The 288,358-nt window shown below is 37.9% G+C and overlaps 1 long non-coding RNA gene across 4 annotated transcripts; it reads right to left on the bottom strand.

Annotated features, from left to right (window-relative positions):
* Positions 1 to 63,424: 63,424 nt before the first annotated feature.
* LOC132597519 (uncharacterized) lies at positions 63,425 to 243,665 on the bottom strand. Of its 4 annotated transcripts, XR_009564438.1 has the most exons (8): positions 243,273 to 243,665; positions 234,191 to 234,260; positions 202,134 to 202,204; positions 146,869 to 147,043; positions 134,543 to 134,673; positions 113,567 to 113,674; positions 69,917 to 70,053; positions 63,425 to 63,761 (listed from the first exon to the last, which is right to left on the bottom strand). It is a non-coding gene; the product is annotated as an uncharacterized lncRNA (long non-coding RNA). The 4 variants fall into 4 exon arrangements; XR_009564441.1 differs by lacking the exons at positions 63,425 to 63,761; positions 69,917 to 70,053 and adding an exon at positions 93,158 to 93,272; XR_009564439.1 differs by lacking the exons at positions 63,425 to 63,761; positions 69,917 to 70,053 and adding an exon at positions 103,664 to 103,787.
* Between the last annotated feature and the right edge of the window lie 44,693 nt (positions 243,666 to 288,358).

Below are 288,358 nucleotides of genomic sequence, written 5' to 3'. Positions count from 1 at the left end.
ATAAATGTCACATGATACCAAGAGTATGTACGATCAACTTGCCTTATCACTAAGAATGTTAACCTTGATCACCTGGCTGAGGTAGGGTTGGTCAGATTTATTCACTAGTAAATTCCTGCCCCTGTCCCCTTCTCCATACTGTACTCTTTGGAGGGAACTTGCTACGTGCAGCCAACACTTAAGGGGTGGAGAGTTTATCTATGTTCCACCTCCTGGAAAACAGACTATCTGCATACATTATTGGGAATTTTTCTGCATGGAAAATTTGTCTCTTCGTTATATATTTATTCAATCATTTACTTATATCAGTTATGAGCTCACGGATATTTATTTTAATTATAATCCAGTGATACATTATTTATAATTTTGCTTAAATATTTCCAGCTTTGAACATCAGGTCATCTTTCGGCTGGCTTCTGTGTCCCTGACAAACTCCCATCATTTTTATTTTTTAGCATTTTCTTTCTTTCTTGCACTAAAAGATATTCCAGGCTCATCTTATATATTTCCTGCCCAGTCCTAGAATCATCCATCTCTCTAAAAGACCTGTTTTCTTTTACTAGATAATAATATTAGACACCAAGATCTGAGTGCTAAGTGTAGCCGTCACCACTGGAGTAACATTGCTTTTAGACCCTCTTTGCTGACAGAGAAAGGACATGTATGCAAGTATGCTAACTCGTGAAAATACAGATATCTATAATTATAGCTGTATGCAATCATCTGTATCTGTACTAAGTTCATACGAGTTCATACCGACGTCTCCCACTGCAGTCCGTTACCACCAGGGGCATGTCAGAGGTCCTCTTTTTGCTTATCTGTAACCTCCTCTCCAACACTGGGAGACCTGGGTCCCGCCACCCACCGAACATGGATGACATTGTTAGACTGTGTCGTCACATTCTGCATCCCAAACTGTCATCCTTGAGCTCCTAAATGATTTTTTAAATTGCATATATTAAGATTTACTCTGTGCTATAAAATGCTATGGGTTTGGACAAATGCATGTCCTGCATCCACTATTTCACCCCCCCCCCACAAAAAAAATCCATGTGCCTTACCTATTAAAGCCACAGTTCCCTCTCCCCAAACCTTTGACAGCTGCTGCTTTTTTTTTTAACAGATTTACCTTTTCCAGAATATCATACAATTGGAATCATACAGTGTGTAGCATTTTAAGACCAGTTTCTTTTACTTTCAATATGTACTTAAGGTTGATCCATGTCCTTCTGTGGCTTAATAGCAAGTTTCTTTTTATGGACAAATAGTATTTCGTTGAATGGATGTGTAGTAGTTTGTTTTTCCTTTCACCTATTAAAGATATCTGGGTTGCTTCCAGTTTTTGCAATTATGAATAAAGCTGCTATAAACATTCACATGCAGGGTTTTGTGTGGATATGTTTTCAAATCAGTTGGGTAAATACTTAGAGGCAGAGTTACTGAATTGTATAGTAAGACTATGTTTAGATTTGTGAGAAACTGCCAAGCTATCTTCCAAAGTGGCTGCACCATTTTGCATTTCCACCAGCAATACATGAGAGCTTCTTCTTGCTGTTTTACAATTCCTATTCTCTCACTAATGAGATTCAGTTTCTTAATTAAATCAGACATTTTATAATAGAGCAGAAGCACATTAATGGGAAAATTAGTGAAAAGTTTGAAACAAATACCTGTTATTTAAAGTCAAGTTATAGAACACCCAGAGAAGTATTGATGTAGAATAACAAAATATTCCACAAGGTTATTATAGAATAACCTTGTGGAATAACCTTGAAAGAAAAAAACTAAAGCTAAAGCCAGGGTAGTATCAGCATATTACCCCTCTGAATACAAATAGATATTGGTAAAATGCTTACAAACTTATTCCTATTTAAGAAGTATGATAACAAACTCATATTTCCATTTATATTTTGAATTTGAACAGTAAATATTTTTTATCAGACTTTAGTATCCCCTGACAAAATTTCTATGTATTATAAGCAGGCCTATTAAAAATAAAATAGCTACTTCATGTCTCCCATTTTCAGGTAAATGTTCTTTTATGAATTTGCACACTGTGGAGTTTTCCCTAAAATCCAACCACTCACATAAATAATGTACTTTCTCCTGAATCTGAAATATCAGCTTTCTGTCTTTCATGTGAAGTCTTTTCTAAAGGTAAACGCTTAATGATGAAATTTATGATAAACGAAGTCCCAGGCAAGCAAAATCTTTTGAACCCCAGCTTTACAGTGTCAGTTAAATTTTCTACTACAACCATCATAAGGGATCATTTAAAGATTTTTATTAAAAAAACAAAACAAAACAAAACCTTACCTGTTCTGCAAAATTGTAACTAGTTCTTTTTCTGAGTTACTTTTTGAAACTTTATCATGGCTTAATAATTCTCTAGACACTGCTGACAGGTGTGTAACTGACGTTATGTTATAATGGTCTATAATATCCATTCTTTGAATCAACCAATGGATCTTTGTTCCTGTCTTTGATTGTTCTTTGGTGCTGACTTAGGGGAAACCAGGAGCCTAGTCACAGATGGGGCCTTTCTGTAATAGCCTTTCAAGAGCAGAGTGAAATATAACTTTATTAAAAATGGTGAAATCAGGGCTTCCCTGGTGGCGCAGTGGTTGAGAGTCCGCCTGCTGATGCAGAGGACACGGGTTCGTGCCCCGGTCCGGGAAGATCCCACATGCCGCGGAGCGGCTGCGCCCGTGAGCCATGGCCGCTGAGCCTGCGTGTCCGGAGCCTGTGCTCCGCAACGGGAGAGGCCCCAACAGTGAGAGGCCCGTGTACCGCAAAAAAAAAAAAAAAAAAAAAAAAAAAAGGTGAAATCGGACACACTGAAATCACTGTCCAGGAGTGAGGATTAGCCATATTATATGAAAAGAAAAAATTACAAGATATTCCCACATAAATGTGTAAAATTTTTAAAAATTATGATAGTTAATATCAAGGTTCAAGTCCCTAAATAAGTAAAATATCGTCTTTAACTTTCAAAAACATGCACTGTGATGAGGTATGTCATGTGCCTGTGTGCAATGAAAACATGACACATAACACAGTGAGACACAATCATGATGACGGTAAATATATTTTTATAACTCCCCTCAGCTGTTGGTACCCACTACAGTAATTTACTGCTCAAAGGTGATTGCCCACCTGTCTTATGAGAGCTGCTATTTGTTTTCTGCCCCCGTTGTTTTGATTTCCCAGAAAGGCTTATAAAGGGAATCATTCTTGGGCTTCCCTGGTGGCGCAGTGGTTGAGAGTCCGCCTGCCGACGCAGGGGACACGGGTTCGTGCCCCGGTCCGGGAAGATCCCACATGCCGTGGAGTGGCTGGGCCCGTGAGCCACGGCCGCTGAGCCTGCGCGTCCGGAGCCTGTGCTCCGCAGCGGGAGAGGCCACAACAGCGAGAGGCCCGCGTACCGCAAAAAAATAAATAAATAAAAAATAAAGGGAATCATTCTTATATTGCTTTCTGAATCTTGCTCACCTAAATTAGCATAAAGTATTCCAAAATTATCTATGTTAACTATAGCAGTACTTTATTCCTTTATTCCTTTATTCCTTTGTATTGACAAATAGCAGACCATTGCATAAACGTACGAGTTAGTTTATCTATCTACCCGTTGAAGGACATTGGGACTTTGAGTTTTGGGTGAACGTGAATAAAATTGCTCTAAGCATTTGTGAAAAGGTTTTCTGTGAATACGAATTTAAATTTTATTGGGATCAGTACATCAGAGTGAGATTTTTGGATCATACAGCAATTGTATGCTTACTTTTATTTATTTATTTTTAAAGATAATATTGTTTTATTGCCCTGTATAAAGTTAACCAATCATATATAACATGGACTTTTGTTTAGCTTTTACATGAGGTTTAATACATATACAGAAAAGAGAACTTATCATGGACAGTGAATTTTGGAAAAAGTTCAAATTTTATGAATGAGCTATGATACCACTGAATACCTGATGGACATCTGGGTACTTTCTACTTTAGGGCTATAATGCACAGAGTTTTTCTGAATATTCTTGTGCACTTGTATGAGTATCTCCACAGTTTGCCACTGGTCACAAGCCGGGGATTGACGTTTCTGCACTATAGGATCTACATGTGTTCTTTGATAGCAGATACTTCTGAGAGCTTCTCAAAGTGGTTTTACTCTTATGTTCTCCCAGCAGGAAGTTGTGAGTTTCAGTTGCTTCAAGTCTTTACCAATTTGGTATTTTCTTTTTCACTTTTATAATTTTGCTCCTTGTGTCCTGGTATCTCATTCTGCCTTCAACTGCATTTCTCTGAGTGTGTTTCCTTTTACGAGATGCTACAAATTCTTTGCTCAAATGGCTGTTCCATTTTAAATCCACACCAGCAATGGATGACTGTTCCCACTGTCTACAGCCTCTCCAGAAATTGGTGTCTGTCATTTTCTTTACATCCCATTGTGATGGTGTGTAATAGTATCTTACCTTGGTTTTTATTTGCATTTCCCTAGTTACCAGTGATGGTGAATACCTTTTCATATGCTTCTCTGGTGAGGTGTCAAAAACCTTATGCCTATTTTTAGTGTGATATTTTACTAAAATTGAGGTTTGTAATTTCTATATTGATTATTGATAAAAATTCTTTATCAGCTATATACTTTGCAAATATATTCTCCCAGTCTATCTTATTTTATTCCTTTCAACAATGTTTTTTTATCATGAAAAACTTGTGATAAAGTTTTACCTTCTTTTTTTCTTTTGTAGATCACATTTTTCCTATCAAGTGTAAGAAATTTTGCCCAACCTGAGGTTCCAAGGAGTTTTCTCTTATTTTTTCTCCTGGAAGTTTTGTAGCTTTAGGTTTTCATTTAGGGTTATAATCCATTTTGAGGTAATTTTTCTATTTGATGCAAGGGATGGAGCATTTTTCATTTCTTTTTGCATATGGATTCAAATTTTTCCAGAATCATTAACAAGTTAAGAAAAATTCCTTTCCTTAAGATTACATTATAGAGAGAGAAGTCAATAAACATTAAATACAATAAATAACTGCTTTATGTGGTATATAAGATTATAAGTCCTATGGCCAAAAGAAAACTACACATAGAATAGCATAAAAATATAGAGAGTAGCAAAAAGGATTTCAGATTTGGATGAATTAATTAGATAGGTTTATAAATGATGGAATAGATATCTGACCTAGTTCATGAGAGATTTTTCACCTTCTATATTCCCTCTAGGTATCATAAAATGTAAGAGTAATACTATATTACTTCTGACAAAAAACTTTGACTGTACTAAGAAAAAAATTATATAATGAAATGTAACTTATTACCTCATTATTAACATTGGGTGGAACCCAAGTAACAATTGTAGTTATGAGGTTTACACTCATAATAATGACTTATTGAAAGTCCCTTTATGATTCATTAATATGCTATAATATTCACAATCCAAATTCCTAAGGGCATATTTAGATTCTGAAATTCCTTAAAAATTGATTTCTTCTTTTTAAATTCCAAATACATTGAAGTTTTAATAAGTAAAATAGTGATAATAATGTAGACATATAAAAACCCACCTACTAAACATTGCATCTTCTCTGGTTTTGGTATCAGAGTGATGGTGGCCTCATAGAATGAGTTTGGGAGTGTTCCTTCCTCTGCAATTTTTTGAAATAGTTTCAGAAAGATAGTTCTTAACTCTTTTCTAAACGTTTGACAGAATTTGTCTGTGAAGCCATCTGGACTTTTGTTTGTTGGGAGTTTTTTAATGACACTTTCAATTTCAGTGTTTGTGATTGGCCTGTTCATATTTTCTGCTTCTTCCTGGTTCAGTATTGGGAGATTGCACCTTTCCAAGAATTTGTCCATTTATTTTAGGTTGTTCATTTTATTGGCATATAGTTGCTTGTAATAGTCTCTTATGATCCTTTGTATTTCTGTGATGTCAGTTGTAACTTCTTTTTCATTTCTAATTTTATTGAATTGAGCCCTCTCCCTCATTTTCTTGATGAGTCTGGCTAAAGGTTTATCAATTTTGTTTATCTTTTCAAAGAACCAGCTTTTAGTTTCATTGATCTTTTCTACTGTTTACTTAGTCTCTACTTCATTTATTTCTGCTCTGATCTTTATGATTTCTTTCCTTCTGCTAATTTTGGGTTTTGTTTGTTCTTCTTTCTCTAGTTGCTTTAGGTGTAAGGTTAGGTTGTTTATTTGTGATTTTTCTTACTTCCTGATGTAAGATTATAAACTTACTTGCTATAAACTTCCCTTTTAGAATTGCTTTTGCTGCATCCCATAGGTTTTGGATTGATGCGTTTTCATTTTCATTTGTCTCTAGGTAACTTTTATTTACTCTTTCTTCAGTGATCCATTGGTTGTTTAGTAGCATATTGTTTAGCCTCCATGTATTTTCACTTTTTATAGTTTTTTCCCTTGTAGTTGACTTCTAATCTCATAGCATTGTTGTAGGAAAAGATGTTTGATACGATTTCAATTTTCTTAAATTTACCTAGGCTTGCTTTATAACCCAGCATGTGATATATCCTGGAGAATGTTCCATGTGCACTTGAAAAGAATGTGTATTCTGCTGCTTTCAGATGGAATGCTCTGTAAATATCAATTAAGTTCATCTGGTCTAATGTGTCACTTATGGTGTGTATTTCCTTATTGAGTTTCTGTCTGCATGATCTGTCCATTGATGTAGGTGGGGTGTTAAAGTCCCTCACTATTATTGTGTTACAGTCAATTATTCCTTTTATGGCTGTTTGCATTTGCCTTATATATTGGGGTGCTCCTATGTTGAGTGTATATATATTTACAATTGTTATATCTTCTTCTTGGATTGATCCCTTGATCATTATATAGTGTCCTTCTTTGTCTTGTAACAGTCTTTAATTTAAAGTCTATTTTGTCTGATATGAGAATTGCTACTCAAGCTTCCTTTTGATTTCCATTTGCATAGAATATCTTTTCCCATCCCCTCACTTTCAGTCTGTATGTGTCCCTAGGTCTGAAGTGGGTCTCTTGTACAAAGCATATATATGGGTCTTGTTTTTGTATCCATTCAGCTAGTCTATGTCTTTTGGTTGGAGCATTTAATCCATTTACATTTAAGATAATTACTGATATGTATGTTCTTACTGCCATTTTGTTAGTTGTTTTGGATTTGTTTTTGTAGGTCTTTTTTCTTCCTTCCATTTTGTTCTCTGTTCTTGTGATCTGATGATTATCTTTAGTGTTGTGTTTGGATTCCTTTTTCTTTTTTGTGTGTATACCTATTGTACATTTTTGGTTTGTGGTTACCATCAGGTTTTGATATAGTATATATATATATACTATATATATACAAGATTGTTTTAAGTTGTTGGTCTCTTGATTTCAAATACATTTCAAATATCTTGCATTTGTGCTCTCCTCTTCTCATGATTGTTGGTTTTTATGTCATATTTGTGCATGGATAATTTCCTAACTTTACTCTATATTTGCCTTTACTGATGATACCACAAAAAAGAAAATTACAGGCCAATATCACTAATGAACTTAGATACAAAAACCCTCAAAAAAATACTAGCAAACTGAATCCAACAATATAGTAAAAGGATCATACAACATGATCAAGTGGGATTTATCCCAGGGATGCAAGCATATTTCAATATCTACAAATCAATAAGTGTGATATATCACATAAACAAACTGAAGAATAAAAACCATATGATCATTTCAAAAACTGCATAAAAACCTTTGACAAAATTCAACACCCATTTATCACAAAAACTCCCCAGAAAGAGCACAGAAGGAACATACTTCAATATAATAAAGGACCTATATGAAAAACCCACAGCTAACATCATACTCAAAAGTGAACAACTGAAAGCATTTCCTCTAATCAGGAAAAGGACAAGGATGTCCACTTTCACCACTTTTGTTCAACATAGGTTTGGAAGTCCTAGCCATGGCACCAAGAGAAGAAAAACAAATAAAAGGGACCCAAACTGTAAAAGAAGAAGTAAAGCTGTCACTGTTTGTAGATGACATGATACCATACACAGAAAATCCTAAAGATGCTACCAGAAAACTACTAGAGCTCATCAATGAATTTGGTAAAGTTGCAGGATACAAAATTAACACACAGAAACCTCTTGCATTCCTATACACTAACAACGAAAGATTAGAAAGAGAAATTCAAGAAACAATCCCATTTACCATCACATCAAAAACAATAAAATACCTAGGAATAAACCTATATAAGGAAGCAAAAGATCTGTACTCCAAAAACTGTAATATGCTGATGAAAGAAATCAAAGATGACACAAACAGATGGAAAGATATACCATGTTCTTGGATTGAAAGAATCAATATTGTCAAAAGGCTATACTACCAATCAAAAGATTCAATGCAATCCCTATCAAATTACCAATAGCATTTTTTCTTGCAGATCTAGAACAAAAAATCTTAAAATTTGTATGGAAACAGAAAAGACCCCAAATAGCCAAAGCAATCTTGGGAAAGAAAAACAGAGCTGGAGGAATCAGGCTCCCTGATTTCAGACTATACTATAAAGCTACAGTAATCAAAACAGTACAGTACTGGCACAAAGTCAGAATTATAGATCAATGGAACAGGATAGAAAGCCCAGAAATAAACCCATACACCTATGGTCAATTAATCTAATAAAAACAAATAGTAAAAAATGGGATCTAATTAAACTTAAAATCTTTTGCACAGCAAAGGTAACCATAAACCAAACAAAAAGATAACCCACAGAATGGGAAAATATATTTGTATACGATGCAACTGACAAGAGCTTACTTTCTAAAATATACAAACAGCACATGCAGCTCAATATAAAAACAAAAAACAAAACAACCAACCAAATTAAAAACTGGGCAGAAGATCTAAATAGAAATTTTTCCAAAGAACACACAGAGATGGCCAAAAATCACATGAAAAAAATGCTCAACATTGCTAATAATCAGAGAAATGCAAATCAAAACTACAATGAGGTATCACCTCACATTGGTCAGAATGGACAACATCAAAAAGTCTACAAATAGGGCTTCCCTGGTGGCGCAGTGGTTGAGAGTCCACCTGCCGATGCAGGGGACATGGGTTCATGCCCCAGTCCGGGAAGATCCCACATGCTGCAGAGCAGCTGGGCCCGTGAGCCATGGCCGCTGAGCCTGCGCGTCCGGAGCCTGTGCTCTGCAATGGGAGAGGCCACAACAGTGAGAGGCCCACATACCGCAAAAAAACAAAACAAAAAAGTCTACAAATAATAAATGCTGGAGAGGTTATGGAGAAAAGGTAACCCTCCTACAGTGTTGGTGGGAATGCGAATTGGTACAACCACTATGGAGAACAGTATGGAGGTTCCTTAAAACACTAAAAATAGAGCTACCATATGATCCAGCAATCCCACTCCTTGGCATATATCTATAGAAAACAGTAATCTGAAAAGATACATGCACCCCAATATTCAGTGCAGCAATATTTACAATAGCCAAGACAGGGAACAAACCTAAATGTACATTGACAGATGGATGGATAAAGAAGACATGATATATATACAATGGAATATTACAAATCCATATAAAAAAGAATGAAATAATGCCATTTGCAGCAACATGGATGGACCTAGAGATTATCATACTAAGTGATGTAAGTCAGACAGAGAAAGGCCAATATCATATGATATTACCTATATGTGGCATCTAAAAATGATACAAATGACTTATTTCCAAAACGAAAAGAGACTCAACAGGTACAGAAAACAAACTTATGGTTGCCAGAGGGGAAAGGGAGAGGGATAAATGAGGAGTTTGGGATTAACATATACACACTACTATATATAAAATAGATAACCAATGAGGATCTACTGTATAGCACAGGGAACTATACTCAATACTCTGTTATAACCTATATGGGAAAAGAATCTGAAAAAGAATAGATGTATGTATTATTAAATCACTTTGCTGTACACCTAAAACTAACACATTTTAAATCAACTATACTCCAATATAAAATAAAAATTAAAAACATAATTTCATCTTCTTTAATGAATAGTCTCCAGGGAAAAAAGTTATTCAAAGAGACAGTCAAATTATGTTTCATATTAGAATGAAAACAAAAAGTCTGGCATGTATCTATTTTCATTTATCTATGTGAATTAATAAGAAAAGATAAAGAGTATTGTGTATATTGTTTATATGCCATCTAGGGAAAGTAACTTTGTAATTACTTGCTTATATTTTTTGGAAAAAAAAGCTAAAATATATTTGGAAAATTAAAGGCAATTACAGTAGAGGGAGTTAATATTTCACAATAAAAATATGTTGGTCTCACTAATGAAGAAAGAAAATTTTCTTGCTTCTAATTTGGACAGTAATGCATTTTGTTGTTTCTTTGAATTAATAATAATTTTGTTTATAAAGTCATTCCAATATTAGACTAAAATAGGATGATAATAATAAAAAGAGCATCATGCTCTGTTGAGAGCAAATACCTATCTCATTTTTAATTACAGATCATTGAATCAAGTTACACATTAACCAATGTCTTTCTTTTAATGATACTGTGTAACAGGTGAAAACATTTCTATTGTTTTTCCTCAGAAAATATAATAAACATTAAAAAGATTAGGACTGTAATGTTTACTGAAAATGTGATTAACAGATTTTGAATATTCAATGTCCAAACTGACAAGTCCACAGATACCAATTGAAGCCATGGTGAAGGTGCCTATTGCTAATGTTGAAACTATGTGAAAACTTTAGTTTTCTTAATTCTGTGAGATATGACAGATTGACCCTCTTTCCCTTTTCTTTGAATACCAAAAAAATTTTTAAGTCTATATTGTCACTACCCAAAGTTGATGAGGTATCTGCTGAGAAACAAGTAAAATATAATTATCAAGTAAATCATCAGAAGCAAATTAATGTAAATGTTGTAATTGACAATTAATGTGAATATCACAAATTTATACTAAATAAAACAATGCATTTGAAAATGTACTTTATTAGCCCAGACATTTGATATTTTCTTTTAATAATGAATTATTTTAATTATTTCATAAGAGTACTACTCAAAATAGAAGTTTTTTTTAAAAATTTAGGTGCATTTTACTATAGCTCTCTTCCAAAAGACTGGTAAGTATAAAGATATAAAATATACAATGAAAGGACTGAAAGCATTTATCAAAATAATTTAACAGTGATATATCCATTGAGTAAAATGCATTCATTAAATTCTAATTATCAACCTCACTAAAATATTTTGTCTAGTTTTCCACTTCAGTTTACCTATGTATGTACAGATAGCATGTATAAAAATTTCAATTCAGAAAAAAATGAAATTGGATTCTGTATCTAAGGAATCTTTTGGAACAGAGGTCAGAAGTCTGGTTAAAAAGACCATGATTTGGATCACTAGGGTAAAAAAAAAAAAAAAGCATGGACTTAGATTTATTTTTCATATGTTAATCGTGGAATACATGATTATTCTTAATGGAAAATGGTCTTGTCAGAAATTAATTTAAGAAAATATGTGAGAAACAGATTTCTGCCTTACCATGATTAGTGATGAATGATGAAAGTCTGGTATATTTACTAAAACTTTCTTGCATGAAAATACAAATTATCTACATGCAGTGCTTTCAGTGTGCATTATTTAGTGTCTCAATTTTAATCAATCAAAAACTATTATTAAATATTGTGTGTGGTGTATGGTTGTGGAACATGGAAGGTAAGTGCAACATATGTCTTTAGGAGAATTAATCATTTTAGGGGAGGAGATCAAGATGGTGGAGTAGGAGGATGTGGAACTCACCTCCTCCACAAACACATCAAAAATACATCTACATGTGGAACAATTAATTCTCACTGAAAACTAACTGGAGACTGGCAGAAAGACTCTTGTCCAGCCAAGGCTATAAAAAAGATACACATGGAATTGGGTGGAAAGGGAAGAGAAGCAATCAGGTCAGGACCTGTCCACTGGGAGGAGACTCAGAAAAGGAGGAGGATTATAGGAGCAGAGACCCTCCCTGGGGAGTGAGTCATTCCAGCCACAAACTGGGCCTCCCAGTCCTGGGGTCCAACATAGGGAAGACCAGCCCCCTTGGCTGGTTGCAGGGCCAGTGTGACCAGCAGGAGGGCTGTGGGAAGCCTTGAATCCTCTCGTGAGGAGTGTGTGCACACACTTGCTTACTCCCAAAACAGGGCAGAAGGTGGATCGAAACTACGTGGGTCTCTGGGTGGTTTCCCACAACAGCCCTATAGCACACACCCCAGCCTGAGCCGAATGATCACTTTGGCCCTGCTTGTTTCATGACACAGCTCCATGCTGGGGAGAGGACGGCAGCAGATGAAGGAGGAGCTCAGCTTTGAGGCACAAAGGTGGATCAGACTCAGAGCAGCATCTGAGAAGGGTGGGGCAGCCATTACTGGTGTTTACACAGGCAGTGCATCCCAAGTGGTCTGGGCCACTGACTGGCTGCAGCCCACATAACCTGTGCCCAAATCCATGTCAAGCACCCGCATAAGCCCCTCTTGTTCCAGCAATGCTCCCCTCTGGGGCAAGGGTTCCTGGGATTCTGGGATATGGGGACAGTTAAGGGGACAGATCCAGCTTGGACTTGACCCTCAGGGTTTCTGCGCCAGAGACTAGGAAACTGGCCCCACCCCTGATAGATTGGTGACAACCACCGAGCTGAAGAGAAGCTCTATCTCACCCCTGGCTCTGGTTCTAGCCTCTCCATCTCCAGCTTCACTTCCTACCAAGGAGACAGCTGCCAGCACACTCTGAGCAAAGCCATGACTTGTGTTCACGTCAGATCTAGGTCTCCCACCAAAGCCACTGGGCACGTGAAGACTGTATAGGCACGGTCCCCCACAAGGACACCCCTTCAAGACTTGGGTAGGTAACTGTTTCACCTAATTTCATAGAGACAGAGTGTTAGGTAAAATGAGAAGACAGAGGAATTTTTTAATTGAAAGAGCAAGAGAAAACCCCTGAAAAAATAAATAAAAAAACAGAAATCAATATTGTACCAGATAAATAGTTCAAAGCATTAGTAATAAGAATGCTGAATTGGAGAAAAGAATATATGAACTTGGTGAGAATTTTAACAAGGAACTAGAAAATATAAAAGACAATCAGAACTGAAGACTACAATAACTGAAATGAAAAACGGGAATTAACAACAAATTGGTGATAAAGAAGAATGCATAAATGATCTGGAAGATAGAATAACAGAAATCACCCAATCAAAACAGCAAAAAGAAAAACAAATTAAAAAATGAGAACAGATTAAGGGATCTCTGGGACAAACTCAAGCATACCAACATTCACATTATAGCCAGAAGTCTAAGAGAGAGAGAAGGGGGTCGAAAATGTATTTAATGAAATTATGGCTGAAACTTCCCAAATCTGAAGAAGGAAACAGATATCCAGGTACAGGAAGCACAGACAGTCCCAAACAAGATGATCTCAACTGGACCCAAATCAAGACATATCATAATTAACATGGCAAAAATTATAAATGAAGAGAGAATTCTAAAGGCAGCAAGAGAAAAACAAAGAGTCATGTACAAGGGAACCCCCATAAGGCTATCAGGTGATTTTTCTGCAAAAACTTTGCAGCGTGAAGGGTGTAGCATGATATATTTAAGGTGCTGAAAGGGAAAAACCTGCAACCTAGCAAGCTTATGATTTAGAACTGAAGGAGAGATAATGAACTTTTAAGAAAAGGAAAAACTGAAAGAGTTCATTAATACTAAACTGACCCTAAAAGAAGTGTTAAAGGTCTTCTCTAAATGGAAAAGAAAAGGCTATAAAAAGAAGTAAGGATCTATGGGAAAGGAGTGATACCACTAGTAAAGGCAAATTTTATATAAAATATAGTAAAGGCTGAGGATCAATCACTTAAATAAGCAAGTACAAAAATTAAAAGACACAAAAAAAATGTAAGACCAACTATAACTACAATACTCAGTAAAGGGATAAATATCAAGACTTAAAATATGACATCATGAACACAAAATGTCAGGGAGTTAAAAATGTAGCTCTTTCAGAATGTGTTTGAACTTAAATGGCTACCTGTTTAAAACAAGTTGATATAGTTATACATCAACATATATATGAACCCCCTCGTAAGCAAATCAAAAACCTACAATATACACAAAAAGTAGAGAAAAAGGAATACAAGTATACCACTAAAGAAAATCATCAAACCATACGGGGAGAAATTAAAGAAGAAAAGACAAAGAACTGCAAAAACATCCAGAAAACAAATAACAAAATGGCAGTAAGTACATACCTATCAATAATTACTTTAAATGTAAATAGACTAAATGCTCCAATCAAAAGACAGAGCTGCTGAAGAAATAAAAAACAAGACCGCACTTCAACAAGAGTCTCACTTCAACAAGAGTTGGACCTACAAAAGACTCCAAATTGCCAAAGCAATCTTGAGGGAAAGAAAAGAAACAAACTTGTATGTATACTCCTCCCAGATTTCAGACTATATTATGAAGCTACAATAATCAAAATAGCATGGTCCTGGCACAAAAACAGACACACAGATCAATGGAACAGCATAGACAATCCAGAAATAAACCCACACACTACAGTCAATTAATCTACAACAAAGGAGCCCAGAATATACAATGGAGAAAAGACAATCTCTGCAGTCAGTGGTGCTGGGAAAACTGGACAGCTACATGTAAAAGAAAAAGATTAGAATATTTTCTCATTCAATATATAAAAATAAACTCAAAGTGGATTATAGATCTAAACGTAAGACTTGAAACCATAAAACTCCTAGAAGAGAACATAGGCAGAACACTCTCTGACATAAATCATAGCAATATTTTTTTGGATCTGTCTCCTAAGACAAAGGAAACAAAAACAAAAGAATTTTAAACGGGACAGAATTAAACCTAAAAGATTTCGCACAGCAAAGGAAGTCATTGACAAAAGGAGAAGACCACCTACTGAATGGGAGAAAATATTTGTAAATGATATCACTAATTGATATCCAAAACATATAAACAGCTCATACAACTCAATATCAAAAAACAAACAACCCATTTAAAAGACGTAATAGACATTTTTCCAAACAAGATATTCACATGGTCAACAGGCACATGAAAAAAAGCTCAGCATCACTAATCATCACATAAATGCAGATCAAAACCACAATGAGGTATCACCTCACACCTGTCAGAATGGCCATCATCAAAAAGATCACAAATGCTGGAGAGGGTGTGGAGAAAAGGAAACCCTCCTACACTGTTGGTGGGAATATAAGTTGGTGCAGCCACTATGGAGAACAGTATGGAGGTTCCTCCAAAAACTAAAACTAGAACTACCATGTGATCTAGCAATTCCACTCCTGGGTATATATCCAAAGAAAACAAAAACACTAATACAAAAAGATATGTGCATCCCAATGTTCATAGCAATGTTATTTACAATAGCCAAGATATGGAAACAACCCTAAGTGTCCATCAACAGATGAATGGATAAGGAAGATATTACATAAACACACACACATACACACATGTATATTCACAGGATTACTCAGCCATAAGAAATGAAAGTCTGCCATTTGTAACAACATAGTTGGACCTAGAGGTTATTATGCTTAGTGAAATAAGTCAGAGAAAGACAAATACTGTACATTATCACTTAAATGTGGAATCTAAATAATAAAACAAACAAATACATATAACAAAACAGAAACAGACTCACAGATATAGAGAACAAACTAGTAGTTACCAGTGGGGAGAAGCCAGGGGGAGGGGCAAGATATGCATATGGGATTAAGAGATATAAACTACTATGTATAAAATAAATAAGATATAAGGATATATTGTCCAGCACAGGAAAATATAGCCATTATTTTGTAATAATTTTAAATGGAGTATAATCTATAAAACTATTGAATCACTGTTGTACATCTGAAGCTAATATAATATTGTAAGACAATACTACAATTAAAAAACCATTTATTATTTTATTAGAGAAACAACATGAGAAAATGTGAAGCCATTGGAATAGAAAGCAAACAGTACATAAGACAGAATTTAAGTATGTATGTTACAGAATAAATGTCATATAAATTTAAAATGAATGATTTAAAGTCTATTTTGTTATAAAATGCATCTGTAATTTCTGCTTCTTACAGTGAATAGAAAATAATCCAAGAGTCTATGATTTTGTGAATGTTTTCATTTTATTATTCAGCTATCATGGATTTTGGCACTGCCATGTGTGAAAGAAATTGGCCTGGTAAGGAGGGAACAGCTGAGTTGAATTGGAAGCTTCAAAATATTCTCCTTGAATTCCAAAGAACTCTGAAGAAAACGAGGGTACATGACAGCAACAACAGTAACAATACAAGAACAAATTCACAGACCCTTTTCAAATCAGTGCATCTTTCGAGATTATTTTAATGTCAAGTTTATAAATGTAAATTTTAAACAAGGTATAAATACACACGTTAGCGAGAAGATGCATGGAAAATAACACTTTTACTTTAAGTGTAGATAATATTAGGAAAGCTATATCCTAATAGTTAATTCACACTTACCTCAAATGTGTAAATTAGTTAAATTCTCAATTTAAGGATTTGTTACCCTTACATGCATAGCAGTGTAAACTGATACTTTTTCTAAAAAAAATAAGCCAGAGTGCAAAACCAATGCCAGTTGTCAGGTTACTAAAGTATAGTGGAAATTTTTATTTAAAAATTCTTTCTAGATTTTTTTTATCTTAAAAGTGTTATATCAATCAAAATATTCCACAACTGCCTGAGGAATACATCACATCCAGCAGAAGAATTCAGCACTCAGAAAATTAAATTGGAGCCAATGGGGAAGGGGATGATTTATATGCCATTTATAAATAAATTAGGCTCTTTATAAATCATGAGTACTTTAATCTAAATAGCTCCCATATATCAACAACAAAAACTAAGTCAATTTTTCATTTTGTCCCACAGCTTTGGAGCATACACAAAATTAAATTAGAAAATTTGCCATTGATAAAAAAAATAATACGACTGTTATATATTTTAAATCTTTTATATTTACACATTCTCCCATCATTTCAACAGTTTTCTGCTTTTTTGGTTTGGTTTGGTTTGGTTTGGTTTTGCGGTATGCGGGTCTCTCACTGTTGTGGCCACTCCCGTTGAGGAGCACAGGCTCCGGACACGCAGGTTCAGCAGCCATGGCTCACGGGCCCAGCCGCTCCGCGGCATGTGGGATCTTCCCGGACCGGGGCACGAACCCGTGTCCCCTGCATCGGCAGGCGGACTCTCAACCACTGCGCCACCAGGGAAGCCCCCAGTTTCCTGTTTTATAGGACTCCTTTTATCATGTTTGTTACCGTGCCTGGGACATGAGTGCCTGAGGCATTGCAAAGTAATTAGAAGTGGCCCAAGAATACACTAAGACGCAGCTCTCTATATAGATACAATATTAGTTTTCAAAAATACTGACTATATAAAATGCAGAGGGCATTGAAAGATACACTGAAGTCACTGTAGTTTTTTGGTTGATATGTATTTTCTTCAATAGATACAGAGTGTATAACTAATTGCCATTAATTTCATCTTCAAAAATTTTAACAATAACTTATAAAGAGGTTCTTATACTCAAAATGGCTGAAGGCCAATATTTTAGAATTTAAAAAAATCCATTAAATGCTATAAATATTTTTACGGGAATGTGAAATTAAAGTAGCAACGGTTTCAATTAATTCAAATTTGGCACTGATTCTCCAAATATTGCATCTTGGCAGATAAAGAAAAATTAGAAAATATTTAAACTATTTCAAAATAAATCCTTTAAGAGTTAGACCAGTCCCTATTTATCTATTTTGATTGAGAAATTTATTAATGAAGGAAATGTCAGTGCTTTCTTCTGAGTTACACAGTATATAAGCTTTGTGATAGAAAGTTTTTTTGAGTCCTCATATAATAATCTGCTTACGAAACTGTTAATTTGCCCTGCTTTTCATAAATCATAAAAATACTCTTCCCCATTCCTACTAAGCACGAATATCATTTTTTCTATCAAGTGTTGCTTCTTGGTTTGGTAATGTGAAGTCTAGGAACCTGGGAGAATTCACGCTACTCCCTAAACCTTAGCTCAGGTTTGGTGGGTGGTCACTTACTGGCCTCTAGAACCTGATTCACGACATCAGATTCATCGTGTACATTATTCTGCTGTCCTCCCCATACCAACTCCAGGGACAAGAAAACACAGCATATGCATTACCTCTTACAGTCCGTCCTGCTCAGCAAAGACACACTCTGAGGTCTAGATGTTGGGATTGGAAGGAAGATCTAGATGTTCGTGGTGCCTTACCTGTTCTCGCCAGAACTTTAGTGAAGATGGCTTTAGGGTGTGCCTGCTTGATGTGTGTGTTTTGGAGATCCGGGAGAGAACATGTTTGAAATGGATTTGGAGATTAATGGAAGTTGGATTTTATTCTCTTTATTTTTGTGTGAGTTGGTATGACAAATAATTCATGCTGAACCTTTGCACAGCACTGAGCAATGTAAAAGATTTTCCTTTAACTAGGTTTTACTGTGAGATGGGAAAACTGAAGTCCCATGTTTTCCTGATGCTGTTATGGCACAAGAAAGGCTGTGCTGTCACTGGACGGTTGCTTTAAAATACTTCCTGCTTCCCATCTACAGCCCTCCTCAAAGTCTCAACCACCTCCATCAAAAAGCTGATGTTTCCTTTTTATGAAAAGAAATTTTAAAAATCACATAGTATCCAACAGGCCAAATACAGCAATAGATTAAAATATAAAGAAAGGCAGGATATATTCAGACTGTAGTCATAAAGAGCAGATGGATAATACACGAAAAGATAAAGAAGCAGTGTGACATTTAAGACCTAGACATTTAGAACTTACCATCAAAATGGACAAAGCGAAAGAGAAGCAGAATTTAATGATATTAAGGAAGAGTTACTTTCTTTAAAGTGCATTTGATGCAACCGTGTTTAGGTTCACACTGTTTCTCAGTTTGCTTTAATCTATGCGGCATTGTGATGAGCGTGAAACCTCACATCCCCATTTAATCATATTTAACAGTTCCAAGTGAATGACATACTGTACACAAATCTTAAAAACATAAAATACTGATACTTTTTTCAAAATGATATGTGCCCCTACTTTATACTGCCTTATTTCCTTGACACAAAAAAGAACCAAACCCAAATATATCAAAATAAAAGTAAAGGGAGGGGCATGAGATAATCCCAAAGGAAGAACTATTATTTATTTATTCATTTTTAATAAAATGCAGTGTGCACATATGAATTATAGCAACCCTCTGCTCTCATTAGAGTCCTCTGGGATTTCATCTCTATCAGGAGGTGACCGCTTTGACAATTTGACACAAAAACTCAGAAAAGTGGAAATAATTATTGCAGATGTGAAGGTTAACCCTGAGGACTTGGGAAGATTATTAGAAATGAGGAAATCTGGTAAAAGCAATTATAAAAAAAAAGAAATGAAAGATACGGTGTAAACTCAAACTAGCTAAAAAGAGCCTAATGATAGTAACTAACATTTAGAGTGTAGGTAGTTTGGGATTCTCCTGGTATATGAATTTTATTATTCAATCTTCAAAAGAATGCATTAAGTGAGGAATCACTCTCATTCACATTTTACTGATTGGGAAATAGTACTGAATGTAGCAGGTAATCTTCCCAAAGTATCATAGTTAGGAACTGGTAGCTTCAGAGCTCACACCAGCTTCCTCAAGCTCGGTGCAGCTCTCTGGAAGTTATAGGTTATATAGCAATTGATCAACAAGACAGAACCTCACTGGATGCACTGTGGCTTGTCTCTTACATGACATTTTATAATCATTTGATTCTTCCATAAGGTTGACGATAAGTGTTGGTGGTATACTGACACAACCACAGACTCAACATCCTGTCCACCTCCTCCTGCTATGTACACCCTGAATTAATGAAAACTTGCGTTTTTCCTTGGCATGGTTAGGCAACGGTATGCTGGCAGACGTTTAATAACCAGCTCTTCCATATGTTTTAAAAAGTCCTTACTTAGGGTATTTGCTGATTTCCATGGTGCAAAAACTCCCACAGGGGCTGACTTCAGGCCACCAAAATTACGTAATTAAAGGCAGATTTGGGAAGCTGGTGTGAGTCAGCGTTCGCACACTACAACAACATGAGGTCTATCTGTTATCCTTCTGGTGAATATCATTCGGAAGGAGCTTCACTTGTCAGTAATGATATTGGTACCGGTGAAAGACAAGCAGGGCTTCAGGCAACAAGTCATTAATATTAACCCAGAATATCTCATCCAAAAAACTGATATGCTGATCACATGTAGAAACCATTCTAATAAAAGTGCTAAGGTAAAAATGATAACCCCAATATTTCTAATGATTTTATCATCCTAAAATATTTGAGGGAGAGTTGTCTGGTTTTGAAATTAATGTAAATGCATAATTAAGTGCAGACTTTAGTCCTAGATATTATACTTTGGATTATTCCAATTATGTTTGTAAACCACAAGATAAAATATCCATCAAAACATTGCTGGGTCCCACTGGAAAGTGATCTTCCTAAATCTATTATTCCTTCTACCAAATCTCCTCATCTAGTGGTAAAACCCATTGTGCACTGTAACAAATATATAAAAATATTCCACAGTGATTAGTAAACCACAAATCACAAAAATGAAAAATATTTTCAAATTGAGATATAGTCATACCAGTCCATCAACATCACACCAAATGTCTAAAACCTTTCATATCATGTTATTCATTTGATATAAAGCAAAGTCAAACTGCTTCACAAAAAAAGTTTGGTTCTGGTAGGAAAGGAATGGAGTTTATTAACTACAAAGTAAGGGCTATAAAAATGTTTTAAGACTCTCGGGAAAACTCAGGCAGCAAAAATATCACTGAAAAGCTTTATAAGTAATACTCTGTTTCTATCCATTTTAATTAAAATCATAAATCTTACATTTTCCTGTTTCCTAGGTGCCTAAAAATATGCTTACTAAGCCATGCTTTATTTCTAGGTTCTTTACAATTTAACTACAGCTATTGTGATAATGTAATCAAAACCTTTTTAGGACTGCCTAAATTTTAATCAGGCTAAATTTGTTTTTGCAAATGATGTTACTTAGATACATAAGAGTATATATTAAGGCTTATTACAATTATATATGAGGCCACAAGCTGATTTTTTAATTCTGATGCTATTCAGCAATGCAAAGTAAAAAATAATTACTACTGGAAAACTTTCCATTGATTATGTCTAGATATACAAGCTTCTTTTATTGTTTTAAGATATAGAGACTGTTTCCAAAACCAAATGTAAACCTGGATGAGAATGCTTATAATGCTATGTGCTTTGTTCGCTATATATACTACATCAATAATGCTTCTTTGAAACAAAAACTTACAAAACAATGGGAGTTTTACTAACTTACTGCTTAGAATACTTTAATCTTCCCAAATGTCTACTAACTCACTCCACTTAATCATGTGTTACACAGTCATACTTCAGCTCATTCTTTCACACAGATTTTGGGCAACAAAAAGCAAATATATAAACTTTTTTTTAAAGGAAGATTTTGTTTCATTCTTTTTTATGGTAGAGTAGTATTCCATCATCTATATATATGACATCTTTTTTATCCATTCGTCTCTTAATGGACACTTGGGTTGCTTCCATATCTTGGCTATTGTAAATGATGCTGAAATGAACATTGGGGTACATGTATCTTTTCAGATTAGTGTTTTTGTTTTTTTCACATATATGCCCAGGTGTGAAATTGCTAGATCATATAGTAGTTCCATTTTTAGTTTTTTGAGAAACCTCCATACTGTTTCCAACAGTGGCTGCACCAATTTACATTCCCACCAACAGTGTAGGAGGGTTCCCTTCTCTTCACATCCTCGCCCACAGTTGTTATTTGTGTTCTTTCTGATGATAGCCATTCTGACAGGTATGAGCTGGTACCTCCTCGTGGTTTTGATCTGAATTTCCCTGTGATTAACGATGTTGAGTATCTTCTCATGTGCCTGCTGGCCATCTGCATTTCACCTTCGGAAAAATGTCTATTCAGGTCTGTCCATTTTTTAATCAGGCCATTAAAAAAATGAAATTTTGCCATTTGCAGCAACATGGATAGACTTGGAGGGCATTATGCTAAGTGAAATAAGTCACACGGAAAAAGACAAATACTGTATGATATCATTTAAACGTGGAATCTAAAAAATACAACAAACCAGTGAATATAATGAAAAAGAAGCCGAATCACTGACATAGAGAATAAACTAGTGGTTACCAGAGGGGAGAGGGAACGGGGGAGGGGCAATATAGGGGTAGGGGATTAAGAGCTATAAACCATTAGGTATAAAGTAAGCTACAAGGAAGAGCTTCAAGACGGCAGAAGAGTATGATGCGGAGATTACATTCCTCCCCACAAATACACCAGAAATACATCTACACGTGGAACAACTCCTACAGAACACCTACTGAACGCTGGCAGAAGACCTCAGACCTCCCAAAAGGCAAGAAACTCCCCACGTACCTGGGTAGGGCAAAAGAGAAAAGAATAAACAGAGACAAAAGGATAGGGACGAGACCTGCACCAGTGGCAGGGAGCTGTGAAGGAGAAAAGGTTTCCACACACTAGGAAGCCCCTTCTCTGGTGGAGACTGCAGGTGGCAAAGGGGGAAAGCTTCGGAGCCGCGGAGGAGAGCACAGCAACAGGGGTGCGGAGGGCAAAGCGGGGAGATTCCCACACAAAGCGTCGGTGCCGACCAGCACTCACCAGCCCGAGTGGCTTGTCTGCTCACCCGCCGGGGCAGGCAGGGCTGGGAGCTGAGGCTCAGACTTTGGCCGGAGCGCAGGGAGAGGACTGGGGTTGGCTGTGTGAACACAGCCTGAAGGGGGTTAGTGCACCACGGCTGACCAGGAGGGAGTCCGGGAAAAAGTCTGGACCTGCCGAAGAGACAAGGGACTTTTTCTTCCCTCTTTGATTCCTGGTGCATGAGGAGAGGGGATTAAGAGCGCTGCTTAAAGGAGCTCCAGAGACGGGCACGAGCAGCAGCTAACAGCACGGACCACAGAGACGGGCATGAGACACTAAGGCCGCTGCTGCCACCACCAAGAAGCCTGTGTGTCAGCACAGGTCACTGTCCACACCTCCCCTCCCAGAAGCCTGTGCAGGCCGCCACTGTCCGGGTCCCGGGATCCAGGGACAACTTCCCCAGGAGAACACATGGCACGCCTCAGGCTGGTGCAACGTCATACTGGCCTCTGCCACCCAGGTTCACCTCGCATCCGTACCCCGCCCTTCCCCTGGCCTGACTTAGAGCCCCCGAAGTAAGCGTCTCCTTTACCCCCATCCTGTCTGGGTGGGGAACAGATGCCCTCAGGCAACCTACATGCAGAGGCAGGGCCAAATCCAAAGCTGAGCCCCTGGAGCTGTGAAAACAAAGGAGAGAAAGGGAAATCTCTCCCAGCAGCCTCAGGAGCAGCAGATTAAATCTCCACAATCAACTTGATGTACCCTGCGTCTGTGGAATACCTGAATAGACAATGAATCATCCCAAATTGAGGAGGTGGACATTGGGAGCAACGATATATATATTTTTTTCCCTTTTTCTCTTCTCTTGAGTGTGTATGTGTATGCTTCTCTATGTGATCTTGTCTGTATAGCTTTGCTTTTAGCATTTGTCCTAGGGTTCTGTCTATCCATTTTCTTTTGTTATTGTTTTATTCCTTAAATTTTTTTTCTTAATTATTTTTTTATTTTAATAATTTTATTTTACTTTATCTTATTTTATTTTATTTTATCTTCTTCTTTCTTTCTTTTTTTTCTCCCTTTTACTCTGAGCCGTGTGGAGGACAGGCTCTTGGTGCTCCAGCCAGGTATCAGGGCTGTGCCACTAAGGTGGCAGAGCCAAGTTCAGGACATCGGTCCACAAGAGACCTCCCAGCTCCACGTTATATCAAATGGTGGAGATCTCCACCTCAACGCCAAGACCCAGCTCCACTCAATGACCAGTAAGCTACAGTGATGGACACCCTATGCCAAACAACTAGCAAGATAGGATCACAGCACCATCCATTAGCACAGAGGCTGCCTAAAATCATAATAAGGCCACAGACACCACAACACACACCACCAGACGTGGACCTGCCCACCAGAAAGACAAGATCCAGCCTCATCCACCAGAACACAGGCACTAGTCCCCTCCACCAGGAAGCCTACACAACCCAGTGAACCAACCTTAGCCACCAGGGACAGACACCAAAAACAACGGAAACTACGAACCTGCAGCCTGCAAAACGGAGACCCCAAACACAGTAAGGTAAGCAAAATGAGAAGACAAAAAACCATACAGCAGATGAAGGAGCAAGATAAAAACCCACCAGACCTAACAAATGAAGAGAAAATAGGCATTCTACCTGAAGAAGAATTCAGAATAATGATAGTAAAGATGATCCAAAATCTTGGAAATAGAATAGAGAAAATGCAAGAAACATTTAACAAGGATCTAGAAGAACGAAAGAGCAAACAAACATTGATGAACAACAAAATAAATGAAATAAAAAATTCTCTAGAAGGGATCAATAGCAGAATAACTGAGGCAGAAGAACAGATAAGTGACCTGGAAGATAAAAGAGTGGAAATAACTACCGCAGAGCAGAATAAAGAAAACAGAATGAAAAGAATTGAGGACAGTCTCAGAGACCCCTGGGACAACATTAAATGCACCAACATTCAAATTATAGGGGTCCCAGAAGAAGAAGAGAAAAAGAAAGGGACTGAGAAAATATTTGAAGAGATTATAGTTGAAAACTTCCCTAATATGGGAAAGGAAATAGTTAATCAAGTCCAGGAAGCACAGAGAGTCTCATACAGGATAAATCCAAGGAGAAACATGCCAAAACACATATTAATCAAACTATCAAAAATTAAATACAAAGAACAAATATTAAAAGCAGCAAGGGAAAAACAACAAATAACACATAAGGGAATCCCCATAAGGTTAACAGCTGATCTTTCAGCAGAAACTGATAGCCAGAAGGGAATGGCAGGACATATTTAAAGTGATGAAGCAGAAAAACATACAACCAAGATTACTCTACCCAGCATGGATCTCATTCAGATTTGATGGAGAAATCAAAAGCTTTACAGACAAGCAAAAGGTAAGAGAATTCAGCACCACGAAACCAGCTTTACAACACATGTTAAAGGAACTTCTCTAGGCAGGAAACACAAGAGAAGGAAAAGGCCTACAGTAATAAACTCAAAACAATTAAGAAAATGGTAATAGGAACATACATATCGATAATTACCTTAAATGTAAATGGATTATATGCTCCAACCAAATGACAGAGACTGGCTGAATGGATGCAAAAACAAGACCTGTATCTATGCTGTCTACAAGAGACCCACTTCAGACCTAGGGACACATACAGACTGAAAGTGAGGGGATGGAAAAAGATATTCCATGCAAATGGAAATCAAAAGAAAGCTGGAGAAATAATTCCCATATCAAACAAAATAGACTTTGAAAGAAAGACTATTACAAGAGAAAGAGAAGGACACTACATAATGATCAAGGGATCAATCTAAGAAGAAGATATAACAATTGTATATATTTATGCGCCCAACACAGGAGCACCTCAATACATAAGGCAAATACTAACAGCCATAAAAGGGGAAATCGACATAACACAATCATACTAGGGGACTTTAACACCCCACTTTCACCCATGGACAGATCATCCAAAATGAAAATAAATAAGGAAACACAAGCTCAAAATGATACATTAAACAAGATGGACTTAATTGATATTTATAGGACATTCCATCCAAAACCAACAGAATACACATTCTTCCCAAGTGTTCATGGAACATTCTCCAGGATAGATCATATCTTGGGTCACAAATCAAGCCTTGATAAATTTAAGAAAACTGAAATTGTATCAAGTATCTTTTCTGACCACAACGCTATGAGACTAGATATCAATACAGGAAAAAATCGGTGAGAAATACAAATACACGGAGGTAAAACAACACACTACTTAATAACCAAGAGATCACTGAAGAAGTCAAACAGGAAATTAAAAAATACCTAGAATCAGATGACAATGAAAACACCACGACCCAAAACCTATGGGATGCAACAAAAGCAGTTCTAAGAGCGAAGTTTATAGCAATACAATCCTACCTTAAAAACAAGAAACATCTCAAATAAACAACCTAGCCTTACACCTAAAGCAATTAGAGAAAGAAGAACAAAAAATCCCAAAGTTAGCAGAAGGAAAGAAATTATAAAGATCAGATCAGAAATAAATGAAAAAGAAATGAAGGAAACGATAGCAAAGATCCTTAAAACTAAGAGCTGGTTCTTTGAGAAGATGAACAAAATTGATAAACCATTAGCCAGACTCATCAAGAAAAAAAGGGAGAAGACTCAAATCAATAGAATTAGAAATGAAAAAGGAGAAGTAACAACTGACACTTCAGAAATACAAAGGATCATGAGAGATTACTACAAGCAACTTTATAACAATAAAATGGACAACCTGGAAGAAATGGACAAATTCTTAGAAATGCACAACCTTCCGAGACTGCATCAGGAAGAAATAGAAAAGATGAACAGACCAATCACAAGCACTGAAATTGAAACTGTGATTAAAAATCTTCCAACAAACAAAAGCCCAGGACCAGAGGGCTTCACAGGCAAATTCTATCAAACATTTAGAGAAGAGCTAATACCTATCCTTCTCAAAGTCTTCCAAAATATAGCAGAGGGAGGAGCACTCCCAAACTCATTCTACGAGGCCACCATCACTCTGATATCAAAACCAGACAAAGATGTCACAAAGAAAGAAAACTACAGACTAATATCACTGATGAACATAGATGCAAAAATCCTCAACAAAATACTAGCAAACAGAATCCAGCAGCACATTAGAAGGATCATACACTATGATCAAGGGGGGTTTATCCCAGCTATGCAAGGATTCTTCAATATACACAAATCAATCTATGTGATACACCATATTAACAAACTGAAGGATAAAAACCATATGATCATCTCAAGAGATGCAGAGAAAGCTTTTGACAAAATTCACCACCCGCTTATGATAAACACCCTCCAGAAAGTAGGCATAGAGGGAACTTACCTCAACATAATAAAGGCCATATATGACAAACCCACAGCCAACACTGTCCTCAATGGTGAAAAACTGAAACCATTTCCACTAAGATCAGGAACAAGACAACGTTGCCCACTCTCACCACTATTATGCAACATAGTTTTGGAAGTTTCAGCCACAGCAATTAGAGAAGAAAAAGAAATAAAAGGAATACAAATTGGAAAAGAAGCAGTAAAGCTGTCACTGTTTAAAGATGACATGATACTATACACAGAGAATCCCAAAGATGCTACCAGAAAACTACCAGAGCTAATCAATGAATTTGGTAAAGTAGCAGGATACAAAATTAATGCAGAGAAATCTCTGGCATTCCTATACACTAACGATGAAAAATCTGAAAGTGAAATTAAAAAAACACTCCTATTTACCACTGAAACAAAAGGAATAAAATATCTAGGAATAAACCTACCTAAGGAGACAAAAGACCTATATGCAGAAAATTATAAGACACTGATGAAAGAAATTAAAGATGATACAAATAGTTGGAGAGATATACCATGTTCTTAGATTGGAAGAAAAAACATTGTGAAAATGACTCTACTACCCAAAGCAATTTACAGATTCAATGAAATCCCTATCAAACTACCAATGGCATTTTTCACAGAACTAGAACAAAAAATTTCACAATTTGTATGGAAACACAAAAGACCCTGAATGGCCAAAGCAATCTTGAGAAAGAAAAACGGAACTAGAGGAACCAGGCTCCATGACTTCAGACTATACTACAAAGCTACTGTAATCAAGACAGTATGGTACTGGCACAAAAACAGAAATATAGATCCATGGAACACGATAGGAAGCTCAGAGATAAACCCATGCACATATGGTTACCTTATCTTTGATAAAGGAGACAGGAATATACAGTAAAGACAGCTTCTTCAATAAGTGGTGCTGGGAAAACTGGACAGCTACATGTAAAAGAATGAAATTACAACACTCCCTAACACCATACACAAAAATAAACTCAAAATGGATTAAAGACCTAAATGTAAGGCCAGAAACTATCAAACTCTTAGAGGAAAACATAGGCAGAACACTCTATGACATAAATCACAGCAAGATCCTTTTTGACCCAGCTCCTAGAGCAATGGAAATAAAAACAAAAATAAACAAATGGGACCTAATGAAACTTAAAAGCTTTTGCACAGCAAAGGAAACCATAAACAAGACCAAAAGACAATCCTCAGAATGGGAGAAAATATTTGCAAACGAAGCAACTGACAATCTCCAAAACATACAAGCAACTCATGCAGCTCAATATCAAGAAAACAAACAACCCAATCCAAAAATGGGCAGAAGACCTAAATAGACATTTCTCCAGAGAAGATATACAGATTGCCAACAAACACATGAAAGAAGGCTCAACATCATTAGTCATTAGAGAAATGCAAATCAAAACTACAATGAGATGTCATCTCACGCCGGTCAGAATGGCCATCATCAAAAAATCTACAAACAACAAATAGTGGAGAGGGTGTGGAGAAAAGGGAACCCTGTATCAATGTAAATTGATACAGCCACTATGGAGAACAGTATGGAGGTTCCTTAAAAAACTAAAAATAGAACTACCATACGACCCGGCAATCCCACTACTGGGCATATACCCTGAGAAAACCATAATTCCAAAAGAGTCATGTACCACAATGTTCATTGAAACTCTATTTTCAATAGCCAGGACATGGAAGCAACCTAAGTGTCCATCATCAGATGAATGGATAAAGAAGATGTGGACATATATACAATGGAATATTACTCAGACATAAAAAGGAACAAAACTGAGTTATTTGTAGTGAGGTGGATGGACCTAGAGACTGTCATACAGAGTGAAGTAAGTCAGAAAGAGAAAAACAAATACCGTATGCTAACACATATATATGGAATCAAAAAAAAAAAAAAAAAGAAAAAAAATGGATCTGAAGAAGCTAGGGGCAGGACTGGAACAAAGATGCAGACTTAGAGAATGGACTTGAGGTCACAGGGAGGGGGAAGGGTAAGCTGGGACGAAGTGAGAGAGTGGCATGGACACATATACACTACGAAATGTAAAATAGATAGCTAGTGGGAAGCAGCCACATAGCACAGGGAGATCAGCTCGGAGCTTTGTAACCACCTAGAGGGGTGGGATATGGAGGGTGGGAGGTAGGGAGATGCAAGAGGGAAGAGATATGGGGACATATGTATACGTATAAGTGATTCACTTTTTTATAAAGCAGAAACTAACACACCATTGTGAAGCAGTTATACTCCAATAAAGATGTTAAAAAATAAAATAAAATAAGCTACAAGGTTATACTGTACAACATAGGGAGTATAACCAATATTTTATAATAACTATAAATGGAGTATAACCTTTAAAAATTGTGAATGACTATATTGACACCTATAATATGTAACACTGTACATCAACTATACTTTAATAAAAAAGAAAAAAAGAAAAATGTTATATGCCTATTCAAAGTTTTCAGGAGTTATTAAATTTTTTTCAAGCTCCAAGTCTGACGGCCAAAGGAAGGTATCTTTGCTCACTACTCTATTTCCAATTTCACTGAGAAAGTATATTGAGAAATATTACTGCTTTATTCAAAGAAAAAAGAAAGGGACAGAACTACAACTCTGTAACTATAAAGCTCAACTCACCACTGGTGTGTAGAGTGAATAATAAAAGGCCACAAGCTTCCAGAGGAAACAGCTTGTATATGGTGTTAGAATAAATCCTTGTGAGGCCTGTAGGGCAACCCAGCTACCTCCCCTCCAAAAGAACATGACACTCACACACACACACACACACACACCCCACACGTGCACCTGCCCTACTTCATAATCACACAGGAGTTCATACCTGACCTAGCCTGACATCAGCTCAAAAAATTGCAAAAAAAAGAAAGAAGAGAGAGAAGCATAAACTAAAGTTAGATGAATAAGACATAATAAATGTAGATAATCAATAAAATGCATGACTATTTCAGAGAAGAAATGTAAAATTCCAAACACTTTGACTTCTCTATGAACAACAAAAAAATGTAAAAATGAGGTACAAGGGTTGAGAGAAGAGATTATGATACAGCAAACAGAGATTAAAATGAAGTTGGTCTTACTCAGGGTAGATGAGACAAAAACAAGACATGCAGAGAAGAAAATCATCTTAGAAAAATGAAGTGTAATAACCATGACTAAAAAGAGGCATTGTAGCCAAACTTTAAAATCCCCAGGAAACAAAATAGAAAAAAATTCATGTATAAAAATGATTTGGTAGAAGAGGATTGTTAGAAAGGCAGAAAAATGGAGTTTAACATACATAGATGCTGGCCTTCTTAAAGCAGAGATCTAAACAAATGGAACACCAGGCAAATAAATTGTGCTAAGATAAATGCAGGCATGCTTTCCTGAAATAAAGGAAAACTTAAACTTCCGGATAAAAACTTATAATATTTGCTAGGAAAAAGTGATTTTAAAAAATGATCAACTTCAAAGCTTATACTGATGATATTACTGAACTTTATGACTAAAAGATGTTCTCTTTTAGTCATAAATAGAGATGTTCTCTCTCTATTTGCCAAACATAAAAAGGCAAATAATCTTTGAAGTTTGGATCTAAACGTCTTCACAGCAACATAAAACAACAAAATGTACGGAACAATGTCTACAGAGATGTGTGAGCAATACAGTGACTGTCCAATGTGTCTTCAGCATGAAGCTAACAAACCAACGTTCTCAAACACATGAGAAGTCAGGGGATATACAGCACATGTGACTTTCTGAATAAAATGATCTGATAATGAAATGCAGACTGTGAGATGAAGGAAATTATACATCCTGGAAACGCAAAAATTAAACTACATTTAAATTAAATTCCTTTAAATATAGAACTGAGACTCACTGACAGAGGGGATTTATAGTAACAATACAACATTTAAAGTTTGACGTGGTAGGGCTTCCCTGGTGGCGCAGTGGTTAAGAATCCGCCTGCCAATGCAGGGGACACGGGTTCGAGCCCTGGTCCAAGAAGATTCCCACATGCCGCGGAGCGACTAAGCCCGTGTGCCACAACTACTGAGCCTGCGCTCTAGAGCCCATGAGCCACAACTACTGAAGCCCGGGCTCCTAGAGCCCGTGCTCTGCAACAAGAGAAGTCACCGCAATGAGAAGGCTGCGCACTGCAATGAAGAGTAGTCCCTGCTCACCACAACTAGAGAAAAGCCCCCGTGCAGCAATGAAGACCCAATGCAGCCAAAATAAATTAATTTTTTTAAAAAAAGTTTGACATGGTAAAATGTATAATCTAGCTTAAAAAAGACGAGAGAGATGGAGGTGGGAGCATGTATAATTGTGTCTTTGCTTATTTCATCATCTAATGAAGCAATGAGTCTGAATACACCTAAAATGGAAACATGTAGTGAATAAGAAATGTAACCTACCACCACTTAATATTTTCAGCTGTACCAGGTGAGCATATGTGCTTGTGTACTCCTGTGTATGCACACACACACACACATATGCACACATGCTTGTGTGCATGTACTAGTTTTTAGTAGTTACATCTTTGTGGTAGAAAAACATTTATATGAAATTTAGCAATTCCTTCATCCTGGATTCTTTTTTAAGTTAAAATAAAGTAAAAATCATTCTCTCATTGTGGTTAAGGTCTGCATCTCTCTAATGATTAGTGATGCTGAACTTCTTTTCATGTACATATAGGTCACTTATATATCTTCTTTGGATAAATGTCTATTCCAGTCCTTTGCCTACTTTTTAAATTGGGTTGTTCACGTTTTCTTGCCTGTTGAGGTTTTTTTTCCTAAGATCTATTTGCCCAAGATCTGTTCTATATGATATATTTGCCTTGAAAGCTTTCAAATCTTGTTTTGTTGTTAATTATATGCCAATACACAAAGCAAAATGGGGTAAGAAATTTAAAGGCAGAAATTCACAAAATCCTCTAAGCAAAAGAACACACTTAATCACTTTATACATATTTTTCTCTAACAATAAATGTCTTAATTATCCAATTTTTAGAAATAAGATTTTGGGAAAAATAAATTAAGTATGAGAATAACATAAAATAAAAATCACTCTTACTAGGATCATTTAAAGTAATAGAAATACATTAATTCTGGCATAAATAAAAATATGTTTCGTGGCTGTGCAAGAAAACAATGGAATTGAAATTCTTACTACCAGTTTTGTCTGTTCTTAAAGCTCTAAAATTTTAAGTTGCAAGAGTGCTAATCTATTTTGGCAAATTTCTGAAATCAGAGATATGTTTTGAAGTTCTCTCTTTTGTATTTGCTTTTAAGAAACTAATAATAATTTAGCCTCTTGTCTTCAAATAATCTTAAATTTACATTTCAACATCTGATTTTGAATGAGTATATAAAGATGTAGGTAATCTATAAGCTATGTTGAGCAATGCAAATTTACTCATCTTATTATAAAGGGACTTTGACCAAAAAAATTAATTTTACATTGGTTGCAGTTAAGTGGTATGAATGCTTTGTATTACTTTAAAGACATTAATTATTCTTTTGAAATGGTAGTTCATAATATAAGGTATATATATATATATATATATGTGTTTATATACACACATATATATGCATTTATATGTGTATATATACACAAATATATTTTTGTTATGTAACATACACAAATGTCTGTATGTGGGCATATAGAGTCTCTCATTAAGTAACTCAATCTTCTTTAAATCATTTTCATCAGCAACTGAGAGTTTACCTTCAATCATTCTCTTTTGAAAGTTGTAATTATTTTTATGTTTTTCATGTACTGGAGACTTGGGATATTTGGAGGGAACAAAACTAAAGGAGGAGGAGTTTGGGTTAGTGATCTGAACTCAACAGCTAGGCATAGGTCACTCAAGATACATGCTGAGTTTGTAAACAGTGGCTATGGATGGCATTAACCCTGCCACCCAAACCCAAAGTTACTTATAACTTGACCTTGACTTGGGAAAAACATCTTTCTTCGTGGATGAAACGAGCTCTATCATTTGGGGATTAGCAATGGAAGAAACTCCTGATTTATCAGCAACTATATAGCAAACTTCATTGCTTTAATATCCATCTATGCTTGCTGACTTGTAGGCAGCCCTAGTGTGGTGGTTACATCTGCAGGCTCTGCTCTTGGTGGAACCAGACTGTTTGAGTGGGAACCCAAGCCCCACCACTCACTAGCTGTGCCATCTCAAGCAAGACATCTGAACTCCCTGTGCCTCAGTTTCCTCACTTGTAATGCTGCTACAAAGAGTACTTGAAGGCTAACAACAGTGATATTCATACAGTCTCAGGATGGCATCTGGCACATAGCAAATGCTATAACATACCTTAAATTAATGAAATAATCAACATGAAAATTATAGAAAATAATATCTTTTTAAGCCAAAACCACAAAGTTTTAACAGTAATTTTTCTGTCTCACACAACAGCACAAAAATAACTAGATAAACTCCTGCTTCGTGGTGACACCCTATCAAAGGCCCATCTGGTAATCTTCTTGTCATTGTTGTTGTTTGTTCTCACTTTTTAAAATTGTTGACATATAATGGAAAGTTCAAATAGAAAGAGACTAAAATAAAAATGATCTTTCAGACTAAAAACTCTTAATATATTGAGATAAGCTGATGATTACCAAAAATATATATTCAGTAGCTCAATTTTGTATTTGTATTTTGCAAAAAATCACAAATCTATGTTATAGTGTGGTAGTCCCCTATGTAAAAATGCCCATGTCCTAATCCCCAGAACCTGTGAAAATGTTACCGTATGTGGTAAAAGGGACTTTGCAGGTGTAATCCAGTTAAAGATGTTGAAATGAGGAGATCATTCTAGATCATCTGATATGTCCAATGTAATCACAAGGATAAACACCATCTATGGCAATATAATATTTTTGAACAGCTCTTTGTAATTATTTTAGATACACGGTCATGGAAAAGACTAAGTTAATAACAATTATAAGAAATGACAAAAATGAGAAATTTAAATTTTTAAAGTTTTTTTTCATTGACTATTGGGATAATGTTCACTTCACATAGACAAAGCAGCTGCAATAAGCCATCAGTATTATTTGATTACTATGCTCTTTTTAAGAAAAGTATTTTCATATGCAAATTATATCAATAGTTCTAGGGCTTATATATTGAATGAATTTATAATGTTACCTACTTTTATTCATGGACTTAATCTCAAATTAAAAATAAAGCAAATGCAATTGTTTTTCAGGATTGTCTACAATGTTACAAATTTGAATGTAGTCAATTTCTCATGTATTACACAACATCTCACAAATAACTAAACTCTTAAACATATTAACACTAATTTCATAAGATTACCAATCACACAGGTGTTATTAAAATTTAATATCACATTTCTAAAGTTGGTCTGTTCATATCAGGATTCACAATCCATTTATTGAATTTGCTTCCTAGATTTCTCTTTTAATCTAGATCCCCTCTTTTATTTTCTTCTTGCTATTTCTTATGCAAGAAACCAAAACATTTTCCCGGTAGAATGATTTACCATCTGGATTTTGCTGATTGGATCCCATTGTTTGCATAATATGTTCTATCCTCCAATAAAATGACATTTCGATGGACAGGCTCTGTCAGATTTAGGTTTGACTTTTGTCAAGGATTTATCACACATGGTGCTATATACTTTCATTTGCAACACATCAGAAGACACATAATTCAGTTCAGTTGTGGCTCTTTTCTTGCTGGTAATTTTGATCAGTGGGTTCAAGTGTTTCAGTTTATTTATTGGGTTGGCCAAAAAGTTTGGTCCGTAACAGCTTACGGAAAAACCTGAACAAACTTTTTGGCCAACCCAATATTATATAATTCTCCTCCTAAAAACACTTAATGGGGGCTTCCCTGGTGGCGCAGTGGTTGAGAGTCCGCCTGCCGATGCAGGGGACACGGGTTCGTGCCCCGGTCCGAGATGATCCCACATGCCGCGGAGCGGCTGGGCCCGTGAGCCATGGCCACTGAGTCTGTGTGTCCGGAGCCTGTGCTCCACAACGGGAGAGGCCACAACAGTGAGAGGCCTGCGTACCGCAAAAATAAAAAAAACTTAACGGTTTTAGAAACCATTGATGATATATTCTATTATCTTATTCAGTGTTCTGCAAATGCTATATTCTAGTTGTATCATTTATTAACAAAATTCTTCTATAAAGAAGACATTCTCTCATTAACTTTTGTTGCCCAAGGTACAGTTCACATAGGAAAGTCAGCATAAATGCATTCTTATTTTCCTTTATTGCATTGCCCCGTCTTTGGTGAATGAGAGCCTCTTCAACTTGACAGCTATACCCTTTTAAGATGAAATCAATAATTTTTCAAAGATTCATTGATTTTTTAATAATATCACTCAGTTTCACTTGTATATGCCTTGCTCCAGATCTGAAATCAGCCACCTATCTAAGAAATAATGGTTCCCTTGAATGAGAAATGGTCATTAGAAACCACAGTGTAGACATTTGGGGTAATCAGTGCTACTGAGTTATCATTTATTCTGGATCTTTCTAGTGGGGAGTAGAAGTAAGAAATGCACACATATGTATGCATATGTTTATAATGAATATCATATATAATTTTACATATTTATTTTGTTATTTTAAATGAAAATACATCATGAATTCATACTTATATGTCTAATTCAAACTTAAAATTACCATATTTTATCTATTTCAGTTTTAATTAACATAATTTGTTTTTCATAATGTTTTTCTCTTGTAAAACTCTTATTTGCTAATGGCAGTAATATAATTACTTTTTCTTAAATTCATATATGTGTATATATGAATATGCATACGTATACACATATATGAGATTCAGAGGTGTACATTTATATATAGATTAATGCACCTAATATATTCAGAGTAACATCACTATTATTACTAAAATATGGTTATAGAAAATGTGTTAGTCTTATCTTACAGTTCATTTTGTTCTTATATTCCACTAGGGATCTGCAAATTACTCAGCTTTACAATATCTGGGAACATTTACTCTGTGTGCCTAAGCCATTGACTCCATACACACCTGGGGAAATGCACTTGGTTCCATTTGCTTTGTTTTTTAGGAATCACTTTTTTAATGTTGATTTCATTTTTGTTTTGTAACTGTACAAACATTTATTCAGTTTCAATGTCAAATAAAAGTGTATATTCAAAGACACTGAGTTACCATCCCTTTTTCTGCTGTATATATAACACATTTTCAATTATTCATTTTATCCACTGCATTTCTTTTTCTATGAATGCTGTACTGCTGTTACTTTTCATTTTTCCATATGACTGCTAGTCTTTGTATTCTTTGTTAATAAAGTTCTTACATATTAGGAATAATAATTTTCTATGATATAAATTGCAATTATACCCAGCTTTTTCCATTTATCTCTTTTATACTATTTACGGAGTACTTTTGCTAATCAAAAATTGTGGCTGTTTTTCAATGAACTTATCTATGAAACAGAAACAGACTCATAGACATAGAGAACAGACTGTGGTTGCCAAGGGGGAGGGGGGTGGGGGAGGGATAGGTTGGGTGTTTGGGATTAGCGGATGCAAATTATTATACATAGGATAAACACAAAGGTCCTACTGTAAAGCACAGGGAACTGTATTCAGTATCCTGTAATAAACCATAATGGAAAAGAATATGAAAAATAATATATATGTATATCTATATATGTCTCTGAATCACTTTGCTATATGACAGAAATTAACACAACACTGTAAGTCAACTATACTCCAAAATTCAAAAATACTCATAAAACACTTTCTTCTTTTTTAGAGGTAGGAGGCAAAGCAAAGTAACTTGACCTTAATTTTAGAGTGTATGTTATGATGTGGACCATATCACTGAATCATCAAAATAATGACCAGTATGGCAGTGCCACAATGGACACGGTTAATCTCTCACTCTTGGCACATGCTTGCTGCCAAATTATTTCTGATGCTCTGCTCACCAAATCCAATTCACAGGAGAGTATGAAAATAGAGGTCCACAGTGATGCTCTCCTGGGTGACAAGGTAAGGAAGGTCCGCTCATCTAGAGAAGACAGTTAACCTCAGAGAGTGGATTTTTTTGTATTTCCTCCCAGGTGGATTGGAACTACTACTTTTATACTCTTTCTTTTTGGAGACTAGAAAAGAACACATTTTCCAAATGAATAAAAACTTCCCAAAAGGTATACTATGTATCGATCTCTTTTAGTAATAATAATTGCATCCAGCACAGAACTGCAGTGAGGTTTCCATATACTTAATTTTATGGTGGTTCTCTGCCACTGTTTACTTTTCAAAACTCCTTTAAATGAATTACATGGAGGCCATAACAGAGATCGACACCACTGAACTCTTTGTGTCTTTGAGGCAGCATTCACCTTCGGTATCCCACTCAGGAGGTCATTTTGCTTCTGACTATATTTTCTAGTTGAGGTGGGTGTGGAGTTTTAGGGTTCCTCACATCTCCCTTTCTTCCATTATGATTACGCCCCAAAGATCATAAGATCATAGAACCAGTGTGAGGTTGTGCCAGCTGCTAAGTGTATTTATCTGTATTATGTACTTAAGTCCTGGGGGTCGGGGGGAGGAGGGGAAGTTAGGTAGTTTACAGACCCATTGGATCCCCTTCAAGAGGAACTTGGATCAATATTCCACTTATCATCTGGCCACCATTTACCTTCAGCCCAACAGTTAAAATATAATGGCACTTTGGTTCTCCTAGAATCATTGTCAGCTCAGGTCCTGTATCTAACAACCCTGAAAAGATCTGGGTTGTCCCCTTCCTAATACATCGTCATACAGGTCACTGGCTTTAGGTCCACTGGAAAAAGAGTGGGGAAATAGTAATATACAAATCCAGAGGTATTTTAGTTTTTTTTCCACAGGAGAACTGGGTTATTCTTAAATCAACACTATCTGGGCATGAGAAATGCTCGCTCTGGATACTAGAAAACAAATTATGGTTTTCAACTGTGGAGCTGATATTGGTTTCCTGTCCGCCAGATTTTTATGATTTTTGATTATAGCCTTTGCCTCCCCATCAATCTCATCCACAGGACACAGCAGTCTCTTAGTTATCACCACAGATTCCTGTGCATCACAAGCTACTGGTTGTCATGCAGGGCGGTGGCCCATAATGGTAAGTAATTATATCCACCTTGTTCCTGATGCTTAGCTAGCAGCCAACCTCTCCAGTTTGATGATATCGGGGATGGTTAATTTTATGTGTTACCTTGGATAGGCCATGGTACCCAGACATTTGGTCAAACATTATTCTAGATCTTTCTGTGAAGGTATTTTTTTAGATAAAATTAACATTTAAATCAGTAGACTTTGAATTAAGGTAATTACTCTCCATAATGTGGTTGGGTTTCACCTGATTAGGTAAAGGCCTTAAAAGAAAAATGACTGACGTTTTCCATGTTTTTTTAATAAACAGAACTGATTGTCTATCTATCTATCATCTATCTATCTATCTCTATATATATCCCATTTCTCTGTTTCTCTGGAGAACCCTAACCAATACCTAATATAATATCCTAAACTTACAATGCTAATTAGCAAAGCCTCCAGTGTTGATTAAGAAAAAAAAAGACAAAAACCAAACTAACTTCCTGGGCATATATCTAGAGAAAACCATGGTTCAAAAGGATATGTGCATTGCAGCACTGTTTACAATAGTCAAGCCATGGAAGCAACAGTCCATCGACAGATGAATGAATAAAGAAGATGTGGTATATATATGTACAATGGAGTACTACTCAGCCATAAAAAGAACAAAATAATGTCCCTTGCAGCAACATGGATGGACCTAGAGATTATCATACTAAGTGAAGTCAGACAGAGAAAGACAAATATGATATCACTTCTATGTGGAATCTAATAAAAAATGATACAAATGAACTTATTTACAAAACAGAAACAGACTCGCAGATGTCGAAATCAAACTTACGGTTACCAAAGGGTAAACGTGGGGGGAAGTGATAAATTAGGAGATTGGGATTGACATATATATACTACCATATATAAAACAGATAAGTAATAAGGACCTACTGTATAGCACAGGGAACTCTACTCAGTACTCTGTAATAACCTATATGGGAAAAGAATCTGAAAAAGAATGGATAAATGTATATGTAGAACTGATTCACTTTGCTGTACATCTGAAACTAACACAACATTGTAAATCAACCATACTTCACTAAAAATTTTAAAAAAATAATGAACTTAATTGCCATTTTGGAGAGGGGCCTCATAAATATGGGAGAAAAATGGCAGAATTCCTTCCATCTTGAAGTGTGTGTGTGTGTGTGTGTGTGTGTGTGTGGTGGAACTGGGGTGAATTTAATAGGTAAAGATGGCAGGGATTGTGGTTGTTATAAGTTCTGTCTACCATATATTTTCACTTCTTTCCTCTTCCAAAATACAGCAACAATGCACCTTCTAATCCTTTTGTGGTTGGTAGAGCTGTGACTCATTTTGACTAGTGAGCTTGGAGCAGAAGTGACATTTCTTATTTCCAGACTGGATAGTTAACTGTCAACTCAATATCCTTCTTTGTTCTCCTTTTTCCCTCTCCCGGTAGTATTTGAAACGTTCATTCCAGTTCTTCACCCTGGAAATCTGGGGACCATAACAACCACTGCTGTAGGTGATGGATACAATTTACAAGGAAGAAGTTGATGTTTGTGGATTTAAACCACAAGGATGTGGGAATTATTTGGTACCACAACACAAAATAGAGTATACTGACCAACATAGTATGTGCATGCCACTGCATACTTACAGAATTTCTACCTCAGGAGAGCACAGGGCAGTGTCGCCTATAGGAGAGAGCCAAGCCCCAGCACCATGAAATCTTAAATGAGTGCACAATCCACACCTAACCTTTGTCCATGAACTTCACGGGTATTCTTACAGTGCCACACGAAATGAAGAGAACCTATATTTAAACTAGGTTGTGGACATCATACAATGATCTAAGTCAAGATCAATTCACTAAATTGTATGCATCAAACATTTTGAATAATGTTAAAGTACTTTAATAAAAAAGTGGAAATATGAAATTTATTTTGAACACGTAAATCATTTTCTTTTTGTTGGCTGAATAAAGAAGACTTGTTTGATATACCTTTATTCACTACAGAGTTCAGCCTTCACTGAATGCAGAATTGAATGTAGAATTGTGATTTCCAGGACACACAGATACCATACCTCTAAAACTCTTATTTTGTAAAGAGAAGCAATTGACAAATTATAGACATTGACAGGAACATGAAAGGTCTATGTGATTTGTACACTAAACGTGTACTAACATAAATTGAAAATAAGTGGTTATTTAAAATTCATTATCAAAGTCAAAAATAAAATTAATGATTTTACTACTGCTTATTGTATTTATCTACTCTTATTTACCACTTTAGAGCAATTGCAATAAAATATATTTTTTCTTTTTAAAAAAGTACTGTTTCTTTTTTTCCATGTATCTAGCAAGGTTATTTTGAACTCAAAAGACACGCGATCCCCTGATAGAGAGCTCAATTTTGGCATCAGTTGTAATACACCAGTCCATCTATCTAAAAGAAGCTTCATATCAGAGATAAAAGTGGTTTCAATGAAATTGTTAGTGAAATCCATCACTCTAATATATATATACATATATATATATTAGTCTTTAAATTTTGATGACTTAGTAAGCAATTGCTTTATGAAATTAAATTGTCACAAGACTTTTTAACTTTTCTGGAAAGCATAATATCAGGATGATAATTAAATTTGTAGTCTTTTATTTGATGGTGTGCCCTGTTATCTATATAGGAAAGATACAGATAAAATTCTCTGTGAATGAGTTTAATGATTCTGAACACTTCTCATTTTGAACTCATCAAATTTTCAATATTCTTTTTCCTTCTTGTAAGTTTTCTGGCCATCGGTTTTCTATTACAAGTAAATGAATAACAATTCTAGAAGTCATCAAAGCCATTTTAGCTGATGAAAGCAAAAACGGATCTCTTGCCTGGCTATTTCAAAGTTATTTGAGTGTTTCATTGAGATAAAATACTCATCTTTTCTGATTTTTATATTCCTATTCTATGCTATATGTTTGAAAAAAATTTTATACACATCAGGCAATGGTTTATTGTATTGTAAAGTTTTTTAAATATAGAGAAACCATATAATTATTATAGATCAATATTTTGCCTGTACAAGAGTGCTACATAATTTAGTTAACCACAGCTAGGGTCCTGCTTACATAGGAGTATTACAATTACTTGTAAAGGTAGAGAGTACATAAATACTGCTAGTTTTAGGTGACCTAAGGCAAGTGTGTGCCATCTGCGGACATTTAAGGGCTGAACTGCGTCCCTTCCAAAATTATCATGTTGACGTCTTAACCCCAAGTACCTCAGAAAGTGACGGTGTTTGGAGACCAGGTCTTTAAAGAGGTAATTACATTAACATGAGGTCTTTAGGGTAGGACCTAGTCCAATAATGTTGGTACCCTTATGAGAGGAGGAAATTGGCATGGACCTGGGGCTCTGCCTTTATTAGGGCCTGAAGGTTTCTGTGGGTTTACTCATTGGTGAATTTAAAACATAAGAGCCGGAATTAGGGAGCAGGAAAGGAGAAGTGGGGTCACTCAAGCCGTCAGTTACACGGTTCGCCCAGGGTTTTCTAAAAGAGGACCATCATGGGTAGGGGGACCTGGTTCCATATTTCGTTGGTTCTTAGTAGCTGTGACAGTCATCCGGCAACACGTTCATTTGAGATGGATGTCTTTGAAATGGATGGCTTGGCAATCAAAAACTTAACGTCAGGCAGTTACACTACAGGAGTGCTGGCCTCATAAAATGAGTTTGTGAGTGTTCCTTCCTCTTCAACTATATGAAACAGTTTGAGAAGAATTGGTACTAATTTTTCTTTAAACGTTTGGTAGATTTCACTGCTGAAGCCATCTGGTCCTGGGGTTTTGTTTGTTGGGAGATTTTTTTTTTTTTTTTTTTTTTTTTTTTTTTTTTTGGTACGCAGGCCTCTCACTGTTGTGGCCTCTCCCGTTGCGGAGCACAGGCTCCAGATGCGCAGGCTCAGCGGCCATGGCTCACGGGCCCAGCCGCTCCGCGGCATGTGGGATCTTCCCGGACCGGGGCACAAACCCGTGTCCCCTGCATGGGCAGGCGGACTCTCAACCACTGCGCCACCAGGGAAGCCCTGTTGGGAGAGTTTTGATTACTGCTTCAATCTCCTTGCTCACTATTGGTCTATTCAGACTTTTTACTACTTCAAGATACAGTCTGGGTAAGCAGTGAGTTTCTGGGAATTTATCTATTCCTTCTAAGTTACCTAATTTTTTGGTGTATAATTGTCCATAGTAGTCTCTTATGATCTTTTTTTTTTTTTAACTTCTGTGGCATCAGTCCCTTATTTTTTTATTTTTTGGTCACAGGATCTCAGTTCCCCAACCAGGGATCAAACCCGGATCCCAGCAGTGAAAATGCCAAGTCCTAAGCACTGGACCACTAGGGAATTTCCCCCTTATTCCTTCCATATTTTTGTTATTAGAGTCTTTTCTATTTTTCTAGTCTATTTGAGGGTTTGTCAATTTTGTTGATCATTTCAATAAACTTCTAGTTTCATAGATATTTTCTATGATCTATTTTATTTCTGTTCTAATCTTTATTATTTCCTTCATTCTGCTAACTTTGGGTTTAGTTTGAAACTCTTTTTACAGTTCCTTGAGGTGTAAAGTTAGGTTGGTGATTTCAAATCATTTTTTTTTCTGTTTGAAATGAACATGTTATAGCAAACTTCCCTCTTAGTACTGCTTTTTGCTCTATTCCATAAATTTTCCTATAGTATGTTTTGAATTTTATTTATCTCAATATATTTTCCAATTTTAATTTCCTTTTTGACACATTGATTGTTCAAAAGTGTGTTACTTAATTTCCGCATATTTGTGAATTGTCCATAGTTTTCCTTTTTCATATGATCTATCCTGGACAATGCCGTATGTGCACTTGAGTCGAATGTTTACTCTGACATTGTTGGGTGGAGTGTTCTTTGTATGTCTGTTAGCTTCAACTGATCTACAGTGTTCTATTCCCATATTGATCTTTTGTCTGGTGAATCCCATACTGAGAGTGGGGTATTGAAATTTCCAACTAGTATTATCTTACTGTCTGTTTCTCCCTTCAAGCCTGTCAATGTTTGCTTCATATATTTGTGTGCTCTGCTGTTAGGTGTAGATATGGTTATAATTCTTACATCTTTTTGGTGAGTTGACACTTTCATCATTATATAATTTCCTTCTTTGTCTCTCTGACTGTTTTTGATAGTCCATTTTGACTTTCAAATCCATAGCCACTCTGGCTCTCTTCCATTACCATTTACATGGAACATCTTTTCCCATCATTTACTTTTTTTTTAAATTTTAACATCTTTATTGGAGTATAGCTGCTTTACAATGGTGTGTTAGTTTCTGCTGTATAACAAAGTGAATCAGCTATACAAGTACATACATCCCCATATCTCCTCCCTCTTGCATCTCCCTCCCACCCTCCCTATCCCACCCCTCTAGGTGGTCACAAAGCACCAAACTCATCTCCCCGTGCTATGCAGCTGCTTCCCACTAGCTATCTATTTTACACTTGGTAGTGTATATATGTCCATGCCAGTCTCTCACTTCGTCCCAGCTTACCCTTCCCCCTCCCTGTGTCCTCAAGTTCATTCTCTATGTCTACGTCTTTATTCCTGTCCTGCCCCTAGGTTCTTCAGAACTTTTTTTTTTTTTTTTAGATACCCTATATATGTGTTAGCACATGGTATTTGTTTTTCTCTTTCTGACTTACTTCACTCTGTATGACAGTCTCTAGGTCCATCCACCTCGCTACAAATAACTCAGTTTCATTTCCTTGTATGGCTGAGTAATATTCCATCGTATATATGTGCCACATCTTCTTTATCCATTCATCTGTCGTTGGACGCTTAGGTTGCTTCCATGTCCTGGCTATTGTAAATAGAGCTGCAATGAACATTGTAATACATGACTCTTTTTGAATTCCCATCATTTACTTTTAGCCTATGTGTCCTTAAAGTTAAAGTGAGTGTCTTGTAGACAGCACATAGTTGGATCTTGTGGTTTTTTTCTCCATTTAACCACTCTATGTTTTTTAACTTGGTTGTTTAATCCATTTACATTTAAAGGAATTATTGATATAGGAGGACTTACTATTGTTACTTTACTCCGTGTTTTTAATGTCTTATAGGTTTTTTGTCCCTCTTACTCTCTCTTCCTGTCTTAATTTGTGTTTTATTATTTTTTTTTTTGTAGTGACATGCTCTGATGACATTCTCATTTTCTTTTGTGTATCTTCTACAGATATTTTCTTTGTAATTATCATGGGATTACATAAAACATCTTATCACAATCTATTTCAAACTGATAACAATTTAATTTCAATCACCTGCAAAAACTCTACTTCTTTACAGCTCCCCTCACACATGCTTTGTGTTACTGATATCACAAATTGCATCTTTTAATATTTCATATATATTAACATAGTCTTAGAGATATAGTGATTGTTTGCTACTTTTTTATGGTTTTGTAGTTATTTTACCTTTTAAACTCTATTCCAGAATTATTTTAAAAGCGATTTATACACCACCTAACAGTAATACAGGATCCAGTATCAGTCTGTATATTTACCTTTACCAGATAGCTTTATATTTCCATATGCTTTTGTGTTGTTGTCTAGTGGTCCTTCATTTCAATTTGAAGGGCTCCCTTTAGCATTTCTAGTGGCGATGAACTCTCTCAACTTTTTATTTATATGGGAAGGTCACTATTTCTCCTTTATTCTTGAAGGATAGTTTTGCTGACAATATTATTCTTGGTTGACACTTTTTATTTCTTTCATTACTTTGAAAGGGCTCTCATTCCACTCCCTTCTGCTGGGAAATCCACTGACAGTCTTTTGGCAGCTCCCTTGTACATGATTTGTCACTGTTCTCTCCTCACTTTTGACAGGTTAATTATAATGTGTCTATGTGTGGGACTCTTTGGGTTCACCCTCAATGGAGTCTTTTGAGCTTCCTGAACCTGGATCACCATTTTCTTCCTTTAATTTGTGAATCTTTAGGCCATTATTTCTTCAAATAGGCTCTCTGACTCTGTATGGTCAGTGCAGGCTGCTCTAATGGCATACCACAGACTGAGAGGCTAAGAAACAGCAAAAACTTATTTCTCACAGTTCTGGGAGCCAGAATTCTGACATCAGGATGCCAGCATGTTTGGGTTCTGTTGAGGGTCCTCTTTCAGTTACACACTGCAATCTTCTCATTTTATCTTCACAGGGTAGGAAAGGGTGAGAGAACTCTCTGGGTTCTTCTTTGTAAGGGCAGTAATCTCATTCGTAGGGGCTTCACTCTTATAACCCAATCTACTCCAAAGGCTCACCTCCTAATACCACTCACTGGAGGTTAGGACTTCAACATATGAATTTGGGTAGGGGCACAAACATTCAGTTTATAACAGTCCCATTTTCTGTCTCTTTTACTTTTGGGACTTCCCAAATGTATGTATTGGTCCTACAAGTCTCTCAAGCTTTCTTCATTTGTTTTCATTATTTTTTTCTTATTTTTCCTTGATATTTCAAATGACTTGCCTGCCAGTTGGCTGATCCTTTCCTCTGCTTACTGAACTCTGCTGTTGAGCCTAGCTACTGAATTTTTCAATGCAGTTATTTCATTCTTCAGCTCAAGAATTTCTATTTAGTTATTTTTATAGCTTCTGTCTCTGTGGATATTCTCACTTTGTTCATCCATCATTTTCCTGATTTCACTGAGTTGTCTCTCTGTGTTCTCTCAGTACCTCACTGAACTTCTCTGATTATTTTGAATTCTTTGTCAGGTAATTCACAGTTCCCCATTTCTTCAGGTTGCTTTCTGGAGATTGATTTTATTTTTTTGATTAGACTATATCTCTCGGTTTCTTTGTATGCCTTGTTACAGTATTTTATTTTTGTGTTGTATTATATTGTATTGCTTGGATATGGGCATTTGAAAAAACAGCCACCTCTCCCAGTCTTTATGGATGGGCTCCATACAGGAGAAGGCCTCCATCAGTTATCCTGGCCAATGATTCCTGGGGCTTCTCAAATATTTTGGGGGGAAGTATCATCCCGGGGGTGTGCCTGTAATTCCTCAATGAGAGGGGTCTGCAGGTTTCTTTTTCAGGAGCTCTTTGTCTCTTGCCCCCTCTGGTATCTGCCTGCAGTACCACAGTTTCTCTGGTCCCTCCAGAGCTGGTGAACTCTCCTTTGCCCTAGACTGCCAGGCATGGAAGGTATGCTGTTCCCCATCAGTGCTTTGAGTTGGCAAGACAGAAATCAATCCTTTGGGAAGTCTTCCTAAAAGTGGGAATTTGGGGCACACATTCCACTCTTTTTTTCCCTTCTGTTGAGAGTCTGGCTGAGCTCTTCCATGGTATTGCTGCCTCAGCACCCATTTTATTTGGCCAAGCAGCCTGAGAAGACTTATATTGACACTAGCCCCTCACACAAACACACTCCCTAGATAAAAGCCTGCAGGTAAGTTCCTGATGTGACTCCTCATGATAAGCAGCCCCGCCACCTCCCAGGGCCTTCCTCTTGTGCCTCTTCAATAAGACTACCACAGAGCATATCAAACCCCACTCTTCTTGGCTTGAATTGACGACTCTGGCCTTAGCCCAGGAACCCCAAAGCACTCCACCGACAGACCCTAATAAAGGCATGTGCCCCAGGATCTGTCTCTTTCTGCCTGCACCAGCCTTGACCTTGACCTTCCCACATGGCCTCCCAGGAGGTGTGCCATGCACCTCCTCCAGTACCTGTGAGTAATAAACCTCTCTATTTCAATTTCCCTGTGGTCTGTTGTTGAACCACTCCTCACCATCAAGCACCCTGGTGCTCTACTTAACAAAGTTAATTTAATAAAATTTTAATACTTCCTAAGGAAGAAGATACAAATTGGGTATTTTCCCCCCACTGCACTGAGTTGTGCTGACTTTGTGGAAGGGCCACAAAAAGTGAAATACAATAATAACTTTGTTTTTTTTTTTTTTTTGGTACGCAGGCCTCTCACTGTTGTAGCCTGTCCCATTGCGGAGCACAGGCTCCGGACACACAGGCTCAGTGGCCATGGCTCACGGGCCCAGCCGCTCCACAGCATGTGGTATCCTCCCGGACCGGGGCACAAACCCACATCCCCTGCATCAGTAGGCGGACTCTCAACCACTGCGCCACCAGGGAAGCCCCCAAAATACAATAACTTTTATTATCCATTTCAATGCATTTATTCTAGCTTTGCACTTGCCTTGGGTACTATGACTTCTTAACTGGTTTCTGGAGTTCTCAAAAGGGTTTATGGTCATGTATTGTTGTTAAGTCAGTGTGTCTATGGGGGAATGAGGTTTGGGTCTTCTTATTCCACCACTGCTCACTTGAATTACTAATTTTTAAGGAAAAAAAATGTTAACAGTAGCCAGAGAGACTACCTTATGGGGAAGAACAGTTTGAATAACAGCAGACTTATTTCAGAAATGATGGAGGCCAGAAGGAAGTGGCACACTATTTTACAAATGCTATAAAAAAAATGCCAACTCAAAATTTTATATCCAGTGAAAATATTCTTCAGGAATGAAAAGAAAATCAAGACATTCTCAGTCAAAGGAAAAGTAAAAGCATTATTCACAATCAGACCCATCCTACGAAAGTGGCTAAAGGGAATTCTTGAAACAGAGCGGAAATTATAAAAGAATAAAACTGAAAATCCAGAAAGTGAGCAAAACAGTGCAAAGAGTTAAAGTATGGGTAAATGGAATAGATTTTTCTTCTTCTCTTGAGTTTTAGTAATTATGTTTGGCAGTTAGAGCAAAAGTTAACTTTATCTCATTCATACAGAATGTGACTAGAATATTTAAGACAATTATATTTTTACTAGAAATTTCTGTGAGAAATTCTTATTGATTTTTTAAATGCAAGGATATAAAAGTCTATATTTAAAACGTCTGTCATTAAAGGAAATTGAGGGTCTACAACTAGATTAAGGTTGATTTATTCTCCTGCTCTGAATGAAATGGCTATTATTGTTACATATTATATACTTGATTTGGAATTGCTCTGACTGAATATTGATTGGTCAACTACTTAATGAACATATTTCAGAATAAATGCATGATGATTTTTAGAGCATTTTAGACTAATTTGTAGTACATTCTAATTTACCTAACTCTTTGCTTCAATTAATTCAGCAGGCTCCTTTTGTAAGGGTCATGGTAAAATGTTATGCAAAAAAAAAAGAAATAATATCGGGAATATTTTTCAGTCCATTAACATGGAAAAAACTTGCAATGAATCCATGGCAGCTGAGGAAAGGTGAAAAATACGAAGGCAGATACAATTTTTATAGGAAGTGAGATTATCAAAGGCCCACAAAGTGGGCGAAATGTAAATCTAGCACATGAACATTATCTGCTACCTTCCCACTTACTATCCAACTATAAACCTGTCGTTCACCATCTGTCGGACTCCATGTATGAATATTTCTTTCCATGATAAATCACTGCAGGGAGTCATCAGTATCACCATGACTTGACTTAATGAGACTCCTGTCCAAGTACCTGCCTAACAGCTTGTGTCCAGATCATTCCTTACTGTCAGCCTTCAAACCAATGACAGGAGCCTGCATCTTATACAGCCATTTCTTTAGAATATATAACAAATGCTGCTTCTGATAATTTATATAAAGAGAGTCCATTCTTCTTCCAAGCTTTCACCAATGGATATGCTGCAAAGGTTTGATAATATCACTGCAAATGTACCCTTTTACAAAACGTGATACCACAAACTGTACTTCAACTACCAGGATGATATTTATACATAAAAAGATTGACTAATCCTACAATGTGAGTCTAGTTCAAATGAACAAGATGGTTCTTCTACATTTTTTTTTTCTTTTGCGGTACGCGGGCCTCTCACTGTTGTGGCCTCTCCCGTTGCGGAGCACAGGCTCCAGACGCGCAGGCTCAGCAGCCATGGCTCACGGGCCCAGCCACTCCGCGGCATGTGGGATCTTCACGGACAGGGGCACGAACCCGTGTCCCCTGCATCGGCAGGCGGACTCTCAACCACTGCACCACCAGGGAAGCCCGGTTCTTCTACATTTAATGTCCTGTTCTTTTCACACCCACTGATGCAAAACCTCCAATAATTCAAGCCCATATCAGATTTTAAACTCATCTTTAGTACTCATACATTATAAATGTTCAACTAATAAATAAAGAATAGCCATTTCTTTCTAATCCATGTTATTGGGCTAAAGGCTTGTGATTTCTGATATAATGTATTCTCATTGACAGGAGAGCATTCTTTGGGAACTGCTGATAAACTGTAGAGCTAAATAATTTAAGAGAAAGGGGAGACTAAGAGTAAATCACTCTCTTCATAGTGCACCAACGTCTAAAAATTAACCAATCACATTAAAGGTACATATACACCCCAATAATTCATGGGCGCTAATGGATATTCACTAAAAGTAATGAAAAAATCAATGTCTTATAGACTGAACAATATTTTTGCTACATCAATCTCTCAATTGTCTTAGTTTCTATTAAATCTCATGACAAAATAATGCTTTGTCCTTTTGCTCCAAGACTTGAAAGCTGAGGAATTCATAGATAAAACTTCAGTGGGAGTAGGCATGCACTGCCATGGTAAAGAATAAATTTTGAGGAATAAGCCTTTAGTGAGCTGAGGGCCTTTGTGAGTTTACATATAAGGGAGTATATGAAACAAAATAAGGAGAGCGCTGGTGAAACTTGAAAGTATCTTAAGGGGGTTTTCAGAAGTAAACTCCAAAAAGGAAGGCAAGCTGCTTATATGCACTTAAAGATTGTGCTACGTCTATAGATCTTTAGTACAAGAAAAAATGAACATGAAGTAGTATTAAAGAAGGTAGATACCTGTGTCTCTATTCAGATTTTCTGCTTCAATCCAACCATTTTGTAGAGAAATTTTAAAAAATTTAATTACTTTCACCTATCAGTTAAAAAAAAAAAATGAGTGCAGACTGTATACCCGAATCTGTCCTATGTGTCTGAGAATATGAAAATTTTAGACATAGCAATATTCAAAATTCTCTAATTCTATGCTTTCACTTATTGCCATGCTGTGCCTACAGGAAAAATAAGAATTCAAAGGAGGGTACCTGGGATGTGATTTCATAGTGTATGCATGCAAAGAACTAGTAAAGTATCAGTATTCAGTGATAACATAAAATGTTTGCATATTTTTAGAATTTTGGGCAAAAGATCAGGCATTTTTTTAATGCCACAGTAAATGAGGAACAGGAACATTAAAATAAAGAGTAAAAATATGTTTAAAGCAGACTGAATCCATCCATTCAACCTTTAGGAGCCCTTAGAGTAGACAACCGTGTAAAGTCTTTACTGTGTAAATGTCATCTTGAGGAAGATGAGATTTAGTTGGACAGACAAATGAAAAAGTGTAACAAGAAAACTTGCCATGAGTACAGAAATAAGCACACTTAATGCCGCTTGAGAGAACCGGCAAGGATTTCTTGGAAGATATTAATTTTGTTCTGTAACTTAAAGCATGAAAAAGTTGACTGGTTAGAAAAAAATTATGATACTACTTTTTACTTAAATTGTAAACAATATTTCTGCCCAGTGGTCTGTTACCTAAGAATTCTGGAGATCTATTTTTGTGTTCTGTAGATATAAGTTTTCTAAAAGTTAAAAAACAAACATATTTATAAAATTAGAAAATAGTTATTATTTTATTTAACATTTCTTTATATTGAATATTTAATGCCCATGAATTACTCATTGAATTAATATTAAATAAGCATTAAATATTAAAAAATATTAAATTTCAAGGGAAAATTCAGATGAAAGTCTTCTTCAACGTTAGGATACCTAAAATTAATTAACTCAAGCAGGCTTCGATTTTAAAGAATATAGGATAGGTCAAGCTGTACTATAAATTGAATACAGGGAAACATTGATTTTTGATAGAGTGCAAAATTCAGGCACACCATCTAAATTACTATACTCCACATTGATTCTTTGTTTTCATTTATATACATGACTCAGAAATCAGAACAGTTTGATAACATATCAAAGAGAAATCAGCTCTTCGAAAATCTCTGCTGGCAAAAAATAGCCAGTAGGTAGATTTATAAAAGTATCCATCTGAAGCTACTGAACTTGGAAGATAAAGCTATTGAAGAATAAAAATAACTATTTCAGGGCTTCCCTGGTGGCTCAGTGGTTGAGAGTCGCCTGCCGATGCAGGGGACATGGGTTCGTGCCCTGGTCCGGGAAGATCCCACATGCCGCGGAGCGGCTGGGCCCGTGAGTCATGGCCGCTGAGCCTGCGTGTCCGGAGCCTGTGCTCCACAACAGGAGAGGCCACAATAGTGAGAGGCCCGCGTACCGCAAAACAAAACAAAACAAAACAAAACTATTTTATAAAACAAGGGTTAAGTAAAACTCTAATATGGAAACAAAAAACATTTTAGAGTATAAATAAAAAGAACAAAACCAATCATTAAGTAAGACGTGTGGTAAAATGCCTGTTATAGTAAGAAGCACGCTGCTTCCTAGGTATACACTCATACTGAATCAATTTAGTTTTTTAGAAGATGCACTGTATTATTATACCCAAACTTGGTAGATTAATGCAACAAAAACATTTTGCATTGCTCACAAGTCTGTGGGTTGAGTGGGCACTGGGCACTCCTGCAAATGCAGGTCACGGTCGGTTGATCTTAGCTTGGCTCTCTAACGCACCTGTAGTCGGAGGGCCGTTTGGCTGAGGGCTGGCTCCTGCAGGAGAGCCTCCTGTGTCTGGGGGTTGGCTGTCTGTCTGCTAGGACAGTGGGGGTCTCTCGGCATCCAACAAGCTAGCCTGGGCTATCCTCACAGTGCTTGGGCAGCATTCCAAGAGAATGAGGTGGAGCATGAAAGCCCTCGTGAAACATATGTCTCTCCCACTACACGCTGTTTGTTAAAAGAACTCAAAAAGCCAGCCCAGACTCAAGGAGTGGCAAACGCATGCAGACTCCATTTCTTGATAGGAAAACCTGAAAAGTCTCATTGCATCTATGAGTGGTTACAGGGAAGGAAATTATTTCAGCAATGTTTTCATGTGCCCCTGGGACTCTGCTGCCTCTACAAAGCCTCATATATCTGGTGAAGATGGGAGGAGTTGGGCAGAGCTGAGACTTTCTGACTACCTGGCTGTAGGCAGCCCAGGTCAGTGGACCATCGGTCCACCCCCAGCCTTTGGAGTGGCAGCTGTCTATCCAACCCAGCAAGCCCTAGGCATGTAGGCATATTGCATGTCCCTGAGATTTTGTGATGCTTAGCTTTGCAACATGTCTATAGGAACAGCCGGTTCATCATGGCCAAATGCCCACCCAATTCAGTATTTTACTTCAGCAGGTATGGCCAGCTGAAATCATTTTATAATGTGAATTCTTCAAATTAATCCATGCAGTATGAATAGGCACATAAGCTTATAGAGACATAGAGAGCATAATACAACACTCTGCAAAGATCTGTGTTATAAAAGAGGATACTTCATTGACTTCTGAGTACTGCAAAGTACAGTATTTAAGACCCAAGCAGCAGAGTTTGGATACAACACTAAACAGTTTTTAACCTGTATCCCGTTAAAACACAGCTGATATTATTTCTGTATTTTGAAATTAGACACAAAATTGTTCTTGTATTCAAATTTCACACATAAAATCTGAGTAGAAATAACGATATTATGATCAGAATTAATAAAGCACTGTGGTATACAGCTGCAGTTTTACTCCCTACATCTGGACCATGAATTTAAATTTCCATATGTGCTTTCACCTGGAGCTTTATCAAGGACACACAAGACATTTTTCCATAATACATTCAACTTAAAACACAGCCTTTTTTGCATTATTTATGTAGAGCACGTCATGCATGCAGAATGGAAGGCCACCTACCCAGTGTCATTTAGAGACTTGATGATGCCAGAGACTGCTCCCCCACTGTCTTATTGTAAAGATTGAAATTACACCTATTAAGAGTCACTGCTTTGGGTGAAAGCACTGTTCTTTGAAAATCCCTTAACAATATGTCTGCAAGAAGAAAGCTGTGAACTCTGTTTGCATATTAACACGCATCTCAGGGCTTCCCTGGTGGCGCAGTGGTTAAAAATCTGTCTGCCAATGCAGGGACACAGGTTCGAGCCCTGGTCCGGGAAGATCCAACATGCCACGGAGCAACTAAGCCTGTGTGCCACAACTACTGAGCCTGCGCTCCAGAGACCGCGAGCCACAACTACTGAGCCCACGTGCCACAATTCCTGAAGCCCAAGTGCCTAGAGCCTGTGCTCTACAACAAGAGAAGCCACCACAATAAGCCTGTGCACTGAAATGAAGAGTAGCCTCTGCTCACCGCAACTAGAGAAAGCCCGTGCGCAGCAACAAAGACCCAATGCAACCAAAAATAAATTAAAAAAAAAAAAAATCCTCAGTCTCAGCATCCCTGTCACACTCACCTCACAGTTGGGTCTCTTAAAAAAAAAAAAAAAGCATCATCACCTGGTGCCGTGAAGAGACACCCCCCCCCACCCCCACCCCTGGCCTCCCAAAGAGGTCCAGGTCCTCATGCCTGGAACCTGGGAATGTGATGTTCTGTGCAAAGGGGTTCAGGAAGCAGTTGATTTCAAGAGAGGGAGAATACCCTGGTCTTACCTGGCTGAGCCCAGTGTATGTGTGTATCCACAAGGGCCCTTAAACATGGCAGAGGGAGGAAGGAGAGTCAGGGTCAGAGCAATGCACAGGGGAAAGAACCAAGCAGTCCCTGATGCCCTTGGAGACGGAGGGGCATGAACCAGGAACCCAGGGGGCCTCTAGCAGATGGAGGAGACAGGGGTACAGATTCCGGGGAGCATCGCAGCTCTGCCAGCACCAGGTAGACCCACTGTGGACTCTGACCTCCAGAACGGCAAGACAATAAACATGTGTTTTTCAAGCCCCTGGCTTTGTGAGCAGTAGTTATAACAGCGATAGGAAACTAATGCACATGCGGGAGGGGTGGAAGCCTGAGGGGCAGTTCAAGGTTCAGGTAACAGCTGAAGGAGGCTAAGAGGGTCAGTGATATGGGCTGGAATCTGAGACAAGGTCTGCAGGTTGCTGCAGTCAAGGCCAAACCAAGAAAGGATTTTAGCACAGCTCTGGGTGGCTGTTCATGCAGTAGTTCTAGGAAGATGAACAATGAGAGAAGGAAGGGTTGATCTGAAAGGGAAAGAAGTATGAAAAAGTAGAAGTATAAAAGACTAAATGAGTTGAAACTGTAAAAGAATGAAATTATTCTTACTATGCAATATTGTTGGAAGAATGAAATTATTCTTACTATGCAATATTGTTGGCGACTGAACTTAAATATACTTGTATACATGCACACAGACACCCACCAGGATTCGAAATATATTGATTAAACTAACTATGCATTTAAAAGCAGAAACAACTGTAATATTTTTTTATAATCTAAGAAGCCTTGCAGGGTTTTCAGAGCATATATTATGTATTGCTATGAGATAGCTCAGTGACAATATAACTGAAAAATAGATATTGTTATGCTTTCTACTTCTTAGATTATAAAATTAAGTTCAGAAAGGTGGAAGGACTCTTCCAAAGTTTCACAATTATTAACTAGGAAAGCCAGGATTTCTGACTGGGAAAGGCCAGGTTTGCCAACAGCCTTGATTCATCCAAGGGAGTCTAATTATGGAAATTAGGAGTCCAGAGACAGAAATCAGTGGGCCCAGGAATGCGAATGAGAAATTGTGCCTTTATTTTTACTAATATCTAACTGAAATTTAGTATTTTTCTATTAATGAATCCAGGCAACACGTCACAGTAGTATTATGAGCACCTGTAATTTTGTCAGTAATAGAAATTACAGATAATTTTATATGACTTTTAAATTATTGCAAAAATCTCAAATATCATTTACCTTTACCACTAGTTTAAAATTATCAGAGCCATGGCTATACCTCACTGGGTAATGTATTACTAAAGATTTATATATGCTACTATACCACACATTTATGTTTTGACATTTATTTCAATAAACATAGCTGCCTTCATAATTTTATATTTTAGTTTATGCATGTATATATACATATGTTGTTGTTATTACTATTAACCACTATTCTGATTATTCTGAGATTGGTCACTAGACTATACCAGGTTGCCAAATGCATGATGGCAAAAACATAAAACCATCAGGGGCCCCACTCACCAAGTTATCTTTCTAGAATATTGCTTGACTATTATGCAGGTGTTACATTATACTAAGTATTTTTTTTTTGGTAACTTGGTTCATTACTTTACAAAATGAAAATGTTTCCATTTAAATCATTCTTAAATGCAGTCTTAGTTCTATTTGGACAAGTTTTGTTTTGCCTTTGTTCAATTATATGCATATAAATTACCCATTCATCATTATCATGCACATGTAAAAACTGATAATCAAATATGCATCTGATAAAATAGACGTTAAATAAAACCCTCCAGACTCATTTCTCCAATCTTAATAAATACAATTCATCACCATCCATTGGGAATTATAAACATATGAAGAATGACACATAGTAATAAGTTATGTCCATATCAGAGATAAAATAAATAACACATTCCACATGAGAATGACAATATTATGGAAATTTGGGAAATGGAAATTTTTTCAGATAGCTATTCAATGCAGTTGTAATCTCTTCTTATTTTCCCCAGGTGTGGTAAAATAAGCAAATGACTGCCTTGATTTCTTTGACATCATCCACTATCCTGATAGCAAAGGTTTAAACTTTGCCTAGTAATACAGAGCAAACATCGTTTGATAAGAGACCTAAAGCAATTTAACCACTAATCAGCCTCACATCACAGAGGCTGATCACAGAAAGGTTCCCCTTTCATTCCTCTGCTCTGTTTTAAAGCCCATTCACTGAATAACCTCATGATAAAAAAGGGTCCCCTGAAACTCATTCCTGGTCGCCCTCCGTCACAGGTAAGTAAAGCAGATGCTTTAATTCAGAGATCCCGATTACTGTTTCCTCCTTAACGCATAAAGAAAATGGGCAGTGCATTTCTGTTTTCCCTTGGCCAGCTGGGGCTGCTGTGAAATTGGTCAGAAATTTTATTTTGACTGTTCTTTCGTTCCTCTCTTCTTTTCCCATACTCCCATTTTAAGCTGAATGTGGAAGGAAATGTGTCCATTGTGTCCAACGAAAAGACACAAAAATGATTAAGGGAAGGATGATTTATGAGCAAAGATTAAAGAAACTGAAGGAAGGCTGAGAGAAAAGTGAATAATTGTTTTCAAGTACTCGGTGAACAATTATGTGAATACTGATCACCTGACATCAATAGACATGGATCCCTATTTTGGTATAAAAATATACTGTAAATAAAGGGACATTTACCTTTCATTGCCCTCACCCCCAGTGTTAGCATGCTTCCTAAAGAGAACACTTGTCAATGTGGACCCTTCAAGGCACCCAAGCGGATGGATTAACAGGGTATTCACACAGAGGAAAGAACTGAGGGTGCTGACTGTATCAGGTAAAATAGCTTTGGCTGCACCTCAGTTAACTTGGCATAAACAATGACAACACACCCTGTATTTTCTCAGACAACCAGGATACAGAGTGGCTGGCTACAAAGCTGTTGGGTTCAGTAGCACCAAGATGTCACCAGGGCCCCTGCTCCCCTTCCATCTCTGCTGTTCTCTGCAGGCAGCTTAGTTTCTTTAAAGATTGTCAAGCACCACAGTCATATGCTTCTGAAAGCAGCAGTGCAGGGACTGCTCCATTTGGTGTCCTTCATTTCCAAGAAGGCCTTCAAAAACTTGCACCTACTTATTGGTCAGAATTGCATTGCATGCCCACATCTAAGTCAATCAATAGCAAGGAAAATGCAAATCCTGTGACTCATCTAAGTCACCCTCCATGCAAGTTGTGCAGTAGAGGATAGATTCATTAAACTTTTACTTTGCTATTAGAGAGGAAAGAGAGAGTTATGACATTGAAAAACATCAGCACTGGCTAAGAAGTTGCTTATAAACAGAAACTGTGGGCAAATTGGTGGCTGTAAGACCTTTCTTCTCACTAGGAACATCTTCCAATAAAATTTAGAGATATATTTAATTAATTTCTTACTAGGTGCAGGCAATGCTCTCATTATTATGCTCACATTAACGAACTCAATCTTCACCATTACCCTTTGGAAGAAGTACCACTATTATCTCTATTTTACAAAGGAGATACTTAAAGCAGAGATTAGTTAGGTACATTTCTCAAGGTCACACATTAACAGATACAAGAACAAGAGTTTGAACCCAAGTAGTTTGGCTCCATAGCCAAAGCTCTTAAAGACTCACTGGGTTATATATCAAATAGCACGTAGGTATATTTATTTACAAGTTTTATATTAAATGTAGGATTTCAAATTAAACAGTTGGGAAGATAGAGACCCTTTTGCTTTCAAAGTTTAAAGTATGGCTTACTTTGGAATAATATTTTTGCCTCCAAAAGCTAAAAATATAAGAAATGTACAAAATATAAGAAATGTCTGCTGGAGGGCATTGGAGATCCAACAAGGTAGTGATGAATTACTGATCTGGGCAGAAGGGATAAAGGTGGTTGTCCAGGGCCAGACTGGGAATATGTGGTTGAGGCACAAGAAAGACGGCACCCCAGGATGTAAGTAAAACAAGAAATTATACAAATGTTCACAGGGATTGCATTTTAGCTACAAATAATCTCAGCTTCTGAGAGTGGGAAGAGTGGGAGGAGTATTCCAGCTATTTCAGGGAGGGGGTGGGGATTTCCAGGAATTGGGCCACCACCCACTTGTTGACTTTTTATGGTTGGCCTTGGAATTGTGATGGCACCTATGGGTGTGTGATTTAGCTGATGTGTTATAATGAGTGTATACTGAGGGTCAAGGTCTAGTGGAAGTCAACTCATCCGCCATCTTGGACCTCATTGGTTCTAATCAGTTTATGTCGTGTCCTTGGGCTATGGCATTCTTTTAAGGGTTGTGCCCTGCCCCTTTCCTGTCTCACAAGCAAAAGAAAATCTCTGGAAGATGACAAAGTCGTTCTACCTAAATTTGAAACCAAATTATTTCTATAATAATTTTGAAAAAACAATGTTTAGAAAACAATACAAACATAGAAGTGCACATAAGGAGTAAACCAACATGAAGTGGAAGGAGCAGAAACCACAGATACAGAAATTTACACACAGGGAAGCAGATGGTCACTGACACTAGGGACATGACTGATTTAACGGCAGACTATACAGATGTATCCATTTTCCACAGCTGTAAAACAAATCACCACCAATTCTGTGGCTTTAATATAGCACCCACTTATGATCTGGGAGCCCTGTAGATGAGAAGTGTGGGTACAGCACGACCCAAAGGGGTCTTCTGCTTAGTCTCCAAGACCAAAATCAAGGTGTGGCTGGGCTGTGTTCCCTTATGGAAGATCTGGGGATAAACTCACTGCCAAAGTCATTCTGGTTGTTGGTCAGATTCCATTCCTTGGGGTTGTAGGACTGAAAACCCCAGTCCTTGCTGCTGTCAGAGGGCTGCTGCCCTGAGATGCTAGAGTCCTCTGTCTGGCCTGTGTGGGTCCCCACATTTCAGAGTCAGCAACAGCAGGTAAAATCCTTTTTGTACCTCAAATCCCTCAGCTTCCTCTGCATCAGCTTCTCTCTTCTGTCTAATCTCTCCTCTGTTAGCCAGAGAAAGTCTTCTGCTTTAAGGGCTCATGTGATGAGATTGGGCCCACCAGACAATCCAGGATAACCTTCTTATGTTAAAGTCTGTGACTTTATTTCCATTTGCGAAGTCCCTCTTGTCATGTCAGTAAAGTGTTCACAAATTCCAGGGATTAAGGCATGGACATTTGGGGGGCCATTCCTACCACAGCAACTGGAGGGAGAATTATTTTCAGTAAAAAACATCCACATGAAATTATAGAGACAACAGGAGGGAAATGGGAATCGGGGCACATAGCATAAGGCAGAGAGGACCACAAACACCTAGTCAGATGCTACAAGAAGAGGAGAGAGAAGCTGTGTTTGAAGACATGGTGTCTGAGAGTTTTCCAGAGTAGCAAAGGCATCCAGGCACTTCTCTGAGCCCCAAGAAAGGGAAAGAGAAGGGAGGTCACAGGCAGGCACAGCACAGCAAGACTGAAACCAAGAGAAAATTCTGGGGGTGTGCAGAGGAAAAAGAGATGTACATTCGGAGGGTCAACAACAATAATGAGTGTTGATTTCTCAACATAAAAAAATGGAAGCCAGTAAAACAACCGCCAACCTAGATTCTCCAACACAGCAAAAATCTTCAAAAATGAAGGTAAACATCTCATTTCAAAACAAGTATAGAAGAGTGAAGCCTGATACTGGGTAAGCCTCTGACATGAGGCTGGCTTGCAGAATAATCTTTTTTATATTAAATCAAACCCATTCATTCACAAAGAAGGAAGGCTGAAGGAAATGAAAAAGATAAGAGAATAAAAGAATAAGATTAAAAAAATGAAATAAAGAAGACCAAAAAAGCTTAAAGTTGATTCTTGAATGTATTATATAAATTCAATAAATTACTGATGAGACTGAACAGCAGAAACAAAAATGTGCACAAACAATAAACCTCACTGGTAAGAGTGGAAAATCAATACAGTTTCTACGAATATTTAATGTTTATAATGTCCTTATAAAATAAGGACATTATAAACAGTTTTAAGGTAGTAAATTTGAAAAGTTAGAGGTAACACTCAAAGGCCTAGAAAAACACATCCTATCAAAATTCAGAGCAAAAAGAGAAAAATTACACATCTTATACTTATTAAAAATATTAAATTTCACAATTATAAGCCTTCCCTTAATTTCAGGCTCACGTGGCTTCACCAACAAATCTTATCACTCATCTAAGAAAGACATATTGCCGCCTTAATAATTATTTCCAGAGACTATAAAAAGTGGAAACACTTAACCATCCATTACATGAGGCAAGCAAAACTTTGGTATAAAAATCTCTTACAGTTCTAAGGAGAAAGTGACGCTCAGACAAATGTCTCTGTAGACATAGATTCAAAAATCCTAAAGAATATATTAATCAATGATGGGAAGATAAAGAGGGTTGTTTAGAAAAATCAGTTACATTTCTAAACCTGATAACATACAGAGGTAAAGCAAAAATAGACCTTTTATAATTGAGAGAAATGAATGTGGAGATATACTATATACCATAATTATTGATTAAAATACTTAATATTTAGAGATGTCAATTCTCCCTGAACTGATCACTGTAAGAACAATAATTCCAATCACAGTACCAGAAATGTGTTTGCTCTGGGTGGCAACTGACATGCTGATTTTAATATAATTATAGCAATACAAAGGGGAAGAGTAGATAAAACATTCTGGAAGAATAAGAGGGAGGATTGGCTATAAATGATATTGAGAGTTGTTTTAAACTTGCATAATGTAGGCAGTGGGTCCTGGCTCAGTGACGGACAGGAGAGACAGAGTAAAATAGAGCCCTGGACAAGACAGATGTGTGTATAAACCCAGGCAGCACTGCACAGCAGTGAGGAGGGACACATCTTCAAATGTTATCTTGACAATGTGATACTCCTTACCTTCTACCCTCAAAGGAGAAAGAGAAAAAAGTAAACACCCTCGACCCACCTCGACACACACAAAAACTTAATTCCAGGTGAACACAGATCTAATACAAAAGCAACACAAAGCTTTTAAAATATAATATAGGAGAATATCTTTACTATTTGGGTGGAAAATATTTTTTAAGCTAGACACAAAGTTATCAACCATAAAGGAAAATATGATTAATTATACTATATTCAAAATAATAACTTCTATTTATCAAAAGATACCAGTAGAGAAGAGGCAAGCCAAGAGTAAGAAATGATATTTCTGACACAGGTAATCAACAAATGTCATCTAAGGAAATAATTTATGAAGAACTCCTCCAAACCAACGTACCCAAAGGAAAAACGCTTAAGAGAAACATCACTAGATGATGATTAACCCTAGCCTCTTTGTTCCTCCCCTTTAAAAAACTAAATAACAGCTACAGACCAAGGGGGAGTGGGTCTGATGCTTGTCTCTTAGTCTCTTGCTTGGCACCCGCAATAGACTCTTACTTTGCTGCAAATGCCCACTGTCAGGTTGGGTTTCTGCACCTCCAGTACATGAGCCCTTGCTTGGTTACATTAGTCAAAAAGAGATGTTCAGTCTAAATAATAATTAAGGAAATGAAAACTAAATCCATGAAGCAATCCTACTACCCATTAACCATAATTGCTGAAAGAAAGAAGTGATACAACAGAGACCCACCTACAATCCTACTGGGTAAGTAACCTAGCCTGACCGTTGTGGTGAACAGCTTGGTAATTTATATTTTCTCTATTTGGTGATACTCTTATCTTATGACCCAGAAAACCCACTCCTGACTATAGACCCATCAGAGATACTTGCACACGCGCACAGAACAAGGTGGGCAATTCTCTAAAATGTAATACTGAGCTAAGAAACAACTGCAGAATTATCCATATTCGTATAATCCCATTCATTTTAGTTTTTAGGGATACATGTTTAAGAAAAAAAGATCCTAAAAATCAGCAAGAAAGTGATTAGCATGGAAATCAGAATGAAGTTTTAGCGTAAAAAAGTAGTGTGAACAGTGATCAGAGGGAAGTAAGGGGGCACTTCCAGTATACAGGTAACTTGTATTTTTTTTTACCTTGCTGGTGATTATGCTAATGTTGTAAGTAAGTTGCCGGGCGTACACTTTTGCATTAGATTTTATTGGGTATACATCTCTGTATACGCCATCTATCACGATATAGATGTGACACAGGTATCACGAAAATAGTTGGGGGGACAGCCATGTCCTATATAAATGAAGATGAATTTAAATCACAGTGGAGGTTTGGTTTATAACTGTGGGATGTCATATCTCAGCAGAATCTTGGAACTCATAAAATCAACCTCTCTTAATATTAAGAAAGTTACATGCTTTCCAGTGAGTATTGGTGCTCTATCGTTGAAGCAATTATATACAGCAAAAGTACTACTTTTTTAGTTATCTGATTTATTTCAGGATTATTTCAATCATGTTGATTGAACCTCTGCATACATCCTAGATTAAAGAAATATTTTTCTATGACAGGATGCCAAAAACCCTGCTGCCTGCTTCGAATTCCCCATTGACCTTTTGTTTTGACTCCTTTTCCACAGTGACTACACAGCTAAATTCCGGTATTTTTATTCCAATGGAGAAAACAGGTCCTTCTAGCTGTGACTTACTGATTTTTCACCATCACTCAGTGAGTTTAATGGTTCCTGTCAGTAGAGATTTCAGTCCCTCATCTTGAAAATGTTTGACTCTATAAACGAAGAAGTGTCAACCTTGATTTGTCTGTTACCCTGAAAGGGTTTCTCTAGTTTACTTGTAACACTTGCTTCTACCCAGCCAGAATGACAGCAGCTTTGGCACGAACAACAGCTTATTTGGCATTCAAGTTGTATTAACGTAAAGTAAACACGCAGTGGGAAAGGAACAGGCAGGGACACTCAGTAAATTGTCGCAGTGTTGGCATGAAGAGATGCCTGGGTCGGCACATGGCCTGCTGAGGGAGCCTCATGGTAGACAATGACACCTCCTGCCATTTGGAAACTCTTAGGGCACCGCCATCCCCTTAGTCACTTCTAGTGCAAAGCCTTCCAGAAGGAGGCACGCCCTGCCCAGAAAATGTAAGGAGCCCTGAGTCCACACACTCCGCTCTATGAACAAGACTACAGCAACAGCAGTTCGGGGGTGGCTGACACCTACAGCAGTTAGTGATGTTTGAAGAAAATGAAAAGTCTGAGAGCACATGCTTGAGTGGAACTTGACATTAGGGGAATTCCACCCTCAATTCTATTTGAATAATAAAAAGAGCAAAGGAGACTATTATTGACTCTCGTATCACTGTTAGAGCTGCCATAACAGCATACTACAGGCTGGGTGACTTAAAGAACAGAAATGTATTTTCTTATGGTTCTGGAGGCTGGAAGTCCAAGATCAAGGTGCCTGCAGGGTTGTTTTCTGGTGAGAGCCCTCTTCTGGGCATGATGACAGCCGCTTTCTCTCCATGTCCTCACGTGGCCTCTTCTCTGTGTGAAGAGAGAGATCCCTGATGTCTCTTCCTCATTCTATCAGGACAGCAGTCCTATTGGATTAGGGTCCCACACTATGCCCTCATGTAGCTAAGGTCCAGCATCTCCTTAAATGCCCTCTCTCTAAATATAGTCTCACTGGGGGTTAGGATTTCAACATATAAATGCTGGAGTGACACAGTTCAGTCTGTAACACAAGAAGAGAGGAACAAGCATAACAAGAATTTTTTATCCCCAGATTTTGATATGCATTTGAATTTTGATTAATATATTAATGGATTTTGATCTTTATTAAAATAAAAATGTTTACATTTTTGTGTGTATTTCCTAAAGAAAGGTCAATACAAATATTTCTCAGGAAAATACTTCTGCAAATAAAAAAGAAGCATTGGACTGGCTATTAACAGAACGTTGTTCACAGGTTTTCCTACCACGAACAGGGCTCAGAGAAAAATTAGAAGCAATACCGGAGTTTCCCTTTCCTGGATTGAATGACAGTTTTATGATGTGACTCAGCTACAGTCAATAAGCTGTGGTTCACCACAATATCACCCATTTCCTCATCTCTTTTTTCTTGGCTTTATAATCTAGGAGTGTGATAACCACTGATCACATCCTCCGTGCCGTCAAATCTGGCCTTTTACCAAAGCCTAAGTAGTTTAAAAAAACATTGTGCTTTAATGTAGAATTTGGAAGCTGATACTAAATATGAACAAATCAGAGCATTGTTCAAATGCTCAGTGTCAGGTAGTTCTGTGGCAAATATGATTAAAAATCACCAAGTTCTTGATAAAGTTTGATTGCAAGGAAGACATATAAAATAGTGGGGTAGGGATCTATGAAATATTATTATTTACCTTGTTTTATTTTGAGTCTGGCAAACTCATCTTCATCATCAAATGTTATTCATTTTTAACAAATAGTTATTGAATACTCATTCTGTTCCAGGTACATTCTAGATACTAGAGCTAACAAAAAACGTAAAGAGAACACATTCCCTGACATCATGAGGCTAACCTCTATCTCTTGATCAGTAACTGAATGTCTTATGATTGGTAACATGGAAAGATGCAATGCAACTGTAGGACCTGTTCCCTACTGTAAAGGGTCTAATATAAATGAATTATATGGAATGGAGGCAGAGGAAGGTAAATGACTTTAACAATAGTTTATGTACTGTCTAATCAAGTACTGTCTGTACTAAATATGAATATGACTTTTTTTCTATAAGCATTGTAGGGGAGCAAATTTTGCCACCCTAAAATGTATTTCTTTGGCATGAGAATTATGTTAGGCTGATTATTTTTAAGAAACAGAACACTCAGGAAATTTTTCTTTTTAACCTCCCCTTAACAGCTTAAAATAATTTAGATAGGGGGGATGCATCAGGAAGAGAGCTGTCACCTAAGATAACTTTGTTTTACCTGAGAAAGACTTCTCCACAGGACAGGGCAACTCTTGTTGTCCAAAAGTTTCCTCTTCCCTTCCCTTCAAAGAGGGTATTCCTCCCTCTTTGAAGTCCCTATTAGCTAACAGCTATAGAGTCAGTTGTCTAACTCTCCTGAGTGCTTTATAATCTAATGGAGCCCCCTTTCATATGAAATTAAATTTGATTTTCTCCCTTTAATGTCTCATGTCAATTGACTTATTAGACCAGCCAGAAGAACTGGGAAGGGTAGAGGAAAATTTTTCTTCCCTGACACCATACAAGAAATGTATACATAATGTATACTGTTTATAAACAAACCTAAATTAACTATAGACTCAGAATTTAGAATTGAATGAGTCCAGGGCTTCCCTGGTGGCGCAGTGGTTGAGAGTCCACCTGCCAATGCAGGGGACACGGGTTCATCCCCCAGTCTGGGAAGATCCCACATGCCACGGAGCGGTTGGGCCCATCAGCCATGGCCGCTGAGCCTGCGCTCCGCAACGGGAGAGGCCACAACAGTGAGAGGCCCGCGAACAAAAAAAAAAAAAAAAAAAAAAAAAGAATTGAATGAGTCCATAGTGGAAATCTCCTTCAACTTTTATGAAGTACGTTTTACCATTCCTAGGAAGAGATCATTCACAACTTCCTGAAAATATTATTTGACATGTAAATAACTCGTAATTCCCTGGGTAAAATTATTTCAAACTTGTTTCTAAAATATTACAAATAGATTTTTCAGATTATTAAATGAATTCATGCTCAAAATTTAAAAGATTGTACGAAAAAGATGTGATGTAATGTACTGTGTAACAAAAAGTATTACCCATAATTCCTCCAGAAAAATACCATTAGAATTTTTTGTATATCACAATGGATCTTACATGTACGTATGTATGTATACATGTATAAATTTTATTTTTTAAAAAATTTAATCATGACATTCATATATTTTCATTTTCCTCTTATAAAATATTAAAAATTCCTAAATATCAAAGATATAACCAGATAAATATTTTGAGTGGTTTATGATTCCTTTTTCTAAAAAAAAATATTAATTAACCAAGTTCCTTTAAAAAGAAGACTTTGGGTACAATAAGCAAGTTTTTTCTATGGTCACTTTTTGTGCTTGTCTTTTTACATTTTAGCTAATAATTTTCCTATATCAGTTCTTAGAAGTGGAATTGGTCTTAATGAGACTAATTTATTTTGGAGTTGTATTATTGATACATGTTATCAAGATTTTCTTTAGAAATATACTAGTTTTAAAAACTGTCAGTATTGTATGACAGCCTGTTTTTCCACATTGTAAAGTATACAGGGAATTAACTATTTTACATGCAGTAGATAAAAATAGTTCATTGAAATTTGTAGTTTCTCTTTGATGAATAGAAATTTTAATGATGTTTTGGTATTTTTTTCACTTGAAATGCCACTTATATGACATCAACTCGCTTTATATTCCATGTGATTAATCTTACTCTTATTTTGTACTGTAAGCCACTTCATTTACTTACTGTTGTTCCACAAAACACTTTACTATATGGTTGGGAAAATTTCTACTATTTTTGCCATAGAGCTGCTTTAACTATTTCTCCTTTAAAAGTTACTTTATAAATATTGAAATCCAATTGAAATTATTTTTGAGATTATATTAAACTTATGTATTTGAAGAGAGCCTACACCTGCATAATACTGAATCTTCTTACTGATAACTTGATATGTATCAAAGATTTTATGTGTCTCCAATATTTTATTTATCAAAGATATACTGCAGGAGAAATTAAGAATAAATCCAATCTGTTGAGGTAGTTCGGGAAGGAGATAAGGAGTGTTGGGCAGTGGCTGAAGTACAAAGAACTTACTTTGATAGACACGGTTAAAGGACATGGTAAATTTAAAGTATAAAAGTTATAGGGCTTCCCTGGTGGCGCAGTGATTGAGAGTCCGCCTGCCGATGCAGGCGACGCGGGTTCGTGCCCCGGTCCAGGAGGATCCCACATGCCGCGGAGTGGCTGGGCCCGTGAGCCATGGCCACTGAGCCTGCGCGTCCGGAGCCTGTGCTCCACAACGGGAGAAGCCACAACGGTGAGAGGCCCGTGTACCGCAAAAAAAAAAAAAAAAATTAAAGTATAAAAGTTATAAATATATATGAAGTCCCCCTTTCTGAGCTACTTAACAAATCATTTTTTTTGTGCACGGTGTAGGCAGTAGTCAATGTAGTTAAGGTTATTTAAGGATGACTCTCCTAATGGCAAGGCTTCAGACAGACTTGGCAACTACGGTGTGTATTCCAAACGCACAGGTTCAACAAAGTAAGTTCAGCTAAAAATGGAAAATACATGATATCCTAACGGTTAGCCTGTAGCTAAAAGTTCAAAAATATATGAATGCGAGCCCACACTTCAAGCTAAAAACCACTGATGCTAAGAGGTCAAAGGGAAGGAACTAGGTCTACATAACCAAAGAAGGCAGCCCAAGAGAAAAATGAGCTAAAACTTGAACAAGTAGCTTGCAGGTATCCAAAATGCCATTAAACACATGGAAATGTGTTTAAGTCACTAGGGAAATGTAAATTTAAAAAATGAGAGGTTCCAGGTTTTGGTAATGGTGGAATAGATCGTCAGACTAAACCTCCTGTGGACAATAAGGATAAAGCCTAAAAAAAAAAATCTATTTGAAAGCACTCTAGTGTCACCAAAAGAAGGGAGTAACTGAAGAGTCTACTTGTGAAAGACAGAAATGGCAGTGAAGGACATTTACGCGTTTGTAGTTTTCTGCCTGAGGGCCCTCTGCAGCGCTTACAGCTGGGGCGTCAAAGCAAGGGCCTTAAGGACTGGAGGTGTCAGTAACCAGTGGAGAAGCACAGGACAAGCACACTCTCAGTGGAGTAATCCTGCAATGAGGAGAAAGCCCCAGAGACTGTAGCCCAGAGGGATACTCACCGTTGCAGAGGCCACAGAGGTAGAGCACGCACACCACAGCTGGTCTGGGCCCACTGAGAGCATGTGAATTTGCAGGGAGCCGGCATAAAAGATCAAGGAGAATGCCCAGGTGAGGCACCTACTGCCTCCGATTTCCCAAAACTTCCACAGGTGTTGGGTCTCCTTCTTAGTGATGGGGATTAAGTCTTCCCCGGACTGCTGGAGGGACCTTGCATTGGGAATCCACCCACACAGTCCCAGCGAACTTGATTTGGTGAGCAGATCTGCATTTTGTCAGGGTTTCTCAGCCACTCCTGCTGGTAGATTATGATAACATCACATCTAGACCTTAAGACTGAAGTTCTGAGCTGCTGATCGATCGGACATCACCCACACAGTGAAAATGCTGGATATCGGAAGTGTCCTATATCTTGACCCATCACTGGTGGCCAATGGCAGGGGAGAACTGCAGACATCTATTGGAGGCCATGCCACATGCATGTGAGTTAGTGTCGGTCCCTCGTTGCCAGTGGTACAGAATATAGGGCATTGGTAATGTCCAAGACAGCGACCGAGGGCCCTCACCTGTGTGATGGTTCAGCCCCACCCCCACCATCTAGAACAGCTGGGACACTAGGCCCAAGGAGTGAATTCAGTTCATGATGACCCTCTGTAAGCCTGTAGATCCAGCTGCTCCTATTGCTTGGCACACAGGGCTACTGCCAGGAGATGTTGTCTCTGGCATTAGGAGAGTCATCCTTAAATAATCTTAACTACATTGACTACTGCCTGCACCAAGCACAAAAAAATGATTTGTTAAGTAGCTCAAAAAGGGGGACTTCATATGTATTTACAACTTTTATACTTAAAATTTACCATGTCCTTTAACCGTGTCTATCAAAGTAAGTTCTTTGTACTTCAGCCACTGCCCAGAGATGTTATCACATCTCTTCTTAACCCTGCTGCCTTTAGGTCTTTAATTAGGGCTGTGATTCCCCATCTTTCCCAAATTGTTTCTGTTGGACCACCTGGGAGGGAACAGGAGACAGTAAGGAACTATATGTCCCAATAGCACTTCTCAAAGGGTGCATCTAACCAATTTGGCACTTTGGGATGGAGAAGTACAAGCATACGACACATTAATTTCCAGTATATATTCAGGGGTGGAGGCAACAACAGCAGAGCACAAAACTGGCCCAAAGGGGTCCCCCTACAAGGTCACCTTAACTTTCTTTGAGAACCCTGAGGAAACACCATCACTCAAATCCAGATGAAGCAGCACCATCCCCACCCCCTACCCGATACTGGATACAGTAGTGACTTGAGTCCCTGTACCCAGTGGAGTCATAAAAGTTTGAGTTCTCCTCTCCCCAAGTTCCTACCTATTTGGACAGGTGCATATGTCATCAGCTCCCCTTGGACACCTCAGCCCTGTTCCAAAATGTTCTCCCTAAAACAGCTAGAATTCAAGGCACAAGTGTTGAAAGGGATTCAGGAGGCTGAGGGAGAGAAGGGCTCCGTGTCATCAGCAAGGGAAATTACTTCCAGTTTTTTTGTTTCTGTTTTTGTTTTTTTTGCCGTACGCGGGCCTCTCACTGTTAGGGCCTCTCCCGCTGCGGAGCACAGGCTCCGGACGCGCAGGCTCAGCGGCCATGGCTCACCGGCCCAGCCGCTCCGCGGCATGTGGGATCTTCCCGGACCGGGGCACGAACCCGTGTCCCCTGCATCGGCAGGCGGACTCTCAACCACTGCGCCACCAGGGAAGCCCCAATGACTTCCAGTTTTGAGAGGCTCAATGGCTGCTCACAGCTCAAGAAAAATAATTTCCAATGTTTTCGGTCGACACATTTCCTGTATTCTCATTGCCAATACCATTTATTTATCTTGCTTCCTGAATTGATTGCATTTCACTTTGTGAAAATGTATCAAGTGTATAATTTGTGAAACATCTCATTCAACCAGAAAAGTATACTTAAATCGATTGGCACTTACTGAGCTGTATTTCTTCCATTTGCTTCTATTCTTCTCTGTACTCTACCTTCCTATGTCCCAGGAGGCTGAGCTATAAAGGTTGTATACATGCATCCTTTATCCTCTAGCTTCCAGGTAAGTTTGGCCAGAGGTACGCACTGGTAGAAGATCCAGAGAGAAGGAAAAAATGGGAGAGTAAGGTCAGTATATGTAATACATCAGTCCCTTCATGCAAAATTCCTCATGGGGTCTGTGTCCTCCACTCAAGACCAAGTCTCCTGTTAGGCCTTTCAACCTACTCTTTCTTTTGTGGTTACCAGCCCTGGATTGCCACCCTTTGCCATGTGGTTTTCCTAAACTCTAGCCACTTCTTTGTCAATGGTCTTTCGTAAAACCTCTTCCAATTACCCAGGTGAGAGGACTACCTCTTCTCTGCTATAACACTGAATGCTTACACTTTTCCTATGAGTAGGGCATATTTTACTCATTTATATATATAAATGTAATACCCAATGTAAAACTTTGAAGAAAGCTTGATCTCGATGTTGGTTCTAATTCTATGCCTATGTTCTTTCTACTTAATAAGTATGGTGACAGTGGATTTTTCTACCTTACCAGCAACGTGAAGTATATCAATGCCGTTACATTTAGATTTTACTTTTATTTTATAACTTCTCTGAAATACATTAATGATGAAATACCACAAATAATTATAAATTAAATATTCAAAGTATAGCATGTAGAAAATAATTCTTAAACTTTACAAACCACAGACTATACTTGAGCCCCTTTTTTAATACTCAGAAAATTCATAAAATTACATTTCTTCTTAGATAAGAATCATTTATTTGAGATAAAGAATGTTAAACGTGTTTTTCCTTGTTTGCTTTTTAAACATCCAGGTATGATATAGTGTGATTTAAAATTTTAAGAGACAGTATCGTGACAATACTATAAACTATAGAAAATGGAATGCAAATGCTGAAAGATTTTGCTTTAGATTAAATCACTTTGTATATAGCTGATCATATTGTTGTTCTACCCCTGTTTAAATATCATGTTTATATCCAAGCACTTTTATTTCAATCATATATACTTTCCCCAAGGAATAGTGTTTATACTGCTATCTAGTTTCTGGTTATTATAGTTGTTTTGAATTCTGATACAAAACACTGACCTCTGAAGCCCTTTTTTTTTTTTTAATTAAAGATGGCTTCAAACTTCTTTCTTCCTATCAAATTAAATTAGGATTTTACGTCTTCAAATATCATACTAGTGTGTATGCCTGGCAGTAAAGTTTCTGTTCTATGCTCAAAGGATTCATAGCTTCAAAAAAAGAACCTAAGAAACAAAACCAAAACTGACTGTCAAGGGGACAGTATGTGAAGCTACCAAAGGGGATTTCATTTCAATTCTTTAATGCCTCTTTCCAGCCAACCTAGTAAGCACTGAGGAATCTCAGTGGATATGATCATTCTGTTTGTTCTTCCGGTAATTTAATTCATCTTCTTGAACTAGAATGAAGAGAGGTGATAAGCTAAACCATAGGGATTTTTTTAGATATCAAGTCACAAATAAAATCTGATTATGTCATCTCATCTCTGTCTTTAAAATGTATCAATGGTTCCACCGGCTCTTAGGACAAAGATAAAATAAAATCTTCCCCAAAGCTGATAAGCATCTTGGCTCTGCATTTCCCCTCCCGAGTGTTCTTCAGCTCCAGGGCTGTGCAGTGATTCTTGCTAATTCAAGGTCTTTGCATATCCTGTTTCTCCATCTGGAATTCTCCACCTGTTCTCCAGTTAAATTTTTATCATCTTCTAATTTCAAATCAAGCTTTTCTTTCAAATAGCAGTTTAGATCATAGCCCTTTGTTCTAAGCGCCTGTAAAACCATGTTTCATATTTTCAGAATACACATCTCAGTTTGTACACATTATTGGTTTAATGTCAGTTTCCCTGTCTGGTATGTAAGCTCCTTGGGAAAAGGTACGCATCATTTTTCTCTAGCCCTTTATCTCCAGAAACAATAGGCTGCTCCTTACAATGCCCTAAATGCGTTATGCTGAGACTGCACAGTCTGAGGTGAAGGGCGGGTATTTCTGAAAGCTCATTTTTCTCCTCAAAATCAGGTCTAAAATTCCCAGCTTGCCCTGATCCCTGACCTTGTTAATCAATTACAAAAAAGGGAGAGAGATATAGGAGAAGCTGCTCAGAAAATAAATTACTTGTATTGTCTCCTTACTCTGGGATGTCGTGAGAAATTCTATGAAACTATTTTATAATTATAATGCCAACGTGCTCTGGGGTGATCCAGTGAACGAACACTTGAAGGGTAAGTCATGAGAACTCCTGTTTCTCAGTTGCAGGTCAGATATATGGAGTTCATGATTGATTTCTGGGTCTAATGGGAAAAATCATTTCAGTAATAAATCTTATTTTAATTATTGTCTGTGTGCCAAATACTAGGACACTTGTTGTATAAAAGCAAATCAGAAAGACATGTTATGTTACAGCAGAAACAGGTAAATACAGATGCAGAAGTCAGTTTATTTCCTAAGGAAAGGTACAGGGTGAGGAAAGGCTTTACAGGTAATGTGATATTTAAAGTGAGACCTGGAGATGTTCAGAAGATAGACCTGGGGGGAAGGCTAGGAAGGCTGGTGAAGGGTCTTCCAGGCACGGTGACTAGTATACGGTGCATCCAAATAAGAGCCTGACAGATAAAGTTTCCGGGAAAGAGCCAGGTATGTGAGGAATGTACTGGGCACGGCAGAGAGCGGCCTGAGTTGCAGCTCTTAGAAACACCGGGTACGTCTTTGAAAGGAAAGTCTCTTAGAAGGTATTCTTGTACATTATGATAGGAGTTTGCACTCGTTCTGATGCCTAGAAAAAGGCATTGCTTTATTTTAAGCAAGAGAGTGAAGTTACTAATCCTTATTAAATATTTCACTCTGGCTGCTTTGTGAAGAATACATTAGAAAAAGCAAGACTGAGGGCAAGGAGAGAACACACAATTCTGTCACTTTCTTCCTTGCGAGATGCTTGTAACCATGGAGAAATTGTGGCAATGAGGATGGATAGTAATGTGTGTTTGTAGCAGATAATTGGGGGGTAGAAGGACAAAACTTAGTGACTGGGCAATGCTGGGTCCTCCTTGAACTTCTTTCATAGCCAAACACTGAGGAAGTTTAGGTTGTGTATAGCAGCCATCCATAACACTAAACAGCATAGTGCTAAAAAGCAAGCATTTTTATGCTATTGAATATACATTTGGGGCGGTATTGGTGGAGATCGGTGGTTGAAGAGGAAAATTTCTTTGTGGAGGAAGCATAATGATCTCTTCCCTCCAAAATAAAAAAAAAGGGAGTTGGGGAGTTGGGAAAATTATGAGCCATTATATGAAAGCACTTAGAACATCTAGACACAGTAAACAGATGGATGATTATTTCACAGACCTGTAAAAAGGTCAACTTTATTAGCTAACTTGACCCCAGTACTTCTTTCTCTCTTATTATTATTTCTACTCTTTATTGGTGACATTTGGGGTCTGGGGTGTTATTTATCCTCTGGAATATTTATTATATTTAGCCAAAGCTGCTGATTTTTGCCTTTCTTTGGATTTTATCTTTGCACACACTTTACCCTATTTTTTATTTTATTTATTGAAGAGGAGAAAAAACCCTCACTATGTATATAACTTTATATTCCCAAACCTGATGGTTAATTTCTTCATATCTGATAAATGAGACTATTAGTATAATTATTTTAAATGTTTATGTGTCAAATGCTTGACTGACAGACAATACTAAAGACTATTGTTGTTCAAGAAAATCCTAGGAAAGGATATAATACGTAGAGTAAAAGAATAAATAAAATACTCTGAAAATGGTGATGGGGTATTTGGGCCATATTAATACTCAGTGTTCGTACTGCTTTCATATTTAACTCACATAAACTTTCTAAGAATATACTGTTTTCTTCATTCAACAGCTGAAAAATCTAAGGCACAGAGATATTTGGTAAATTGTTCCAGGTCAAAACACTAGTAGGTGATAAACTCAGCCTGCCTAAGTCCAAGCCTGTATTGGCAACCTAGACTAATTTATGTTTACTACTGTTAAAAAACAAAATTCAGCTGAGTACATTTTAAAGATCTTATTGACTTTATTCACCTATTCGTGATACAGGCAGCATCCCATCTAGCAGGCAGAAAGGAGCTCCTAGAAGCTGTACAAAACAAAGACTTTTATTGGCAGAAGGGAGCAGAGGCAAGGAAGTTATACCAGCAAACAGCGGACTGGTTGTGTCAAGGTCACCCTCCTTTAGGGGTTGGGAGGGGTCTATCGGGCAGATGACCTCGCTAACTGCTGACCAGGTGATTCCTGATCGACCAGTTTCGGGTTCTATTTCTGGGAAAGCTGAAACCGTAATCAAGCTTCCATCCGGTGGGGCTTAGAGAAGTGACTCCTGGGGCCTGTCGTCTTGTTTTTAACACAATATATTATAATACTATGTGTTGCAATACTATAGTTTTAGTACTGTATATCGCAGTATGTTTAAACACCTTCCTAAACGCTCCATAGAAGGTATGTGCCAACTGCTGAATTCAAGTCAATCAGTAGAAAAATGCCATAGAAAGCCCTCCCAAGGGAAGATCTCTGGAAGCATTATAACATGAATTCTGTGGCAAGAAATGCATCAATGAATAATGTTTCAGAAAGTAAATTAGATTTTATTTTTCTCAACTTATTATATTGTATTGTTTTGTCTCTAGTATCTATAGGAATGTAACTCAGAAAATCTGTCCTAAAGAGAATAATTAGAAAAGCTGTTCTAAGAAAAACTAATATGTTTAAGGAAATATGGTTGAGGCCTCAGAGAGCTTAAAAAAAAAAAAAAAAGCAGTGAAAATGTACAAAGCAAAAACTAGAAGAAATAAAGAAGCATAAAATGCTAAAGGTCACATTTGGTGTCACTTACATCCTCGAGCCAAATCAACACTCCTCCTGAGGTGCCCAGAGAATTGAAAAGCTGTGCAGAACTATCAAAAAGTCATCATAGGACTAGGAAGGCAAGTTGAAGTTAGGGCCCACCTACAAAAAGCACATGTAAATCACCCCGGTCTACCACCTTTGGTTTGCGACCCAGAAAGGTTGTAAGATAGGAACAAAAGTGAACTGGAAATAAATTGGCCCTTGCAAAGACTGCAGCCTGATTGGAATAACATAACCCGGAATTGTCAGTAACTCTAGTTTCTTACCTATAGCAAAGAGAAATCCCTTAAATGATAAATAACACTATACTAGGTCTCAAATGATGTCTGTATTGTTTTCACATACAACATTAGGGTTGCAACTTAAAAAACTCAGGCATATGAAATATAACCACAAAACAAGAGACAAAAAATAACTAAAACAGACACAAACTGAACTGTGTTCAGAAAAGCAAAGTGTTTAATATAGACCTTAAATATTTGTGGATATGTAAAATAAGTCCGATAATATTGGCAACTAAATAGAATATATAAAAAGCATAACACACAGGAATTCTAGAACTAAAAATTCAGAACTCTAAAATGTTCAGAAGTTATTGAGTGGGTAGAGATAGATAGGGCCTAGCCTAGTCAAAAACAAGATTAGTGAGCTTGAAGACAGATGAGAAAAATATATATTGAGAAGTCCAGAAATACAGAAAAATATAAAATACAGAAAATAACCCAAGGGACACAAGTGTCATAATATAAAAGTCAAATGTATGTGTAAAGGAAATCAAGAGGAACACGGGAGAGACAGCCGGATTCAAGCAATTGAAATGATAATGCAAAAGATAACAAAGCAGAGATTTAAGATATTCTGCAAATACCAAGCAGGAAAAAGAAAAAGAAAAAAAAAAAAAACACCTAGGCATATTATAATTAAAAAAAATATATATATATATATACAAGAGAACATTTTTAACAGAAAAAAGTATTTTTACAGAGTCAATAATGATGGATAGTACATTAAAACAATGTAAATCAGAAGATCACAAACTATTATTTTCAGTGTGCTCAAAAACTTACCTTCTAACAAGAATCTATAGCCAGCTGAAACAACCAACAAGTATTAAGGTGGAGAAAAAAAAAAGAAATGTTCAGAAAAACAGAAATGGAGAGAAGCTGTTACCAGCAAAATTTATGCTAAAGAAAATATTATAATATTCAGAAGAAAAATGATCCCAGAAGGGAGCACGGAAATGCAAGAAAGAATAAAGAATAACAAAAGTTAAGTATGCATGAAATGGAAAATGCATTGTGTAGTTAACTAAAATAAAATATTTTTGTAGAGTGAGTTAATGCCAATATATGACTATTTTTCTTCTAGCATGCTGGAGTAATCTCTACCAAAGCAAGCTTCATGCAGATAATAACTATTCCGAACAAAATACACAAACTTGTTTATGCCTTTAGCCTAAGGGAGGATAAAAATCCCAAATTAATCAACATTTCAAGAACCAAAGAATGTGACCCATTCTCAACAGGAAATAAAATCAACAGCCCAAGATGCTGAAATTAGCAGTTAGCAGGCAAGAATTTTAAAACCACTATTATAAGTGTGCTTGATGAGGTAAAGGACAATATCTTCTCAGTAGGACTTCTACTTCCTGAGTAGGAAGTCTCAGGAGAGAAACAGTCACTATGAAAACTATGAAAAAGAATCCAATGGAAATTCTAGAGATAAAAAGCACAATTTCTGAAATTTAAAAAATATCTTTGGAAGTATATAATAATTGAAAGGAGATAACAAGAGAACAAACTTAATGAATTTGAAGAAAGACCAATAGAAATTACCTTATTTAAAGAAAAGAGAAAAATAAATGATGACTGAGGGAACTGTTGAACAATATCAAAACGGTGAACGTGCATACTTATGCACTTGGCATTCTAGAGAGAACAGAGAAGAAAATTTGAAAGAAGACCACCTGAATTTTTCCAAATTTGGTGAAAAAAATAAGTATACACATTTCTAAAGGTTAGTAAACTCCAAGAATAGTAGATATGAAGAAATCCATGCTTAGTTTCACCATACTCAAATTGATAAAAACCAAAAATAAAGGGAAATTTTTAAAAAGCAGAAATAGAACACGACAGGGAAACGGTAATTCCAAATATTTGCTCAATTCTCATCAGAAACTTTGGGAGCCAGAAATCGGCAGAACTACTTCTCTGAGGTGCTGAAGGAAAAAGTTTGTCAGTGTAAAATTTTATCAAGCACATATTCAAGAATTAATGCAAAGTAAAGGCATATTCAGATACAACTGTGACTAATGTAGTTATCGTCTATTCCTTTTTCCTGCCTATTGCACTGACTAGAATCATATTATAAGATTGAATAGGAGTATGAGAGCAAATGTTCTTGCCTTATTCCTGTTCTTAGGGAGAAACATATATAGTATTTTTAAAGTGTCGGCTCTGGGTTTTTGAAGGGGCCTTTGTCAGGTTGAAAAAGTTCCATTCTATTTCTAGTTTGAAAAGAGTTTCGATCAGAAATAGTTGTTGTATTTTGTTAAATGATTTTTCCATCATCTTTGAGATAATCCACAATTTTACTTCTTCAGTCTGTTAAAATGCTGAAAAATATTTATTGTTTTTTAAATGTAAATCATTCTTGCATTGCTAGCATAAACCCCATTTGGTCATGATATAGTATCCTTTTTACAAATGGTTGAATTACATTTACATAAGTATTCTAAATCTTTTAAGAAGCTATAAAGAATGTTTTTACTTGTGCTCATGAGGGATATTGGCCCATAGTTTTCTTTCCTTGTAATATTTTTGTCTGTTTTTTTGATATCAAGGTAATGCTGGCCTCATAGATGAGTTGGAAGCATTCATTCTACTTAAATTTTCCTGAAGAGTTTGATAATATTTCATCCAAATGTTTTTGTATAATTCATCAGTAAAGCCATTTTGGTCTAAAGGATTTGTGGAGGGTTTTTAAAGTATTAACTATTATTTGTTAGTGAGATTTGGTTACATGTATCTTTTGAGGAACATTTTCATTTCTTCCAAGCTACTGAACTTATTTACTTAAATGTATTCATAATATTTTATTTTCCTTTTCCTATCTATAAAATCTGCGGTGATATTAACTCTCATTACTAACATTGGGATGTCCTGACCTTTTTCTTGATCAGTCTGTCTTGCAGTTCACCAATTTTATTGATCTTCTCTAACAGCCAGCTTTTGACTTTCCTTGTTTTTATTATGTTTTCTTTCATTTTTTTCTCATATCTTTATGCACTGCATTTCATTTGCTCTCAAGAAATTAGGGTGAAAATTGAGGCCATTATCTTCTTCTTTCTGCACATAATCCGTTAAGTGCTATAATTTTCCATTTACGTACCACTGTAGCTTCCCCCCCACCACTGGAAGAAGTTCAGTAACTTCATTTAAATTATAATTGTTAGGACTCAAACTGAGAAGAAACCTGCAATCCACAGTTCTGTTTACACAGGCAACAGGGTAATGGCCCAACTCCTCTTGCTTTTCCAAATGTTACTCTTATAATTACCCTGCTGATTTTTCTTTCCTTAATTATGATTTTCTAATTTTCTGATCTTGGAGATTTTCAGGAGTTTCTGGAGAAACATACACACACAACTCATAACCTGGGCTCAGTTAGCATTCATAGCTTTGGGATGAGACTTGGAATTCGCAGAGATTCTTTTCACTAAAGTCAGAAATGGGCTTTCTTATCCACCCGTTTACATATTTTATGGTCTAGGGCAAGTATGGCTGTGTGGAAGGTCCTTGGAAGAGCAGAGATCTCTGTAGCCTCATGGTCAGTTCACTTGGAAGAGATACAAGTCATGCTCTGGTTACTCTTCGCAAATTTATCAATCAAGTAACCTACTCCACTCCCTCAAATTAGTAAAAGAGTAAAGAAAAGACAGGAGTTGCACATTATTGCGTGTCACATGAAAGAAAGCATCAGGGATTGAGAAAAAACATATTTCCAAGATTTCCTAGTTGTTTTCTCTATGTACCTGTTGGGATTAAATACCCTGTACCTGTTGTGACTCTCTGGAAGCAGAGGTGGTCACTCCTGCCCTCACCTTCCTAAATGCACACTGCCAAAACCAGTAACTTCTCTTTTTAGACGTCACTGAGATTATCAGTTACATTTTGCCTTAAAAATCTCTGAAATGCATCTGAACAAAATATTAATCCTATTAACCTGAAGATCACTTCATTTCCCAGCCTCTAACTTCATTTCCTGTTGTATTTCTCAACTCATATCATGTTATGCTCACAATACAGTATGTCCACCAGAGGTTTGACAATATCAAATGATATCATAAAGACACTGTAATAAAAGTGCACAATGACACTGTAGGAATACAACAGCGGCTACAAGATGCCCCAAATCCTAGAGCAAAATCAAAGCCTGAGAAGCAAACTCTTCTGCAAGTAAAATACCAAAGAAAGTAAATCCTGAGATACAGTAAGTCCCCTACATACGAACATGTTCCATTCCAATAGCGCATTCGTATGTCCAATTTGTTCATAAGTCCAACAAAGTTAACCTAGGTACCCCATTAACAGAATGGGCTATATGGTACTGTACTGTAAAAGGTTTATAATACTTTTCACACAAATAATACATAAAAAACAAACACAAAAAATAAAGACAACATTTTTAATCTTAACAGTACGTACCTTGAAAATACAGCAGTACCAGCTACATCATCGCTGCTTTTACGCTTGCTTCTGGACATCCTGGGCTTGAAATAAAGATACTGTACTACTGTACTCCACACAGTCCTGTACAGTGAAGTATACAGAAGCACAACTACTTGTAGATGATGCACGCACGTGACAATGTACGCCAGACACGTGAACTAACTTATGTGATTGGACATAAGAATGCAAGTTCGCATCTTTGAAAGTTCGCAACATGAAGGTTCTTATGCAGGAGACTTACTGTAAAAGATTTTCCTTTGTGAGTTAATAAGACCTTGGTCCCTTTTGCTCCCATCTCCTATTTTGCTTAGTTTCCGCTGGAGAAGTTCTGTGTCCCCAGTTAGAAGTGGGATGACTGCACCTAGGACTTCATAGATTTGGCTGTTCTTTTCAGGCAGCTCACTTCTCACTAACTCAACGTTCAGTTTCAAATGGGCTTTTATTTTAAAGACTCCAAATAACTATTAGGGTATATACAATATCAAAGTACTGAAAACTCTCAACCATGAACTTTAGAAAATAAGCCAAATGTCGATCCTTAGAATTTGTATCCAGTAATATTTTATGAACTCAACAGTTAATGTCAGCAAAGACTGTTGCAAAAAGTCAAAGGTAAATCAGGGTAGATGGAAAATATTTTGTTTACATTCACTAGGCTGCCAGCCACTTAATGCCAGTTTTCTAGCATTAAAGCCAGCAAATATAAAATGAAATAGGAGGAAAATCCTAGAAAAAGTTTATCTTGGTATATACAAACCTTTTAATCTTCATTTCACCTTTGAAAATCTGTTTTAATTTTTTTTTTTTTTTTGCACTGAGCACTAAATTCAGTATGAGATCTGCTATAATGTTTCTGCCTTACATATCCAATAGAAACCTCACGTGTGTTACAGGGAGTGGGCCAGTGGTAACTCTTGAGCCACATGGAAAAACGGAAGAATTCAAGGTTATTCCCTCCATTATTCCCCTAGTGTTCTCTGACAGCTACTCAAAACAACATAATTAGGGCAGCCTAATAATACCTCATATATTGTTTGCCACCAAAAATGTCAAGTTAGAACTTTGCATCTCACACACTTGTGCTCTGTAATACATATATGTTGTACTTAAATATATGACTTATCTATTTAAAAAAAAAACCCTCTGGAAGACCTAGACAAGAAACTAATAATAGTAGCAAACGATGTTCAACCCTATAATGTCTAAATTCTTGGATACGGAAAGTCTTTTTTTCCCCTATATTTGAAATTTGTCTTTGTTATGCCTCCTTAGTCTGGACTATACAACCTCAGGATTCCTGAGGCACAAAGCCTCGAAAGTTAAAAACTAAGTAATATTAAATTTGTATAACCTAGTATGTCACAAAGGGCCACAAACATTTAGTTTCCCATCCTGACCATGCAAGAAGACTTTTCACCTTGCTTATATTTGCTTTCCCAATTTTTACTCTATTTATTTATTTCTTATGGCTTACAGGCTGATTTACTAGATATTGGGGCTTTTTATGCTAGGCTCAGAAAGCTGCGGCTTACCTGCCTTATTCCAAGGATCAGAGCGTGCTGCTGCAAAATTCACTGCTTACAGGAAAGCAATGGGTATTCCATGCTGTCTCCTCTTTCTTCTTCCTTGCTTCCAAAAGAGGAGGAGGGTTTGGCCCTCCAGCAATTCTGGCCTAGCATTGGCTACCCCACAGTAGGGGGCCCTCTGAGACAGGGCGGTTTTATGAAGAAAGGAAACAGAGGATATACCAAGCCATTTTTTTCCCCTCCAATTTACCTACTAGAGAAGTCTACTTCTTCTGGTAGAGGAAGTGAAGGGGCCATGAAATGCTAGAAATATTGCACTAACTGAGCTTCTACAGCATGGAAGGACAAACATCCAGAGAGAAGATGTGTTCTCTCCAATTGTGGAACGGTCTTTCGATTGAAAGTTTGGAAACCAAGGACTAGATCAAAGATCCTAAGGCACAGACACATAACTACATCACCTCCTGGAAGATTAATGACCGTAGATACATCGTATCTAGCAGTGGGGGTAGAAGGCCTTCACATACACTTTCTCTAATGCAAGGTATTAGTATATCTTGGACTGGGACTCAGTAATCAACTCTTCTTGTTCAGGATTCTTTCCACTGCACCATGCTGACTCATAACAGTTCAGCATGCCTTAGCTACACTAGAAGCGTAATGAGATTACAAAACGCCTCATCTGGTGGCGTGTTTCATTATGAAGCATGCTATAGTCAGAGTGAAGAGCATCCCCAAATTTATTAAATCCGTTGAAAACTTTCAAATGTATTTGATTCATATGATAAGAACTACCCCAAATAGTGTAGAAAATGAGACGAGTCACAAATTAGCCAACTACGAAATGATGGGAATAAATAATCTAGAAGGAATATCATGCATAACTTTAATGTCCTTGAAGAACTGAGAGGGAACTAGAGAAACTGAGAGCCTATATCACATTTTAATCTCCTATTTTACTTAATAAATATCTTATCTGAACAGAAAGATGTAGAAAGACACTAAATATAGATAATGGAAGATTCAAGTTCCTAAATGTATATTCATATACATATTATATATAATGATGGGATTATGTCTTCTCCTTAGAAAAGGTGATATTTTATAAATATAAGAAGACATATTTCAGGAAATTTTATCTTTATCAAGATGATTTAAATAAGAAGTTGAGAAAAATTCTGTGGGAAAACAGAACAAAATAAGTGGAAAAAATCTATCAGTAATAATTTAGTGAGTAATAATAGAATGAGCAAAGATTTGAGACAACTGATTTGATATTGGCAATCGGATGAATTCGCCTTTTCCCTGAGTCCTTACTGAGCTACAGAATGAGGGATTGTGTATTCTGTTTATCATTTTTTCAGAGCAAAAGTTTACAAGGTTCTGTGTCCTGCTAGCTTCCTTCCTCAACTTCCAAAAATAACTTAGGAGAATATCTCATGGTTTTAAGCTACCTTAGGAAATGGACACATGGTTTTAAATTGGGTATATAGCAGCCCAGAGTAAATATTAAATTTTACAGATTCTGTTAAAGCTAGATTTGGCAATATGACTAAGTTGGATGAAAGGGATGAAAGCATGTGTGTTCTATGCCACTTTGAAGAAGTGTCTTTAAAGGGAAAAAAAACATAAAGGGGGTCCTGGAAAGATAATATTGGTGATATAGCTTTTTAAATCTGCACAAATACAACAATAAAACCAGGAAAGGAAAACTGAATAACAAAGACAAAAGCCCATATCAAACATCCACAGAAGATTATGAAGCAAGATTTTTCCTCAAATCCCCCAATATGAGGTCATGATAATGAACCACCATTATCTTTCATGATACTGACTTTCATGATAACGGTTACAAGAGTCTATGGTAAAGAAATTGTGCAGGAAGACTCAGATACACAGTATTGAATCTGTCGGGCCTGAGAACTCAAAAAACAAACAGGCATTGAATCAAAAGTTCAGCAAAAAAAAAAAAAAAAAAGCGAGGATAGCAGCTGAAACAGCAAGAAAATCATACTTAAGGTCAGTTAAACATGACACCAATTAGCCAATGAATTCTCAAAGTCAACCAAAGTGCCATTCCAGGAGAATCTCCACAATGAGAGCAACTTCTGCTAATAGAATCCACATTGAACAGGATGAGAGCAAGAGACATAAAGGAAGGAAGGGTAAGATAAGAGTGGGGAAAGGAGCAGATACATGAGATGTCTAAGAGTAAGCCAGCGTATTTTCGTATATCCCTTATTTTTGAAGGATAATTGCACTGGATATAAAATTGTTGGTTGGTAGTTTGTTTTTTCAACCCTTTAAACACTTCATTTCCCTCTGGTCTTGCTTGCATGATTTCTATCTAGAAGTTCACTGTAATTTTTATTCTTCTTCACTCTGTGTAAGGTGTTTCTCACCAATAAATTCAAGATTTTCTCTTTCTTTTTGGTTGTATGTGTTTTGAATAAGATATGCCTATTTTTTTAATCCTATTTTATGTTCTTAAGGTTTAAGATGCGAGTTTTTGTCTCATATTTCAACTATACATATGTTATATATTTTGACATTGTCTCAAAATTTGTTGATACTCTATTCTTTTTTCCTCCATTTTTTCTTTTTGCACTTAAGTATGGGAAGTTGCTATAGACCTATCTTGAAGCTCACTGATATGTATGTATATATTTTGCACAGCTGTGTTGAGTCTACTGAAGAGCTCATCAAAGGCATCTTTCTTTTCTGGCACTCTGTTTTTTTATTTCTAGCATTTCCTTTCCAAGTGGTTTTCTTGCTCTCCCCATGCCAGAGCCAGAAGGGTGCCTTTCTCAGTTTTTCACCATGAGAACCTGATGCATTTCGTAGAGGGAAGGTCCATGAAAATGTATCGTGCCCCTAAGACTGGAGCTTGCAGGAGTTCACTCTCACGCTGGCTCCCACTTAGCCTTTATCATTCATCAAAATTAGTATTTAAATGTTTCCCCCATCTTAGGGCTCTGCTGCCTCCTGAGCTAGGTGAGAAGATACCTGGAAGCACCTGTCACTTCAGGTTTCAGGGAGGCAGTTTACCCTGAGACTTCAGTTCTTTTATGGGTCTAAGAAAAGTCACTGATATTTAGTTTGTCCAGGTTTTACTGGACAAAGCAATTCAGGAGTGTCGGGAGTGACGGCATCTAAGGACTTTACAACCTGAAACTGAAACCAGAAGTTACTACCGTGTCGTTGATCTTTACAAAAATGCAGGAGAAGGAACTCTGGAGACTTTCAATTTAAAAAAAAAACAACCTATCCTCTAACATGCCTCATTCAAAAAACTTAGCTTAGAAACAACAAAGAAAAAACAAAAAAAAATTTAAGTTCAATCTCCAAAGTTCTGGTAAGAAAGAAGAGACTATTATAACAATAGCATTCCTATATAAGATGAAATCATTCCAGAAAGATACAGCTGAAAATAATAATCTAATATTTCAAAATGAGATTCAAAATGTTATGAAAATATTAAAAAAAAGAAACACCAAAAATGTTTTATTGCATTTTAGGAAGCAATGAGAAATGCAGGAAAAGTATCATTTCAGAACTGAAGATCAAACTCGAAGGAACCATACGAGCAAAACAAAACAAATGCTATAAAAAATTATCAAGTAATAACAAGATGAAAAGTTGATAAATTTTAAAAAGAAGATTCAAGGATGACAAAAGATAAAAGGTAAAGAAGTTTCAATATGTGTAATTGGATTATCTTTAAAAAATCAAAGCAAATGAAGAGAAGGAACACTACAGACTACAACTCAAGGATAGCTTCCTGATAGATAGACAGATACATACATACATACACACAATACATAAATACATAGCTTATATGCTACATACACACATGGTTTGAAAGGGCTCACTCTGCTAAATCTTCATAATCAGTAATGAAATCAATTCTAGCAAAATGATTTAATATTGAAGAATATAAGAATAAATCCTAAATCTTTTCATCATACAGACAGAAAAACCAAGTCATTCATAAGGGATATAAAATCAGTTTGCCATTAGTCACTTTGTAAACGAAGCTTTTTTTCAGAAGAATATGGAACAATATACTTAAGATAATCAAGGACAAATTTTTAAATGAATGATTTAAAACAGTCAAACTGATTTTCAGTTCTAAAGGCTAAAGATAAAACTTCATCACTATGCAAGAACTTAGTAAATACTTTGTCCATGAACTGAACTTGTCTTTATTACCTAAATGTTTTCATACTGGATATCACACATTCAAAATAACTGGAAATGCACTGATATAGAGACTGATGGTAAGCCTCAGATATACAATTTTACACACAGAACTAAGATTACAGAGACACATATATGGAAGGGTGTATAGTTTGTAATAGCTATCTGCTCTGACAATGTAGATAAGTACAGCTGTGAAAAAATGAAGTGAGAATGGGAAGAACATATGTCAGTCATCAAATATTGGTGTTTATGACAGTGTTATTTCTGGAAAATTTTACCTGTAATATGAAATAAAACTTATCAGTAATTACGTGGTAGTCCAATGTTCTTCTTCACAATGTTCTTTAAAAAACACAGATGCTCTGTTTGGATTTTTTAAAAAATCCAGTTTCAGGATTGAAGAAATTAAGGAAACCCCTGCAGTAGTGAATTTGAAATGGACATAAAATTTTGTACTCATGAGGTTCCACTATAAAGACCTAGAAATTATAACTGATCCAGTAGACATCAATCCATAGTAGCCTGGTACTGATCTACAATTTCCACTTCCACTAAAGGAAATCAGGGTTTCTTGGGAAAATGACTGATTTTAGGAATAGAGCAAGGAATATACAAGACAACCTGAGTCATTTTGTGGCACCAGAGAGATAGGAAACTATCATGGAGCATTGGGTGAAGGATTTGGGAATCAACTATAAGAGCTTCCACTGGCCAAAGGGTGGAAAATGTAAACATCAAAATCTAATACCTGGATCAAAACAAGTCAAATATGCTTTAACTCATTACCCATTAACTTTCCAAACTAATACTGAATTGGTCACCTCTGTACTATGCTAGGCAACCAATTTTACTTTTTTTAACTAGTAAATAAAATTATTTAGTGTTTGTCGTGCCTTTCCTATTCAGACTTTACCTCTGGGTAACCAAACAGTGGATGAGACACAATTTCCCTTAATAGAAGTATTCTGGAAGTTCAATGAAGGTAGAACAATGGAATTGTAATATTGCCATTGTGCAACTCCTAATACATTAATTAACTGTGTGTATCAAGCATCAACGGGCATCGTATGCTTCCTAAGGAAAATAACAGCACCTGGCCAGTCCTGGAAAACCATTATTCCCGAATCAGACTCAGCCTCTGGATTCACCTAACAATTCACATGAAACTCAGAGGATGGGGGAACATGTTAAACTGTACAAGGGAAATGCAACCCACAAAACCTTGACTGTAAGAAACTCGACGAGACATCGATGTTCCTCAACAAATAAACTGCAGGCAAAAAAATTAAAAAATAAAAGATAGAGGCAATGACATTGATTAAAATCAACTAATATAGTTGTAAAAGTAAATTATAATGAGCTTAGCTGTATTCATTTAAGAGTTAAATCTGTGAGGAAAAGTAAGTTTATAATAAAAGTCAGGTATAATCAGAGAGGGAGGGGAGGGTTGGGATTTGAGGTGACAAATAGAGGGCTTCTGTGACGTATGGCAAGATTATTATCTCTTAATTGGGTGATAGTTACAATGCCTTATGGTAACTTATTAGTGGTATATTTGATTTATGCAACTTTCTGTGTATCATATTAATTAAAAATAGTTTAAAAGGCAGAGAGATTTTCTTTATCCATCTTTCTTCATGTTGGCTGCCTGGAAAGCAGAGATGGCTATTACTTGAGAAGTCAAACAGAACCAAAGGATGTTACCAAGACCAGAACTATAGCAAGATAACTGCATCCCTTATCTGCCTACGTTATGACTCCCTTAGGACAGACAGGATTAAACTGATATCTTGCTTGAGCCACTGTTACGCTACATTTTCTAATTACTGAAGGCAAACCTAATTCCAACCAGTACAAGTTCTTTGACAAAATTAAATAATTGAAGGAAGGTTCTTACAGTTTGTAAAACAATTCAAGTGGGAAGAGTATAAGACATATTTAGACCCTTACTGTCTTCCTATAAGGCACAAATATGGGTTATTAAGCAATAAATGTGACACAATAGATCTCTTTCCAATGTTCAGTAGAAAGGGTGTCAGAAATATGTAACTAAAGAAAGGATACATTTTGATCAGTAGAATAAGGAGGATAGGAAGAATAAAACAGTATATCAGAAGAAAAATCCATTATTCAGAATGCCTGTCTTTGAGAGTAGAACCTTGGTATAAGGGTATTTTGCTCTATCGACAAGACGACATGGAGCAATGATAATGTTACGGGCCCATACCAACATTTAGAACATTTATGATTAGAGATTACAAAAATAAATAAATGAATCAGTTTAGTAGAGCTAGGAAGATCTCAAAATATGTTCCGGCAATGCAGTCATAATTGGTCCAATTGTGAACAGTAAATCAATATGGTTACTCCAGAAAGCTCTTCAGTGGGCTTTTTGTTTATTTGTTTGTTAAATACTCACAGGGGATTAATAGGATCTCACCACCAGAACAAACAACAAAGGCTTGAGCAGCCCTATAAGAAGACCTCCAGGCAGCTAAAAGAAGTACTTACTTAACTGAGGCTTACAAAATACTATATCACAGAAATATTTTTATAGTGTTCTCAACTGAATCAAGTATATAGTAAGAAAGGAATAAGTTAAAATAATCTAATAATATTATACACTGCATAATACACAATACTATATTAAAATACTGAACATGTGTCTCTTCTCTGCCAAAGATGATGATTTTTAAACCAGGAACTATGTATCATTGTTATTATAAAGACACTGAATCCAAAGAGCAGTGAGATAATCAAGCACATTGAACATACGTCTCTTCTGGATCCAATAACGTTCTATTTGATGGCAACTAAAGTACTTATACGTGTGAATTCCAAATCACTGTGGTTAAACACGGGTAAAGTAAGCACGCTGGTAGAAATTTCAGAGCACAGATGTGGGCAATATTCACCCAAGCGCTCATCCTCAAGGATGCAGACACGCAAATGTGATGCTCATTTGCAATCGTACCACATAGAGTTTTGTAGAAATTTCTTCACTTTTCATGTGCATTTCTCTATTCCATTTATTCTTCAAAAGCATTCTTTTAAAGTCTGCATTTCCCTGAATATCCATAATTTACTCAGCAATGTAGGAATCCTGTGTCGTACCATCCAGATCACTCCTTCAGGACTAAGCACTTCGTTGCCCATCTCTGCCCATGTTCATGAAACGAGGACCTTGAGGGGCACCTGGGTACCAAAGCCTTTCTGTGTCCCCCATTTCCTGTTGGCAGGAAAGAGGCTTCATTCAGCCTCCATGACCTTCCCTGAGTTCCAAAGGTCAGGTTCAAACAGCTGCTAATCAGGGAAGGGAGAGGAGGGGCAGTCAGAAAAAACAGTAGTGCAGCCTTCAGGCAGGGTTCTGGTTCCCCACCCCACCCCAGCCCCGCAAGGGATATATTTACATAACAATTTCTTTGAGTTATTTTGCAGACGCTGAAGCTCACACCAGGTGGGAGAAGTTAACTACACGCTGCCCACAAACACAGAGACCTCAGACGGGTTGGAACCAGAAGGTTGATGATGCTGACACCTGATTACCTCACCGCCAACCAATCAGAAGAATGACCAGAGCTGAACCATTACTATAAAACCTCTCACTACCCCCTGCAGGGTTGGGACAGACTGTTCTGAGGGCATTAGCCCGCTGTGGCCCCCTCTGCCTGGCAAAGCAATAAAGCTATTCTTTTCTACACCAAAAACTCTGTCTCTGAAATTCAACTCGGTACCAGGATACAGAAGCCAAATTTCAGCTACATTCGTGACTGAAGGCTCTCAGCTGTGTTCCTCTCTGGACAGTACATTCAGCCCAAGGGACTTGCTTCATCTAAATCACACCCCTCCCTGGGGGCAGTCTGCATCTAACGACTGTTTAATATGCAGTATAAAGTACCGGTCCCTGACCTTGAGATGGGACAACTCAAGGGGGTCATGTGGAATAACCTCAGCCCTCGACTATGACCACCAGGATTCAGAAGCTCTCAATCTGCTTTTCCCTCTACTCTGCCCCCACCGATATCGATCCTGAAGGTACAATCAAATTTCTAAGGCTGGGCTGCCTCTGATCTCCCCGATATTCTAGGTGTAGATACATGACAGAATGCCCACTAAACTGAAGGTTTCTGGGGAAACTTTGCTTTCCCAGTAGAGATATAACCTCATTGTGTTCTACCTTCTTTCTTTTCTTTCCATACTTATGATTCAAATCCTGGAGGAAAGCAGTCACTAGCAATCATGTAGCACCAAACATATGACAGTAAAAGTGCAAAGGATGGAAGGGCTGGTTATACAAACAGCTTCGGTCCTTGTAGGACTGTTGAACTGCCTGCCTTTGGACGTCTAGTTAAGTTAGATAAAATAAGTTTATATTTGCTTAAGCCAAAGTAGTAGGGGTATTTGTTGCATACAACTATATACACTTATAATTGAAATCCTTTCGTTTCTTAGATATTGAATTTTTCTCAAGTTTTTTCATAACTAGAATCAGAAGCGTTGAATAAATCGTGGTCATAGGTCTACTTCTGAAGACGTTGTTATTTCCTCACGATACACTGTTAAGTATCAATAAAAAAGTGACTAAGTTCAAGGGTGTAAACGTTTTAATGTTTCTAAATATGTACTGCCAAAAATGTCTACTGCAGCGATTCATGCTGCCTCCTAAAGTTCATTAGAGTTCCGTCTCACAAAACTATTGCCAGCACTAAGTATTGCCATTAATATTGGTCATTTGATAGATGAAAAATGCTATCTCAAAACTTCAAATTGGAAAGTCTGCTCATTGCTGAAGTTGAGAGCAAAGTTTTTGTGTGTCTTGGACTTTCCTGAGAATGAATGAATGAGTGAATGAATGAATGCCATATGTGTGGCAGGAACTGTTTTCATTTCTGGGATTATAAAATGGGCAATACAAACACAGTCCTTTCATCATGGCGTTTATATTATACTGGGACATATCCAGGTAGACATAGTAACTCCAACGATGAATAAAGTAGTGGAGAGAGACAGAGTGATGATGGGGTTGCTGTATTTAGGTACAGCGATCATGGAAAGCACATCTCAGGAAGGGATATTTGCTCAGAGAGCTAACTGCAGTGAAGGAGTGAAAAAGGGAAGACAGGGGATGCACTATTCCTGGCAAAGTGAACATCGTATGTAAGACAATGAGATGGAAATGAAACTTCCAGTAAACCAAAACAATAGAGGTGGCAGCAGCGGCAGCAACAACCAAGTTCATTATGTCTAAACAGAGGGAGAAGGGGAGAAGATGGAAGGACACAGATCAGGCAGGAAGGACCAGCTGGTGTAAAACCTTATATACCATGTACTACAGGTTGAACCGTATCTCCCCGAAAAAGATTTCTAGAGTCCTAACCCCCAGTACCTCAGGAGGTGGCCTTATTTAGAGATGGGGTCTTCACAGAGGTAATCAAGTTAAAATGAGGTCATTAAGGTGGGCCCTAATCCAACATGACTGTTGGCTTTATTAAGAGAAGGAATTTGGGCACAGAGACAGACACACAGAGGGAAGATGATGGGAAGGGGCCCAGGGAGAAGATGGCCATCGACACAGCCAGGGAGAGGAACTTGGAGCATATTTTCCCCTCACAGCCCTCAGAAGGAACCAACCCTTAATTTCAGACTTCGACCCTCCAGACTGTGAGACAATCATCTTCTGTTGTTTAAGCCCCTGAGTACCCTATATGCAGTAATAAGCCGTAGGCTAACCCTGAGCAGGAGAATGATACAACCCACGTTACAAGGTAAAAATAAGGATCATTTCTGTTTGGAGGATTAAAACAGAAGCAGAAATTAGGAACCAAAGGAGGGGAATTATTGGGCAGGAATCGGGATAATCTCAGTGGAAGTGATGATGTCTTGAAAAGAGTGGCAGAGTTAGGAATTTGAGAAGTGGACAGATTTGAAATTGATTTTTTAAGCTTGTTAATATGGGCTGTGAATAAAGTAAGGATTCAAAATTTGACAGCTACATTTTTGTTCTGAAAATTTACTGGGTTAGGAAAATTTGGGCAATTACAGATGGATAGGATCAAAGTTATTATTATTTTTGCTTGCGGTACGCAGGCGTCTCACTGCTGTGGTCTCTCCCGTTGCGGAGCACAGGCTCCGGATGCACAGGCTCAGCGGCCATGGCTCACGGGCCCAGCCGCTCCGCGGCAAGTGGGATCCTCCCGGACCGGGGCACGAACCCGTGGCCCCTGCATCAGCAGGCGGACTCTCAACCACTGCACCACCAGGGAAGCCCCCAAAGTTCTTTTGGACATGCTATATCTTTTAAGTGTACAGATGGCTAATGGATGTCAAGTGGGCAATCAGATAAAAAGGTCTAGAACTCAATGACAAGGTCAGAGCTGTAGATATAAATTTCAGAGCCACCACTGTATGTAGACTTAAAAGCTATTTGACTTATATGGAATTACCTAGGAAGAGTAATTACAGCAAAAAAAAATACACAAACAAGAGCAGTGAACTACATCTTAGAGCGCTACAAAACGTAAAGACTGGTAAGAGGACACAGTAAAGAAAATTGAGAAGTAAAATAATGCTTTTGCCTCTTTAGCATATTGGGATCCAAATTGATTCCAAGGAGTCAGATCACCATCTTGCAAAGGGTAGCAGTGAAAAATAAGAGACAAAGAAACAAGTTTTTATGAAGAAGGCGATGATTCAAAACTTCAGATCCTCAAGAGATGTCAAAGAGAATGAGAGCTGAAGTAGATATTTGACTCAGCAATTAGGTGACCATGTCTTACGTAAAACAGAACAAAATCCGCCATATGACGGGGGCAGAATCCAGTCTACTGTAGGGTGTATGAATTATGAGAGAGGTGAACGCAATTGAGGTTCACAAACCCTTCTTCAGTAAAGGAAAAAGCAATGTGTGTAAATTAGAAAGACTTTCTACTTGTGTGTGTGTCTGAAGATGTGAGCATCTTTGGAGACTGAAGGTTTCAGCAGGCGAGCACATTTACCTTTGTACAACCTTGAAAGAAACAGGATCTCATCTTTCTCTCTATGGGGCATTCATTCTCTGATTCATTTATTTATTGATTCAGAAAGCATGTAGAGGGCCCACTGTATGTCAAATATTACTTTGGGGGCTGGGGATATAAGGAAGGGAGACATGAGCTTCAATTTTGATTGAAATTGTGTGCGTGGGAGGAGGAGTACTTTTGCTTCCCTGCCACCCACACTGGAAGATGTGAACAAACACTGACATGGTTTCTAACAGCTCAAGGCTGCATTCCTAGGATGATCCTTTTCCTTAAAAAGTGCCTGCCTGAGGGCTTCCCTGGTGGCGCAGTGGTTGAGAGTCCGCCTGCCCATGCAGGGGACACGGGTTTGTGCCCTGGTCCGGGGAAGATGCCACATGCCGCGGAGCGGCTGTGCCGGTGAGCCATGGCCGCTGAGCCTGTGCGTCCGGAGCCTGTGCTCCGCAACGGGAGAGGCCACAACAGTGAGAGGCCTGCGTACCGCAAAAAGAAAAAAAAAAAAAAAAGTGCCTGCCTGAGAAAGCAGGCACTTTTCCAAATATGGAAAAATAAGTACCATATTTACCCTCTAGCCTATAAAAAAGAACCAGACAAAATTGATCAAGCAACAGTTTACCAGAGTCAGAAAAAACACAGCGAAACAGAGGAAATAGAGGAAACACAGGATAGGAAGCTTGTAATTGCCCACCTTACCTCCTGGAGTATCTGCGGTGCCCCAGGAAGGGTATGCCCGGGGGTGAGCCTGGTGTTCTTACAGAGTTGAGGAACAGAGTAGATACAAGGGTGCCAGGGTGGCCAGGGTGCACCAGGCAGACTGCTGGACAGGAGAAAGCTGCAGCCGGGAGACCTCTGTAGTTCTGCTGGTAGCTCTCCCTGCATCTCCAGACAAATAAGGAAGCGGTGCATCTACGAGATGAAACCAAACGAGACTGGGGAGAGCCCCACCTGGAAGAAAAATACCCGAGGCAAAGAGTTTCTGAGCTCAAGCCCAGCTGGGAATAGTTTGCATTTCCATCAGCTGTAGAGGAAACACCTGTCATTTGAGGAGCATCAATTAAGCAGAAAGTCATTGCTAAGCTGTGGTGCAAAAAGGTAGCCTTTTCTTAAAGACTGCCCTGGCCCACACAGTAAATAAGAAACAAGAATTATCAGAAGAGGACAATTAAACAGTTATTTTAACTGTATTCCACATGTTCATGAAGCTGGAGGAGACTGGACACAGCACCAATGATAAACAAAGCCGGAGACTAAAATGGTCAGGACAGATTTTAATTAGAATATTTGGTGCACTAGGTAAGAGGGTCCAGCACGAACTGAAGGCAGCCTGGATTTGTACAGAAGAGACTGGATGTTTTAAAGGGAGAGTGAGGGAGCAGGGAGTGGGAACTGCTGGGGTTTGAACAGAGTCAGGTCCACGAGAAGCCCATCTGGGTTGCAGTCCGGAGTTGATCAAAGTCAGGCCCCTCCCCACCCACAGAGGCTGGGAGAGGGGCCCTCCCTGAAGGTGTTGGCTGGAGGGTCCATTAAGTTGGCAGCTGTGAGTTTTCTCAGGCAGGCACTTTATAAGAAGAAGGATCATCTTAGGAACACAGCCTTGAGCTGTTAGAAACCATGTCAGTGTTTGTTCACGTCTTCCAGCGTGTGTATGTGTGTGGTGGACAGGGAGAGATGGACAGGTCACTGGGGCTGAGGGGCTGCAGTTTTATCTGCCAAGGTGGAGGCCCAACTAGGGGAGGACTGAGAGGGTCCTGGCAAGAGTTTGGTGAATATCGAAATGGAAGAGTTTTTTTTCCTTTAGGAGCCAAATCAACTTCCTAGAAATGAAAATCACAGTGTCTGAGAGTAAAAATATATATTAGATGGGATTAATGTCAAATAATACATAGACAAAAGTAAAAGTGTAAAAATTTGAAGGCATCAAAATAGAAACTACACAAAATGAAACACAATGAGAAAAATGAAATAAAATTAAAGCATAAGTGAGCTGTGGAACAGCCTCAAGTGGCCTAAAATATGAGAAATTTGTCTCCAAAGAAAAATAGGAAACTTGGTAGATAAAGGTATTTTTGAAAAATAATAGCAAAAATGTATCACATTTGATGAAAGAAGTTCCAAGAAGTTCAATGAAACCCAAAACAAGAAACATGAAGAAAACTATAAAAATGCACAGTATAATCAACTTCCTCAAAATCAGCAATAAATCATAAACAAGGTCATAGAAAAATGCACATGAAGTATAAAAGAACACAGTAAATCCTAACGCTGACTTCTTACCATAATCCATGCATGAAGCAACTCTTCTAAAGTTATGAGAGAAAAACTGTCAGCCTACAATCCCATATGCACTGGAAATATCTTTCAAACATAAAGGCAAAATTAAAATTCTTTCAATGTAAAATTTGAAAGAAATGATTGTAATCAGTCCTGCAGTATGAGAAATACAAGTTCTTCAGATAAAAAGGAAATGATACCCAAAGGAAAGCTAGATCAGCTCACTGGGATGAAGAGGATGGGAAATAGTAAAAATGAAATATTTTTAATAGTTAAAAATAACTGATGGTGTAAAAAAGTAATAATGTATTGTGGCATATATAACAAAGTTAAAAGTAATTACATGTAAAACATGACAATAACATCAAAAGGTTTAAATGGAAGAAACAGAAATATAATAGTGTAAGGTTCTTATATGTAAGGCAGAATAATAGTACTTGAAAGATACTATACTATAGGATACTATAAATCCTAAAGCAGGCACAAGAGAAATAAACTAGAGTTGGAACTAGTAAGCCGAAAGAAGGAGATAAACTGGAATCATAGAATGTATGTAGTAGTCACTAAATAGACATTGACTGCATAAAAAAGAATATACTAGAAAAAGAAGATACGGTATATATATACAATGGATTATTACTCAGCCATGAAAAAGAAGGAAATAATGCCATTTGCAGCAACATGCAGCCATCATTTACTCTTCGTTCAGACTTTATGTCTGGTGCATTATTAGTCCTCATCCAATGCTGCTCTCATCACAGGCACTGTTGGCAGTTACTGAAGAGAGACACAGACCTGGAGGGTCTCACACTGGGAATGAAATACTGAGCCTTCCACATGCAACTCTTGGTCCAGACTGCTGATAGTTAGAGCAGGTTAAGGAAAGAAGAATAAGACATTTGTTACATACGCAATGATGTATTATTACTCCATGGCCAGCATGGCGTACACAATGCAGATGGCAATGTATTGATGGAGGAGGTTATAGCCTTAGGTGTGACGATGGGAGTGATTTTTAATGTTTTCACTTTCCACGAAGTTGCATTTGTTATTCTCCTCCTCTAAAAATCTTAATTACTTGAAATGAGAAGATTGAAGAACAGTGACTTTCCATCAAGCCAGCACATGTGTGAAAAATTATAAATATTTATGTAATCATATTTATTTTTATGTAGACTATCTTTGGAAGGATAAGAAAGAAACTTTTACCGGTATTCTCTGGAAGAGGAACAACTTGGTCAAGATTTGGGGAGAGAAAGACTTCTTCATCACTGAATACTATTGTTAATGGTTTGAATTTTGTCTTAAGTATATATTACTGTTTGGGTTGAATTGTGTTCCTCCAAAATTCATATATTAGTCTTAACCCCAGGGCCTCAGATTGTGACCTTATTTGGGAATAGGGTTGTTGTAGATGTATATGTGTCTGTGTCCCAATTTCCTCTTTTGTTGCAAGAACACCATTAATACTGGACTAGGGTCATACTTCAGTATGACCTCATGTTGTGGTACTTTGTTATGGTAGTCCTAGCAAACTAATACAATTACTCATTAAAATATAGGCATTAAAAAAAAAACAGGTGGATAATTAATGTTCAGAATCCAGCCGTACTTCAGAGGGAATAGAATCAAGAGAACATGGTGAGTTGTTCTAGGGAAGGGGATGGGGTACAAAACTTTGACAGCGATGGAAGGGAAAACTATAAGGAAGAATAAGGCAGCAAAATCGTTGGACTTAACTGAAAGAATTTATAGCTGAACCATGAAGACACACGTTTGTCTAGACTGGGTTTTGTTGTTGGATGTGTGCTCTGTGTCAGCCATGTTACTTGATTTTTAAATTGACTGTAAACTTTCACAGGGCCATCTCTGTTCATAAATGTTAGATGTTTGGCATTCATAATTCTCCAATAGAGTTCTCAGACACAGATGGCTGGTTAGATTCAGTGTGTGCCTGAAAGGAAAGAACTAGAACATTGGGCCGGGAGTTAGAACACCTGGATTGTGTTCTGACTTTTATCACTTGGTTGAATTATTTAAGTGTTGGAAATTAGTAACTCTTTGGAAGCTATTAAAATCTGTGCAAATATTTCTGCTTAATGCAAAGGGTTTATGGTTTTCTGTATCACTGTCATTTCTTTATTTCTCTGAGTCGTTGGTCGTTGTTTCTTTATCATATTTGTGTTATGTGTGCGTGGAACGAGAAGATAGGGATGGAGGTACTTATGTATTTCTTAGCTACAGTAAAGTGTGCTCCTAAAATCAGCATGAACTGCTTTTTTGTTGTTACCTACTGTAAAATCGTTAGTGCTCTTCCTGGTATTAATGCAATAATATACTTTGAAACAAAACAAGATATTTCACTTCTTGGAGAACTTGACTATAAGCTCTTTGGTACTATGATAATCTCACTGTCAACTGGATAAGTGTTCCAAAGCTCATTTCATCTATTGCTTACTTGCCTCAACTATGTTAAAATTACTTGCATGCTGCAAAATTTGCTGCATGTCTGTGTTACTGCCAAGTTATGTTTGTGAAATGTTTTTTAAAAGAAGGGATAAAAGCAAAATACCCATTACTTAATGATTACTTCTCCAACTACCTATTTATTATTTTTCATAATAAATGAGGTTATACATTGAAAATGACAACTTCGTTTAACACTATTGCATAAAACACAAGGAAGTGAAGCTCACTTAGAGAGAAAACCTCTAAGCGAGCTTCAGTTAGTTCAATAATGAGTATTATTGTCAACATTTCTCCCAACTGCAGGTTTGAAGAAGAATTTGAAGAAACAGCACATGTCAAATTAAGGAGACACCTGTCCCTGGTGAATAACGGTTAAGGTAAAAAGCTTAAAAAGAAAGCAACAAATGGGGAGATACAAAGTGCAGTTCTAACGTGCAGATCTATTAAGAACAGTTATTTAAGACCGACGTGTCAGAGGAGATTTTAATTCCAAAGATTAATTTTCTTATTCCTTCAATGTGAATATGTGAGGTCAAGAAAAATGCCTGCCTTTCTCAGGAAATGGGCCTTGTTTCTGGTTTCTCTTAATATCCCTGGAGAATGACCTTTCCCAGATGATTAGGTTTTCCTGTTAACGCAAGTCTAACATTTTACTGCATCTGAATGCTGTTTAATAAAATGAACTTTGAAGTTTCTTTCCTTAATAAAGTATAGCTGAAATCAACTAAAACTGCAATCCTCAGGGTCAGAATTTTGAAAGTCAGTTTGATATTTTGCTCACTCTAAGACAGGAGATGTTGATACCATAGGACCTAAGGGTGAATGTTATCTAGTTCAAGAAGATGATCTGAAATGTTACTTCTTTAAATAAAAGGAAAATTTGTGAGATATTAGGACTTTTCTCATTTTTTTTATCTTTGTCACGTTAGTGTAATATTTCTCTCTGCAAAACATTGTACAAATATGCTGTTGAATTAGGAACAAAGATGGTTTTCTGCAAATTTCTGCTAGGTGCTAATATTTAATGAGACTATCACTGTCATTCTAGAATACAGTAATGACTCCTACGCTGTCGAGGCCGTGTAGGGAACTTCACCTTGGCAGGGATCTTCTGTGTTGTTCACTTATATATCCAGAATGTGTAGAATAGTGCCTAGCACACGACTGAAGTTGACCCAATATTTTTTGGACCAATGTTCTCCATTGGTTCTGTCAGCTTCAAATTTACTGTGCCGTTTTTTTATCTGAGTGTCTATGGGTCAGGTATTTAACCTCTCTGTGTATCCCTTTCTTCATCATTAGAGTGGCGATCATGGTAGTTCCTATTTCATAGGGGTATGGAGGGGAATTATTGTGTTACACATACATGCATTCATGCATTAGAATCCTATGTTGCAGACAGGAAGTGTTAAAATTATTAAATATTTATTCATCATTATTGAATAGCTTAGGTTTTTCTCTCAAATGTTCCAGGAGAAAGCATAATGCATGGTCCTTCTACCACTAATGTACTTTGGGGGACTGTATAGCAAAGGCTTTGGGAGGGATAGATGGTTAGAGAGTTGCCAGTGTCACAGTACTGTGGAGACATTTATCTTCTTTATCCTCACTTGGCCTTTCTCTATTCTTCTCTCATGGTTCTTGTTGCTAACTGCCCTGGCTCTGAACCGCTTTTCCATTCTTTTGGACTCCTTTCCTTGGAGTTCCTAGGGTTTGCTGTTTTTCTTTGCTTCTCATTTGTTTCTCTTCCTGACATTGTTATCACTGTTATATGTCAGTCCTATGCACTCTGATGAAGCATATTGCCAGAAAGTCAGTCTCCAGATAAGTGAGGTCTTCCTGCACGTAAGTCCTTCGGGGATTCTCAGATGATGGTTCCTGGCTTTAGTTAGATGGGCTGGTAAATCATTATAGAGCTATCCGATTGTGGGCTAACATCAGGCTACTAGCATATCACATAATTAAATGGTTTCTCTGTATTTTAACAACCAGATGCCCTAATGAATCCTGAAGATGGTGCACACAGACACACTAATTTATTTCTTAATGCACTTTTTTATGGCAGCCATTGCAGGAGGCTGGAATGGGTCCTGACTGAGTGCATTTGATGTCATTAAAACATAATAGAATTAATGAATAAGCAGTACATAAAAGTCCAAAACTCAACACGACAAAATGGAATAATATAAACATAGTATATTTGATACATTCTCATTTCTTTACTAATAATAACTCTTATCTAGTCTGCAGAATTATAGGGCCAAAAGTTTGTCTAACAAAATAAAAGTTATCGAATGCTTTGAGAGACTGATTTTCAGTAGAGATGCTCCTCCTAATCTATCTCTCCATCTCTCTCTCTCACCTAAAAGCAAAACTAATAGAAGTCAGTTGGGTAGTAAGATTTAAAGTGAGGTTTGCACACTGCAGAAAGTGCCCAAAAAATGTCCACTTGTGAGCACACAACAAAAATATCAGTAAACGTCTTATTTCATTTGAACTTATATTTTGAGGTACTTAGCACTGTGTTATATTAATGTGCTAATACATCTACATAGTTTATAAATCAAAAACATTTATGTCAGCATATATTAAATTTTTCCTGGTAGAGTACACTATCAAAAAGATTCAGATATCAGTAAAGTAGGAATAATTGAGAATTACAATATGTTGTTGATATGCAGTAGTTATTTATTCCAAAATCCTTTCTGAGTTTCCATTATCATGTATATGCCCTTGTTTCTGGGCATGACTTTAATAGAGGTAAATAAGTAAAGAACCCACATAGACCACAGGGGAGGAAGAAAAATGTAATGGGCTCATAAAAATAAAGAAGTAGCCATCTATAAATAAAACGTAATCTGCCGAGAAATATTGACACATCAGGAAAATCAGGTTCTTTAATTTTAATATTAATATTTTTCAATGTTTTACTATGTTAACTACAAAATATGTGGATTAAAAGAGCATAATACTATCTCTTAAGAAATTCTTGTATAACACTTATTTCATATTTTTCACCAAAAATGATTGAGTAGTGGAATCCATTCATTCATTCAACTATACTTGGTGCTGGTGATAAGGATGACTAAGCCTAACTCTCTTCAATGAGTTTATAGGCTAGATACTGTGCAGTATGATGAATATAACAATGGTATTATAAACAATATACATATAATTTGTAAAAGAGTTATGAACAGTATTATTTACTTTTACATAATGCCAACATATAGGAAATATAAGCTTGGAAACTAAGAAGTCAAATTCACCACCATTATAATTTTAGCAAATTCAAGAATTGGTCAGTAACCACAGAGGTGAGGAGTTAATGGATTTACCAACAAAATAAATATATGCAAATAAAAGTGCAAATTAACTGATTGCTTTTTGACAACATTTTCAAATTTTGAGATAAACCCAATTTGAAAGTAATTATATAGGAAATATGATACAACCATTTTATCTGATATTTTCTACATTATTAGAACACTTATATGTTTTTGATCACATTAAATTCTGTTTTATGATCCAGGAAACTGATAATGTTGTTTAAAAAGACAAAGACTCATGAGGAAAGTTAAAAAATCTAAGATGGGGCTTCCCTGGTGGTACAGTGGCTGAGAGTCTGCCTGCTAATGCAGGGGACATGGGTTCGGGCCCTGGTCTGGGAAGATCCCACATGCCACGGAGCAACTAGGCCCATGAGCCACAACTACTGAGCCTGCGTATCTGGAGCCTGTGCTCTGCAACGGGAGAGGCCGCGATAGTGAGAGGCCCACGCAACGCGATGAAGACTGGCCCCCGCTTGCCACAACTAGAGAAAGCCCTCGCACAGAAACGAAGACCCAGCACAGCAAAAATAAATAAATAAATTACTAAACTCCTACTCCCAACATCTTCAAAAAAAATCTAAGATGACTATTACCAAAAAAAAAGACAAAAAGTGTAGATGAGGATGCAGAGGAAAAGGGAATCCTTGTTCACTGTTAGTAAGAATGCAAAATGGTGCAGCCACTATGGACAATACGGAAGTTCCTCAAAAACTACAAATACAGCTACTATATGATCCAGCAATCCCATTTGTGGGTACTTATCCAAAAGGATTGAAATCACGGTCTCAGAGAAATATTAGCACTCCCATGCTCATTGTGCAGTATTCACAGCAGCCAAAAGGTGAAACAACTTAAATATCCACTGGCAGATGGATAAAGAATATGTGGTCTATACATACAATGGAATTTTATTCAGCCTTAAGAAAGGAGGAAATTATGCAATATGCCACAACATGAATGTACCTGAGGACATTACATTATGCTAAGCAAAATAAACCAGTCCCAGAAGTACAAATACTGCCTGATTCTACTTACAGGAGGTACCTAAACTAGCCAAACTCATGGATCCACAGAGTAGGAAGGTGCTTACCAGGGGCTGAGGGGAGGAGGACATGGGGAGTTGCTAGTCAAGGGGCATGTGGTTGCAGTTCATGTGAGATGCATAAGAGTGCTCCAGGGAAACAATCAATAGTAAGATAGATGATCGATAGAGAGATAGATAATAAATAGATGAGTAGATAGATGATTCATAGATAGATGGATAGATAATTAGATGATTGAAAATAGAAAGATATATGATAGATATATAGATGATAGATAATAAATAGATGAGTAGATGATTCATAGATCAATGGATAATTAGATGATTGATAAATAAATAGATAGATGATAGATATATAGATATAGATTTACTATAGGAACCGGCTCACATGATTATGACAGACGGATGGATAGACAGATGATTCATAAATATTAGATGAGCCAAAAAGTGCCTTTGTTTTTTAAGTAAAAATAAAAGACACATTTTTCATTTTCACCCAGAACTTTATTGAACAACGTATTCACCCTTTTGTTCCACTACCTTTTGCCATTTTTCAGGCAACTGCATAATTCCATCTTCCCAAAACTTTTAATCTTTTTGAGCAAAGAACTGTTCCAGGTGCCTTTTACAGTCTTCCAGGGAATTGAAATTTTTTCCATTAAGAGAATTCTGTAAAGACCAAAATAAAAGGAAATCCGAAGATGCAATGCCTGATGAATACAACGGATGAATCAGAACTTCCCAGTCAAGCTGTAACAGTTTTTGCCTGGTCATCAAAGAAACAGGCGGTCTTGTGGTATCCTAATGGAAGATTATGCAGTTTCTGTTGACTAATTCTGGACACTTTTCGTTGAGTGCTGCTTTCAGTTGGTCTAATTGGGAGCAGTACTTGTTGGAATGAATCATTTGGTTTTCCAGAAGGAGCTCATAATAGAGGACTTCCTTCCAATCCCACCACATACACAACATCACCTTCTTTGGATAAGACCGGCCTTTGATGTGGTGGTTCATTTCACTAGCCCCACGATCTCTTCCATTCCACATTGTTGTACAGTACCCACTTTTCATCACCTGTCACAATTTGTTTTAAAAACGTATGTTTTAGTTATGTTTCAGTAGAGAATCGCATGTGGAAATATGGTCAAGAAGGTTTTTTTTGCTTAACTTATGTGAAACCCAAACATCAAAGTGATTCACATAATCAAGTTGGTGCAAATGATTTTCAACACTTGATTTGGATATTTTGAGTATGTCGGCTATCTCCTGCTTAGTATAACGTTGATTGTTCTCAATTATTGTTTTGATTCGATAGCTGTCAACTTCAACTGATCTACCCAAGCGTGGACCATCGTCCAGTGAGAAATCTCCAGCACGAAACTTCGCAAACCACTTTTGACACGTTCAATCAGTCACAGCACTTTCTCCATACACTGCACAAATCATTTTTTGCATTTCAGTTGCATTTTTACCTTTCTTGAAATCATAAAACATAATACACCGAAAATGTTGCTTTTTTCTTCTGTCTTCAATATTAAAATGGCTACACAAAAATTCACCAATTTTGATGTCTTTTTTTAAATGCACGCTGATATGACAGCTGTCACATACAATCTAACAAAATTGTTTTGAATGAAGTTAAAGACAACTAAGTGCTACCAGAGCCACCTTACGGAGAAAACCGAACAGGGACTTCCCTGGTGGCGCAGTGGTTAAGAATCCGCCTGCCAATGCAGCAGACATGGGTTCGAGCCCTGGTCTGGGAAGATCTCACATGCCATGGAGCAACTAAGCCCATGCACCACAACTATTGAGCCTGAACTCTCGAGCCCACGAGCCACAACTACTGAGCCCACCTGCTGCAACCACTGATGCCCATGCACCTAGAGCCCCGTGTTCCGCAACAAGAGAAGCCACCGCAATGAGAAGCACGTGTCCTGCAACGAAGAGTAGCTCCCGCTAGCCACAACTAGAGAAAGCCCGTGCGCAGCAATGCAGCCAAAAATAAATAATAAATAAAATTTAAAAAATTTTTAAATATTTAAAAAAATACATGAACAAACCTTTTGGCCCACCCAATAGATAGATGACTGATAAATAGATGGATAGATAGATACATAGATGATTGACAGATAGACGATAGATAAATAGACAGAGTTATAGATTTACTATAGGAATTAGCTCACCTGGTTGTGGAGGGCGAGAAGTCCCACAGTCTGCCATTTTCAAGCTGGAGGTGTAATTCATTCTGAGTCTGAAGGCCTGAGAATCTGGGGGTCAATAGTGTCGAAGTCCCAGTTTGAGTCCCAAAGCCTGAGACCAGTAGAAGTGATGTCTGAGCATAGAAGTTGGATGACTCAGTTCAAGCAGAGTGAATTTGCCCTTCCTCCTGCCTTTTGTTCTGTTCACCCTCAGCAGATTGGATGATACCCTGCTGCATTGCTGAAGACCGTCTACTTTACTCAGCCTGCTGACTCAATGCTAACCCCTTCCAGCGCTGCCCTCACAGACACAGCAGGAACGATGCTTCACCAGCTATCTGGTGTCAAGTTGATATGTAAAATGGACCACACACTGGATGGCTAAATTCTAAAAATCTGCTGTACAATATGGTGCTTACTGTACTGTACACTTAAATCTGATGAGAGAGTAGACCTCATGCTAAATGTCCTTACAATAATATAATAAAATAATTTTTAAAATATAACACAACTTTACAAATGAAACCAAAAATTTCAATGGCTTATCAATATATATGTATATGTATTTTTAATAGAAAAATCTAAATGAGATAATCTGACTGAAGGCAAGTTGCCTCTAAGAAAGATTTTGTGGACCAGACACCTATCTTCATCTTGTAGAATTGTTGTTTCCAAGATGGGCCTCAAGTTTGCCCTGCTCATCTGTATCCATCCAGCAGAGGCAGTTAAGGACAGGGTGGGCTGGGCATGGGTGGATTTCATTGGCCAGCCCTGGGTCCAGGACCTAACTAAGTCCCTGGCCACGTCTAACTGAGGGGTTGGCCGGGAAATGCTGTCTGGTTCTGTGTCAAAGAAATAGATGGACAGGGAGCCCATCTCTGTCACAAACCTTTCTCAGTACAATTAAAATTCAATGTAGGTTTTCATGGGATTGATTTTGTAAGATTAAACTTATCATAGGACATAAAGGTTGCCTAAATACGAAGTAATTCTCCATAACCATTTTAATGTATCTGATAGCAATTTTATAGTTCCTGACCTTTTAACTCTGGGCGAAGCAAGAGCAATATTGGGATTATTTGTGATTGTTAGTAACTGATACAACATCCTCCTTGGACATATTAATACTTTAGGGAGTGAGGTGTACTGTACGAAGGATTGACTATTTACAATAATAAGGATGTTTTGATTTTCTTAAAAAATATGCATATAACATTAAGTTGGTGATAGAATCATGAACCTTTTATTTAGGTAAATATTTTCTTCCGTTGTTCAAACTCCCTCTGACTTGCTTGGCTTATTTTCATATGATGCACATTTCTCTAGTTGAATCACAAGGTGGCGTTAAAACTCATATTGATAACTACATTAGGAAGAAAATGGAATTTAGTCAAAATTAGGAATTTCTCAGGGAAAATAATTAAAATCACTCTGAAAAGAACAAGGGCAAGTGCTACTAAATTTGAAAAAAAGGGGTGCATTTCAAAATAAAATATGAAGCACAGATTCTAGATTATGAGAAACAAGAGTTAGGGAAATTCATGGGACTGTCTCTGACTACTGAAAATGGAATAGAATATTTTAGAGATCTCTATTGAAATAAGAATAAAACCCAGATAACACTTAAACCTCATTTAGCTCAAATGCAGTTCCTGAATGTATTACCTTTTTTTTTCAGAAAACGTTGAACTAGTGGTAGTAAAAAATGTCCAGTTCTAACCCGTAATTCTAAAGCATGCTACAAGAGAACACCTTTGCATTTGGATAGCAAAACAGATTACAGTATCCCAGCTTTGTTTAAGAAAAAGTAATGGCAAGTTCCACAACAGGTTATTCGTTGCTTCTCTTACAGAAAAAAATACAATATAGTTGCAACCTACTACTTTAATCATCTATAAGGGATATAATACTTTTAATAAAGATTCACTTGTATTTTGGGGGTATTTGGTGGTGCTGATAAGGAAGAGAATAATAAACATTTTTAAGATATCTGCTTTTCTTTCTAAATATGGGAAAATGTAAAAGGAGGAACAAATACGTGACTATATGCTTTTAGTCATTTACATTAAAAGAATTACCTTGAATATCTATAATTGAACTCACATGGTTTCTTGAATCCCTGACTCATGAAATATTTTAATTTTAGGGTGTCTAATGACAATTCACTGAATCTGTGAATTCCTTAGTAACTATACAGTTAAATATTTTTGACATGATTTATATGTAAGAGTTGGATTTTTAGCTCACAAAATTTTTTTATAAACAACAGAATACCTATCATTTTCTTTAAGATTCTTTAAGATTCCTCCTAAAATTTAACCCCTCTTGGGACCCTTACCATCTGAGAATTAATCCATTTCCATTCTACTCATCAATGTTTAAAGTAATGTGACCAATAAATCAAGGAATCGTGCCTTGTTCTACCTGTCATAATAGTCTTTAATAATTTTCCGTTAATATCCATCACCTTTATAACGTAAGGACTAGGGCAACAAGGCATATAAGATACAGTGCAATAATCGAAGTCTATTTTTATTTTGTTTTATTGTATGTTGGTATGAACACAACATGAGATCTACCCTCCTAGGTTTTTAAGCGTACGATACAATACTGATAGTTACTGGCACAATTGCCACTCAGCAGGTCAGCGACTGATAACGTCCCACGTCCCAGCAGCAGGGAGAGTATAAAAATGCCCAGCAGTAACAAACCGGATACTGTTCAACACACTGCTTCACAACTGCCTCCCCTCCTATAAGAAAAGAAAAGTATTCTTTGGGATATTGGAAAAAAAAAAAGCTGTTCTCACTTCCCACACAGGAATATGGGATGTCAAATGATTCCCCAGTTGCTTCTATCATATCTGAATGCATCGCTCTTTAAAAAAAGAACACCATGTGATAATCTTCTGCCTCTACTTACCCCTTCCTCCTGGGAACACTCTTCCCTTGAGTGTCATAATTCCACAATTTGCTGTATTCCCTGTGTCTCTCCGCAGGTTCCTCATCTCCCCCTTGATCTTTCAATATTGGAGTTTCTTGGAGGTTTGTCTGTCATCGTAATACATCTTCTACCTTTGATATGTCATCTACTGCTAGGGATTCACGGCTCTCCTCAAAATGTATCTAGACGCTTACTCTCACGATCTCCAGGGTAGCATATCAAATGGCCTACTAAACATCTCCGCTTGAATTTCTCATTTGCATTTATAAAGAAACCTAACCAGATAGAAATCGTGCTCTTTCCCAAAGCTTTTCCATAAATGAGCAGTGGTGCCCCATCAGCCCCACACAACAACAGCCAGGACTCTTGGCTGGCATCTCTCTCTCTCTCTCTAAGACAACTGGCTTAATTTTATTTTATTCATTTTAGTCTCTCTCTCTCTCTCTCTCTCTCACTCAGACAACTGGCTTAATTTTATTTTATTCATTTTAGTGTCTCTCTCTCTCTCTCTCTCAGACAACTGGCTTAATTTTATTTTATTCATTTTAGTGCCAATCCTCTTACCCCACAAACCAGATAAACCCCCGATGTACCCCTTTTCCTCTCCTTCTCTCTTCTTTCTTGTCTTGGGAAGGAGAACCACGAGAGCGATTTATAGAAAAGCACTTATATTGAAAGCGGCCTTAAGATAGTTGAAATCCTAGAGGTGGATTTAAATCTCCCCACTTCACAAAAGCCCACTACGAAAACCCAAGAATAAAGTCAAATTGTAAAGGGAGAAGACAGGGACGGCCACTCTCTACCCTGGTCTCCCCTCCACCCCCTTTATTACCATCATGTCACATCCCTGCTGGTCAAACAGTTTTAGAAGCTGAGTTAACCTAGTCTTACACATAATGTTCAAATTACATGGACCCGCGTGTTTTATCAGTTTCTTCTTCCCTAAGAAGATAGTCAAGTAACAGCCTTGCTACTCCTCTGACCTAAATTATCACTGTCCTGAGGTTGATGATTGCTAGCAGGCCCAGGTAAGAAGTCTGAGTCCTGACCACTTGGTTCCAAACAAGGAGAAAATAGATCCCCCCAACCCCACTACCAAATGAATCAGGGGCTCAAGGTAAATTAAAAACAGGACAAAATCATTCTGAAAGATATATGTTGAGAAGTATTACTTCCGTCTCAGTTCTGGTCCCCCCTTTAGGCCCCCAGTCCCTTGTTAACACCATTCAATAGTGTTTCATATATCTGTACAGTGTTTACGTAAATGCAAGCACGTGTGAATATATGTTCTTATCCTCCCTCTTACTCATTTATACAAAAGGCAGCACATTATATAAGCTGTTCTGTGACTTGCCTTTTGTCCTTAAGAATATGTCCTAGGGATCTTTCCATGTGGGTACAGAGAAAGATTCCTCATTCTTTTATCACAGCTTTGTAGTAATCCATCATATGGATGGCTGCTTCCTAGTTTATTGAACCATTATTGTCCTTTACAAAAGGACTTGAGTCGTTTCCAGTAATTTTTTTAACCTATATTATAAATATGTGTAAGAAACAAGACCCAAGATGATGCACAGGTAAAATCAATTATGATAAAGATGAAAAGAGAATCAGCAGTTTTTTCCTAATTCACCACTTTTTCTTTTATCTTTTGATCCCCTTCACCCATTTCTCCCCCGCACCCCACCACACACACACCCCTTGCCTATGACAACCACCCATTTGTTCACTTTTATCTGTGAGCTTTGAGCTTGGGCTTTTTTGTTCTTGTTGTTTTTTGTTATGTTGTTGTTGTTGTTTTTCAGATTTGACATATAAGAGAGATCATACAGTATTTGCCTTTGTCTCACTTATTTCACTTAGCATAATACCCTTAAGGTCCATTCATGTTGTTGCAAATGGAAGTATTTTGTTATTTTTATGGACAAATAATATTCCATCGTGTGTGTGTGTGTGTGTGTGTATCTGTATATATGTACCACATTTTCTTTATCCATTCATCTGTCAATGGACACTTAAGTAGTTTCTATGTCTTGGATATTGTAATAGTGCTGCAATGAACATGGGGGTGCATGTATCTCTTCCACTCTCTTATAATGTCTACAGTTGACCAAATCGTGTCATTCTGACAATTTTACCAAATATATCTTGACTTGTCAACAATTTACATTTCAACTGCCTCCATCCTGGTCCAAACTCTCACAGGTTCTTGCTTCCTTGCTTTATACTATTCAGTTGATTCAAAATGAACTTAGAATAAAGTAAAAAAATAAATCCTTAAGGAGACGTACTCAGCTCTGCAGTTTGACTCTGCTTATCTCTCGCCTAATCATATGTTTTTCTCCTTCACTCACTATGTTTAGTCATACTGGTTTCAATTCAATCATAAAGACAAATTTCTCTTTACCTTGGCTCTGGGCTATCAAAAATGTGCAAATCAGAGAAATGCAAATCAAAAGGACAATGAGGTATCACCTCACAGCAGTCAGAATGGCCATCATCAAAAAATCTAGAAACAATAAATGCTGGAGAGGGTGTGGAGAAAAGGGAACCCTCTTGCACTGTTGGTGGGAATGTAAATTGATACAGCCACTATGGAGAACAGTATGGAGGTTCCTTAAAAAACTAAAGATAGAACTACCATATGACCCAGCAATCCCACTCCTGGGCGTGTATCCAGAGAAAACCATAATTCAAAAAGAGTCATGTACCCCAATGTTCATTGCAGCACTATCAATGGCCAAGACATGGAAGCAACCTAAATGTCCACTGATGGATGAATGGATAAAGAAGATGTGGTACATATATACAATGGAATATTATTCAGCCATAAAAAAGAATGAAATAATACCATTTGCAGCAACATGGATGGACCTAGAAATTATCATACTAAGTGAAATAAGTCAGAGAAAGGCAAATATCATATGATATCACTTATATGTGGAATCTAGAAAAATGATACAAATGAACTTATTTACAAAACAGAAACAGACTTAGAAAACAAACTTATGGCTACCAAAGGGGAAACGTGAGGGGGAGTGATAAATCAGGAGCTTGGGATTAACATACACACACTACTATATACAAGATAGACAACCAGCAGGGACCTACTGTATAGCACAGGGAACCCTACTCAATATTTTGTGATAATCTATATGAGAAAAGAATCTGAAAAAGAATGAATATATGCATATGTCTAACTGAATCACTTTGCTGTACACCTGAAATTAACACAACATTGTAAATCAACTATACTCCAATAAAATTTAAAAATAACTTAAGAATAGAAACAAAAATAAAGGATTAAAAAAAATGTGCTTTGCATCTACACCTGGAAAAATGCAATCTTCAAATCCTTATATGTCATTTACTCAAGGAAATCTTCCTTAATCCCCTAATTTAGACTATTTATTTTATCCTCAATATAGACTCTCCTGTCAACCTGCCCATCTTCATTTCTAGCTTTTAATATAATTGTTTGATGACACTTTTCCCACCGAGTATCTGGGTTTCTACTATAGTATCTGATTTTATAGTAGATGCTCAATAAACAGTTGTGGGATGAATTAACTGATGGACAGCTAAATAAATGTGCCAGCCACACAATGAACCCTCATGCTGTTAAAAAGGTTCGTTTCTTCTCACACGACCCAGGTCTTTTCCCTTTTGCAGGGGTCAAGTTGAGTGATTCTGTAATGGAATGCTCTGAGATTTTGATTGAGATCTTTGCTTGTGCCAGAAGTTTCTGAATGGTGCAAAGATGACTACAGAGATAGAGCTCTGGTGAAAATAATATTACAAAGTTCTCCAGGGATAGTTCAAAGAAAAGCTCTTTCTAAGCCTGAGAGCCCGGTGGGACACCTGGGTAAAGGTTCTTAGATCTGCCGGCATGTTAGAGTCATCTGGGGAGCTCTGAAAAAACACCAGTACTAGGCTCCGTTAGACTTTTTAAATCACAATACCTCGGGGCAGGATTTGGCCATCAGGCTTGTTTGCTGGTTTTTATTTTTCCAGGTAATACTACTCTGCATCCTATTTTGAGAAATATAGCAGTGGGTTCCAAATATGACTTATCATCAGAATATTTTGGAGTCATTTAAATAAACAGAAAAATTTCAGACCCACCCCTGGAGTTACTGATTTAGTTGGACAGGAATGAAGCTAAACAATCTGTATTTTAAAAGCTTCCCTAGTGATTTTGTTATTCAGAAAAGATTTATAAATCACTGATCTATAACAACGGACCCAGCATTAAATAGTATCAATAAATTCCTCGGAATCCATTTTCTTGAAAAGGCAAAAATAGAAATAATGGCATAGGACATAAAAGCTTTGCTAAAAGAAACATATTCTTTACCAAAGGTATCTCTTCCACATACTTGTTTTAAATTTAAAAACAAGTAAAGAAGCTAATTTAGGTTGGGCAAGTTTTTAAGAATTTTTTCTCAAAAACATGTTCATTGATGGTATTAGTAGGTAGCTTTGATTAAATATACTAGCGATTTATTATATACGAATGAGGAAGTGTAGAATGATGGTCAGAAGTTCCATCTTGACTTGTCATTTTTGTAAGATGTACATATGATTAAAATAGTTAAAGTGAACAAGGTATTTCACCCAAGAACCATTTGTTGTAAGAAACAGAAATATACTCAAAGTAACTTACATCTAACATGGGATGAGAGGCAAAGAGGAGACAACCATTACAGAAATGAAAGGGTTGAGAACAAATAGGGTCAAATTTAAAGATGATAAATGGGAGGGAAATGATTAAGGTTAATCTCTCAGTCTTTCTGGAGTCTCTTGGATTCTCTTTTCACTGCTTCCTTTTGTGTGTCTGACTCTCTCCTTGTCTCTTTCTCTCCCTCCTTCCCTCGTCTCTGGGTTTGCTCTTTATTCTTTCCTTGGACAGAACCTACCTCTAGTTACCACTGGGTACCAGGTCACATCATTAAGAGAACATCCTGATCAACTATGGGTCAGAATGGGTTGGTCTTGATCTACAGCAAGTCCCATACATATGAATGAGTTCCGTTCCCAGAGCGCGTTCGCAAGTCCAATTTGTTCATAAGTCCAATAAAGTTAGCCTAGGTACCCAACGAACACAATCGGCTATATAGTACTGTCCTGTAATGGATTTATAATACTTTTCACACAAATAGTACATAAAAAACAAAAAATAAAGAAAACATTTTTAATCTTACAGTACAGTGCCTTGAAAAGTACAGTAGTCCAGTACAACAGCTGGCATCCAGGGGCTGGCGTCAAGTGAACAGGCAAGAAGAGTTACTGACTGGAGTGGGGAGAGGAGGTGGGAGATGGTAGAGGTGAAGGATCGCCAGCAACAGGAGACGGAGGGCAAGCTGCAGTTTCACTCACGCCTGACGTGGATGGCACAGGTTCTGGCTCCTTGCTGGAACTAGATGCACGTTCGCATCTTTGAAAGTTCGTGACTTGAAGATTTGTATGTAGGGGACTTACTGTATTTCAGTAAGATGTGGCCTAAAGGGACAGAATTTCATCTCCTAGGCTTTTCAGGAGTGCCAACACACCATTTACACACAGGAGAGAAGAAGCTATCTCTCCCTCCCCACCAAGGAGAAAGGTAAAAACTGTTCCTCTGACACGGGACGGAAGGACCCTGGGTTCTCACCTAACCTTTTGGAATATACACATGCCTTTCCACGGCCTGGATAAACCCTGGGTGTCTTCCACTTCCATGAGCCAGACAAGTCTTCAAGTCTGGGCTTTATGTCTTTGAAACATAAATACCACAGGAGAGAGAACTCCATTTTCCCCAGTGCCTCAGCAGCTTAACCCAGGGTAAAGAAACATTTTGCACCAGACACATGGTAAAAATAGCAAAACAGATTTATTTGGAGTCACTGCAGTAGGGGAAAAAGACCTTAGTATGTGACTGAGCTCAATTCCAAAGACAGCAAAGACAGCTGGTGATTTAGAGCCAACAAGCAGAGTGAGGGAGTCAGTGCACGGAAAGTTACTAACAAGAACTCGATTAGGTATCAAGGGCAGGGAGATTCTTCCTAAAATAACTTAACAGGATCTTGCTAAAGGCAGGCCAAGGGTGGAAATTGATCAGCTATAAAAGGTGGAAGTATTCTTGCTAACCTGGATTAGTGGGATTCTTTGCTAAAATTGGACAGGCCACGAACAGGGCAGCAGACCAAGATCCAGGTCTAGTTAAGAAGGCTCAGAGAAGCCTGATTAAAATGTGGGTAAGGAGAGAGTCTTTGCTACCAGGAAACTACTCTGACTGGAATCATTTAGCCTTATTGGAAGTTAACAGAAACTTTATTATTCTTTCATATCAGAGCAATATATTAGATAAACGGATACTGGACGAATTATCATGACATATGAATAGTAAGATGTTTCTAGGGAAATTGGAAGCAAACACTCCCTCTATCAGTATGCGGTATAAATTTCTGTGTCTAAGGAGTACCAGGAAATCCAGGGAGGTTCTATTTCTCCACAGTACGGAGATGAATTCGGTGGGCTGATCCAGGGTGATACTCGATCCAGTGCCAACTCAAAAACAAACAACGCCTTTAATTTTCTACAACCTAAAGGAGTGACTTAGATATTTTGCAGCTATATTTTCATAAAATCAAAATAACACGTTATTTCAGAAGAGCTACCAATTGGATGGATTCAGTTTTGAACATCAAAAATAGCCTTTGCTTTTCATATTCCATTTCTGGCTTATAAAAGGGATAAATATATTTTTGCCCAATCAGTTTCTTAGAAGTAAAGTTTGATGATATCAAGTTTAATCAATTAAGATGCTTTTGACTGCAAGCAACAGATTATCCATCCAAAGTAGTTTAAGCACTAAAGTGTTTTCTTTGACTCATATAAGAAAAATCGAGCATCGGTAGTTCTATGATTGGCGTGACAGTTCAGCAATATTATCCAGAACCCAGATACCTTTTAATCTCTGCTCTGCCATCTCCAAGGTGGGGGGTTTCCATCCTCAGGCTTGTCAATGCACAGGAGCAACACGAGTGCTTCAGATCTAATGATCCATTTTCAAACCTGCTGAAGAGAACAAAATCTTTTCCTGAGGATTCCCAGCAGATATCTCCTTTTGGACAACTTAGTCACATATCCAGTAAAAGAGAATGAAATTGCAATTACTGGTTTAGGCTAGTCATGCTTCGTCACCTTCACTTGGGCACATTGGGTTTTCTAAACTAAGGGAAAATGAGGAAAGGCCTTTAGAACAAAAAGGGAACCAACAGTGCCTGCCACACCAGTGTCAGTTAGGGTATGGAGAAATAGCTATTCTCATGAAATCTCAGAACACTACTCACCGATGACATGTAGCCGATGTCATGGGAAATAAAGGTAATTGTTGGTGATAGCAACAAAAAGGGAATAATAAAATCAATTTATGGGATACGATCATAGTTTGAAATGAATAGACGGGTATTACACAGAGTATGGCCCAGATGAAGTGGCCTGAGGCTGTAAAGAGAAGAAGGGTAGAGGGCTCTGAAAATCAGTGAATCAAAAAACACAAGACTTCTGCCACATGAGTGTTGGCAAGGGGATGTTTCAGAGCTGGCCTGAGAGTCTCACCTGGAAAGAGAAGGCCTCCACTGAAAGAGGCTGGGGATTTACCAGCAGATGGCCATTGACCGAGAGCAACCGTCTAGAGAAATGCATGCAACTCAAGAGAAGTGCAGGCAAGAAATGTCTAGCGACGTGGAGGACTTCTGTAGAACAAAACCACAGCTACCATGGTCAATGTCAACTTCTGCTCAGCTCAGCGAACACAGATGCTGGTTAGCAAGAGGGTCCGTCAAGTAACACCTTTCCAGCTTCCTTAAGTCTTCCACCTTCCTATATGATTTTGACCCTATCGGGTTCCAAAACCACGCTTAAGAAGCTGGAGAGAAGAAGAGGAATGAGGTGAAAAGATAAAAGGATGAAGGGGGCTGACTACCCCCTTTCCCACTGTTAGCAACTAACCTGCAGCCAGCCCAAACCAGGGGAAAAGATACATTTTCAATGGGAGTAAAATAACACTGAAATGAAACTGTTTGGAGGACTGGCTGTTGCTAGGTGACTTTTTGTTACCTGAAAGTGACTAGAAAATTCATGAGATTTGCAGAAGATTGCAGTGAGAAAAGGGAAAAGTTCCACAGATGTTTAGAAGGACAGAGGAGGAAAAGAAATTAGAGACTTAATGATTGTACCTAGGAGTCTACATAGTTTTTATTCTCCCATTTAATATATATGTGATATATGCTATATCACATATATATGATATATTCATATGCACATACGTAGAAACATATAAAGAGACACATGATTTTTTCCCTGCAGTAATCATAAAAAAGCTTTTCAAATCTGTTGCCTTGAATGAGTATAGAGTTGTTTTGCTTAATTTTGGAAATTGTTTTTTTCACTATATTAATATATATGCATACTATATTTTTATATTATACATACACATTTATTCAAACTCACACACATTGTTATATATGTACAATACATACAATGTATGTATATATACACATAGTGCATATGTGTATATGAGCATATATGTGTATATATGCCAGTTTTTCAAGGATTAAGAAGACAAAGTGTTTGTGGTCAATTTGGGGAATATTTTCCTATTTTATGTTTCCAAATTAAAGAAGAAAACTAACAAATAATGTTTTCAAAAATGAAAAAGGAGATGGGAATAGAAGATACTCTTCTTTGGCATATGAAGAGTCAATAAAATAGAAAGGGAATTAAATAATTCTCCCTCATTCATGGAGTAAAAGATATAAAATATCCATTGGATTTGTCAAAGATAAAGCTTAATTATACATATTTTACTTGGTTGAGGATCCAAAGAAATTATATACTTTTCCAGCACCAGATCATGAGGGCAGGAGAGAGATATCACAATTTAAATATCAGAATATGAGATTGCAATATTTTAAAGATGGAAGCATTCTTTGCTGTTTATACACAGAGGAATTTAATTATTCAGTACCTCAATAGATGACTAAAGAAAGACATATTAAAAATATGCTCTCATGGCTGTGAAGAAAATAATGCAATTCAAATAATAGAGGAAATACAACTTCTGTTCCTGGCATTGGTATCATACGTGTTTGAAAAACAGAAAGATAATTTTATACATATTGTATAACATATGTGATTGTAATTCTTCAAGCCAGATACATTGCCAATCTGTCTGCAAACACATTTTTTTTTAATCCTGAAAAAGAAATGTGTTAGGAATTTTAAGTTGCATATAAATGGATACAGAAGAGTAAAAGTCATTTCTGACATTTTGCTTTTCCTTTGCTTCAAACTTTTACCTAAATAAATGGGCATCTAATCCAACAGTTCTATACATTTTTGGGTTCCATATCTTGTCAGTAGTGTGCCCATTATATTTGTGCCACGATGATATCATACATAGTAATATGTAGCGTTCAAATTAAATAATATTTTGCATGCTAACTAGCCAGACTCAGTCATGATAGGTGGAAAAATTAAACCAAGAGAAATTAAGTGATTGCCTCCAACTGTCATAGTTAGTTAAAAGCATATCTACAACCTCAATCAAGTGTCTTTCTCCCATCACTGTGTAGCTTTAATTAAAAAAAAATGCATATATCAATGTCTCTTTGTCCATATGCATTGTTTTACATGCCCCATCATCCTAGTTTTCTTTTCTTTTGTCCTTTTTAAAGTTTGTTTCAGTTTAATATGCATAGAGAAATCATAAGCATACATATCAAAACATTTTCACAGAGGGAATACACCTGTTAAACAGCATTCACATTAAGAGATTCAGTAACACTAGCACCTGAGAAGACGTGTCTTGTCTCCCAGTCACTAAACACCTACAGTAAATCACTGGCCTGAGTACTAACAGCAGAGATTATTTTTTCCTGTTTTTGAACTTCATGTAAATGGAATAATTTACATGCACTATTTGTGTCTGGCTTCTTTAATGCAACATAATGTCTGTGAGATTCATACATATTATGGTGTGTAATTATAGATAATTCATTTAAACTGCCATCCAGTTTTTATTTTATGAAAATATCACAATTTATTTATCCACTCTACTCCTGACAGCCATTTGAGTTGATTCCAGTGTTTGTTAACTTGAGCATTCTTGTGTGTGCCTCTTGCTACACATACATTTATGCACACATTTTTACTCAGTCTATTCCAAGGAATGAGATTTCTGGACTGAGGAGACAGTGTTGAGTTTTACTAGATGCTGCCAGTCTTCCAACATGATTGCACGAATTTAACACTGTTTAGTAGTGAGCTACAACTCACGTTTATCATTTGATTATTGCCATTCTGCAAGTTGGTTGTTCCACCATCTAATAAAAGAGTAGTGTTAAATTTCCAATACAGGCATACTTTGTTTTGCCATACTTCACTTTATTGTGCTTTGCAGATATTATAGTTTTTACAAATTCAAGATTTGTGACAACCCTGTGTCAATCAAGTCTATGGATGTCCTTTTCAAATTTTCAATTCTTTCAGCTCTTGCTTCATAGAATTTTTTTTTTTTTTTTTTTTTTTTTTGCGGTACGCGGGCCTCTCACTGCCGTGGCCTCTCCTGCTGTGGAGCACAGGCTCCGGACGCGCAGGCTCAGCGACCATGGCTCACGGGCCCAGCCGCTCCACGGCATGCGGTATCTTCCCGGACCGGGGCACGAACCCGCGTCCCCTGCATCGGCAGGCAGACTCTCAACCACTGCGCCACCAGAGAAGCCCGCTTCATAGACTTTGAAGTGCTGATGTTCGGTGCCATCTCAGGACTGTTGTGTCTTCTTGATAAATTGACTCCTTTCTCATTACAAAATACCCTCCTATGCCCCTGGCAATATTTCTTGTTCTGAAGACTACTTCCTGTGATTTAACACAGTCACTCGCAATTCTTGTGCTTAGGATGTGTGTGGTGCATCTTTTGTCACTTTATCTTCAGCCCATGTGTTTTTACGTTTAATTGTGCTTCCTGGAGACAACATATAATCGGGCCCTGGTTTTCTATCCCACCTGAAAATCTATGCCTTTTAAGAGAATTGTTTAATCATTCACATTTAATATAACTATTGATTTCTTGGTTTTTATACCTGTCATCCTGATATTTGTTTCTGTTTTCTCGCATTTTCTTTATTGCCCTTTCCCTTCTCTTTTCCTGTCTTACTTTTGATCCGTGTGTACTTTTAGGTTCCATTTTACCTTTACTATTGATTTTGTAGATACAATTTTTTATTGTTTTAATGGTTGCTTGGGTTTAAAATATGCATTTTTTTTTTTTTTTGGCGGTATGCGGGCCTCTCACTGTTGTGGCCTCTCCCGATGCGGAGCACAGGCTCTGGACGTGCAGGCTCAGCAGCCATGGCTCACGGGCCCAGCTGCTCTGCGGCATGTGGGATCCTCCCAGACCGGGGCACGAACCCACGTCCCCTGCATCGGCAGGCGGACCCTCAACCACTGCGCCACCAGGGAAGCCCTAAAATATGCATCTTTTTATTACAGTCAAGTTTCAAACAAGTGTATACTACATGTATAATGTAAGAATCTATAATAGTACACACTGTTTCCCCACAACCCAATTTTGTGCTATATTTGTATACATTATACCACTACATATGTTATAAAATCCAAAAGAAATGGTTATTAATTTTGCTTTGAAAAGTTGAAAGAAAGGAATTAAAGTAAGTTGTCTGTGATCCATTTACTCTTTTTACTTGGTAGAAGTTCCTGGTAGGAAGAAAAGAAGGGTAAGTTCCTGGAAATGTCTTTTTGCTAAGTGGATCTCAGGTAGATTAATGATATTATTAAGAGTAAGGGACCCAATCTCTGAAATATCCCTAGCTGGAGATCCCGTACTAAATAGAACCTAGTGTGTATGAGAAATGTCCCCACAAATGTCCCAAAGGCTGTACAACCCTTTAGGCTTTCATGACATAAATTCTTACCTCTTTGTGAGGAATCCCATGAACCTTACTTAAAGCCCCCCAATATTCTAGGCAAAAGGGGCATGTCTGACATGGGAAGAAAGGCACCACCCCCCCTCTGACCCCCCAGGTCCCATATCTCTTTCTTCTTCATCTAAGCCTCTTTCTGAATTGTTTTTAAATTATTTAGTAAAACCTGATCCTGGGTACGATCTATGGTTCTGTGAGTCTGACTTTACCTTCTGATCCTGTCTGGTAACTCAAGAGTCAATTATATTTCATAGCAATTTAAACGTGATACAAAACCCCTTTATACATACCTACCTACTTACCATATACAGTAATCTTAATCCCTGTGTGTAGCTCCAAACTTCCATCTTGTAGTGCAGGTCTGTCATTGAGAAATCCTCTAAACTTCTGTTTGTTTTGAAAAGTTTTTAATTTGCCATCAGTTTTCCAAGAATATTTTTTATTCAATAGATATAACTTATTAAAAATTTAGCATTACTACAACTTCTCAGGTTCCCTCCCACATGGCTTGAAACATCTATTATTATTCATCCTCTCCTGGGAATTAGTAGCAACATTGCCTAGGGAACAACAACAATAACAACAAAACAGCAGTTACTTCACTTAAAGGGAATAGTTAACCCATTTTTGCAAGATTTTTTTTCTGTGTGTAAAGTTCTGGGTTGTAAGGGTTTTTAAAATATGTTTTTCAACACCTTATAGATTTTTTTTTGTTTTGCTTTCTGGTTTGCCTAGTTTCTGATGAGGTCTGTTGTCATTCTTGTACTTTTCCCTCTAAACTTACTAATGTGCTGCTTACCTCTGACTGCCTTTATACTTTTCTCCTTAACACTATTTTTCATTAATTTGAATATACTCTGGATTGGTGTAGTTTTCTTGGTGTGTATCTTTTTGGAATTGCTTGGGGTGTTTTGGACCAACACTCTCATAGTTTTCATCAGCTTTGGGATGTGTTCAGTCATTTTTCCTTTATAGATTTTACCCTCTATTCTCTCTTTCTGAGACTCCAATTACACCTATATTAGACTACTTGTCATCAGTTCATGTATCACTGAGTCTGCTAATTTTCTTGGTCTGTTATTCTTTCTTTCTATATTTGTCTCTATCTTGTTGTTTCAATTTGGATAGTTTATACTATTTTCTATGTCTTCAGGTTCAATGATCTTTGCTTTGTCTGCATTTAATCTACTATTAATTCTATCAGTGGATTTTTCATTTCAGTTATTATGCTTTTCATGGGACACTTCATTTCATTTGGTTTGTTTTTGTATTTTCAATTTCCCTTCTTATTACAACCATGTTTTCCTTTAAACACTTGAAATAGCTATTTTAGTGATTATATCTTCTACTTTCACCTTTCTTCCTTCCTTCCTTCCTTTCTTCCTTTCTTTCTTTCTTTCACACAGGGTGATTCAATCTCAGTAGGAGCAAAACAGACATGACAGTGATTCTCCCAATTTACAGTTGTTGCTTGTTCCACAGGGACCACCCTGCTTCCCCTCTGAGAATGAGAGACAATTCAAAATGGAAGATTAGGCTTCTAGGTGTGTAGTAGGTGTCCACTTCATCATAATTTTTAACACCACACTGGAGTTGGAAGTAAGACCTTCCTGTCTGTAGTTCTCAGCTCTCCTCTGTGGCCCTTGTCAGCCCAAGTCTGTCTGGAAATCTGACACTCCAGTGGCATGTGGCTATTTGCAGCTGCAAGGTTACACTTTGGCCAAGAGCTTCACAAGTTCATCCTAGAGTTTCTTCAGACCCTTGGTCGGTGCCATCTACTGCTGGTAAATGATTTGTTTCTAAATTTGTCAAATAGGTCTAAAGCATCTTGTGCTTTACCACCACATTTCCCCCCTCTAATTCCTAGGTTCTGAAAGATTATTTGTGGCTAGGAATTTCTTTAGCATATTTTTCAGTAAGCACTTTATGAATATAGTTGGGGGTTATGTAGGACCAAGACTGAATTTATACTGGCTAAAGACTCAGAATATTTATCTGTTGTAGTTTATATCCAGATAGGAAGTGGGAAGAAATATTCCTTTTCTCCCACGAAGGGTTTCAGTCAAGAGGGACTGCATAGAAATAAGAGGGATCTCTTACTCATGGGTGATATTTATCACCCCTCCCCAACTCATCAGCCCTGTTATCCCCACTCTTCTACTGAAACTATTATGAAAAAATTGTTTTATTTTTGCATATGATCATAGCAACTGATTATTTTCCTAGTTATGGGTCATGTTTCCTGGCTTTTCCTAATCTCTAATATATATATTTAAAATTATTGGTTACTGGATGCTATGATGCTTACGTTGATGAGTACTGCAAACCAGGAAGGGTCCCTCACCTGATCTGTCAGTACCTGGAACTTGGACTAAAGCCTCCAGAACTGTGAGAAACAAATGTTTGTTGTTTAAGCCACCCAATCTGTGGTATTTTGTTACAGCATCCTGGACTGACTAAGACAGGATGGAATTAGTTTTGAGTGCAGCAACAGAAAAAAATCCCCACTGTCCAAATACTTCAAAACACTTGTTCATTACCTTTGCTATTATCCCATTCACCAACCAAAAGAAGTCACACAGCCAAGCCCAGAGTCAGAAGGGGAAGATGATTACACAGGAAGGATGATCAAATTAGAGGCCATTACTTCAATTCTTGATCATATGGTGTTTGGATTACTAATATATTCAAGGACTTCTGGGATACTCTCTTTTTCTTAGAGGAAATTGGAATTGAGTAATCTAGAGCATGCAATGATAGGACTCAAATCGATCAACACAAAAATTAACCTCAAATTTGTCTTATTTGCGAAAACAATGTGTTTCAAAAGTGTTCATTAAATTTTTTAAACACTTTTTCCTCTTGTAATTCTGAAACATATGTAAAGACTGCAATGATCATACAGTTAAACAAAGAAAACTACAAAAATCACCAATGTCTAAGGGGAGAGGATAAAAGTGCATCATTTTCATAAATAAGAAGATCGTGTCAGTAAACGATAGAGAGTTGGATTTAACAGAAAACTTGAGTAGCCACTAGCCTAAAACAACAATTTGCTTTAGGATCTAGTTGACAGGAATTTGCATGTGTGTGTGTGTTTGTGTGTGTGTAGGGGGGATGGTGATTAGAATTATGTAGTTTCTTATATAATTCAAACCTAATTCCATTTTATATTGCATAGAAAGTTTTCATCTGAATTTTTTTTAATGAGGCAACAGTGAATTATCTCATGGTTACTAGAAACTCGTATCACTGAAACTATTTCTGCTGATTATTTTATACATCAAAAATATAATGTCAAGTATTTTTCTAGACAGTCTTTTCAAAAATATGAAAGGCAATTTTCAGTATGTATGGGAAGCATATAAACTTTATAGCTGAAACTCAAGACCAGTAATCTTTAATTATCCCTTGACCCTGGGGAATGTCCATTCTCATACAATACAGCATATAGGAAAATTCTTAACATGTCACGCTCAAAATCTGCCCAGGTCCTTCCGCCTTTTGTACTAAAATGAGAGACAAGCATTCTCAAAACTCCACTAGTTAGTAATTAAGGTGCTTGTCAGTAACAGTGCCTTTCCCAATACCAGACACAGAGGTTTACACAGCTTATAACAACGAAAGCAACAGGAACAACTAACATTTACTAACAAGGTTTTATATTCTGGGCATTTTTTCTAAGTTATTTGCATGTATCAGTGATTTCAATACCCATAATTGTCCCATAACATAGGTATATGTTCACCTTTTTTAAAAATGAGAGACAAGAGAGACAGAAGGTTACTTATTTTGCTCGAAGGTTTTATAAAAATATATAACTCATATATATATGCATATGTGTGTGTGTGTATATATATATATATATATTTAACCCTTGGTCTAATCTATTTATTTCCAACCCAGTATTGATCCTCCCAGAGTTGGTACTTTCTAACATTGTCTGAGGCAGCATTTGACATCTTTTATAATTGAACAACATATATCTAACCATATGCCCTATACAATAAACCCCTACTTTGTCTTATTCCAATTACAGGCTAAGGTGCTAACATATTTATAACACATTTGTCATTTAAGCCTTTTGTCCCATGTAAATATTACTAATGTACTTTAGGATTAGAGGAAATAAAGTTTTCTAGATCAACCTCTGCTAATGTAAGGGAGGCAGATGTGTAGAAAGGCATATCTTTCTTTAGTGCTGGGGAGACTTATTCTGTAGTCTTAATGTGTTTGATTTTATTATGACTCATTTCTATGACAATAATAAACTCTCCTCCCGGTGACTAAAGATCAGTTTTTTATACTTGCCAAGCTCTTTTCTGACTTATCTACATGTGCCCCTTCTGCCTGAACTTCTGTTCCCTGGATCATTGCAACTCCAACCACTTCTAATTCTTTAAGTCTCATCTTGACAATTATCTACTTGGAGAATGAAGACTGGAAAAATCCATCTCAATGCAAAGTAATAATTTGTTTCTTTTCAATTTCCCCCAAAGAAAATGAATATCACAGTATGATATTGCCATCAATAAATTTCATTTATTTCATTACCGGAAGGCTGACTGCAAGTTCAAAAATAATAGAGTATGAGCTTAACGAATGGAGGAAAAAATCAGAATTCATGGAAGTTTGATGTCAATTATGTTTCTAGCTTCATTGTTTAATTAAATGGAACTACTAAAAATAAAATCAAACTGAAAGTAAGCCCAATAAGCACTGGTTAATTCAGTGCATCTTGTACGTTATAAGGATAATCACCCATTTGTCATTGACCTGTTCCAGTAGTAGAACCTCTGTTGTCGAAGAAATATGTCAGCATGAGAGTTTAATCAATAATGAGATGATAGAAACCAGATATTAATATATTGGACATCTCTGAAATAGGCTGCTAAGATGATCCCTGTTTCCCCTCACAAAATCAATCTAAATATCTGACATAGCTACTACCTCTGCTACTTCTCTTTAAAGGTTTTTCCTAAAGAATGGGTCATAAGTAGGCTTGAGACGGCATAAAACAGTCACTAAATAAAAGGAGTAACAACCCCTTGGGTCCTGCTTACATTTGTCCTTGATGAATCTCTTCTACTCGGTGATACAGAATCTCGGAATTGTTCACATAGGGTAATTTACAGAGATCATCAGACATAGAAATAATGATTAAAAAGAGTTTGGTATCTGATTGCTTTTCCCATCTCTAAAGTTTCTCTCTTTTTTAGAGATACCATATTCAGGCATAAGGAATCAGTCTGTAAGAATAAAATTTGTTTTGAGAGAATGAACAACAACATCTGGAAGACCCAATTCAGCATTAAAAGGGAACATACTATTGACATTCAACACAACAAAGTTGGACTTCACAGACGTGGTGCTCTCTGAGGGAAATCAACACGAAACAGGTAAAACTATACCAAACGATCGTCACGCAATGAGCAAAGTAACTGATGGTGACAGAAATCAGAACAGAGGTTCCTTGAGGAGCGAGCTTGACTGAGAAGGAGTAGCAGGTGGTTCTCTGGGGTGGTCGAAATGTTAATATCTCGATGGGACTGTGGGTGAAAAGAGCGTCTGCATTTGTCAGAACTGATTAGATTTATGATCTGTGCATGACCATGTATGTTCACCATCCCTCCATATGTAACATAAACTTTGGATACACCACAGAATGCTGGGTGCTTTTCGTTTCGACAGCCTCTGATTGAGGAAGCCAGCCATCTGGAATAGAGGTTTGCGGAGGAAAGGCTCCATCCACGCCGGTTCTGGATTAACTACGCTGGTCTGTGTTCACCTTTTATTTCCATTTGGCCAGGATCGTCCACCTCTATGTAGACTTCCCGGATGGATTCATTAATTTTAACCTCTGTTCGCTCTCAAAAGTGTCCAAGTATGGAAGATAAATAACATGGGCACACTAGAAGGAATTAAGCACAAGAGGAAGCAAAGCCCTAGCTGCACTGACAGCAATAGTTGGCTTGGCAAGGTCCTCGGCCCGCGTAAGGCGGTTTGCACAACAGTCTTCTTCCCATTTGCTGACTCTTAATGCCCAGTGATCATTATCAGAAAGCACGTCTTGAGACATTCTCTCTTACACTTTACCCCAGTCACCCCTCTATCTGCATCTTTTAATGTGTACTTTCAAATCTTTATTCACTCGAAATGAGCTTCCTGAAAATCTGAACTTGGCCTTCAGATAATTACAGGAGGCTGATCACGTTGTTTAAACTCAATCAATGCAAAACACCGTTAACACCTTCCTTCACGAACCAGCTGCTCCTATGATAGCCAATATCGTACCTGGTTGACAGTATATTAGACCAGCTTACCAAAGTGACCCAAAATGTAAGGGCTCAACAAACATACAAGTGTGTTTCTTGCTTGTTTCTTGTTTTTTGATTCCTGGTTAAGGGGGAAAAGCTCTGCTATTTCATCTAACCCAGGCCGAAGGTGGCTCTGTCAGCTTCAGGAGGTCCATAGACCCCCCCCCCCTTGGGCATTCCCATGCCAGGCTGCCAAGGGAGGGAGCCAGCATGGAGTAAGACAGATGGGAGTCGATGGAACTTACATAGTAGGTAACGGCAGGGCAGACATTACTTCTGCTCACTTTCTATTGCCTGGAACTCAACACCATGACCAATGTAACTGCAAGAGAGGGTGGATAATATAGTCCAGATGTGTGCCAGGAAGAAGGAAAGAACATGGATTTTAACAGAGAACAGTCTCTGTCACATGTAGTAATAGGCTCTTTTTTATTGAGGTATAATTGACATATAGCATTATGTTAGTTTCAGATGTACAACAAGACAATGTTTGTATATGTTGCTAAATGATCACCACAGTAAGTCTAGTTAATATTTATCACCACACATAGTTATAAATTTTTTCTTTCTTGTGATGGGAGATTTTAAAATCTATTCTCTTAGCAACTTTAAAATATACAATACAGTACCGTTAACTATAGTCACCATGCTATGCGTGACCTCCCAGAACTTATTTATTTTACAACTGGGAGTTTGTACCTTTTAAAAAACTAGCTCATAGATATTTTTAAAATTCGTATCCCTAAATCTCCTTTTCCCTTTAGCACATTATTCATATCACAGACAGGGTAGAATTTTAGTAAAACATATCACGTTATGTTACTTTGCTTCTTAAAGCTCTTCTTAGATTCCCACTAGGTTTATGATCTACTCCAAATTCTGACTGACAGAATAAGACCCTGCATCGGTCCTGACCAACTGCTCACACCTTATGCTCCAATGGCACTGGCCTTCTCCACATGCCTTAAACTAACCCCGTTGGTTCCCAGTGTAAGGTCTTCTTCATCCATCAGTGATAATTGTTTTAAGTGTCATAACTGCGCTCAACAAGGAGTCATCAACATTTCCATCAAATTATTTTTAAAAGAATAAAGAGGTTTATTTCTCTCACAACAAAAATTCAAGGGTAGGATATCTAGGAATGACGTGATGGCTCAATCATATCCAAAAATATTCAGGATCCTTTTAGCTCTGCAGGACTACGTTTTATGTCTCTCTTTTAGCCTTATGGAAGAAAAACAGTTGCTCTAATTTCAGGCATCACATCCATGTACAAGCAGGAGGAAGGGACCAAAGTCTCTTCCCTGGGAGCATTTGCCCATATATTATGGTAGAAAAACCCCACTTTCATATTTCCCCGTTTACCACACTGGTCATAAATACATCACATTGACACTGCTAGATGAAAAGAAGGTTGGGCTTTTTAGCTTTTGTAATAGTAGAAAGAGGAAGAAGACATGGAAGCATTGTAAGTGTCCATTGACAGAGGAATGGATAGAGATGTGGTCCACGTACACAGTGGAACACTACTCAGCCGTAAAAAACAAAAATGAAACAATGCCATTTGCAGCCACGTGGATGGACCTAGAGATGATCATACTAAGTGAAGTAAGTCAGATAGAGAAAGACAAATATCATATGATATCGCTTATATGTGGAATCTAAACAATGATACAAATGAGCTTATATGCAAAACAGTAATAGACTCACAGACATAGAAGATAAACTGGGAGTTGGAGGAGCGATAAATTAGGATTTGGGGGTTAGCAGATACAAACTACTATACATAAAATAGAAAACCAACAAGGACCTATTGTATAGCACAGGGAACTACATTCAATATCTTGTAACAACCTGTAAGGGAAAAGAATATATATACATATCTATGTATATGAGTAACTTCATCACTTTGCTGTACACCTGAAACATTGTAAATCAACTACACTTCCATTAAATTTTTTTTTTTTAAGAAGAAGTGTTGTAAATAGTTTTGGGGTCGCCAGCTCACAGCACCTTCCCATCCCAGGCCTTTACACCCATATTTTCTGTTAGGCGTTCAGCTTTAGACTACATGTCGCCTGTTGAGAAAGGCCTTCTGTGCTGCCACTCTGTACCGGGCTCCACTTGCTCTGCCCCTCAGAGACTGACTGTGTGCATTGCCTCCGGTGATGCCTTGCCCTATGACCTGGGCAGTGAGAGATTCAGGAGTAGGACAAAAGGGCTGCCCTTCGGTGCTTCCTCTCCCATGTCCCTCCTGCCTCTCCCCAGGTGTTCTCTTTCCCCAAGTCCTTCAGCTCAAGCCACTCCTGCCCCAGAGTTACTCTGCCTGGGATTCTCTGACTGCACCCTCTACGTGCCTCTTCAGACTTGGAGTGCTAATGCCCCTCAGTTCTCAGCCCAAGGAACTCACCCAGCTTTTCTTACCCCTACCCACATCTTTCTTTATAAAAACTCTCCCTTATGAAACGTTGCTCAATGGCCCTGTTGCAGCAGACCATTTGTTTCTTGACAGCATCCTGGCTAGCATACTTTTAAAGCTACCATATCTAAAACAGGTCTCAAGTAGCTTTCAGTATCATTACCCTATCTTAATTACCTGCATAGCACTGACATCTTTTTTTTTTTTTCCGGTACGTGGGCCTCTCACTCTTGTGGCCTCTCCCGTTGCGGAGCACAGGCTCCAGACGCGCAGGCTCAGCGGCCATGGCTCACGAGCCCAGCCGCTCCGCGGCACGTGGGATCTTCCCGGACCGGGGCACGAACCTGTGTCCCCTGCATCGGCAGGCGGACTCTCAACCACTGCGCCACCAGGGAAGCCCCACTGACATCTTTTGATATGTATATACTTTCCCCTGGTAAAAAGCTGGCTCCTTGAGAGTAGGTCCTGTGTCTACTTTGTGCATTGTTTTGTTTCTAGTACCTAGAATACTGACTGCCACAATTCAAGATGTGTTGAATGGATAGTAAGTGCTCAGTTGATGTTTGTGGACTAAAGTTGCCCGGAATGAGTCTTTCTCCACTGACGCCAGCCCTCCCACACCTGGAGCTCGCCTTCACGGCCCTGAAGTTTCACCAAGAGCATCTCTATACATCAAATGTCTCTGCAGTTGAGGCCAGACCCTTTCCTGGACTTCCAAACTCCTGCTTATCAAAAAGTTTTATGACGGCTTCTGATTTCTATTTAAATCCTCTAGTGAAGATTTCTGAATTAATTCCTTTGGTCTTTACTCCCTTCAGATTGAATTATCTTTGGCCATGTAAACTATCATCAAGCAGAGAGTCTATTTTAGAGCGAAAGGAAAAGCCATGCATTAGTTATATGACTGCAGATGATAAATGACACAGGAATACCAGTACCTTTACTTCTTACTTGTGGGCAAACTGATACATTTTATTGTTATCAGAGAACATCCTTGCTAATATGGTTTCATATGTCATATATGAAATATGAAACCATAATATGGTTTCATATATATACCCTGCTTCTTACACGTCCAAGAATGAATTAAACATTCCATCACACTTTTAGTAGTATTAATTGATGCATTTTCTGCTCAGGGCAGTTTCTTAATAACTATCTTTCATTGAAATACTCTCATGTCCAGAAATTAAGATTTCAGAGAGATTAAACTATGCTCTGAAGAATGAACATTCAAACCACAAAACAAGAAAATTTCAGCATTTAGGATTGAGTGTGTGTGTATCTGTTGGAAAAGACATAAGCAAAATGTAATCTGACCTAGTTATAACATTTGGGATAATCGTAACTTAGTTTAAGTCTGCCAGATGAGGATTTATCAACCTTGTAATACTGTTACATTTTATACATTTATTGTTTTATGTTTATTATATATATTTATACATTGTATTAATAATTTTATTACCTCATGTTTTGGGTGGAATGCTTTACTTCCCTTTAATAGTTAAAAGTGTGACCATGGATGATAACTTAAAAGTGTGTGTGTGTGTGTGTGTATATGTTTCTGATATATATATATATATATATATATTTATATATCAGAAACATCTTTATGCATAATCAGGACTTTTTCCTAACATATGATGGGAAAGAAAATACATAGAAGGGATGAGTATTAGAGGGATAGTACTCAGCATGAAGTTACTGGAAAAAATAGGCAAGTAAGAAATGATATGTTGAATGTACGTTTGTATCCATAAGGTGATAAACATTAAAGAGAGTTCTAAATAGCCCAAGTTTAAGTTAAAAATGACAAGTAGCTTCGGAGAAGAGTCATCATGGAAGAATAAGAGAGATTTTTATAAAATATTTAAGGGATTGGTCCCTCCGTGACCAGAAGCTTCATTGCTTGCTGCGTGTCATTCTCTTTAATTCTTTCCTCCACAATTGCATGTCACTTTTCAAGGGAGGAATCACCAATTACACAAAGGTGGGCAGAGGGTTAAGTTGTTGTCTGCTCACCCGCTGCTACAGTGCAACTTCCAGCGAGGGGCTCTCTGCCTTTCGTCCCACTGTAATTTCTAAACAAGAGATTAAAAAAAAAAAAAAAAAAAAGACCAGGGAAACGTGCGTGAAAGGATACTGAAGAGGTAGAAAGAGATAAAATTAAAGCAAGAGCATGATATTGGTAAGTTTGTTTTTAGGTTAGGTGCAGTCTAGTGTATTTAAAACCAAAATATATTAAATTGGGGGTAAATGGTTAGTTTCAAAATGACCTAACAGTTCCATTCAATTTAAAATGAAAATTGGGTCTTTCTATTTTTTTTTAGATTCTCTCCACATCTCTTTTATTTGATTACTGTTTTCCTTGTTGTGTGTCTCTGCTTTGCTGCTGCCATAAGCCTATAAACTGAATGCACATGGAATTCCACAGCTCACTGAGGTTTACACCAGGGAACTTTGCAGGAGGTCATGGGCGGTGTTATGGACCAACTAAAGGATGGCTTTTTTGCAGGTAGGGCAGCTCATCATGTCTCCCCCTCCTTTCTCATTCACTTCAAGTCAAGACCGTGGGATTTGCACGTGTGTATTCAGTGTTCCAAATAGAGCTCATGCACCCAACCAGCTGCGTGGAGCTCATGGCAGTCACCACATTCCTGGTGTGCCACGTTCAGAAAGGAGAAAGATAGAGTCCTTCTATGTGCAGGGGCCATGACATCTTTAAATTAAGCCGAGGAAGAAATGGAGACCAAAGGATGCAGAGTTCGCAGTCTCAGGTAGCATGTAAATGACCCCATGCAGAAGAGCCAAGTAGAGAGCACAGTAAATGGAGACCAAAGGATGCAGAGTTCGCAGTCTCAGGAAGCATGTAAATGACCCCATGCAGAAGAGCCAAGTAGAGAGCACAGTAGATTTCTTCCCAAATTTCTCAAAACATGGAAGTTCCTGTTTTGTAAAATAATGCAGGAACTTGAAACTGTGGGAACACATGTCTCGCTACATAACTTTTTGAAAACAGCTTTTGGATGTGTAGAAAATTATAATTATTTATAGTATTTATCATGTGCATATCATTTACGTACTTTTAAAGTAAATTGTAATACAAAACTACATACGATAGGCAAAAACAGCTAAGCAATAGCAGCCCATCACCCAAATATTATCCTTTTGAGTATTTTGACAAGTATGCTTCCTAATCAGTCCTGTATCTATCTACTTAGCCACTAATTTATCTCCTGGTGTCAGAGGGCTTTTTCCCTGCTGGAGGTACGCCTAGCTAAGCTGTGGAGTTAGAGGGGGGGAATAATCAGAGCTACGGAGCCATAGCGGACAATGCCATATCTGACATAATATAACTGTACCTCCTGCTTTGCCAGGTCTCCCCAGCCTAACAGCCAGTTCTGAGTGTCAGTGAAAGAATGTTGCTGCCACATCAGTAAACACAGGATGCCGCAGCCGTCAAGCCATCACACTGCAGCCTCCGCAACAGGGAGCCTGAGGGGACTCAGGATGGAGACAGGATGCCCCGCCTTCTAGCCCTCAGCCACTGCAGCCCACCCCTGACGACGGTACACCCGTAGTAGACCCAGGATGAGAAAGCACAGGACACTGGCCCCAGAGAGCTGAGGTGCGTATCACAGGAATGATTTCAGTGAGCCCAGACTCTTGCACCTTTATACATATAAAAGCACTAAATTCCTTAACTTGAGATGTCTGGTTTTCTTTAACAGTAAACTTTTTTGGGGGGGGGGGGCGGAGTTTACGCGGGCCTCTCACTGTTGTGGCCTCTCCCGTTGCGGAGCACAGGCTCCGGTCGCGCAGGCTCAGCGGCCATGGCTCACGGGCCCAGCCGCTCCGCGGCACGTGGGATCTGACTACCCGGTGTTTGTTGCAAAACCCCCTATAATCCTCGCTCCTCCCTGACCTCTTCAGATCAGTCCCTCAGAGCTGTTTGAGATGCTGTGTCCGGGGTTTAAGTGCTCAGTGTTGTCCGCCAAATAAAACATAACCCTCAACTTTTAGGCTGTGCATTTTTTAAAGTCAACATGAGGATGATGTAGTTTTTTTTTTTTTTTTTTAACTGAAAGATCACGAAGCTCTCCCAGAGCATTGGAGGGAAGGAGGCTAACTTGCAAACTCTCTTGTCCTCCAGAGGAGGACAGCCTCTTCAGTGACCAATTTCAAGCCCTCCGTTTTGGTGTTGTATTGATTTCACTCAGGACATTTTGCAGAAAGAAGAAACTGAGCCCTTGAGTCCAGCACTTCAGGCAACAGCCAAATGCAAAAGTAGACCTTGTCTGTCTGGGCATCACAAACTCTGGAGGAGGAGGGATTACCTCTGTGGGAGAAACGATGTTGACTCCAGGCCCCTTTCAGCTTCCGTGGAGGGAGTATGCTCAGTGAAGGATGCAGGTGACAGACGCTGTACCTCCAGGTACCGTGAGACCAATGTCGCCGGGATAAACAGAATATTTCTTTCTTTTTTTTTTTTTTTGGCTGCGTTGGGTCCTTGTTGCTGCACTTGGGCTTTCTGTAGTTGCGGCGAGCGGGGGCTACTCTTCGTTGCGGTGCACGGGCTTCTCATTGCGGTGGCTTCCCTTGCTGCAGAGCCTGGGCTCTAGGCAGGTGGGATTCAATAGTTATGGCACACGGGCTCAGTAGTTGTGGTTCGCGGGCTCTAGAGTGCAGACTCAGTAGTTGTGGCGCACGGGCTTAGTTGCTCCACGGCATGTGGGATCTTCCCGGAGCAGGGCTCGAACCCGTGTCCCCTGCATTGGCAGGTGGATTCTTAACCACTGTGCCACCAGGGAAGTCCCCAGAATATTTCTTTAGAATTGCACAAGATGTCTGGTTTCCTGTGGGTCTTTGAAACATGTAAACGACTGAGCAGTGGTCTGAGAGGCACCGTAGAGCAACAGGGAAGGATATGGACTCTGGCGGCAGGCTGTCTGGTGCCTCCCAGGTCCACCATTTCTTGGATATATAGCTTTAGGGTTTTGACCAGGGCTCTCTGTGCCCAGGCTCTTCTTACTGTAAACTGGATGTTAGATTAATTGTCCCAAAGGGAGAAGATGGTCCACAGTGCCCCTCCACTGGACATTTTCACTTCCTTATTGCTGTATCCCTTCCCCCAAATGTAGTCCTAGACACAGAGTGTAGACTCAATAGATACCTGTTATATGACGAAACGAAGAGAACGTAGTAAAGGAAAAGAAAGTGTCTATTAGATATACCATCAGCCCTCCATATCTGCAGGTCCTGCATCTGCAGATTTAACCAACTGCAGATCACAAATAGTAAAACTAAAATTCCAGAAGGTTCCAAAAAGTAAAACTTGGATCTGCTCTGGGCTGGCCACTATTTACATAGCACATACACGGTCTTTACAACTATTTATACAGCATTTGCATTGAATTAGGTATTATAAGTAATATAGAGATGATTTAAAGTGTATGGGAGGATGTACAAAGGTTTATTTGCAAATAGGAGGAGAATGGTTATCAAGAAGTCAGGGGAAAATGGATCCGGCAGATCAGCTTTAGGACCAAGTACATGTGGAAGGTGACGATCTAAAACTGATTCCCGTTAAGACCATCTCTGCCTCAGTCACAAGCAGAATGTATCTGTGCTCCTAGGATGGTCCAGACTCCAGTGTCAAGACTGCAGCGAAATATCCCTTTTCCCCTTTGCACGCCTCACACTCTTCTCTGTCTTCAGTCTTTGTCTGCTTTACTGATTTTTCAATAAAGTCAGGCTTCTGTATCCGAGGGTCTGGCATATGTGGATTCAAGCAACTCTGATCAAAAATATTTGGAAAAAAAATTCCAAGAAGCTCCAAAAAGCAAAACTTGGATTTGCTACATGCCAGCAACTAGTTACATAGTATATACATTGTCTTGACAACCATTTGCATAGCATTTACATTGTATTAGCTATCATAAGTTATCCAGAGACGATTTAAAGTCTATGGGAAGATGTGCGTAGGTTACATGCAAATACGCACCATTTCATATAAGGGACTTGAGCATCTGTATAACTACGTGCATAAGGAGGTCATTGGTGCTGCTAATAAACATAATGTCAATATCCTAGAGAGACTAGTAACTAGAAAACAGGTGAAGTGGATGTAAGGTAATAAAATCAAATTTGAAGTAATATATTTTTTTAATTTGTTAAAAGAGGTAGGAAAGTGACTACAGTGGGATATAGCTCAGGAGGATGTTTTATGCAGGAGAAATCAAGCAATTTTACATACAGTAGTCCCTCCAAGAATTGGTCAGGAACCCCATGGATACCAATCCACAGACACTCAAGTCTGTTGTATAAAACAGTGTATATTTTGGATGGAGAGGTTCATCAGAACCTTTTTTTTTTTTTTTTTAGATTCCATATATATGTGTTAGCATATGGTATTTGATTTTCTCTTCTGACTTACTTCACTCTGTATGACAGTTTCCAGGTCCGTCCACCTCATTACAAATAATTCAATTTCGTTTCTTTTTATGGCTGAGTAATATTCCATTGTATATATGTGCCACATCTTCTTTATCCATTCCCCTGTCGATGGACACTTAGGTTGCTTCCATGTCCTGGCTATTGTACATAGTGCTGCAGTGAACACTAGGGTACATGACTCTTTTTGAATTATGGTTTTCTCAGGGTATATGCCCAGTAGTGGGACTGCTGGGTCACATGGTAGTTCTATTTTTAGTTTTTTAAGGAACCTCCATACTGTTCTGTCTCCAAAGAGCTCATCCTCAAAGTTGTGAGTACTCGAGGTGTAAGTACTTTATAGCAAGCTTGTAAAACTAGCGTTTCAGAATCCACAAAGGAATGACCCCCCAGAAGAGAAGCCAAGGGGGAGGGACATCTGTGACTCCTCTCCGTGAAATGAGGGAAACTGAACAAGGGAAGAAAATCGACACTGCTGAGCGCCTACTGTGCGCCAAACACCAGGCAAAGTGCTTAATGTTCAGTGTCTTATCTAATTCACAAGTGAACTGATGAGGTACCACTGCCCATTCCCCAGATCCCCCAATGGTTTGGTAGCTTCCCCAGCACCGCACAGGCAGTGTGAAACAGCACTGAGTCTCAACCCGAGACCTTCTGATTCCTTCATCAAGCCTATGCAATTAAAGATAGAAAATAAAACCATTGGAATAAACTACTAAGTCAGGTGGGGGGAATCCATTCATACCTGAATCATGAGGACGGTCTTCGTTATCTCTGTCATCTGGGTTGAGAAGCGCGCAGCTGTGAAGTATTCAGAGCTCAATTGCTGATGGCATTTTGTTTTTCCTCTCAAATGTTCAGAGTTTAAAATTACTACTGCAGAGTTATAGACAAAAAGGAACATTATTTTCCTTTCTTGATTATGAGAAATGCAGTGCATTATTTTAGTTCCCGTCAATTAAATATAAATGAAGCCATGGTCTTTAAATCTGCAAAATCACATTCTTAATTGGGATACTGGCTTACTTATTGTATTCTCACCCTTGACATACTCTAATTGATACACAACAAAATTAAAATATATCTGTGGGGCATAGGGAAGTGAGCTGTTAGTTAATTGTAAAAATGAAATATCTTTCTCATTGAGTCTCTCTTGTAATAGACTTGATGACAAGGAGAGTACTTTATTAACTTCACGGATGTGTACAGAGTAAAACCAATAATTAAAATGCTCATTCACAGAAACAACTTATTTATATGCAGTTCTGGCTGTCAAGCTGAACTGCATTAAATTGAGAATCATACATAGGAGTATTACAGCAGGGTTCACAGCATCACTCAAAAACTCCCATGGGATTATATAGTCATATTTAGAGGGTTTTAGATAAAACTGAGAGAAGATGATTCTGGCAATGTATTTTATACTTTAATCACGTCTGAAGAGAAGCATTGTCACATAACAATTCCTCCAATAGCAGATATATTTTGGAGGTTGACACAGTAAGTGCAATGTATTTTCTAAAGTAATTATATTTAAACCTGTTTTAATATGGTTATATACTTACATTAGTGTCTTAAACCCAAAACAGAGGCTGAATAATTATTTTCCTATAGAAACTGTACTGCTGTTATATGTTTTTTAGAGACAGAAGAGGAAGATCTTCACAAATTAAAGAAAATGAAGATGTGTGTTTTTACTAATCTAATATTTGATAACTTACCCTACCTTTGGTACTGTGTTCATCTTTGATCGGTATTTTCTAGGCAGCCCAAGTGATCCTGAAGAAACTACAGTTCAACTACTATTCTAACACTACTGAAAGAAGCATTTGTCAATTTCTTCGTGATGAAATGCATGTACTTTGACATACTAGTGCATGTTACATATTTAATTAATAGAATAACAACTATTTTTCCGAATACGACACAGGCAGGTCCCTCTTTGCTTTAGGACAACTACCTGTAGTTTGATTTTCCGTAGGGATTTTAGACTCAAACACGGGGTTGTATTGCTTGACTGCAAATACTCAGTGTTGTCATGTAGTCATTTTTTTATTCCTGCCATTCATGTTCAAGATTTATATAGCCAGAAGGCTGCCAGTACATATTTACTGGTCGGATGATGTAATAAATGGGCTGAGGTGAAACTCCAGCTCCCCAATCAAATCTTTAAATAAAACAATTTTTTGAAATGAACCTTAGTATCTACATACAAACAACAACAACAAAAACCCCACACTGCTGGTAGAGAATACTACTTGTATTTTCACTCATTAAAAACTATTTATTAAATTTAGTAATGTGAAAAAAACTTGCTGATCAATACACCTGTAAGATATAATTCCAGCTGGAAGGAAGTTCCTCCCAGAAGGTCTGAGAACTTGTTTTAAGTAATCATCTTGCAAATATTCCTGGTAAGGTTAGAGAATTATTTCCCTCACCTCTATGCACTTTCTATATTTTAAAACCTTTTTTGTGCTTTAAGAATATCTCAAAAAGAGAGCACACATTTCAAGGATTAGGAGGAATACTTTTTGGAATGAATGTTTTTCAATCTCTGTTGAATTAGCATAGCAAATTCATTTACATTGTAGTATTTTCAGCAGTTGGAAAAATAAGTACCCTTCAATGATATCTAAATAGCACATAAAATTAGCAGTTGAAGATAAACTGGGTGGTATCTAAAAAACTGCAAAACAGGATCTGGGAAACAAATGAGAAAACAAGGCATACAAAAAAATAGGTGAAAAAAATATCCTTTAACCTTTCAAATCTCATCGCTCTCCAATCCTATTGCTCGAGAAGGAGCCACTGTTACAAACACAGAGGTTCTCAAACTTTGAGGGCTAAGGAATCCTTTAAATTAGTCAATTTTATTAAGGTCCCCCTAGAGCTTTTGCTTATGTGGGTTACATCTATTGATATTTATCATTTTTATAATTTAAAATAATAATTTAAAAAATATCTAAGAGTATATTTAAAATAACATTAATAAACTCATTAAAAGTTAACATAAATAAATTTTCATGGAATAGAAGAATATTCCTCAAAAGCACACATAAATTTGATTAGAAGTGAGATTGTTTCACATTTTGCCAATCTCATTAATGTCTAATTTGACAAAATACAGCTGCGTACTCAAATCTACTTGTCCCCTCAAAAATTTTATAAAATCCTTTAGACAAGAGACCATATTTTCAAGTTATATCCCCAGAGCCAGGCATAGACTAGATTATCAGTATCTCTTTAATAAATGAATCAATTAAATCATCTAGTCAAGCATGGGTTTTGTCCTTGAAAAGGTTATTCAATGCACCTTTCAGTTTTTTTGCCTCTTCAACTGCACTCCCCTGATTTGAAATCTGATACTAGCATAACAAAAGCAAAAGCATTCTTGGATTTGTGGATTTTCTAAAATACTCTGTTAGATTTTAACATCACGTGGGAAGAAGTGAGTGAGCTGGGTAGGCACAAAATGATCATCAGTGTATTCGTAATGATTTAGCAGGAAGAAGTCTTGTGCTAACCGTGTTTCCTAATCACATGCCAGGTGTCACTTAGTAAAGTGATCTTCTTACCCCTTAGCCCTGGAGAACTGGTTAATTATAGTAAAAATGCTCATACATTCCTGTATATTGTCAAACATATGTAACACATTCCAAGTGTGTCATTAAGCATCTTATCCATTTCATCCTTAGATTTTTTTTTTGTTCTAAACTGGAAACGAACCAAAAGATCATCTACCCAACCCCACTCACTTTTCACATAAGGAAAAGACTATATTTTTCGTCAGAAAATAAGATCTTAATAGAAGTTAACAGCATTTTACATACGTATTTAACAAGTTGCTAAGAGATTACTGTAGACAGAATTCAATTTGGTGTTTTATTAACATTACTTTTTCATGTAAAAGAATGACTTTCTAAGGGCTATTCTGCTTTGTTTTTTACAACGTTCGGCTGAGGAGTATGCCCGTGGCCGTTTAGAGACTTGTTCATTCCTTTTAGAAATCCTGTTGGTGCTTAGTTAATTTAGTACTATTTTACTTAAAATTAAATGAATGTTTTTTGAGCAATGAGATACCATTTACTGAATTACAGCTGCATTACATCAAGCCAGCAAGTGATCCTCCTGAAACTTCAGCTCCCAGGGCTCACAGACGAAATCCAGACTCTGCATTTCCTAAATTAAGGTGGAAAACTTCATTACTCTACCCAGTGCCGGCAGATGTGTGGAGAGCAGGCAGACTTTTTAGAGGGCAAATAAGTAAAGGAAGGCAAGGCTTCCTTGTTATTTTCATCTTTTCATTTGGGAGTGAGAATGTGAGCAGAGGGGAATTTACAATCCCACTGTCATTTCATCTGTTTCTGAAATGTCCTTTTGCCATATTTACCCAAAGAAAGATGTATGGGTAGTTTATTTTTAACATAACATGAAGATTTTCCTTATGAGCTATTCAACCCTATACAAATATTTTTCACTGAAATGTCCGATTTCATTTTAAAACAAGTATCAGTAGTCTTCTTAAATGAATCTTAATTTTTAAGAATTGATATCTTTAGGTTACTATCGCAGAATAACATAGAACTCAAAATCTAATACATAAGATAGTACTGTATTTTGTAATATGCCAAAAGATTAAGATTTACTGATTATTATACAGAAGTTTCTGAAGATGGTCTTACCTGAATTCATCCTAACATTCATTTGGCCCTTCTTTTCCACGGAAATACAATAATTTTTATTTATTTAATTATAACAAATATATAAAATTGTATTTCATTATTCTGAGCTCTTCAGCAAATTTTTATGAGAAAAAATAGTCACTCAAAACCATATACTATAACCTTACCTCACCTAGGCCATAAAGTTTGTATTTGTGTTTATGTATAGATGTGTATTATATTATTTATATCAGATCATATATTAGAAGATTGATAAATCACTTTATCTCCTTAAACTGTGATTTCTTCATTGGGTACCACAAAAATGTAATCAGTTGTATGTGTTAGAAAAATTTAAAATAAAAGCATATTGTTTCCATTTTATGAATTGAACTTCACAGCAAATTAATAAGGACTATGACAAAATTCCCACTATTATCTTAACCTCTGGATTTAGACTTAATATTCTAAAACTTATTTTAATTAACCAAAACTATAGTCATCAGGCATGATCTAAATTTATTTGGTTGTTTTGAAAAATAAAGTTAAACTTCAAAGTCAAGTTTGCCAACATTGATATTTTTAAAAATAAGATTTTCCAAAAAGTGAGGGTTAAAAGTGTAAAAATATGTTGAGAATTGATGCTGTCATCCTTACACATACTGATTTTTATTAAACCTACTTTTAAAAGCATACATGGACTTGGCTATCAGAGTTTGCCAGGAATATTAACATGATAATCAACTACATAAAAGCCAAAACTCTATTAAAAGCTGATCAGTATTCTAGGAAGTTAGCAAAGATTTTTTTCATTTTCCTACCTCTCAGAAACACTGTAAAAACAGAAATTACTGCTAGCATAGGAAAAAGAAGCGTTAGAAAAGTTTGCATACCTACAGTCCTTAAACCCTTCCTTTACTTTGGCTGGCTGGAGGATTAGGAAATGGCGGGGAAAGCTCTAGGGGCGAAAGAGGCAGGTGACCCGATTTACCCTTCTTGTAAACATACTAGTGGCAGGCTTCTTTGGGAACAGACTACAGCTGACCCTTGAACACCACATTGGGGGTTAGGGACATGGACCATGCCTGCACTTGCTGTACACGAGGCGGTGCACAGGCCCCCCACGGGGCACCCGAACTCCCCCCTACAAGGGACGGCACCACACCACCACCACACACCAAGCCACCCCCTCCCCAGCTGTACCCTAGGGGGTGCTTGGGAGCACTCCCTTTGATTCAATCTGCCTTCTTACATATGGTGACCCTAATTCAATCAATCATCCTTCTTAATGGGTGTCAGGAGACTTCAGACGGCCTATTCATTTAATGGGGGTCAGGAAACCTAAGGGGGTTGATTGAATCGGGCTCAGGAGACCTAGGGTGTTTGGTCGGTTTAATGAACGTCAATAGATTTAAGGATGATTGATTTAACGGGGGTCACGATATTTAAGGGTGCTGATTTAACTTAGAGTTAGTTGGTCCTGTGTATCTGTGGTTCCTGCATATCAGCAGCTCCTCATCCACAGATTCAATCGGCCTTGCATCTTGCGGTACTGTAACGTTTACTATGGAAAAAAATCTGTATGTAAATGGACCCACCCAGTTCAAACTCCTGTCGTTCAAGGGTCCACAGTAAATGGTTTCTGTTGGCAGGAGAGTCATTATCTCTGAAACGCTTATAGCAGAATCTGCCTGTCTTATGGTAAATATATATATACATATTTATATGCATAATTTAAATAATAGAAATCTATGAATTATGGCTGTCCCTGGAACATGCCATGTGACCTATGTTATTGTCTCCAAAAATACTGGGGTGCTTTATGACTGATACAGCATCTTCTGTGTATTTGCTTAGAAGATGCATGATATGAAAGAAAAACTTGGGAGCTAAGCTGCTTCATATGTGCATCTCCATTACTAGTACCCTAGAAATTCTTAAGAGAGCTTGATGTTGGAAAAGCTCTTATAATTTGTGTGACTCTGATTTGATGTTCTGATCCTTGGAGTTATATCAGGCTGATACTGGAAGCAAGACTGCCTTTCAGACTTTGAAGGCATAATGGCTGAGACACCAAGGTGTTTCCTCTGAATTCTCCACTGTAACAATGGTGATGAAGACGACTTAGGAAGAACAACGGCTGAAGGTGAGCTCGTATTACATTACAGACCTGGGTTCCTCTTCTGTGTGATTCCAGTGTTGAAGGTCAGGCAGGCAAAAGTTGTATTCTTATGGAATGGAAGTCCCAGTATACATTTACTGGGTGACAAAAGTATATCTAAATGTCATGGTATGTTGGCATAATCTTTGAGTTAGAACTGAAAACCCTTGAGGACAAGTCAGTATAGGACATTAACGATATCATGGTAACTGCTTCTCAGAAGACGTGTTTTGGGGGGAGGGGGTAAGGACCACTGGTGTGACACCTTAGTGACGAATGGTGTCTCGTGCATAAACCCTGATGAAATTCATGGATCAAGTGATTCTGTAATATTCCCAGAAGTTAAAAGGGCCAGAGCAACCAAACATAACAATCTAATCATGAGAAGTTGATCATTATTTCTCAAGGGCCTGCTAATAAAGAACTTCAGAGACTAGCAAGTCTGTTTGTTTTTGGTAAAATTATCATTCTCATCTAGGGATTTTATTGTGCCCGCTTCCCAAAATCAAGATGGAGAGGCCTGAATTTGCATGTGGTCTGAGCAGAAACAACTGAACGTTTTACGGGGGTAAATGGCACAGGCACTCCTAGGAGGTACTTATGACCTATCTGCTCAGGTAATAGCAGACCACGTGTGCAGACAGGAGCCTTTGTCCCAAACTGACACATGCCACCCAGTGGTGACTTGTTGGGTCTGAGATTCTTTAGGGGTAGGTCTAACTTCTTCCTCTGTAGGTAAATTGAACAAGCTCTGAATGCATCTCCACTCCTCAGTGGGAAGGAAGATCTTGATTCCTCTCCCGTCTAAACTTATAATATCTGCCTTGAAGCGGGGCTCGGGAGAAGTGCGAGCTAGTCTGCTGTTATTATCATCTTTGTGGGTAAGTAGTATTTCTGCTGATCTGGAAAGCTCAACCACAGAGAAGGGAGGTTAAAAGAGGTAGTAAATGGAAAAAGCAGGAGATCATAGCATAGGGAAGAGGCTCTTAGAATTCTATTACAATTGAGGATGGGCAAACCACCCCACTTCCCCCAAGTGTGTGAAGTACCAGAACAACACTCCTACCTGTCTCAGATCTGGTGCTAACGACCAATGTTGGGAAAAACTTCTGGGAGATGTCCTCTCTGGAGAAGAAAAAATAGACTATTGCTGAATTACAACTTCCACCTAAAGGGTTCATCTCAATAATCTTGAGTAAAGGAGTGAGAAGGTGCCCTCGGGTGATGCAACTTACAGGAGTCAAATACAGCTGGTTCCCAGTGCATCAGCCACATGAATCTGTCTGGTTGACCGTCAGATTAGATGGAGGAAATAGTACCAACACACTGGACAGAGCAGAAGGCTGAACAACAGAGATTCTGCACTCCGGTGACCATAAATAAAGGTTGAACATGGAACTGCTAAGACAGCAGCCTTAATGTGATGAAAAGCAGAATGTAGCTGCCTGGCCACTGTGTCACCACTGGTCTGTGAAGGAAACAGAATTTACTTAAAGACAGTGGAAATGGACTGTAGACAGTCACCAAAAAGATGGATGTGGGTGTGATTTGGTGGCTAAAATTATGGTTAGGTCACCTCCATTCCACTGGAATGGGAAGACTAATGGCCTTCCCAGCTAGAGCTGTTACGGGGTTAGAATAGCCCCAGATGACAGTCTCATGGGACACACAATGTTTGTTTGGTGCAGGGCACTTTTTCAAACGGTACGAGATTCGTTAGTGTGTAAAGCAGTGGCATATGGGATGGCTTGATTAGCACTGGACCCACTGTGACCCAGGGGTGTTAGGAACCGCTCTTAGGGTATGATCAGTTATTTTATGTCTTTCATCATGATGTAATGGACTTGGAAATTCTCATAATGACACAGAGGAAGTTCTCTTCCAGGAAGCAGGCCACATTGAGAAAGTTGGTCTGGAGGGACAATGAATATCTAATTGGATGAATTAACAGGATGATGACTCTATGGGAACCTCCCCTCTGCCAACAATGCTGAGAGCAGGATGGAGTGTATCTGAAGTGACTGGAGTCCTGGAGAGTCAGGCTAAGGAAGACCAACAATGGGAAATCTAAGGTAAACCCAACTTAGGGCAGGTTGTCACTGGACAGTGTGGTTTGCATTGTCTTCCGGATGAAAGTAAAATTTATCTCACCAATGGTACAATTGGCTGGGAATGGACAAATAAAGGAAAAACACCTCTTAGAAATATTAGGGGATGCAGATGGTGTTATAACATAATGACGACTGAAAGTTGTCAATTGTAAAAACTTGTTTTACAATGTAGTTATATTTGCAAAGCAGATGGAACCCAGAATTGACAAAATAATATTAATTCTAGTCACCATCGTCATCACTGAGACTGTGTGGTATGTTGGAAAGAAAAAGACTCCTTAAATACACGCTGTATGGTGTGGCAGATAAGATGTTAATATCTCCAGTACGGTTATGTGGTGTAACAAAGGATTTGTACATCCATAAACAGAATTAAATAAAAACCAGACTTGTGTAGACCAGTGGCCAGTAAACTAATGCCCTTAGGCCAGATTTGGCCTGTAATGTATTTTTATATGGCCCATGAGTTAAGTATGGTTTTAAGATTTTTAAAGGGTTACAAACAAGTAAACAAATAAAACAAAGAAGAATATGTGATAAAGACTGTGGCCTGCAAAGCCTTAAGCATTTACGATCTGGCTGTGTTAGGCTGACTAATACCCCACCCCCCCATTCCCCAAAATGTCCATATCCTAATCCCCAGAACCTGAGAATGTTTCCTTATATGGCAAAAGGGACATTGCAGATGTGATTAAGGATGTTAAAATGGAGAGAGTATCTGGGGGTATCCAGGTGGGTCCCAAGTAATCACAAGGGTTCTGATGAGAGGGAAGCAGGAGATGAGAGACTACAGGATATCTGAAGATGAAAGCAGGAGACCATAGTGTCCATGTGGCCTCTAGCAGCTGAAAAAGGCAAGTGGATGAACTCTCCCCTCAGGGTCTCCAGAGGACCAGCCCTGATGACTCCCTGAGGTCAGCTCTGTTAGACTCAATTTAGACTTTTGTCTACCAGGACTGTAGCAGAAAAAAAAAATGTGTGTTGTTTTAAACCACTAAGTTAGCAGTAATTTGTTACTGCAGCAGCGAGAAAGCAAACACAGAAGCCCTTTTCAGAAGTAGCTTGCTAGCCCCTGTGGCAGATGAATGTGCCCAGGATAAGAAAATATTCTGGGGGAGTCTGATGTAAACCCTCAAGTAACAGAATGCCTATGGAAACAGATGTCCCAGAAAAACATTTAAATTTGGCTCCAGGAAAAATACACACTCAATTAAATGCCTCCATTATCACATGTATAAATTTCTAAATCATTACAGATAATAGGAAAAAAAAAAGGATTTCTGCTGATAAAAGAACATCAAAAGACCTGTGAGGGGATATGGGCAAGATTAACAAACTTCTTAGAGGGAAATCCTACTCATGACAGAATTGCTCAAATTATGGTGATCACTGGGGTGTTAGCAGGCATATTTTTTAATAAAGTACTAGAGGAAATGTTGAAAACTAATAATGAGAAATATTTTGCAAGGAGATATTGAGCAAAGTGGAAAAAGGACTGTCAAGTGAGTTCTTAAGCAGCGTGCCTACAAACGATTTTCCCCTTTTACTGTGGAATTGTCCCGGCAAACCAACCAACCTGGATTATTTCAAGTGGAGCCTGTGTTCTTCCAAATACTGGTGCCCAAAAATGGATGAACAGAGGAAAGAGAAATGTGTGGCAGGTGTTTCACTGGTCTCTGGCTGAAAATACATCAGGTACGTCTACAAAATGTTGAAAATAAGAACTACATACACACACATACACATACCTTCAATGGGCAGTCTCTAAACCCCATGCCTCTAGTTCCATAAAAGGTTCAGAAAAACTGTTTTCATAGCTTACCGCATGCATACCCGTAATTATTATAGAGGACTCTCAGAGACCATTCAGTACAAAGCAGGAAGAAGACCTATTATGTCAAAACCAGTTTTATTTCCATCAGTAGCACCGGCCCTAATGGTAATACAAGGGTTAACAAATCAAGTTAACCTTTCTAAATTGATCTCTTATATTACCTTCCATTGATTTTTCTAACGCAAATGTATTGCTGGCAAAATAGTGGAGATTTGTTTGACCTCTTTATTGTTGTAGGATATGGCAATAAATTTTTTAACTGAGATTCCAATTAGCTTTCTGCTCTTACAATATTTTACCTAAATCTTCCTTTTAAGTTCCCCTAAGGTTACCAGAAAAAATCGTCTAAGCATGACTGTATGAAAAAGGTAGAAGTAAAGAAAGATTTCTTATGTCATGTACAAAATTGAGGTTACTCTAGGTTAACTGAATCTGATTCCTTGAAGAGATAAAGATGCTCTAAATCACGAAGAATTAATCAGAAAATTCTAATTGAAAAACAGGACCTCAGTACTCTATTATAAAAGAGGAGAAAGTGCCAAATTAGCACAACAGAGCAGGGAAAGATGAAAGACATTTTATAGATCATCGCCTTCCTGAGCCTTGTAAAAGTGCTGTTACAGAGAAAAAACAAAGAAGAGAGCCCCAAAGAGCAAGGTGACAGGATTAGGGCCTCCCAAGGAGAGAGAGCCTCTAACAAAAGGAATTTGAGTTTCATAATTGGAGGTGGTCTGCATGTGAAATTTTCAGATGTCCCTGCAGATACTAAGACAGGGGGTGATGTCTCAGTAATTCCTGAAGGGCAACTGAGAGGGAGGTTACAGGACGATATTACGGACACAAGAGTGGAGAGAGAAAAGCTTTCCAGGACAGGTCTGGAACAATCCCGTCTATGCCAACCACTCAGGTTAGACATTTAAATGTACATTAAAAAGCTGTCTTCTTTCACTGCTGATCTATCTGGCTTTTACTGACCTTGAATAAGAGAAGGATGAGAGAGTGGCGGGAAAATAAGAAGAAAAAGGTAGGGCAATCTGGAAATGCCCCTGGCAGCCACAAATACAACCACAGGACAGTTACAGGAGACAGAACACTGATACGGGGAGACTCGGTTTTTTAAATATCTGAATCCCTCAGTTCAGAGGGTTTGGAACAGAGAAGGGAAATAAGAAGGGTGGGGTGTGCAAGTCCAAGGGTACCCCACTTTCACACCTCAACATCTACCTGCGGTTATTTATACTTACAAAATGAAGGAAAGGAATTGGATTCGAGGATAAATTCAAGTTTTCATTAATTCGGTATCTCTAAATCTACAAATTCTAGGCAAGTTTACTTGAAGTGAAAGGCATTAAGAGTACATTATTTAAACATTTACTTTAGAAAAGGAAAAAAATCTGACATAATTTAGTGTTTAGATTGCCAGCATATCTTTGATTATTCCTTTATAGATGTTCTTCTTACACCAGGCGTATTGAGGTTGTAGACATATAAAAAATTGTGTGCTTTGGACCAGACTACATATTAATCTTAGCTATGATTCAAACATCAAAACTTATTGTACAAAAGGTTAATAATTTCACAGCAGTTAGGCATTCACTATTGTCACTGAGGCATTAAGGTAATGCTGAATTACTATATTTCATCACTACACTGAACTGCTTTTTGGTATATTCCTAATTCATGCCAGTTTTTATTTCTTTTAAATCTACTTAGCTATACGCTCGAGAAAGTTCTGAAATCCTCAGATTCTTCCATTTCTAAATATGAATTAGCACAGGTTAATTTAGCATGTTTCAAGGCTGCCATATAATTCATGGTAATAGTTTTATCTCTCAGAAACTGTCAAGCTAATCTTAACAGTAGAAGATATTTACTTTATCAGGAAAAAGGATTTGAAAGCAATATGACTAGTTCATATTTCCTGGAGAAGATAGAAGTTTTAATTTACATATATTTTTATGAGACAATATTTGAAGAGGGATTTAAATGGAAAATGCCATGACCTAGCAGAAGACCCAGCTCCCCTTTCTTTTCTTCAGTCATTCCCATAATACTTATTTCACTTTGGGCAGATAGAATACAGTCCAGTACTGGGAGCCGTCTTACACACGTGTTAGCCGTGGCTTTACAACTAAATCATAAATTCCTTACATTAGGATTTGTAGCAAGATCTCTTTATAAATTCCAGCATGTCACACAAAGTGTGTTTACTTTAAATTTACTTTAATTTAAATTTAAAGTAAATTTACTTTAAATTTAAGCTCTTTATTTTATTTTTAGACTATACTGTATAATAGTTACCTGAAGACGTGAAGGTATCTTCATGTGCTTTCATGGGAGCCTTTAGTTGAGTAAGAAAACTCATCAAGTAGTATGATCAGTATAAACCTCCTTCTGAGTGTTCATTCTTCCAGGAATTTCTGCAGACTGAGAAGATGCATCTCTCTACTCAGGACCTTGCCATCTAGAAGTAAGCCTAAAAGAAAACACAAAATGCAGACACGTGAACACACATGTAAACCACTGGATTAGCATGTAGATTTAAGTGTGATGCAATTTAGGAAACAAAAATTGGAATACACAGGAGATGACACATGGACTTTTCAAAGAGGGACAGGGAGATTATTTAAAACAAAGTTGTCCACTTAGGAAAAATAATACTGGTCATGTTCGGATTGTAGTAAAGGACACAGAGTTTCTTAGCTTGAAACGCAATGCTGAAGTATGTTGAACTCTTAGGGCAACTAAGGTAAAAGGACGGTGACTAAGAAGGAATAGTGAAGTCATGAATTAAGGGTTTCAGAGGTGATTAGAAGTCATTGTAGATTCCAAAAAAGGAGAATGACTAGGTGATATAAGCACACTTATGCCTGATAATTATTATTACTGTGTACTATATAATTCAGGCAAAAATAACAAAAATGCCCTTTATGGATGCCATCTATAATTAAAAGTTTTAAGCATGCAAAGGATATATTGTATCTGAGACTGAAAAGAATAAATGTGAAGTTGCCTAACTGGTGATGCCAACATTCAAACGGATAATATACTACATATATAACACATGTATGTGTGTACATTTATAAGATATATGCATATATCTTGTATGAAGTATATAATAAAATAAAACAAAAACTATTTCAAAAGATAAGAATTTTAACTGAAAATTAAAGCATAATCATAATGTGAAGAAAACATATAAATCTGAGAAAGTACTCAGAATATTCTCATATGGTTATTATAAATGATGACTATGAATGTTGATATCTCAACATACTTTTTGGGGGGATGTGGGAAAACCAAAGAAGTGGAATAAGTACTATAGAACAGATGCTGTGGGATTCCCAGGGGCACTGAATAGTTTTACTCTGATTTGTTCTTAGTTGCAAATATTCATCTTAAAGCTTAAAGGTCTCTAATTAGAATACAACAGGAAAACAGGTTATTTTCTCTATAACCCAAGAGAAAATCTTTTTAGCAGATAGCTGTTGAGAAATATCACTGTAACAAACATGGTAAGGCTGTAAAAGAGAAATAGTGGGGCAAAAAGTAGTCAATATCTGTATTTTTAAGTTTGAAGGTTTGCAATCTTTCTGCAGGAATCCTTAAACATATCTAATATTATTGTTTTATAATATTATAAAGTAAAATTTTCTTTTTGGGGACTAGGTACTCTTTATATAATGTAAATAATACTCCCTTTTAAATAATTTTTATTACCTGGTAGATATATAACTAGGCTTGGTATTAAAACTGTAATCCCAAGAGATGCATTGCTTTCATCTGTAATTCGTTCATGAGTTTTCAAACTCATTATGTGACTACATAATATACTAAATGAGGAAAGTATCAATTATAAAAAGAAAATGCCCTCTAAGAATTCTGTCTAAAATTACAAGGTATGCTAGAGTCTGTCAAACGCACGAATTTTAACATTTAAATTGGACATTAATTTAAATTAAATATCTTTATCTTAAAAATATTTGAGTTGTTTAAAAGACAGTATAGGAAATTATTGGCTAGGGAAGTTTTACTTAAATCCCACACTGTTACTTTTTTTCAAAGCATATTCTGCCCTCTTATACTAATTTTCTGAGTGACTCACCATGACAATATAATAAATAAATAAATATATGTTGGTATTAGATGTTTTTAAAATATTGCCTTAGCAATTTAAATAATTTCCTTAGCATATTAATTTTATATGCCTGAAATCTCGGTAGCCATGTTTTAGGTCAAAAGCTTCATAATATTAATTAGATATTGAAGGGAATCAGAACTTGCTGCCCCCAAATATTCCACTTTGGCATAAGGATTGTTTCAAGCTGAAAGAAATTAGCTTTCTGCCCTCACCCTTTCAGTCTAAAAGCAGGACATAAATTCCCCTTTGCAGAGGTGTCACTTTTCCCAGAACCAGGAAGAGGAGGGTGACTCAACTGACGACAACTCTCATCACTGAAAAAGGAATCAACTTGAGTCTGCATAACACACCTTACTAAATAACCCTTACCTTGCACTAGTTTCCCCCATATATTTTATCTATCCCAATTTACTGCCCTAGGAACACAACCTTCCCTTCCTTTGTTGAGTTACTTCACAGTTTATTGCCCTTTGTTAAAATGATATATAAGCCTCTAGATCTAACCACTTTTTTGTGGTTTCCACTTCTTTTCTGCGAGGCTCCCTGTATGCATGCAAAATGAACCTTTCTCCTATTAATCTGTCTTTTATCAGTTTGATTTGCAGGCTCCAGTTACTGAACCTAAGAGGATATACAGGAAAGGTTTCATTGTTGTTGGTGTTGTTTTACTTCCTCTACATTATTAAAGCGTGGTGAAAAAACTATTATTTGAGTGGGAAATAAGGTTGGGAAGCCCAAGACAAACCTGATTCACGCTTCTCTATTTTCATATCCTGACATGTATATTTAATCTCTTATTTGAAAAGAACAAATCCTCATTTTCGATTTCATCAACACATAATGAGAATGAACCCTCCCTGGGACTATAACGGGTCAGAAGAGAGGCATCTGGGATCTAGGGAATAAGCAGACCACACAGGGCAGGCCAAACAATCGAGGTTCAAGCAGAAGGTAATAAAAAGGGTCCCCAAAATGCAATTATGACATAATGCAGAGAGAGAACTTTTTATTCACAGTGTACTGACTAAACCAGTTATAATTTTTGTGACCTCACTTCCTTTGCTTGTTCACTGGGCACTTGCAATTGCCAGACATCTCTGTGGATGTTACAGGTACATTTGCAAACACTTAATTTCTGTATATCTTGATCATGTAAGTAAACTTTCAGAAGCTTCAGTTACCTCATCTGTAAATATGTTAATAATAGTAAGTAGCTCTTAACATTGCTGTAAGAATCAAGAGATCATGAATGCAATAAAGAAGATGTGGTACATATATACAATGGAATATTACTCAGCCATAAAAAGGAATGAAGTTGTGTCATTTGCAGAGACATGGATGGACCTAGAGACTGTGATACAGAGTGAAGGAAGTCAGAAAGAGAAAAACAAATATCGTATATTAACGCATATATGTGGAATCTAGAAAAATGGTACAGATGATCTTATTTGCAAAGCAGAAATACACACACAGACATAGAGAACAAACGTATGGATACCAAGGGGGAAAGGGGGCGCTGGGATGAACTGGGAGATTGGGATTGACATATATACACTACTATGTATAAAACAGATAACTAATAAGAACCTGTTGTATATTACAGGGAATGCTACTCGGTGCTCTGTGGTAACCTAAAAGAGAAGGAAATCCAAAAAAGAGTGGATATATGTATACGTATGGCTGATTCACTTTACTGTACAGCAGAAACTGACACAGCAGTGTAAAGCAGCTATACTCCAATTTAAAAAAAAAGAGATCATGAATGCAAATGTAATATGTATATGAGGCCCACAATGAACAGTAAATATTATTGTTATTACCATCAATAAATTGTTTGGGCAAGTGTTATAGTGCTCCTATTACTGGATTGTGCAGTTTGAAAGGAACTGGCACACCCTGAATGGTATTGAGATAGTGACCTTGTCGCTGGAACTTAGGTCTGGAGATTTAAACACAAGGAATAGGGAGGTAGTTAACTTATTAATCACTCAGACCAGACTCCTGAACCTCTAATTTATCCTTCAGTAAAATGGTTGCAAACATAAGTTTCGAACCAACCTGGTTGAGTTTAAATCCCAGCTCTAATTCTCAGTAGCATTTTAAACTTTTGGAAAATTTCTAATGTTGTGAGCCCCAAATCTCTTATCTGCAAGAGGGAAATGATGACACTACACTTGAGTTAAGGCACACAAAGCACTTTTTAAGAGTTCCTTGCACTAGTGCTCAACAAGTGTTTGTGACTATCTTTAGATTTATCAGTGGTTCGCCACCTTTGAAAATTATGTGCCACCATTTGCATCTGCAGGGATACTGAAATCCACAGGATCTATGAAAAAGCAATAGAGACACAGCATGAGTAGACTTCTAACTTGCAAAGAGATTAGGGTACTGATAACAGCTCTTGCAGTTTCAATTCAGATGATCTCAGGTTCCCTCCTTAACCACAAACTACCAAACTAGGTTTTGTTAAACAATCCTTGACTAGAACCAAGATTGGTCCCAAACTATGCAATGGTACTAAGATTAACGAGAATTCAAGTGACAGCAGTTATAGCAATTATTACAAATTTTGTGAAGGAATGCATTGATATCGATTAAAAAAATGGAAAATTTCCATTTTCCAAGTGGCTAAAAAAATTGCCTGATTTTGTCTTCTATGTGTTTGTCTTTTTTTTTTTTTAACATCTTTATTGGAGTATAATTGCTTTACAATGTTGTGTTAGTTTCTGCTGTATAACAAAGTGGATCAGTTATACATATCCCATATCTCCTCCCTCTTGCATCTCCCTCCCTCCCCCCCTCCCTATCCCACCCCTCTAGGTGGTCACAAAGCACTGAGCTGATCTCCCTGTGCTATGTGGCTGCTTCCCACTAGCTATCTACATTACATTTGGTAGTGTATATATGTCCATGCCACTCTCTCACTTTGTCCCAGCTTACCCTTCCCCCTCCCTGTGTCCTCAAGTCCATTCTCTATGTCTGTCACTTTGTGGAGCGGCGGGTGGGTGGCCGGCTATGTATTTGCCTTGTAGTTTTAAAAGTGTTTGTTGTTAGTACAGATACGTTAGCATTTTCTTTGTTGGCTGACCTTTTCATTTGTTAGTTTCTTCTTTTTAAATTTTCAATTATACTTCTAGCTTTTATAGCAAAATAAACTTTCTTCCCTTTGTATTGACATTTTATTATTTTTAATGAATGTGAAATCAAGCAAATGAACAGGAATACTGGCTAACTAAATATGGACCTCTAAATACCCAATGGGATCCATATAATGGTCATTGTATAGGAAACTGAAGAACTGCATTCTAGTTGTGTCCAGTCGTAATTAACCATGTGAACTGTGAACCTTATCATAAAGCCTAGGTATTCTTCCTGGGTAAGCAAGCAGGCTGAAATAAGGGCTTTTTTTCTGCTGCTTGCCCAGGAAGGAAGATTGTGAGGGGTGTTCTCCATCTAGGCAGTGGGTTCCAGGGCTTTGTGCTAGCAACCACCAAGGTGCGCCTCTGTTTAGGGTCCTCTGACTCTGAATAGACGATTTGTCACGTTGCTTTCTGTTTACTGAGGCTGCCAGTCCCTGGAGATAAAAGAATCACCTAAGTTGCAACTGCCACAGGAGAACAAAAATGATGCATGTACTTGTAATGCTTCTGATGATGACACAGTTCTGAATGAATTTTTAGAGAACATGACAATGAATCAGAATCTTTTATTGAGCCAATCACAGCTCAAACAGCAACCCAAACAAAACAAACACGAACAGTGAAAGCAAGGAAACATTTTCAGGAAACAATTTAAGTAGTTTATGAAGTCTCAAAACACTAGTCAGAGTTTTCAGTAAGAAAAGAGACTTTGAGAATTTCTGTAAGAGAATAATAATTTCCATACATTCTGGAGGATAATACATCTGTCTTGGAACTTTTTCCCCTAACATTTTACTATGAAACTTTTCAAACACAGAGAAAAATTGGGCAAATTGTTACAGTGAAGACTTCCTATTCCCACCAACCAGATTCTACGATCACATTTTAACGTTTGCTTCTCACATACCTATCCTTTATCCATACCTCTATACATCCACTCCTCTATCGTATTTTCTGTTACATTTCAAATCTCAGACATCAGTAGATTTCCTCTGAATACTTCAGCATGCGTGCCATTACAATAGTTTAATGATAGTTTTCATATAACATTTACATACAATAAAATAAACAAATATTAACTGTATTCACTGAGCTTTGACAATTACACACACATGTGTGCCTTAGAACTTATCATGAGCAAACAGGGAGAGTGAAGTTCAGATTTTCAATGTTTAGGAAAAACACTAAGATGAATAATGGAATTTCAGAAGCAATATTCCAAGGTTGAAATTTTATCAGAAAATATCTCTGAAGGGTTTTCTGCATCTCTGAAATTACTTAAACAACTCAACATAACCTAGAAAGGAAGCAGTTGGGAGAATAAGAGGAAGAATTTCATGTGCATATTGACCAATTACCAAAATGGCAGCAGTAATGAGGGAAACCATTGGAATCCATGAGCTGCAAAATAACAAGGACAAAATATTTTTCAACTTGCAAAGTAACGTAACTCTTTGAGAGAAATTCCGTGGATAAGAGAAGAATCATTCCTGAACCTCAGAAATATGATTCAACATAGCTCAACCTTGCCAGAATTGGTAACTAAAAATAGTATGTGTCTTAGGAAGACGATGGGAAACTTTGGACTCCCTGAACTTTACTGTATGACTCCAAGCAATTCAGAGAAGTTCTCCCTGGAAAGCAAGCTCTATATATTGATTAGGTGTGTTTTATATCATCCTAGTTATCACAGGCAACTTTTGACAATGTTTTTTAAAATTTCATTTTTTTAGAGCAGCTTTAGGTTCACAGCAAAGTTGAAGCAAAGGTACAGAGATTTCCCATGTACTCCCTGACCCCCTAAGGGCATAGACCTCCCCCGCATTATCAACATTCCCCCAACAGATGGTACACTGGCTACCAATCAGTGAACTTTCACTGACATGTCATAACCACCCAGATTCCATAGTTTGCCTTATGGCTCACTCTTGGTGGTGTACATTCTGTGGGTTTAGACAATTTATAATGACATGTATCCCTCATTATAGCATCACACAGTGTATTCTCACTGCACAAAAAATCCTCTGTGCTCTGCCTATTCATCCTTCCCCTCAACCCTTGGCAACTACTGACCGTTTTACTGTTTCCATAGTTTTGCCTTTTCCAGAAGGTCATATAGTTGGAATCATATAGTATGTAGCCTTTGCAGCTCCTTTCACTTAGTAATAGGTATTTAAGGTTCCTCTGTGTCTTTTCATGGCTTGAGAGCTCATTTCTTTTTAGTGCTGAATAATATTCCATTGTCTGGATGGACCACAGTTTACTTATCCATTCACTTTCTGAAGTACATCTTCTAAGTTTTGGCAATTTTGAATAAAGCTGCTATAAACATCCTTGTGCATTTGTTTTCATGTGGATATAAGTTTTGAATTCCTTTGGATAAATACCAAGTACAATTTCTGGATTATATGATAAAAGCATGTTTAGTTTTATAATAAACCACCAAACTGGCTGTACCATTTTAAGTTCCCACAATTGTGAATGAAAGTTCCTATTGTTCAACATCCTTGCCAACATTTGGTGTTGCCTGTGCTCCAGATTTTGGCTATTCTAATAGGTGTGCCATGGTATCTCACTGTTGACTTATTTTGCATTTTCCTAATCTTTATGACATATGATGTGGATTTTTTCATATGCTTATTCAGTATCTGTATATATTCTTTAGTGAGATGTCTTTGGACCATATTTTAATCGGTTGTTTTCTTATAGTTGAATTATCGACACAAGAGTTCTTTGTATATTTGGGATATCAGTCCTTCATCAGATGTGTCTTTTGCAAGTATCTTCTCCCAGTCTGTTACTTGTCTTCTCATTCTCTTGACATTACCTTTTACGGAGCAGAAGCTTTTAATTTTAATGAAGTCTAGCTTATCCATTATTTCTTTCATGGATAGTGCCTTTGGTGTTAAAACTAAAAGGTCATCGTTATACGTCAAAGTTTTCTCCTATGTTATCTTCTGTAAGTTTTAGAGTTTTGCATTTTTATTTATGTCTATGATCCATTTTCAGTTAACTTTTGTGAAGACTATAAGATCTGTGTCTAGTTTCTTTTTTTGCATGGGGATGTCCAGTTATCTCAGCATCATTTATTGAAAAAACTTTCTTTGCTTCATTGGCTCCACTGCGTTGCTTTTGTTCCTTTGTCAAAGATCAGTTGCCTGTACTTCGGTGGGTGGACAATTGTTTTTAAAGTACATGAGTCATCATCTTCCAGTCTCCAGTAGCTGTTCCCTCATTGCTTTTTCAGTATAGGCTCTTTATTTGCCACCTTCACCAACCATTTCCTTGTGCCTCCCCAGAATGCACCTCCCACCCAGTCTCACAGAATCTACCATATGCTTTATATTTTTGTTATAGTCGCAATTCCAGCCACCAACTTCCCTACTGATTATCGAATTCTCCCTAATAAACCACCCCCAAATTCAGGAACCTTAAATAATCATTCACTTAATTATAGCTCTGAAGGTTAACACTTTGGACTGTGTTCAGTTGAGTTGCTTCCTCTCTTTCAAATGGTACTGGCTGGGCTCTTCATGGCTTTGGGCTTTCACTGGAATGGTGGGCTGGCTGGAAGTACTGGCACGTTTTTCCATATGCTCTCATCTCATAAGAGCCTAACCTCATTTCTTTTTTCTTCTTTTTTTTTTTTTGCGGTACGCGGGCCTCTCACTGTTGTGGCCTCTGCCGTTGCGGAGCACAGGCTCCGGACACGCAGGCTCAGCGGCCATGGCCCACGGGCCTAGCCGCTCCGCGGCATGTGGGATCTTCCTGGACCGGGGCACGAACCCGCGTCCCCCGCATTGGCAGGCGGACTCCCAACCACTGTGCCACCAGGGAAGCCCTAACCTCATTTTTTAACATGGTCCTGGAAAAGTTTCTAGAAATAAGAGGGCGAGACCTAAAGCTCAGGGGATTTTCAAGTCTCTGCTTGTCATATATGCTAATATACCAATGGCCAGACAAGGGGGGCTCATAATCAAGCCCAGGGTCAATCTGGAAGGGTATAAAAGAAGGGTGTGGATATAGGAGGTGTGACCTACTGGGGGCTATTACCATGACGATGTACTACAGATAACATTCAGAAATGGCATATGCCAATGCAGTCCTGTAAAAGAGGAAAGGTCATCATGGTTACTTTAACAGGTTATGGATATAAACCTTCACTGTTGTTTCTTAGGGTAAGTCAAAATTCTAAATTTATTACTACATTGTTTCTGAAAAATGTTGACCATCCCACAATCATCACAATGTTTCACAGTGTTGACTGCAGTTTGTTCAGAAGCTTCAGTGATGCAGGAAGTAGCAGGTTATCCACCTATCTTAGTAAGAAATATGAATGCCAGAAAATAGGGAATTAACCTCAGAAGCATTGAGGGGCTTGTCATCTCAGTGAATTTTCTGGAGGTCCTACATCAGGCTATTCTCTCAGAAGTTAAAGATGAGGTTCTGTCTCCTGTGCTGACTACCAATAGGAAATAGCACGTCATTTGCTGGTCCTTTTTAGAGGCTTTTGGTGAGACATTTACCATATTGGTTGTGTTGCCCCCTCTTTATCTACTGAAGAACCTGTCAGGCTGCCTGCTTCACGTGGTTCCCGGGACAAAAGAATGCTGCCTTTTTCCTACTGCAGGAGAGGCTGCACTGCCACTTGAACTTCAGTTTCACTTCTCAGCAGATATAATAGAGTTCAGACTATCCGTGGTAGGTTTGTAAGAATAACAGTGCCTGTGATATGCTCAGGAGAAGAAATACCATGCAGTGTTTTGTCAAAAGCAATGTTCTCTCTAGCGATAATTATTCAAGTTTTGAGACACAGCTCCTTGCTGAGTCCAACAAGAATGACTTGACCGTAGGACACCAACTGATGAGTGAACTGACCAGCCCAAAAGAATGTGGATATTATCTTATCTGTCAAGTCCTACAGCTCTGTGAATGCAGCACAATTCCATCATGAAATGAAGGTGGTATATTTCAAAAGTGGTAGACAGCAGGTCCTGATAGCAGTGTAACAGCACAAGAGAGATGCACTGGCTGCTCATACTTGCGATAGACCTATTTCCACTTATAACCTCTAGTGCTGTTTCATATGATGGTTGTCCAAAAAAATAATATTCATGTCTGGTTTATAGATAGTTATGCAATAGAATCTGCTATTTTTCAGAATTGGACGGTAAAATTACCACCCAGGAGAAGTCCCAAACAACAGTAGGGAGGAATATCACCCTGGCAGGTAGAACTTCCAATCAAGGTTTTTACTTTGCTTGAAAAGTTATATGGACAGAGGTATATTTATAGGCTTTTAATGATCAGTGACAAGTCAGGTCGCAAGATGGTGAGAAGCTTGAGAGAAACAAGATTGGAAGTTTGGACATGAGGAGCCCTTATGTGGAGGTAAGAAAGAAGTCCTCTCAGAGTATACCCAGACTTGAGCAGTATTTCTAAGCCATGTGGGGGCTCAAAAGGACTCCTCCTTTAAAAAAAAAATCTCAAAATAAAATAGAATAGGTAACATGCTGTGGATTTACATCAGCCATTTTTTGAAACCATGCGAGTGTCAGCTAAAGAGATCATGGGTACAATCATGAATCGTGAAATGCCTTACGTAACCTTTCTGCCTAAAACACCTGAAGTGAATTGCTCCCTTCACTGTCACATAATCGATATACCTTAATTTTGAATTAAAGAACTTCTATCATCCCACAATTTTCTCACTTTAAATCAGCTCTCCAAATAAATGCTTAATATTTACTAGCCTTTTTCATTTACTCTCCCCTAAACAGATCTTACGTTGACTTACTTTCATGTTAGTCTTTGAAAGCTGCTGCCATGAAAACCAAATAAAACTGCCACCTACTTGGGCAAAGCTGTTTCCAGCCAATGATGTTTCCTCAAGATTCCAGCATCTTCAGCTCATTAGTTGTCTCTAGTTATCAAATACAGCTTTCCCTTCCATACAATATTTAATAGATTCTTCACATGGTCCTAGCATAAAAAAAAATCAACGAAATTCTCTCTTTTTGATTTTTCTCTTGTATACAAATGGAGCACAGTAATAGGTTCTTAGTGCATGTGTTCAGTAAATATTTGTGGAATGTTTTAATTAATTTTGAAAACTACAGTTTGAGCTATCAATCTCATGCTATGTACGTCTTAGGTTATAGCATAAAATCTAGCCTAATAGTTATGATTAGAGTAAAAATTATATACTTAAACTACAAACACATATTCACCCATATCTTTCAATAAAATTTAAAACTCCAATGTATATGATGCTGAAATCGTGTCGTTTGCAAAAGCTTGTACAAATATTTGCACTAGAAATATATAGATTTATGTACATTAATAGTCATATGTATAATTCACATACCCTATAGTAACAGAGGTAGATATCAGAAAACGTTTAGGGATTCAAATAAGCCAAGTGCAAAAATAATATTTTTGATACATGGGAGAATTTGAACATGGACTGGATAATAGTTTATATTGAAGAATTTTTTTAATGGGTAAGAATACCATTACGGTTATATTAAAAAAGAATAATATCTCATGAGAAGTACATATTGGGCTACTTAAGTGTAAAATGAGTTGTTTTCTTGAATTTGCTTTAAAATTTTCAAACAATAATGGATCAACACGGTATTGGTTTGACTGTAGCAATTGCTACAGTTCAGAGATGGTAACAAAGGGGAACACTGGCTATTCTCTCTCTAGTCATGGGAGTGTGTGTGTGTGTGTGTGTGTGTGTGTGTGTGTGTGAACATTTCTGTAATACAATCACTCATACACAATTTATAGTAGTTTAGTATGAGAACACAAAACAATCATTAAAAAACCCTGAGTGCACAGGTGATTTTACAAAAGCCTATTTGATTTACAATTCACTAAAAAGATATTTATTATATAAGGATTATAAAAACACCAAGGCCCGTATGGTTGTTTTTATATATGTTAAGGAGAAGAAAACAAATGAACGCAGGAGGAGAGAAATGAATTATATAATAAAAAGGTCTCCTTTTTTATGCTGGAACAATTAGATGTTTGTGTTGAATTGCAATGTTTTCCTATTCTCTCACTCAAGTTAAAGAAAAGGTCAGTTCAGTGATTTCCCTTGAACTTGGGTTTTCATGGACTAGCATATTAATAAGCACATTTCACATTAACTCTTACATTTCAATTGTTCATTACTAAAAATGACCTTGCTGCCTGCTCAATATCCTTTTTGTTCATTAATAACGGTAACATTTATATATTTTCTCATATTTATCTTTTTTCATATTTACCCTGCTCAACAGTAAGATTTTATAAGTGCAAGTCAAAATTATGTTTACTTCAGTTTATATGCAAGTCTTATCCTGAAGCTTTTGCTTTGCTCTCAAAATTTAGATTTACTATTTAGCAGAAATGCCTATTTTTATCTAGAAATAAAGAGATTTGGTAGTTTTTTTGGATTTTTCTAACACTGTCTTTGACATATTGTGTGTGCATGTTCTGCATTTTGAAGAAATTCACAACTTAATAAAGAGAAAAGAAAAGATTACATCAAGCCTTTTGAAATTTAAAAAGTACCACAGTGGTAGTTCTTTCTGTCCTATGCTCAACTGAGTTACCATGGGGGAGTAGGGAGTGAGACGAGATTAACGATCTCTTGCTTTTCTTAGCAACAAAATTTTAGCAACAACACATTTGTCATACTTCTTCCTTGAATAAGCTGTAAATAACCAGGCTCACTTCCACAACAGAGAAGGGAAATAAACATGAATTATATATCACGTCTGAAAAGATTTAGATGCCTACCAACATACTGTTAATTTTATAGTCAAGATGCAGTCTTTCAATGATTCAGATGTCACCAGAGAAAAGGAAAACTCATCCTGGAAAAACATCAACGTGAAGCGAGTTTCATCAGCCGGAGATGTAATACTAGGGAAAATTACCTAATTTCTTGTTTAGAAAGTACTTACAATTAAACTTTTAAAAATATTAGGACAGGTAGCAGAGAATTATGAGGTAAATATTCTCACATATGAATATATTCTCATATAATGTCTTACGTTAATAGAGTATCTTTAAAATTTAATTTTTGTCTTTAAGTTAAGAAAAATAAAATAGAGTACTGAGAAAGTTTTCTTGTATTTGGAGCACTTGTTTTAGTTGAGCAATTTCTTAAGCCTAAAATGATTTAATGGTATGTTGATTGGTTTTAACATTTACTCCACTTTCTATTCCTCTTTTGTTTCTTTTAAATGAGTTCCCTGTTCTTGCTTCCCTATTTCTGTTATGATAACATCTTTTTTTTAATTGAAGTATAGTTGATTTACAATGTTGTGTTAGTTTCAGGTGTACAGCACAGTGATTCAGTTATCCATATATGTGTATATATTCTTTTTCATATCCTTTTCCGTTATAGATGAACGGATAAAGAAGATGTGGTATATATATACTATGGAATATTACTCAGCTATAAAAAAGAATGAAATCATGCCATTTGCAGCAACATAGATGGACCTAGAGCTTATCATACTAAGTGAAGTAAGTCAGACAGAGAATGTCAAATATCATATGATATCACTTATATGTGGAATCTAAAAAAAAAGATACAAATGAACTTATTTACAAAACGGCAACATCATTTTAGTGCCACTCAGGTGGAAAGCTCTGTATCATCTTAATCCCTCCAGCTTCCTTCACTCCCAGTCAGCCTTCGCCAGCCACAATCTTTGCTCCTTCGTCCTTCAACATGTTTCTTGAATCTTCCTCTGCTTTTAACCTCCGTGCCTAGTAGTCTTGTTCACCCCCTCACAAGAGAGGAGCTGGCACTGACTGTCACTCAACTCTGCACTGTTAAAGTTTCCACTAATCCCGTTGATATTGCATCCTCGCCTACCATCCTGCCTGCTTGTCGTCATGAGAAACATTCTCAGTGCCCACGCCTGCCCCCTCTTCTGTCCAGGATCCAACGTCCACACAGCTCCACCTACCTGGCCCAGAATATTACTCAGAGTCCGTGTAGCAGCAGCGGCTGAATAGTGTTTCTGTCACCTAAACAGGGGAAGTTTTTTGTTTTGTTTTTACATTCCTCCTCAAAGGTTCTGTTATTACCTTGGCTCAAATTCACTCTCACCTCTCCTTTTACTGGGCATGTCCTTTTTTTTTTCTTCTCTGCTACCAATGACTGTTTCCATAGATCTAAGTCTTCTTTATCCTCTTTCTAGTATAATTCATTTCTTTAAAGTACCATGTTAGAAAACTAAAATATATTCAGTCAATTTTAGTTTCTGAAGATTTACAGCATTCTTTTTTTTTTTTTTTTTTTGCTGTACGCGGACCTCTCACTGTTGTGGCCTCTCCCGTTGCGGAGCACAGGCTCCGGACGCGCAGGCTCACCGGCCATGGCTCACCGGCCCAGCCACTCCGCGGCATGTGGGATCCTCTCGGACTGGGGCACGAACCCGTGTCCCCTGCATCGGCAGGTGGACCCTCAACCACTGCGCCACCAGGGAAGCCCTAGAGCATTCTTAACCTGAACACTAAGTGAATTAAACAGTAGACTTGTTTATTTTACAATATAAGGAAAAAGTTGTGTTTACTCACTGGATCACATTCAATAGACATGTATATATGTGCATAATGTTGGATTTTCATTATTGCAGCACACTCAGGGAAACTAATATTTAGTTTTTTAATATCACTGTGATATTTGAGTCAATGCAATTGTCACTTCCATAAAAGTAGTACATCATCCTGAATTTAGTTTCATGTTTTTTCTGTTCCCTTAGTATCCTCTGACTAATACACTAGTAACATTCATCAATCATGCTCTCTGTTATCTATTTCATTGCCTAATATCATTAGTGTAAAATATTTGAAATTAGAAAAAAGTGGATTTGCTTTTGTTTTTTTGTTTGTTTTACATTTTAAATCTCATATAGTAGAGTGGCAGATGCCCCACATACATTTGTCAGATGAATGGAAGCATGTATGAACAAATATTAATGTAGCTAATTTTTCCTCTGCTGAAAGTAGATATTGTTTCTGGGCCATGTGGTTGCATTTTGATGAAAGAAACAGAAAACAAAGCTACATCACACATTAGCAAAGGCAGTGTTTAATAGTCTCTCTTATCATCCGTAGTTTTGTTTGCTTGTTTATTTATTGATCAAGGAAATATTTACATAACTTAGAAAAGTCTAGAATGAGCAACGGTTTCTGCCCGAGATCTTCCGACCTTTAATTTTTAATTATAACTTTCCAGGACTAACTACTTTATCATTAACCTGATTTAGTTACTGTAGTCTTTACCCTTATACCTGTGAATAATTTGCTTACACTTCTTGTTGATTTTTAAATATGTCGAGTTTTACACTTTTGACCCAATCTATTATGTTCTGCTTTGATAGGTGAGATTTACCTCATTCACACAACACTGCATCTCTCCTCACCCTCCTTTTTCTCAATATTATTACAATATTATTCTCGGTTCTTCCGGTGATCATCTTTTCTTGGCTAAGATACAGCCTATTCCCATGGTTTTCTGAACCAACAACCTTATTGTTCATTCTACTGACTCCCCTGTCTAATCCTGAAGTCTTTCAAAGTTTTGTCCCCTGTGTTCTAAACTGTGATGCTTGCTCTCTCTCCTGTCACCCAGATGACGCCTGAAGGCTTCTCTCTCTCTCCTGTGGATCCACAGTTCTGGGATCGCATATGTAATCCTTGATACACTCAATGTTTTGGAAAAAATCCTTAAGTAACCCCTTAAAAAGTAGTACATAGCAGAAAACTTTGTCTTCTGACACTTCTAAAAATGCTTTTATTCTGTTCTCACACTGGTTAATGAAATACAATTCTAAGCTCAACACAAATTTCCATAGAAATTGTGAACACCTAGCTCTGTTTTCCAGTGTTCAATTTTACTAATGAGATTCTGATGCCTGTCTTACTCTCATTATTTTTCAGTGTGTCCATTTTTTTTCCTCTGAATACCTTGAGGATGTTCTTTAATTTAGTATAACCTTTCCCCTTAATTTTTACTAGGGTTGGATTTGTTAAGACTTAAATATAATAGTTTCACATAATTAAAGGTTACAAGGATTTTGGTTTAAAAAATACAAGGTTTGATGAAGGGTGACTATATAAATTTTAGGACAAACTGCGACATTTGAGAGAATAAAAAGAAGCACTCTTACTAATTATGTTAGGATAACCAGGTCAACCAGGACAGTGCTAAGCAAAGCAGAATATATGTTTGTCCTAATTATAAGACACATGAATGCTATCTCCTATATTTGAAGATTTCTTGTAAAAAAGAAGGAATAATTTAAGCCATAATTTAAGATTACAGGTACTTTTTGTTTGAAAAAATTCCTCCCTTTTCACTATACTTCTGGAGTCCTTTTGTTGGTGCTGATATCCTGGAATCTTTCTTATCATCTATTTCCTTATATTTTCTATCTTTTTGGTTTTTTCTACATAATTTACTGGACAGTGAGGGGCAAATGATGGATTTGAACAGGGTAGTGATACTATTAGTGATGTGTTTAGGGAATATTATTATTTCATAATAATAATAAGATGAATTGGAGGAGGCCAATAGGCACATGATAACCTTAAATCATTCAAGCACACATGGTAAGACATGAATGCAGTTGGCAGCAGTGGAAATGAAGAGAAAATTGGAGTGGGCTGTTACGGGACAGAGTAGATAATGCTTAGGAAAGAGTTTCAATGTTATTAAGCACTCACCTTGCAATTGGAGAGACCAGGGTTTAAATATTTGCACTGGCAAACACTTTTTCCATATTTTCATGCAAATGATACAGTGATAATATTCTGAGAAACCTGTATTCTGTGTGGGTTCCTTTCCCCAGTGACAAATGCTGTCAATAATTTTATATTTATCCTTTTAGTTAACTTATTATTTTCACTACCTCTTGATTATATTAATGAAGAACACGGGGAATTATTCTGTGCATTATTTATTTATATAAATGTAATTTATGTAATTTATGTAAATGATAACCATATCTGTTACTCTGCATATTGCTTTTAGTATTCAATTTCACATTGTTTGAGAACTGTTCACATTGATATCTGAAGACCTACTTCTACTGATTTTACTGTTCAACATTATTGTCTCTTCCTCTCTATCGTATTTATATCCCCCATTGATGTGGATTTATGTTGTTTCCACCTTTCAGATTTACAATGTTTCATCAGGTTTTCATTTCTTAGGACTGAGGCACTCACCCGCTGACCTTCCAGGCGTGCTGGTGCTCGCCAGCCTTCACCCAAGTCCCTCTCTGAGATCTGCCATCAGGAGAAGAGAGCTTTCTCATTGAGGAACATCTCCCACTCTACGACCGGTCAACGGGGCTGGGGGGGGGTGCCCCAATTACAAAGGACATTCAAGAGCTACTTCAACGAAAGGTCATCATTCACTTTGTCCTTCTGCAGAAGAAAACCTCATTTAAAATGCAGTCAGGAAGCCCTGAGGGAGAGTTCTCAGGCATGGACCTTCTTTGCAGCCTGCATAACTGGCAGGAAGAAGGAAGATAAGAATTACTTTAACAGGGCTTGTTTGTGTAGAAGTCTTTTCATGGGTTGGCCAAAAAGTTTGCTTGGGTTTTTCCATTGAGATCTTACAGAAAACCCTCACAAACTTTTTGGCCAACCCAATATGAGATGCCCTCTGTCTCAACATCTTAACCATTTCTTCTGGTGCAAGGCGAGAACATTTTTCACGTGGGAGTTTCCTCTCCTGCTTTTAAGAAAAGGAAGATCCCTCCTGCCTCAACAACAACCCTCTCACGACCTCTTGCAGCCAATGAGAAGCCACCAAACCTCCAACTCTTGTTCTTCTCCAAAGAACTTTTACTCAGAACAACCCTCCCCAGTTTCCCCCTGAAACCTAATGAAAGCTGGCCTTCCCTTTGTCTCCTCGGACTTGCCTATGATTCACCATAGCTTGCCTGTCCTGAATTGCAATTCTCTGTTCTTCCCGAATAAACCCATTTTGCTGATGGAGTAACGAGATATTTTATTTTCTGAGGTTGACAGTGCACTGGTATTGACCCTGAAATTCTGCTCAATCAAAGGTGCACACAAATCTCCCTCTCACAGTGCTTCTCAAGGGACCTCAACAGCATTGGTTGGCACCAGAAGTGGTTTAAGACTGTAGACCCTGACATAGGGTTTTGGAACTGGATCATCCATCAGCTGCCTGTTAATAAAACCCCATCATCTGTGATAGTTTGAGAACACATAGGCTCCAGCACATGCAATTGGTGCAAGTGTTAAAATTTACTGGAAGTGAACTATTTTGGTAGAAGAAAGTGAAACCCAGCAGAACCCTGTGGGGCTCCTGGGCACAAAAGCCTTTCTGTGCCTCCTTCCCTGAGTTCCAAAGGGCAGGTTCAAACAGCTGCTAATCAGGGAAGGGAGGGGATGCAGAGACAAGGGAGGAGCAGTCAAGAAACAGTAGTGCAGCCTTGGGGCAGGGTCCTGGTTTGCCTCAAGGGACACACATAACAATATCTTTGATCTCTTCTGCAGAACTAAAACCCCCACCAAATGGAAAATGTTAACTACCTGATGAAGCATTCTTTATTTCCATAGAAGGTCACAGCTGCCTATCATCACCTGCTGCCAGATATCTCTGGATTGAAGGAATGTGGGCCGTGCGTGAACTCTGATCCTTATCAGCAACCCAGCCCCTTGACTATAAAACTGCTTACAACCCTCCCCCCTCCCCCCGGGTTGGGACACAGAGTTTTGAGGGCATTAGCCCACTGTGGCCCTCTTTGCCTGGAAAAAGCAATAAAGCTATTCTTTTCTACTTCACCCAAAACTGTCTCCAAGATTTAATTCAGTGCTGGGGTACAGAGGCTGAATTCAGCTTCAGAAGTGCCCTGATGCAGGCCATTTATCAGGCATTTGAGAAATACTAGAGAAACAATAATTACAAAGACTAGAGAATGAAGTGGTCTTGTTGGGTACTAATGAGGAATTAGAAAAAGAAAGATAATGAAAGGATGAGAATGATGAATCATTAATTTATTGCAAAATGGGAAAACCAGAGGGTCTTCTTGATATCATAGGAAGGGAATCTCATCACCTGCTATAGAGGTCAGAAAAAAGCTCCAAGCCCAGCACTTGCTTGCAAGGGGAGTGTTGCTCCAGAGAAAGTTGAACTCTCATCACTGATAATTATACTATACAAAAGTCAGGACCCTGATTGGGAAAGGTTGGAATCACTAGACAGGGGATTGGGAAATCTGGGTAAATGAACAACAACAATAACAAAAGTCTAGGCTTCCTCTTTGTGAAACACTAGTGATTCCAGCTTCTTTGAAGATGATACAGATGCCTCTGTCTATCAAGCCAGCAATGTTTCTCTCCAATCTTCTCACACCCTTTCTCTGGTCTACTAGACCAATGACAAGGAATAAGTCACAATATAATATAAGCAGGTAAGTGCTGGGTTTGCTAAGAGGAAAAAAGGGCTAACCTCTGACAGATCTGTGAGAGCTTGACAAAATGTCCTGGGAGGAACAGGAGAATGAACAAGGGACTGGGGAGGTAAATATAAATTTTGGGAAAGGAGATTCTGTCAATATGCAAGTCTTTTCCCGTGATACAGAATGTAACATTCTAGCAAGGGATTCCAGGAAACCGCAAAAGCCTGAAGAAAGTTACTGCCCATGGTATATGGAGTAGAAATGCCAAATCTACCATGAGAGAGTTTGAAGGAAGGAAGAGAAAGACTCAAAGAAGTGGCCACGCTAGAGAACATATACTACATAAAGTCAGAAAACCCACCAGATGAATACTATGCATGAGTGGAGTGGTCCCAGAAGACGCTTCATTTATCAAAGCAATAAGGGATGTCCTGGTGACTCTGAAAAGATCAGTGGTGACTGCTCTCTTTAGGGTATAAGTGACAGTGTAATAAGCCATCATAGAACTGAGCTTTCTGGTAACAATGGGATGGACCAATCTGGAAAAAATAAAGGCCAAGTGGATGTTCTTCACCATCAGAAATGAAAGGTGGGCAGGACTGTTATAATGCAGAGGGGAGGTTTCTAGTTTCAATCCATATCGTTATAGAGAGCAAAGGAGATGGTTAATAAAACAACAATCTTGTGGCATAATTAATGAGTATCTGCCTAGAGTGCGTTTCAAAAGAACTCAAGGATGGATAGTCGGGAAACCGTGGCCAGCCTCTCCAAATAAAAGTTGTTATCCTTTGCCAATTTCCTGGGTCTGAGCCAGTTTTCAGACCTGGAAACTATGGAGTGTAAGGGAGGCCTGGTTCCAAGATGCAAGGATCATTCAATACCATGGCAACGGCATTTGATAATGAGCTCTGAATCCTTTCCAAATGGATATATGGACTTTTACTTTGGTATTAACATCCTGGGAAGGAGGAATGCCAAAACATTTGAAGACTATTGGACGTGGGGTCTAAATTAACACTGATACCAGAAGACCCAAAGCATTTTACGGATTTCTGTCGAGTGGGTGTGTATGGGGAGGTTGTAATAAATTCAGTCTGTGATCAAGCCTGGCCCACAGTACATTCAATAAGTCTATAGAGCCCCTAGTGGTAATTCTGATGGCCAAATGTATAACTGAAATGGATATATTCCACAAAAGTTCAAAATTTCACATCAGTTTTTTGTTCTCTGGTATATGAGCTATCATACGCGAAGGTCAGTTAGAAGTCTCTGACACCATCTCCCTCTCCTTCACAAAGAAAATAAATCAAAAGAATGCCATATTCTGAGGCAGTAGCAGAGATTAGTACCAACCTTAAAGACATAAAAAACAGCATTAAATCCACTAGCGTTGCCCATCAAAAGCCAGTTAGGTCTAGGCTGACACTGAAGTGGCTCTACCACATGGACAACATGACCTAGCTGAATAAATGGCATTATACATATCTGTAAAGGGGAAGAATGTCGTGTGGAGCTTACAGCAAGCCCCAATAGAATCAATCAATAGAATCACAAGTAGACCTCTAAGGTGATGGGTCAAGGTCACGCCAGCTGCAGTAGACATCTATAAACTTTTTGCAAAACAGATCCTGTCCTATTACTGAGCCCTGAGATAACAAGAGAACTCATGGTCAGAACTACCCTCTGTGAACTAGGTCCTGTCATAGCAAACAAATCCAGATTGGACCAGTAGCAATCCACCATAAGATGTGAGTGACATATTTTATGTCAAGCATGAACACAACCAAGGGGTAGACTTTGCATAAGGTGGTGGTACAGACTCATATGTTATCAACCACTATTACACTGGCACCTCTCCCTCAACTCAGCTCTGGATATGGGTGTGGACATTAGCCCCACCTAGAGGGGCCTGAAAAACAGTATAGAGGGAAATTCTCCAAATGGGCATGCAGGACTGACTACCCCCATGTCTGGGAAAAATAATGGCCACAGATTAGAAAATACAGTACTAGTGGGCCGTGGTAAGTATCTTGACTATTTGATCAGCAACCTGAAAAGGGAAATACGGGAATATAAGGGACAAGGAGATTAGGTGAAATAACCTATGGGAGTGAACATAGAGCTGGAAAGTCTTTGTGTATCCTATCAGTGCTCACCAGACAGCACTTAGCACAGAAGAGGCACTAAATACCCAGTACACAGAATGACTCAGCCATGACGGCAGATCCTGAATCTAAGCTTGGGGTTGATGACACAGGTTCCCGCTCATGAAAGCTGAAACCTAGTTACTGCCAGTGCTGAGTCCAACTTGCCAGCAGCTGAGACCAATGGTACTCCCCCAATACAGCACCTTTCCTCTCAGAGACTAATTACTTGATGGCAAGCTATTTTTTTAATCCTATTAAACCTGGAAGAGGCAGCAATTAAAATTGGCTGGAACCTACATTTATTTTAGACATTAGTTTGCATTTCTCTGTCCTGGCGCTTGATCATGGTGCTTTCCGAGGGCTTAAAAGTTTCAATCTGTTTGTTTTTCTACCAGCACAGGATCCCAACCTTTAAATTACATGAAACTATGGAAGCTACTTTCCAGAAAAGGAGCTACAGCAGGGGGCACATGGTATGTGATCTTCTGGTCTCTTAACCAGAAGCTGCTGGCCTCCTGGAGCAGTGGAATGGCTTCTTGGCCAATAGGTAGAAGGAAGAAAGCAGGAGTGGCCCCCCCCACCATCAATTCCAGTCACTCTCTTAGGGAATGTGTCTTCGTCACCATCACTCTGAGCCCTTTGGGTTCAGAGGTATTGTTTCCTAGCGTGTGGCTGCTTCTAGCGAGGGTCAGAGCAACAGTCCCATTAAACCATTAAGTAAGCCACATCTGATCATTTCAGATTCCTGATGCTAGAAGATCAGCAAACATGAAGAGTCAGAATCTCAGCAGGAATAATTAACACTGATCATCAGGAAAAGTTAGAGCTTCTTTAACCTATGTGTGATATGCAATATTTCAAAGATACACAAATGACCACATAGACTAGAAACATGACAAAGATAGCAAATGATTAATTAAAATGATACTACAATTAAAATATTTAAAGAAGATTCTTGTACTATATCTGGGTCATAGTATATTAATGTCTATGATATTATTTTCTGTAATTGCGTGTTTTAATAGAAGTTTATAATTAAAATTTTTGAAAATTTCTCAATACATGAAACAGTGATGCTGTCTCTAATATGACCAATGTTTTCATGAAGAAATTAGTCTCACAGGTCTTTAATTTCCAAATAATTTTATATTTTACAGTATTTCTGCTAATATTTTTTCCCTTGTAGTTTCATTTGTGACCATTTGTGGTTTCACTTAAGAGACCACAGCATTGCATTTTGTAGGGAATATTCCAAGTGCACCATTTTTTTCCTGTTAAATTAACTTTAAGGTATCTGAACTACTATATGAAAACATGTAAGTTAGTATGTATACACTACTGTGTTCCATCTGGTCCAAAAGACTCTGCTTCTGTTTTATTAGCTGGAATCTGAAATGTCACATGTCTTTTCTTCAGAGCCAATTTTTCACCTATATTCTCAAATACCTATTTTGTTTGAAAAGTGCTTGCTGTGCATTTCTATTCTCTCTTTCTCTCTCTCTTAGTCTTTCTCTTTGAAGCATGTTGCAATCGCATAAATCATAAAATCCTTTCCTTGTCTCTGGGTTCCCTAATCTATGTACTGTTTTTTAAAACCTACTTGAAAAATAGCCCATAAACATGTTCAGCTCTCTCATAGTACAGACACCTTAATCTAATCAAAATGCTAAATCTTCAGCGCTGCCCTGAAATTGGCCACTATGGTCAAAATGTTTTGGTAAAGATGTATTAATTGTGCTCTATTCTAGAGAGATCCACAAAAACCAGAGCTATCAGGACCTCCTTCCAATCTTATGAAGGCTGTCACCAAGTGTAGTTCTGCAGTGCCACTTTGTCATAAATCAAATGTTCACGTATATGTGTCTGTAGGTGAATTCTCTCTTCTGTTCCCACTGTCTATTGTTCATCTTTACGGCAGGAGAGCACTGACTTAAGTGACATAGCTTTATAATAAGTTTTTATATTTGATCATATAAGTACCACAAAAAAGTTCTTCATTTTCAAGAGTGTCTTGGTTATGGTTTTTGCTGTGTATTGCCATATAAAGTTTAAAATCAAGTCATTAATTTCAACAATAATAAGAATATCAAAATGATTTCAACTTAACTTTATCTTGTAAATAAATGGTGCCAGTCGATAAAAATTCATAATGAAAAAATCTCTTGTTTCAAAGATTATGCTATACATAAAAATCAATTTTAGGTAGATGATAAATGTAAACATTTAAGATAAAATAAATCTTGTAGAAGAAAAACATTACATACAAATAAATATATAATGAGTTCCAATATTGATAAATTAGACTACATTAAAATTAAGAATTTTGTTTATCATTGAGACACCATGAGAGATAAAAAGGCAAGAGGAGAAAAAAGCATGAAGGAAAATACATGAAATCCATAATATTAACAAACTACTCCTCTAGAATATATAAGTACAATTAAAAAGATCTAGTAATATGACCATGCAGTTCAAAGAAAATATTCAAATGACTAATAAATTTCAGAAACAGTAGTCAAGCTCATTATTTATCAGAAAAGAAAAAAAAATCAATTAAAACCATAACGTAATCTCACTACATACACAATAATCAAAACTTCTACACAAAACAATTGTGTGAAGCCAGCATCGACTTGACTGCAAAATTGTAATAAAATACTACTAGGCATGAAAGCTAAAGTTCAATAACACATGGAACTAGCACAATTAATAAACTTTTAGAAAATTAATTTTGACAAAACATAAGAGAATAATATAACCTGACCAAGAATGGTCTCATCTATGGAGGCCCATGCTGTTTTAACATTCAAAAATTAACCAATGCCAAGAAAAACTAAACAGTAAAGAGATATTCTATGTTCATGGAAAAGAAGACTCACTACTGTCAAGATGTCAGTTCTTCCCAACTTGATACATGGATTCAATGCAATCCCAATCAAAATCCCAGCAAGTGATTTTGTAGATATTGACAAACTGACTCTAAAGTTTATATGGAGTGAAAAAGAGCTAGAATAGCCAACAAAATATTGAAGGAAAAGAACAAAGGTGGAAGGCACTATTCAACTTTAAGAGTCAGTATAAAGATACAATAATTGAGATAGTATGGTATTGATTAAAGAACAAACAGATAAACAGGACAGACTAGAGAGCTCAGAAACAGATGCACATAAACAAAGCCAACTGAACTTTTACAAAGAAGTAAATGCCATAGAATGATGCAACAATAGTCCTTTAAAAATAATGATGCAGGAACAATTGGACATCCACATGTAAAAAAATGAATCTAGACACAGATCTTACCCCCTTTACAAAAGCTAACTCAAAATGCATCATAGACCTAAATAAAAATGTGAAACCGTAAAGCTAGAAGATAACATAAGAGAAAACATAGATGACTGTGGGTATGGTGATGACATTTTAGATATAACACCAAGAGCACAATCTATGAAAGACACAACTGATAAACTGAACTTAATTAAAATTAAGAACTGCTATACAAAAGATAATGTCAAGAGAATAAGACAAGTCATAGACTAAGAAAAGATATTTGCAAAAGACACATTTTATAAAGAACTGTTATCCAAAACACACAACTCTTACATACAACTCTTGAATCTCAACAATGAGAAAACAACCCAATTTAAAAATTGGTCAAGGATCTTAAGACATGTTATCAAAGAAGATACATGAACAGTAAAGAAGCATATGAAAAGATGATGCAGAGGGGAGATTCAAGATGGCAGAGGAGTAAGACGTGGAGATCACCTTCCTCCCCACAAATACATCAGAAATACATCTACATGTGGAACAATTCCTACAGAACACCTACTGAACGCTGGGAGGACACCTCAGATTTCCCAAAAGGCAAGAAACTCCCCATGTACCTCGGTAGGGCAAAAGAAAAAAGAAAAAAACAGAGACAAAAGAATAGGGACGGGACTTGCACTTGGGGGAGGGAGCTGTGAGGGAGGAAAAGTTTCCATATACTAGGAAGCCCCTTCACTGGTTGAGACAGGGGTGGCGGGGGGGCGGGGAGCTTAGGAGCCACAGAGGACAGAGCAAAGGGGTGCAGAGGGCAAAGTGGAGAGATTCCTGCACAGAGGATCGGTGCCAACCAGCACTCACCAGCCCGAGAGGCTTGTCTGCTCACCTGCCAGGATGGGTGGGGGCTGGGAGCTGAGGCTCTGGCTTTGGTTAGATCCCAGGGAGAGGACTGGGGTTGGCTGCGTGAACACAGCCTAAAGGGGGCTAGTGTGCCACAGCCAGCCAGGAGGGAGTCTGGAAAAAGTCTGGACCTGCCTAAGAGGCAAGAAACCATTGTTTCAGGGTGCGTGAGGAGAGGGGATTCAGAGCACCGCCTAAACGAGCTCCAGAGATGGACGTGAGCCGTGGCTATCAGTGCAGACACCAGAGACGGACATGAAACGCTAAGGCTGCTGCTGCAGCCACCAAGAAGCCCAGGTCACTGTCCACACCGCCCCTCCTGGGAGCCTGTGCAGCCTGCCAGTGCCAGGGTCCCATGATCCAGGGACAACTTCCCTGGGAGAACACACAGTGCACCTCAGGCTGGTGCAACCTCATGACGGCCTCTGCCCCCGCAGGCTCACCCCGCATCTGTACCCCTCCCTCCCCCCGGCCTGAGGGAGCCAGAGCCCCCGAATCAGGGGCTACTTTAACCCCGTCCTGTCTGAGCAAAGAACAGACGCCCTCAGGCGACCTACACACAGAGGCGGGTCCAAATCCAAAGCTGGATCCCGGGAGCTGTGCGGACAAAGACGAGAAAGGGAAATCTCTCCCAGCAGCCTCAGGAGCAGCGGATTAAATCTCCACAATAAACTTGATGTGCCCTGCATCTGTGGAATATATGAATAGACAACGAATCATCCCAAAACGGAGGGGGTGGACTTTGGGAGCAACTGTAGACTGGGGGTTTGCTGTATGTGATTGACTGGTTTCTGGTTTTATGTTTATCTTGGTTTAGTATTTAGAGTTTATTATCATTGGTAGATTTGTTTCTTGATTTGGTTGCTCTCTTCCTTTATATATATATATAGAGAGAGAGATAGATATACATATAGATAGATATAGATATAGATAGATATAGATAGATAGATATAGATATAAATATCGATATAGTTTTTTTTTCCTTTTTCTCCTTTTGTGAGTGTGTATGTCTATGTTTCTTTGTGTGATTTTGTCTGTAGAGCTTTGTTTTTACCATTTTTCCTAGGGTTCTGTCTGTCCATTTTATTTTTTTTTTTAGTATAGTTTTTAGCACTTGTTATCATTGGTGGATTTGTTTTCTGGTATGGTTGCTCTCTTCTTTCGTTTTTGTATTACTTTTTAATTTTTTTACTTTCAATAATTTAAAAAAAATTTATTTTAATAACTTTATTTCTTTGTTTTTTCCTCTCTTTTCTTCTGAGCTGTGTGGCTGAAAGGGTCTTGGTGCTCCTGCTGGCTGTCAGGCCTGTGCCTCTGAGGTGGGAGAGCCGAGTAGAGGACATTGGTCCATGAGAGACCTCCTGGCTCCATGTAATATTGAACACCTAAAGCTCTTGCAGAGATCTGTCTCAACGCTAAGACCCAGATCCACTCAACAACCAGTAAGCTGCACACCCTATGCCAAACAACTAGAAAGGCAGGAACCCAACCCAACCCATTAGCAGAGAGGCTGCCTAAAATCATAATAAGGTCACAGATGCCCCCAAACACACAAACGGACGTGGTCCTGCCCATCAGAAAGACAAGATCCAGCCTCATCCACCAGAACACAGGCACTAGTCCCCTCCACCAGAAAGCATACACAACCCACTGAACCAACGTTAGCTACCGGGGGCAGACACCAAAAACAACGGGAACTACAAACCTGGAGGCTGTGAAAAGCAGACCCCAAACACAGCGAGTTAAGCAAAATGAGAAGACAGAGAAACACACAGCAGATAAAGAAGCAAAGTAAAAGGTCACCAGACCAAACAAATGAAGAGGAAATAGGCAGTCTACCTGAAAAAGAATTCAGAGTAATTATAGTAAAGATGATCCAAAATCCCGGAAATAGAATGGAGGAAATACAAATAATTAACAAGGACCTAGAAGAACTAAAGAGCAAACAAACAATGATGAACAACACAATAAATGAAATTAAAAATTCTCTAGAAGGAATCAATAGCAGAATAACTGAGGCAGAAGAACGGATAAGTGACCTGGAAGATAAAATAGTGGAAATAACTACCACAGAGCAGAATAAAGAAAAAAGAATGAAAAGAACTGAGGACAGTCCCAGACTTCTGGGACAACAACAAACGGACCAACATTCAAATTATCGGGGTCCCAGAAGAAGAAGAGAAAAAGAAAGGGACTGAAAATATTTGAAGAGATTATAGTTGAAAACTTCCCTAATATGGGAAAGGCAATAGTCAATCAAGTCCAGGAAGCACAGAGGGTCCCATACAGGATAAATCTAAGGAGAAACACACCAAAACACATATTACTCAAACTATCAAAAATTAAATACAAAGAAAAAAATTAAAGTAGCAAGGGAAAAACAACAAATACCATACAAGGGAATCTCCATAAGGTTAACAGCTGATCTTTCAGCAGAAATTCTGCAAGCCAGAAGGGAGTGGCAGGACATATTTAAAGTGATGAAAGGGAAGAACCTACAACCAAGATTACTCTACCTAGCAACGATCTCATTCAGATTCGATGGAGAAATTAAAACCTTTATAGACAAGCAAAAGCTAAGAGAATTCAGCACCACCAAACCAGCTTTACAACAAATGCTAAAGGATCTTCTCTAGGCAGGAAACACAAGAGAACGAAAAGGCCTACAATAATAAACACAGAACAATTAAGATAATGGTAATAGGAACATATATATTGATAATTACCTGAAATGTAAATGGATTAAATGCTCAAACCAAAAGACAGAGACTGGCTGAATGGATACAAAAACAAGATCCGTATATATGCTGTCTACAACAGACCCACTTCAGACCTAGGGACACATACAGACTGAGAGTGAGGGGATGGAATAAGATATTCCATGAAAATGGATATCAAAAGAAAGCTAGAGTAGCAAATGTCATATCACACAAAATAGACTTTAAAATAAAGAATATTACAAGAGACAAGGAAGGACTCTACATAATGATCAAGGGATCAATCCAAGAAGAAGATATAACAAGTGTAAATATTTACACACCCAACATAGGAGCACCTCAATACATAAGGCAAATGCTAACAGCCATAAAATGGGAAATCGACAGTAACATAAACATAGTAGGGGACTTTAACACCCCACTTTCACCAATGGACAGATCATCCAAAATGAAAATAAATAAGGAAACACAAGCTTTAAATGATACATTAAACAAGATGGACTTAATTGATATTTATAGGAAATTCCATCCAAAAACCACAGAATACACTTTCTTCTCAAGTGCTCATGGAACATTCTCCAGGGTAGATCGTATCTTGGGTCACAAATCAAGCCTTGTAATTTTAAGAAAACTGAAATCGTAACAAGCATCTTTTCTGACCACAACGCTATGAGACTAGATATCAATTACAGGAAAAAATTTGTAAAAAAAACAAAGACATGGAGGCTAAACAATACACTACTTAATAACCAAGAGATCACTGAAGAAATCAAACAGGAAATAAAAAAATACCTAGAAACAAATGACAATGAGAACATGATGACCCAAAACCTATGGGATGCAGCAAAAGCAGTTCTAAGAGGGAAGTATATGGCAATACAATCTTAAGTTAAGAAACAAGAAACACCTCATATAAATAACTTAAAGTTACATCTAAAGCAATTAGAGAAAGAAGAACAAAAAGAACCCAAAGTTAGCAGAATGAAAGAAATCATAAAGATCAGATCCAAAATAAATGAAAAAGAAATAAAGAAAACGATAGCAAAGATCAATAAAACTAAAAGCCGGTTCTTTGAGAAGATAAACAAAATTGATAAACCATTAGGCAGACTCATCAAGAGAAAAAGGGAGAAGACCCAAATCAATATAATTAGAAATGAAAAAGGAGAAGTAAATCTGGCTTGCAGAAATACAAAGGATCATGAGAGATTACTACAAGCAACTCTATGACAATAAAATGGACAACCTGGAATAAATGGAAAATTCTTACAAAAGCAAAACCTTCTGAGACTGAGCCAGGATGAAACAGAAAATATTAACAGACAAATCACAAGCACTGAAATTGAGACTGTGATTAAAAATTTACCAACAAACAAAAGCCCAGGACCAGAAGGCTTCACAGGTGAATTCTCTCAAACATTTAGAGAAGAACTAACACCTATCCTTCTCAAATTCTTCCAAAATATAGCAGAGGGAGGAAAACTCTCAAACTCATTCTACGAGGCCACCATCACCCTGATACCAAAACCAGAAAATGATGTCACAAAGAAAGAAGACTACAGGCCAATATCACTGATGAACATAGATGCAAAAATCCTCAACAAAATACTAGCAAATAGAATACAGCAGCACATTAAAAGGATCATACACTATGATCAAGTGGGGTTTATCCCAGGAATGCAAGGATTCTTCAATATATGCAAATCAATCAGTGTGATAAACCATATTAACAAATTGAAGGAGAAACACCATATGATCATCTCAAGAGATGGAGAAAAAGCTTTTGACAAAATTCAACACCCATTTATGATAAAAACCCTCCAGAAAGTAGGCATAGTGGGAACTTACCTCAACATAATAAAGGCCATGTGTGACAAATCCACAGCCAACATCATTCTCAATGGTGAAAAACTGAAACCATTTCCTCTAAGATCAGGAACAAAACAAGGCTGTCCACTCTCACCACTATTATGCAACATAGTTTTGGAAGTTTTAGCCACAGCAATCAGAGAAGAAAAAGAAATAAAAGGAATCCAAATCAGAAAAGAAGTACTAAAGATGTCACTGTTTGCAGATGGCATGATACTATAAATAGAGAATCCTAAAGATGATAACAGAAAACTACTAGAACTAATCAATGAATTTGGTAAAGTAGCAGGACACAAAATCAATGCACAGAAATCTCTTGCATTTCTATACACTAATGATGAAAAATCTGAAAGAGAAAGGACGGAAAAGCTCCCATTTATCACTGCAACAAAAAGAATAAAATACCTAGGAATAAACCTACCTAAGGAGACAAAAGACCTGTATGCAGAAAACTATAAGACACTGATGAAAGAAATTAAAGATGATACAAACAGATGGAGAGATATACCATGTTCTTGGATTGGAAGAATCTACATTGTGAAAATGACTCTACTACCCAAAGCAATCTACAGATTCAGTGCAATCCCTATCAAACTACCAGTGGCATTTTTCACAGAACTAGAACAAAAATTTTCACAATTTGTATGGAAACACAAAAGACCCAGAATATGCAAAGCAATCTTGAGAAAGAAAATTAGAGCTGGAGGAATCAGGCTCCTGGACTTCAGCAAATACTACAAAGCTACAGGAATCAAGACAATATGGTATTGGCAGAAAAACAGAAAGATAGATCAATGTAACAGGATAGAAAGCCCAGAGATAAACTCATGCACATATGGTCACCTTATCTTTGATAAAGGAGGCAAGAATATACAATGGAGGAAAGACAGCCTCTTCAATAAATGGTGCTGGGAAAACTGGACAGCTACATGTAAAAGAATGAAATTGGAACACTCCCTAACACCATACACAAAAAAAAACTCAAAATGGATTAAAGACCTAAATGTAAAGCCAGACACTATAAAATTATTAGAGGAAAACACAGGCAGAACACTCTATGACATAAATCACAGCAAGATCCTTTTTGACCCACCTCCTAGAGAAATGGAAGGAAAAACAAAAATAAACAAATGGGAGCTAATGAAACTTAAAATCTTTTGCACAGCAAAGGAAACCATAAACAAGATGAAAAGACAACCCTCAGAATGGGACAAATTATTTGCAAATTAAGCAACTGACAAAGGATTAATCTCCAAAATTTACAAGCAGCTCATGCAGCTCAATATCAAAAAAAGAAACAACCCAATCCAAAAATGGGCAGAAAACCTAAACAGACATTTCTCCAAAGAAGACATACGGATTGCCAACAAACACCCAGAAGGATGCTCAACATCACTAATGATTAGAAAAATGCAAATCAAAACTACAATGATCTTGCACTGCTGGTGGGAATGTGAATTGGTTCAGCCACTATGGAGAACAGTATGGAGGTTCCTTAAAAAACTACAAATAGAACTACCATATGACCCAGCAATCCCACTACTGGGCATATACCCTGAGAAAACCAAAATTCAAAAAGAGTCATGTACCAAAATGTTCATTGCAGCTCTATTTACAATAGCCCGGAGATGGAAACAACCTAAGTGCCCGTCATCAGATGAATGGATAAAGAAGATGTGGCACATATATACAATGGAATATTACTCAGCCATAAAAAGAAACAAAATTGAGCTATATGTAATGAGGTGGATAGACCTAGAGTCTGTCATACAGAGTGAAGTAAGTCAGAAAGAAAAAGACAAATACCGTATGCTAACACATATATATGGAATTTAAGAAAAAAAATGTCATGAAGAACCTAGGGGTAAAGCAGGAATAAAGACGCAGACCTCCTAGAGAACGGACTTGAGGTTATGGGGAGGGGGAAGGGTGAGCTGTGACAGGGCGAGAGAGAGTCATGGGCATATACACACTAACAAACGTAGTAAGGTAGATAGCTAGTGGGAAGCAGCCGCATGGCACAGGGATATTGGCTCGGTGCTTTGTGACAGCCTGGAGGGGTGGGATAGGGAGCGTGGGAGGGAGGGAGACGCAACAGGGAAGACATATGGGAACATATGTTTATGTATGACTGATTCGCTTTGTTATAAAGCAGAAGCTAACACACCATTGTAAAGCAATTATACCCCAATAAAGATGTTAAAAAAAAAAAAAAGAAAAGAAAATAAATTCAATAGACTTTTTGATACAAATATTTTCCAGTAACCAATAGTACCAAATTTTATTTCATAGCTTACATGAATCATACGTTAGTGTGAGACATTTCAAGCACTTGAGAATAAGCAATTAGTGTTTTACTTTTAACTCAACCTTCTAAAGGATTTATGATGATTCCTATGTGATTTGTAATAAAATTCTTACCAAAATGAAAGCATATTTATTGGTACAATTTACTGCATTGTTTTAAATCTGCATTTGATTTCAGTTGAAAACATTTAAAAAATTTGTCCTCCTAATAAAAATAGTTTTTAAAAATTCAAAAAAAAAAAAACTACAATGAGGTATCACTTCACACGAGTCAGAATGGACATCATCAAAAAGTCTACAAACAATAAAAGCTGGAGAGGGTGTGGAGAAACCTTTGCACTGTTTCTTTGCAATGTAGACTGATACAGTCACTATTGAGAGCAGTATGGAGGTTCTTTAAAAAACTAAAAAAAGAACTACCATATGACCCAGCAATCCCACTACTGGGTATATACCCTGAGAAAACCATAATTCAGAAAGTGTCATGTACCACAATGTTCACTGCAGCACTATTTACAATAGCCAGAACATGGAAGCAACCTAAGTGTCCATCGACAGAGGAATGGATAAAGAAGATGTGGCACATATATACGATGGAATATTACTTAGCCATAAAAAGAAACGAAATTGAGTTATTTGTAGTGAGGTGGATGGACCTAGAGTCTATCATACAGGGTGAAGTAAGTCAGAAGGAGAAAAAATAAATACCATATGCTAACACATATATACGTAATCTAAAAAAAAAAAAAGGTCCTGAAGATACTAGGCACAGGACAGGAATAAAGACGCATAGGTAGAGAATGGACTTGAGGACACGGGGAGAGGGAAGTGTAAGCTGGGATGAAGTGAGAGAGTGGCATGGACATATATTCACTACCAAATGTAAAATAGATAGCTGTGGGAAGCAGCCGCATAGCACAGGGAGACCAGCTCAGTGCTGTGTGACCACCTAGAGGGGTGGGATAGGGAGGGTGGGAGGGAGAGGCAAGAGGCAGGAGATATGGCCTGCCATATGTGAGGTATGTATACCTGATTCACTTTGTTATAAAGCAGAAACTAACACACCATTGTAAAGCAATTATACTCCAATAAAGATGTTAAAAAGTAAAATAAAACAAATTAAAAGAAAAGAAAAGAAAAGATGATGCACATTATACGTCATCAGATCAGGAAAATGCAAATTGAAGCAATGAGATACCAGTACACACGTATTAGAATGACAAAATCTGAAACGTGGACACCACCAAACGCTGGCAATGTTATGGAGCAAAAGGAACTCTCATTTATTTCTGATAGGAATACAAAATGGTATAGCAAGTTTGGAAGTTTTGTGGTTTCTTACAAAACTAAACATACATGGATCCTTACGGCAGCTTTATTCATAACTGTCTAACTTGGAAGCAACCAAGATGTCCTTCAGTAGATGAATGGATGTATAAGTGAAAGAAGCCAATGTGAAAAGGCTACATACTCTATGATTTCAACTATATGACATTCTACAAAAATGAAAACCATGGAGACAGTAAAAGGCTCAGTGGTTGCTAAGGGCTGGGGGTGAGAGGAGAGGAATGAATAGGTTAGGTGTAGCACAGAAGAATTTTAGGGCAGTGAAAATACTCTATATGGTGACCATAATGACAGATACATGTCATTTTACATTTCTCCAAACCCATAGAATATATATCACCAAAAGTGAGCCCTAATGTAAACTACTGACTTAGCGTGATCATGTTGTGTCCATGCAGGTTCATCAATTGTAACACAGGGACCATCTGGTGGGGGATGTTGATAATGGGGGAGGCCGTGCATATGTGGGGTTGTTGAGTATATGGGAATAACTTCCCCTCAATTTTACTGTGAACCTAAAACTGCTCTAAAAAATAAAGTCTAAATTAAACACCAATTAATTATTAATTAATTATTAAAAGCCATACTGCCATCCAGGAAAATAATTTGGCAAAATCTAACATCAATTCCTGATAAAAAACTCAGCAAACTAGGAACAGTAGAGAACTTCCCCATCATAATGGAGCATCTATGACCAGCATACAAATGATATAAAGGTAGCAATCTAACTCCTTCCCGAGTATAATTGTTTTTCATTTAAAAGTGTTACTGGTGTGTAATGGACGTATGCAAAGCTGCACTTATTTAGAGTGGACAGTTTGATGAGTGTTGACATACATAGAATACATCTGTGAAGTCTCATCACAGCCAAGAAACTGAGTATGCATGTGACCCACCCCCTAATTTCTTCATTCATTAAAGGTCAATTTTCAATTCACATTTTCTAGAACTTTATAAATCAAATAATTGAATAAATTATGTTTTGTTGTTTGGCTTTTTTTGTCACTCAGCACAATTATTTTGAGATTTTTTTCACGTAAGGCTACCCATGTTCCATGACTCTTTTATTAATACTTCTCCAACTGCATAATACAGTTACACCAAGCATACTGCAATTTGTGGAGAACTTTATTTGTATTTTCTATTTTGCACAGTCTGTTTTACCTGGTCTTGAAAGTTCTTCTTTAGCTCTCCAGAAAAATACTAAAATTCTTAGAAACGTAGTAAATATTACTTACATGTGATGCCTCCCTATGCCTGTTCTTAAAGTAAGACTTCCCTTCTCTAAGTGTCTCTGCCTCTTATGAACTTCTATTTTAAAATTAATGTGACAGTAATTCACACATCTATTTTTCTTAATTCACAGTAATTTCATTGAAGGCAGAATCCAAATGTTTTCTCATTTTTCCATTCTCAGTATTTATTATAGTTCTCTTCATGCAAGTAAACCCAGATCTTTTCAAATCGAACAAGACATTATTAAAAGGAAATAAAGGTTTTTTCTTTTATAAAGAGAGAGTTATGATTTACATTGGTTCCCTTAAAATTTATATGTTGAAGTTCTAATCCCTAGTACATCAGAATATGACTGTATTTGAACACAGGTTCTTTAAAGTGGTAATTAAGTTAAAATGAGGTCTTAGGGTGGACACTAATCTAATATGACAGGTGTCCTTGGAAGAAGAGGGATTAACACACAGAGAGGAAAGACCATATGAGGACACAGGGAGAAGATGATCACCTACCAGCCAAGAGAAGAGTCCTCAGACCTTGCTGAGACCTTGATTTCAGACCCCGAGTCTCCAGAATTGTGAAAACAATAAATTTCTGTTGTTTAAGCCAGCCAGTGTGTAGTACTTTGTTATGACAGCCCTAGCAAAATGAAGCAGGAAAGTTCTACCGTGGACCAGGAATCAAGAGATTTAGACTGTTTTGTCAATATTTAGCGGTGAAAATTTATCCATAGCCTCAAAAGTGTCTGCCTCCCCTTTTCTCGACAGTTTTGCTCTAGCCATCCATATTGCATAGACTTTTGCATATACTCTCCCATTCGATATTCCAGGGGAGCCTTACATTTCATTAAGTTTAATGGGAACAACTGGACAGATTATTGATTTGTTAACCTTCCCATTACAAGTATTCATAAAACCAGTGCTACATGCTTCTGTCGCAACTTTTACAAATTTAGACAATCTCATTTACATTCACTAACAATGTCTGAATGAACATATCTGGTCGGGTTTATTTTCGGCTCCAAATACCTTCATTTTTCTCTTTCAAAATAAAACCTGCCTAGTGTTTTGGGAGTTTGCTTCTAATCATACTTACTTCCCTTACCTCATAAAAATTAATCTTCCCTTAGTCAAGGGCAGTAATTAAACACATGAACTAGAGGAGCTCCAACTTGACGGTCATCACCCCATTCAAACATTACTATGAGCACATGAACTCAGGATTTATAATAACCATAAATTAATCATTGTGCACAATGGAGATTCATTCCTGGTAGAGTCCTTGGACTGGCATCCTTTCCCTTCTCTCAGCTCAGGGCTCTGGGAGAATCACTGCGAAGAGATTTCACCCAACACCTTCACACCTCTGTCTCTGAGGGACTCAGGTGGTGCCTGGTCAGCAGCCTGGCCTCAGGTTGACTCTGTTCTCATTTCACTCTCCCAAACATTAATGGACACGAAAGTATTTCCAGTGCTTCCTGTCCATGGGCTACTGGCCTTTTTGGATTAAATGTATGTTTAATTCACTTTCAATATATCTAATATATAGAATTGATATTAAATATCAACATCAGCAAAGAGGTATAACAGGATACACAGGGGAGAAAAAACTTTTTCTCCAATACAACAATATATAATATTAAAAATTTGCAAGTTCGTTTTCTCTTGACAGACGTCTATAGCGACCATAATTGATAGAGGTAATGGAGAAACTGAGAACATGAACCACGGTCAAAAGTAAAAATTAGGAAGTGACCAAGGAGTGCCCCCAAATTGGCGAGTGCCTCAGGAATGAGTGCCTGTGACCTGGGAGCAGAAGGAAAGTCATGTGTGGATGTTTTAAGTTAGAACAGAACAAGAACAAGGAATGATAAGTCACCAGAATCGCACAGCTGAGGAATGTGTCAGGGACCTGGGTATCAGCTGCTGCACATCTGGTGATCAGGTGACCCACTTTAAGCCTGATTTAAATATGACAGCATCCCTTCCCCCAACGAATTACACTTACCATTAACAGAACAATTATTTCAATTCCAGTTAAATAACCTGGGAAGTCCACAAAACTAGAAAGTCACAAAGCCTGCACTTAATGTCTGCTCTCCTAGTTTTTAGGTTTTGATATTTTTACTTTGCTACAATTGTCACACTCTGACCATATTTTAAAATATTTTTTTTTCTGAGGCTGACCAGACAGCATGCACTTCCTAGGTAGCTTACGGATGGAAGATACATGATAAAATGTGATTCCAGGGTGGGGAATCATGGCAGATTTTGACAGGCTTTTATGTGTATGTCTAATATGTTTTATGATAATGTTTCTTGAGGATATGCCCTTAAGAATAATAACGCTTGTGAAAATTTGAAGATTTTAATGTTTCTGTTAAGAATAGATGTGAGTATATGACTGCAATATCAATACAAACACATTATATCTAATTAAATTTTTATTGCGATTGAGGGATGGGCTATTTCATACCTTTTGGAGTTAAAGATAGATGTCAGGGTTAGCAAAAGCAGCAGATTCTAAGTCATGACTGACAACCTAGGTCTAGTTTTGTATGGAGGAAGGAGTAAAAGCAAAGGCTCAAGTGACCATCAGAATACTTTAAGCTTAGTAACAGCAGTGAATGGCTACGAGGGACAAGGAGGTCAGCTCTAGGAAGGAGAGATGTGGAAGTTGATATATGAAAGACGGAGTTGGAAGTCACTAAAAGTCTTTGCAGCAAGCCCTAATGGCACTGAAAAATGTCAGGCATACATCATTCAGAAATAGTAGGTGAAATTAAAAAACAAAGAAACAGGGGCTTCCCTGGTGGCACAGTGGTTGAGAATCTTCCTGCTAATGCAGGGGACACGGGTTTGAGCCCTGGTCTGGGAAGATCCCACATGCCGTGGAGCAACTGGGCCCGTGAGCCACAACTACTGAGCCTGAGCGTCTGGAGCCTGTGCTCCGCAACAAGAGAGGCCACGATAGTGAAAGGCCCGTGCATCGCGATGAAGAGTGGCCCCCCGCTTGCCACAATTAGAGAAAGCCCTCCCACAGAAACGAAGACTCAACACAGCAAGAATAAATAATTAATTTAAAAAAAAAACTCCATTTTTAAAAAAAAAAAAGAAACAAAAAGATTTCTCAGTTAACACATCAAGTGCAGCTTAAATGTTATTATACCGATATTTATCTTATAAAAATGGCATCTCAAATTAATAACTACAGCTGAATAAAATATATGTGTTACTAGTAACAATATTTTAAATTCCTGTATTTTAATTTTTAAGGAAAAAAACATAAATAATAGATGCATTTTTTTAAGAGTCAAAGACACTGAAAACTAACTGGAAGAAACACTCGACACCCCACCTGCTAGAACTAGCCTTAGGTAATATTTGCTGAACATCATCCTGATCTTCATATGTATGCAGACAGAAGGGTCATTACAATGACAGATGAGTGGAGAGAATTTGGCAGGAATTTTGTCCTCAAATGAACATTTCTCAATATGTCATGGCAACCAAAATATGAAACACAAATCTATTTGAATTTGTCAGAGACAACAAAAATAGAAGTAAAACTGAAGGAATGACTGAATTTTAAATGAATGTTTTCTAAAAAACAAAACTATTACTTTACAAAAGACATCTTCAACATAAAAAACATGAAGAAAACATTTTCTTTTCTGCAATAAATTTCAGTTCTAGACATTGGCTATAAACTTACTGCAATGAAATATGAGGACATGTGTACTCTACCCAACTCACCTAAACTATAAATACTGACTGCTTATTAGAAAATATTTTCACAGTCACCAAGATTTTGTCTCCATTTTTGTAACTACATAGATTTTTTTTCATCTTTATTGTAGATTTTAAAACTCAATGACCCTAGTCACTGCTTTTACCATATTTTCCTATTCCAGAGTTGATTCATCTCTTGTTTGGCTAGATTTCATTATCAAGAAAGGGTTTGTTTATTTTCAAGAAGGGCTTAAATGTGCTATATTTCTTGGATTAGTAGAAGCCTAAATACCTGTTTGTTATCTCTTACTTGAAAGAAATTCTTGGATCATTTTCTCTTTCATCCAGAACTTTGTAGATGTTTTTACATAATCTTTCATAAAATCTTGTTAAGGGGAAAATCGAGGTCAGCCTGAATTTTTCTCATTTATAGGTTAGTAGTTAGTTTCCCTTGGATTTCTTTAGAGTTTTTTTCTTATTATATTTCAGCAAATTTACCTGTATATACCGATCATTCTGTACTGTTTTTTCCTAAGACAGAGGTTATTCTTTTGATCCACAGTTTCAAATATTCCTGTTTTGGAAAAGCTGAGGCACACTTTCTTCTATGTTCTTGTAGAAGAATAATTCCTATAAGATTTTTGAATACACTTTTTGTTCTATTCCTCTGAACATAATTTGTGTGTATATCACACCTTTTTCACCTTTCATATTTATTATATTCTATCATATTATTTATTTTTTATTATCTAATGTTTCTTAGTTCATATTTTCAAAATTTTTCTTTTTAAATGTTCGCTACAGAGAATTCCAACCATATACAAAGTAGAAATTTTAATATCATGACCCCCATCTTGTCACTGAGCTGTAATAATTACCAACTTGTGGCCTATATGTTCTATTTATGCAATTACCAACCCAAATTGGATCATTTGGAAGTAAATTCACGAATCAGGACCGGCTTCACAAGTGTATAACCTGTGTCATCATACAAGTTCTCATGCTTGAAGGGTCCATGCTTGGCTTAATGCTTTGCTATCACAAGATGGAAATTTGTAATAGTTTTTGAGGGATGAACCCTAAAATAAAGCAGCCAGTCCTGGTTCCCATTAACTCTGATCTGAGATTCCTCGGCCATTTTAGAGCCTACAAGTGATCTCAAAGTACGATTTAGTCCTTTAAGATAAACTGATGAGTTTATTACTAATGATAACATGGAATTTGGAAATGAGTTCCAAGATTTCAACTTGTCACATCTTCACACACACTGCCTTTAATTTGGACTTGTGCTCCAAAAGGAGAGACAAAATTAAATATGCTTGCAAAATTTAGGGGGAAAAAGATGATATAGTTTAAATTATGTTGAATTACGGTGAGAAAACTCTAGTTTACATTCTGGCATTGTCATTTATCTGTGAGTCTTAGCAAATCACGTCCTTCTGTTCTATATCCTTATTTGTAAATTGAGGAACATAACATATATCACATAAAATTATTAGAAGACATAGTATATAAACAATCTTGAACAGTGCCTCATATGTAGTAAATGTCTGACCTTCTTCATCTCCCTTTTCTTTGTGTCTTTTTATCACAGGAAATGTTTTGTGGTTTGGATGTTTTGAGTACTAAGAAGGACAGGGCTTTTTAATAGGTGTTGAACATGAAACAGAGTTTGGAATGTTGCTCATATGTGCTGTGTTAGTGACAGGAAACCACAGTAACAAGAGAGGAATGGAATGCATGGGAGGAAGAAGTGGTCTGAAGTATTCTCCTGTCCTTTCCATTTTCTCCCACTCTAAACAAACACTGAACTGAGAAGCCAGAAAAGAACAGAAACAAACTGAGAAAGTACAAGCATACTGAAGTAACTGGTTATAAGTCAGTTTTATTGGTTACAAGAAAAACTTTCTTTAGTTTATTTGAGCAGAAAAGTACTCCATTATTGGAAAGACATTTAAAGTGTATAGCATCTTATATGAGACCAACAAGTTAGTTTCAGAAAACAGCCAGGAATCAAAAGAGGCTTTCCAGTGGATAGTCAAGGTCACATGGGAAGAAGAATTTGCTAAAGATGCCATTTCTGGCACATACTGTCAACACTAATTTTGGATTTTTCTGTTAGGAAGTATTCAAAGCCATGACCAGGGACTGTCACAATCATTACCAAAAAGAATTATCTTCTTATAAAACAAACAAAAATATTTGTCTATATCTATCCATCTACTCGTGTATATGTATCAAAAGAATTACCTTTTAATAAAATAAACAAAAATATGTATTGATACCTATAACTATGCATCTATTTGTGTGTATGTAAAAATATACATATATACATATGTGTGTAAGAGTATACATATTTTTTTTTTTTTTTGAGATACGCAGGCGTCTTACTGTTGTGGCCTCTCCTATTGTGGAGCACAGGCTCTGGACGTGCAGGCCCAGCGGCCATGGCTCACGGGCCCAGCCACTCCGCGGCATATGGGATCTTCCTGGACCGGGGCACGAAACCTGTGGCCCCTGCATCGGCAGGCGGACTCTCAACAACTGCGCCACCAGGGAAGCCCGTATTTTTAAATAAATACATGATAGAAGATGAATCAAGATGTTAATGGATTTTATCCTTAAATGGTAGAATTTCACCTTTCTTCAGTATATTTATCTGTAGTGCTAAATGATAAGAAATAGGTAACACTTACAATTAGTGAATGCATATTAGTACAATAATATTTAGGCTGCATTTGATGTGTTAACTGAGAAATTTTTTGTTTCTTTGTTTTTTAATTTCACCTGCTATTTCTGAATGGTGTATGCCTGACATTTTTCACTGCCATTAGGGCTTGCTGCAAAGACTTTTAGTGACTTCCAGCTCCGTCTTTCATATATCAACATCCACATCTCCCCTTCCTAGAGCTGACCTCCTTGTCCCTCGTAGCCATTCGCTGCTGTTACTAAGCTTAAAGTATTCTGATGGTCACTTGAGCCTTTGCTTTTACTCCTTCCTCCATACAAAACTAGACCTAGGTTGTCAGTCATGACTTAGAATCTGCTGCTTTTGCTAACCCTGACATCCATCTTCAACTCTAAGAGGTACAAAACTGCTCATCCCTCAAGCACAATAGAAACTTAATCTAATACCTACAATTAGAACATCAAGGATATTCATTTCACTGTGAAAAAAAATAATTTATTGTTCTAAAACTGGCCATTTTAACAAGGACTAAGCATACTTACTACATTTGGAAGTTGACAATGACAACTTATAAGTGTCTAGATACTATGGGTCAGCAGAGTATGGTTCCACTGTTAGATATAACTTAGAATGATTTATAGCTCAAGAACAAAGATGAAAATGACTTTTCCCACTGTTCCCATGGGTAGAAAAATAAAACTCTTTTGGTGCAAAAGATGAAGAAAATTTGGGACTCCATAGGCAGGTAAAACTTGTAGGAGGATATTTTAATTAGTTTATTCCAGCTGACTCCACGGTGTCACTGCTAATACTTGTCACTCATATTACATTAGCCAAATAGCTTCATGTAGCCATGAGGTTTTGGGAAGTTGACAAAGGGAGGCTAAGTGGGAAGACTACAGGGTTCACAGAATCCAGTTACTCTCCAAGGAACTCACTAGAATTCATTAAAAATCGTAGGCTGATCTAGTTCTCTGAAAAATGCCATTGGTAATTTGATAGGGATTGCAATGAAGCTGTAGATTGCCTTGGATAGTATCAAAGACCCCAAACAGACAAAGCAATGTTGAGAGAAAAACAAAATGGAGCTGGAGGAATCAGACTCCCTGACTTCAGACTATACTACAAAGCAACAGTAATCAAAACAGTATGGTACTGGCACAAAAACAGAAATATAGATCACTGGAACAAGATAGAAAGTCCAGAGATAAACCCAAGCACCTATAGTCACCTAATCTGTGACAAAGGAGGCAAGAATATGCAATGGAGAAAAGACAGTCTCTTCAATAAGTGGTGCTGGGAAAACTGGACAGCTACATATAAAAGAATGAAATTAGAACATTCTCTAACACCATACACAAAAATAAACTCAAAATGGATTAAAGACCTAAATGTAAGACAAGATACTATAAAACTCCTAGAGGAAAACATAGGCAGAACACCCTTTGACATAAATCGCAGCAAAATCTTTTGGGATCCATCTCTTAGAGTGATGGAAATAAAAACCAAACTTAATAAAATGGTACCTAATTAAAGTCTTTTTCACAGTGAAGGAAACCATTAACAAAATGAAAAGACAACCTACAGAATGGGAGAAAATATTTGCAAATGATGTGACCGACAAGGGCTTAATTTCCAAAACATATAAACAGCTCATGCAGCTCAACATCAGAAAAACAAACAACCTAATCAAAAAATGGGCAGAAGACCTAAATAGACATTTCTTCAAAGAAGATATACAGATTGCCAACAAACACATGAAAGGATGCTCAACATCACTAATCATTAGAGAAATGCAACTCAAAACTACAATGAGGTATCACCTCACACTGGTCAGGATGGCCATCATCAAAAAATCTACAAACCATAAATGCTGGAGAGGGCTGGAGAAAAAAGACCCCTCCTACACTTCTACATCGGTACAGCCACTACAGAGAACAGTACGGAGGTTCCTAAAAAAAACAAAAATAGAGCTATCGTATGATCCTGCAATCCCACTCCTGGTCGTATATCTGGAGAAAACATACTTTGAAAAGATACATGCACCCCAATGTTCACTGCAACAATATTTACAATAGCCAAGACATGGAAACAACCTAAATGTCCATCGACAGAAGAATAGATAGAAAAGATGTGGCATATATATACACACACACACACACACACACACACACACACACAATGAAATATCACTCAGCCATAAAAAAGGAACGAAATAATGCCATTTGAAGCAACATGGATGAATCTAGGGATTATCATACTAAGTGAAGTAAGCCAGCCAGAGAAAGACAAATATTATATGATATCCCTTATATGTGGAATCTTAAAAAAATGATACAAATGAACTTATATACAAAACAAAAATAGACCCACAGACATAGAAAACAAACTTATGGTTACCAAAAGGGAAAAGGGGGTAGGAATAAATCAGTAGTTTGGGATTAGCAGATACACACTACTATGTGTAAAATAGATAACCAACAAGGACCTACGCTATAGCACAGCGAACTATACTCAATATTTTGTAATAACCTATAAAGAAAAAAATCTGAAAAAAAATACATATAACTGAATCACTTTGCTGTACACCTGAAACTATCACAACATTGTAAATCAACTATACTTCAATTAAAAAAAAAGCTTCCTGACATACTATTAAAAAAAAAATGTGGGCTGAGAATTGCACTGCTTTCTTTGAAGAACACTTTTGAGAAAAACATATGGTGACATAAGTCCTGTGGGAAGTGAAAGAACTTGAGAATTAATCAGAGCCTTAGGCTTTATTTGACCCATGGGGATGTGTTCATTCCAAACCTGTGCCCACTCTTGGAGCAGAATCGGGCAGATTCCTGCAAAAACACTCAGAGCCATAAGCTTTGCGGAATAATCGACATTATCTTCCTGCCCTTAGAAACTGAAGGCCACAGTCCAGAGGAAGTAGTAGTCATGTCTGGTAGCTTCACTGGTGAAGAAGAGGTTTATATGCCATGGGAGCAATTTCTCAGGCACTTTGGAAGTGATCATTTTACTATACATTCAGAATTCACAGCAACTTCCACCACAGTATTGGTTTTGGCTTCTGAAGGGAAGAAATTCAGTATTATGTCAGCAGTGTCCAAAGGGAGACACTCAAAAGGACCCAGGAGTTTAATGGGACTTTACTTAATGTGCTGGGAAGACTTTTTCCCAGAGGGGAGGAGAGACCCCGGAACCAATATGCAGACCTCCCACTGCAGGCCCGTGATGCATTCTGAACGCAGCCATTGATTTTCTTTCTTGTTTCTTAATGTTCAGGCAGGAATCCAGGCTATATATTGACCACTGATTCAAGCTGGTTGACAGAAGTAAGGCACTGAGAAACTTTACTCTGAATGGAGCTAACCAGAGGGGAAATTTGCAGGAATTATTCTGCTTAACTATTGACATTATCTACAGCAATATTAGGATAAAAAAAGCAATGGGAGGAGGTCAGACGAACACGAGAAGCACCAAAAGAACTTTGATTAGTTGGGATGGTCTCTAGGGCATGCTGTGCAAACAACAGACTCAAAATCTCAGGAGCATAAAGCAACAGTATTTTATTTCTGACTCAGGACATGTGTTCATCATGCTGCCTATTGGCTTTACTCTGGTCCATTGTCCTCCCGTTACACAGGCTGATAAAATGGCCACTGTGGGGAACACTACCCATCACCACGATAGAGGAAGAGAGAGGACCACGCCTGAAATATTTCACATCCCTTCATGGGCCAAAGACAGCCACACGGCTGTGACCAGCTTCTCTGTGTCACGTCAGTGCATTTCTGCCTCATGCTTGGGGGGAGAAATGGGATTTTTGAAACAGCCCCCAGGACTACCAACAAAAGGAGCTACTTTCAACTATAATACTGTAAACTTTCAGGCCAAAGAAACAAAAATATTGGAAAAAAAATCTCTTTTTTTTTTTTTTTTACCTTTTTTTCCTTTTTTTGGCGTGCCGCACAGCTTATGGGATCTCAGTTCCCCGACCAGGGACTGAACCTGGGCCGCGGCAATGAAAGTGCCAAGTCCTAACCACTGGACCACCAGGGAATTCCCTCTTTCTTGTATTACTTGTAGACAACATAATAAAGTTGGAGACAGGCTAGTTGGTTATCTACAGAAGAATCTGTTGGTAGATTGCCAGATCAATTCAAAGGTAATGTTCTCTCTCAGTTCATCCCAGCTTACCCTTCCCCCTCCCCGTGAGAGAGTGGCATGGACATACATACACCACCAAACGTAAGGTAGATAGCTAGTGGGAAGCAGCCGCATAGCACAGGGAGATCAGCTCGGTGCTCTGTGACCACCTAGAAGGGTGGGATAGGGAGGGTGGGAGGGAGACACAAGAGGGAGGAGATATGGGGATATATGTATACGTATAGCTGATTCACTTTGTTATACAGCAGAAACTAACACACCACTGTAAAGCAATTATACTCCAATAAAGATGTTAAAATAAATAAATAAATAAATCACTAAACCCCACCCCTCCACACACAAAAAAACAAAGTAATGTTTTCTCTTCCATCCTGTGCAGAGAGGATATATGTGCCCAGGAGAGGGGCTAGTTTCTCAAAGACAAAGTGTATGCTTTATCTCCTAATCTGTCAGGGCTAGGGAAGGATGGAACGATGGGTTTACTGTGGCAAAGACGGAGGTGATGTTTTGTTAAATTGGAGAGAATTTAAGGCTCAGGGCTAGACTGTTCTTAATATTTGGAGGCAAGATACACATCTAATGATAAGCCAGAGGTGTATGGGGTTCCCAGTAGAGTTAAAATATTTGAGACTCATGAATAAGCCTAACCATAGTTGAAGAGTCAAGAAATAGTCAGTATACAGGTTCACTTCTACTACACTTGCAAAGCTTGTAAAATATTATTGACACAGCCGCTGCTGCATGATGTGTAAACACTACTGCTCTGAAGAAATATGTCTAAATATGAGAGCCCCTTTATCTTCAGCAGGGCAGGGAGAAAACAGGCAGGATGGCAAAGAGCCTCGTGAGAAAAACAGTGCTCTAAAAGTCAATAAATAGAGTGTAACAAACATAACCACTTAAGTATTGTTGAAGGAAGAGGCATAGTCCATAAGTGTACTTGATGTTTTCTGAAAAGAGAAAAACACTGATATACCAGATGTTCAAAGACACACACAAAATAAATGTTCCTTTTTAACTGAACTCCAGTTAATGTACAAAAAATGTACAAAAATGTACAGGTCTTAAATGATCAGTTCAATGAGTTTTGGCAATGGTATATACCCATGAAGCCATTATCCGAAATAAGATACAGAATATTTCCATTACCATGGAGAGCTCCCTCACTCTTAGCAGTAAATAATGTCCCCTCCACCCAAAGGAACAACTTACTTCTATCACCACTGGTAAGTTGCCATGTTCTTGCCATTCCTTCCTTCCTTCCTCCCTCCCTCCCTTCTTTCCTTCCTTCCTTCCCTCTCTTCTATCTATCTATGTATCTATGTATCTATCTATCTATCTATTATTTGTGCTTGGCTCCATTATTCAATGACATTTATTCACATTACTGAGTGTATCAGTACTTTGTTTCTTTTACTACTGAATAATGTTTCATTGTATCATTATGCCGCAGGGTGTTTATCCATTTCCTTGTACTGGGCATTTGAGCTGTTTTCAGCGTAGGGATAATATGAATTAACTGCGACGATAATTCTCATACAATGCTTTTTGTGTACATATGTTTGTATTTGTTATGGAAAAGTATTTAGGAGTGGCACGGTGGGTCACAGTGCAGATGTGTGTATACTTCGTAAGAAACTTTCCGATTTCTAACTTTTAAAAATAGGTTCAAAACTCCACACTGACTTACACGTTTCATTTGCATAAGGCGTTTTGTTGAGAGAAAAAAGAGTAATGAGTATTACAAAGTAACCTCCCCCAAAGGAGGCCATTTAGTCCCTTCTATAATAAGATAGAGAATAGAGAAGCATTCCATTCAGCCCATTTCTGCGGACAACAGAGGAGAGTCATCTGCTTGGAAAAACGGGAAGAAAGCTCTGTGAGATAGTGTTTCTAGTAAAGGTTATGAGGATGGAGAAAGAAGGGCTTATTTCTTTTCGAGGTGGACCACGTGGGGGAAAAAAGTGTGAAGGGCAAAAGACAGCTAAGCCCAACCAGTGCCTGTCGACTGTCTGTGGTTTTGGTCAGCCTAGTGACTTCCTGGCACCACCTAAGACGCCCATAGGTTTTTAGTTCTTCTCTCTGGTGAAGGGATACACTTCACTAACCCCCCACCTGGCACACCGCCCCTCAGTCATTGAGCAGGACTGACTGTGCTTGTCATCTGTGCTCTGAAATTTTCTGATCCTGAGTAAAAGTGAACTGTAGGAGCTTTCATCTTTCACCGGTTTAGGAATTCATAATCTTCCTAATTTCCAAAACAGAAAGAGAGGGTGTGGACTCTGAAAGGAGCAGTGGTGGTCTGAAAAGGAAAATCCGTCATGTGTACTCACTGGGAACCCACTGCGGTAAATACTTCACCCCATTACACAGAGCTCTGATACCTGGCTGGTATTTCTGGGTCCTATAGGTACATACACAAGCTTTTGAATGAGTGTCATAATGTAGCCTCAATTACACTGTGATTCTTTCCTCAATTACAGTACAGAGCTGAATTGTTTGCTCTAGGGTTTACAGCCACTCCTGCTTTCTTTCTTTCTGATCGTACAGAAATAGCCAAAAGTATATGACTGGAATGTGAACATGTTTTATAGCCAACTGAGAGATTTTGTTTAAAATTTCCAGCTAACAGTTGGTTTCTCAATATTACTTTGACAATGGAATATAGCTAATTTTAAAAATTTAGATCAGGGGCTTCCCTGGTGGTGCAGTGGTTGAGAGTCCGCCTGCCAATGCAGGGGACACAGGTTCGTGCCCCGGTCTGGGAAGATCCCACATGCCGTGGAGCAGCTGGGCCCGTGAGCCATGGCTGCTGAGCCTACGCGTCCAGAGCCTGTGCTCCGCAACAGGAGAGGCCACAGCAGTGAGAGGCCCGCGTACCGCAAAAAAAAAAAAAAAAAAATTTAGATCAGTAAATGATGTAGTCAATAACTAATTTTTATTTTGTAAGAGGCTTCCATCCAAACTGAAAATATTTGGTCTATGTCATGCAAAGTTCCTGATGTAGGAATAACTTCAAAGCAAGTTAAGGTAACATTTCTTGGGTATACACTAACAAATTAGGTGCACTAATACCACTACTGGGTTTTTGCCAAAACAACGAAATTCAACGAGGCATCATTATTCACTTATAAGGTAAGGACATTTAACACCAGAGGGATCATTTAACAAGAGGACACTTTAACTCTCCAATCTCGGGTGTGTGAACAGAGCTGAATGAAAATCAAGAGCGTCCTCTGTGCACGGCAGTCTGCAGTCATGGTTGGTTTCATTTTACAGCCATAGATACTGTCCCTGAATTGAAATGGCTCTGACAAATCTCCTGGTGATGCCTTGCTACACAGCTTCTCAGTAGCCATGTTGGATTTGGTCCAGCACTTCACCCTCAAACCACTCTCCTCCTTGGCCTCTGACCTCCCACTCCTGTCCTTTCCCTATGACTTTATCAGTCCACATCTTGGCCCAAAACATGCAAAACAGAACCAAAGCAAAGATTATGTGCTAATGTATTAGGGGACGCATTCCAAGAAAGCAAGAGTGAAGGGAACTGAAAGTGAGATTGTGAGAAAGGAAGCAAATACAAGGAGGTGAATTACTAAGCTGGACACAGTTTGTGTAGAAACACAGACCCTTTTTAATTTACTTATGTTCCCCCAGTAAGGACATTGCAGAAGAAGCGTTTTATCTGACTTCAAAGCATCTAGTAGGAAGAGAGAGCAATTTATCTAGAAATGTATCAAGAATCCTGTCTCTGTTGAAAGTCTGCCCTAAGGGCAATCTCCTCACCTCCCGGCTGCACTTACGGCGGGTGTCATGCAGCCTTCTCTGAGCAGCGTTGCAGAAGACAGAGCTTCTGTGGGCTCGGTCACGTTTCACAAGCTCACTAGGGTTGCTCAGGTCCCAAGCTTACCGCGTACAATGGGAACGGCGCTGCAGTCAGCCCTGGCCTCTGAGCATGGATAGAGGAATGTGAGGTTTGCTGTGGTGCCCATGGCCAGGGTTTATGTTCTTAGGATACAGGCAAGGCGAGCATCCAAGGCCAGGGAGGTGGACAGAGGCAGAATGGGTTAAAGTGACAAGCAAACGATATATACAAACACATGTTTACATATGTGTATATAGTAAATACGTGCATGTATGTGATTCTATAAATATATAATGTACACAGTAAATACATATACATTCTTTTTTTTTTTTTGGAGTCTCCTAACTTTGTTGGGTTTTTTGGCCATGCCATGTGGCATGCGGGGATCTTAGCTCCCTGACCAGGGGCTGAACCCATGCCCCCTGCATTGGGAGCGCAGAGTCTTAACCACTGGGCTGCCAGGGAAGTCCTATACATTCTATTCTATTCTACCCTCTCGTATCCTATCCTAATTCCTCCACTGGGTTTCTAACTATCGCTCATATTCATTTTTTACTAGAGTACTTGATCTAAGGATGCAAATGTGCACCCTGGGCTTCTTAGCATCTCCCTTGGAGATGCAGGTGCTGTAGCGCTTGCCAAGGTTTTAAGGATGGAGAATCTTCACTTGAGCGCTCAGCTTTGGGTGGATAAAAGGCGCTGACTGGAGGCCGCTAGTAGGCAGACCTGAAACCCACTCACACTCCAGACCATCTGATACACAGCTGAAGGCACCTGTCCTGGGAGGAAGGCCAGGAAATACGCTCCCTCCTGGGAAGTGACACTGCTGTGACAGGGAAGCTGTATATGGGGATATATGTATACGTACAGCTGATTCACTTTGTTATACAGCAGAAACTAACACACCATTGTAAAGCAATTATACTCCAATAAGGATGTTAAAAAAAAAAAAAAAAGAAGAAGTGTGGAGAATTCTCCCTTTTCAGTCCTGGGCAAGACTGTTGTACTGGCTTTATTGACAGTCACAACCTGCTGGGAGATGGGCAGGAACCCACATCCTGATGGGGATCTTTTACTAGAACAAAGGAGGGCTGCGCTGGCCCCGCAGGAGGCGAGGGGACCCGCGCTGAATAGGAAGGGCAGGGTTTCGGCTTAAGAAAGAAGGGCAGCACCTCAGAGAAACTCTCACACCTGAGGCTCAGGCTTTCAGGGATGACTTAGCCTGAGTCTGGAGCAGGCTCCAGGGGATGCTGAGAGGTCCCATTCCCCACAGGCCATGCCTAGAGGAGCAGCATCTGCCATCCACCCCAAAAGGGGCAGGAGTGTGGAGACAAACGCTGTCTATGACCCAGGGAGATGGGGTCTGCTGAGAGCTACGGGTGGGGCAGGAAAACCGGAGTGCAGGAATTTTAATCTCCCTTCTTATGAGGACAGGGTCACATTCAATTAGAGCCCACCCATATGACCTCATCTGACTTAAAAACCTCTTTCAAGGCCCAGTCTCCAAATACACTAACACGCTGAGCTACTGTGAATCCGGACTTCAGCATATGAATTTTGGGGAAACAGAAATCAGCACATAATAGAAGGGGTGTAAAAATGATCCATTCAAGCGATGAAATATGCTAGGTATTTCACTGATGGAAAGACTTCAAAGAAAAGTTACCTCGGTTTACTCTCCTCAGAAAGAACCTTTCCTAAGAACTGATTTTCCTCAAGCCCAGCACTCATTTTTCTTGTCCTTCTCTGTTCTTTTTCCTCCCAGTTTTATTGAGGTATACGTGACATATAGCATCGTGCTAGTTTAAGGTATAGTTTTTTTGGGGTTTTTTTGTGGTTCGCGGGCTTCTCACTGTTGTGGCCTCTCCCGTTGCGGAGCACAGGCTCCGGACACGCAGGCTCAGCGGCCATGGCTCACGGGCCCAGCCGCCCCGCAGCATGCGGGATCCTCCCGGACCGGGGCACGAACCCATGTCCCCTGCATCGGCAGGCGGACTCTCAACTACTGTGCCACCAGGGAAGCCCTAAGGTATAGTTTTGATGTGATGATTTGATATGTGTATCTATCACAAATTGTTTACCATAATAATGCTAGTTATCACATCCTTCACCTCACATAATTACCATTTTTTTTGTCGTTGCTATGGGAAGAACGTTTTAGATTTATTCTCTTAGCAACTTTCAGGTATATAATACAGTACTGTTAACCAGAGTCCCCATGCTGTACATTAGATGCTCAGAACTTACTCCTCTTATGACTGAAAGTTTGTATCTCTGGACCAGCATCTCCTCGTTTCGTCCCACGACTCAGCCTCTGGCAGCCACCGTTCTCCTCACTGTGTCCAGGAGTAGGGCTTTTTTTTTTTAGATTCCACATATATGTGAGATTATACAGCACTTGTCTTACTCTGACTTAGTTCATTTAGTATATGTCCTTAAACGGCAGGATTTCCTTCTTTATTCATGAGGCTGAATAGTATTTCGTTGTGTGTGTGCAATATTATTCAGCCAGGAGAAAGAAGGAAACCCAGCCACTTGTGACAACATACATATATATATATATATATATATATATAAAATTATACATATAATAAGACATATATGTATATTTTCTTTCTTCTTTCTTCATGTATATATAATAAAAAATATAGAGAGAAATATTAGTTAATATATTATATAAGCATGTATAAGTATTATATGCTCATAATAATATTTTAATATATATATTTTAAATTACAAAATTCTCTTTATCCATTCCTCCGTTGATGGACACTTAGGCTGTTTTCATATCTCAGCTCTTGGGAATAAAGCTGCTATAAACATGGGGGTGCAGATGTATCTTCAAGATAGTGATTTCACTTCCTTCTGAAGTGTACTCAGAAATGGAATTGTAGATCGTATGGTAGTTTTAATTTTTGAGTAACTTCCACAATGATTTCCAGGGGCTGTATCACTTTACATTCCCACCAACAGTGCACAAGGGTTCCCTTTTCTCCACACCCTCTCTAGCATTTATTACCTCTTGCCTTTTTGATAATAGCCATACTTGAAGATGTGAGGAGTTTTACAGTTTCAGGTCTGACATGCAAGTCCTTATTCCATTTCTAGTTAACTTCTGTGAGTGGAGTGGGCTTGGAGAAGTTCTCTTTCAGTTGAATTGTTTGGGAACCTATGGGCTTCGTGAACTTGGGAGTCCAAATCTCTCCACAGTTTTAGTAAGTTCTCTGACATTGTTTCTTTAAATCAGCTTTCCACCCCTTTCTCCCTCTCTTCTCCTTCTGGGCCTCCAACAATGTGCTGTTTCTTTTCTTTTCTTTTTTTTTTTTTTTTTTTGCGGTACGCGGGCCTCTCACTGTTGTGGCCTCTCCTGTTGCGGAGCACACGCTCCAGACGCGCAGGCTCAGCGGCCATGGCTCACAGGCCCAGCCGCTCCGCGGCATGTGGGATCTTCCTGGACCGGGGCACGAACCCGTGTCCCCTGCATCGGCAGGCGGACTCTCAACGACTGCGCCACCAGGGAAGCCCTATTTTCTTAATGACGTCCCTTAAGTCGCGTGGGCCTTCTTCATTCCTCTGCATTCTTTTTATTTCTGCTCCTCTGACTGAATGATTTCAGATGATGTGTCTTCAAGTCATTTGTGCTTTCTTCTGCTTGGTCCAGGCTCTGGTTCCAGACAGGACGTCCCTGGGGGTCCACGACATCAACAACTACCCGAACCTTTGCGAGTGCTCTGCAAGGCCTGCAAGGACCGCCGACGTCTTCAGTGGCACATCCAGGTCCAACGGGCAGGGTCCAGGCGGCGGCGGCGGGAGCCAGAGCCGGTGGTACGCGCTCACTCGGCGGCAGGGGCTGGCTGCGCGCACCTGTACACACTGTACACACACGTCGTGGCAAAGCTTAGTGGCAGCGTTAGGGGCCGGGACCCACGGCAGGCACACTTGCAGCTGCGAGGGCCTTGGTTGTCGGGGTGCGATCCTGTGTCTGCAGGGTCTCACCACAGGCGTGCACACAGCCGCGGAGGCGAGTCCAGCCGTCAAGGTGGTGGGTGCAGCTTTACCGCTGCAGGGACTAGTTGCACTTAAGCCCCGCGAGGCAGGCCAGCGACCGGAGGTAGGGACAGATCTAGGCCCACGGGCAGCTGTGGGGACCTTGGCTGTCAGCCTGCACTCTTGTGGCTGCAGGGTCTTGTCGCAGGTCCTCACATGGCCGCGGAGGCCAGGGGTGGGAGTCAGACTGGTGGCATCCGGGCACACAGGGAGGGGCCGGCCCTGAGCGACTACAGGGCTGTGGATGTCAGCTGCAGGGTGTAAGCCAGCGTCCTGCATGTGTGCAGCCAGAGTCAGGGGCCTGCTGCTGGTGTGGATTCAGGCCTGTCTTCCTCGGGATCTTGTGCATTAGGGCTTCTTTCATCCAGAGCTCTTTGACAATATCCTAGAAAACTCTGACTTTTATTTTATCTGGTTTAATATTCAGGAACATGGGAGCACAAGTCTTTTGTTACCATTCTTATCATAACCAAACTTGAAGTCTTGGAGCAGTTGAATCTGGAGCAATGCATACAAGAAATGTGCTATTTTCTGCTTTTCAGCCATCTTTGGGAGCTACTTCCACATTACCTGGCGAGGCCATTGCTCAGCGTCATGGGACTTCTAATTCCATCTGAAGGTTTATGACTCCCAAATTGTTTTTCTTTCTTTCTTTTTTATTGAAGTATAGTTGGATTACAATATTGTGTTAATTAGTGTTGTACAGCAAAGTCACTCAGTTATACACATACATACAATCCTTTTCATATTGTTTTCCATTATGGTTTATCACAGGATATTGAATACAGTTCCCCGTGCTATACAGTAGGACCTAGCTGTTTATCCATCCTGTATGTACTAGTTTGCATCTGCTAATCCCAAACTCCCAGTCCATCCCTCCCCACCTCCCCGACACTTTGGCAACCACCAGTCTGTTCTCTATGGCTGTGAGTCTGTTTGTGTTTTGTAGATATGTTCATTTGTGTCATATTTGAGATTCCACATGCAAGTGATAGCATATGGTATTTGTCTTCCTCTGTCTGGCTTACCTCACTTAGTGTGATCATCTCTGGTTGCATCCCAGTTGCTGCAAATGGCACTATTTCGTTCTTTTTTACAGCTGAGCCGAATTCTTATCTCTAGTCCTGACCTTGCTTTTATATGCCAGTCTTCCATATCTAATCGCTTATTCAGAATCCCCACTTAATCGAAGATACCTCAAAATTATCAGTCTGAAGTAGATTTTATTTTTCTTAACTAGCTCCTTAACCTGCTATTTCTCCAATCTTTTTTACCTCAGTTAATAGCACTCCTTCCTATCATCCAGCTACAAAAGTCAACCCACAGGACGCACCCTTCACTCTTGTCTTTGTACCGCTCCTTACTCCATCCATCAGAATATCTTGCAGATTCCAGCTCGAAAGTCAACCCACAGGATGCACCCTTCACTCTTGTCTTTGTACCGCTCCTTACTCCATCCATCAGAATATCTTGCAGATTCCAGCTCGAACCATATTGCAAGTTAACTTCTCCTTATTTTCACCATTACTCTCACCTGGACAGATGCAGTAGTAAAACGTGTCTGCTTCTTTCTCGGTGTGCCTCATTCATCCGTGCTCCAAATGCCTGCAAGAGTAATTTATGAAATATATGAGTGAAAGCATGCAGCTCTCCTGATTAAAATCCTCTCTTTGCTCCTTCTCCAAAAGAGAAGACATATAAATCCAAATTCAGCATCCAGGCTTCACAGCACACAGATCTGAGGCATGCCCAGGACTCCAACCTTATGTGTTTACTTGCTCTCTGGGATTCAGCCACACTTTTCTGCGTTTCCCAAAATTACCAAGTCATTTCCAGTTTAGAGGCTGTTTAGCTCTTTACTTCACCCACCAGGCTGCTCTTCCTGTATTTTGTGTTGTTTTGTTTTGGTTTGTTTAATTTTGGAAGTTGCCTTTTTTTAGTTAAAGATACTGGAAGGTCTTTACTAATCACCGAAGTAAAGCTGTTCTTTTATCACTGCTGTTTGACATTACTAACTACATCACTAATATTTCTCTTTAAATGATAGCACTTACCCGTATTTTCCATGTTCTTTTAAAGTTATTTATCTAACTGTTTATCCTCTGCTACCCTGCCATTGTGGGTAAAAGTTAAATAAATACCAGAGTCTTCTGTGGACTTTCAAATATATGTCCCCAGGAGTTAGAACAGCCCCTGACACACGGAGTACTCAATATATGTTTGTGTAGTCGCTAGATTTCAATTGTTTGAGAGTCAACCCCCCATCCTGGAATCTTTGACATAACTGCTGCTTCATAAAGTTGCTCCCACATTGCTTTATTTCCTTTAAATATTCCTCCAAAGCATCATTGGTTTTTAAAAATGGTACAGATTTTCAAGTCTTCAGAGGAGGCTCTAGGAACAATTTATTTTCCCAGCTTGACAATAACCTCCTTCAACATATAAAGTGTGCAACTCTGGGATGAGTACAATGACAAAAAATAGGATATAAGCCATTAGTAAGTTAGGAACTTATTTATTAAGCATGTGGAACATTTATGGACATCAGTAAACATATTTTGTTGCTGTTATCTGAGCTCACATCAAGGTGGCTATTTTTTTAAATTTATTTTATTTTTTTATACAGCAAGTCCTTATTAGTTATCCATTTTATACATATTAGTGTATATATGTCAATCCCAATCTCCCAATTCATCACACGACCACTTTCGCATCAAGGTGGCTTTGATTCAGTATATTTTTATCCTAACAGTCTCAAGTTGAATACCAACACATGGATATAGAGTAACATTATTGGCAAACTTTAAATTATATTAATGACAAGATTTTCTCCATAAAGACCAGGAATTGGGTTATTACACTTCATATTAAGCAGGAGAAACTTCATTTTCTCATAAGAATGTTTCACCCTTCAAAAAGAAAAATAAGGAATGATCCTAAAAGAAAGGAACATCTCTTCAATCTCTGGGACCCCCAGAACACGTATCTTAGTGCCTTGCATTTTGTCAATGTTTAAATGTCACAAATATTGCTATAGTATCTCATACCATTTTCTTTTGTTCTATGATTCATTTAAAATCTTGAAATATATTTGCATGCATTTAAAATATACTTAATTTATGTATATTATCAAGAGACTAGGTCAACTATATAGACAATTTTAGTGCAGAATTCATTAAGCATATAATTGTATATTTGAAACACAGCCAATTCTTAAAAGTTACAATTCACTGTCCAAAAAAAAGGTCTCAAAATCATTGTCAGGACGTGTCCTGTCCTCTGAGTACAACCATTAGCTTGTTTGTGCTGTCTGCTAGGATTATAAACATCAAACAAGTGGCAAGTAAAGAATAAAACCAGATAACTTGATATAAGAATTGTGATAGTCTTCTTAGGGGAAACTTCAGTTGTTCCTTTAAATCTTGATTATTTTTTATTCTTTATACCATTTTAACATTCTCCATTATGAACCTTAATTCATTGTTATCCTATTTAATGCCAAGACTGTTCTCCTTAGCCATGGAGATCATGGCCATTTGTAGTCTTTATTTAGTTCAAGAAATGGAGAGCAATTTTCATATTATAAGCAGCTTATAGTATATCAGGAAAGGAAATATGTTGAAAAATGCTCTTAAAAAGCAAATATAAATATGTTATTAATATCCATGTTTTTAGTCAATGGTCCTCCCCAAGGGGCTTTAGAGCCTTAGAGAAATAAGAATACTTAATGTGCTTTTCACGTTTCCTACCTTTGCCCTCATCATTTTGTAAATATTTGAATCAAGAAGAAATTGAAGAGGAAGTGGGAAAAAAGAAAGAAATCTCTCCATAGCAGTATTGTGATAAATACAGACAGACACAGAAGCTTTGCTAGCAATATTTCTGGTTTGGAATGTGTAGGAAAATTGTTAAATGTAGTAACTTTAAGTTATTCTAACAGTAAATTATGGAGCCCTGGACCCTAAACATTTCCTTGGCTATTTCTATAAATTTCTCCCCATCCCAGTATCACACTGTTTGCCACGTCATGGAACCTTGAGTCCTTTCTCTGTTTTGTTTTTTTCTTTCTTTCTTTCTTTCTTTTTTTGGCTGCGTCAGGTCTTAGCTGAGGCATGTGGGATCTTCTTGTGGCGCGGGCTCTTCGCTGCAGCCCACGGGCTTCTCTCTAGTTGTTGCATGCGGATTTTCTCTCTCTAGTTGTGGTGCACGGGCTCCAGAGAGCGTGGGCTCTGTAGATTGCGACACATGGGCTCTAGCTGAGGCAGGCAGGCTTAGTTGCCACGCGGCATGGGGGATCTTAGTTCCCCGACCAGGGGTCGAACCTGCGTTCCCTGCATTGTAAGGTGGATTCTTTACCACTGGACCACCAGGGAAGTCCCTCTGTTTTACTAAGTGAGAAATTACTCAGAAATGATAAGAGGCAGAGCCTTTCTCTCTTCATGCAGAAACACACTTTATTTAGTAATTGTTGCATATGAATGTGCTTCTTTATTTTGCAGGGTATCCAAATGAGGAAAACTACATATTGTAAATTATTTGCCTATGTTTTAATGCCAAAATTTGGAAGAGATAGTAAGCAAAAGGATGGGAAGACTAAAAAAGAGAAATGAGGTGGGAATGAGTTGAATTTATTTCCCATTTTAGGTTTAAGGGTCTTCCAAAGATAGGTTTTAATTATTATACCAAAATAATTTTTGATAGAACATTATAAACTTTAAGTACAGGAGAATTTTTACAATGTATAATACTAAGAATTTCAATAATCATTTCCAAAGTTTCTTTTTACTAAGTAAACTCTATGGTTAGTTGCAAGGATTTTATGCTTTTGATGAATTAGTTGTTTAAAAGCCCAGCAAGATTAAAGTGGTATTAACATACCACTACTAGTGGAATGGTCTGAGTTCATTTAACATACATTAAATTGTCCCAGTCAAGTAAATTATAAACTGAAGATATGATACTAGTACATACACAAAGGTTTCAGTGTGATGTAAGGGCAGTGCCTCTGAAGCACCCCCATCTGCAGGATTGAGGAATGTTCATCATGGAAATATTCTGCATCATTTTGAAACAGTTTTGTTTCTAGGAATTGCATTGCTTCCTTATGTTCTAGTCTTCATATATACTTTTAGCATAACATTCGCACACTTCTCTTTCTTAACACACACCACAGGGTTCCAAGTGTTCTTTGGAATAGAACTAAAATCAGCACAACTTTTCTAAGCCCCTACACCTGGCTATGAGCTCTCAGTTTTATTCTGTTTTGTTTTTCAAACCCACTAGTCCCTTTTTCCAGGAAGATTTATTCTTTACATTCTTACTCTGTCCCTATGCCCACTTTGATGCCGAGGTGTTCTCACAAATGTCAAGATACACTTATCACTGATCTATCTTTTGAGATTCAGCTCACAATTTTTTCTTCTACTAAGCAACAGTGATCACAGTATTTTATTTGGTGAAAAAATGAAGTTATTGATCACTCATTTATCCTAGTAATCATATAAATTTATACAAAAATTAATCTTTCACTAAATTAATATATGCTTGATATTTTAATTTGTATATACAAATACACATTTGTCTATGTTTCACTATATCGTAGTTTAAATGCACAACTAGGAATATATTACAAATAAGATATGTAAATGCAAACAGCATATAAACATATGGAACAGAATTTGTAAAATGATGGAGAAAAGGAGGACTTTGAAATATCTATAAGAATTTTCTATTAGAATTATCTATAAACCTTTAAAATGGGAAATTTTCAGTAAAATTGCTGTGTATCTATTTCCTCTAAAACTCAAAAGTGCTGACCATATTTTTATATATGTATGTGTATATACGTATGTTCTTGTCTCTAATATCCAAAGAACATTTTAAATATATTACATACATTTTAGTTACTTCTATTTTTTGTGATCATTTAAATTTGTGATCTGTGATCTAAACAATGGTGGAAATATTTTTGCAAGGAGTAGATAGGTAAAGTGTTCCACAGAATATATCTCTATAAAAAAGTATCAGATGAGAAAAAGTGATGAGATTTTAGCTCTCTCTTCACCTGATTTATTTTTAACTGTAAATTCCCCTAGTTTTCTACAGAGACTGAAATTAATCCTCTTATTATGAGGACATGTTTGAGTTTGTTTAATAGGAAATAATAATTCTCTGTAACTTTCTTCAAGAGTTCAAATGAGCATAAATCATTTGTGTTTCAATAATCCTATCACATTAGAAAACTTCCAATATAATATCACTGTCCAGCATTTTTACAGTGTGAATATCTACTAATATTTTAGCAGGGGTAAGAGGATTCTATTCTGCATAAGTTTTTTAAGGGTAATCACCTTTTTTCTCTAATGCAGCACCAGGCTGTAGAATTTAGAATGTGCCTCAGACCTTTGCAGTTAGAATTCTTTATTCTTTGGCCATCTATTTTTTTTTGGCCGTGCTGCATGGCATGTGGGATCTTAGTTCCCAGACCAGGAACCAAACCCGTGACCCCTGCAGTGGAAGAGTGGAGTCTTAACCACTGGACCACCAGGGAAATCCCTCCTTTGGCCATCTTGACTATTTTAGGTGCATTTGAACTGAGTCAGGCAAGCGGTCCTTATCTGGAGTCTTTTTATCTGGTGCCATTAGGAAGGGAACTTTCATTCTTTTCTTGGGTTGCTAACTAAAGGCTAATATGAGCTGAGAGGTTCTGGTCACCATTTTCTAAAGCCAACACAGCGAAAGGCAGAACCTGCTTCTGTGGCCCACGTTCCACCCGAGCCTGATCCAACTAAAATACGGTTATTCCATGTAGATGGGCTGCGTTAGTATTCTTCTGGCTGCCCTAACAAGTGGTCACAGACTGGGTGGCTTAAGATGACAGCAATTTATTGTCTCACAGGTCTGGAGGCTGGAAGTCTGAGATCAAGGTGTCAGCAGGCATGGTTCCTTCCAGGAGCCCTAAGGGAGAATCTATTCCTCGCCTCTCTCCTAGCTTCTGGTGGCTGCTGGCAATCCTTGGCGCTTTGGTTTGGAGATGCATCACACCCATCTCTGCATCCATCAGCACACTGCATTCCCCCTGTGTGTGTCTCTGTGTCTGTCTCTCCTCATCTTCTTAGAAGGACACCAGTCATATTGATTTAGGGCCTGCCCTGCTCCAGTATGACCTCATCTTAACTAGTTACATCTGTAAAGACTGTTTCCAAATAAAGTCACAACCACAAGTTCCAGGTGGATATGAATACTTGGGGGACACATGGACAGTTACATTTCATTCCACTGTTTTTTCTACGTAGCTTATTTTGACTTTCTAAACTTTAAAACAAAAGTGTATAAACCTCCATTCACAAACCATCTCTTGTATTTTAAGAAATAGCTATACTGCATATTTTTTCACATATCTCTCTATATGTTAATCATAAACTGAGTACCACTTTTGATCATTCTTTGAAGTTTCCTGCTCAGATATCCTAATGGTTCATATTTATTATAAATCATTAAAGTACTATTATATGCCTCACAGATTATATTAATTTATAAAATCTTTTGTGATCTCTATTAGATTCAGTTGAATCTATGAGTTAGGTGAACTTATCACAAACAAAACTCTTTCAGTGGGGCTTCCCTGGTGGCGCAGTGGTTAAGAATCCGCCTGCCAATGCAGGGTACACGGGTTCGAGCCCTGGTCCGGGAAGATCTCACATGCCTGCCGCGGAGCAGCTAAGCCTGTGAGCCACAACTACTGAAGCCTGCGCGCCTAGAGCCCATGCTCAGCAACAAGAGAAGCCACCGCTCACCACAATTAGAGAAAGCCCATGTGCAGCAACAAAGACCCAATGCAGCCCAAAATAAATAAATAAAATTAAAAAAAGAAAAAACTCTTTCAGTGTCATGCATGATTCCTTATTCTTTAATTAGGTCTTTCAGTTCAGGCTGAGATACAATACAAAACAAACAAAAATCATTTCATTCCTATTAAATCATATGCCTATTGTGCAGCTGGAGAATTTCATTCTCCATTACTGTGACTCTTAATTAATTTCTATTTATCTAAAATGCCCAATGGAATGATTACAAATGTTTGAAATATGTTTGCAGTGAATGTCATTTTCCCCAAGTGTTCTTAGGTCTTAATAAGTTGATCCTGAGACTACTTCCCTTTCATTTTGTATTTGAATAAAGTAGAATAAGTCAAAATTGTAAGTTTGAAAGTTTTGATTTTAGTTTTAAAATCTGTTCATCATGAATAAAAATAACGAATTATTAATAATTACCCCAACTGAATGTAGAGATAAGTAATTATACTTTCCTTTGCTTCCTAATATAAGTTTGTTAATAAAGTATTGAAAACAGAAGATACTAAGGAGTCAAAAACAGCTGTACTCAAGAGAGCGTTGATTGATTAATGGAAGTGGGAGCCCTATTATTGATTAAATGTATTTCTTTTACTTAATAGCTCTGTTATATAATAACTTGTTAATTTTAATACGCTTGGAAAGTGGAGTGTTCAGAAATCTGATTTCTATTTACTGCTGTAAAAAAGTGTTCATTAGAAGGAAGAAAGCATCAGTCTTTTATTTATTCTGTTTTGTTTTCTCAACAGGATCAGACATGAAACAGCAATTATAGCATCAACATATAAGCTATTTGTTTTTTAAAAAAAGGGAAACAGCATTGTGGGGAAATTCAAGACAAATAATACATATTTTTGTTTGAGGAAATATAAAAATATATTTGGTAAGGTCTGTAACATGTTTGGTTATGAAAGGAAATAACGTCTTTGGGCAAGGGGGAGGGGAACGTATCTTTGCCACAGAAAGACTGTGGAAATAGTGGTATCAAGGAATGAATATTCATATTAGACCAACAGCAACTGGGCATGATTTAAGCATTCCTAGGCATTAAAAATTACCAGTGTGCATTTTAAAATTTCTTTTCTGGTAAATTCCTCATGGTACTATCATATCCTTGCCATCTGACATTCCTGAGATATGCTTTGCCTATACTCTGCATGGTACGTACAAGTTGTCAATATCGGCTCTTCCGCATGGAAGAGCAGAGGCACAATTAACAGTAAGTTTCTTGGGCCAAGTGAGAAAATGTCTTCCAGCTGGTCTTAGTGAATGCACTTCACACCTACCACAAAATTTCATTTGGTTGGGTTAACAAGTAGAACACCGAGATTTCTATTTTCTTAGAGAAAAATTTAATTCCTGTGTGCACTGAAACCTACAACCAAATGCTTCTGCTTCTGTTTGAATTTACAAGTCTATTTACAAGGCTAGAAGTTTTAGTACCTTAGCACATTGATAACATTTGTATCATTTGCAGAGTAGAATATGCTAGTTCACAAGTATTAGGTGCAGTAAACTGTTTTTCAAAGCAAATAAATGGCTATTTATCCTAAGTATATATCCGTGTGGATTCATTCATGCCTAAGTTTTGCTTCTAGCTCTATTATGCTTTTGAGCGACAAACATTCTTTCAGGCATGTCTCATTAATCATTTATTAGTTCATAAAACACTTTACTTTCTTGTCATAATGAGTATGAGATTAAAAAGGATTTTAATTGATGACAGGATAATTTTTTAAAGTTTAGTTTAAAAAGAGGTTTAGGGAAGTGGGAGGAAGAATGAAAAAGAATATTCCCCCCCCAAAAAAAACCTCAAAGGAAATGGAGATGAGAAAAATCTAAATTAGGTGTTAATAAGACTAAGATTTCAGTAGCTTTGGTTTTTCCAAGTTCTCAGTTTTCATTATTGGTACTGAAAATAGTGCATGATAAGGAAATCAGAAGGTTATTTCACGTAAACTCAGAATTTTAATGATTGGTAATGCTAATATAAAGAATAAATTTTTGAGGGGCATATTTATAACACGTGAATTTAAATATTTCTCTTGTTGGTGAGACTTTCAAAGTTATTGCTGAAATCAGGAAAACCTCTATAACATATGATATTGAGTTAAGGCTCAGCATAGTATACTGATTTTATGTATAATTCATTGCATCTTTATGTTTTAGTTCAGTGTGAGGCTTTTTGTAGAAGGGAAGTCTGACAGAACTAAATTTGTGGTCTCATGACATGCAACTTTGGGAAAATTATTTCAGATTTCTAAGTCACGGGCTCATCACCTGCAATATGGGAATGATACCCATCCCACCTCATAGAGCTGGGGTCAGTACTGTTGAAAGCAGAATAATGACACGATTCATGGGGAGCAAAATGAAGTACTGTAGCATCTGGCAAACGTCTAACCTGATTACCCTATAAAACTGAAGCTCTCCCCAGCATGCTCCAACACACTGCTGACTGCACAGGAATTCAGTGCTCAGGGAATTCTTAGGAAAAAGAGAAAGATGAGAGAAGCTAGGACATACGAACCTGACGTTGGTTCAGGTTTCTCCTCGAGTCGATATTTTATGAAGCAAAAAACAGAGTTGGGAAAATGAGAGGCTGAGCTGAGGGGGCAAACATTAACTTTCAGAAACTGTAAGAAGTTAGAAAGCTTAGTAAGGAACCCAGGGTTTTAATGAGAAAACTGAGGAGCTATGCCATAGGCTGAATTGTGTCCTCGCAAAATTCATATGCTAGAGCCCTAACTCCCAACATGATGGTATTTGGAGATGGGCCTTTGGGGAGATACATTTAAATGAGGTCATGAGGATGGGGCCCTGTAGATGGGTTCAGTGCCCTCATAAAGCTTTCTCTCTCTTTCTCCCCGCCACCTCTCCCTGCATGCATGTAAAGAATCGGTCATGTGAGCACATGGCAAGAAGGCACCATCTGCAAGCCAGGAAGAGGGCCCTCACCCAGGACCAAATCTCCTGGCGCTTTTATGGTGGACTTCTCAGCCTCTAGAACTATGAGAAATAAATCTCTCTTGTTTAAGCCACCAAGTCTATGGTATTTTGTTTCAGCAGCCTATGCACACTAAGATATCCTCAGAGTAATATGACCTCAAATAACAACATTCAAATAATTTCATTTCCTGATTCAATTAAATTGATCTTTCCTAGATTTGTTCCTGCCAGAAGCAAAGGAAAACCACATCCGGAGCCTCAAATTAATCCGTATTTCTTTTAAATATAATGTCAGCACTCAATTAAATGTAACTAAGCACATAAAAAGATAACAGTTTATTGGGAACTGAGAGAAAAACAGACAATACACATAGAAACATGACATGTAGATACTGGTTCTATGATATGTGAAATCTTATAAAAGTATGATTAATATGTTGAAGGAATTAAATAATTTTTAAAATTTCAGCAAGAAACCAGATACAATAAAAGGAGCAAATTAAAATTCTAAAATGAAAATGACAGTAACTGAAGTTAAGTAATCAGTAGAAATGGTTAACAGCATATTAGGCATTGCTGAAAAAATAAAGTAGTGAACTCAATGATAGGTCAGGTGCTGCCTGCATACTGCTGTACTGTGGTATGGGGAGAAAAATGGTGCAGAAAAAAGATAAATCAGAAAGGAGTGTAAGAAGCACACAAAGACTAAGAATTTTCATGAACTGATCAAGGATCCACAGATTTCAGCGTTACTGAGATAACTAAAGATAAAAGTCTTGGTCGGCTCCAACTCCCGTAACAAAATACCCTAGACTGGGTGGCTTAAAGACAGACATTTATTTTCTCAGGGTTCTGGAGACTAGGAAGCCCAAGATCAAGGTACCAGAAGACTTAGTTCCCTGTGAGCGTTCTCTTCCTGGCTTGTAGAAAGCTGCCTTTTTGCTGTGACCTCACAAGGCAGGAAGCGAGAGAACAAATTCTATGGTGTCTTTTCCTACAGGATCACTGATTCCGAAGAGCTTATCCTAACCCTTATTGCCTCCAAAAGCTTCATCCCCAAACACCCACACTGGGGGTTAGGGCTTCAATATATGGATTTGGAGGGGCAGGGATACAACCCAATCCATAGCAATATGATTGTACAGTCAGATTCATGTGATCAGAGATCTCATCCGTCACTCAAGCTTTACAACTAATTTCCCAGGTGCACACGGCCACAGGCAGGCTCACAAGAGCAGAAAGTGATCTGAGACATTACGTTTGGGTTTCAGGTTCTTCATTCCCACAACAGAAAGGGCTTGCTTACCTCAAATAGACAATGTTTCTATTAAGGTACATGGCATAGGGCTTCACCTCACCTAGTGGAGAATGATTATCTCATGAATATCTCCATTTTACACCGCAGCATTTTTGACATTTTTCAAGGGGTTAAGCCAAATACACTATAGATTCGGGGTTTATTTACTGGCCACCATCTTTCATCAGATATACCCTATTAGGAGGGAACTAAGATCCCACAAGCTAAAAGCCACACAGCACAGCAAAAAAAAAAAAAGATTTCCATAAATAAGGACCCTTCTCCTGGCAAACATCCTCAGACTACTAGTCCTTAGGTTCCTTTATGATGTTGTCAATGAGATTAAACTGGATCACATTCCTCCTTTTTTTCACTCTGGAAGCAACCTTCCTATAAGGGCATAACATAAGGGTCATCACCAGAATTTGTTTTCCAAAGGGGAGCAGGAATTTCCTCTACAAAACATGTGAACTGTTATTTATATTTCTTCATAGGTGTACTGATATTCTTTAATCAGCTGAATTACTGTTTATCCTCTCTTATCCACATTTACTGAATCTTTCTATTATTGGAGGCATTTGATTGTATAATCTTCCTAAAGCTACATGCATTTCAACTGGTTTCCATAGGTATTGTATCAATTCAAGACTTCATCTCAGCTTCCAAAAATATTTTCTCATCCTGGGATCATGGTGTGCAGAAATCAGGTTTCCAAGTAAGAGAACTTAAAACTCTTTGTTAACATGTTGCTATAACAAATAAAGTCGTATTTTTACACGGTATGTAAATTAGGATTACAGTCATATATTCCATCCTTTCGCAACTGAAGCAACTTTTTCCATATTAGAAATAACTGGGGTGGTGACTACAGGCAACCTTCCAGTCAAGTCTGTATTCTCTGTGGTTTGTGGTCATAACTATTTTGCAGGTAACACTGTAGGGTTTTAACAGATAGCAGCTTCCTCCTGTCATTATATAGCATGGCCCATCTATCCCCCATAAGGATATGCTGTATTGTGCCCTTTTCTTTCACTCCTAACCTGTTGCCTCACCAGGTCCAGGATATACATAATGGAAAGGCTCAAATGAACAACAAAGGGAAGATGAATATCATTCTTATCTGTGGCACTTGGGCCATTAGAACACCACGAAAGCCACACTCTACAATGATGATCTATAATTTAACCTTATCAATTTTTTTTCTTTATTGGAGTATAATTGCTTTACAATGGTGTGTTAGTTTCTGCTTTATAACAAAGCAAATCAGTTATACATATACATATGTTCCCATATCTCTTCCCTCTTGTGTCCCCCTCCCTCGCACCCTCCCTTATTCCACCCCTCCAGGTGGTCACAAAGCACCGAGCTGATATCCCTGTGCTATGCGGCTGCTTCCCACTAGCTAGCTATTTTACATTTGGTAGTGTATAAATGTCCATGTTGCTCTCTCACTTTGTCTCAGTTTACCCTTCCCCCTCCCCATATCCTCAAGTCCGTTCTCTAGTAGGTCTGTGTGTTTATTCCCGTCTTACCCCTAGGTTCTTCATGACATTTTTTTTTTCTTAAATTCCATATATATGTGTTAGCATACGGTATTTGTCTTTCCCTTTCTGACTTACTTCACTCTGTATGACAGACTCTAGGTCTATCCACCTCATTACAAATAGCTCAATTTCCTTTCTTTTTATGGGCGAGTAATATTCCATTGTATATATGTGCCACATCTTCTTTATCCATTTATCCGATGATGGACACTTAGGTTGTTTCCATCTCCAGGCTATTGTAAATAGAGCTGCAATGAACATTTTGGTACATGACTCTTTAATCTTATCAAAATTTGCCCATAGCTACATACATGCCTTTACTGGGTTCTCTAAGACGCAGAACTTTGCAAACATCAGACTTTGTTGTGATTCCAGTATTTAACGGTTCTTCCTGGGAGAGTTTAGGAGCTCCTCCCAGAATTTCTGCCGTGTATGAATACGGTCGTCATTGATCCTTCCATTTAATGAGAACTGTGCAGTCTCTCCATTCTTAAAGAGAGCTCCTTCTGATGGCCCTGCTTAGACTAAAATGTCTTTTTCTTCATGATAAAAAGCCTTTAGTAACATTTTGCAGCATCACTTAGTATACAACGACCAGCTGCTAACACCTCCACCAAGCATTTGGCCCTCTGAGGCAGATGCCAATCACAATACCACATACTTTGTCCCATCGTACATTTAAGAAATTGTAAAATATGGGAAAATGGTCTGTACTCCCAAATAGTGGGTACCCAACAAACCTTCATTTGGGTATATCTTACCTCTGAATATGGCTTCATCTGGAAGGCAGCTGTTTTAGCAACATCGTATCTTGACTTACCGCCTGAAGGATAAAGAGGTTCTGCTCTATTGCATCCTCTACTTTATCCCATTCACTTGACTTTCCATTGTCAGATGTGCTGCCTCACATCTTCTCCTCAGACTCACCAGGTAGAACCTTTAAGAAGTGCTTAAAATCGGTAGAAATCCACTCTTCTTCCACCAGACGGAAATCCAACCAGGGTTTCTCCCAACACTGGCTATTAGTCAATACTCAATATAAGAGACAGAAATAAGGGTTTATTCCCTCACTCTGAAGTGCTGATGTGGAAAGAGTGTGATTGCATCCTTTTGGGGGATTTCAATCTCCTTGTGACTATCTTTGCTGTCAGTATGCTCTTTCCCTTTATTTCACACTTATTATCTTTTTTTTTTTTTCCTCGGTACCCGGGCCTCTCACTGTTGTGGCCTCTCGCGTTGCGGAGCACAGGCTCCGGACGCGCAGGCTCAGCGGCCATGGCTCATGGGCCCAGCCGCTCCGCGGCATGTGGGATCCTCCCGGACCGGGGCACGAACCCGCGTTTCCTGCATCAGCAGGCGGACTCTCAACCACTGCGCCACCAGGGAAGCCCTCCATAAACCTCTTAATGCTGTTTCACTTCCGGACCCCTGAAGAGTTATTTTGGATTGTTTTTGCTATTGTTGCTTTGTCAGATTCTTTTCCTACTGACTTTGTGGATAGAACTTAAAAGGATTCTTGTATGAAGAGTATGATTTCTTCAAAACCTGAGTAGTACCTGGGCTTCTTGCTTGTTGGCAGGGTCTGGGACAGAGAACAAAGTACTTCTCACAATTTGAAGATTATGCCCATTTAATCTAGTCCATGTAATTCCCAGAAAGCTCACAGGTTGGGCTGGGCCTTCCATTTTACTTGGATTCATCAACCAGCCTTATATATGTCATATGGGTACCTATGGTCCTTAACTCCTCTTGAACTGAGGAGGCCAATCATCAACTCATTTCCATTCCATGAGACTGCAAACTGTGCTTGGCTGCATATCTAAATCACAACGGAAGAGAAGGTTTATCCAGTTCTCGATGGTGCATCAGTGCTCCTCGAGCTTTTGCTGTTCCTATTCAGCTTTACCACATCAAATACGTCGGAGGCAACAAGAACCATACGTTTACTCTTCAACGGTCTATTAATCCCTAGAAAACGTCTAGGAACGTCATAAAGAAAAGTGAACATCAAACTTGTGTCTGAGCCCTTTCTCTTGTTATCCTGGAATTCTGTAGTGTTTGATGGTTACAACAGAGGGGGGCTCAGGCAATCCCAAATTTTCACTTAGCATGGCCAATTAAAACTGGAAGAAAAGCAGACTTAGTTGATACCCATGTAATTACCAAACGCAACATGCACCTGCATTAGATTCCTATTGCTGATATATTAAAAAAAGCCACAAACTCAGTGACTTAAAACAACACAAACTTATTATTTTATGGTCCGGGAGGTCAAAAGCCTTTCTGGCAAGGCTCTGTCCCTTCTGAGGCTCTGGGGGAAAGTTTGCTTCTTTACCTTTTCCCAGGTTCTAGAGGCTGCCTCATTCCTGGTTTCTGGCAACTCCCATCTCCACTGCTTGTCATTGCATCACAAGGACTCTGCTTTCCTCACGACGGCTCCTTCTTTGACTCCCCCTTACAAAGACCCTCATGACTATATTACCTCCTCTCACTCCGAAAATCCAGGATAAGCTCTCCATCCTAACACCCTTAACTTAACCACATATGCAAACTCCCTTCTGCCACATAAGGTGAGATATTAACAAAGAATTAAACTGCAAAATAAGACATGTGAATCAGAAATCTAATCTAGGGTAGATCTTTACGAACCACTTCAATGACATAAGGCACAAGAGGCAGTGAAAAAGCAGAAGGGGGTCTGGGTTACAGCACGTGGCTTCTGGTTCCCTTTCTTCCTTCATCAGATGCACCCCACGGTGCTAGACACGATCTCTAAGTGAGGTTTCTCAGACACCACACAAAGAGAATTTAGGTTATGAAACACCTCACTTTTATACCCAGGTTTCTATATACCTTACTTGAGATTTTCTGGAGAATGATGACCCATAAATCCACAGATTCTAGGATTGTTTGTCATAAGCAATTACAAACCAGGGACATTCTATTAGGAGGTTTCCACAGATAAGTGTTCTCCTAACCAATATCATTAGTGTTTCTATCAGGAGGTCAGTTATCAGCATGTTTATAAGGACATTAGACTGAAACCCCTCATTCTTTCCCCAGTAGCACCCCTTCCCCAGATTACAAGCCAGCTGCTTTAATTTCTTTCTCCACAAGGGCATTATATTGTAATTGGTAAGATTGGAAACCCTAGAATAAGAAACGTTTAATTCATATCCCAGTCTATTTATTAGTTATCTAGCTTTGAAAGTTATATATAATTTTTTTGGAGTCAGTTTTCTGATATGTGAAATACGAATAATAATAATACAGAGTGCATAGATTTAACTTATTTAAAATGCTTTTGACAGAGTTTGAAAATAGAGATATAATAAAAAAGTATAGCCTTTAAGAAATTATAATAAATAATTCATTAAAAAATTTTAAGGGGAAGACAGTTTCTTAAACTGTCAAAGATCCCCAAAGTAAAACCAGCAAAATTAAACACACTAAGCTAATTATGATAAGTAGACTTTGGCTTGCCCATAGTATCTTAAATTTGAACTGAAAGAGTCCTAATACAAAGTAAGAGTTTAATTTCTAGAAGAGCTTTTGAAGACAGTAGGGGATATTTATGAATTTATAGCATCCTGTGGAGTGAAATGTTGGTGCACATGTCTGTTTGTTACATAAATATATTGGACATTAATTACAGAATCATGCACACAAAATTTTGAGACATTTGAGTCCTTATTTGAAACAGATTTACAGTTATTGGAATCATCAGGTCTGTACAGGTTCTTCTCAGGGTGTATTAGTATGTCTGTGTTCTGGTTAAAATCACTCATAAGTTATATTCTTCAATGGTAAATAAGTGTTATGACCAAGGAGAATCAGATAATATCTCATATATAATTGAAATATCACAAGGGGATAAGAGAAACAAAATGGAAGCTCAATAAAGCCAAAGCCCACTAAATATTAAATACATCTAAGTACACACTAATCAAACTTCAAGGATAGAGAGGAAGTCTTGCTTGGAGAGAGAGGAAATTTTGAAGTGTGCCAAAGGGGAGAAAACACATCACCTCCATAAATATAATAATATGAACGACCACTGATGTCTCATCAGAGACTATGGAGGCTAAAACATCATTAAATGACATCTCTAAAGTGCAGGAAAAAAAATTGGAAGAATAATCTTAAGTATTTGGCTGAAATAATGAGATTTTCAGACAAATGAAACTTAAGAGAATTTGCTGCTAGTCTGTCTACACTAAAAGGAATGCTAAAGGTGGTTGCTTAGACTGAAGTGAAATGACACAAAATGGAAATTAGCTTTTACAAAAGGAATGACGAGAATGAGAAATAGTAAGTTGATAAAATATAAAGTGCATATACACACAATTTTACAATTATTTCCTTAAAAGGCAACTGACTACTTAAGACAAAAATAATGCTATTGCAATACAAGTTTTATAATGTATGTATAAGTAAAAGATACGATGACAATAGTTAAAGGATGAGAGAATGAATTAAAAGTTTTTAAACTGAAAGTTTATTACATTGTGAAGATGGAGTAGCAAATGGGAAGAGCACATTTAAAAGTACTCCAAGTGAAGAAAGTCAAATAAAAAAGTGAGTATACAAATAGATTTCAAAGCAATGAGATTATTTCAGACTTAAGGGTAACTACAGTATGATACATTGCAAATAAATAGATGAATTTAAATTTTATCATATTAAAAACATGTTGACATTGTCTGAAATGGTTGAAAATATTAAATATTTCTATAATTTGTATATTTTCTTTGAAAATGTGTAAATGCTTAACATAATTATAAAAATAGTATAAGGAGAATAAACAATTTATATAGAAAAAAGGAAACAAACTGGTATTGACTGGGGGGGCATTACTATAAAGAGATAAAACATATCAAGTGAATTTGAAACAATAATTTGTTCATACTTAGAGTGTTTTGTAAACCAGGACATACTAACTTAGACTTAATAAAAGGAAATGCCTTTGTAAGGACAAGAAAATCTGAAAAATATTATAACCATTTTTCACAATATTGCTGGTACTGTTATTCTGAAAATATGCATTTTTATGTATATAAGCTATCAAAAACTATTGAAATTATATCAACCAGATTCAAAAGCCAATTAGAGCAGGCTCTCATTGAACATAAAGGTTACAATTTTGGCACTGATAACCAATATTTCAATACCTAAAATATATGAAATAGAATAAAGCCAGGAGATCAGAAATACAGTTTTAAATAGTAAACTTTTGAAGATTTAGGGAAAGCATTCACTACTATAAAATTTTGTGAATAAAGAAAAACAATAAAGCATTTCACCTACTATTCTTGTACATTTCAGAGTGAAATAGTTCATGAGAGACATTTTCTCTTTATGAAATTATATGATCTACTAAATATCTATAAAATAATAATTAGGCTTTGCAAACTCCTGATAAAATAATATATATAGGTAATAATTATGAATGGCTACTAACATCACAATAGTACATTATGTGTCCCCAGGTATTCACAACACCATTTATAAATATTCTAGACAAATGATTGAGCCTCTACCAGATCAAGGCTCTTGATCTAAAAATCATGAAATACTGGGTACAAATTACTATGTTCTATCCATTCCTAGACATCATATACCTATATGTACACATGTATATATATGTAAATATATGCATATATATTTAATTGTACGTGTGTGTAGTTATGGCATATCCATTTTTTAAAATTCAATTGAAAATCCAAATACTTTATCTAGCTTCCATTTTGCACAGTATATCTTTATTATAAGAACAATTTACACAGCCAGCATGTGCTGACCCTCAAGGCTTCTGCTCCAGCAACTTGGGATCAGACCCCACCCCTGATAGGGTGGTGACAGCCACTGAGCAGAGGGGAAGTCCCATCCCTCACCCAACTCCAGCTCTAGCCCCTCCATCTCCAGCCCCACCCCTTAACCCAGGAGATAGCTGCTAGTGCCCCTTGAGGAAAGATGTGACTGTGTCCATGTCAAATCCAGCCCTGCACCAAAGGCACTGGGCACATGAGTCTGTATAGAGATGCTCCCACATAAGAACACCCCTTCAAGACTGCAATAGGTGACTATTGCGCCTAAATTCATAGAGGCTGAGAAAGTTAGGCAAAATGAAAAGGCAGAGGAACTGGTCAAAATTGAAAAAGCAAGAGGAAATCCCTGAAAAAATAAATAATGAAAACAAAAATAATTTACCAGATTAAGAACTCAAAGCATTGGTAATAAGAATGTTAACTGAGTTAGGGAAAAGAATAGATGAACACGGTGAGGATTTTAACAAGAAACTAGAAAACATAAAAAAGACCAACACAGAAATGAGGAATTGAGTAACTGAGATTGAAAACACACTAGAAGAAATTAATAGCAGACTAAGTGATACAGAAGAACACATAAATGACCTGGAAGATAGAATAATGGAAATTACCCAATAAGAACTGCAAAAGAAAAGTTGACCATGTGTGCATGGGTTTACTTCTGGGCTCTCTATTCTATTCCATTGATCTATATGTCTGATTTTGTGCCAGTACCATACAGTTCTGATGACTGTAGCTTTGTAGTATTGTTGGAATTCTGGGTGGGTTATGTCTCCAATCTTTTCCTTCAGGATTGCTTTTGAAATTTTGTGCCTTTTTTGTTTCCATATAAATTTTAGGATTATTTGTTCTAGTTCTGTGTAAAATGGCATGTGTATTTTGATAGGGATTGCATTAAATCTGCAGATTGCTCTGAGTAGTGTGGACATTTTGACAATATTAATTCTTCTAATCCATGATCATGGGATATCTTTCCATTTCTTTCTATCACTTTCAAATTTCTTCATCAATGTTTTATAGTTTTCAGAGTATAGATCTTTCACATTCCCAGTTAAGTTTATGCCTAGATATTTTATTCATTTTTTGTGTGTGATTTAAACTGTATCATTTTCTTGCTTTCTGTTTCTGATAGTTCATTATTAGTGTATAGAAAAGCAACAGATTTATGTATAGTAATCTTATATTCTGCAATATTACTGAATTCATTTATTAGTTCTAATAGTTTTTTTGGTGGAGACTTTAGGGTTTTCTATATATAGTATCATGTCATCTGCAAATAGTGACACTTTTACCTCTTCCCTTCCAATTTGGATGCCTTTTACTTATTTTTCTTGCTGACTGCTGTGAACAAAAGATGCAACTTTCCGTTGAAAGGTACTGAGATATTGTGGCCATTGTTACTGTAGTGGTACTGATTAATACATCATGCCTATGATAAATTTCAAAGGATATGGAGAACAAAAGCTCACATTTCTGGGGACTAAAAGTTTTCCTGAGTTCTTCTAATCTATCAGTTGCATTGATGGGACACGTGTCTTATCTCTCTTGATTACAGTGATGCTATTTTCTATTGTAACAAATACCCATAAACGTGGTGACTTTAAAAAGCACAAATTAATTATCTTACAGTCTGTAGATTAGAAGTCCAACAGGGCTTTCACTGGGCTAAGATATCAGCAGACTGCATTCCTTCCTGGATACTTCAGACAAATCCATTTCCTTGCATTTTCCTTCTCCTAAAGGCTGCCTGTTTTCCTTGGATCATGGTTTCCTTGCTCAACCTCAAAGCCAGCAATGTTGAGCTGAGTACTTTTCATGCTGCCGTTTCTGTGATTCTCTACCTTCCTCTTCTACTTTTAAGGCCCCTTGTGATTCACTGTGTCTTCCAGGATAACCCAGGATAATCTCCCATCTAAAAGCATTTAATTTAAAGTCACAAATTCCCTTTTGCCACGTAAGGTAACCTATTCCCAGGTTCAAGGATTAGGACGTGTACTTACTTGAAGGATCACTATTCTGCCTACCACAATACTATTGTCTCATTTTTTGTCTTTCATTAGTGTAAAGCAGTTATCAATATATAGCTCTAAATCATAAGGAGGATCAGTAAAGTATGTGAATTAAATGATTTGGAAATCTGACCTTCTATGCAAAACTTTCTGCTTTCTTTGTCCAACTTCTAAAAGGCACAATTAGTTAATCTAGTCCATGCTCTAGCTGGCAAACGGACTCTGACTCATCCTTGTTTGAGTTTGCATTTTAAACAATTTTAAATCATGAATTTGCCTTAACTGTCCCAATCCAAATTTAAAAGTTTTGTGAGTTATGAAACCCCATTTTTCTCAAGAAAAGTCTACCACCATTCTTTTCATAAGTCTACAATAAATCAATATTTGACTAAACAGGTTTTCGTGTTTTATATAACATTATATTATATACACATTTCTAAATATCCACCACTCTCTGCTACTGATACCCTTTGCGCTGCTTCTCTGTGCTATGCTTTAATAATAATAACCCCCCATGAGTTCATCCTGCAGCTTCCTCAGCCAGTGTCCTTGGCACTGAGGGCTTACCTATCAGCAGTACAGGGAAACAACGGACAGGCTTAAACACTTGTGGACTGTGACAAATACAACACACTCCATAAAAGCCAAACTGCTAATAAAGGTGGCATTATGTAATAATGCGTAAATCTATTCAATGCAACATAGCTTTTCACATTTTATGTTGAGACAGAGGCTGCTGGCGCCAGTGGAACTGGCTTGAGAAACTCATTGAAATTAGAAGGATTAGCAATTAACTACTGGAAGGAAATGGAACAGATCCATTGTAATCACTTGCTGGTACCCCTGCTTTAACCAAACTGTCTTTTCTCCTCAACTCAAACACATATATATTTACAACATAGTTATAATGATGCTTTTATGTACCATAGGAATTTTTGAATGACTTGTAAATAAAAGTCTGCCTTTTCCTCAATACCCCTTTTGAAAACTAATTGATGTGCATTACATTAGCTGACCTCCCACAAACTGAGTCCTAGATAAATTAGTTATTATTGTTACTATCTCTTCCTCTCCCATTGATAATTCTTCTATGATATCATGACTATGTTATTATGTCTTCTCATCTTCACGCTACAAGACTCAATGCTTTTCCTTCTCCCTATAAATCCCCACTTGTTTCTTTAATGACAATGGGAAGAAAGAAGCGGGGCAGGAAGGAATGTCTTCTACTTCTGCCCATTAAGGGTTAACTGCTATAAAACCTGCCATTTGGCCAGAAGCAAATGGAGAAAACCAACAAAAACTTAAGCAAGGGTTTTCAAACATTAGACGACAGGCAGTGACGGGCTATAAACCCTGACAGAAAGGAGACAATGAAATGAGCCCTATCACTCCACCAGATTACTTCCCAGTGAGTCATCCCTCAGAGCTGGGAAATCATGACAGCCTGAGGGCCTTGCTGAATTACAGAGACAGAAATCCTTTGGAGAGGCTGGCCCTGTTGGAATTCCCAGGTGAGAACTGGAGATTTGCAGCGGCCGGCCTGAGTCTCTGGATGCTGGGGGGTGCAGGTGGGAGATGACAGGACAGAAGCACTAAAAGCAGCGGACTGTACAATTCCAATGGGGCTGGAAGTTATCTTCCCGACAGCAAAACGGGATACTGGTTTCACACGGTGATTGGGTAGAGTTCTCATAATGGACGTACCTTCGTAGAGAGACCAAGTAGCCCTCGACTAACTACCCTGGGTCTGCCATAGAAAAAGACTGAAAGCAGGCATCTAATGGGAAAATCCAATCCTCACACTGCCTAAGAGCATTGTAATTGAAATTCAGAAGTATTTTATAAAATCCAACAAAATGCAGCACTCAACAATATAAAATCTACAAGGGAGACATCTATCAAAAATCACACCTCGCTATCCATTATATCTTAATAAAGCTGGAAAAAGAAGAAAAATAATAAAAGAGTTAATTATTCCTTGTAGAGCAATTACATAATGATAACAAGCCTAGCTAGCAACATATCAAGGATTCAGTAACATTGAAAAATAAACGTTTTAAGTAACCGAGGATATTCTGTTGACAAAAAGACCTGTGGAAATCACTGATTTTTTAAAATGCTGATGGAAAATTTGACTAAGATGGGTATAAGGTTACTTTCAGGAAAACGCAAACTGGAAATGCACTATGTCATTATTTAATATGCAATGTAACTCTATAAAAGAATCTACCTTGGATCCATCTCTAGTTGAATTTTCATTTTTGAAAAATCAGAAACAGTTTTTGCTGCGAGTCTCTTTTCCCTAGCACATAATCTGATGGCACAGCTCATAAGGTATCAAGAATTTGTTACCTTACAGTGCTAATGAAGCAAAGACCAAGGCCGCGTAACCTCCTTGTGACTGCCAACCTAGACAATGACAGGCCACTCATCACGAGAGCAGTTCAAACTCATACTCGCTACTGAAAACGGCTTGACCTTTATGTCTGTCTGCTGATGCGCTCGCAGCATCACTTTTGATAAAGGTAGAATAATTGTAAACAAGGGATATAGTTTGTATTTTGTAATTTTAATCTTGAGAATATCAGTGACACTCGAGAGTTATTTAGACACCAGGTTGAAAACTCTAAGACTGGAGATGAGAGCAGTGAATGCCAGCAGTGAAAAGACCCTGGTTAGGTGGTAGGTCTGGGAAGTAGCAAAGACCTGGTGACAGGTGGACCTTACACTCATATTCAACAGCTCAGTCAAGCCCAGGCTGGAGGTCAGTTTTGGAAGAGCAGTAAGGCAGCCTCTTGTAAGTGAGACTCCCTGAACCACTCTGTGTAGTCAAAAACAGGCAGATTGGCATGGGAAGTGGAAAGTTGTTTCTAGGTAGCGGAGGTCTCGAGTGGAGAGAACTGAACTAACACAGAGTGTCAGTAGGTATTCTCCCAGTCGTAGCGTGGATTGGAGGCCTTCCAGAGCCTACTGGTCCTGGCATCTGGCAGTGCACACTGCCACAGGGGAAGTACACTTAACTGTGCACATCTTTCCTTTGGCACTAGAGGTGTGGCAGGATATTGTCGCTGCTATGGACCCCATGACACTTCCTCCATTTGTACAGCTTGACTGCAAGCTCTTCCTGGCCTTGGAGAAAGACCCCTACACCGGAAAGCAGAGGAAAGGCTCTAGAGCCTCAGGTCCACACTCTGTGCTATAAGGGGACTTACTCCAGAGATAAAAAATGACTAAGAGCAAGGGCTTCATGCCCCTGAGATTAAGGAAACAACCTCCTGTTTGGGCTATGGAGAAGAGGATAGGAGGAGACATGAGGAGACCTCAAACTCCAGTGGAATTCTACAAGGGGTCTCAGTGATCACCCTCTGTAACTTGGAAAGAGGGAATGACAGAAGCCTAAAAGGTTTCAGAGATCCTAGAGCAATGGGGACTGCAGCTCCTGTCAACCAGGGAGAGCTCAAGGAGGTATAAATAATCAAGTTCCGTACTGCCCAGCATGAGGTGGGTGCAGAAGAAGGACCACCCATGACTGAGCTCAGTTTGATGTGGAAGGGCCAACAAGACGCCCCCAGACCTAGAGGGGTCTTTTGGACAGAGATGGAAGACAAGGCCAGAACAAGAATGGCCCAGAGGTTGCTAGCATGGACAGATGACCCTCAAGGACGGAACTCTCATGCCCTCACCAAGGAGTTGGAATTAGATATAACTTCAGGGAAAACCTTTGTAGCAGAGGGGAAACAATGAATTAATTAACTGAGATTATGTTAGGGGCTCAGTGTAGAAAGAAAACTGAGTCATAGGTCACCTGAGATTGTGGACTGAGGTTTGTTTCTGCTATAGATGTTGAATTTCTTGAAGCAGAAACTGTCTTCCCCATCTTTTCTATCTTCACATCACCCAGCATATTTTTACCAACTTAATCGATTTTTGTTGAGCACCTGCTAAGTGCTAGCGACATTAGAATTAGCTCTTCCACATTCTAATTAGAATTCTAATTAGAATTAGCTTTAAGTGCATAGGAAATCCCCATTAGACTACAAGGCATTGAAGACATGGGCAAATATTTGCAATATGGTGTGATAAGCACCATAAAAATATGTGTTCAAGGAGTGATGGTGGCACAAAAGATGTGATGATTTAATCTGTGGGCGGGAGGCAAGTCAGAGGGGACTTTAAAGAAGACAGTTTCTAAGACCTTTTTAAAGATAAATAGGAATTTACCAAATGCTCCAGCAGAGAAAAGGTTTTTCAGGGCTGAGAAACAACACTGACAAAGGCAGAGTCATGAATAGAAATGGTTTTTTTCAAAAAGAACAAATGCAAAAATTACTGATTTACATATGATGAAATCTTCCTATTTCAGCTTAAATTGTGGAATGGTGGTAAAACCCAAAGGAAATAATGTTGGTAAAACTCACCAGAAGCTACAATTATTTAAAGAAATATTCACTTTACAAAGGTCAGAAAAAAATATAGCCCAGTAAGCTGAAGAAAAAAGTTACCAAACAGTCCAATAGATAGAAATACATAACCTATTATCAAAAGAAAACTCAATCAATAGAATCTGATGTAGGAATAACAGGGATCATAGTATAAAAACACAATTATTTTAAAACAGCTATCGTAAATGTTTTACATGTTCAAGAAGATGGAGGAATACATGAGCGTGCTAAGAAGAAAAACAGGTACAGCATTGATTTCCTGAGGCTGCTGTAACCAAGTACCACAAACTGGTGACTTAAAACAACTGGAAAGCATTTTCTCACAGAAGTCTGAAATCAGTTTCACTGACGCCAAAATCAAGGTGGGCTGTGCTCCCTGGGCAAGCTCTGTGGGAAGGCCTGTTGCTGCCACTCGTAGTGACTTCTGACACTTCCTGACCCGTGGACACACTGCCCCAGCCTCTGTCTCAGTGGCCACACTGCCTATTCTCTTCTGAGCGTGGAGCACGTGCCCGTGCCTCTCTCTTCCCAGACACGTGCTGCCAGAGTAACCCTGATAATAAGAGGAGCCTCACAGGGTAACACCCTCAATTACATCCGCAGAGACCCTTTTACCTTACAAGGTACCGTGAAGAGTGCAGGAATAAGGGCCTGGGGTCTCTAGGGGCCATTATTCTGTTGACCACAGATGATAAGCTTAAGAGCCACCTGAAACTTCTAGAAATTAAACATAAAATATAGAAGGTGGAAAATACACTGGGAATAAGAGCAGACTGTATACAACTGAAGAGAACACCAGAGAAGTTGAAGGCATAACAATCAAGTAAATTCAAAATGAAACATAGAAAGAAGAAGAATGATAAAATCTCAGTGAAGCATTGGGTAATACAGAACAGTCTATCATACTTTAGAGTCCCAGAAGTTGAGGGGCAGGTAGACAGAAGAAAAACTGTGTAAATAATGTGCACAGATTTCCAAATCTGATCAAAACTCTGGACTAATAATGCAAGAAGCTCAATGAAATCCAAATAGATGTAACATTAAAAATAAACTTACATTATATAAAATTGGTGAAAATGAAGAAAAAATACTAAAGTGCAGCACAAAAAAAAGAGATTCCAAAAAAGAAAGAGAGAGAAAGAAAGAGGCCATTCTAGAATTCTAAATCCCAGAGAAAATGCCTTTCCAAAAATGAAGATAAAATGAAAACGTGTTCAGGAAATCAGAAGCTGAAAGAATTCACACCAGCAGTACTGCACAATAAGGAAGGTTAAAGGAAGTTTTTTTTCAGCTAAAGGAAAAGGATGCCAGTTAAAAATGTCTAAATTTAAAAATTGCAGATAAATGTAAAATACATTATTTGTTAATATGTTAAATTGTTTAAAGCAAAGGAAAAACACGTATTTATAATACATATGTTGAAGTGAATGTATGACAATAATATACCAAAGGGTATGAGAAATGGAGAAATGGATGTATATGGTCTTAAGGTTCTTACACTATTGACGAAATGGAGTGCTATTAATTGAATGCAGACTAGGATGAGCTAAAGTTGTAAAGTGTCAACCTTATGCAGCCACTAAAAAAGTAAAAGAATGAGCTATAGTTAAGGCACTAATAGTGGAGATACAACAAAATTATACAAATATTGAACCCAAAGTGGGCATGGAAAAAGAAACAAAAAAGAAAACTTAAAAATGGGACAAATACAAAATAAAGAGAAAGTTGGTACTTTTACACCCAAACGTATCAATAATTACATTTAACTACATTTAATTAGAAGATAGAGGGGGTCAAACTGAACTAAAAGAGCATGACCCAACTGCATATTGTACACTAGATATAAAAACATAGATAAAACATACACAGGAGGTGACTTAAAAATAAGAAAGGAAAACACTGAAACACACTGTTGAAAAATTAATCAAAATTAAGTGGAGTTCTTATACTAATTAAAGGAAAATTGGACTTCACAGTAAGAAATATTACAAGAGATGAAAAGGTATTTTTATAATTAAAAGTGTACCAATTTATCAAAATGAAGAAAGAAGACACTAAATATTTGTATACCTAAAAATGCAGCTCACGATACATGAAGCAAAAAATGACAGAACTAAAAGTAAAAATATCAATTGACGCACAGTTAAAGAATAAACGTTTTTTTTTTTTTAAAAAAGAGGGATATAAAAGACCTTGAAAAACTATCTTCACTGTGTTGTAATTAATATTTATGGAACACTACTCCCCAAATCAGAGGAATACACATTCTTTTTAAGTGTACGTGAAATAGTCACCAAGACAGAACATGTTCTGTGCTATGAAATAAGTGCCACAATACTTGAAAGGTTTTCATTAAATAGAATATGTTGTCTCATCACAAAGGAACTATATATCAACTATGTATCCCTATGTTATATCTATCTATCTATGTTACATCTATGTATTCTCACACACACACACACACACACATCTGGAAACCCCCCAAATATCTGAATATTAAATGACAAGTTTCTAAATAACCCATGAGGAAAAAAGTCATCAAAAGAGAAATTGGAAAATATTTTGAACTGAATAAAAATGAAAGTACCAAACATAAAAATGTGTGGTATGCAAGCTAAAGCAGTGTTTGGAGACAAATGGAGAGAATTAAACACATACTAAAAGGGAAGAGCATCCTAAAATCAATGATACCAGCTTTTAGCTGAAAAAAAAACTAACAAAAGAAGAGGAAAGGAAATATAAATAACCAGAGGAAAAAATAATGAAGACACAAAAGTAATGAAACAGAAAACATGAAAAACAATAGAAAAACCAATGAAGAAAAAAGCTTTTTCTTTGAAAAGACTAATAAATTTTATAAATCTCTAGCCAGACTTATCAAGATAAAATAATAGAAGAAAAAGATTAGCAATATCAGAATGAAAAAGTCACCATGGCAGAGCCTACAGACATTAGAAAGACAGTAAAGATGATTATGAACAACTTTATTCATATTTATTCAACTTTATTCACTATTCACAACTTTATTATGACAACTTAGATGAAGTGGTCAAATTTCTTGAATGACGCAAACGACCACAGTTCACACAAGAGGAAAAAAATGATGTGAAGAAGCCTGTAACTATAGACAAAACACAATTTTTAATTTAAAACCTTCTTACACAGAAAACTTCATGCCCATTTATTTGCCCCTGATGAATTCCACCAAATATTTAAAGGAGAAAAGTTACCAATGACAAACACAATCATCCAAAAATTGAAGATGAAGGAGTACATTCCAACTCATCTTATCAGGCCAGTACTAGACAACAAAATCAGACAAAAACTTACAAGAAAAGTAAATTACTTCCCAATAACTCCTATGAACATGGAAACACAAAAGCTTAATAAAATAATGGCAAACTGAATCCAGTGACTTATAAAAGAATAGTGCATCATGACTAAATGGGATTTATCTCAAGAATACTAGATTAATATTTGAAAATCAATCAATGTAATCCATTATGTTATAGGGTAAAGTAGAAGAATCTCTGATTTTTATCAAAAACTGCAAAAACAAATAGACAAAATTTAATATTCATTATGGCATTTACTCAGTGAACTACGTACAGAAGAAATCTTCCTCTACTTGAAAAATGACAACTGTGATAAACTAATAGCTTATACTATACTTCATGATGAAAACAATAAATATTCATCTCCTAAGATCCAACTCAAAGACAAGTATATCTGTTCTCACTGCTTATATTTTTAAGGCATTCAAAATAAATACAAATCACGCAATTTTTCTTGTTTGGAGATGACAACCTTCCATATGATAAATCATGAGAAATCTACAAAGAAGCTATTAGAACTAATAAGCAAGTTATGATAACTTTTGCTTTTTAAAAGACGTTGTTAAGGAAAATTAAGAACATGGGCAAGACACAGACTGGGCTAAATATTTGTGAAATATATATCTGATACTTTGTATCCAAAAATGTATTAAACACCTGCAATTCAAAAACAAGACAAACCATTCAATCAAAAATTTGTAAAAATATTTGAATTTTTTCAAGGAAAATATACCAATAATTTCATAACATATGAACAGATGCACAGTATCTTAACTCATTAGATAAATGCATATTCATGCTACAATGAGATAATACTACCCACCCAATATAATGCCTAAAAATAGGAAGACTCTCACTACCAACTGTTGATGAGGATACAGGGCAAGAACTCACACATTTCTCTTAGGTATTCAACACAAAGAATTGAAACGGGTATGTCCACAAAAACACTTGCAAGTGAGTATTTGTGTCAGCTTTATTAAAACATCAGAATGGAAACAACCCAAATGTCCACCTTCAAGTGAATACATGAATAATTGTACAAAATTGTATATGACCAGGCAATAAAAATAAATGTAGTTTATTCACAAGATGGATGAACTGCAAATTTACCATGAGATGGATTCCAGAGAGAGAAGGCTGGTTATGATTCCCTATGGTTCAAGAAATAGGAAAGTTATAGTGACAGAAAGCAAACCAGTGCTTTCCTAATTTGGTAGGAGATGGGAATTATCCACAATGGTTAGGAAGGAATTTTTGAGGTTGTGAAAATGGTCTATAGCCTAATTGTGCTGGCATCACACAACTATATGTATTTGTTAAGATTCATCAAGCCGTACATTTAAAATTGATTCATTTTACTGTATGTTACACATTCTACTCCTCAAAAGATAGTGTTATGAAAATTAATAAAAGTATACCTCAATAAAGCAGAAAGAGGAGAGGGAGTGAGAGACAGAGACAGAGACAGAGAGAGAGAAGGAGGAAGGGAGAAAAAGAAAAAGTAAAGAACCCTGTCTATGTTACCCTCAGTTGCTAAAACCCTACTGTCTTTCTCCTCTTCATAAGAATAATGAAAAATATATAATTCTACTTTTTTCCTAAAATATTTAAAGCATATACTTAGCAAAATATGGCTTTGCCATTTGCTACAATGATGACATTGACTCTTGAATGTTCCCATTATTAACTGCTAATTCTAGTATTTTTATCTAAATCCACAGGCATTTGGTCATCACTGCCTCACAAGATATAGCTGACCACTATTTTCTCTTTCAAAATTCTTGGGCACATGGTTTTTGAAACACAACACTATTCTGGTTCCCCTTCAACTGCTGTTTCTAAGGCTGACTTCTGCTATGCTTTTAAATTGAAGTATAGTTGATTTACAATGTTGTGTTATTTTCTGCTCTGTATAGCAAAGTGATTCAGTTATACACATATATACTTTTTTATATTCTTTTCCATTATAGTTTATCATGACATACTGAATATAGTTCTTTGTGCTACACAGTAGCACGCTGAATAAAAATCATTTTACAAAAACACAATTGAAAATTAACATGTATTGAGCAACTAAATTATCAAAACTCTTTACTTTGTAAGGCACTATTGACTATTTGCTTTTTTCTCACTGTCACCACTCAGTAGAATAAAATGTTTTGCATTTATCTTACATTTTGACAAGATGGTATTCACTGAACTAACTTTTGATTAAAACTACTATGAATTTTCTGTTATTTTTATTGATACAATATTATGAATTGACTTTTTTCCACTGTTTCTTTTCACTTTTTTTTAAACTGAACTATAGTTGATTTACAGTGTTGTGCTAATTACTGCTCTGTACAGCAAAGTGATTCAGTTATATACACATATACATTCTTTTTTTATATTCTTTTCCATTATAGTTTATCATAAGATACTGAATATAGTTCTCTGTGCTACATAGTAGGACACTTGTTCATCAGAGGCAAAATATTCTCCGACATAAATCATACTAATATTCTTAGGTCAGTCTCCCAAGGCATAGAAATAAAAACAAAAATAAACAAATGGGACCTAATCGAACTTACAAGCTTTGCACAGCAAAGGAAACCATAAACAAAATGAAAAGACAACCTAGGTAATGGAAGAAAATATTTGCAAATGATGTAACTGACAAGGGCTTAATTTCCAAAATACAAAAACAGCTCATACAACTCAGCAACAAAAAACCAAACAACCCAATCAAAACATGGGCAGAACACCTAAACAGACATTTCTCCAAAGAAGAAATGCAAATGGCCAATAGGAACATGAAAAGATGCTCAACATCACTAATTACTAGAGAAATGCAAATCAAAACTACAATGAGCTACCACTTCACACCAGTCAGGATGCCCATCATTAAAAATTCTACAAATAACAAATGCTGGAGAGGGTATGGAGAAAAGGGAACCCTCCTGCACTGTTGGTGGGAATGTAAATTGGTGCACCCACTATGGAGAACAGTATGGAGGTTCCTCAGAAAACTAAAAACAGAATTACCATATGATCCAGCAATCCTACTACTGGGCATATATCCAGACAATAATCCAAAAATATACATGCACCCCTATGTTCACAGCAGCACTATTCACAGTAGACAAGACAAGGTAGCAACCTCAATGTCCATGGACAGAATTGACTGTTTTTTGCTGCTTCTTAACTGCGTCATTTATTCAAGCTAACATGTGTTATTTCTACTTGATTGCTAAACATAATTTTAGTACTAAATTTTTCTGTTTATAACTAATAGATAAACAACAGGTCAATACTGGGTAGTGGATGTTTGGGGGATTCAAGGGAAAGACAATATGGGTAAAAATCCTCACTGTACAATTTCCTATTTAGAGAGAAATAATAGGATTGGATTTAAACAATAGATTATTCATAGGATGCTATGTAATTTAATATTTTAAGTAGTTATATGATTAAATTTCAATCATATAATGTCTCTAAAATGCATAGAAAAGTGTCTATGTCTATCCCAGGACAAGTATTCAAGATATATTTACATATTTGATTTTGGGCACTAAAAACAATGTTAGAAATACAAAAACATCTTTAGGAAAATAGTGAAATTATCTGTATCCCCACTATCCTTTGATATATTTTCTCCACAGCTTAGCACACTTAATTCTAGTCATTTATTTTTTTTGGAAATTATAAAATTAACTACGGATTTAAATACATGTAATATCAAAATTATTTGATTTTATGTACCTTATTTATTTTATGTATGAGTAACCTTCTCCATGTAATTAAGTAATCTGCAAACTCCAAATCCCCAAACTTCATCTACTGTGATTATTATACTTCTCAAAAAAAGATTGAGAGTTCATAAATTTCCTAAAAATTTGAAAATATCTTTAAACTCAAATTCATTTTCTAAGTGAAAAAATATTTAACCTTTTGTATTCTATTTTAGGAGGAAAAATATTCGTGTGATCACATACTATTGAATAGAATCTACTAAAGCATAAACATGAATTATAACCGTTACAATTGTGGAAATGTTTTAACTCTGACAGTCATTTTAGTCAGCAAGGAATGGAAAATTATCAAATTCAGTGGTCTTTTATTTCTTGACTTCATGCCATCTTAAAAAAATCAATTTGTAGAGAATAACTGGAAATTGTAAAATGAGAATATGCCATAATGGAAATAATTGATATGCAAGGAAATTATATAATCAACATCAGGAAAAAAATGTAATTCCAAAAAGTTCACAAAAATTACATTTAGTATTAAATGAATACATATTAGTATTTAACATAATACAGTAATTATGTCATGTATTTCCAAACCTGATACATGAAGGAAACAGGAACATGTCTTCCTAGTACTTGGAAGTGAAACTTCTTTCTGACTTTCTTCCTGGAAATTGTAAAATCAAAATCAGCACATAGTAGATCTGGTTATAAATTCATAAAATAACACTAAAAACGGAAAGAGTCAGTGGCTTCTAACTAGGCTGTAAATGATGATACTGTATTTTAAGAAAACACGTATCCATGGGAATAATTTGAATCAAATTGAAAGGGTCTTGACTGAACATGGTTCATCTGAGCTCCCACCAAGAGCGAGAATCTCATTGCCTTCAGACTCAGATTCAGAATCCTGGGCAAATGTTTCCCTTTTCTAAAGACTGTATAATATTTATAGACTTTATAATATGTTGTTCCTAATTTTTGAGACATCCAATTTACATTCTTTTCAGTAGAATATAATCTCCACGAGTGCAAGATTTTTGTCTATGGTGTTAACTACTGTATTCTCAGTATCCAGACCAGTGCCTGGCCTAGACTAAGCTCTCAAACATGCACTGTTGATGGACTGAAAGAGTTCCATGCATATGTCAACAGCTGTCAAGTTTTTGTTTTACAAGGAGACAATATAATGATCTGCTCCCCTTAATATTTTAATTTGGTGGATAATTGCATTTCTCAATGCTCATGACAGCGGAAAAAGTTGACAAAGAAATGCGCCCTTAAAAAATATGCCAGGCTTAAAAAAATATACATATATATATGCCAGGCTCATGTTATATAGCTAAAGAGGTACTTTTTTTCAAACTTTCAAAACCAATAATTAAAATGATCCCTAAACAATTCCAAAACTACACAAAATGAAAGCTTCTGAGGTCCAGCCTTATCACAATTTAAAAAATGCAAACTACTATAATGGGTAATGTTTGTTAAGTACTAATTCAGAAAATATTTAAAATATTGACAACAGCCAGTATTGATGAGGATGCAAGAACACTGTTTTCCTTAGGCTGTTGGTATGAATGTTCATGAGCACAATTTCTTGATTATCAGCTTGGCAATGTTTATATATATACATGAATTCCTGCCCCAGGAATTTAACATCCTAGAATTTATTCTACAAGATGTATCCATCCATGTTTATAATGATATATATGTATATATATATATACACTAAGATGCTGATTGTAGAATATCTGGTGCACTAAAATTTGTAATAAACTCAATAATGATTTCAAGTGTATTGGTACATATGTTATAATAAACAGTGTGGGAATATGTACATGGTTACTTGGTAAGTAAAAATAAGTTTCAGAAAAATATATGCAATACAAATTTTTGGGGGAAAATATACATGTGTGCATGCATACACATACATGAACAAATATACATATATAGAAAATATATGTATATATTTGTATAATATATATTATACATACATTTGTGTGTATCGGTGGATGTGTGAGATACACGTGCATAAGTGCACTCATATATATGTATTTGTGTGTGTGTTTATTTAGGTAGGTGTTCCTTAGAAAGTGGTACCTCCGGGAAATTGAATGAGGAAAGATATGCACACAAGCTATTTTTACAAAAAAATCTCAGTTATAAATGAAATATCTTAAATTTTTAAAAAATGACTTGAATATGAAGTCAGTTTAAGAAAATCAGAGCAAAGAAAAGTCAACTTCAATTTAACAGCTACTGGACTATATTATGGCTGTTCGCCTGACCTTATCAGGATAGAAGGAGATTGAAAACATATGTTTAAATGAACTTGTACTTTTGTGTTCATGTTTCCATTTGAATTTCAACAAACTCAGTTGTAAAAATAAGAGTTTTACTTAAAAAGTAAAGGAAACTTCTTTGCTCTCCACTTTTAATTTTTCTTATTTTAACAATTTCAAGCTTACAGAAAAATTGAGACTACAGTAAAAATAAGTCTCTTCTGAACCACTTGGGAGTAATTTGCTGACCTGATGTCTCATCTTTCCTCTTTACTTCAGTATATATTTCTGACAAACAGGACATTTTCCTAAACAACTAAAATTCACTGTCAAAATCAGCTAATTAACATAAATACCATCTGATCCCGGGATGAATTCATGTCTCAGTAATGCCTTTTAGTTCAAAAGGTTCCAGCTGAGGGTCATGGAGCACATTGCTGCCTTGTCTTTTAGTTTTATTCAGTCTAGATGAGTTCCTCAGGCTTCTCTTGATTTTTGTGACCTCGAGTTTTTGAAGATTACTGGGTATTTATTTTGTAACGTCTCTCTAATCACATTTGCCTGTTCACCATAACTAGATTCAAGCTATGTATCTTAGGCAGGAATGTCAGAGGACTCATTCCAAATGTTGCTGTAGCCTCATTGCATGTACAGGTTGGCACAATATTTCAATTTACTGATGAAATCCACCTGCTCACTTTATTAAATAAGGTACTTACTGTCTGCCAGACTTCTCCACTAGAAAGTTATGCCTCCCATCACAATTAACAAGCATTTTTCTGGGAGATGCATCGTAATTCTCCATACTTCATTAAAATTTCAATTTACTCAAGTATTTATGTCTATATGTGATCGTCATTTCCTCTTTTGTTTAATGGGCTATTTTTAATTACTATCATTATTTATTTTGATCTTCAAATTGTCCCAGTTTTGGGCAGGGAATCCTATCATTTTGTGTCCTTTGTCATATTCCCTTTTTTTCATTTAGCAATGCCTTTCTTTCTGGCAGAAGATATTCCATGTTCTTTTGTATTTTCTTTGTCCTATAGTCCATGAATCACCAGTTTCTCCAAATAGCTCTGTTTTGTTTTTGTTCTGGGGGATAATGTGAAGTAGAAACTAAGTTATGGCCACTAGATGTGCTGATTTTTATTCCATACCCCAAGCCATCTCAGTGGGTATTAGAGGCTGTACATGTATGTATTCACACACACACATAGACATATGCACATCCATGTTAATCTCCATATTTATTTCTACATCCATTTCTATGCATTAAAGGCCATGAGTTCACAGTGAAATATCCCATTTAGATCCAAACCACAAGGTTCAGTCTAGTTTTTCCTCTCTGTGGGTTTCTCCTCCTACATGCGGTCTCCTCACCGCACTTCGGTTTGGCTCTACATGGGAGAACGTCCTCGTTACCCTGCCTGGGCCCGGATGCCCGGGTGAGGATGCCCCCGCGCGTGCCTCTCCCGCAGTGACCTGGCCCTGGGGCCCGCGTTCAGGGCTGCTGTCTTCATGGTAACTGGGCTGTCTCCTCAGAGGACCTCCTCACACCGCTCACCCTCCATGACCGAGTCGCCCTCCTGCATGGGGGCCCTGCTGACCTTTTTGTGGCTCTGACTCTAAACGTGACTCTAAGGGCCATGCCCTCCCCCTCGCCGAGATGGGTGCACTCCTCCCCCCATCAGATTCCTGCTGAGTACAGGCCCTTCCCTCCTGTGATTTCACTGGCCTCACTCCACACCTGGCCTCCGCTGTCCCCATGGAAACTAGCCCCAGCCCACCTGGTCTCTGCCCCGCACCCTGAGCCACTGTGCCCCCGGCCTTCCCTGCTTTGTCCCATCTAAGAGTCCTACGCCTGAATTTCTCAGGAAAGGAAGGGAAGAACGCAAAGGAGAGAAAGAGCTGGGTGAAGAGGAATATTTGCGGTCTTGAATCCTAGACTCATTGCTCTGTGTGCTGCGCTTCCTATAAATTGATCGAGGCTCCCCAGTTCCTCAGAAGTCCATTTATCTGTTCAATAAATACAACTGAGCCCTTATCAGTCACATAGCATTTTAGATTAGTTTTTTTTTAAGTTCATACATTTGCTCATTTAAACAAAGAGAACTATTTCCCTTAGATATAAGATTTAGAATCTCATGCCACGCTAAGAATAATTCCATAATTTGATGCACTGAGAGTAGGATGTGCTATTTCATTGATAACTGATCACTATGAATAACATTTATTAAATTAACGTCCATCCATTGTATCTCTCTCTGCTTGTATATACATGTTGTAGAAAATCGGGTGTTAATCATGAGAATAATTTTGAGCCAGAAGCTATTTGAAATGAAGTGATTTCCTACCTAATCCTTCATCAGATCACTGTCCTTGAGCTTGAAATTGACTTTCAACATGACAATAATGGTCTATACCTGTATCATTAAATGCAAGCAAAGTTAACCTCGTTTGCCTATTAACCCTATTAAGTAGGTATTTTTATTATCATTGTTAACAGATGGAAAAACTGAAGTGCTGGTGTTAAGTGATCTTTTCTAAGCTCTCTGATCTTGTAAGTGATGGAGCATGGAATTAAATTTGACTTGTTATAGTTACTTACTTGAAATTCTTAATCTTAACTTTTCATGTTCTGACACCCAATCCAGTTCTCATCAGAAATTATATTTCATCACTTTTCTTTATTATATATCTCAAACATATCAAACGATACAATTCCTTTTATATGGCACTGTCCCCACTGTTTTGAACTTTGACATTGCACACCCCACCTCCATAATTTCTGTCATTGAAGATCTAGAACAGGAATCACCACTTCATTTTAAGAAACAACATTGACAAATTGTCCCCCTCCAGACTTGTAACTTATATTTCCTATATATTCAAGTATAAAATATTCAAATGAAGTTGAATATCTTTAATATAATTACTACTTACTGAGGGTTTTTTTGTGAATTGTCTCTTTATAGCCTTTGTAACTCTACACTATGGTTCTTATCATTTTGGAGGTAAATGCTAATTCACCTTAACTTCTTCTAGGCTATTCCAATGACAGCACTTTAGAATGATCAGATGGTTATTTACTGCACAGTAGAGTAAAAAATGACTGAGTTTAACTTTTGGAAGGACACAATCGATAAACCTGTACAACAGAATGGTCATTCTGTAAGAATACCTGTCAGCAGTTAGAAGAAAAAGTTTGCTCCAACTGACATACTTTAGATTATGTTTCTCTATAATGAGTGAATTTTGAGCAGTTTGGCACAGATATTCTAAGTATTCCATATCTGAGGAACAGAGTTCCTCTCCTTAGATGAGTAAAGACAGACAGTTAACCTGTGGGTAACTCATTTTTTTGGTGCACTGTGGAATACAAAATAGTCTATGGTTTATGACTGATTCTAATGAAAAGTTGAGCAATTAATATACATAAAAATGACATCACAGTGCATTAAATCTGTGTTCACTCCAGAACAATTAACGTGCCCTTTGCTTGGGAATATAGCCTAAAATATAGGAAGAGAGCACCAGCTTGCAGTCAGTAAAGAATATGCCAAAATAACAATGGACTAAATTGATAATCTATGTGGATAGCCAGACCACTTCAATTATTTTCTCAAGGGATTCTAATGTCCTTGTGATCAAAAAAGGAAAATCCCTTTTTTATCACATGTATTGGAAAGGAATTTTTTTAAACAACCTAGATTAGAAACCGTTTTAATAAGCACTGTGGTAACAGCAGGGAATCTGTTTCCATGCAAGTTTTCAAATATTTGTAGAAAACATGACAATATTACTGATAGTAATTTAACACACAGTAATTTGTATTCTACATGCATAGGCTACCCATAAATAGAAGTTAGTATAAATATTTGACGTTTCACTTTCTATATGTCACTGGGTTTTCAATTTGAATACCACCTTTACTTCTGCTCCTCAACTATAATCTTTTTGAATTTACATTTTCCCTTCTGAAGGAATAAATGCTGTTCACTGATGATTTGCTTCAAAATGGCAATGATGTATTAATGAAAATGGAACTCTGTATGTATGACTGGATACCATGTAGGCACTTTATTTACACTACTTACCTGGAAACAAGATTTTTAAATGTTTGCCATTAATTTCAGGATTATGATAATCATCTTTTTACATTCTATCATAAGCAAGATTTAGCCACAATGGGCTAGAAGTAGACCTTTACGGCCTGTTCCTATGTTTATGTTTAAGAAAAACTTCTACAATATTTGCTTAAATGTTAAGGATAATCCATATTTATATTACTTAAAATGTTCATTACATTCACTACACTTTTATTTTTGTTAGTTTTTAAAGAATTCATTTTTTAGAGCAGTTTTAGTTTCACAGCAAAATTCAGGGGAAGGTACAGAAATTTCCCATCTACTCTCTGCCCCACAAATGCATAACTTCCCCCGTTATCAACATCCCTCACCAGAGTGATACGTTCTTACAGCCGGTGAACCTATATGGACACCTCATAATCACCCAGAGTCCATAGTTTGCTCTTGGTGTTATACATTCTATCGGTTAGGACAATGTATAATGACATGTATCCATCATTATAGCCTCATACAGAGTATTTTCACTGCTCAAAAAAATCCTGTGCTCCCCCTATTCATCCATCACCCCTCCAAGCCTTGGCAACCTCTGATCCTGTCACCATAGTTATAGTTTTGGCTCTTCCAGAGTATCATGTAGTTAGAATCATAGAGTACGTAGCCTTTCAGATTGGCTTCTTTTACTTGGTAATATGCATTTAAGGTTCCTCCATTTCTTTTCAAGGCTTGATAGCTTATTTCTTTTTATTGCTGAATAATATTCCATTGTCTGGATGTATCATAAACTTTAAAAAATTTCATATTTTGAAATAATTTATATTATTTATAGGAGAAATGGAAAAAATGCAAAATATTCCCAGTGAAACCTCACCCAGTCTCCTAATGTTAATATCTCATCTTCTTCGTTTTGATAAATGTAACCTTGGTACAGTTATGAAAACTAAGCAAATAACGTTAGGACAATGCACTTAACTAAACCACATATAATATTTGATGCCAGCTGTTTTCTCACTAATGTCTGTCTTCGAGTCAGAATCCCACCTATGACATCACACTGCATTTAGTCAATCCTCTCCTTATTCTTCTCCAATCTATGACATTTCCTGCTGTTTCCTTACCTTTCATGGCCTTGACATATTTGAAGGTATTTTGTAGAATGTCCCACAGTTTCAGTTTATCTGATGTTTTCTCATGAATAGAGCAGGGTTATGAAATGGAATACAGAATACCCTAAAATCATTATTTTTCCCTTTCCATACTCTATTTTCTAAGGTGTGAGTCATTAAGTTCAGCCTACATTCAAGGAAAAGGGAGTTAAGTTTCAAACCCTGGAAGAAATATCAAAGAATTTGTGGACATATGTTAAATACACCACAGTAATTAATACATATTTGGGGGAAGATCATTTGAGGCTATGCAACTATTCTATTTCTTATTTTTTTTTTTAAATTTTATTTATTTATTTAGTTTTGGCTGCGTTGAGTCTTCATTGCTGTGCGCTGGCTTTCCCTAGTTGTGGCCAGCGGGGGCTACTCTTCATTGTGGTACGTGGGCTTCTCATTGCAGTGGCTTCTCTTGTTGTGGAGCACGGGCTCTAGGTGCATGGACTCAGTAGTTGTGGCATGCAGGCTCAGTAGTTGTGGCTCACAGGCTTAGTTGCTCCGCGGCATGTGGGATCTTCCTGGACCAGGGCTCGAACCCGTGTCCCTTGCATTGGCAGGCGGATTCTTAACCACTGCACCACCAGGGAAGTCCCTCTGTTTCTTCTTAAAGTCGGCTAATTTTAGCAACCATCAGTGGATTTTGCCTACTGCAATTATTACTCAAATGGTGATTATTTTCCTCATTACTTTTACATTTATTAATTGGAATTCTTTGATAAGGTAGATTTATCTCTTCTTCTCTATTTATTTATTCTATCACTTTACTATCAGGATGGCCTTGCCTGGTTTTCAAAATCATTCTTTTGGTTATAATTCAATACAATCAAATTTATTTTGTTGCTCATATTTTTCTTGCTTTGGTTATTGGGAGATCTTCCAGGGACGCCCCTCCCCCTTTTATTTTTAGCAATTCCTTATTTTTGCAACTACAAGATGTTCCAGACCTACTTTGTATTTTTGCTGCCTAGAATCAGCCACTTCTTCAAAGAACCATGGTTTCTTTTACTGGGGAATAGTATGTACCGCTCGTTGCAACTGTATAGTTCTCAGAGGACAGAAATAGGAAACTCATGTATCTATATTGCTAACAATGTGGATATTTGTACTAACTAACCCACACACGTATCTATATTTACTTCTACTTCTCTTAAAATAAACAGGAGTTAATAGTGGTATCTCTCTCTCATTCGGCACAAGGTTTGATCACCATTTCCTCTCTTGCTTACTTGTAACTTGTTTCCCTGGCAGTGAGAGATCTGGTTCCTATTATTGACAAAGTATCGCTTTAACCCTAGTATGTGTTTGAAGGCTTTTCAGAATTGGTGACCATACCAATGAGAAACAAATTTACCAACTACATTACAGTATTTTTATACTTTTTTCCTCCTTTGCTTTGAGCTGTACAATATTCAATCAAACTTTGCTTTCCAAAGTTACTTAGTTCTTCCCCTTTTCCTTGCTGTCTTTATGTGAGGTATATTATAGTAATTGTACCGCAGTTAAATTAGTTTGTTGGGGACTGAATTTCACTCCGGTTTTCCTAATACCCTGATTGATGTTTTTGTTGTTATTATTGTTGCTGTTTGTTTCTAAAGGAGGCCCTGGCGCCCAGGGGGTGACCGCGGAGTGCAGAGCTGGGGAGGCGGGAGGGAGCTGGTTGGGCACAGGGTCGTCCAGGGGGCCCGAGACACGGGGGGGTTTGCTGGGCAGGACGGAGGTCCCTCCCTGCTGCTGACCAGGGACGTCGAGTGGCGCTGAGGCTGGGGTGGCCCTGCGTCCTCCAGAGGCCGCGCCCTCGCCAGCCTTCTGAGGACCCGCGCGCCACACACAGGGGAGCAGGCTGGCCACCGCCCCGCTGAGGTCCACCCACTGCCCCTCCCGGGACCGATAGAAGGGTCACTCTTCTCTTTCCCTCCCTCTGTCCCAGTCCCGTGGACACAACTGGCTCAGGCAGGGCCTGCGGCGGCGGGGACAGTCAGGGCTTCGGGTTGACGCATGCCGCCGGGCCACCAGCGAGACTCCGGGCCGGAATGGGAGGCTGAGGCCTAGGGTACCGAGTCCTCCTAAGTGGGGTCCGGGGGTGGGAAGGACGGAGACAGACGAGGCCAAGAGGCGGGGTTGGGGGGGTCCCAGACGCACTCACCTGTAGGCGCCCGGGTCCCGAAAGGCCCTGTTCCGCCCTCCGCTCGCTGGCCTCGGGGCCTCGCCCCCGTGGGAGGGGTCACGCTCCGCACACGGCTCCTCCGCACGTTTTGCGCGCGCGGCGCACGGGCTCCCTGAGGCGCAGGGAGCGGCGGGCCGAGTCCAGTCAACGCCGCGAGCGCAGTTGGAGCTCCGACTGCGAGCTGAAGGGCAGGCGCCGCTGTCACCTTCTTGGAACTGTGCGCGTTCGTCAAGCTGCGCTGCCGCGGCCTGGGGCGATGGAAAAAAGCCGCCCGCCCGCCTCGGCCTCGCGCTCCTTCAGGGCTGGGCCGCGGCGCAGGATGCCGGGGCCCCCGCCCCCTCGGTTCAACACCAGGAGGACGGCAGCCAAACCGCCAGGGTGCCGGAGGTGGCCCCGCGGGGACCATGGGGTCGTCTAGGCCCCCCTTTGGTGGCCTCGCCCCCCGGTCCTGCCCACTTCCCGGAACCACGTAGGTCACCGGCACCTCGGAGGTACCGTTCCGCACCTGGACCTTCTGGTCACGGACACTGTCCCAGTCGGTGGAGGCGGGCCTCTCAGTGGCCCAGACACAGTGTCTGCAGGAGGTGGTTCTACATCACGTCCAGAATGTCCCCAAGTTCGTCGAAGTAGCACCCGAGGGCCTCAGGGCTCCTTGAAGGTAAGGGTTGACACAGGTGATGTCCAGGTTCCAGATGGGCCATGGATCCTGTTGGCAAACCTCAGCACACATGGTTCTGGCCCATCTCCCTGTCCAGGTGGTGGCCCATGTGGTCCGTCTGGTCCTGGCGGACCCGGGAAGACATGAGCTTGGACAGCCGGCCTGAGCCCCGCAGGGCCCTCCGTGGCCACTCCGAGATGACGCGGTCCCAGCCTGTCTGGCTCGGACAGGACTCAGGGATGTTCTTGGTGACAGCCTCATAGAGGGTGGCGACAAGGCCTGTAGAAGAAGCAGGTGGCCTGTGGCCCCTGGTGCGGGGCGTTCACGTGGCTCTGAGACCCCCCCCCCCACGTGGTCTTGTGCAGGTGTTCTGGGCAAAGAACTCCAGCTCGGGCTTCTCCTCCGCGTGGCTCTGAACAAGGGCTGCCTCTCAGGTGGATTCCTTATGCATTAGAGGCTTAATGAACATCACATGGCCCTGGCGGTAGTTGTTTGGAATTTCTTATTATTTTCCCTGTGACGGCAGTTCCCTGATAGTTTAAATCAAAGTTGTTAATTTGGAGATCTCTAGCTTTTTCCTTCTTGTAAAGTTAGAAGCAATGCTTATTCCTACTTTTACCATGTTAGCTGAAACTGGAATTCTTATTTTTTATAAGGTTTGAACGATTTTCAGGTGACAAGTATTATGAAATCAGACTAGTGAAATTCTCATATTTATACAAACTGGCTGTTGGCATTCGTAATGGTTATATGATTATATTTTTATAATTTTCAGTTACTATTGGAGAATGTATGCCATTCTTATTCTCTTAATACTATGAATAACTTGAGCTCAAAATTATTTCTGATACTTCTGGTGCATCATACTTAGCGTTAGATTGTGTTTGACCTCTGAGAGGAAACTTGGCCGTAAGTGTCTTATGGCATCAGTTGAAAATTATGAGTAGAAATTTGAGAGGAGATAGAGAAGTTACAGAAGTAGATGGCATGGCAGGCAAGCAGTGACTGAAATTGGGAAAATGGAGGTGCGTATGGAAGGGATACATTTTAAATCTAACTTGGACGGGTTAAAGTGTTTGCACTGGGGAGGCCTGAACATTCTTAGGAGAAGGAAATAAAAATTTTAAAGAATGCAGGAGAGTGGTTAAGTGTTAGACGTCATGTAATTTCCATGGAATGACCTTCTTACAGGGAGGAAGAATTGTTGGGGGACGCTGAATATGCACATTAAATGACGGTTTAATTTAACAAGAAGTTGTGGAAACCTGAGGTCATTTGGGGGGGGTGGATTTCATAGACGGCTTTGGACACAAGCTTCTATGTAAAATTAGGCAAGTTTTAGATATGTTATGAACTTTATCTAGTATTAATTTCTTCTTATTCCAAATTTTAGTGAATCCCAGGTTGAGTGATGGTTTGTCATATTATTCTAAAGTACATTTGATAGCTTTCTAATTTTGGCTCAACAACCATTTGCCTCATTTTACAGTCATGAGCTGGTATATTACACAAAGCCAGGAAGCTATTTTATCTGTATAGAAAGCATGTAAGCTCTAATCTAAAATATTTTGGGGAAAAGTATGTGACCAATATTTAATAGTCATTTAAAATGTCAGAGTTAAAGTAACATCTTATACACTTGATGTGACTAGAAGTTACATTGTCTAGTCTCCTTTTTAATTTGTTTATTTAAAAAACATTAGATATAAATATTAGGCACAAAATCTGTCTTACAAATTCAATTTGAGAAAATTATATTCCAATTATCATTTTCAGAAAATATCTATGTAAACCAAGAAGATGCCCTTTCCCTCTAATAGCCCAGAAGATACCCTTTCTCTGCAATAAACCAAAAGTCCATTCCACTCTTTTAATAAGACTTAAAAGACAAAGATACTGATTTTATGTGTGTATATATATACACGTAAAATTTATGTCTATCTGTATCTGTCTATATCTATATCTATATATCTATGTAAGAGAACGAATACCACCAATCGTTTTTTACAGAGAGTGGAGTATTAATCTGAGAGCCTATCCTGAGTCACAGAGTTCATTTTCTTTGAGGTTTTTATACTGATTACTGCTAATTGTTAGGAAAAATTATTCTCTCCATCTTCACTTAAATGTCTGCTACTCTTAGGCCTAAGGATCATCTACCACAGAAACATATCTGAAAATCTGCTCTAGCAAACCAAGCTATGGTGACTGGCTTTGCCATTGTTCACTCACATTTTAGAGATATCTGATGGCAGGAGAAAGCGTGGTGAAGGGGAGGCAAGGGTTCCGTGGCAGTCAATGTAAGGAAGATAATGTAGGAGCTTTAGGAATGTGACACTGGTCACATCCTGCATCTGAGGTGTGCGTGCAGCTGTGCTGTATTGTGGGGAGTGGGTTTGTTTGCTGGGGTTACCATAACAAACGTTACAGACTAGGTGACTTAACAGAAATTTGTTTCTCACCATTCTGGCAGCTGGGAGTCCTAGATGGAGGTGTGGGCAGGGTTGCTTTCTCCTGACGCTGCTCTCCTTTTGTGGACGGCTGTATTCTCTCTGCTTCTTCACGCGGTCGTCCTTCTGTGTCTCTGTCTTTTCTTAGAATGACACCAGTCATATCAGATTAAGAGAAAACCCTAGTTACCTCATTAGAAGTTAATTACCTCTTTAAAGAATGTATCTTGATCGCATTCTGAGGTACTAGGATTAAGACTTCAACATATGAAATTTGGGGAGACAGTTCAGCCCATAACAGGGTGATCTGTTAGTGTTTTAGAATGATTTTCACAAAGCGACTGCCATTTATTTGTAGGACCTATGGGAATGATATAAAAATTTAGTTTCCGAAGATAAACTTGTGCTGTAAAATACATTTATTTACTTATACAGAGTATTTCTACGTTGTATACCAGATAATTTTGCTCAGAAAAATAGGTCTGAAAAAGAAAATTAATCTGTATAGCTGGGGAGAAAACATTTTTTATGGGTGAGAATGCTTGCAGTTTTCACATGTTGCAAGTTGTTTCATATCCTATGCACTTAAATACAATGTGAAGTCTGGCATTTCTAAAGTTTTCTCACTTAGCAGTTGGTAAAAACAACCTTGCTTAATAGTAGGCTTAGAAGTCATACATGTAGTGAAAAGAACAAGAGTTTGACTATTTTATTTAGTAGTTGTGTAACTGGAGATCATAAATTAACTTCTCAGAGCCATGGTTTGACTATCCCTAAATTCGGAATAATTACATCACCCTTGTAAGCGTCTAGGTTGTGATTTTGGACAGGATAATTCTTGTTCTGGGGGCTGTCCTTTGCATGGTGTGACGTTTAGCAGCCCCTCTGTCCTCTACCATCTCTATCCAAACAGCACTACCCTCTCACCCCCATTTGTCACCATCAGAGCTGTCTGCAGGTAATGCCAAATGTCCCCCTGGGAGGTAAAGGCAGCCCTCAGTGAGAGCCACTGACGAGCCTCTGTGGTGGAAACAAACATCCCCATCTGATGAAAAAGGCAGTGGTTGCACCTGAAGTCATACACCTGAGATAGTTTAAGGTCAGCTCCGCTGAAGCTTTGAAAAAGTTAAAATTGTTCTTTCTTAAACCTCTGTAACTGAGATAAAAGCCTAAACTTTTCAAGAAAATTATTAGAGTGTGTTATTTAGAAAGCATTCGAGGTTTTGACCGGAAGCCTTTAGAGGACTCTAGATAAACTCTTGGGTTTCCAGTGAGGAGCAGATCTGTCACCTCCTTCCACTGTTTTCCTCATCCTCAGAGATGCCTCCAATTCAGTCATTCAAAGAAAAGTACAGGATAGTTGTGTAACTGTATAGATCATTGAGGCACCTAAGAGAGAAAAGCCACAGTCACGCTATTTGTTAGAGGGATAAGGACCTTAGCATAGTAAAGGAGAGGTTTGCACGGCCCTTGCAGGTACTGATGGAACGGACACCAGTGGTCTCGGTCAGAAGCATGGAAGCAGGTGTGCTCTAGAGCCATCTGGAGAGCCCCAGAGCTCCAGCATCTGCTCTCACATCAGTGTGCACCTGCTTCCAGGACAGTAGCTTCCCTCCTGCAGTCACTGCCTTCCAGATGTTACGTGGCTGCCTCTCAGTATCAGACTCTGACCAGAGACTTTCTGGGGAAAAGCACACTGGTGACCAGATTCCCAGCTTCTCTTATGAAATATGGAGAGCATGGAAGGGGGTAAGATGGAATATGATTCAATAACAGGCAAAGAACCCCATCCAGTTCTTGGAAACAACCTAAATGTCCATCAGCAGAGGAATGGATAAAGAAGATGTGGTACATATATACAACAGACTGTTACTCAGCCATTAAAAGGAATGAAATTGGGTCATTTGTATAGACATGGATGGACGTAGAGACTGTCGTACAGAGTGAATTAAGTCAGAAAGAGAAGAAGAAGTATCGTATATTAACGCATACATGTGGAATCTGAACAAATTGGTATAGACTATCTTATTTACAAAGCAGAAATAGAGACACAAATGTAGAGAACAAACGTATGGATACCTAGGGGGAAAGCGGGGGTGGGATGAATTGGGAGATTGGGACTGACATATACATACTACCATGTATAAAATAGGTAACTAATGAAAACCTGCTGTTTAGCACAGGGAACTCTACTCAGTGCTCTGTGGTGACCTACATGGGAAGGAAACCCAAAAAAGAGGGGATAGATGTATACGTATGGCTGATTCACTGTGCTGTACAGCGGAAACTAACACAACATTGTAAAGCAACTAGACTCCAATAACATTTTTTAAAAAGTCAGATCCCAAACTTGCCACTTTTCCCATTGAATTCAGTGTTTAAGAGGGTGTGCCAACCTTCTGCCTTCAACATGTAGCTCACCCTTGTGCAGACGAAGACCTACCTGGTCTCAAAGTGTTGCCACACAGCTGGCAACATGACTGGACTTCACTGGGCTCTTCCATGCTTATGCCCCTCATCTGGGGTAAGGGGACATTAATAAGATTAGGAATTAGTGAGCATGAGTCCATTGTCATATTCCTTCACTATGAAATGAGTTCCTTGGTTAGAAATGATGCTGTTTAGAAAACAACATTGATAAACAAAGCATTCTTTAAACACAGGATGGGCAGAAAGGAAAATGCCTATTTACAGAAGGTGTCTATTCCAGTGAGGATCAACTGCTGCCTGTTCTGTTACGAAGAGCTTAAATTTGATAAAACTTGTCACCAGTGACTGCTCTTTGCTTATGTTGCCCTATTGGGGCCCATCTTACGCACAAGATTACGAGAGTCTTCTCTGCAGAGTTGCTGTTTTGGGTGATCGTGGGGACACAAATTCTTTGGCACATGTTCTTAAAAGTCTATCAACATCTCTGCCTCAGACCTGCTTGTTACCAGATTTTCCTGTTTGTTTTTTTTCCCCCGTTTACTTTTATTGCGATATAATTGACATAACAGCACTCTGTAAGTTTAAGGTGTACTTATATCAGTGACCACATTTTCAATTGTCACTTATTTGTCTCTCACTTTGATGGTTAATTTTATGTGTTAGGTTGGCTGGGCCACAGCACCCCAGTGTCTGGGAGGGAGTTTTTTTGATGAGATAAAATCAGTGGACTTTGCGTAAAGTGGATTATCCTCCATAATGTGGGTGGGTCTCACTCAATCAGTTGAAGGCCTTAATAGAACAAAGACTGACTCCTTGCAAATAAGAAGGAATTCTGACAGCAGACAGCCTTTCCAATTGAACTGCAAAATTGATTCTTCCTGTACATCCACCCTGCAGATTTTTGGACGAGTCTGCTCCATAATTGCATGATTCCTTAAAATCAGTTAATATCCCCCTCCCCCTCCCCCTCCCTCTCCCTCCTATTTCTCTGGGGAGCCCTGACTAATACAATTACTATCAAGATGGTGAATCACTGTAGATTGGAACCTCTAGCCATTTCACCTTAAAGGCAAAACTTACCACCCAGGTGTGATTCTCAGTGCTGCACACAGGGGGGATTTCCTCCTTCTGTGTCCTTCAGGGACATACATGCTGATGGGGCTGTGCTGTTACAAGTGTTCCCTTCCCGCTGGTGCCATACAAGACAGAGCTACATTTGAGTAAGTTCTTGGTTGAATATGTTGCACGTATTCTCTCGTTTGCATTCTGAGTGATATCTATTAATGAACAAAAATTCTTAAATTTAAAGTAGTCAAATTTATTATTTTTCATTTATGTTGCATATATATATATATTTCATATATATTTTTTCAGTCTTTTTTTCTATTTAATAAATCTTTACCTATCTTGGATTCATGAATATTTTTCTCTACATTTTATTAAAAATGTTTTGAAGTCCTGGTAATGGGAGTGTGGGAAAGTCAAGCAGATCCCTCAAAACAAGTATGCAACTGGGCAGAATTATTTTTAAAAATTTCAGTGCAGTAGAAATCAACCAAAGGCGATGAGAAGTTGAGAAGTGCATATACATGAAAACTTCTAGTGGAAAGATTGTGGCTTTCTTGCTTGGATGTTGTCCCATCTTGCTACCTCACCCTCACTCCCAGCTCAGGCTAGACACCTGCCCTCTTTCTGGCTGGGAAGGATAGACTCACTTCATTGTGGCTGATAGAGCAACTAAAAAGTTATTTGGGGAGTGAGAAGGCCATAGATAGACTGAGTTTACAAACCTTCTATGCCTCCCTGCTGACTACTAACCAGTGCCTATTGGACACCTCAGATAACCTAGAGAAAAATTATTATTATTATTTTTTTGGCCCTACACTGGCCTCTCACTGTTGTGGCCTCTCCCGTTGCGGAGCACAAGCTCCGGACGCGCATGCTCAGCAGCCATGGCTCATGGGCCCAGCCGCTCCGCAGCACGTGGGATCTTCCCGGACCGGGGCACGAACCCGTGTCCCCTGCATCGGCAGGCGGACTCTCAACCACTGCACCACCAGGGAAACCCCTTAGAGAAAATTTGAAGCCTGAAGAAATTTGTAAACTTGCTGAACCATTCAATGTGACCCTCAATCCACAATCTACTGAGAAGGCAAAGGGTAGAAGCCTCGTTGGCATAGAATGCCTTAGCATACCGAACACTCAAATCACTGCCTGCTAAACTGTGAAGACACAGGGGAAGCAGCTAGGGGTGCTGGGCTTAAACAAATCAATATGAAACAGAGTAGAGATATCAGGGGTTGTACATTGTGGGGTAAGATATTTCACATTTGGAATTCAGGCAAGGTTATTGCTTACTAAAACCAACAGCATTTAGAAGAACAAAACAAAATCCAGAGATGCTACAAAACAAAGGTATACATGTGGACCCTTTTGATTCAGTGATTTTACTAGAAATCTTAGTGCAAGAAGGCAAAAAGGGAAAAGGACTTGATTTTAGCAAGGTAGTATATTTCTAAAAGGTACAGTTTGATATACAGAGAGTCAATTGTATTTCTGTCTATCATATACTAAAAATCCAAAAAGAATATTTTAATTGTTCATTTACAATAGTGTATAAATATTTAGAAATAAATTTGACACAAGAAACACAAGATCTGCACACTGAAAACTACAATTCATTGCTAAGAGACATTGTACAAAATAAAACAATATCAGAAACTTATAAGATTCCTTGCCTACAGAAAGTTGATGGGAATGGGGTAGAAATCATGGGAAATACGAATGAGGTAATTGGTATGAGACGGGAGACACTACTTGGAGTTTAGCTTTTTTCATTTCTCTGACTATTAGAACCATGGCATTTTGTCATATATCCTAAGGAAATAGTTAATGAAAATCAAACAGTTACGGGAAGCTCGAAGTGGAATGCACTCAGTAGCACGTAAATCTATCTTCTAAATGAATAACGTAACTACACTCGAGGTTGAAGAAGGAAAGAACTAACTTAAGTGATGTTGGGAAACAATGTTTTGACTATATATTGTAAAGTCAAGGAGAAATGAACCATAAACAAATATATACTGTAGTGAGCTCTGAATCCAATTTATGTGCACACTAGTGTTAAACTAATAAGAAACATGTATACTGGATAATGGCACCCAGTTTTCTCACTGCCAGGGAACAAGTGGAAAGAGGGAAGATTAGAACAAACCCTAGTGTTGGATTGGGATTGGAGGTATTGCTATGAATGTAAGGTTTTTTGTTAGTTTGTTTCTAATAAAAAACAATATCACACAGATACAGAAATAAAACATGTATACACGTGTGTGTTAGTATATACATTGATTTCCTAGCTTTATCTGCTGAGACTAAAAGCAATAGCACCCAGCAGCAACAGGTAAATCCAGGACCCAGGTTGGATTTCTAAACACCATTATCCAATCAGACATGCCAGAGCTCCTTAAGGAAATTCTTAAATGCAGTGATGGGGCAGAGAAAGTCTAGGGTGAAACTGGACTTAGGGTGCCAGCAGGCAAAGAAGTGCTTAGAAATGATGGTGACAGGTTGAAGGGACACAAGAGGCACCTGGAAGAGTTCCCAATGACCAAAGCTGGAATAATGTGAACAAAACATTAATAATGATAATACTCACCTATTACCTATAAAATAAGATAAATATCAGTTAGTTCATGTTTATCTAAGTGAACTAATAAACTAAATGGGGAAGAAAGAACAACTCTTCCCTACAGTAGAATTCTAATAATTCTAATAATTGAAGGTAGAAGTAATGAGGGTACTTAGAAAATCACCATGAGGCAAACGTCATAGACAAGGTTGATTGATGGTTGCTAAGATTACCTGGAAAAAGTGTGATGAAAAATAAAATAATTGCATAGTCTACAAGTATCTCCCCACAAGGGACTTGTTAAAGGCAAACCTATGTAACTTTACAGTGGAGAATCTCAGGCAGAGAGCAGTTACACCGACTGATCAAGGTGGTGAGAAGTAAGGGCATTGGTACCTCCTGACAGAACACACTGAGAGAGCACAGCTGCATTTCCATGGCATTGCTGCCAGGATGTCTAAGGGCAATCAATCCAACGGTGAGAAAAACTGCAGGCCACCCTAGACTGAATATCCAGGTACTTCAGCACTGTCAGAAAAGAATATCTTTTTCCTATTAAATTGCCTTGATTTTGTTGGAAATGGACCACACATATGCGTGCATCTGTTTCTGGGCTCTGCTCTATTATTTTGATGTAAATGTCTACCCATGTGTCATTAGCATGCTGTCTGGATTATTGTAGTTTTAAAGTAAGTCTTGAAATCATTTTAACAATATTGATTCTTTAATCCAAGGACATGGTATATCTTTACATCTGATTGTGTCGTCTTCAGTTTGTCATCAGAGTCATAGTTTTAGGAGTACAGGAGTACCCTTTAGGAGTACCCTTAGGTAGGTTTGTTCCTAGGTATTTTATTCTTTTTGATGTGATGGTAAATGGGATTGTTTCCTTAATTTCTTGTTCTGATATTTCATTGTTAATGTATAGAAATGCAACAGATTTCTGGGTATTAACTTTGTATCCTGCAACTTTACTGAATCCATTGATGAGCTCTAGTAGTTTTTTGCTACTGTCATTTGGATTTTCTGTTTATAGCATCATGTCATTTGCAAACAGTGACAGTTTTACTTCTTCTTTTCCAATTAGGATTCCTTTTATTTCTTTCTCTTCTCTGAGTGCCATGGCTGGGACTTCCAAAACTATGTTGAATTATAATGGTGAGAGTGGACATCCTTGTCTTGTTCCTGATCTTATTGGAAATGCTTTCAGGTTTTCACTGTTGTGTATGATGTTAGCTGTGGGTTTGTCATGTGCGGCCTTTATTATGTTGAGGTATGCTCCCTCTATGGCCACTTGTTGGAGAGTTTTTTAACATAAATGGATGTTGAATTTTTTCAGTTGGTTAAAGTACTCTATTTGTTCTTTATTTTCTAAATGGTATTAGCCAGTCTCAGTCCTTTGGATTTCCCTGTAAATGGTAGAATCAGCTGGTCAGTGTCACATTCAGATGGAAATATGATAGGAATTGGCATGGAAACTAGAGACATCTGAAGAGTACATACCTTTAGAATACTGTCTTTCAATATGTGAAAGACATCTCTTTCTTTTTTTAGGTCTTGAATTCCCTTTCCCAGTGGTTTGCTCTTCTCAATATACAGGTCTTGAAAATACTGTGTTATCACTAAGATTTTCATGGTTTGGAGGTGGCTCTTTGTCACTTTGAACTCATGGAGCATCTTCAGAACTAAAGTTCCTAGCCTGCTCTGCTAGCAGAGTTCTTCTTGTTCCTGTCAAAAAGGATGGTGTTTATTAGAAAGATATGCTATTACAGTGTGTATCTCTTTGTGCAGCGGTGACTAAAATGAGGGCTGAAGCAACAAGGCATCTGTCTCCTTCAGCGTCCCCATCCTGAGAAAGAACAGGCTGCCACTTTTCTGTTTGAATGACCAAGCAGGGGGCCTTTGTTGTATGACTTAAAAACTGTGCAGCCATGAGGGAGATCCCAATATATTTCTCAGTTTCCAACTCAGCCCCACTGTGTTTATATTTATAATTGCTGGAAACTCCTTCCAAATTCTGAAAGGATATCTTATTAGAATTTTAGCTTTTCATTATGTTGTGAGTTTTGTCTTTTAATATTTTCTTCATGTGTTTTACTGAGAAGGTGGTAGAGAGAGATTTGGTTTCTGGTTTAGAAATGTGTGTGGTAAAGGGGAAAGGTGGGGGGAGGGATAGGTTGGGAGCTTGGGATTTACTTATACTCACTACTATATTTAAAATAGATAACCAACAAGGACTAACTGTATACCACAGGGAACTCTGCTGAATATTCTGTAATAACCTAAATGGGAAAAGAATTTGAAAAAGAATAGGTACATGTACATGTATAACTAAATCACTTTGCTGTACACCTGAAACTAATACCACATTATAAATTAACTATAGTCCAATATAAAATAAAAATTAAAAAAAAAAGAAATATATGTGGTGCCCAGGACAAGGTGAGCTACCAAACCTTGACTGCAAGCTGAAGGGTGAATAGAAGTTACAGGTAAGAGGAGGAAGGAATAAAGCAGAATGAGGGAAAACATGCACAAAGTCAAAGGACATTTTAACTAAAACTTTCTGTCTTCTAATTAGTGTCTTTTGCTGCATTTCATGTATCTGTGTGTGTCCCTTAAAATCACTTTTATGAGAAAAACGTAAATATGGAAATAAAATTATAGTATATAAATTTTAGCCATTAAAGAAAGCAATAACAATTGTATTTTATTTGAATTTTGGCACATACTTTTTCATATAAAATTGCTAAATTATGGTTTATTGGTCATTTAATATTTTATATAATATATAATTAATATTTTATATAAAATATAAGGTACTTGAAAACTAAGCTATAAAATAGAACCAAGTAATACTATTGCTGATGTATGATATTTCAGTTTTTTATGGATTAAATATGTTTTTATAATACTTATCTGGGACCCTGAGCTCTGTAATCTGTTTTTAGGGAGAATGTATTAGGTTTTTTTTTTTTTTTTTCCCGGTGCGCGGGTCTCTCACTGTTGTGGCCCCTCCCGTCGTGGCCTCTCCCGTTGCGGAGCACAGGCTCCGGACGCGCAGGCTCAGCGGCCATGGCTCACGGGCCCAGCCGCTCCGCGGCATGTGGGATCTTCCCGGACCGGGGCACAAACCCACGTCCCCTGCATCGGCAGGCGGACTCTCAACCACTGCGCCACCAGGGAAGCCCTAGGTTTTTTTTTTTAACCTACCAACAGAGCATGCAAGAAACACATTTCCCCATGATGGACCCACTAGTGTTAAGAAAGTAGTGTCGACTGAAAAAAACGCACAACCTAACAGTTGAGAATTATGGTTTATCTGACAGACAAAACTGAGGACTTAAGCCGGGGATGCAGCATCTCAGACAGCTCTGAGGGACTGCTCCCAAGAGGTAAGCGAGGAGCGAGGATCTATAGGGGTTTTTGCAAAAAAGACCAGGTAGTTGGAACATCAAAAGATTACTGATAATTAAAGAAAGCCAGCTATCTGAAGTTAAGGAATTTAGCAGTTTTCTATGTATGGGAAGATGCAAGAGTCTGGGCTGATTGAAATTATTCCTTTGATGTGCACCTCAGCTCTCTGGGGCCTGTGTCCTGTGCTTTCCCATCCTGAGTCCCCTCGAGGTGCACCATGGTGGGGGGCTGCAGTGGCTGAGGCCTTGATGGCAGGCATCCTGTTTCCATCCTGAGTCCCCTCAGGGCTCACCGTTTGGGGGCAGCTGCAGTGGCTTGATGGCTGCAACAGCCTTTGTTTACTGATATGGCAGGTGACCTTTTTCATTCACAATAAGTATGTCTTTGCTGTTGTCTTGTTGGTCCTGAGATGAGGAGAGAATCTGGTCTCAGTAGTTCTTAACCTGATGTGATACATTCAGGTATTCATTATGCATTTCTCAGAGACCTCTACGTGGTTGTATCAGAATTTACTATTTTGTTTTTAAAAGAAAAAGCAAACCAAACAGTACAGTGGGGTGCATCTTGATCATGATCACCCCTGAAAGGTTTATCTCTGGATAAACAGCCTATACCTTGGGTCTGACCCACCCGGCTGAGGTCCAGTTGTCTGCCTGATCCCTTCAGCCACAGCACAGCCAAGTCCTGACAGGGTCCTCACTACATGTGGGCCCATCTCACCCCACTGGATGTCCTCCTCATTTTATAGGATACGGAGCATGTGTGCAGGGAGGTTCGTGGTTCACATTGATGGCTGTGAATCTGGGACAAGACCATCTCGGCGGGGATCCAGTGTCTACACCTGTAGCCTCTCCGCTGCTCTGTCCTGGAGCCTCCTAACGGCCTTCTCTCAGTTTGAACCCTCTGTCAGTGAGAAAAAATACATCTTCCCAAGAAGCTTATTATTTTCAACTCAAATGCAGGTCTGTTGTAGAGGATGGTGAACATACACTGAAGTTTTGTACGTTTTCACTTATTATTACAGGCGTGACACCCCTCAGAGAATTCTCAGAGATACATTGTCTGCCTTTGGAGGAAGAGAGTTTTTAAATATTGTAAGGCTCAGAGAGAGGTCCTAACATTTTCAACTGGAGAATTTCAGGCTTAGGACATAAAATCCTAATCAAGTTTCAATTCATCTGTTTTTCATTCTTGCGTTAATTAAGTTAAGAAATAAGTAATGCTTTTTGAAACTGGGAGAATTTGTTAGTTCCTTTTTTCCTGTGCTCAGTGATTAATCCTTTGCCAGAGTACTCTAGAAATCTTATATCTCATAATCTCCTGACAATTAGATTACAGATGGAATGTTCTTTGCTAGATGTCTTATTTCACAAAAATGCTCTACTCCCCTGGTCTTGCTTTTCATAGCATCTGTTTTCCCAGGATGGGTAATAAGCTTCTTGTGATTATCTCTGTATGGTGATAAAAATTGATTTGGAGAAAGAACATTTTAAATGAAATATATTTGACAGACACATTTGCTAATACTGACTTTCTTTGAGTTTACAAACTGGACTTATTAATGTCTGATATCTGTGCAGGCCATTGCATAGGGCCACTGCCAGTCACTCTAAAACTTTTTACATTGATCCCTACCACATTCCCCAAATAAATGGTGAAATTTGGTAGCAAAAAAAAAAAAAAGAAATATATTACTTATCCTTTCCTGTTACTTCTTTGAAATCAACTCGTGTGATCATTAGGTGTAAGATTTTATGCTAAGCAAACAAAAATCATGTTTGCTAACTAGGGAATTATGTGTATTCAAAAGTAAGTTTGTGCAAGCCAAAAAATGTGGTGTATGTACCTCAAAGAGTTGTGAGAATTTAATAGGAAAATGAGAAAAGATCGTAATTCAAGAAAAGAGTACAAGTGTCAGTTGGGGCTTGGAAAAAGATATGATTTGTACCAATCCATTTAGTTAAAAGAAAATATTTACTACATCCAGGCATTTCTCTAGGACTTGGAAGAAAATGCTAAACGAGGCACAGTCCTTATCTAAAGTAATTGTCAGCTTACTGGAGAAAACGGAGACATAAATAGAAAAATACAGAACAGCTCATACAATTAGAGTAAGAAGGTTAAGGGCTCCTCAGGAGATTGCTCTAAGTAGGAAACAAGGAATGGATCAGGTTCCTCCCATACGTGACATATTAGGAGAATCCTATAGCAAGATTTTCATGTTCTTATAGTAATAATTGATGGGTAATTAGGTTAAATAACTAAGTTAAAAGATGCAGGAATTAGTAACTTCAAAAAACCATGATGGACAAGAAGGAAAATGTAATCATACAGTATCGGTCAGCATTGAACAACTTTTATTAATAAAATGTTGCAAATCCTGAAAATGGATTTAACCATAAATTTTAAACTAACATTAGGGGAGGAGAGCAGAGGGATTATGTGTTTTGGGGAAAAGGGGACAATGATATAAGAGACCTAAATTTCCCTCTTTTGTATTTTGGAAGGTATTCTATACTGTCTAATATTGGAAAACGAAGTAGCAGTTATTATGTAGCAGTAAGAATTAAATAACAGGAGAAACATCTTGAGAATGCCCAGAGGTTGACTCTGGATGGTGAACTTTTCAGGTGGAGAGGGTGGGGTAAGGAACTGAACGTTTTTTTGATGCCACGTAGAACTGTTTGGGTTTTTGAACTTCGTATTATTGATACAATGATAGAAAAGAAAAATTACAAAAATTAAAAAGAAAGGATTTTTAGGCATGAGTGATAAGTAATGTTCTGGAAAGTTTAGTAGCAAAGGATTAAAAATGGAGAAAATAGCTTGAAATGACTACATGTTATTAAAAACATTTTTTTTTTGGATTTGAATATCTGAGTGTATTTGGAGGCAGAAGAAAAGGAAACAATGGTGTTGGAAATATTAAGAGGGAAAGGAAATTCAGGCTAATTGATTGAACAAGTTCCTGGATAGCAGGAAAGACTAGAATATGCGTATGTGTCCATTTAATCCTAGATCTCTGCTTCCTTCAACTACTGATTAATAACAGTAAAGAAAAAATCTGCCACCCTCCTTTTTTCCCCCCATTCCACTTCTGTTTGTGAATTAACAGCCTTTCAACACACCATTGGGTTTGCATATAGTTGAAGAAAAGTTATTGGTTGAGGTGGGAGAAGTTGTAGGAGCCCAGAGTATCATCTGAAGTGTTGCAGGGAGTTAGGAAGACGATTCTAAATGAGTGTGTAGAGTGCATATGGAAGAGGAAGGAGGTTCAGAGAGATTGTTCTGAATCCTGGGGAGAAGGCTCTCCCCGACATCATTGAGGGGAAGAGACTTGGAGAAACTAAGGGTGACAGATAACACCTGCGTATTATAGAAGAAGGAAGAAAAAAGATTGCAGGAGAAAAGGGAACACTTCCAAAGGAAGGTTCATGCATTATTTTTCTTCTTTGGATCTTTAGTTGTCCTGGAAAGCTTCATGGTTTGCTTATAGGAAAGGGGGTTCACAAGAGAATCAGCTTTTCAGTTTTCCTGCAGAAGTTCTTCATTTTGTGAACTCAGAAAAATCAAACATTTTGCATATCCTTTTCTTCATCAACCTCTCTTGAGGAAACCGTCTTTTACCCTCTTTTTTCTCTAGAAGTATCAATACTAAAAGAATCTACTATTGCACGTCTGGTAATTTCCTTCTTTCAAAACAAAATGGATTTCCCCCCAAATCACAGAAAATAGAGAAAATGGCTGTACTTTTTAAATTAAGATACATCTCACTTACTTTCTTCAGCAATTTCATTGCTAATAAATCTGTTAGCTATTTTTCAAAATCCTACACTTCGTATATTTGGACCAAAATGTATTTACTTCCCGTAACCCGTGCATTAAATTAGAGTCTGTCTTGTTTTCTTTCAGAAGATTTCTATTGGATAAAGCAGAGCAGAGTCATTGGCTTGTGTGTTTCTGCAGGTGCAGGAAAATGAGTTACAAAACACAGGTTTGTTGGCACAGACATACCTGGTTCCCATCGTGGCCTTGCCACTTATTAACTGTGGCCTCAGGATGTTGTTTGTTTTCCACGGGGATGTAATGTTGCCTGCCCCAAAAGAGTATTGTGAAGACTGCTCTCCCTGAAAGTGGGTGTGCCATCTCATTTATTTTTCTTTCCCACACCTGACATGGACCTCACACCTCCTAAGCAAGTCAGTCAGTGTCTCTCCCCAACTGGCTCATCATGCTTGGTGATATCTCAGTGTGGCATGTGGCACAATTTGGAGGCTACCGAAGAAGTGTGCCTTCCTTTTCCCCTGGTATCATCATCTGTGAAAAACTACTGGCTACTGTATTCTATTTTATTTATTTGAAAATATAGATTATCCCACTGTGGCCTGCCCCAACAAACTTTAGAGATTCAATTCTTTCTCTTAAGGAATAAAAAATGGATTTTAAAGTGCTGTCTTGTATAGTTTCAAAAAAGATGTGATTCTGTTTATAAACTGGAGACTGTATACTCATGTAGCCTTTGAAGGCTGGATTGTTGTAACCATGCAGGGTGGTGGACCAAGCTGGGGTTAGGATAGGGCAGTCTGACAAGTCAAGTAAAGGCCAAACATAAAGATGAGAAATACAAATATAGTTTATTTTAAAACTCTTGACTACTTGCTCTGTGCCAGGCACTCTGGGGCTTATTAGACCAGGCGGGCAGTCCTCATTTCAGTGAGCTCACATCTAGCTCGGGGACAGAGGGATTGGGATGGTGTGTTACAAAAAGTGCTTCTGCAGAACATTTTTATAAGAGTTCTGTCTGAGGAAATCCCTAGTCTTGAAGAATTTAATGAGATTTCACTGAGTGGCAGTTCCTGGAAGAAGAAAGAACGCCTGCAACCATACAGGGACCTCAAAAGATAAAGCAAGAAATATGAGCAGTGCTCAGTGGGAAGTGACCCTATATGCCCTGCAAAGGAATCTGGATGTTAATTTATTGAAATTGGGAAATCTGGCCAAACGGTGGTATATGGATTCAAGAGAGGTTGGAATGAAGCCATGAAGGTACATTACTAGGCTATAATATTATTAATTAATTCTTTTGTCAAACAGTTATTGATAGCTTTCAATGTGCTGCCTACCAGGTGAGGTAAAAAAAAAAATTTTTTAGGACTTTAATAAAAGCAGTTACAGTGAATCACAGGGTTACCGAACATTTAGAAGGTAGAGTTAACAAGACTGTGTCATCATTTGTATCTGAGGTGTGCCAGAGGAACGTCAGGTTTTCAGAGGTTTGAGGCGGGTTGGTTAGGATGGTTGGGGTGTCGTGATGAGGTCTCCAAGTCGGCATCTGAATCTTGGGTTAATTCAGAGAAGCAACTGGTACAGTCAGAGTGGGCAAGCCAAGATGGACAGCTCAGGACACAACTGGGAAATCCAGCCAGAAAATGCATGGTAGGAGTTTTCAGTCTGAGACTCGTCCTAATAGATACAGAGTGAGCTGAGTGTCCTGCATATAACACAAGGCCTGCTCTACAGAAGAGAAGTACTTGAGCACTCAGTCTAGGGTAAGGGCCCTTGTAAGAGATTGGAGCAGAGAGGAAATTAAGAAGAGCAGGACAGAATCAGGTGCCACAGGACAGCCCTATGGCAGCACAGAGCCATCTCTGTAAACTTCCTTTCTCGAGACAGTGAATGAGAGCTGACATGCCTGCAGGGGCCGTGTGTGTGTGTGTGTGTGTGTGTGTGTGTGTGTGTGAGAGAGAGAGAGAGAGAGAGAGAGATGATTGCGCACAGACAAGACGCTAGTCCCTCTGAAGTATCCTTGCTGTTCTTAACACCAGATGGCCATAGGCGCGCACTGCTCAGAAGATTAAAAAACATGGCCAGGACACCCCTCTATGTGTGCATAGAACCTTTAGTTCCAAGCGGCCTGCTGTCCCGTTAATCCCTGTCCCAGAATGGTGGCTGGAGTTTCCCATGCTGACCATCTCTTCCACTGTGTAGAGAATTTGGAAATGCAGAGGGTGACTTTCTTTACCGCTGAGGCCAGAAGAATGTTTTGTGGGACCTTCTTGAGACAAAAGTTTGAAAGACTTAAAAATGTGTCTGAATGAGGTAGTCACATCCACGGATCCCATCTGTGACCACTGGGTGTTCAGGGGGAAGTTTAAGGCATTTTTTGTCTTTTCTGCCCTTCCATCCTCCCTCCCTGTCTCATTCACTCTCTTCCTCCTTTCCTTCCTTTTTATCAAGAGATGGATTTTCCCTATGAGTTAGCATAATGTTAAGGATATCAGGATAAGTGGCCTCAGGAAGTTCTCAGACTTGTGAAAAAAATGGCATGTGAGGATCACAGAAAAGAGGAGACTTATATGATAGGAAAGTCACAAGTGGCCTCAGTTACTGTTCCTAAAGAAATGAAAGAAGAGTTCACAAAGAAACTTAACTTTTAACCTAGATTCTTCAGTAGTGTTTTTCACACTGAGAAAGGAGAGAAAAACATTGTGGGCAGTGAACAGCAAGGGAGAGAAATGTGAAAACATGATGCTTTTGAAAAGGATTTGCTAGTTTCGTGGTGTTGGGACATAGAAGGATAGTAATATGATTTGAGAGGATGCTATAGGTTATTCCCAGATTGTGAATGACCTCATTTACCAGGCAAAGTAGTTGATATTTCATACTGAAAATAAGAAGGAGCCTACAGCCTATTTTACAGACAGATAACATGGTCCAATTCTGTGGATATGATTTTGTTTCCTATTTCTTTTCTGACCCTTGGAATTTAGATTTGATGGCAAATCCAAACAGCATGGCAGGGAATGTACTACAAGGTAAGGAAGGGGATTGAGTAGGAAGGTACTTAAATAGAATGGCCAGGAAAAGAAGGATGCAGGATGTGACAGGACTAGTTTGGGTATCTGGGAAGATGAGTTACTTCATTTGTGTGTTCTTTAATGAACTCTTAACTGTCTACTGAGTCCCCAGAACCAGAGGACACTGAGAATAAAATGCTGATAAGAAACAATACTACTCTAGTAACCAAGCCAGCCTAAAAGCTGGGTCAGTTGTATGTGCAGCCAGGAAAGGCCATTCCCAGTGAATTGAATGCCCTGGGAGCTCTCATGCATCTCTTATTTCAGCTGTGGCTGCAAGGGAATGGTTTTTAAGCCTCTCACTTCAGCATATGCCATGGGGAGCTTCACCTCTTCTGGGGTTTCTCATATGGTACAGACACCTGCAGGAGTCCTACATCAGACATTCATGGCTGAGAGTAAGGATAGTCTAGCCTGCGTGGCAGAAGATGGAGAAGGTGAATGTCAAGGATATGTGTGGTACCAGTCACAGCCAGATTATTTCATGAACTTAGTAACGTAATAGAGGTTCTATTACGTTACTAAGTCTTCTGTAGAAACCGTGACTTCTCTGCCTCCTGTACTTCTGTACATCTGTGCCTGAGCTGTCACCTCTGGCAGATCTCAGGCAGAGGGAAGATGGTCTCGTGGTAACAACTTCTCAAGGTCCTTCCCCAGGCTGATGTTTCTGAGAAGCATCTTACTCTCCTCTGAAGCTCCGCACAGGAAAGAGCACCTGTTGGTTTCCGTGTTGATGTCAATAATCACTCTTACAGTAGCTTTTCTTTCTTTCTTTATTCTCAGACTCTGCTGTCACATGGATCCCTAAAAAACACCAATATATAAAAGGTATTTATGTTGAACTCCAAAATGCTACAAGGCTACAGACAGAATTGAAAAGAGGGGATTTTATGAGCAGGAAGGTCAGAGTGACTGCAGTTGCAGGTGGTTTTGTTACCCAGGGCAGTCTGCTCAGGTGGACTTATTTCTAGAACCTTCTAACTTAGGATGTTTGTACTCCCAGTTTCCCTCTGTTCTTAATTTTATATCATCAACAGTTTTCCCTGCTAAAAATAAAGATTTTACACTTAAACTATTTATTTAACTTTCATTTGCAAGTTATTTTCTTATGGCTTTGATAAAGATCTTTACATTTATATAACCCAGACTAATTGAACTAGAAAAAGTAATTTGTTGTCATAAAGGTGCCATTGACAGTGAGTCTCCTTCCACTATGAATTACATCACAGCAGCCTTATAGAGAATTTTCCCAGATGTAGATATTCCTTTGGAACATTCCAAGAAGTATGAATATCAAAAATGTATGCAGGTATATAGTCCCACATATTTGGCCTCCTTGATAAGCCTCTACCTTTAAAAGTAAATAAGTAAGCAAAACATAGTATAGCAAAATATTAAAGCTACCCAGCAGACTTTAAATTATTGGATTATATTTGTTTGTTGGTGGTTTCTCTCTCAGAGTATTTCAGAGATTGAATGTAAAAAGGAAGATTGGCATTTTCACACATTTTCTGTTGTGGAGAAAATGATGGTATTATAGACCATGAAAAATGATTTTCATATGGATGATTTTTACGATGATACTGGATAATCTGAGCACTTAATGCTGAGTTACAACACAGTAAATTCCATAGAAAATGCATTGAATTGTAAGACAGACTATAAATGGACCATATTTAGCAGGCAAGGCAATCATCATATCCACATTATTTTCATACTGTGCATATTCCATCATGCTTTGGAATCCACATTTAAAATGCAGAACAGAAATGAGATATAATATTTGGAAGCAGTACAAGACCCTCTTATAATTTAGTCATTAGATTTCTTTTCCTTTTTAAAAGAACCTGATTATATTCTATACAATGAATTATTACTCCCAGTAGAATTTATGGTAACAATATCTATGCCAGTTGTGGAGTGAAAATATCAATTACAATAGAATCAAAATCTAAGAAAGCACTCAAAATATATATAGATTTGATTGGTATGAAAACATGAAGGAGGACTCTTAGATAGCTGCATCCACCAGAGGGCAGACAGCAGAAGCAAGAAGAACTACAATCCTGCAGCCTGTGGAACAAAAACCACATTCAAAGAAAGATAGACAAGATGAAAAAGGCAGAGGGCTATGTACCAGGTGAAGGAACAAGATAAAACCCCAGAAAAACAACTAAATGAAGTGGAGATAGGCAAACTTCCAGAAAAAGAATTCGGAATAATGATAGTAAAGATGATCCAGGACCTCAGAAAAAGAATGGAGGCAAAGATCGAGAAGATGCAAGAAATGGTTAACAAAGACCTAGAAGAATTAAAGAACAAACAAACAGAGATGAACAATACAATAACTGAACTGAAAACTACATTAGAAGGAATCAATAGCAGAATAACTGAGGCAGAAGAACGGGTGACGTGGAAGACAGAATGGAGGAATTCACTGCTGCGGAACAGGATAAAGAAAATGAATGAGAAGAAATGAAGACAGCCTAAGAGACCTCTGGGACAACATTAAACACAACAATATTCGCATTATAGGGGTCCCAGAAGGAGAAGAGAGAGAGAAAGGATCTGAGAAAATATTTGTAGAGATTATAGTTGAAAACTTCCCTAACGTGGGAAAGGAAATAGCCACCCAAGTCCAGGAAGCACAGGGAGTCCCATACAGGATAAACCCAAGGAGAAACATGCCGAGACACATAGTAATCAAATTGGCAAAAATTAAAGACAAAGAAAAATTATTGAAAGCAGCAAGGGAAAAACGACAAATAACATACAAGGGAACTCCCATAAGGTTAACAGCTGATTTCTCAGCAGAAACTCTACAAGCCAGAAGGGAGTGGCATGATATACTTAAAGCAATGAAAGGGAAGAACCTACAACCAAGATTACTATACCCAGCAAGGATCTCATTCAGATTTTATGGAGAAATTAAAACCATTACAAGCAAAAGCTAAGAGAATTCAGCACAAACAAACCGGCTGTACAACAAATGCTAAAGGAACTTCTCTAGGCAGGAAAAACAAGAGAAGGAAAAGACCTGGAATAACAAACCCAAAACAATTAAGAAAATGGTAATAGGAACATACATATCGATAGTTACCTTAAATGTAAATGGAATAAATGCTCCAACCAAAAGACAGAGACTGGCCGAATGGATACAAAAACAAGTCCCATATATACGCTGTCTACAAGAGACCCACTTCAGACCTAGGGACACATACAGACTGAAAGTGAGGGGATGGAAAAAGATATTCCATGCAAATAGAAATCAAAAGAAAGCTGGAGTAGCAATTCTCATATCAGACAAATTAGACTTTAGAATAAAGACTATTACAAGAGACAAAGAAGGACACTACATAATGATCAAGGGATCAATCCAAGAAGAAGATATAACAATTGTAAATATTTATGCACCCAACAAAGGAGCACCTCAATATATAAGGCAAATACTAACAACCATAAAAGGAGAAATCGACAGTAACACAACCATAGAAGGGGACTTTAACACCCCACTTTCACCAATGGACAGGACATCCAAACTGGAAATAAATAAGGACACACAAGCTTTAAATGATACATTAAACAAGAGGGACTTAATTGATATTTATAGGACATTCCATCCAAAAACAACAAAATACACATTCTTCGCAAGTGCTTATGGAACATTCTCCACGATAGATCATACCTTGGGTCACAAATCAAGCCTTGCTAAATTTAAGAAAATTGAAATAATATCAAGTATCTTTTCCGACCACAATGCTATGAGACTGGATATCAATTACAGGAAAAAATCTGTAAAAAATACAAACACATGGAGGCTAAACAATACACTACTTAATAACCAGGAGATCACGGAAAAAATCAGAGGAAATCAAAAAATACCTAGAGAAAAATGACAGTGAAAACACGACAACCCAAAACCTATGAGATGCATCAAAAGCAGTTCTAAGAGGGAAGTTTATAGCAATACAATCATACCTTAAGAAACAAGAAACATCTCAAACAACCTAACCTTACACCTAAAGCAATTAGAGAAAAAAGAACAAAACAACCCCAAAGTTAACCGAAGGAAAGAAATCGTAAAGATCAGATCAGAAATAAATGAAAAAGAAATGAAAGAAACGATAGCAAAGATCAACAAAACTAAAACCTGGTTCTTTGAGAAGATAAACAAAGTTGATAAACCATTAGCCAGACTCATCAAGAAAAAAAGGGAGAAGACTCAAATCAATAGAATTAGAAATGAAAAAGGAGAAGTAACAACTGACGCTGAAGAAATACAAAGGATCATGAGAGATTACTACAAGCAACTATATGCCAATAAAATGGACAACCTGGAAGAAATGAACAAATTCTTAGAAATGCACAACCTGCTGAGAGTGAACCAGGAACAAATAGAAAATACGAACAGACCAATCACAAGCACTGAAATTGTAACTGTGATTAAAAATCTTCCAACAAACAAAAGCCCAGGACCAGATCACTTCACAGGGGAATTATATCAAACATTTAGAGAAGAGAAAACACCTATCTTTCTCAAACTCTTCCAAAATATAGCAGAGGGAGGAACACTCCCAAACTCATTCTATGAGGCCACCATCACCCTGATACCAAAACCAGACAAAGATGTCACAAAGAAAGAAAACTACAGGCCAATATCACTGATGAACATAGATGCAAAACTACTCAACAAAATACTAGCAAACAGAATCCATCAGCACATTAAAAGGTTGATACAGCATGATCAAGTGTGGTTTATCCAAGGAATGCAAGGATTCTTCAACATATGCAAATCAATCAATGTAATATACCATATTAATGAATTGAAGGATAAAAACCATACGATCATCTCAGTAGATGCAGAGAAAGCTTTCAACAAAATTAAACACCCATTTATGGTAAAAATTCTCCAGAAAGTAGGCATAGAGGGAATTTTCCTCAACATAATAAAGTCCATATATGACAAACCCACAGCCAACCTCGTCCTCAATGGTGAAAAACTGAAACCATTTCCACTAAGATCAGGAACAAGACAAGGTTGCCCACTCTCACTGCTCTTATTCAAGATAGTTTTGGAAGTTTTAACCACAGCAATTAGAGAAGAAAAAGAAATAAAAGGAATCCAAATCGGAAAAGAAGAAGTAAAGCTGTCACTCTTTGCAGATGACATGATACTATACATAGAGAATCCTAAAGATGCTACCAGAAAACTAGTAGAGCTAATCAATGAATTTGGTAAAGTAGAAGGATACAAAATTAATGCACAGTAATCTCTTGCATTCCTATACACTAATGATGAAAAAGCTGAATGAGAAATTATGGAAACACTCCCATTTACCATTGCAACAAAAAGAATAAAATATCTAGGAATAAACCTACCTAAGGAGACAAAGACCTGTATGCAGAAAATTATAAGACACTGATGAAAGAAATTAAAGATGATACAAACAGATGGAGAGATATATACCATGTTCTTCGATTGGAAGAATCAGCATTGTGAAAATGACTCTACTACCCAAAGCAATCTACAGATTCAATGCAATCCCTATCAAATTGCCACTGGCGTTTTTCACAGAACTAGAACAAAAAAATTTCACAATTTGTATGGAAACACAAAAGACTCCGAATAGCCAAAGCTATCTTGAGAAAGAAAAATGGAGCTGGAGGAATCAGGCTCCCTAACTTCAGACTATACTACAAAGCTACAATAATCAAGACAGTATGGTACTGGCACAAAAACAGAAATATAGATCAATGGAACAGAATAGAAAGCCCAGAGATAAACCCACACACATATGGTCACCTTATCTTTGATAAAGGAGGCAAGAATATGCAATGGAGAAAAGACAGCCTCTTCAATAAGTGGTGCTGGGAAAACTGGACAGTTACATGTAAAAGTATGAAATTAGAACACTCCCTAACACCATACACAAAAATAAACTCAGAAGATCTAAATGTAAGGCCAGACACTATCAAAGTCTTAGAGGAAACATAGGCAGAACACTCTATGACATAAACCACAGCAAGATCCTTTTTGACCCAGCTCCTAGAGAAATGGAAATAAACCCAAAATAAACAAATGGGACCTAATGAAACTTCAGAGCTTTTGCACAGCAAAGGAAACCATAAACAAGACGAAAAGACAACCTCAGAATGGGAGAAAATATTTGCAAATGAAGCAACTGACAAAGGATTAATCTACAAAATTTATAAGGAGCTCATGCATCTCAATATCAAAAAAACAAACCACCCAATCCAAAAATGGGCAGAAGACCTAAATAGACGTTTCTCCAAAGAAGAGATACAGATTGCCAACAAACACATGAAAGAATGCTCAACATCATTAATCATTAGAGAAATGCAAATCAAAACTACAATGCGATATCATCTCACACCAGTCAGAATGACCATCATCAAAAAATCTAGAAACAATAAATGTTGGAGAGGGTGTGGAGAAAAGGGAACCCTCCTGGACTGTTGGTGGGAATGTAAATTGATACAGCCAGTATGGAGAACAGTATGGAGGTTCTTTAAAAAACTAGAAATGAAACTTCCATACGACCCAGCAATCCCACTGCTGGGCATATACCCTGAGAAAACCATAATTCAAAAAGAGACATGCACCAAAATGTTCATTGCAGCTCTGTTTACAATATTCAGGACATGGAAGCAACCTAAGTGTCCATCAACAGATGAATGGATAAAGAAGATGTGGCACATATACAATGGAATATTACTCAGCCATAAGAAGAAACAAAATTGAGTTATTTGTTGTGAGGTGATTGGACCTAGAGTCTGTCATACAGAGTGAAGTAAGTCAGAAAGAGAAAAACAAATACCGTATGCTAACATACATATATGTAATCTAAGGGAAAAAAAATGGTCATGAAGAACCTAGGGGCAAGACGGGAATAAAGACACAGACCTACTAGAGAATGAACTTGAGGATATGGGCAGGGGAAGGATAAGCTGTGACAAAGTGAGAGAGTGGCATGGACATATATACACTACCAAACATAAAATAGATAGCTAGTGGGAAGCAGCCGCATAGCACAGGGAGATCAGCTCGGTGCCTTGTGACCAGCTAGAGGAGTGGGATAGGGAGGGTGGGAGGGAGGGAGACGCAAGAGGGAAGAGCTATGGGGACATATGTATATGTATAACTGATTTACTTTGTTATAAAGCAGAAACTAACACACTGTTGTAAAGCAATTATACTGCAATAAAGATGTTAAAAAAAACAGTATGTTATTGGCATAAAACAGGCACTAGATCAGTGGAACAGAATAGAAAGCCCAGATATAAACCCACACATATACAATCAATTAATTTACAATAGCGGAATCAATAATATGCAATGGGGAGAAAATAACCTCTTCAATAAATTGTGTTGGGGAAAGTGGGCAGCCACTTGCAAAAGAATGAAACTGGACCCTTATCCACACCACACACAAAAATCAACTCAAAATGCATTAAAAACTTGAACGTAAGACCTGAAACCATAAAACTCCTGGAGGAAAACATAGTGGGAAAGCTCTTTGACATCATTCTTGGAAATGAATTTGGATTTGGCACCAAAAGCAATGGTAACAAAAGCAAAAATGAACAAGTGGAACTGAATCAGACTAAAATGCTTCTGCAAGCCATCAACACAATGCAAAGGAAACCTACAGAATGGGAGATAATATTTGTAATTCATATATATGATAAAGGTTTAATATCCAAAATATATGAGGAATTCAAGAGAACTAAATAGCAAAAAAAAAAAATCTGATTAAAGAATGAGCAATGGAACTGAATAAAACTTTCAAAACAAGACATACAGATGGCCTACAGGTACATGAAAATGTTCCACATGTCACTAATCATCAGGGAAATGCAGATCAAAACCATGAGATGTTATGTCACACCTATTAGAATGGCTTTTATCAAGAAGGAGAAAAGATAACAAGTGTTGGTAAGGGTGTAGAGAAAAGAGAACCCTTGTAAATTTGTGCAGCCACCATGCAAAATAGTATGAAGCTTCCTCAGAAAATTAGAACTAACATATGATTTAGTAATCCCACTTCTGGGTATAAATCCAAAGGAAATAAAAGCAAGACCTTGAAGAGATACTTGCTCTCCACTTTTACTGAAGCATTATTCACAATACCAAGATATGGAAACAACCTAAGTGTCCATCAATAGATGAATTGATAAGATGTAGCGTGTGTGTGCGCGCGCGCACACACACACACACACATACACATACATACAATGGAATGTTATTCAGCCATGAGAAAAAAAAGGAAATCCTCCCATTTGTGACAACGTAGATGGACCTTGAGGACGTTAATCTAAGGGAAATATGTCAGTGAGAGAACTACAAATACTGTATGGTATCCCTTATGTATGGAATCTAAAAAAGCTGAACTTGCAGAAACAGAGACTAGAATGGTAAAGGCTGGAGAATGGGGGAAACGGAGAGATGTTGGTCAAAGTGCACAAACTTCGTTATAAGATGAATAGCTTCAGGGGATCTAATTTACAGCATGTGATTATAGTTAATAATACTGTATTATATACTTGAAAACTGTTAAGAGAGGAGACCTTAAATGTTCTTACCACAAAAAGACATGATAATTATGTGATGGAGGTGTGAGCTAATGCTATGGTGGTAATCATTTTGCAATATAGAAGTATAGCAAAATGACACATTGTACACCTTAAACTTATACAATGTTATATGTCAATTATATCTTAAATAAAGGTGGTAAGATACTTAATGATTTATTCATCTTTATTAAGTATCTGCATCCCAATTTTTCACCGCTGATATGTTTATTTCATCTATTGATCACACTGAGAAAGGAAACTTGTTTATCTTGTACAACAGTATATTCCCAGTACATAATAGGCGTGTACAAACATTGATATTTGTAGATTGAGTCTATGAATACATTTCTATCTAGCTCTTATCTTCATTAAATTCTTTCTTCATGGAAAACAAAGAACCTCTACTATGTCTCACAATGTGGAAAGCTGTTTATTAGGAAGTATAAATTGCCAACCTAAGCATAGAATCTTCCACCTGAATTTATAAATTTGTTCACATAGGGGATGGAGTGTTGATTCAACATAAAACCCAGCATGACTGGAAATTCAGATTGAGTTCTATAGACTGTTAAAGTCATTTAATTTCCAAATCAGTTATTTGTTATGAATGTCACATACCATTGATTAATTGCACAATAATGAGTGCTTTTGAAATAAAATGCTTAAAATACCAAAAAGAGAAAAAATCCGTTGGAAATTTGGCTATGAAGAGAGGCCAAAAGAGGACAAAGCAAAAAAGGCATAAAACTGTCCAGGGATCAATTTCCTTGGGGAAATAGGTGAAAACTGAGCATGAGGGGGCTGTAAGTTGGGACCTGTTAATGTCTTTTTTCACTTAGCTTATTTTTTTTCCTCTAAATAACTCGGGATCTCTTAACTTCCAGTAGAAGCCTTTCAGTCCTATGACATCAGAGAAACAAATTATATGGCTTTCTTTTCACTTTTTATTGGGCATTATATAGCATCATGAATTAAGTGACAATGAATATACCATAATATAATCTATAAAAACAAGGTTCGTTCAATTTTCTGCCTCTGAATTTTAAATAAGCAATTAAATGAACAGGTCCATTCAAATACTACCTGATATGCTTTTAAAAAAAACCCTTTCTTAAACAGAATAGATTTTCCATCTTTATGCCACGTTAATACTTTGGCTGCTTTGCCAATTAACATTTTTTTGCTTTTAGATGTTTGTGTACTTTTCTTATAGATTATAAGTCCCTTAAGGTCTTACTTTTAAGCATTTCCCCTCCCTACTATGTATTGTATCCTATGTTTAGCAATTGCTCAGTAAATATCTGTGTTTAATCATTGTGGTTAAATAAGATTCAAACAGTTTTAAATAATGTAACTATATGAATATTTTCATTCATTAACTTGCCTAGATTCTGATGAATACCAAAAAGAAAAATTTGTCATGGTTACCACTGTTTTTAAACAGCTATCATTCTGATTTTAATTACTGTGAGAAATATAAGCAGCAGACATATCCATTTATCGTAAAACATTATTTACATCTTTATAATTAAGTTGAATGAACAGATACATTTATAGAGTAAAATGTATATTTCTCTTCATTTAAATATCAAAATGTCATCAATCTATTATTTAAATTGTAAACTATTAAAGATGTTTGTGCTTTCTTTCTCTTGCTTAAGTATGAGATGATATCAACATCTTAATAACATGTTGGCTTATTGTTTGCTATTTGAAGGAGGAACATGGAAACACTTCATTTCTGCAAAATATAGAATAATTGTTTGGCAAATGAGAGAAATGCTTTAGAGAATGAAATTTATTTCTAGGTAAATTACCTAAATTCAGCTAGCATATAGCTTTGCATGCTTCCTCAGTATTTAACAGGCACAGGGAAGGATACAAGATATGTTCAGTAAATTTTACATTTCAGCTAATCTTTCATAAAGGAGTAACGTTTTGGCATTTTCATTTGCACGTGTATTTTGTGTCCTCTTGCACTAGTCTGGCAAGTAACTCAAAGCAGCTTTATCTTCGCTGAAGACAGTTTAAATGTTTGCCTTGCTCAGCTTCCCTACCATTGTCTAAATGCAAGGGAGGCAATTAGCAGCAATTTCCTGAACGCATACATATATGTGAGCAGTGATCTAGAGGTCACAGTGCTTGACCTCATGAAGTTTATAATATAATCTGAAAACTCAGAAATGCCCAATGCAGGGTAGCAGAATATTTCAGCTTCTTGGGAGATTTTTATCCTGAAACAGGAAGGATATTGGTGAGGTATGAGATCATCCTATGGGGACATGTACATCATTATTTGCTTATGTGATTGCATCTTCCAGATGTCATAAGGATATACCACATTTTATTTATCTATTCATCAGTTCATGAGCATTTGGGTTGTTCCTACTTCTCAGCTACTGTGAGCAGTGCTGATATGAACATGTGTGTACTAGTTTTAGTGTGGATGTATGTTCTGGGATTATTTTGGGTTTTTTTTAACATTTTTATTGGAGTATAATTGCTTTACAATGGTGTGCCAGTTTCTGCTTTATAACAATGTGAATCAGTTATACATATATCCCCATATCTCTTCCCTCTTGCATATCCCTCCCTCCCACACTCCCTATCCCACCCTTCTAGCTGGTCACGAAGCACCGAGCTGATCTCCCGGTGCAATGCGACTGCTTCCCACTAGCTATCTATTTTATATTTGGTAGTGTATATATGTCCATATATACACTACCAGTCTCTCACTTTGTCCCAGCCTACCTTTCCCCTTCCCTGTGTCCTCAAGTCCATTCTCTAGTAGATCTGCATCTTTATTCCCGTCTTGCCCTTAGGTTCTTCATGACCTTTGTTTTTTTTTTTTTTTTTTTAGATTCCAAATATATGTGTTAGCATACAGTATTTGTTTTTCTCTTTCTCAATTAATTCACTCTGTATGACAGACTCTAGGTCCATCCACCTCACGACAAATAACTCAATTTTGTTGCTTTTTATGGCTGAGTAATACTCCATTGTATATATGGGCCACATCTTCTTTATCCATTCATCTGTTGATGGACACTTAGGCTGCTTCCATGTCCTGGCTATTGTAAATAGAGCTGCAATGAACATTGTGGTACATAACTCTTTGAATAATGGTTTCCTAAGGGTATATGCTGAGTAGTGGGATTGCTGGGTCGTATGGTAGTTCTAATTTTAGTTTTTTAAGGAACCTCCATACTGTTCTACATACTGGCTGTATCAATTTACATTCCCACCAACAGTCCAGGAGGGTTCCCTTTTCTCCACACCCTCTCCACCATTTATTGTTTGTAGATTTTTTGATGATGGCCATTCTGAGCAGTGTGAGATGATATCACATTGTAGTTTTGATTTGCATTTCTCTAATGATTAATGATGTTGAGCATTCTTTCATGTGTTTGTTGGCAATCTGTATATCTTCTTTGGAGAAACGTCTATTTAGGTCTTCTGCCCATTTTTGGATTGGGTTGTTTGTTTTTTTGATATTGAGATGCATGAGCTCCTTATAAATTCTGTAGATTAATCCTTTGTCAGTTGCTTCATTTGCAAATATTTTCTCCCATTCTGAGGGTTGTCTTTTGGTTTTGTTTATGGTTTCCTTTGCTGTGCAAAAGCTTTGCAGTTTCATTAGATCCCATTTGTTTATTTTTGGGTTTATTTCCATTTCTCTAGGAGCTGGGTCAAAAAGGATCTTGCTGTGATTTATATCATACACTGTTCTGCCTATGTTTTCCTCTCAGGGTTTGATAGTGTCTGGAATTACATTTAGGTCTTTAATCCATTTTGAGTTTATTTTTGTGTATGGTGTTAGGGAGTGTTCTAATTTCATCCTTTTACATGTAGCTGTCCAGTTTTCCCAGCACTACTTATTGAAGAGGCTGTCTTTTCTCCATTTTATATTCTTGCCTCCTTTATCGAAGATAAGGTGACCATATGTGCGTGAGTTTACCTCTGGGCTTTCTATCCTGTTCCATTGATATATATTTCTGTTTTTGTGCCAATACCATACTGTATGGATTACTGTAGCTTTATAGTATAGTCTGAAGTCCAGGAGCCTAATTCTTGCAGCTCCGTTTTTCTTTTTCAAGATAGCTTTGGCTCTTTGGGGGCTTTTGTGTTTCCATACAAATTGGGCAATTTTTTGTTCTAGTTCTGTGAAAAATGCCCGTGGTAGTTTGATAGGGATTGCATTGAATCTGTAGATTGCTTTGGGTAGTATAGTCATTTTCACAATGTTGATTTTTCCAATCCAAGAACATGGTATATCTCTCCATCTATTTGTGTCATCTTTAATTTCTTTCATCAGTGTCTTATAATTTTCTGCATACAGGTCTTTTGTCTCCTTAGGTAGGTTTATTCCTAGGTATTTTATTCTTTTTGTTGCAGTGGTAAATGGGAGTGTTTCCATAATTTCTCGTTCAGATTTTTCATCATTAGTGTATAGGAATGCAAGAGATTTCTGTGCATTAATTTTGTATCCTGCTACATTCCCAAATTCATTGATTAGCTCTACTAGTTTTCTGTTATCATGTTTAGGATTCTCTATGTATAGTATCATGTCATCTGCAAACAGTGACAGCTTTACTTCTTCTTTTCCGATTTGGATTCCTTTTACTTCTTTTTCTTCTCTGATTGCTGTGGCTAAAACTTCCGAAAATATGTTGAATAATAGTGGGCAACCTTATCTTGTTCCTGATCTTAGTGGAAATGGTTTCAGTTTTTCACCATTGAGGACGAGGTTGGCTGTGGGTTTGTCATAGATGGCCTTTATTATGTTGAGGAAAGTTCCCTCTGTGCCTACTTTCTGGAGGGTTTTTACCATAAATGGGTGTTGAATTTTGTTGAAAGCTTTCTCAGCATCTATTGAGATGATCATATGGTTTTTCTCCTTCAAGTTTTTAATATGGTTTATCACATTGATTGATTGGCATATGTTGAAGAATCCTTGAATTCCTTGGATAATCCACACTTGATCATGGTGTATGATCATTTTAATGTGCTGTTGGATTCTGTTTGCTAGTATTTTGTTGAGTAGTTTTGCATCTATGTTCATCAGTGATATTGGCCTGTAGTTTCTTTGTGACATCTTTGCCTGGTTTTGGTATCAAGGTGATGTTGGCCTCGTAGAATGAGTTTGGGAGTGTTCCTCCCTCTGCTATATTTTGGAAGAGTTTGAGAAGGATAGGTGTTAGCTCTTCTCTAAATGTTTGATAGAATTTGCCTGTGAAGCCATCTGGTCCTGGGCTTTTGTTTGTTGGAAGATTTTTAATCACAGTTACAATTTCAGTGCTTGTGATTGTTTGGTTCATATTTTCTGTTTCTTCCTGGTTCAGTCTCAGCAGGTTGTGCATTTCTAAGAATTTGTCCATTTCTTCCAGGTTGTCCATTTTATTGGCATAGAGTTGCTTGTAGTAATGTCTCATGATCCTTTGTATTTCTGCAGTGTCCGTTGTTACTTCTCCTTTTTCAATTCTAATTCTGTTGATTTGAGTCTTCTCCCTTTTTTTCTTGATGAAACTGTCTAATGGTTTATCAACTTTGTTTATCTTCTCAAAGAACCAGCTTTTAGTTTTATTGATCTTTGCTATTGTTTTCTTCATTTCTTTTTCATTTATTTCTGATCTTTATGATTTCTTTCCTTCTGCTAACTTTAGGGTTTTTTTGTTCTTCCTCTAATAGCTTTAGGTGTAAGGTTAGGTTGTTTGTTTCTGATGTCTCCTGTTTCTTGAGGTAGGATTATATTGCTCTAAACGTCTCTCTTAGAACTGCTTTTGCTGCCTCCCATAGGTTTTGGGTCGTCGTGTTCTCATTGTGATTTGTTTCTAGGTATTTTCTGATTTCCTCTTTGATTTCTTCAGTGATCTCTTGGTTATTAAGTAGAGTATTGTTTAGCCTCCATGTGTTTGTGTTTTTTACAGATTTTTCCCTGTAATTGATATCTAGTCTCTGTGGTCAGAAAAGATACTTGATATCATTTCAGTTTTCTTCAGTTTACCAAGGCTTGATTTGTGACCCAAGGTATGATCTATCCTGGAGAATGTTCCATGAGCACTTGAGAAGAATGTGTATTCTGTTGTTTTTGGATGGAATGTCCTGTAAATATCAATTAAGTCCTTCTTGTTTAATGTGTCATTTAGAGCTTGTGTTTCCTTATTTATTTTCATTTTGGATGATATGTCCATTGGTGCAAGTTGGGTGTTAAAGTCCCCTACTATGAATGTGTTACTGTTGATTTCCCCTTTTATGGCTGTTAGTATTTGCCTTCTGTATTGAGGTGTTCCTGTGTTGGGTGCATAAATATTTACAATTATTATATCTTCTTCTTGGATCAATCCCTTGATCATTATATAGTGCCCTTCTTTTTCTCTTGTAATAGTCTTTGTTTTAAACTCTGATTTGTCTGATATGAGAATTGCTACTCCAGCTTTCTTTTGATTTCCATTTGCATGGAATATCTTTTGCCATCCCCTCACTTTCAGTCTGTATGTGTCCCTAGGTCTGAAGTGGGTCTCTTGTAGACAGCATATATACGGATCTTGTTTTTGTATCCATTCAGCCAGTCTCTGTCTTTTGTTTGGAGCATTTAATCCATTTACATTTCAGGTAATTATCAATATGTATGTTCCTATTACCATTTTCTTAATTGTTTTGGGTGTGTTATTGTAGGTCTTTTCCTTCTCTTGCGTTTCCTGCCTAGAGACGTGCCTTTAGCATTTGTTGTAGAGCTGGTTTGGTGGTGCTTAATTCTCTTAGCTTTTGCTTGTCTGTAAAGGCTTTAATTTCTCCATCAAATCTGAATGAGAGCCTTGCTGGGTAGAGTAATCTTGTTTGTAGGTTTTTCCCTTTCATCACTTTAAATATGTCCTGGCACTCCCTTGTGGCTTGCAGAGTTTCTTCTGAAAGATCTGCTGTTAACCTTATGGGGATTCCCTTGTATGTTATTTGTTGTTTTTCCCTTGCTTCTTTTAGTATTTTTCTTTGTATTTAATTTTTGATAGTTTGATTAATATGTCTCTTGGGTTGTTTCTCCTTGGATTTATCCTGTTTGGGACTCTCTGTGCTTCCTGAACTTGATTAACTATTTCCTTTCCCATATTAGGGAAGTTTTCAACTATAATCTCTTCAACTATTTTCTCAGTCCCTTTCTTTTTCTCTTCTTCTTCTGGGGCCCCTATAATTCGAATGTTGCTGCGTTTAATGTTTTCCCAGAGGTCTCTGAGACTGTCCTCAATTCTTTTCGTTCTTTTTTCTTTATTCTGTTCTGCAGTAGTTATTTCTACTATTTTATCTTCCAGGTCACTTATCCATTCTTCTTTCTCAGTTATTCGGCTATTGTTCCCTTCTAGAGAAGGGATTGTTAATTTCTTTTATTGTGTTTTTCATGATTGTTTGTTCTCTGTTTAGTTCTTCTAGGTCCTTGTTAAATGTTTCTTGTATTTTCTCCATTCTATTTCCAAGATTTGGGATCATCTTTACTATTATTATTCTGAATTCTTTCTCAGGTGGACTGCGTATTTCCTCTTCATTTGTTAGGTTTGGTGGATTTTCACCTTGCTCCTTCATCTGCTGTGTGTTTCCTTTTCTTCTCATTTTGCTTAACTTACTGTGTTTGGGGTCTCCTTTTTGCAGGGTGCAGGTTCTTATTTCTCATTGTTTTTTGTGTCTGTCCCCAGTCGCTAAGGTTGGTTCAGTGGCTTGTGTTGGCTTCCTTGTGGAAGGGACTGGTTCCTGTGTTCTGGTGGATGAAGCTGGATCTTGTCTTTCTGGTGGGCAGGTCTATGTCTGGTGGTGATTTTTCGGCTGTCTGTGACCTTATTATGATTTTAGGCAGCCTCTCTGCTAATGGATGGGGTTGTGTTCCTGTCTTGCTAGTTGTTTGGCATAGGGTGTCTTGCACTGTAGCTTGCTGGTCGTTGAGTGGAGCTGGGTGTTGGTGTTGAGATGGAGATCTCTGGGAGATTTTCACCATTTGATATTACGTGGAGCTGGGAGGTCTCTTATGGACCAATGTCTTGAACTTGGCTCTCCCACCTGAGAGGCACAGCACTGACGCCTGGCTGGAGCACCAAGAGCTTGTCATCCACATGGCTCAGAATAAAAGGGAGAAAAAAAGAAAGAAAGAAAGGAAAAGATAAAATAAAAAACAAAAAATAATTATTAAAAGAAATTTTTTAAGTAATTAAAAATAAAGAAGGAAAGAAAGAAGAGAACAACCAAACCAAAGAACAAATCTATCAATGATAACAAGCACTGAAAACTATACTAAAAAAAGAAAAAAAAAGAACCCTAGGACAAATGGTAAAAGCAGAGCTATACAGACAGAATCACACACAGAAGCATACACATACACACTCAGAAAATGAGAAAAAGGGAAAAAATATATATTGTTGCTCTCAAAGTCCACCTCAGTTTGGGATGATTCGTTGTCTATTCAGGTATTCCACAGATGCAGGTACATCAAGTTGAGTGTGGAGATTTAATCTGCTGCTCCTGAGGCTGCTGGGAGAGGTTTCCCTTTCTCTTCTTTGTTCGCACAGCTCCTGGGGTTCAGCTTTGGATCTGGACCCGCTTGCGCGTGTAGATCGCCTAAGTGCGTCTGTTCTTTGCTCAGACAGGACAGGGTTAAAGGAGCAGCTGATTCGGGGGCTCTGGCTCATTCAGGCCGCAGGGAGGGAGGGATACGGATGCTGGGTGAGCCTGCGGCGGCAGAGGCCGTCGTGACATTGCACTAGCCTGAGGCGCGCCGTGCGTTCTCCCGGGGAAGTTGTTCCTGGATCCCGGGACCCTGGCAGTGGCGGGCTGCACAGACTCCTGGGAGTGGAGGTGTGGATAGTGACCTGTGCTCGCACACAGGCTTCTTGGCGGTGGCAGCAGCAGCCTTAGTGTCCCCTGCCTGTCTCTGGGGTCCGCGCTGATAGCCGGGCTCGCACCCGTCTCTGGAGCTCCTTTCAGCAGCACTGTTTAATTCCCTCTCATTGTGCACCAGGAAACAGAGAGGGAAGAAAAATTATCTCGCCTCTTCGGCAGGTCCAGACTTTTCCCCGGGCTCCCTCCCGGCCAGCCGTGGTGCACTAACCCCCTGCAGGCTATGTAACCCCCTGCAGGCTATGTTCACGCCGGGCAACCCCAGTCCTCTCCCTGGGATCTGACCTCCAAAGCCCGAGCCTCAGCTCCCAGCCCCACCCGCCCCGGTAGGTGAGCAGACAAGCCTCTCAGGCTGGTGAGTGCTGGTCGGCACTGATCCTCTGTGCGGGAATCTCTCTGCTTTGCTCTCCACACCCCTGTTGCTGTGCTCTCTTCCGTGCCTCTGAAGCTCCCCCCTCCACCACCTGCAGTCTCCACCCGCGAAGGGGCTTCCTAGTGTGTGGAAACGTTTCCTCCTTCACAGCTCCCTCCCACTGGTGCAGGTACCGTCCCTATCCTTTTGTCTCTGTTTATTCTTTTTTCTTTTGCCCTACCCAGGTACGTGGGGAGTTTCTTGCCTTTTGTGAGGTCTGAGGTCCTCAGCCAGCGTTCAGTAGGTGTTCTGTAGGAGTTGTTCCGCATGTAGATGTATTTCTGGTGTATTTGTGGGGAGGAAGGTGATCTCCACGTCTTGCTCTTACCCCATCTTGGAGCTCCCCCTGGATGTATGTTTTAATTTAATTATCTTTCAAGGAATGAATTTGTGAATTCATATGGTAGTTCTGTTTAACATCTTGAGGAACTGCCAAACTTTTTTCCAAAGTGGCTGCACAATTATATCTCTCCACCAACATTGTCTGAGGGGTCCGATTTCCACATGTCTTCACAAACCCTTGTTATTGTCATTTTGGTTATAGTCATTCTACTGAAAGGGAAGTGGTATATCCTTCCTGTTTTCATGTGGATTTCCGAGATAACAAATGTTGAACATATTTTTACAGAGTTAGTGTCTCTTTGTGTGTCTTATTTGAAGCACTGTCTATTAAAATATTTTGCGCATTTTTAACTTTTTAAAATTTTTTAGTTCAGGTGTACTGCTTTTTATATTCGAGGTAAAAGTCTTTTAAAACATATGTCTTCTGCAAACATTTTATCCTATTCTGTGGCCTGCATTTTTCACTTTTATGACAGTATTGTTTACAGCACAAAGTTTTTAAATTTTGATGTAGTCCATTTTACCTGTTTTACTTGTGCTGTTTGTGGTTTTCTTATTGTATTTAGAAAGGCTTTGCCTAACCCACAGTCACAAAGACTTACTCCTATATTTTTTTCTAAAAGTTTTATAATGCTAACTTGTACGTATAATCTGTGGTTTATTTTGAGTTAGTTTTTGTGTATGGTGTAAAGAAGAGGGCCACCTGTATTCTTTGGCATGTTTGTTATCCAGTTGTCCCAGCAAGATTTGTTTAAAAGATTATCCTTTCTCTATTAAAATTTCCTGACCTCCTTGTCAAAATCAATTGACAAAAAATGTACAGGTTTATTTCTGGACTCACAGTTTCACTCCATTGAGCTATGTGTTAACCTATTTGCCAACTCCACACTGACTTGCTGACTCTTGTTTATAGTAAGTTTTGAAATTGGGAAGCATGAATTCTATGACTTTTTTATTGTTTCTTAAGATGGCTTTGCTGTTCTGCGTTCTTGCAATTCTTCATGAATTTTCAGATAAAGTTGTCATTTTCTGAAAAAAAGGAAGAAAAAAGCTAGGACTTTGATAAGCTTTCTATTGACTTGGTAGATTAATTTAAAAAGTATTGACATCTTCACAGTATCAAGTCTTCCAATCAATGGATGTGGAATGTCCTTTCATTTACTTATATCTTATATCTTTAATTTCTTTCAGTAGTGTTTTACAGACTTTAGTTTGTCTTACACTGTTAAATTTATTCCTGTGTATTTTGGTATTTTGATGACATTATAAATGGAGTTGTCTTATTCTGGAATTTTTCACTGTTGTATAGAAATAAAATCAATTTTTTGTATATTGATCTCAATATATACATATATCCTTTAGATTTTTACATATAGTTTATTTAAAGTATATTTATGTCTCTCTTACTTGAAGTCTGTTATGTTGGTTTTCATCTGCAATTATTTTCTAAGTGACTATAATGTATCTTAGTTATTCAAGCCTGTAGATATTGAAAATAAATACTTTAATGTAACAAATACACAGTGAGGCATTCAGAAAACATGTTTGAGTGAAATAGACTACATAAACTACAATAGAGAACAAAATATATAAAGAAGTGCTCAATTACCTGGATTACCTACACAGCTGGCACAGGTGGGCAAACTGGACAAGATTTATTTGTACTAAAAATTCCAAAGATGTCTTTAGTGGGCTATGCCGTCAGTCTCTTGTGCAAAACCCTAACCGTTTAGCCCCGGCCTCATCCTGGAGCAGTGCTTCTCCAGAGTATTTAGTCACGTTAAACTGTAGATCTCGTGTGCTTCCCCCAGTGTAAGAGCAAAAAACCCCAATTGTTCAAACATTGAAGAAAGAAAACAGTGCTTACAAATCTGATTGTTTTTTCCTTAATTTACCAACATCCCTGCTGCGTATATAGACCTGCTCATGCCTTCCTAAATCTGCCGAACTTTCGAACTCAATTTGCCTGTATTCTGGACACAGGATCTAGGAGGTAGGAGGAGTCTAAAAGCCAATTTTCATCCCTTCTCTAGTAAAATAGAGGGTGTCCCCTTGGCTTTATGAATAGGTGGGCCATATTTAAGCTGTAGGAGAATTCTGTCTAGGAACATGCCCTGTCCTGGGTGCTCAGAGCCTACCCTGCTCTGCATTGTCCGGTGTTCCATGGATTCCATGCCTTGATTGTCCCATCACTAACCAAATCTTCCGTCTCTCTCAAAATCTCTGATTGCTTTAAATTGTCTATATCTCTTCCTGCTTCTAATATCTCTCACCTTAAGTATGCCTAAAATCATACCCAAACTCCATCAGCTCCTGTGTATTCTCAAACCCTTTAAATTTGTATTTACTGACAAGTATACTTAATTATTTAATATTCTCCTTTATGGCATTTTCCAATATTGTCCAAAAAGTTCTCTAATGTTTAAAATGTACATGCTTTGAAAGTTGTTTCTAGATTTTTTAGAAGGTTGATTATAACATTTAAAGACAATTTATTTTTTCTCCCACCTTCCATACCTAACTGCCAAAATCAAAATAAGGCCACTTAAATATAAAATTACTGAAGAGGAAAATAAGAAAAGAGTACATTAACATTTAGTGAAGGGACTTCCCTGGTGGCGCAGTGGTTAAGAATCTGCCTGCCAATGCAGGGGACACAGGTTCGAGCCCTGGTCTGGGAACGATCCCACGTGTTGCAGAGCAACTAAGCCCGTGTGCCACAACTATTGAGCCCGCGTACCAAAACTACTGACGCCCATGCGCCTAGAGTCTGCGCACCGCAATGAAGAGTAGGCCCCGCTCACTGCAACTCGAGAAAACCCCTGCACAGCAATGAAAACCTACTACAGCCAAAAACGAATTAGTTAATTAATTTAATTAAATAAACTTATTAAAAAAACATTTAGTGGAACCAGCGAAGGGAAGTGGATAACCATTCATTGTTTTCCATACATTAAGGTATATTCACCGAAGAGTGCGTAAAATTAAAGATGTGAACTGACACTTGATCCAGATCTTATGCTGTAAGACCTAACCTTTCATCAATCCTTTTAAAAAATGAAAGCTAGTATTAAGAAATATTGAGAGAGTATCCCTGCGAAATGAGAATCTAAAGTTGATACCAAAAACTGTCAGCCACTAAACTATGATTAACTATATTAGGTCAAGCACTGTTTTATTAGCTGTATTACAAAGGAGATGACATACTGAAAATCTGTAGCACTAGTTTCCTGTCAGTAGTGAAAAATCTTACATTAATGTGAAACCTTCCTCTGCTTTCCAAGTTATTTATCACATGGAGTAGATTGAAGTTGGTGACCAGATGACCAGTAAAGTAGATTGATTTTGACAGAAAACCGCCTGGATAAAAAATGAGTCAGACAGGAAGATGAATTGTTGCCTGGGACTGGAACCTGGTTAGAGACACTGAGGATGTTTAGGAGGATAGTGTGGAGACCTTTAATGATTTCCCTGAAACACGGAGCAGTTTGATCAGTGCCCAGAGGCAGCCGTTAGGGGGCGAGCAGGGGCCAGAAGTGCTGAATCCTGGGTTCATCCCAGGAACAAGCCCTGGTGGTGGGCGTGGCTCCTTTTGCTCTTTAGTGACGTTTGTGTTCCCAGAAGTGGCTGCTGTTAATTGGTTTGCTTGGAAGGTGTTCGTATTTGTGACCAAGTGTCCCAGATCATTTATGAGCAACACAAACTGCAAGTAAAGTTTCGTTACGGGAATCGATTATAGTTTTTCTGGTTACAAACACATCATTGCTTTCCCACGTTACAGTGACTACTGTATTTAAACCTCAGACCTTCATTTCAGCTTCTTAGACTTCATTCTACGTAAGTGTCATTTGTTTTCCCTTTGTCCTCACAGGGAAGATGGAAGGCATCTGATCTGAACCCATTCCACGCTGGTCCACACTGGTCCACACTGGTCCACACTGGTCCTTTTCTCCTTCTCTCCAGTTACGTGGATGTATAGTCTGCTTTCTGCCTGAGACTGATCTCTGTATTTGTGCTCTTTGTATTTGCTGTGTGCAGAAAACTCTTCCATCCTCAAAGACTTTTCTCCTTCTTTCTGTGTATTTGGCTTTCACCGTTTTACAGGCTATATATCATCCTCATTTTTTAAAAAAGGTATACAAAACCCTTAAATCTTTAAAATGTGTTAAACATAGGAAAAAAATAATTTCTTCCCTTCTCTTCCCATCCTTGGTGCCATGTTGCACTGCCTAGCAAAACTTCTCCAAGAGTTACCTGGACTTGGAGTCGCGACTTCCCCATTTCCTATCCACTTCTCAACCCATGTCCACCTGCCTCCTGCCCCTTACCCAACCTGGTGGGAATTGCTCTTCCATCAGGCAAGCAACCTTTTTAAAAAATGTCAGATAAGCTTAATACCTGTTTCTCAGTCCTCCCCTTTTAGTGATGCTTACAGCATTTTACATCATGCTTTCCGCCGTGGTTCAGAGTTTCTCAGCCTCTCGTCCCTGCTCTTTAGCTGGCTGGCTTCATTCTCCCTGCGTGACCAGTGTCCTTATTCTGCTATTTGTATTTTTGTTTTCCTTGATGTTCTGATCCAAGTACTCCTCTTTTCCCGCTCGCCTTTCACCTGTTTTCTAGAGAGCTTCCTACACTTCCACGACTGCAGTTACTGTCTCCTTACCGTTGATTTCATCTGGGTCTCTGATGAAGATCTCACTGCAGGGATACAAAGTAGCATATTTGCCTCTAGAAACTATCTGCTAGGATATCGCAGAGGCAGCCCAGGCTTATGTAAAAGCACCTCATCATAGAGAGATGCTATGCTGACCTGCTCTTCCTACCACAGTGAGTGGTGTGCACAGTAGCTAACGTTTATCGAGCATGTATCTGTCCGGCACTGAACCTTACCATCTTTAATCTTTTCAGTTAATTGTTCAGATAGTGACAGATATAACTCTCATTTTTCGAAGTGAAGGGATTGGTGTACAGAGGACACTTGATTAATGTCACAATGTGGTAGGTAGTGAGGCCTTGACTCCACCCAGGCAGTCTGGTTGCGGCATCCATCCTGACCACTGCTCTAGTCTGCATTGCTCAAGTCAGAAAGCTAGTTACATGCCTGCAGCTTCACTGTCTTTTACTCCAAATAACTAAATCATCAGTCATATAGAACTACTTACAGATACCCAAAAGTGCCATTGTTTCCCTTTCTTTCTTTTTCTGTTTTTTTTCTTTTTTGGTTTTGTTTTGTTTTACATGAACATGTTCTTATTTCTGCCTCGTTAAATATCTTCCAAATCCATTGGCTCACTGCAGTTGTTATTGCTGGGAATCTTTCCTGCTCCTACATCTCTTACCTGGTTACTATAGCAGTCTCTTAAGTCTGGTCTCCATAGTTTTATAATTTCCTATGCCAATCTACGATTTTTTGTTCTGTAGTAGGAGTGAGTTTGAAAAAAAAAAAGTACATATGGTTATACTGTACACTTGTGTAAAAGAGCTCAATTATGTTTTGAACAAAATTTGAAATTCTTAACAGTTTAAAATATCAGTTATAGTCTGACCTACAAGCAGCGTAAAGCATAATTCCAAATACTGTTTAGAAAATGCATTTCACAAATGAAGTTGTTTTTAGTTTTTTAATTCTTCATTAGCATTAATGTTAGAGATTTAATTATATCATAATTAAATTAATTTATTTTTAAAAAGGTATAGATTAAACGTAGATTTTTATTTGTTTAGAGAGAATATTTAAATGAGCAATCATTTTATAGTTAGTGCATCTCCTTGGTGTTTAGGAGTATAGTTCTCTTGGGATAGTATCTCTGATTGAGTTCCTCAATTAAAAATCTGCCTTTAGGGGCTTCCCTGGTGGCGCAGTGGTTGAGAGTCTGCCTGCCGATGCAGGGGACATGGGTTCGTGCCCCGGTCCGGGAAGATCCCACATGCCGCGGAGTGGCTGGGCCCGTGAGCCATGGCTGCTGAGCCTGCGCGTCCGGAGCCCGTGCTCTGCAATGGGAGAGGCCACAACACTGAGAGGCCCATGTACCGCAAAAAAAAAAAAAAAAAATTGCCTTTCTTATCAATCTAAAGAGACTGGTATTGATAAGGAAAGTATATTAAGTATATTCCCCTTTTTTCATTTCTTGGATTCATTCATTTTGGGAATTTATGTATATATTTTAACACTAATGACACTGATAAATATAATTTTCAAAGTTAGAGCAGTGCTTGAGTAAAAGCAAATATTAAATGACTGAGAATTTGGAATGGTGATGGTGATGGAATTGAAAGTAAAATTCTAAGTCACAAGAAACATAGCTGATTATTGGTATGGTGAAAATTAGGACACTTAGTTTTAATAGTAATCAAAAAGAGGATGCATGAAATAATCCTCATTTCAGCTTTAAGTGTTTTGTGTGTGTGTGTGTGTGTGTGTATGTATTTTTCTTTAGCCAAATAAACATGGAAGTAAAATGGAGACTCTGAAAGAAGAAATATTTTCTGGTATAAAATCCCCTTTTCAATACAGATAGGGGTTAACAAATGTAAGTCGTGGTTTTTTTTGTCCTACAGTTCACCCACAGTTATATGTTATGGATGTAATTTCTCAAAAATGCAAAAGGGAAGTATATTGCTGAGTGGTTGTGTTTTGAGTCTAGTTTTAAAATACTATTTTCAAATGACAAATGTATACTGTAAAATTCTGATCACTTTTTAGTAAGAATTGTTCTAAATTGCATTTTGATACTACATTTGATGTCTAATGGTGATGTATTTAATCACTAAGTCTGTATATGTTTAGATTTTGGTATTTTTGAATGTAACATATAAGCGTATATAGAGAGCAGTTGTAGAACTCTGTCGATATTCCTTTGCCAGAGAGATAACTACAAGCCTGAAATTGCAGAGATGTTGGAAGCTGTGTACTAAGGAGTGTGACAGTCACCAAACAAAAGTTGGTGGTTTTGTGTAGCTTCAGTTGTCAACTATCATATTAACCTTCTTGGTAATCTGACTACCAGCTCTAGGAAGGCTGGAAATGTGCTACTTATTACGGTAGCTCTTAATGTCTCAAATTGCCGGGAGCTACTTTGAGATCTAAGTAGGACAGTGTCCTAGTCCGTTTAGGCTGCTGTAACAAAATACCATAGACTGGGTGGCTTATAAACAACAGCAACTTATTTCTCACAGTTCTGGAGGTTGGGAAGTCCAAGGTCAAGGTGCCAGCAGGTTCAGTGTCTGGGGAGAGCCTATTTCCCGCTTCATGGAAGCTGTCTTTTAGCTGTGTCCTTACATAGTGGAAGGGGCGAGGGAGCTCCCTGGGCCCTCTTTTATTAGGTTCTGATCCCATTCACAAGGGCTCCACCTTCATGACCTAATCACCTCCCAAGGACCCCCACCTCCAAATAGCATCACA

Source organism: Globicephala melas, chromosome 6, assembly GCF_963455315.2.
Source record: "Globicephala melas chromosome 6, mGloMel1.2, whole genome shotgun sequence".
Taxonomy (NCBI): domain Eukaryota; kingdom Metazoa; phylum Chordata; class Mammalia; order Artiodactyla; family Delphinidae; genus Globicephala; species Globicephala melas.
This window is presented reverse-complemented; position numbering and strand designations above follow the sequence as displayed.